The sequence below is a fragment of the Microchirus variegatus genome, assembly GCF_963457635.1.
Source record: "Microchirus variegatus genome assembly, chromosome: 22".
NCBI classification, from domain to species: Eukaryota; Metazoa; Chordata; class Actinopteri; order Pleuronectiformes; family Soleidae; genus Microchirus; species Microchirus variegatus.
In genome coordinates this window covers 19128283-19390817 of record NC_139823.1, presented here as the reverse complement: position 1 = coordinate 19390817, position 262535 = coordinate 19128283, and the positions used below count along the sequence as shown (strand labels likewise).

Genomic DNA, 262535 nt, shown 5'->3' with positions numbered 1-262535 from the left:
TCATTCTGTTCATTCTGCACCAACATGAGGCAGCACACACTGGACCAGAACCAGACTGAACCAGACTGGACCAGACTGGACCAGAACCAGACTGAACCAGAATGAACCAGACTGGACCAGAACCAGACTGAACCAGAATGAACCAGACTGGACCAGAACCAGACTGAACCAGACTGGACCAGAAACAGACTGGACCAGACTGAACCGGACTGAACCAGAACCAGACAGAACCTGAACCAGACTGAACCAGACTGGACCAGACTGAACCAGACTGGACCAGACAGACTGAACCAGACTGAACCAGACTGGACCAGACTGAACCAGACTGAACCAGACTGAAGTAAGCTAAGCTAACAAAGTGGCTGCACATTTGATAATGCAAAGCTCTATTTAAAGCATTTATGTTATGCTAAGCTAAGAGTTAATGCTTAACAGTTTCCTTCCTACGCTAACCAATCTCAGGCTCATCCCAGCAAAGCCAGGCTACCTGTTAGTTTGTGCTAAGCTAAGCTAACCATTCAAAGCTGCAAGTGGTGCCTTTATTTGCTTAGGAAAACTGAGTTATAGGATATAATATAACTATATTATTTTAAATAAAGTTAAAGCGAGATAAAGTAAAAGAATTCTGTGAATATTTTTGTAGTAAATAAAATATACTTTTAAATGCATTCATGTGGAAACAGAGCAGAGTTTAACTGTAGCTGATTAAAAACAAAGGTTCAGCTATAACTGTACAGTGTATCATGTGTGTGTGTGTGTGTGTGTGTGTGTGTGTGTGTGTGTGTGTGTGTGTATGTGTGTGTGTGTGTGCGTGTGATGAAGTCATGATGTATAGGGTTGCAGTGCTGGTTGTGCAGACCCCGTGGGGACCGTCCTGTTGGACACAGTCTACAGTGAAGCTGTGCAGTTAGACGAGGTCGTCTGACTCACACTGAGCTTTTTGTTCCAGTCTGAAAATCTGTTTTTCACTCGAGGACCAGAGAAGCTGAATGTTCACGGTGTTGAGTGAATTCTTACCTCTTTATTCTGTTTAATGTGTTTCGACAGTCACTGACCTCTATTGTGTCGTATAGTTACATCACAAAGTATCAACATTTATACACATTTTATCACATTAAAGTCGCTCAGAGCTTTAAAGACACAGTTCAGCTGTTTTGAACTGAAAACTAATGAAATAATAATTAAAATCTGTTCCTGCTGAAGTCTGTGATCTCCTCATGTTTGTTGTATAATATACCACTCACTCTCCCACACCAAAGTCCATAGAGAAAATCAGTGATTTTAGCTCACAGGGACACAGGAGCTACTGGTCTGCTGCTGCCTCGTGTGGTCACTTTGTGTCACTGAAGTTGAGTCTAAATGCAGGATTTTTAATGCCGAATTCACTAAGATCAGTCATTGTAAGTTAGTGATGGAGGCAGCAGTGGATCAACAACTCCTGTGAACTCCTGTGTGCTGTGATGTTAAAATCACTGGTTTTCTCTATGGACTTTGGTGTGGGAGAGTGAGTGACTTTGGTGTGGGAGAGTGAGTGGTTTACAAACTTCAGTTTCCTGTTGTTAAAGTCTGTCTAACAGTGAAGATAAAGCAGTAAACGCAACATTTAAATGTCTGTCAGCTGCTCTTTGTTATTATGATTTTATAGAGAAAACCATAGAGAAACTCAGTGATTTTAGCTCACAGGGACACAGGAGCTGCTGGTCTACTGTTGCCTCGTGTGGTCACTTTGTGTCACTGAAGTGACTCTAAATTAACTATTTAAAAGCCAAAGTGACAAAAATAAGACTGAAGTTAGTGATGGAGGCAACAGTGGATCAACAACTCCTGTGTGTCTTGATGTAAAATAGTTGATTTTCTCTATACGACGTTTACATGTGTTTATATTGTTTTATATTGTATTGTATATATTTTCACAGCCTGAACGTTGCTTTAACAGAATGTTCTCGTCTAAGACGACGATATAGTCGACAAAAATGACCTGTCAGGGTGTGAAGTGGAAAATCTGGATCCTAACGATGTGTGAAGTGAGTGAACAGGTTCACAGTTCAGGACATTTCACAACGCTGGGTTTGAAAAGTGACAACAAAAACAGGCTGGAGTGATCTGTGTGTGTGTGTGTGTGTGTGTAGGGTTTACAGTTGTGTTGACACCACTCTCCACACTTGTCCATCCATGAACGCTCATCCCCTCATTTAACTCAATCATTATGGACTCACAACAGATAATGAGAGTATAAATACACTGAAAATCCGTCTGTATTTAGAATGTGTGTCAGATTTGACTGCACACACACACACACACACATTCTTGTACTTGCTGTATACTGAGGACCAGCATTTCCACTTTATAAATCAACACAATTACAAATATCTACTTCAAGAAAGACATCTATATAGAACTACTGGTTGCAGTACCATAAAATGTCTGCAGGTGGAGCCCCAGAGCAAAAAGGGCTTGAAAACTGTTTTTTTTTTTAATTTTTGGTCAAAATTTTTACGAAAACATCATACTTATACTATGTCGACCAAAATGTAAAAAAAAAAATTGAAAAAAAAATGTGGTCCAAAATTTGACAAAAAAAAAATTTGGTCCAAAATTTGACAAAAAAAATTTGGTCCAAAATTTGACAAAAAAAATTTGGTCCAAAATTTGACAAAAAAAATTTGGTCCAAAATTTTACCCAAATTTTTTGGTCCAAAATTTTTGGTCCAAAATTTTACCCAAATGTTTTCCCAAATTTTTGGGTCCAAAATTTTACCCAAATTTTTTGGTCCAAAATTTTACCCAAATTTTTTGGTCCAAAATTTACCCAAAATTTTTGGTCCAAAATTTTACCCAAATTTTTTGGTCCAAAATTTTACCCAAATTTTTTGGTCCAAAATTAGATTTATTTTTTTTGGGAAAAATTAAGTATAGCATGTTATAGCAACCTAAGGAAGTGATTTCAGTGAAAACAAAGTGAGGACCGGCCAAAATGTCCTCACTCTGTGAAAATGACCTCACTTTGTTGGTTAAAAACCCTCACTGGTCCTCAGTATGCCGCAAGTACAAGAGCACACACACATACACACACATACACACACACTACTGTACAAAAGTTTGGGCTCACTTAGACTTTTTGAAATAGAAATTCTATTTTTTTTGGGAAAAAAAAAAAAATCCAAAAAAATATATACGATCACAGGTGAGTTCTTTACCATCAACCATCAACAGCTGAAAATCATGTATTTTATAGAAAATGATCTAATTTTAAACGACTGAATATTTCCTTGTATAAAATCATTATAAATTAAACGATTCAGCTTCACAACATTCACGATAAACACATCATTTATGTATTTTTTTAAACCAGCAGCTTGAAAAACATTAGAATGTAAAGTCTAAACTCACGTCTTTTGTCCAGTTTTCAATCACAACAGTTGAGTCTCAGGCTCGTCCAATCACAGCAGAGTGAAGCACAGGTGTGTCGCTTTGTGTTTGTGTCAATAAAGAGAGGAAAAAAAGAAGAAAAAAAACGACCTGGTCTTTGTTTCCATTTGAGTTTTTATTCTAGAGGGAAAATAAAATTCAATAAATACTGTGGCAACAACATTAGCAAAGACATTTTGAAGGAGATGAAACATGATCATGTACAGAGTTAAAGAGTCAAAGTTTAAAGATGATAAATCAAAAACATTTGGGCGTTGGAATAATCTACGAGGGGAAGTTAGGTTTAAAAAAAAGTGCATCAATAACGTTGATATTTGAACAGCCTCAGAATTGCACCGACAATGTTTTTTTTTCCAGATTCATTTTTCTCTAGAATTAAGAAAAAAAAACTTATTTTAAATGAAACAAAACAAAAGGAAAAGCAGTTTGAGTCAAGACTCAGTCACAGAAGCAGCTTCACACGCTAACGGCTAACAACATGGCAGCCATTTTGTTCTCAGGAATCAAGCTACATCAGGAGCTACGCATGCTAGGCTAGCCAAGTGTTAGCGTGACTCCACTCACACTTGAACACTGTGAATGTAGTAAAGCTAGCACGTGTTTACTCACACAACAACAACAACACAAATGATCGAGTGGAACTTGTTTCACGTAAATTAAGAAGCTTTTATTTTCTGAGGAGGAGTTTTAGAGAAAAGAGATGAGTTTGAAAACAGCTAGCTTACTTTGTTTGTGCTAGTTTTGAGTGCATTAGCATCAATGGTGAGCAACAAAATACATTTACTTGTTTTTTTGTTTTTTAACAGTCGTAGAGCCTTTTTTCTCCAGATTATACTCATAATCTGACAGTTATTTTCTCATTAATCCAGTCAATATTTGGTCCAGAATCATCAGATGTTAATCTGATTTTTGGAATTATTTCACCTTTAAGTTTTGTTTACATTTTGCTGAATGTATTATTTGTGTGGAATATTTCACTTTGTCATCTTTGAATCTAAACTACAGCTCACGTTTGTTTGCATTTTTACAACTTAAAGTGATTTATGTGACGATGTAAACGCTGCTGTGACTGAGTCTTAATGAAGAAACGACCCGAACAGAGCTCAGAGGTTTCTGATCGACAACTCAGAGTGATTGACAGCTCAGAGTGACGGACAGCTGCTCGTCATTTATTTATTTATTTATTTACTCTTAAAACACTGTTGGAGAACGAAGAGGATTCAGAGATTCTCAGTGTGATCAGCTGAAAATTAAACAGTGATGCAGTTCCACACCGACGACTTCACATTATACCGACGACATTCCATAGACAGGACACACACACACACACACGCACACACACGCACACACAGGAGTGAATGAGCTCAAACACACAATGACGTGTTCTCCAGTTTCTTTGATTCAACACAAACAAAAGCAGCTCCTGTTTTTTTCTCCCTCAGGCTTTTTGAAAATCCTCGTCTCAGACTTCGTTTCCACTCCAACAAAAACACACACACACAAAAAAAGCTCCTTTACAAAGACGAGGGTCTCGCAATGACATCACTCCCGTTCGCTCGTTTCCTGTTAGGGCGTGGAGAACCCTCGACGCTTCGGTCCGTCCTGGCGGAGGAAGTAGGGAGCGACTTCCTGTAGCAGGTAGTTCAGTGACAGATAGCTTCCTCGCTGAAGGGCCAGGGGGTCGGGATGCTACGTTGCGTTGAGTTTTCACCGTTAGCCGAGTATTCCAGTAACACGGACATGAGCTGAAGCTTATTAAAGCCCTTTTCCACACAAACACAGGGCCTTGAGCATGCAGGAAAGAGCGCCGCCCCATGGTTTCCTGCCTTCGCCGTGCTCCTCCTCCTCCTCCTCCTCCTCCTCAGTCTGTTTAGTCACATGACAGAACAGCTTTTAGCTTTGTCCTTGCGCAGGTCCGAGGCCACGGCGGCCAGGTCGGGTCGCCCGGGCATGTGCGAGATCCTCTTGTTGGAGCGCGTGGTCTTTGTGCGCTTGACGTGTTTGTGGCTCTTGTTGATGCAGGCCAGCGTGGCCACGTGGAAAATGTCTCTGACGCTGTTCTCGGACTGCTGAGCCGAACACTCGATGTACGGCGCCGAGATCTGCTTCGCCATGCTGGAACCCTGAGGAGGCAGGAGGTCACACGGGGTCAACACTGGGGTCAACACAAGACGAGACGAGTTCTGACACGTGGTTCTTACAAGTCAGGCGCTACGTTTTATGTGATATGTTAAATCACGATTTAACCAACAGTTAAAAGCAGAACGCGTCTGAGATGTAGTTTCAGGGGACGTTTGTGTGTGTGGGACAAACATGGCGTCCAAAAAATAAGCCAAACTCAACGCGAACGCTTCATTTCGGGGTCACGAGAAAGATTCTCCGTCCTCTAGAGAAGCTACAGAAGCTAGCACCGAGGGGGCGTGGCCTGAATCGACACACTGAAATATCACGATATATATTATATCGCTTCTGAGACTCCAAAGTATTTTTTTAACTGATGTTATCAAGTACACATTTCTTGTGGATTAGCATTAAAAACAAAAAAAAATCGTTAACATTTCAGTCCACTAGATGGCGCCAAGTGCTTACTCTCACTGTAGTGAGTATATCGCGATATGTGATTCGTCAGATACACATATTCTAGCACTGGGCACTTTAACAGCGTCATTGTTAACACGACGTGTTTCCATGACGACTGAGCGGAAAAAAGAAGTGCGTGACGCCATGTTTACGTGACTCCCTCGTGTTAAAATGAGTCTCTAAAGTAACGCTAAACGCTAACACACGCAGTACACAGGTACACTGCTCTTTTCCTTTAATAAACAGACGGCTCATGCTAACGAGCTAACGAGCTAACGCAGCTAACTGGTAAACGGTGCCTAGACTCCGGTGCCGCGGCACGTAAACATGACGTCATAGTTGACAAAGTGATGGTTGAAAAACGTCATAATCTGCTTAAAAGCACTTTACGTTAGTGACAAATGTTTCTTTAAAGATGTCGTATATAAACTTTTGAATATAAACAGCGTCGTTGTCTCACCTGGTCATAAGAGACGGGCGTCTGTCTGTGATTGGACAGTTCCACCAGTGTGTTCAGGTCTGTGCGCAGGTCAGATTTACAGCCGACCAACAGCATCTTAGTGTTGGGACAGAACTCCTGGATCTCACCTTTCCACTGTTAACACACACACACACAAACACAAACACAAACACACACAACAGCAGCCAATGAGATCACAGACAATCACATGACACATAATCCATCACTCAGTTAATTTTTTTTTAAAGTTTAAAGCCATTGAACCAAGTTTTCTGCGTTATTTTGGACTTAAAACTTCATCATTTCCCGGTTTGAGAAACATTTTTCAACATTTTCAGACCAAACGAGTAGAAAATCATCCACAGATGAAGAGATTAAAGGTTATTTTGACCTGTGGAAACAGGTTTATATCAGGACACAACTGTGTGTGTGTGTGTGTTTAATCAAATGAATGTTTGCTCTGAGCTGAAACAGCGAATGCTTCTCTGAGTTCTGCTCTAGAAGAACAGAGAGGAAACTCACTTCCTGTGTGGATGTGGATGAACATGAGCCTCAGATTAAATCCCCAGAGAAACACCGTCCATCACAGAGCTTTGATTGTTGTCAGGGAGGAAACGTGGGGATTATTTAGAGAGTTCACCGTGTGAGGGGAGGGGAGGGGAGGGGGCGGGGCTTCAGGAAGTGGCAGCGATGACCTTTGAAACGGAAAGGTCAGGTGATCATCGTGTTTAAAGCTCTTTTTTTTTTACCACTTTCTCTCAGGGTTTAAGAGATATTTCACATAGTTTTACAACAATTCTTACTTTCCTTAAATGTAAGAAAATGTGATCTCTGTTTATTTCCAACAGCCTTTTTGTTTTTAGGATTAAAACAGAGTTACTAGAGGACAAATATAAGTCTGAATTAGTACTTAAGTCTGAGGCACTTTGTGTTTATTTGAGCTCAACAGTGATGAACTTATTTCGCTCATGTTTCAAACACTGGTGAAAATAAAGGCTCAAAGACGTCAGATGACATTTAAGTCGATATTTAAACATAAACAGTCTCTGACAAGTTTCCCTCGTGTCCACAAACACTCAAACCTGTGCTTCAGGATTTATGATCACATTCACACACGCACACACACACACACACACACGCGCGCACACACATTTCAGGGGGATTCTGGGGCCCTCCAGTTAAACGGCCCCCGGGGGAAAATCACGTGTTTCCTTATAGTTTTGACTTTTTATGACACAAATGCTCTTAATGTTTCGTACGTCGTCAAACACACACAGCTGTGATGACACTGAGGCTTTATGACACACACACACACAAAATTATTTTAGCCACATATTCTACCGTACAAAAGTTTGGGCTCACTTAGACTTTTTGAAATAGAAATTAAAAAAAATAAAAAAATAAAAAAAATGTGAAAAAAATTAGAGAGAGAAATCAAAAGTTTGAGGAAAAAAAGTGAGATTTTTTTCTTCAAAATTTTGAGATTTTTTTTTTAAATGTCCTTATTTTTTGATGGAAAATCACAATTTTTCCAATCAATCCAACATTAAATGGATCATTAATCCACTCTATACATCGTTAATGTGGTAAAAAGGTCTGTTTTTTAATCTGTACATAGGTGTTTAGAGGCCCATGGTGTTTGCTAATGATGTTAGAAGCTATTGGATGATTAGAAAACCCTCGTGCAATGATGTTAGCACAGCTGAAAACTGTTTTATTTGGAATAAAAATCATTATTTCTAATCTCGTCAATGTCTTGACTATATTTTCGATTCATTTTGCAACTCTTTTGATGAAGAAAAGTCTGACTTTTCATGGAAAACACAACAAAACTATGTCTGTGAGCCCAGACTTTTGAACGTCAGTGTAACAGAAGGCTAACAGATGTCAAATTACGATACTTGATAAATAGATTTCAGCTTTTTTTGGTGGTTCGCTCATTTACGTCAGGTGCAAATCACCAAACTGGACGCCAATATTCCCAAATGTCTGACTTCCTGTTGAGTTGAGGCCATGGTTAGAGTTTACTTTTTTCTTCGTCTAAAACATCTTCACAATAAGTTTGGGGAAATTCAGTGGAACTCAGTTTTGTCTGTTTTCACCATTTCAGCCTGTTTCAGTTTCAGAGCTCTAATGAATAAAAGTCTGTGTTTTCGCTGAGTCACGTTGAGGGCGACTTATTTACTTCTTCATGGGAGCAGAATGTTTCTCACAGAGCTGGAGAACGAGATGTTTGAAATGAATCCAAATGGCTGTAGGTGATGAATGACTCAGCACTAATGTGTGTGTGTGTTTTTAACAGTTCCAGTGGTTTGAGACCTCTTTAAAACCATGACTCAGATCAGGATCACATCAACGTTCTCACACTGTGTGAAGAACATGAGAACAGGAACACGAGCACACGACGGGTTCAGTTTCTGCAGAAAACCTCAGGAAAAACAACGACAATCGTCGTCCTTCTTTATAAACGCAGAAGCGCATGCTCCGACATGTGGACGCCGTCATCACGTGTGTGAGTGAGGGAGCAACCACACACACACACACACACACACTGTTGCTTCCTTCTTTCTTTAACCTCGCCAACAACAAGTTCACATCACAAGATCCAACAAACACGGCCACACACACACACACACACACACTCTTGTACTTGCTGCATACTGAGGACCGGGTTGTTGACAAAGTGAGGAACAACACCTAATATAAATCAAAACAATTACAAATATCTACTTCATGAATAACATCTAAAAATAACTACTGGGTGGAGTAACATAACATGTCTGCAGGTGGAGCCCCAGAGCAAAAAGTCAGTGAAACACACAGGGCTGGAAAACGGGTTTTGTAGCAAATTGAAGAGCTAAAATCAGAGTATAACATGTTTACAAGCAAAGGAAGTGATTTCAATGACAACAAAGTGAGGACCGGCCAAAATGTCCCCACTTCATAAGAATGACCTCACTTTGTTGGTTAAAAACACTCGCTGGTCCTCAGAATGCCACAAGTACAAGAACACACACACACACTCTTGTACTTGCTGCATACTGAGGACCAGCTTTTCCACTTTATAAATCAACACAATTACAAATATCTACTTCATGAATGACATCTATAAAGAACTACTGGGTGCAGTACCATAAAAATGTCTGCAGGTGGAGCCCCAGAGCAAAACGCGTGTGAAACACCAGGGCTGGAAAACGGGTTTCTGTACCAAATTGAGGAGAGTATAGCATGTTTACAACCTAAGGAAGTGATTTAAATGAAAACAAAGTGAGGACCGGCTAAAATGTCCTCACTTTGTTGGTTAAAAACCCCTCACTGGTCCTCAGTATGCCGCAAGTACAAGAACACACACACACTTCATAGTCTTAAAGCTCTAATACGTGGTCTCAGAGTCACAGACGAGTGAACAAACCTTCTTCAGAACGCTGTCCAGAGTCTCAGGACGACTGACGTCGAAGCAGATGAGGACGGCGTCAGAGTCTGGGTAAGACAGAGGCCTCACGTTGTCGTAGTACGGAGATCCTGAAAAACACAGAGAAAATCAGGAGATCTGATCAGGATTAAGCAGTTAGAGATTCTCTGGGTCATTTATGACAAACACAATAAAACCAGATTATAGAGCCGGGGCCTCAAAGTCAACATGAGCTGAGGGCCAGTGAACCTCTGGTCTGTCAGGAGAGGAAGGTCAATGAAACAAGTCCAACACATCAGTGATTTGTGATTAGAAACTACAATTATAACGTGATAATCCATCATCATGTGACACCATTTCAAAGTAAAAGTCTTTGTTTTGATGGATAATTCAAGACAAAAACCCCAACTCAAAATATAATATGGACGATTGTAATTAAAACACTATTAGACAGATTTATACATCATTAAATGTGGGATTTTGTCATTTCTGTCTGGTCACGAGTATGAGACCCCTGATATAGACCATTATTATTTAAGGACTTAAAATGTTCATGTTTGAATGATTTCTTTGTTTAATGGAGCAAAGAAAACACAAAATATTCACATTTAATAGAGCTGATATTTATAAAATGACAAAAGGAAATGAGTTCATGGATTATTCATGGATTAGGTCGTATTTCAGTCACGCTCAAACACTTTAACAGTAACACCCATCATCATGATGTCATGTTCACCGAACAACACAAATTATAATTGGGGATTAAAAAAACACAGAATATCATCAAATCAGTGTTACATAACACACACAAACACACACACGCGCGCACACACAGTTTACGCAAATGAAATTTTAACCTGATTTTCCAGTTCATCCTTGAAATGAATGCCGTGGCGTTCAGAAATCACTTTAACACACACACATACACACACCACACACACACACAGATTTAAGGATGATCAGAAGCAGAGGATCATCATCATCATCATCATCATCATCATCATCATTTCCAGGAAACATCAGCAGAAAAACAACTCTGATGATCAGATTAACAGGAAAAACCTTTTCGCATAAACTTTAGATCAATAAAACCTATTGATTTATTGACTTTGCTGCTTTATTATCGACAATAAATATGGTCAAATTCTGCTGTAACGCAAATAATTAGGCTTTTAAATTTAAAGAAATGTTATCAAGTGACTTTTCTTTAACATATATATTATGTCCGTGCATAAAAACATGATCATTATCAACTCGACAGCCTTTAAAAGCAGGAACAGTCCGACGCTAACTGAGACTTAAATGTGTCCTAATGAAAACATCTTTACACACAAAACCAGCGACTTCACGTTTGAACACAAAAACCTGAGCGTCGCTAACGTAAAAACCACACGTGAGAAATCAGAGCTTTAACGTCTTAAGTGTTTGTGACGGTTGTTCTCGTACGACGGCAGAAATAATCCACGGCAACGAGGAAGAAAAACAAACAACGCGGAGAGAATGTGCTGACTACGACGACAACGCAGAATTAAGACCATGTGTGAGGGAGGAGACGCCCTGGTCCAGACTGAGGAGGAGGAGGAAGAGGAGGAGGAGGAAGAGGAGGAGGAGGAGGAAGAGGGCGGCGGCCTCCTGTCAAGGTGAGTCAAGATCACATGAGAATCCAGAGCTGACCACACACACAACAACTGCCAAGAATGTGGAGAATTCTGTTTTTGGTAACCAGAGGTTCCCCCGGGAGGTCCTTCTCTAAACACACACACACACACACACACACCAGTGTGGAGACAAGTCAGGAATGCACACACACGTGCACGTGCACACACACATGCACATGCACGTGCACACACACACACACAGGCCTCTCATGTTCCTAATCTAAACAGTCTGGTTTGGAGACAAACGCCGTTTACACAATCCACACTTCACTTCCTGCCAGGCCTGGACCTCGCACAACAAAGCATGACACGAACTGATGCGTGTGTGTGTGTGTGTGTGTGTGTGTGTGTGTATATATATATATTAACCACTCGTGACATCACGCACCGGATCTGTGCATGATGGGCGTCGTGTGTGAGCTCAGTGAAGACCTGATGTGTAAATGTTTTAAAGAACATGTGATAAAGGTCATGAGGTCGACCCTCACACAGGGTTCTGGACCCACGCTCAAGGTCAAGGGTCGGGGTTCCCCCGGAGCAGCGTACCCCCCCCCCCCGGTACCTGGTTCCTCGTACAAGTACAACAGAATTGTTTTTATATCAGTATGTTTCCATATTGTATTATTAAATTGCACATTTATTATTCATCTCCTTTATGTTTTGACTGTATTAAGTATGTAAATGACCCCAGTGAGGTACTTATTTTAACGTAATAATCTAATAATCATAACAATGACAAATCAACAGTTTTGAACATTATACCCATTAATAAACACAAGACTTATTAACCAACTAGCATGACTCTCATTTTGTAGTTTGGCTAGCTCCCTAAATTATTATGAAAAAGCTCAACAGTGACTTTGTAGTTAACTAGTTAAGGTAGTAAAGCATTTCACTAAAGCTAAATGTTATGTTAGCTAATGTCCCAATTTCAGTAGTAGTTTGCTAGCTGTGCTATTAAAATGTTTATAAAAAACAAAATGTTGTTATGCTAACACTACTAAACTCCTCTTGACTTTTTATTTCATGTTTTGACTGTGGTTAAATCATAATAGAGACGTCAGACGTCGAGTATTATTTACTGTAATACTTTAAAAAGAGTGACGACATAACTACTGAGTCACAGCCCGCACCTAAGGCAGCGCAAGCTAGCTTGTTGGCATCATCATCATCATCATGTTCACTGTCCACATTTCTAATCTTTAATGTTTACAACGATGAGAGGACACAATAATTAATGTGTCTAACAAAAGACAGACTTACATGAAGTGTAAAGAAGCTAACATGCAGCTAACTAGTACTATTCTCATTTTGCAGTTTGGCTAGCTCCGTGAAGAATGAAACATTTAAAAGTGGAATTATACTCTTATGCTGTTCACTAGGAGAGTTATGGGCGTAATTATTAAATAAGATTTAAGTGTTTTAGTGAAATGTGGTGATTATTTCTCAGCGTTTAGCTCAGGTTAGCCGTGTTTAACTGCTGAAATGTTATGCTAACACTATGAAACTGGTCCAGACGCGTCAGTGACGGGATATTTGATGTTTTTCATGACGACTGAAACACAATACATGTCAGACATCGTCTCTGATTAGCCGCTAACTCTGCACAGACTGGAAAACAACGTTAAGTTTGGACTCGGGCTACGACAAAAGAAGAAGAATAAATGATCGCGAAGTCTTGATCAAAACAAAATGTCTCTCAGATGGGAAAACACGGCTCTGCTGTTTCCCAGCATTGTTTCTGCTTCTCTAATCCCTGAGAATCTTCTGCAGAAGAAGGTGACACCGGCAAAATAAAAGCCTCCACACACACACACACACACACACACACACACACACACACAGGAATGTGGCGTTCCCACAGGATTTTAATCTGACACTTTTCACGGCGATCAATCACAACCACATCACGCCGTTAGAAGTCTGATTCTGCTGCAGCGAGAGCTACTTGGAGAGTGAAGTGTTTAAAGATGCAACATCACAACAAAACCTTTAAAGGGCGAGTGACGTGTGTGTGTGTGTGTGCGTGTGTGTGTGTGTGTCGTTTACAGCTGAGGCCAAACCCTGCTTTGAGGTCATCTTCCTGTCAAATGGTGAGATAAGAGGAAATCCCACACACACACACAGTGACTGTGGTCTAATTAGCTGCTGTCATTGTTCTCCCACAGGATCTCTAAATGTGGAATAATGACCCCCCACACACACACACACACACACACACCCACACACACACACACACACATTCTTTTAAACAGGACCATATTTAAACGTCCTGTAACAAGTAACTCAGGCTGCAAATAAAGAATGTTTTAATAATTGATTTTTTTCCTCTTCATTAAATAAAAAAAGAGATTTAATTGTTTTATGGAGCAAAAAAAACAGAAAATATTCACATTAAAACAACATAAATGACTGAAAACCCACTAAAAGTGATGAATTGATTCTCTAAATATTTGAGTTTGGTAAAAAATATGCTTTAATATTATCGTTTTCTTTACTTGCGTCAGTGTTCCAGAAACAAGGAAACATAAAAAGTGACTTTATGTTGTTTTATGACAACAATCACATGAAACAAGACAAAAACATGATCAAATATGGCTGATGTGAACAATTAATTCACTGTTAATAAAATAAAAATGTTGGAATGTTAACTCATTTTTTTTCCATTTCCATGAAACACAGTGTTCTAATGTAACCATTAACATGACCGTTAAAGACTTCATTTAACGTGATGATGATGAAGTTTATGACAGGATGAAAGAAAACATCATTAAAAACTTCCTCAATGAAACAAATAAAAGAAGAAAAGAGTTTTAAGACGTTCGTCCACATGTTCCTTCTTCCTCATTTTTACCCTCTTCTCCACCGTGTGTGTGTGTGTGTGTGTGTGTACATGTGTACACGTGTGTGTGATTATTGTAATTCACAGATGTTTCCTGACTTCCTGTCTCTCTCTCTAAAAGGAAACATATCTGGAATTCCCTGACGTTGCCCGTGAGGAAAAAAAACCCACTCTGGAACGTTTAAGATTTCCTGCTTTGACTTTTTCAATCTTTTTATTATTATTATTATTATTTAAACTGAGTCTAGGACATGAAGACATGAAGTCCTGAGGAGAAGCAGCTGCAGCCGACAGCAACAGGTCTGCATCGCTCACATAGCTGAGCGTGTGTGTGAGCGTGTGTGTGTGTGTGTGAGTGAGACACCTGTAGAAACAGCAGACACACTCATCCAGCCTCAATAAACACACACACACACACTGATGTAACCTGAGCCATTATCATCTGCGGTTGCCGTGGTTACCGAGGTGTCTGCTGCTGCACACACACACACACAGACATGTGACATCTAAACCTCAGACAATGTCAATTATGCTACAATATTACGAAACCATGTGATGACGCAACAGGTGAGAGCGTACAGATATTATCATTATTATTATTATCTATAACAGTGACATGATAATAAAGCATCTGCGGTGACTTTATTGTGGTTTTAAAAGCTGCTGCGCTGATAAAACATCACATTTATGACATTAAAGACACGATTTTATCAAGAAAAACGATCTGTCAAAGCCTTTTAGCACGTGATTAGCATCTTTGAACGTCATTCTGTGTCATTTAACATCTTTAACAATAAGCATTAAAAAGACTTTGGACATGTTTTTACGTCTTTTCTCCAAATCTTTTAGCATGTTTTAACATATTTAAACATGTTTTAAAGTCTTAAAGCATGTGCTTAGAATCTTATAGCACGTCTTCATATACCCAAGCATGTTTTAAAGTCGTTTTCCAGATCTTTTCGCATGTTTTAACATATTTAAGCATGTTTTAAAGTCTTTAAGCATGTTTTAACATATTTAAGCATGTTTTAATGTTTTTTCCCAGATCTTTTAGCATGTTTTAAAATCTTAAAGCATGTGCTTAGAATCTTATAGCACGTCTTAATATACCCAAGCATGTTTTAAAGTCTTTTTTCCCATCTTTTAGCATGTTTTAACATATTCAAGCACATTTTAAAGTCTTTAAGCATGTTTTAACATGTTTAAGCATGTTTTAAAGTATTTTCCCAGATCTTTTAGCATATTTTAACATATTAAAGCATGTTTTAACATATTTAAGCATGTTTTAAAGTCTTAAAGCATGTGCTTAGAATCTTATAGCACATCTTAATACACCTAGGCATATTTTAAAGTCTTTTCCCAGATCTTTTAGCATGTTAACAAATATGCTTAAATATTATTTAAGCATATTTTAAAGTCTTTTTGCATGTTTTAACATATACATTTTTTTAAAACATATTTAAGCATGTTTGAAAGCCTTTTATCACGTTTTAACGTATTTAAGCATATTTTAAAGTCTTTTTGCATGTTTTAACATATTTAAGCATGTTTGAACACATTTAAGCATGTTTTAACGTCTTAAAGCATGTGCTTAGAATCTTTCAGTGACTTTTAGCTGACCGTTTTGATGTTTTTGACGCTTTAAGAGGACCGTAGGTTGCTTCAAACTCAAAAACTGGCAATAAAAAGCAAATTTAAAAACGAGTGAGTGAAAACGGCGCTCAGATCTTTAACTCCGGGCCACAGAATACGTTTAGACTCGGGCCGTTGAACGAGTCATTGTGAAATTTAAATATAAATTGTCAGTCTAATGAAAACAGCCTTTAGCTGCAGCGCTGCCTCACATCCATTCATCTCATTTAAGAGTTGGATACGAGAGCAGAGGTTTGACACATCGTCCTGTTTGTCCAACACCTCACACACACACACACACACAAACCACTTCCTGTACAGCCGACAGAGGTGAAGAGCATCAAAGGCTGCAGCGCCGGCACCGCCGCGTCCTACACCGAGGTCAACGCATCACAGACACACAACAGACCGACAAATGGACAGGAGGAGGAAGCCGTTTACCTTAATGACCTCACACACACACACACACACACAGGGCTGCTCATTAGGAAGAACAAAGGCCACCACGGTGTATAGAGGTGTGTGTCTGTGGGGGTGTCGTCTCCACACACACACACACACATCTCAGATAAGGTCAGTGTGGGACTGCTCGAGCTGAATCAGTCACTGGGTTTATTCGTATGTGTGTGTGTCAGGGTGGGGGTTAGTATTCCTGTGTGTGTGTGTGTGTGTGTGTGTGTGTGCACACGCTTGGCTCTACCTCAGACCCACTGATCTAATAGGACCCCCCCCCCCCCGCCCCTCCACCCTCGCTGTTTCATGAAGCAGAAAGATGGCTGCAGGCCAACACTGTGCAATAAAACTGAATTCTCATTCTGCCTCACTTTCTTTTCCACCACTTTCCACTTAACCACACACACACACACACACACACACACACACAGGAATGTGACATGTGACCTTCCTGCTCGCTGTGTTTCTGAGCATAGAAATGAGAGTTATATATATGTGCACATGCTTTTATTTTGCAATCAATCTCCCACACCAAAGAGAAAACCAGTGATTTTAGCTCACAGGGACACAGGAGCTGCTGGTCTACTGCTGCCTCGTGTGGTCACTTTGTGTCACCGAGGTTAAAGTGAACAAAGGATTTTAAAAAGCCGAATTGTACAAAACCAGACATTGTAAGTTAGTGATGGAGGCAGCAGTGGATCAACAACTCCTGTGAACTCCTGTGTGCTGTGATGTTAAAATCACTGGTTTACTCTAAGGACTTTGGTGCGGGGAGAGTGAGATTTCCATTCCAAAGCAGCAAAGACACAGTTTAAAGCTGGTCCTCGGTGCACAGAGTTCATCCCTCAAACACGAGCACGCCTTTAAAAAAGGGGACAGTTCAGGTATTTTTGTGTTTTAAACTCATGTTGAAACTTTACACAAACGTCCAAACTTCCAACATCGCTCAGGAATTCAAGGCCAGAGAGCAGCAACAGCTGTGCTGTCCACGCCCACCACACACACACACACACACACACACACACACGTCACTCACGCCTGACTGCTGTGCCATTCACTGCTCAGACATTGACAGATGGGTTTGTTTACACACACACACACACACACACAGAGAGTCCAGATCATGGCGTGATTATAAAGCAGCAGATCCACAGAAGAACGTGTTGTTGTTGCTCAACCTAACGTTCTCACACTTTCTCAGAGATGGTGGAGGATGTTCTCCAGATGTGGAGCACATTCAAACAGCAGCATTAGCTCCGCCTCCCCCGTCTCTGCAGCACACTGAAGTCCCGCTAACATTCCACGAGGGCGACGGTGTTAACGTGCACTGGATTATCCAGGTTTATTGATTTAAATTAAAAAGGATTATTAATGTGGTTTTATGAGGTGAAATTATTATTTTATTTGGCACGAAATACACGCCAGTTTAAGTCTGCGATGTCGTAAGAACATGTTCACGTCTTTATCTCACTGTTAGACAGACTTTAACAACAGGAAACTGAAGTTTGTAAACCACTCACTCCCCCACACCAAAGTCCATAGAGTAAACCAGTGATTTTAACATCACAGCACACAGGAGTTCACAGGAGTTGTTGATCCACTGCTGCCTCCATCACTAACTTACAATGGGTTATTTTGTAAAATTCTGCTCTTAAAATCCTTAGTTCAGATTGACCTCAGTGACACAAAGTGACCACACGAGGCAGCAGAGGACCAGCAGCTCCTGTGTCCCTGTGCGCTAAAATTGCTGATTTTCTCTATGGGGTTTGGTGTGGGAGAGTGAGCGGTTTATGAAGAATAAAAAATATTAGTTTCCAGTCCCTTTTAATAATAAAGCTGAGCTGACAGACATTTAAATATTGTGTTTATCTTCACTGTTAGACAGACTTTTCCTTGTGTAAACTGAAGTTTGTAAACCACTCACTCTCGCACACCAAAGTCCATAGAGAAAATCAGTGATTTTAACATCACAGCACACAGGAGTTCACAGGAGTTGTTTATCCACTGCTGCTATTTTGTAAAAATCGGCATTTGAAAACCCATGTTTGGATTCACCTCAGTGACACAAAGTGGCCACACGAGGCAGCAGAGGACCAGCAGCTCCCTGTGTCCCTGTGAGCTTAAATCATTGATTTTCTCTATGTGGTTTGGTGTGGGAGAGTGAACCTGAACTGTCCCTTTAACCAGCGCAGAGCATCAGTGCAGGAGACCATGTGTGTCCACAGAGGACATGAGGACAGACGGAGACATGAGGACAGAGGACAGTTTTACCTGAAGTGTCCCACAGACTGAGCTCGATCCTCTGCGTGTCGATCTCAAAGCTGGCCGTGTAGTTCTCAAACACCGTGGGGACGTAGCTCTGCGGGGAGACAGTGGGGCATTGTGGGTAATGTAGTGTTCACATGAAGCATTATGATGATGATGATGATAACTTTCAGACACGATGGATGCACAGACACCTGGTTAGTTATCGGTGAGTTATCGGTGAGTTACGTATCGGTCGTGGTCGTGTCTCACCTCGGGGAAACAGTCCTTGGCGAACACGTGAAGCAGCGCGGTCTTCCCGCACTGACTGTCTCCCACCACCACGATCTTACACTTCACGCTCTCCCCGGGATCCATGGAGGAGGAGGCGGAGGAGGAGGAGGCGGCGGCGGCAGCAGCGGAGCGTCTCTCCTTCATCGATCACCCACTCAGGATCGATAAAAAAACACCCGTTAATCCACTCCGTGTCCCCGCGTGTGTGTGTGCGTGTCTCTGCGTGGACTCGCGGTCCCTCCCTCTGTCTCTGTGTCCTCTGTGTTTCCGTCCTCGTGCGCTCTGTCCCCGGCGTGTCCTCCTCTGATGTGAGCCGGCGGAACAAGCGTCTGCGGCTTTATACGACGAGGAAACAGCCAATCAGAGAGCGAGGCTGCTGCCGTACACACTCACACCGCTGCACCACAGCGACCCCTGTGGACCGAACACAGAATAACACTCTTATATTATAATTTGTTGTTATGTTATATATTATATTGTTATATGATATTATGTTGTATTATATTATATGTTATTATGTTATATTATATGATATTATATTGTTATACGACATTATGTTGTATTATATATGTTATTATGTTATATGATACGATATTATGTTATGTTGATAGTATATGTTATTTTGTTATATGATATTATGTTATATTATATGATATTATGTTATATATTATATGATATTATGTCATATTATATTATTTTGATATTATGTTATATATTATATGATATGATATTATGTTATATATTATGTTATGTTGATATTATGTTGTATATTATATGATATTATGTTATGTTGATATTATGTTATATTATATGATATTCTGTTATGTTGATATTATGTTATCTTATATGATATTCTGTTATGTTGATATTATGTTATCTTATATGATATTCTGTTATGTTGATATTATGTTATATTATATGATATTCTGTTATGTTGATATTATGTTATCTTATATGATATTCTGTTATGTTGATATTATGTTATATTATATGATATTCTGTTATGTTGATATTATGTTATCTTATATGGTATTATGTTATATTATATTATGTTATGTTATATGATATTATATTATGTGATATTATATGATATGATGTTATACTATATTATGTGATATTATATCATGTTATATCATCCATCCATCCATCTTCTACCGCTTATCCGGTAGATAAATGCTAAATAATAAATAAATAAATAAATAATGTTAAATAAATGTTATATCACGTTATATTATATTAGGTTATATTAGATCATGTTATGCTATTACATTACATTATCTTATATTATAGCATTTTACAAAATATTGTTATCTGATATTATGTTTTATTATAAAATATTTTGTATATCTATACAGAGAACAAATAATAATGACAACAAAACCGGCTGATAATGAGAATAAATGATGATTTAAAAGCTTCTTCTTATCTTCTATCAATCTTCATCTTTTTTTCTCTGTAGTGGACAACAGATGAAGGATGAAGAAGCATCACTCCTCCTCCTCCTCTTCCTCTTCCTCTTCCTCCTCCTCCTCCTCCAGGCTTCTTCACAGCTAATATCTCCACAAAAACAGAGAGAGGAGACAACAGTGTTGAGCATCAGCAGTGACTGGAGTCTGAGTGTTATCTGGCAACGCTGTGACCACTGAGAGACAGCTCCACCCTGCAGGCTGTGTGTGTGTGTGTGTGTGTGTGTGTGTGTGTGTGTGTGTGTGTGTGTGTGTGTGTGTGTGTAGCCCCGTCTGTCGTGTGAGAAGCGAGGGACACCATCATCATCATCATCGTCACCATCATCACTCTGCTGTTGGCTGATTTGTCTCTGACCTCATTTACATTCTGCTCCACAGACAGAGGAGCTCCTACCTGTCTGTTCCACGTCATTTATATCACAAATAATCATCATTATTAACATAATTGCATCCAGATAAACTCAGTCAGGGTCAGAGCACAGGAGACATGAGGGACATTTTTACCCAGAATGCCTCAGCGTCTCTGCTGCAGCCTGCAGCCATGCCGTTCTCCGTCAGCTGCAGCCACATTTGGGCCAAAGTGTGCAAACTGTCATCCTGCAGAAACAAGACACTCACCTATTTACATCATGGACGACATTATCTTTATTTGTATTTTCACTGAATAAAATCAATGTCTTGAGAACATGTTCACAAAAAGTCCTTCACCAAAGCCCACAGAGAAAACCAGTGATTTTAGCTCACAGGGACACAGGGAGCTGCTGGTCGACTGCTGCCTCATGTGGTCACTTTGTGTCACTGAGGTGAATCCAAACGTGGGTTTTCAAATGCCGATTTTTACAAAATAATAATATAATAACATTGCAACTCAGTGACGGAGGCAGCAGTGGATCAACAACTCCTGTGTGCTGTGACGTTAAAATCGATGATTTTCTCTATGGGCTTTGGTGAGAGAGATATCTTAGATTTTATTCTTTGTGTCCCAGTTGTCTAATAAGCTGGACTATCACTTTAAGAAGCTATAATAAAAGAGTCAAACCTTTGTGAGGCGGGTCAATACACGACGACCTTGGTGTGTGTGTGTGTGTGTGTGTGTGTGTGTGTGTGTGTTTCAGTGGAAACATGAAATCAGCAGCAGATGAATGTGTGAGTGAAAAAACATCTCAGAGCAGCAACGCTGGAGTTTCCACTGATAAACTGCACATTGCTCAACATCCACATCCAGGAAATGTGCACAGAAACATCACAATAACATCACAATAACATCACGGCTTCTTATGGAGAACAGTGACTAACACACAGGAATCTGACCTACGTTTGACGATGATGATGATGACGAGGAGGAGGAGGAGGTTTGGTTTTAGCCAGCAGGCCTATGTGTGTGTGTGTGTGTGTCTGTGTGTGTGTGTGTGTCTTTCTGTCAACGTGCATTCAATCAGAGGAGCAGTGACATTTAGCGCTGGGCTCGTTCAGAGGGATTTCCTCCACGTTTAGTCACCGTGACCTGGAAATGAAAGCAGATTTAAATCAGTAGACGTACGTGAACGCAGCAGCAGAAACAGCAGCAGCAGAAACACAATCATAACCTAATTCTATGTGTTTGTCATCCACTGATAAAGAAAATTACTATTTGTTCACATTTCGTTGCATTTTATTGGGGAAATATTGGTCACTAAATAAGAAAATTGATGGTTCGGTCACTTATTATGCTGTAAAGCTGGTGTGAGCAATTACTTACATCTGTAATTATCCCCTAAAATGCAGGATTTCTGCAGATGACATCATCTCTGTGTCTCTAACTGTGAAATGACTCGCGTTATTTTAGGTTTTATAAGAAGAAATAACCAAAAAACAGATGAAACTGATTTAATCTCATTTACATTCATGTAAATCAATGATTTCAGAGATACAGAGTGAAGATAAAGGGTCATTCAATGTAAAATGTGATGGAGTTTATATAGTGTGTACATGTGTGAATATTACTGCTTTTTCTGTCATTTATGTGAATGTAAACATACAGATGCATGTGTATAATGAGGTGTGTGTGTGTGTGTGTGTGTGTGTGTGTGTGTGTGTGCAGCACCTTCAGTATTTAGGACACAGCAGACGTGTCCTCTCTCTCTCTCTCTCTCTCTCTCTCTCTCTCTCTCTCTCTCTCTCTCTCTCTCTCTCTCTATCTGCTCCACATTCATCTATATTTATCCACAGCACTATATTAAATATCACAGGTTACATGTGTGTGTGTGTGTGCGTGTGTGTGTGTGTGTTACGTTGTTTCATTTTTCTGTAACAGTGGAAACATTTAGACGTGCAGCACAAATGTTTCTATGAGGACAATCAAATATATTGTATCAAATCCTATTAAACCCTATGTATGGTATTATATTGTATCTTATTTGATTATATTTTATTAAACCCTATGTATGGTATTATAGTGTATCTTATTTAATTATATTTTATTAAACCCTATTTATCATATTATAATTATTATAATATCTTATTGTATCTTTCATATAATTATGACGTGTGGTTGTGTGAGTGTAGATCACTCCCTGATCACTTTGTTTACTTTACACACAAACGTCCGTGCATCAATATCCACAAATCAATCAATCAATCAATCAATCAATCAATAAACCCCGCCCCCACTGTAGCTGGACCCTCCCCCAGACGAGTAAGTGACAGATTTGATTATCGCGGCTTTCATGAGCTTCATCTGGGAAAGATGCTGCTGATGAAGACGCCATTTCACACACCATTAACCCTGTCATAACACACACACACACACACACACACACACACACACACACACACACACACACACAGTGGCTCATTACATCAGTGTGTATTCATCCCTGACCTAATGAATGAACACTGACACTTGACAGACGTACTGTACTCCATCTCCTGTGTGTGTGTGTGTGTGTGTGGGGGGGGGGGGGTGTTCTTGTACTTGTGGCATACTGAGGACCAGTGAGGGTTTTTAACCAACAAAGTGAGGAAATTTTTACGGAGTGAGGACATTTTGGTCGGTCCTCACTTTGTTTTCATTGAAATCACTTCCTTAGGTTGCTATAACATGCTATACTGTTTGTCAAAAAAATAAAAAAATTCAAATTTTGGACGACATAGTATAGTATGACTTTTTTTGTCAAATTTTGGACCAAACATTTTGCGTCAAATTTTTTTCACATTTTGGACCAAACATTTTGGGTCCAATTTTTTTTTCAAATTTTGGACCAAAATTTTGCATTAATTTTTTTTTCAAATTTTGGACCAAAAATTTTGCGTCAATTTTATTTTCACATTTTTGAGCAAACATTTTGGGTCCAATTTTTTTTTCAAATTTTGGACCAAAAATTTTGTATACATTTTTTTATCAAATTTTTTTTCAAATTTTGGACCGAACATTTTTGCGGTCCAATTTTTTTTCTTCAAATTTTGGACCAAAAATTTTGCGGCAATTTTTTTTTCAAATTTTGGACCAAAAATTTTGGGTCCAACTTTTCTTTTTCAAATTTTGGACAAAAATTTTGCATTAATTTTTTTTTCAAATTTTGGACCAACAATTTTGGGTCAAATTTTTTTTTCAAATTTTGGACCAAACATTTTGGGTCAAATTTTATATATAAGTAGATATGTGTAATTGTGTTAATTTATAAAGTGGAAATGCTGGTCCTCACTTTGTCAGCTCTTTTACCCGGTCCTCAGTATGCAGCAAGTACAAGAATGTGTGTGTGTGTGTGTGACATTAATCTAATGGTTTATTAAAGGAACATGTTGTGTGTTTTGAGGCAGTGGAAAGTCCACAGCGTCTTTGTCGTCCTCTGTTGTTCATGAAGTAGACGTTTTTGTCTCTGATGATGAAGATGATGATGATGATGATGTCATGACTGTTTGGTAAAAGTGTGTATTCCCAATATAATATTTGGACAGTGTGACCTTGGATTAGCTGCTCATCATCGCCTCCATCAGTCCAAACACACGCACACACACGCACACACACACACACACACAGACGACAGTGAATAATTCAAACGTTCATTCCTCTGTCATTAAATAATAAATAATCACTCAAATCGTTGGAGGACGAAGTAAAAAAAAAAAGATTTCTCAAGATGTTCCGAAGACTAAAAGGAATTTTGGAAATGTTCCCAGACGACGTTCCCGTCCACATTCCTGATTCATCACCACGACTGAATCAGAAAAAGAACAGGATTATCTCACTCACTCTCCCACACCAAAGCCCATAGAGAAAACCAGTGATTTTAACATCACAGCACACAGGAGTTCACAGGAGGTGTTGATCCACTGCTGCCTCCATCACTGATTTTCTCTATGGGCTTTGGTGTGGGAGAGTGAGTGGTTTATAAACTTCAGTTTCCTGTTGTTAAAGTCTGTCTCACAGTGAAAAAAAGACGTGAACTTGTTCTTAAAGACGTCACAGACTTGATGATGACGTAGATTTGATGAGCCGAGTGTGTTATTGTGCGGCTAAAATCACTTTGTCCATCATGTTTATAATGAGAGTGAATGTATTTGTTGTATTCGGCTGTTTTTTCTTTTCTTCAGCAAAAATCAATATAATGTGTAAGAACCTCGTACGAGTCTGAGAAATAAGAAGAAGATGAAGAGAATTAACCCTTTAAACATGCTGCAGGGTTGCTATGAGCAACTGGGGAGGAGGAGCAGGCACTCTTTGATCTGGTGAAGTGGCCTGAGGTGTGTGTGTGTGACCTGCTGTGTGTGTGTGTGTGTGTGTGTGTGTGTGTGTGTGTGTGTGTGTGTGTGTGTGACCTGCTGTGTGTGTGTGTGTGTGTGTGTAAGACATTAAATCAAGGTTACAACATGATTGTTTTAATGAGTTCATGTGGCAGGTGAGATTTATATGAGACCATGTAGTTCATAAATCACACACACACACACACACACACACACACGTTTTATGTACTATAAGACAAATATGACGTTGTTTATAAGAAGAAAAAAAATTAATGTGTCACTAAGATGAACTACATCCATTATTTTAAACTTAACATTAAATATATTGATTGAATTTCCATCTAAATAAGTGTGTACAGCTTATATACAAATATATATGTAATATATATATATATATATACATACATATTACATATATATATAATGTAATTATTCTATACCATTATGATACATTTAAAGGGGTAGTTCAGGTAAAACCAGCCTGAGAAACAACAGGAAACTGAAGTTTATAAACCACTTGCTCTCCCACACCAAAAAATTCAAATGTCTTCATTTGTTAATTCGGCTTTAAAAATCTTGCATTTTGATGTACAAAGTGACACAAAGTGACCACACGAGGCAGCACTAGACCAGCAGCTCCTGTGTCCCTGTGAGCTAAAATCACTGATTTTCTCTATGGGCTTTGGTGTGGGAGAGTGAGTGGTTTACAAACTTGAGTTTCCTGTTGTTAAAGTCCATCTAACAGTGAAGATAAAGACGTAAAGATAACACAGACTTACGCCGACACAGATTTTATGTGGCGAGTGATTTATAAAGCGACTAAAATCGTGTTTTTCCTGGTGTTTCGTAGCAGAACGGCGACAGTTTCAGTCTCAGCGTTGTCTAAACACAGCAGCAGCGGAGGGAAATGTCACTGGTCTGCGTCCACTTATAAAACACTCATAAAGCTGATAATGTGCTGCAGATGTAGACGTGGACCGACAGTATGTGGAGAATGTCTTTGATCGGGACTTTATGAAGGAGACGCCGTCTTTGATGATTCTGCGGATATATTTCCACCAGACGTTAAAGACTGGAGTCGTGCTAATGATGCACTTTATGAAAGCATCAGTATGATGATGTATGTCCTCACTGAAAGACAGCATTCAGATTAACATTATTTTATACCCATATATTTTCATTGTGTCAACTTTTGTATGTTCTGTGACCTCTGACCTCTACAAGAAAAAGTGATTTCAGCCACTTCATGAAAACTTCACCTCATAATCATCATATAAACATATATATAGAACGTGAAAGATTCATATAAATTATTCCTTATGAGTTTTGCAAATATTTTCAACGGTTCCTTGTTCAGGGCGATGCCGACTATCAGGATGCTAAATTTCAAGTAATTCCGAGATACTTTTTGTTTTTGTGAAGAAAGTCAGCTCACTGTCAAAGTGCATCAGGGCAAATGGATCATTTCCTTGATTTCAAATATTCATATAAATTATTCCTTATGAGGTTTGCAAATATTTTCAACGGTTCCTTGTTCAGGGCGATGCCGACTATTACGATGCTAAATTTCGAGTCATTCCGAGATACTTTTTGTTTTTGTGAAGAAAGTCAGCTCACTGTCAAAGTGCATCAGGGCAAATGGATAATTTCCTGGATTTCAAAAATTCATAAAAATTATTCCTTATGAGTTTTGCAAATATTTTCAACGGTTCCTTTTTCAGGGCGATGCCGACTATCAGGATACTAAATTTCAAGTAATTCCGAGATACTTTTTGTTTTTATGAAGAAAGTCAGCTCACTGTCAAAGTGCATCAGGGCAAATGGATCATTTCCTGGATTTCAAAAATTCATAAAAATTATTCCTTATGAGTTTTGCAAATATTTTCAACGGTTCCTTGTTCAGGGTGATGCCGACTATTAGGATACTAAATTTCAAGTAATTCCGAGATACTTTATGTTTTTATGAAGAAAGTCAGCTCACTGTCAAAGTGCATCAGGGCAAATGGATAATTTCCTTGATTTCAAATATTCATATAAATTAATCCTTATGAGGTTTGCAAATATTTTCAACGGTTCCTTGTTCAGGGCGATGCCGACTATTATGATGGTAAATTTCAAGTAATTCCGAGATACTTTTTGTTTTTGTGAAGAAAGTCAGCTCACTGTCAAACTGCTTTAGGGCAAATGGATCATTTCCTGGATTTCAAAAATTCATAAAAATTATTCCTTATGAGTTTTGCAAATATTTTCAACGGTTCCTTGTTCAGGGTGATGCCGACTATTACGATGCTAAATTTCGAGTCATTCCGAGATACTTTTTGTTTTTGTGAAGAAAGTCAGCTCACTGTCAAAGTGCATCAGGGCAAATGGATCATTTCCTGGATTTCAAAAATTCATAAAAATTATTCCTTATGAGTTTTGCAAATATTTTCAACGGTTCCTTGTTCAGGGCGATGCCGACTATCAGGATACTAAATTTCAAGTAATTCCGAGATACTTTTTGTTTTTGTGAAGAAAGTCAGCTCACTGTCAAAGTGCATCAGGGCAAATGGATCATTTCCTGGATTTCAAAAATTCATAAAAATTATTCCTTATGAGTTTTGCAAATATTTTCAACGGTTCCTTGTTCAGGGTGATGCCGACTATTAGGATACTAAATTTCAAGTAATTCCGAGATACTTTATGTTTTTATGAAGAAAGTCAGCTCACTGTCAAAGTGCATCAGGGCAAATGGATAATTTCCTTGATTTCAAATATTCATATAAATTAATCCTTATGAGGTTTGCAAATATTTTCAACGGTTCCTTGTTCAGGGCGATGCCGACTATTATGATGGTAAATTTCAAGTAATTCCGAGATACTTTTTGTTTTTGTGAAGAAAGTCAGCTCACTGTCAAACTGCTTTAGGGCAAATGGATCATTTCCTGGATTTCAAAAATTCATAAAAATTATTCCTTATGAGTTTTGCAAATATTTTCAACGGTTCCTTGTTCAGGGTGATGCCGACTATTACGATGCTAAATTTCGAGTCATTCCGAGATACTTTTTGTTTTTGTGAAGAAAGTCAGCTCACTGTCAAAGTGCATCAGGGCAAATGGATCATTTCCTGGATTTCAAAAATTCATAAAAATTATTCCTTATGAGTTTTGCAAATATTTTCAACGGTTCCTTGTTCAGGGCGATGCCGACTATCAGGATACTAAATTTCAAGTAATTCCGAGATACTTTTTGTTTTTATGAAGAAAGTCAGCTCACTGTCAAAGTGCATCAGGGCAAATGGATCATTTCCTGGATTTCAAAAATTCATAAAAATTATTCCTTAGGAGTTTTGCAAATATTTTCAACAGATCCTTGTTCAGGGCGATGCCGACTATTAAGATGGTAAATTTCAAGTAATTCCGAGATACTTTTTGTTTTTATGAAGAAAGTCAGCTCACTGTCAAAGTGCATCAGGGCAAATGGATCATTTCCTGGATTTCAAAAATTCATATAAATTATTCCTTATTAGTTTTGCAAATATTTTCAACGGTTCCTTGTTCAGGGCGATGCCGACTATTATGATGGTAAATTTCAAGTCATTCCGAGATACTTTTTGTTTTTGTAAAGAAAGTCAGCTCACTGTCAAAGTGCATAACTTCCTGAATTTCTAAAAGTGTTACTGAACTGTCCCTTTAACATGCATATTCTACATGTAATGACCTCATTATTGTGTGTGTAACAGTGATGGAGACCATTTCAGCTTGGTGACCTCTGTGGTCACACCTCAGTCCAAATGAACTGAGTGTGTGTGTGTGTGTGTGTGTGTGTGTGTGTGTGTGTGTGTGTGTGTGTGTGTGTGCGTGTGTGTGTGTGGTCGAGCGCTTCCCCTGAACAACGCCCTCCTCCACTACGTTCCTATGGAAACAGCCCAGTGTGTGTGTGTGTGTTCACTTAATGAATCAATTATCGAGGAAGAGGAGAAGCTCATTTGAATAATCTAAAAAAACAGTACATCTTCATCACACAAACACACACACACACACACACACACACACACACACACACCTGATATAGCGACTCATTGTCATAATTGCTTCAGGAAACGGTGTCAAATTATTGAACAGGTGAAAGTGTCACACCGCCCCCTGCTGGTCACTGCTGGTTCTACTTCTAAAAACGGTTAGTTTAATTTATCTCTGCACACTTTGATGCTATAAAGCTTTGACTAATTATAATAATAATGGTATAAAGGCGGTTAAATAAATATCCAAAAACATATTAGGATTCATTTAAATGTAATGGTTGTATGTCATTAATTTAAACTATTTTTTAATTATATTTTTGTTCTCTGCACAAAAAAAGTTATTATAGAAGTAGAAGTTTTACAATAATAATTTAAAAAATCGCATAATTAATAGAAACTGATTAAAGCAAAAACAATCCAGATCATGACTGTGATTTCACTGCCTTCATGGTGTTACAGCACCACCCTGTGGTGACTGCAGGAATCACATCCATTTTTTTGCTCTGATAGTTTAATTAATTTAATTAATTAGGACTTGAAATATATTTTAATAAATGGCCAATTTTTCTCACATGTGCACGACGTGAGTCTGCAGTAATTATTGATTTATAAAGTTTATTTTTACATATTTCAGTATATATAAATGTTCACATAGAGAAGAAGAGGGATTTATTTTGAAGGAGTTTGTTACGGTGGCCTGCACAGACCACACAGAGATTATGTGTCTTTCTTTTCACTTTAAATAAATGTGAAACAAGGCACAACGCGCTTATTCGAAGGCTACGAAATCCGAATTATATTTTAAAACAGTCGTACAAACATTATGGTATTTTAAATTTCAGCGAATAAACCGTCATTATTGTGTGGGTGAAGCAGATAATGAAGCTTCTTGTCTTCATCTTTGTTGGAAATCTCTGAAAAGTGAATATAGTTACTTTTTGAACGGAGTTCCGCACCCGCTCCTCTCCACCTGCTGTAGTACCGGCCTCTGTCCACCAGGTGTCGCTCTTTACGTTTCTGTGACCGCGCAGAGACAAAGGCCTCGTCCTCACGTCCACGGTCACGCAGCGTGGACTTATTTCTGTCCCGCTGTGATTTTATCATCGTCTTCTTCATCTTCTTCTTCTCTCTGGCGGCCATTTTGAGCACCGACTTCCCGCTAATTACCCACAGTTCATAGCGCGTGGGACAATCCAACTTTATAAAAAAAGGCATAAAAACGAGCTAAAAACCTCGTAAACAAAGTGTTTATGTCATAAAAATGATCAGGAAAACACTTAACAACCGTTTTCATAGTTGATCCGTGATTTAAGTGTTTTTCCCACTGAAATCAGAAGATTTATTCTGAATTTAAGACATAAATTAGTATTTTTGTGTGATGGCGTTGACATTTTGAGTTTTAGCAAAGACATTTTTAAACAATTTAATTTAAATCTGTGGTCATAATAGAGCTATTTAATCAGTTTAACTGTTTTCTTTGCGAAAATTAACAGTTTTACTGATATTTAACTTTCTAAAATGTGAAAATGTTCCAGAAAAACTCTATCTGCAGTTTGCACACTCAGCGAGATATTTTAGCACATTATAATATGTTTAAATAACTACACAATTATTCTGTTTTGAGTGTTTTGGTGAATTTATTCTCCATCTTTATCTCATCTCCAAATATCTTTGGACCGAAAAAGAAAATTTCACATATTAATGAAGCAGTGACGGACATTTATCACCATTTTATGGTCAGAATAACGGGACAATAATATAGCTGCTTTTGGTTTATTTAACATTTTGAACATTAAAGCCCTACTTTTTAAATAAAATAAATAAAAAGGTGCAATCTATGTTTTGGACGTCTTCTTTCTAAATTTGTTTATGCTGAAAAAGTTCCTTGAACACGTGTGAGGAAAACATTTATTATAGAGGAACAGAAAGACACACAGAAATCCTCAGGTTTCCTTTTCCACACAAAATAACAACAATAATAATAACAACAACAACAACGATACAAATAAAAAAAAAAGCCTCGATTGCATTTGTCTTGTGCATATAAACATTTTAATTAAATATAAAAGAAAGTGACCCGGCCGAGTGCAACAAACAGGTGTGTGAGCAGGTCAATGACAATCCAGGGCCGGTCCAACTCATCATCATCATTCACTGTGTATGAATTATTCAGGTAGTTTGTCTAAATATTCAGTGTTTATTGTGTTTGTTGTCGAGGTTAAAGCTGCGGAGAAAAACAACGCGGTTTTGTGTTTTTTTTCCGATCGTCACGGCGCGACGTTTTTACGTCGTCTGATTTTAAAAACGCAGGAACAACAAGTTTGTTTGTTTAAAAAAAAAGAAAAAGAAAGAGAAAAGGAGCCACAGTGGAGACGAGAACTTCCCGTAAAAAAACCTTCTCTGAACACTTCAACGGCAAAACTGGGGAAGAGACCAGCAGGTGGCGCTGTGTGTGTCGGCCTCTGAAAAGATAAAAGAAAGTGATAAAAAGTAAAAAAAATAACTCAAGAGCGGACGTTGGTAGAGTCAGTGTTTTGAGTCCAGACTGAGGATCTGTCCCAGCCTCTCTGTGTGTGTGTGTGTGTGTGTGGAGACAGCAGACAGGGGGCGCTGTGGTGCAGCGAGACGTGTGTGTGAGACGGGAGGAGGAGGAGAGTGAGATGAGGCCAGGTTTCTGTCGATGATAGTGGGGGAGTTCGATTCCCCGCCGCCACTGCTGCTGCTGCAGAGTGGAGTTAGGAGGAGGCTGGAGTCTGTGCAGCTGTCGCCCTCTGGAGGACACCACTGCTCACTGCACACACACACACACACACACACAGAGAGAGTGAAATCCCACACCTGCAGCATCAGCAGCTCTGAGTGGAAACATCTGCTGAGCTTTATTAGCGTCTGTGTTCTTTCATGTTTCAACATTCATTCATCATCCATCACTTTGGTTCTACATTAAAAACAAATCTAATCAAAATGAGGCGATGATGTCGTGGGAGGGGGGGAGGGGGGGGGGGGGGGGGGGGTGATGGTGGGGGGGGGGGGGGGGTCTGTGTTTGTTGATAAAAGCAGGGCAGAAGAAAAAAATCTGACATAATCAGCATATTTGTGTAAATCCTAACACCTCAGAGAGGCTGCAGGTGAGATTCTGCCACGTCTGGACTTTATTCTGCACACACACACACACACACACACACACTCTTGTAATTGCTGCATACTGAGGACCGGGTAAAAGTGCTGACAAAGTGAGAACCAGCATTTCCACTTTATAAATCAAACACAATTACAAATATCTACTTCATGAATGACATCTGTAAAGAACTACTGGGTGCAGTACCATAAAATGTCTGCAGGTGGAGCCCCAGAGCAAAAAGCGTGCAAATCACCAGGGCTGGAAAACAGGTTTTTGTACCAAATTATAGTATAGAGTATAGCATGTTTACAACCTAAGGAAGTGATTTGAATGAAAACAAAAGTGAGGACCGGTTCAAAATGTCCTCACTTTGTAAAAATGACCTCACTTTGTTGGTTAAAAACCCTCACTGGTCCTCAGTATGCCGCTAGTACAAGAACACACACACAGGAAGAGATCACGGACGACAGCAGCTACAGTACAAACGGCTGATTTTAGCCGTCTTTATCTCACCGTTAGACAGACTTTTCCTTGTGTAAATCACTCACTCTCCCACACCAAAGTCACTCACTCTCCCACACCAAAGTCCATAGAGTAAAGCAGTGATTTTAACATCACAGCACACAGGAGTTCACAGGAGTTGTTGATCCACTGCTGCCTCCATCACTGACTTACAATGACTGATTTTAATGAATTCGGCTTTTAAAATATTTCATTAAGACTTAACTCAGTGACACAAAGTGACCACACGAGGCAGCAGAGGACCAGCAGCTCCTGTGTCCCTGCGAGCTAAAAATCACTGATTTTCTCTATGGACTTTGGTGTGAGGAGAGTGAGTGAGTTCACAGTGTCTTCACTTCACTTACACTGAGATCTGAGGACACAGACTTCCTGCCCGGCTTCCTCCCGTGACCGCCGCGCCAAACGCCGAATGAACCCTGAGGAGGAAAAAGAGTCACGATCACAACCTGATGTGTGTGTGTGTTTGTGTGTGTGTGTGTGAGAGTGTGTGTGAGAGAGTGTGTGTGTGTGTGTGTGTGACTTACCTGGTGTTTGGTCATCATGTGTGCAGTGTGCAGCAGTGAAGGTCTGATGTTGGGTTTGTAATGCAGAGGTTGACCCAGGAGAGAGAAGTGAGCTTCACCTGAACACACACACACACACGCACACACACACACACACACACACACACACACACACACACACACACACACACACACACACACAATTATATTTCAAACACTGAAACCGTGACCTATGATGACTTGTGCCGCGGCGTCCGTGTCCTACCTTGTCCACTGTGGCAGAAAGCTGTACGCAGCTGAGGGGGCGGGGCCAGGAGAGGGATGGGCGAAAGGCCTGATGGGAGTCCTGTGGCGCTGGGCGGTCGTCCTGGCGAGGGAGTGAGCGCCGGAGACGAGGGCAGGCTGCTCTACGCACAACACGCCGGGCGAGGAGAGGACGACGACGACATCATCATCATCATCATCACGGAGGAGACACAAACACGTTCATTCAAACAAAAACAACGACAACAAACGTGTCCCGTCATTAGCAACGTTTCCGTCACATTAGCCTCGCTAATGTAGCGTCACGCCCCCGACACTGGGACTATTTTCTCCTCGTTTTAGGAGCAAATGTGCCGTGAATGTGTGTGTGTGCGTGTGTGTGTGTGTGTGTGTGTACCTGGGCGTTGTCTGGCGGCGGCTGCAGCGTTAGCGGCTGCAGCGTTAGCTCGGCGGGGCGGCGGCCGCGCTGGTGGTGCTCGCTCCCCGGGTGTTTGTATCCGGGCTGCTTGCGTTGGCAGGGGGAGGGAGCGCGAGGCTGCGCACAGGAAGGAGCCGTCATCTGCAGCATCACCACGCCACCGCCGCCGCCGACACCAGGTGGCGCTGGCAGCAGACCTACACACATTACAAACACAAGGACGCTGCGTCATCTTCAGTGGAAAACATTAGCGTTAGTGTTTTATCGGCTGGCGTCAAATTTCGACTGGGACGGCGGATTTCCAACCGCGTAAGTCGGAGCATACTGAAGGAATCCAAGATGGCTGCCAATTCAAAATGGCTGCCACTCATAGCAACAGTAAAAACTCTGAGACTTTCACCGTTAGTCGCACTTCTGTCTCAGTCGTAAACGTAACAGAGTGATATTTTTAACGTAGACGCGATGCTACGCCGTTTAAGTGCAACGCGCCGTTAGCGACTGCTATCGCTAACAAAAGGCTAGCCAGAGAATATTTGAGTTTCCTGCTTCTAAATGTTGTATTTTATTGTATTTCTTGTATATTTTCCAGTTCATTTAAGACGTTTATCGTCCCTCAGGAGGACATTTGTGTTGTTTTTGTACAAAAACACAAACAGAACAACGTGAACTTATACTTTTTACCTGTATTTCGTCACTTTTAATGGATTTATTTGCTGAAAACTGTGCTGCTCTAACAAAAATATTAACATTTCCCCAAATTCTTTACCAGTATTTAGATCTATTACGTTTCTATATTATGTAAATATAAATATTGTTCTTGATTTTGTACTTTTGTTCCTTGCTGTGTTGTGTTTTATGTCAATAACTAGGTCAATATTCAAGTTTCTTCTTCAATGTGAATATTTTCAACGACTTTTACACCAAATGAACAACATTTAAATCACACTAGGGCTGAAACTATTGTTTACTTCATTTATTTAAATTCATTCAAACTATTTTCTCTAATTTCTCAGCTTCTTAAATGTGAATATTTTGCGGTTTCTTTGCTCCATAAAACAAAGAACTTCATTTCCACGTCTGCACACATGAAGTATTTATTGTGGATAAAAATGAAATAGAAATCACTTTGAAGAAACCACGACATTCCCGGCGCCACCTACTGTTCACCTCAGTGAACTAACTCCTAATATTCACTCAGCAGTGAATGAGTTTTAGAGAAAAACAAATGTCTGATCTGACCTTGAAAATTAATGTGTTTCCATAAACGGAGCAGATCAAACAGAGCGGACGCTGCTGTTGATTTATGAAATAAAACGCAGGATTATTCCTGCAGGTGTCGCCGCCGCGCTCACTGTGACCTTCATTTGACCTCATTAATGACCACACACACACACACAGGGGTTTAAACACGGATGTTACGTCTGATTATTTCTACGTCTGTCCACCAGAGGGCGCTAGATAAACGTGGTTGAGAGTTTTCACATGATTATGGTGTTGGAGAACGCTGGTGTCAGCCTCCAGGGGGCGTACCTGCGTACTGCTGAGCCTGGTGGTGCTGCTGTGAGACACAGGGAGAGGACGAGTGAGGAAACTGGAGCTGCTCCATCATCTGAGCGGGGAGGAAACTCACTGTGGAGCTGACGACACACACACACACACACACACACACACACACACACACACACACACACACACACACACACACACACACACACACACACACACACACACACACACACACACACACACACACACACACACACACACACACACACACACACACACACACACACACACACACACACAGAGGGATTAGAGGAAATATATATATACACACATATGGATTAACACTGATCACACCAATCAAACCAGACTGTTCTAATCAATCCAGACTGTTCTAATCGATCCAGACTGTTCTAATCAAACCAGACTGTTCTAATCAAACCAGACTGTTCTAATCGATCCAGACTGTTCTTATAAATCCAGACTGTTCTAATCAAACCAGACTGTTCGGATTAATCCAGACTGTTCTTATAAATCTAGACTGTTCTAATTGATCCAGACTGTTCTAATCAAACCAGACTGTTCTTATAAATCCAGACTGTTCTAATCGATCCAGAGTGTTCTAATCGATCCAGAGTGTTCTAATCGATCCAGAGTGTTCTAATCGATCCAGACTGTTCTAATCAAACCAGACTGTTCTTATAAATCCAGACTGTTCTAATCGATCCAGAGTGTTCTAATCGATCCAGAGTGTTCTAATAAATCCAGACTGTTCTAATAAATCCAGACTGTTCTTATAAATCTAGACTGTTCTAATCAATCAAAACTGATAAAACCAAACTGTTCTAATCAATGCAGACTGTTCTAATCAATCAAGACTGTTCTAATCAATCCAGACTGTTTTAATCAATCCAGACTGTTTTAATCAATCCAGACTGTTCAGATAAAACCAGACTGCTCTAATCAATCCAGACTGTTCTAATCAATCCAGACTGTTTGTATAAATCCAGACTGTTCTAATCAATACAGACTATTAAGATAAGACCAGACTGTTCAGATAAAACCAGAGTGTTCAGATAATCCCAGCCGGTGCAGATAAAGTGGACAGTGGTGTTGTTGTGAGCTGTTAAAGCCTCAGGGACTGGAGCTGGTCGAGCAGCTGGTGTAAAAGCCGCCTGCAGGTGGACGATGGACTGACTCTTCAGGGAGAAGCTGCCGCATTAATCATTTCCACACCGACTGTCCCACTAACACAAGCTGCTTTTACTCCTGAGACCATGAGGAAGAAGAAGAACATCCTCCTCTTCCTCCTCCTGCTGCTGCTGCTTTATTTAATGTAGTGACTAAATCATGTAAAAGGTGTTTGCTTTGTTTAAGAGGATTAGATTAATGTGTGTTAAAATCTCCTGCTGTATTGATTTGTCAGGGAGTGACTTCATCCTTTCCTCATAAAACAAACAAACAAACATGTAGTGAGTAGAAAACATGTTTCCAGAGGGAAATCACTTTTATTACTGCTCCAGTACGAAAGAATGATATTTCCATCGATTCTCAAGGTCATTTTCTTGATCGATCTTTTGCTAAAACACGCGTTCTTCGCACACATCTGCGTGACGATGATTTGCTGCCGCAGTGTCGGACTCTCACCTCATGGTGGCGTGCTGGTTGGGGGGCAGCAGACCGTAACACGGCTGCATGCCGCCGACGGCCACGGCGTTCTGTCCAGGCTGACAGGAGACAAAGAGCGGCTGCTGGTACGTCTGCTGCGGCACAGAAACCTGCTGCACAACAACAACAACAACAACATCAAATAAAGACACACACACACACACAAACACACGTGTTTGAATTTACATACCTGATAGGACTGCATGGGAGAGTACTGGACCATCATGCCTTGCATCTGGTTGCCCATATTGCTTTGCTGGTTGCCAGTGAGGCCGAGGTTTGGTGTTGGCTGAACGCCCACTACAGTCTGGTAGCTGGACGCTGGGTTTGGCATCACGGCCTGGTGCACTGAGACAAACACACAAACACACACACACTGACATATTAATGCGACACTAACACACTGAATAATTCAGATTTTGGGTGCGTAGAGGGTTCTTAACCATTTAAAGACTCTTTAATGAGAATGTGTTCTGGATCTTCATAATTTTGAAGTTTTTCCCCCCAACTTTTTTCACCGTTTTCTGACCAAATTCATCGATTAACGGAGAAAATAAACACAATCAACTTCACTTCCCATTTCCCTATGATGCTCTTTTTGATGTATGTATTTTTTTGGTCATTATTAAAGGTCCAGTTCTGCTCACAACACACTTATAACTTCTTATTCTACCACATGTTTATTGACACACATATGCACATCATTAAAAGGCAGAATATTCCGTTTAAATCTTGCATACTGGAGCTTTAAACTGTTGCAAAAATGAGGCACTGCTCCTTTAGTGAAGTCACGATGAGGACTGAAGAACAGAGGCCTTAAATAAAGGCATATTTAAGACTTTTATGAGACACATTGTCGTAAACAGTGGAAATAAAGGCATGTTATAGAGGACAGGATGAGGAGGAGGAGACAGGCAGCAGATTGAAAGGTTGTGTTCGCTGCTCGGGGAGTTGAGCGGTTACATGTGAGCAGCTTTGAGGCTCCAGGACTAAATGACAAAGTCGATATATATTTGATTTTTCTCCCGCGGTGAACCTGAAAACACAGACCTGAGCTCAGGGCGACGTCTCTACTGTACGCTCTTCAAAATCTCATTAAAGAAAGAGAAACGCGGACAAAAGACGACTCAAAGTCACAGCGGTGGTGGCGATGGTGGCGGCGGCCATGTTCCCAGTGGCCTAAAATGGTGGCGTGGATTCCTCGGGGGGGCGGGGCAAAGAGACGGACACTTTAAATGTCAAGGTGACAAAAAGGAGACATTTGAAAATAGCGTCGTCCCCCGTGACACAGATGTGGTGATCCAGGTGACAAAGGAGAGGACGTCCTTTTGTCAAGGTGTCTTTGCACGAAGCATCGACGAGTCTATATTTAATCTGTCCTTCAGACACAAACCAGGCGTGACATCACCACCATATCAAACGCACACACGCACACACGCACGCACGTGAGGTAAGAGGCCACGCCCACTGGGCCGTCCTTCACAGGTGTGGTGAGCTGCTGCTGCAGGTGAGCGGCTGAAAAAGAGACCGGTTCACTGTGAGATTCATAGAGGCCTCTCAGACAGCGTCCCGGCCCCGCCTCCCGCCACTCTCACTTCCTGTGACATCACAGCTTCATGGTCACACCGTAAAAACATCACCGTCAACAACTATAAACATAAACAAAGCAATATTGATAAATGATTGAAAGGTAATTTCTCCAATAAATATCACAGTTAACCCTTTAAAGGCGCCATATGTAAGAATGTGGCCAAAAACAGTTACTACACTCAAATTCAAAATACCGAGGTCTTTTAGGTTTCGTTTTCTGACGTAACTGGCAACCCGTGGTTGCTCGGCAGCTGAGACTCTACTGACTGCAATGATTGGTAGACGGCAGTAGGTGGCGCCACGTGACGCCAAAACATGATTTCAAAACATAAACATGATTTGCAGTCTGCAAAAATATTTTTTTTAATGCAAATATTTTGTCTGTACTGTTGTTGTTGGTGAGTTCAGTTTGTTATATGAACATTATTCCTGAGTCTCTGTGACATATTAGGAGGATTTTATCATTTATTACATAATGCACCTTTAAGGTACGCACTTAGAAAAAAGCAAAAGAAAAATTATTTATTTCTTCGCATTTTTTATTATTTTATTTTATTTACTTATGATAATAAAAACAATCAATATTTTTATTTTATTTTTTGAGACAGTTGAGACGTCTGTTCATAATGAACCTGGTTTGCATAATTCATAAAGTACCACATTCAGAACAATTCACATTAAGTGTTGGTGAGTTCAGCTTTATGCATTTTTCAATGACATATAGTGACTTAAAGTGTGGTCGACCAAATGGTTGAGTAGTACTTTAAAGGGTTAACGGTGAAATAAGTCCATAAAATGTCAACATATTGAGTTTTGAGCTTCTCAGACGTGAAAATGAGGACATTAACGAGACGTTCAGCAGATTTAAACCGTTTAAATAAACCTCCAGATGAAGATGAAGCAGCTGAATAACCACAGTGTGGTGTTTCCAGCGTTATCTGCTGCTGTACCTATTGTTTTTAATTAAGGTGGAAACAGACGCCGGGCGAGGCTGTGCAGTCCTCTCTGCTCTGTTTTTCCTCAGAAATAATTGCTGTCCTTTGCCTTGGTAGGTCAGCGTCATTTGTCCACCGTCTATTCCCCGAGTCCCCAGCAGGGAGGCGGCGTTTGCAGCAGCGCTCACATGACGGAACAGTTGCCGCAGCCACTTAAAGAGACGCCTGTGTGTGTGTGTGTGTGTGTGTGTGTGTGCGTGTGTGTGCGTGTGTGAGACGCCGAGCAGGAGCTAACAATCTCAACTCCTGTGGTGAAGAAGAAGAGAAAAAACCTCCGCAGAATAATCAAGTAGACGACTCCTGTGGAGACGTTTGAACTCATAAAAACAAACAAACAGAAATATTTGTCCTTCAGCTGCAGAGACAGAGTCAGACGTCTGCAGCTGCTGCTGCCCACACACACACACACACACACACACACACACACACACTGAACCACCAGTGTTTCTGAGGAGCACGAGACGACGTACGATATCCTCACAAATGACCACAAAGAGTCAGCTGGTGGGTGTTTGTGATCATCGTGACTGAAGAAAATCATTCACAGTTCACGCTGAACTCACCAACACACAGTCCTAGTCATGTATTTTGAAGCACCACAAGGGGGAGCTGCAGCATTGTTACATTTATTCCAGGGTTTTGTCATTTTTCAGTTTTTTTCCCAACGTTTTGTAACCTTTAGAGACTGAAAACTGGTGTTTTTATATCATTTATGTCTGTGTCTGTTTATTTGTGGACATCTTTTTGAAACCATCACATTAAGAACCACATGAAGGCTCAAAGTATTTACATTTAAAGGCGCCATATGTAAGAATGTGGCCAAAAACAGTTACTACATTCAAATTCAAAATACCGAGGTCTTTGAGGTTCCCTTTTCTGACGTAACTGGCAACCCGTGGTTGCTCGGCAGCTGAGACTCTACTGACTGCAATGATTAGTAGACGGCAGTAGGTGGCGCCACATGGCACCAAAACATGATTTCAAAACATAATCATGATTTGCAGTCTGCAAAAAAAAATGTTTAATGCAAATATTTTGTCTGTACTGTTGTTGTTGGTGAGTTCAGTTTGTTATATGAACATTATTCCTGAGTCTCTGTGACATATTAGGAGGATTTTATGATTTATTACATAATGCACCTTTAAGAATCAAATATATATATATGTTAAAGCATATTTTATTATTTAATAAGATAAGAGAGTCCTTTATTCGTCCCATAGTGGGGAAATTTATTAACAATTCACCTGATGGGAGGGAGGGTGGGATATCAGGACAAATGCTTTTGTTTTCTGTCTGTACTCACTGTGTGGGGGTAAAAAAAAGTATATACTTCCTATGTACTCAATAATAAATTGATTACAAAAAAACAATTCCTGTAGTGAGAATAAACCTGATGTTAATGATGTCATCGGTCCATGTTCTTACCTTGTTGCTGCGGCAGGTTTTGGCTCTGAGGGCAGTTAAAGGGCAGCGAGTTGACGGGCAGTCGGTGGTAAAGCTGCTGCAGCTGCTGCTGCTGATGATGATGCTGCTGCTGCTGATGATGCTGCTGCTGCTGCTGATGCTGCTGCTGCTGCTGCTGATGCTGGGTGGAGCAGTGTGGATGATGAGCTGAGGAGCAGTAACATGTTGACATCTGGAGGAGACAACAGAGAGCAGTGATTGAGGTGAGTTTGTTGTGTAGCAGGGATGAATCAGGTGTGTGTTTGTGTGTGTGTGTTCTTGTACTTGCGGCATACTGAGGACCAGTGAGGGTTTTTAACCAACAAAGTGATGTCATTTTTACGGAGTGAGAACATTTTGGCCGGTCCTCACTTTGTTTTCATTGAAATCACTTCCTTAGGTTGATATAACATGCTATACTCAATTTGTCAAAAAAAAAAAAAAAATCAAATTTTGGACAACATAGTATAGTATGACGTTTTTTTTGTTGTCAAATTTTGGACCAAAAATTTGGGGTTCATTTTTTATTTTTCAAATTCTGGACGAAATAGTATAGTATGACGTTTTTGTCAAATTTTGGACTAAAAATAATTAAAAAAAAAAAATTTGAAAAAGTTTTCCAACCATTTTTGCTCCGGGGCTCCACCTGCAGACATTTTGTGGTACTGCAACCAGTAGTTCTTTGTAGACATCATTCATGAAGTAGATATTTGTAATTGTGTTGATTTCTAAAGTGGAAATGCTGGTCCTCAGTTTGTCAGCAAACCAGTCCTCAGTATGCAGCAAGTACAAGAATGTGTGTGTGTGTGTGTGTGTGTGTGTGTGTGTACCTGCTGCAGAGGCTGCTGGATGTACGCGTGCTGCTGCAGCAGCGGCTGGTTGAGGCTGGAGGCGGGGAACGCAGCAGGGCCTGGGGTGGAGCTGGGGTAAGCGTGGTTGGGGGCTTGAGTCTGCAGTGGGATGTGTTGACCTTGAAGCAGAGCTGAGTGACCTCCTGAAGGAGACGCCACCACGTAGTTGACCTGCTGTGGGGGAGGAGGATGAGGAGGAGGAGGAGGCGGAGCTCCCTGCAGCACCATAGGGGTCGGGTGGTGGTGGTGGTGGTGGTGGTACATGGTGGGGTAGTGGCGGGCGTCCTGAGCCGCGGCTCCGCCGTCGCCGGGCGGATGCTGCGTCAGTGTCATGTGACTGAACTGGGCGTTCAGGACGTCGGGCTGGAGGGAATAGATTTAACACAACAGTTTTACCACCAGGGGGCAGACATCTGACTTCAAAGATAAGAGCTACGCCAAAATACTGAGTCTATGTTCATGTCTTTATCTTCACTGTTAGACAGACTTTAACAACAGGAAACTGAAAGTAGAACTAAAGTAAACTGTGTTTCTGTGAAAGGTGTCAAACTGTGGAATTGCTGTGATAAGGATTTAAGAATGTGTAGCTCAATCTATGTTTTAAAAAAATGTTTTAAATATAAAATGTTAAACAGTTATAAAGATATTTAGTAATGTAAATTATGTTGGTAGTCTATATTAACATTAAAATAGCACCACAATAGACCCCATATTAGTATATAATATAGTATTATTATTGTTATATAATATAATGCAATACATTTATCTTTGTTTCCTTTTTATACATTTCCTTTCTTATTTGTGTATTATCATCACCATATAATAAGCCCTTGGCTTCAGCCTACTCCTTTTTCTGACATTTTTATTTACCATTATTTGTGAAATGAACATGTAAATGTCTCAATGTATATTAGTCTGAATTAAAAAAAACATTCATTCTCCCACACCAAATCCCATAGAGAAAACCATTGATTTTAGCTCACAGGGACACAGGAGCTGCTGGTCCTCTGCTGCCTCGTGTGGTCACTTTGAGTCACTAAATTAAGTCTAGATTAAATATTTTAAAAGCCGAATTCACTAAAATCAGTCATTGTAAGTTAGTGATGGAGGCAGCAGTGGATCAACAACTCCTGTGAACTCCTGTGTGCTGTGATGTTAAACTCACTGGTTTACTCTATGGGCTTTGGTGTGGGAGAGTGAGTGGTTTATAAACTTCAGTTTCCTGTTGTTTAAGTCTGTCTTACAGTTAAATAAAGATGTCAATAAGTTCTTAAGATATCGTAGACTTAAACTGGTGTAGATGTTTCATCGTCTCCTTATATTTTAACAGAGAAAAACAACAGAATAAACCTGAACTATCCCTTTAATGTGAGCGCGGTCTGCAGAGACACAGTATTTATCAGCATCATCCCTCTGACATGTTGTTGGAAAAGAAGTGGTTTGTATTTTTTTTTTTAGTCATGGATAATTCAGAGCTAACATCTGCTGATGAATTAAATATTAATGGAACGTTTCCGTCTGCATAATTAGCCACAGAGACGCGACTTTGACCAAAACCAGGTCAAAAACCAGGTTAAGTGATGACATCCTTTAAATATGTGTAATATAACGGCTCCTGCTCCATTTAAAGATTCTTAAAAAAGGAGCAAATCTGTGTGATGAAACGTCACTGAGTGGTTTATCAATGAGCTGATGAAGACCTGGATCATCACACTCACACACACTCACACACACACACACACACACACAGGTCAGAGGTCACACACAGACACTGAGGAGGAGGAGAAGAAGAAGAAGTTGTGTACCACAGTGTACTGTTGGTTAGCACAGATGGGCAGGAACTGAGAAGGAGCAAGAGGAGGAGGAGGAGGAGGAAGAGGGTAAGAGACCGTTGGGCTGTGGAGAGGCTCAGAGGACGACTGGAGAGGAGGACACATGATCTGAGAGAGGAAGAAGAGACCAAGAGACAGGACAGGACATGAGACAGAGGGAGGGTCAGCGATGATAGGCCCCGCCCACTTTCACAGGTATCACAGGTACAGATATTAAAGGCGCCATATGTAAGAATGTGGCAAAAAACAGTCACTACATTCAAATTCAAAATACAGAGGTCTTTTAGGTTTCCTTTTTTCCGACGTAACTGGCAACCCGTGGTTGCTCGGCAGCTGAGACTCTACCGACTGCAATGATTGGTAGACGGCGGTAGGTGGCGCCACATGGCGCCAAAACATGATTTCAAAACATAAACATGATTTGCAGTCTGCAAAATATTTTTATTTAATATTTTATAACATTACGTGAGCTTAAAATAAAGCAGATAAACAATCAATTCATATTCTGATGATTGTTGTTTCAAAATAAGAGGCTGAAACAATTAATCGATTACTAAATTAATCGTCGACTATTTTGATAATTTCATTCTGATCGTTTTAGCTTCTTAAATGTGAATACTGTCTTTGTTTCTTTGCTCCACATAACAAATAAATCATTAAAAACTGAATCATTAGCTCCTTTTAGCACTGTTAGCTTTAGCCTACAGTGGAAGTGGAGCGGTGTGTTTATTAAAGGAAAAGCGCAGCGCTAACAAATAACGTTAGCGTACCTGTGTAACTGCGTATGTGCGCCTCTGTTTTTAAAGTTTAGCGTTAACTTTAGAGACTCATTTTAACAATCCGGAGTCACGTAAACATGACGTCGCGTGCGTCTTTTTCCGGTCAGTCGTCGTGAAAAACGCGTTGTGCGTTAACATGCACTAATTTTGTGACATTTTCTGGACCAAACGAGAATATAATCGACAGATGAATCGATTACAAAAATAATCGTTAGTTGCAGCTCTCGGTAATTTTGCACGTTTTTGTTCTTAGAAGAGTCACTTCTATGGTTATATTTGATAATACACTAACTCATTTGCATCATCAGCCAAAGAAAAACATTGTCTGAAGTGCTCGAGGATGATGATTGGACCATTTGATTTAGGGGGAGGGGCTTAGCTCCCACCATTAGCTCCTATTACAACAGTATTAGTTAGTGAGGTTAAAGGAAACGTGAATGTAAAAAAGAGAGAGAGAAAGAATGAGATGTACAGGTGAGTGTAGCCCCGCCCACTGACCTGTGGGTGCAGATGATTGGCTGGCTGTTGCTGTCCTGCAGCAGCAGAGATGGACTGCTGTGGGTTCTTGACCTGCTGTGGGTTCCTGCCTGCAGCAGCAGCAGCAGCAGAGGTCACCATGTTGGCCGGGTTGAAGAGCACAGCGGTGCCGTCAGGGTGGATGAAAGGCTTGCCTGTCAGAGGGAAGTCATGTGACGTGAGTTTACCGTGAAGGCCACGCCCCCTCGCAAACACAGAGTCAGGCTCTAAGCTGCACAACTGTGTCCTGATGAATATTCACACATTTGTCCATCTGCTCAGCGAGCTTTAAATGGACTCGACAAACTGAGCGCTGCTCCACGCCAACCTGTGATTCTGTCCGCAAACCATGAATATTCATCAGGAAACAGAGAATTCTGGGTAGTATATGCAGTATATGGTGATCAGGTCTCTGCTGGGCTTTTCCCATTCTGATTTTAAAGACGTTATTGTCAGACGCACCTGTGTGTGGGTTGACCAGAACGCTGCCAGGTGGTATCCCTGAGGCTTCCAACGGAAACACATAGTAGTTGGTTGCTTCTGTAGCTGGTGGTGGAGGCTGCTGAGGAGGAGGAGGAGGAGGAGGGACGTTCTTCATCATGTCGGGGAGGAGGCCCGGGCCTCTGGGGTCCACGGCCGGGTGGATCAGGGGCGGGTTGAGGATGCCCGACCGGGACGAGGTCAGGACCGGGAGGGGCAGCTGGGGGCGGGACAGAGAGCTGGACGAGGAACCGACGCTGCTGCAAGACTCTGAACCTGAGGCCAGACCAAAGAAGACAAACGCTGGAAAAACTTTAAATAAAGAACCGGGATGTTGTTCAGATAAAGCAGAGAGTCGTCTGCAAACAGACAAACAATAACCGTCACAACAAGGCATTTTATTTAACTATAACTAAACAGGATTTTTATTTTAATGCGTTAATCCTTTAGTAAACATCACTACATAGACATAGAGTTAAATAAATAACAAATACATTTAATCAAATTCTGAATCCTGAGGGATTAGGTCGCAAAAGTATTAACACGTACTCGACACGTTATCGCTTATGTAATTAAATCTTACAGTTTTTATTGTTTTAATCACATATTGATCATTTTCTATAAGAATATATTTAAAATATATAAATATTTTGAAATCGTATCTTAAATTAATCCACACAGAAATGTCGTTTTTGGGATTAATTTCCATGTTTACACACAAAACCATGACGTCGTAATCCCGTTTATCTGTGTCATCGTTTTCTTTTTCTCTTCATGATAATTTTTATTAAGTCGTCCCTGACTAATTCTTCTTATTATTCTCCGTGTGTTACAGCGCCACCTACAGGCCCAGCATATGTACTACAGCGTTTAGCGTCATCTCCTGCAACGATGCTGCAGGTTTTTTTTTACTGAAATCTTTATTAAAAATCCATGCGTCTTAAAGTATCATCTCGACTGATGTTTTAAAAGATGTTTTAAATGAGATAAATGAGAAGGTTTCCTCTCCGATGGCTCAAACAAAGGTTATTTCAGGGCTGAGGAGGAGACAGAAAACTGATGCAGCAGAACAGAAAAGACGTCTCCTCCACTTAAACTCCCCAAAGCCCCAGTGAAGCAGACGGTCTGCTCGTAAACAAGTTAAAAAAAAGAAAAGGAAATAAGAGATCGCTGCTGCTGCTGCTGCTGCTGCTGCTGCAGAGGCAGCAGAGACGCAAACATCTCTGCAGATATAAGAACAAAAGCGTTGTCTGTCATCTCAGCCAATCAGGTTACAGATGTGTCCGATCACAGCAGGGGACAAAGGCCTAACTTCATCTCACTGAGCTTTTTATGCTGCTGCTGCAACACTTTTTCACCAGCGTCGTCCATCACCGCTGCTGCTGTTCACTAATTGGTTCTGACAGCTGTCCGGCTCTGGGGGCCGGACCAACACTCTTTATTCATGGCGGCAGGACGACAAACATTTGTTCTGATTACACCTCAGGCTCCACCCCCCCCTCCCACAAACCCTGAATTCTGCTGGACCATGCAAAAAAACGTGCTTTTCTTTTCTCTTTTAAAGCCCAAAGATGACATCATCATGATGATGATGATGATGAGGAGAAGTTTTCCTGCGAATAAAGAAAGTGTGAAGACGTCCGTGTGTCTGTCAGGAGGAGCCGACTCTGACGAAACGCGCCATTTAAACCAGAAATACGCACAAAAATCCACTCCTGCTGCACTTTTAAAGTGCAGAGGAAGCACCTTTTTCCTCTGTAATTGCGTCGTCTTGCCTGTTTTGGAGAGCCTGCCCGTGCTCTTGCTGCTGGCCGTGCTGTCTCCACGCACCAGGCCGGGGGAGATGCCACTGAAGCTGCTGGCCTTGGTGATGGCGGGCCGCGGCGCCAGGCGGTTGGAGCTGTCCGAGCTGTCCGTGCTGCTCCACGGCCGCGGCTCGCCGTGACGCGGCAGCGCCTCCGTCTCCGAGCTGCTCTGACGGCTGGCTCCCGAGCGGCCGGCCCGTAACCTGCCGAGGATTAAAACACGTCAGCGCGATCTCTAATTCTGAGGGAGCGGATTTTTTTGACAGAGTCCATGTTTTTAACGCTCCGTCACCTTTTTGCAATTTCAATCTAGCTGTCGGGAAAGTGCAAATCAGAGGTTTTTAACCCAAATCGTTCAGCTCTTAGTCAACAAAAAAAAACACAACAAACACTTCTGCTGACAGATGCAAATTTAGTTTAACATAATTTAAAAGTTTGGAGCTGTTTTTTTCTGCTCAGCTCAAACGTAAAGTGCTATCAGTTCTGTCAAAGACGTTTAAACTCAGACGTGATCAACATTATAATCACCGTGTGATCAATACTCAATAATCGATATCAGCTGATGGAGACGGAGCAGGTGTGAGCTCGTACCTGAACATCTGCCTCCTCTGCTGCGTGCTCAAGCATGAGTCTTCATCCTGCACGCTGAGGAGGAGGAGGAGGAGGAGGAGGAGGAGGAGGAGGAGGAGGAGGAGGAGGAGGAGGAGGTGTTAGAGAGTGAGACATCCACCATTTTAAAAAGTGACAGAAGGAAAAGCTGCTGCTGCTTCTCTCTCAAACACAGCAGCCATGTTAGAAACACACTCGTGAAAACGGATTCATTCATTTACGAGAGTGTTCTGTTACAGTAATAATTAAGTGATAATAACGATTTAAGTGTTGATCAGTGTTTCCTAAAATCTGGAAATGATGACGTTGTTTCTCAAGTGTCAGTTTGAATGATTTCTTTGTTATGAGGAGCAAAGAAAGCAGAACATATTCACATTTAAGAAGCTGAAAAATGGAAATAGTTATTAAATTATCAAAAAATGCCCACTAAAAACGATGAATCATTCTCAAAAGGGTGCGTCTACCTTTAAATAATACATTATTTAAATGATAAGAAGAAGAAATTAGGAGTGCAGTCATTTAAACCTGGGATTAAACAGGACAAACACTGATGTATGCTCTGCATTTTGTGCCTTTTTTGTGTTTTATTTTGAATAAAACACAAGTCATCAGAGAATAAAGTGGAATTTGAGTGCATTTATGATGCATTCTGCAAGTTTCTGACAACAAAAAAAGGTGCAAACGTACAAGAATTTGACATTTGTGTAACAACATAAATTATATGAATTGAATGTGTACGCGTAGTATTTCAAACCCTTGCACTTTCTCACCTTCTGTCCAGTATGAAGTGATCTCCCTGTGGGTCAGAGTGAAAATGACACTCGGGTTACACAGGTTTACGTTCTTTAAAAAACGACGACAACGACTTCATGAGTGAAACAGCGGGGAAAGTTAACGCTAAAACAAAAACGAGGGCTCCAGGACGGAGGCAGTCGTCGTGTCTCTAAAATCATAAATCCAGCAGAGTTAATCGGCTGTGAAGACATCTATTGAATTTGCACATGAATAGAAACAACACAAAGATTTGTGTAACATCACCCTCCTCTTCCTCCACCTCCTCCTCCTCCTCACCCCCCACCCTCAGCCCTCCTACGCTAACAGCTCTCACATCATGTGCAAATATCCTTTCTCTGGCTCGCTGGTACTCCTCCTCCCGCTCCTCCATCGATTTGCTCCTCTTGTCAGCTTTCAAACGCATTCGAATCTGGCAACGACAGACACACACACACACACACACACACACACACACACATGCTTCTTTAGCACTCGTGGTACAGGACACGCCAGATTGTCCCCACTCTTAGCAACATGTCTGAAATGAAAGTGACAGCTTGGCGAGGAAGAAGAAGAAGAAGAAGAAGAAGAAGAAACACCCACCGTGCTGTCTTCACGATCAAAGCTGGAGTTGTCTCGTTTGAGAATGTAGCGTTTCTGGAAATCGTCCACTCTGTCATCCTTGATGTGCTCCGAGAATTTCTGCTCGGGTCTGTGAGGAGGAGGAGGAGGAGGAGGAGGAGGAGGAGGAAGAGGAGGAGGAGGTTTTCAGTGACAGCAGCATATGTGGAGTCACACTCCACTCATATCTGTCCACTGATTCCTCCTCAGCGTTTAATTAAGGACTCACTGACCACAGAATCACACAGACACACACACATCCATCACTGACACACACTCACATCCTGGTGTTGGTGGTTTTGTTGATCACCACTGACTTCCCGCTGGGATCCACGTTGTGGTCCATCCCAAAGTAAGCAGCCACTCGGTGTAACAGCATCCTGTGGTAGGCCGTCATGGGTGGGAACTTCCTCTTCTGACTGCTGCACACACGCACACACACACACACACACACACACACACAAGAGGAGAAACACACACTCAGTCAGAGGACAGGTGTGGGCTTTTATTGTGAAATGTACACGTCCTAAAAACACACTCATGTGCAGTTAGAACAAGGTTCTGAAGACATGAAGACATGAACGGTGAGTTCTTCTGTGATAAATGAACGTTTCTTACTCGTTATTGCTGATGAAGTCCAGGATGTCCTGCTCCAGCTTCAGAAGCATGATCCGATCTCTGCACAACAACAACAACAACACAACAATAACACAACAACAGTCTCAGAAAACAACTTCACTCTGAGCTTTCAACATGTGGATCTGTGGATGATGATGTGTAGATGTTGTGTAGCAGCAGTTGTGTAGATGATGTGTAGATGTTGTGTAGCAGTAGTTGTGAAGATGTGTAGCAGTAGTTGTGAAGATGTGTAGCAGTAGTTGTGAAGATGTGTAGATGTTGTGTAGCAGTAGTTGTGTAGATGTTGTTGTGTAGATGTTGTGTAGCAGTAGTTGTGAAGATGATGTTGTGTAGATGTTGTGTAGCAGTAGTTGTGAAGATGTGTAGATGTTGTGTAGCAGTAGTTGTGTAGATGTTGTTGTGTAGATGTTGTGTAGCAGTAGTTGTGAAGATGATGTTGTGTAGATGTTGTGTAGCAGTAGTTGTGTAGATGATGTGTAGCAGTAGTTGTGAAGATGTGTAGATGTTGTGTAGATGTTGTGTAGCAGTAGTTGTGAAGATGTGTAGATGTTGTGTAGATGTTGTGTAGCAGTAGTTGTGTAGATGTGTAGATGTTGTGTAGATGTTGTGTAGCAGTAGTTGTGCAGATGTTGTGTAGCAGTAGTTGTGAAGATGATGTTGTGTAGATGTTGTGTAGCAGTAGTTGTGTAGATGATGTGTAGCAGTAGTTGTGTAGATGATGTGTAGCAGTAGTTGTGAAGATGTGTAGATGTTGTGTAGCAGTAGTTGTGTAGATGTTGTTGTGTAGATGTTGTGTAGCAGTAGTTGTGCAGATGATGTGTAGATGTTGTGTAGCAGTAGTTGTGTAGATGATGTGTAGATGTTGTGTAGCAGTAGTTGTGTAGATGATGTGTAAACTTTGTGTAGATGATGTGTGGATGCTGTTGTGTGGCAGCAGTTGTGTAGATGTTGTGTCGCAGTAGTTGTGTAGATGATGTTGTGTAGATGTTGTGAAGCAGCAGTTGTGTAGATGATGTGTAGCAGATGTGTGGATGCTGTTGTGTGGCAGCAGTTGTGTAGATGTTGGGTAGCAGTAGTGGTGTAGATGATGTTGTGTAGATGTTGTGTAGCAGCAGTTGTGTCGATGATGTGTAGCAGAAGTTGTGTAGATTATGTTGTGTAGACTTTGTGTAGATGATGTGTAGCAGATGTTGTGTGGCAGCAGTTGTGTACCTGGGGTTGAACTCGTGCAGGTCTATACCAGTTATATCAGTGTAGATGTTGTGTAGATGATGTTGTGTTGCAGCAGTTGTGTACCTGGGGTTGAACTCGTGCAGGTCTATACCAGTTATATCAGTGTAGATGTTGTGTAGATGATGTTGTGTTGCAGCAGTTGTCTAGCAGCAGTAGATGATGTTGTGTAGATGTTGTGTAGCAGTTGTTGTTGTGTAGCAGATGTTGTTGTGTAGCAGCAGTTGTGTACCTGGGGTTGCTCTTCAGTGTGTTGACCAGGAACTCGTGATATACCAGTTGTATCAGTGTAGATGTTGTTGTGTTGCAGCAGTTGTGTAGCAGCAGTAGATGATGTTGTGTAGATGTTGTGTTGCAGCAGTTGTGTAGCAGATGTTGTGTAGCAGATGTTGTTGTGTAGCAGTTGTTGTGTAGCAGCAGTTGTGTACCTGGGGTTGCTCTTCAGTGTGTTGACCAGGAACTCGTGCAGGTCTATTCCAGTGGAGTCAGTGTAATCTTGACTGGAGTCTGAATCAGAGGCGGAGACACAAAGGTCAAAGGTCATGTGATTTCCTTTGATACTTGGAAGTTTCCGCCTCGTTAACACTGAGCGGGGGGGCGTGGCCATTGATATGCAAATGAGCGGCTCATTCAGACACATGTGTGAGGCTCACAGGGGCGCGGCTTGACCCTCAGAGTTCAGGAAGTGGACGATAAGGACGAGGACGCGGCGTGTTTGTGCAGCTCTCGCTCTCTGTGGGCGTCGGCATGCTATAATTGGCCGCCGCCTCATCAGGCGTGCGGCTCCACAGAGGGAAGCAGACACCTTCAAGCGCCTGTGGGAATCCGTATAATTGCTTCACACCTTCAGCTCCTCGCAATTAACTGAATCACGCCAATTATCGGCCCATAATGAGAGAGCGTTTAAAACGAGGAGCAGCTACTGGTCAAACTGGAGGGCGCTGAGGAGGAGGAGGAGGAGGAGGAGGAGGAGGAGGAGGAGGAGGAGGAGGAGGAAGAATGTGGATTCTCCTCATGATGAACTCAAGCATATAATCATTATAGAGGGCTGTAATTTCACCAAGTGACAGGGATTGTATGATCAGTATCATTAAAGCATTTGGCTTCAACGCTCCTGCTTTCACTGTTGCCACGGATACACCAGTGATATGATGCCACACACACACACACACACAGATGTAAAAATATGCATGAAAGTTGTTGTTCTGGAGGAGCCAATGTTTCTCAATGAGGCAGCAGGTGTTTGAGACGTAAAGGAACGCTTTAAATATGGATTTAAACACAGCGGGGACGTTCAAATGGAAAAGATGTTTTGTTTGGTCTGCAGGTGTCAGAAAACAGTGGAAACGATAGTGAATTTTTTGGTCTGCTCACCTCTGGACAGGCGTTTCTTCTGCGTCTTCTCAGGTTTGTCCACCTTGTCGCAGACGTCCTCCGTCTCCGCCGCTCGCTCCTCCTTCTCAAACGGCTGCAGGTGGAATCCATCCTGTCCACAAGAGAAGAAGAAGGAGAAGGAGGTCGATTAGACTAACACGGGTTAACGAGAGGACACCGAGGTTCTCTGCTGAACTACTCTCTTCCTGCCGGCTGCCATCACATCCAGCATCGCTATGGCAACTAATCTGTCAGATTATCTTGTTTTTATGAAGCCACCTGAATAAAACATGACACTGAGCCTGGGAATCAAACAACGCAGCACATTCTCATTTGTCCTAATCCAACTCAGGCTGCTGAGGATGTTTTCTGAGCTCAGATGAGCTTTACCCCACACACACACACACTCTTGTACTTGCTGCATACTGAGGACCGGGTGAAAGTGCTGACAAAGTGAGGACCAGCATTTCCACTTCATAAATCAACACAATTACAAATGTCTACTTCGTGAAGGACTTTGAAACGGCGCCGAAACACTATGAAGAGGCAAATCGAACATGACCCCGCCAACGTGACGTACATTACAAATAACCCCATCTATAAAGAACTACTGGGTGCAGTACCATAACATGTCTGTAGGTGGAGCCCCAGAGCAAAAAAGTGTGTGAAACACCAGGACTGGAAAACGGGTTTTTGTACCAAATTATAGTATAGAGTATAGCATGTTTACAACCTAAGGAAGTGATTTGAATGAAAACAAAGCTAAGACCGGACAAAATGTCCCCACTTTGTAAAAATGACCTCACTTTGTTGGTTAAAAACCCTCACTGGTCCTCAGTATGCCACAAGTACAAGAACACACACGCACACACACTATAACAATCCATGATAAAGTATCAGTGATGACTTTTCCTCGTCTTAAAGACTGCTGCAGTGATAATAATCAGACGTATTATACATGGAATGACGCTTCTTTAAAACGAAGCCTAATTATTTGTGTCGTAGCAGAATTTGACGACATTCAGGGTCAATGTCATTGTTTCTAACACGTAAATGTCCTTAATTTGAAGAAATAATCTCAGGTTATTATGTGGAGTGAGTGCATGTGCAGTGTATCGTCACTCAAACTTTTCTTGGTGTGCAGCTTGGTATTCATCAGACATCACTCTGCCCTACAGAAATATGGATTTTAGTTCTGCTAAGAAAATGTAAAAAAGCACTTTAAAAACTGCTCAATCTTACTGTAATATGTGAGAAATTTTGATTTGTGTGTTGGTTTTTACAAATTCTTTCACAGAAACTGTTTTAAATGAGTAAGGATGATTTTATTTGTCCGTTTCAACCAAATACAAAAATGAAAATATGGAAATAATGACGATTTCTTTCTTACACGGAGCTAAAGAAAACAAGAAAAAGTTCACATTTAAGAAGCTGAAACTTGGTTTAAAGATTAAAAACAGATTAAACTGACGATCGAAACAGTCGACGGTGAATTTAGACGTGGTTTTAACGTGATATTTGTCAATGGAATCATGTGAAAAGTAAGAGTGGGGGAAAAAAATTGAGATTCTAATCATCCACGATTCTGAATCGATTCATAAACTTCAAAAATCGATTAAAAAATAAATAAATTTCAGTTTTTATTTTGAAAAACCACACAAAAGTTTGTGTTGTTTGTGTACAGTTTATTTTTTATAACTTCTGGTAGAAAAAGGCAGCTCGTCTAAGCTTTTATTTATGATAACGTTATTTTTGATGTACAGGAAGTAAGTTTTTATTTGTTTTGAATGAATAAATGTTAACTTTTGTCTTAAGTTTGCCTTTGTGTGATCACATGATCACATTATCTTATACAAACTGGATTGTTTCGATGCCATGATTTGCCTTAACACACTATGCATTGTATACATTTTTGAATTGAATCGTTTGATTCGAATCGTGAGACACCCAAAGATTCACATCGCTAGTAAAAAGGTACATTTTCCCTCACACACATACACACAGAGACACACACACATACACACAGAGACAGACACACACACACACACACACTCTCTTGACTCAGAGCAGTTTCCTTTTCACTCCATTGGACAAAGAGTGAAAAGGAGAAGCTGAATAGAGGAGAGAGCGACCACTGCTGCTGCTGCTGCTGCTCCATAAGTGGATTAAAGTCCACTCTGGAAACATCACACACACTGTGTGACCCAGTGAAGGGTGTGTGTGTGTGTGTGTGTGTGTGTGACCTGGCAGCTCATAACCATAAAAGGTCAAGAGTGTGATGTGTGTGTAACAGCTGCGCAGCCTGATAATGAGACGCTGCGTTTTTAAAGACGCTGTGATTATATGTGAAAAATGTAATATGCTAATGAGCAACGGAGGAGCCACTAATTGCCCGAGCGAATCGGCGAGGAACGTGAGAATGAGTGTGTGGAGGTGACAGCTTCTTCTTCTCTGTGTGTGTGTGTGTGTGTTTCCAAAGCAAAGGGATCTTTTTGTTGTGTGTTTTTTCCTCGTCTCTTTGGCGACGTTTGCTGCTTAACGCCGCCCTCGCCGTCACTCGCCGCGCTGCAGCTGTTGGGAGCCGCCTCATTTGTTCGCTGACATCCATTTACCTTCAGATAAAAGAGAAGCGGCGAGAAAATGACGGCCCCGCGAATATGTAATGAACGGCGCGCTGTCACTCTGAAACAAACGGGGAAAAAAGAGAAAAGACGACGACAAAGACGAAGACGACGACGACGACGACGTGCCCGCCGTGATTTGTCCGCTGATTGGAGGTGACAGGCGAGAGGAGAGCGGGAGGAGGCGTGGACGCAGAAATCTGAAAACAACGCTCGTAAAACTGTGAAGAACGAGGAATCTTTAGCAAGACTTAGTGTGAAAGTTAAACTGTGGCAGAAATGTGAAGATGAACGTCTCTCAGGTCGTTGTCCACACTGTACAGCATTCTATTTTTAATGCGAAATTTAACTTGTGTTTTAATCTGAAATGTGTGACTGCAGCTGTGTTTATTCACTGTATTATCCACTGCCTTTGTATTATTGCATTTATTGTATTCAGAATATTTGATTCTGCACATTAGCTGAAGACGGACGTCTTATATGCATCACATTTTCTGTGCCAATGTCGTGTGTATCGTTCAAATAAAATATAATATTTCTCTCTTTCTTTAACCCTCCAGGTTACAAAAATGTAAAAAAAAAAACTTTTCTCACTGTAATTAATTATAATTATTTATTCTCGCAAACAGGATCTCTTCCAGTTCTTATTTGTTTCAAAATAAAAGCTCTGAATTCTGCACAAAATGAACATCTTTGTGACGACGGATTACATCGTCCACGTCACGACAAACACGTGGTCGATCGCTGCTGGTGAAGTGAGCATTTATTGCATTCAGAATATTTGATTCTATTCTAAAGACTGCACATTAGCTGAAGCCAGACGTCTTATATGCATCACATTTTCTGTGCCATTATCGTATGTATTGTCCCTGTTGAATTAACGTTAAAATAAAATTCAATATTTCTCTCTTTCTTTCTTTAACCCTCCAGGTTACAAAAATGTCCTAAAAAAAAGCTTTTTTCTCACTGTAATTAATTACAATTATTCATTTGTTTCAAAATAAAAGCTCTGAATTCTGCACAAAATGCACATCTTTGTGACGATAAGCACGATGTGCACGGGATTACAGCGTCCGCTTCACTGCTGGCGAAGATCAACGCTGACTGGGAAACGCCGTTAACGTGGTGAAGGCGCAAAGTCAGAGAATTTAGCGCAAAAATATGATACGATATCATAAATATGATGATATTTTTGTTTCTCCTAAAATAGTCCTGTTTTTAACCATCGTGTTTTAATTCACGTAGACGCAGAAAAATCCAAAAACGACGCCTGTAAACGGTGAGGAACGAGGACTCTTTATTGCTTTAGCTCTTTCTTTCTTTTCCCCTCCAGGTTACTTTGCCGCAGTACGGCGAGTCCTCGACTCCTCGGCCCAATAACAGCGCTGGAGCGGGGGGGTGGGGGGGGGGGAATATTGGGAGTATTCAATTAAAGCTGCTCCACAGCTCTGTGTTCTCCGCCGCTGACGGCTGGAAATTGTAATTTCCCCGACATGATTGATGGAGGTAATACGAGACGTCGCCGCCGCCGCCGTCGCGTGAGACTGTGGCGAGGACGACGTCGCCCTCCGGATACGACGCCGCGCTGCTGACTGGCTCAAACACGCTCACCTGAGTCCGAGTGTGTGTGTGTGAGTGTGTGTGCAGAGTGGCGTGTAATGGAGAGACTTCCATCAAAAACAACAACAACAAAAAAAAACAGTGTTCTACGCTCTCTGTTTCTGATGACGTGACGTTTCCCCTCGCACGCTATTTAATCACAACTGTCAGGACAAGGAAGGAAATGCTTCACCAACATACAGTCCTAGTGATTTGTTCTGAAGGAGCTGCATCTTTCCCTCCTGATTCTTAATTTTCTTGTTAAAAATGTTCAAGAAAAACACGTTTTTGTAACTTTACAACATTTCCAACTTTTTTGGTGACGAAAATCAGGTTTTTGTGAGAATATTTGGAATTAATTAAAACATTGTAGATTAGATTATTCATATAAAAAGCAACTTAATTTGGTAAAAGTATTGGTTTAAATAAACATAACTCTGTTTTGTTGGCGTCTTAAAACAAAGACTCCTTTAAGACACAAATGTGTGTGTGAGATGAACAAAATGTCCAAAAAAGCTCTTTTCTGACAAAAAACTGAAAGAAATCTTATTTGTTATAACTATGGTGTCCAAAATTTGACAAAACCGACATACTATACTACGTCGTCCAAAATGTGACTTTTTTTTTTTTTTTTTAAATGTTTGGTCCAAAATTTGACAAAAACGTCATACTATACTGTTGGGGGAAAACAGTTTTTGGTCCCAAAAAAAAAATATCGTCCCAAATGTGAAACATTTTTTTCAAAAAAAAATTCGGCCCAAAATTTGACAAAAACGTTGTACAATACTATGTCGTCCCAAATGTGAAAAAAAAATTCAGAAAAAATTTTGGTCCAAAATTTGACAAAAACGTTGTACAATACTATGTCGTCCCAAATTGTACAATTGTTTTTCAAAAAAATTTTTGGCCCAAAATTTGACAAAAACGTTGTACAATACTATGTCGTCCCAGATGTGACAATTTTTTTTCAAAAAAAATTTCGGTCCAAAATTTGACTAAAACGTACGATACTATGTCGTCGCAAATTTGAATATTTAAAAAAAAAAAAAATTTGGTCCAAAATTTGTAGAAAAAAAATTACATATATGCCGTCCCACATTTTTGGGAAAAAATGTAAATGCCAAAATTTGCCAAAAGCGCCACACTATACTTTGTCACGATGTCATCCAAAATTTGATGACATAGTAAATACAGTTGTACAGTTTACTCTTATTGGTCTGTATCCAGTAATGTCCAATAAACATTTAACAAACTTAGTAGCTCCTGGATTAAAACTATCAACTGTAATTCATTGCGGGGCTGCCAGAAATGTTTCTGCGGGCCGCACTTAGAGAACCTATGGTCTAAAACATGCAGATATGCGTTGCAATGATGTTAAAAAGGTGATTTTTGTGGAGCGAGTCTCAGTTTTTACCTGAGGAGCTGCTGACGGCTCAGGGACAGAACAAGGGAAGGATTCTTCACACACGGCCAGGCTCCGCACCAGCTTTAGCCTGGTGCTGGACTAAAGAGGAGGAGGAGGAGGAGGAGGAGGAGGAGGAGGTGCAGTTAAAACCATGCACACACACCTTCTCACACACACACACACACACACACAGAGTGTGCATCAACATCATCACAGTGAGCCACAGCGAGCTCCGTCAATCCCAGGCAAAGCAATCGCACACCGATTCAAATGAGTGCCAACACACACACTCACACATAACAATCTCACATTTAAATACAGAGAAATAAAGAAATATAAAAGAGCGTCAGTCAGCAGAGATGCAGCGACACGACAAACCGCTCCAAAATTCATCAACATCACGATCTCAACATGCAGAGCACACAATAGATCACACAAAACTGACATAATGTAGATTTATTCCACCAGAAACCGCCTTTAAATAAAAAAAACTAAAGTTTTTTGTGAGTCTTTGTTTGGTTCAGCTCATGTTTTCTTTTTTTATTCTTTTATGAGTGTATTTCACATTTAGTTGTTTTTATTTCACCTCTATTTAATTGTGATAAACGTTAAATGATGATTATTATTTAATGATTAGGTCTCAGTGTGGTGAGACAAAGCCTCACACACCACGAGGATTATTATATTATCTTATTTTGGGATGTTAATTTAATTATTTTAATAATCCCAGGTAGAGAAATTATTATAATTTTGAGAAGTAAAAAATATTTGTAGGTGAAAACACATCACACTTTTGTGTCTACGTCAAATTTGATCAACTTCACACACCAAATTTATTGAAAATAAGTCAAAATCCGAGTGAAACACTGTTAAAAACTGCAAAAATATGCATAATTCATTGTAAATTGTCTATTTTACATATGTCTTTTTTTTATATATATATATGTTTTTAAATATCTGAATATGGTTTAAGGATATTTGATGTCTTTTAATTGGATTTCAGTGCATTTTTAATGGCTTTAAAGAATGTTCTGCACCTTTTGATTTGACCATGACATAAACCAGTGATGCAGTGTAATGTAAAGAGGACAACGTTGTTATTTCTAAAATATTGAAATAACTGCAGTTTACTAGCTGTTATTTAGTGCAACAAAGAACAAAAACTCAAAACCTTAGTCCTTAAAACTGTGTATAAAATGATACGGTGATTATTTTTTGATTGGAAAAGATAAAAATTAAACAACACACATATTTAAAGTGTTTCTTTTGTCGTCGACTGATGCTTTTATGTTGTTTTTATGCCGGTGGCATTAAAATATTCATTAAAAACAAGATTTTTCACTTCTAGATTTGTTAATTTAAGGTCATATCTGCAGTTTTCAGCAGCGACTCTCTCATATCATGCAGCCCTCGTTCTCAGGCACGACTCACAAATCCACAACGACGACGACGACAACAACAACAACAACAGCAGCAGCAGCGTCCGTGCACGACATGCAGTCATGTTAGGATGAAGCGTTACCTTGGAGAACTTCACAGGCTGTCCACAGGAGGAGGAGAAACAAACCACAAGACGTTTGGAATCAAACTTTTATCAGAAATAAAGTGGAGGAGGAGTGTGAATTAAACATGACCGCGGCCTACATTCACTGCGTTCACGTGCTACGAGCAGAAGAAACTTCACTTTAAATTTGTTTCTGCAGAATTTAGACGCAACGATCTGCAGAGACGGAGGGGAAAAAAACAAAAATCACACTTTTCCTGAGAGCACTTAACATTAATCTGTGCAGAGCATATGGTTCTGAAGAGGCTGCACTGTGGGGACACTGTCACACACACACACACACATGACCCCCCCCCACATACACACACACACAAACAGAAGACTTACAGAAGACACACTCCTGTTCCTCTGTGCGTCTGAATTTGGATAATAAAGGTCATGTGTGATGGTTTAAAAAGGCTGCTGCACTGATAATAGTTATATTTATTATATTTTGATACAAATAATACATGAATTCTGCAAAATTATATTGAAAAAAAGTCACTTGTTTAATTTTTTAATCAAATTATTTGTGTTAAAGCACAATTTGACTACAGAATTTGAAATAAACCAGTTTTTAAAATAAATCTGAAATGAAAGTGTATTTTATTTATTACAGCGTATTAGAGTCCAGATATTTATATTCATATATATCTTCTATACGTCAAGATATAGACTCAAATATCCAGATATTATTATTATACTAGACATATTGTGATATATATATATATATGTATATTTATCAAATGATAGATGAAGTATTAAGTGAGATTGTATTTAACCAGGACATAACCTTGAGACAGAATCTGTTTTTCCAAAAGTTCTGTTACTTATTTATTTATTCTTGTGTGTGTGTGTGTGAGATTAGAAAATGTAAAACTCCTCCGTTTTCATCTTTAACTTCTCGTCTCTGCAGCAGCAGAAACCGCAGAGAAGTTTCCATGGCGACTGACGGCGAGTTTTTCCTCTGACTGACGGACGACTTTTTGGCCGATTTTCATCTTAACAAATCCAAAACTTATACACAGCAGTGCGATTAAAAATAACGGATAAACTAAATATTAAACGCATGACATTTTCAAATTAAAACACAGGTCGTGTGGACGCAGATTAAATTGTAACACACACACACACACTGTCCTTCCCACCTGTCCTCTAAAAATCAAAAGGACAGCCCCTCCCCCCCTCCCTCTCAGCGCTCGAGGGCCAAATCACAGCGATAAAAAATTGAAACGGACCACTGTTCTCACGTCTGCAGCGTCTGTGACCCACCACCACTCTGTCTGTTTCAGGTAATGTGGAAGTGGGGGAGAAGGAGGGAGGAGGGCGGGGGTGTGAGTGCACCGCTACACCAGCTAATTGAGCGGCGTCGAGGCCGGTGGGGAATGAACAATGCCGACGGAGGAGGAGGAGGAGAAGGAGGAGGAAAGGGCTGAAGTCAGCAGAAGTAGGACGGCCACACCGGCCACCTGTCCTGCTGCAGAGGACGAAGCTGCAGAGCTGGAGGCAGATGGTGCCAAAGTCAACCAGTCCCATCACAAACGCTTCACTGCGCCCCCCCCCCTCTCCCACCTCCCCTGCTACCTATCCCTGTTCCCTCGCTCCTCTGTTCCACCCACAGCGAGCGGCGGCGGATCGCCCGAACCACCGCCGCCGCCGCGGCTCGTAGACAGAATTAGCTTCACCTCGGCCACGGCTGAGAAACTCCGGCAGAAAGGTCAGAAGCTTCAGAGCCGTCGGCGCATGTCGGGAGTTTCCCGCGGACACGGAATAATTATGTCAGGGTGAGTTTTTTTTACGTGGAGACTGAGAGGTTACAGAAGCGTACGCTGTCAGCGCAGAACAAGAGTTCACGTTCAGCAGTAAAAACCCTCACTGGCAGCAAGGACACAGTCACTCACCTCATGAAATCTGTGTCGGCTTCACGCTACGACGTCTTCAGAACACGTTCACGTCTTTATCTTCACTGTTGGACTGACTTTTGTAAACCACTCACTCTCCCACACCAAAGCCCACAGAGAAAACAGGTGATTTTAGCTCACAGGGACACAGGAGCTGCTGGTCCCTCTGCTGCCTCGTGTGGTCACTTTGTGAATCCAAATGAAGGATTTTTAATGGCAAATTTTACAGAATCAGTCATTGTAAGTTAGTGATGGAGGCAGCAGTGGATCAACAACTCTTGTGAACTCCTGTGTGCTGTGATGTTAAAATCACTGCTTTTCTCTATGGACTTTGGTGTGGGAGAGTGAGTGGTTTACAAAAGTCTGTGTAACAGTGAGATAAAGACGTGAACATGTTCTGAAGAGCTAATATCAGCCATGTTTTGACATAATCCCACTTTAAAAACTATCCCTTTATGCCCATTGTGAGGAGAACGATCCCCTCCCGTCTGCCCTCTTCTTCTCCTTCCTCCTCCTCCTCCTCCTCCTCTGTTGACTTCAGCTCCCCATGCTGGTGTCATTCTGTTCCTCGGGCAAACTCAGACACAGGAAGCTGGCGAATAAGCCAGGGTTTGAGCTCCAGATTATCTGCTTGCCTGACTCGCTCGCGCTGCCTTCCTCCAACCACACGGCCACACTGGCCCCGATCCAAACACTCAACCCTCAAAGCTTTTCGCCTGGATTTCCTCGTCTTGACCACACTTTTCCACAGATTTGTGCTTTTATTTTATTTCATTTCCTCTGCGGACACAGACCAGTCAGCACCGGTTTTACTCGGGCAAATTAACAAGTGCACATTATTTCCCTCGGTCCCACGGCGCTGACACAGAGATCTAATTAATTAGCGGGTTTATTTGAAAAGTGATCTCAGCTGTCCTGAATCCCCCCGCTGCATCGCCACAGCTCGGGAAACAGGAGAGTCACTCTAACAGCAGGAGAGAGGACTCTTTAAATGACCTGCTGGAGGAAGCAGAGCGGAGCTGAGCATCATTATTCCTGCAGAGACTCTTCAGGAATCAGAGTCCCGGCAGGAACAGGTGGAGAATGTGTCGGAGCGCTGCAGGTGACAGCAGCTCCTCAGGGCACACGGCGTTTGACGCTGACTCTGGGTGAAAGTTCACCCAGACGAGAGCGAGAGGAAAGTGAAAGTATCTGCTCAGGTGTCAGGTGTGATCAGCTCAGTGTGGAGTTCTTTACCTGCTGCTGCTGCTGCTGCTGCTGCTGCTGCTGCTGCTGCTGCTGCGGCGGCGTCGTCGTCTTTGCGTTGCCGCCGTGTTCGTCTCTGCAGCTCTGGCTCTGATCCGACACCTCAGACTTGGCGGCGTTTTCCTTCGGAGACGGCGGCGTCGGCGCCGGGTCGGGGACGTCGGAGAGCTTGGTCGCTTCACTGTCAGCGGTGTCGGACATTCTCATGGCAAAGTCTTACAGGGAGGAGCAGGCAAAGAGAGAGAACCTGGAGGAGGAGGAGAGGAGGAGGAGAGGAGAAGAGGAGGAGGAGGAGAACATCTGTGAGGGAACGCGACCAACACAAACACACAAAATCATCCGAGCAATCCATTTGTGCTCAGGAGCAGGGCGGAAAATCACCAGGATATTTACATTCTCCGCACCTGAAATGTCAGACAATGTTTCCCAAACCTCGAAATGACTGCAAAAGGTTACAGAAATGTATTTGTAACATCGTAAATACTAATTATATGACCAAATATGTTAAAAAAATGTATTTAGAACATTATAAATACGACATATATGACCAAATATGTTACAAAAATGTATTTGTAACATCATAAATACTAATTATATGACCAAATACATTACAAAAATTTATTTATAACATCATAAATAGGAATTATATGACCAAATATGTATTTGTAACATTATAAATACGCCTTGTATGACCAAATATGTTACAAAAATCTATTGGTAACATCATAAATAGGAATTATATGACCAAAAATGTATTTGTAACATTATAAATACAATATATATGACAAAATATTACAAAAATGTATTTGCAACATTATAAATATGACTTATATGACCAAATATGGTACAAAAATATATTTGTAACATTATAAATACAACTTATATGACCAAATATGTTACAGAAATGTATTTTAACATAAATACGAATTATATGAGCAAATTTATTACATAAATGTACGTGTAACATTATAAATATGACATATGACCAAATTTGTTAGAAAAATGTATTTGTAACATTATAAAAACGAATTATATGATCAAAAATGTTACAAAATTGTATTTGTAACATTATAAATATGACTTGCATGACCAAATATGTTACAAAAATGTATTTTAACATAAATACGAATTATATAAGCAAATATATTACATAAATGTATGTGTAACATTATAAATATGACATTTATGACCAAATATGTTACAACATCTGCAATATTATAAATGTTGTAATGTCACAAAAACATGACCATAATGTTAAAAAAGTCACTAACGTTATTAAAAACATGATTTCCAGTGTTTTTTGGTAGGTGGAGCTTTGAAGAGACGTGTGTGGTGAAGCAGCGACATGCTAACAGGAAATATTTTTAATAAATGATCCTGTGATACATGGACATTATTATTGTGATAAAAGTGTTTGTAAAACACAGTGAATCTGAAATAACCTCGTTATTGTAAATCCGTCAAAGGACTGGAAAGTTTGACAACATTTTCCATCATTCACCATGAAAAAACCACCCTTATTACGTGATTTAATTTTTAAATCACCTCATATTACAGTTATGATCCCTGCTGCTGACGACTGCGTCACACGATTTGCTTTGTATGAGGAAAAAGAAAGAAAAAAAAAACGGAGCGACCTCGCCATGTTGAAGTCACGGTGTGAGTTCATCCTGCTGCTACGCCCTAATTATGCAGTTAAGACCCCATACTGAGACACACACACACACACACAGAGCGACACACACACGCAGTCACAGACAGGGAGGGCAGACATCTGGTACATGAGAGCTATGATTAATAGGTTAATTAGAAACGGGTTCGTCAAATTCACTTTGTACAAGAAAACTGGATCCACACATGACACACCTCTGTGTGTGCGTGTGTGTGTGTGTGTGTGTGTGTGTGTGTGTGTGTGTGTGTGTGTGTGTCTCCTCCTCCCTGCCTCACAGTGATCACAGTCATTTTCCTGATCCGATGGCTGAGCAGCGTCGCGGCCGTTTGAGGCCTGATTGTTTATCTTTGTCCCAAAAGAGCTGAGACAGCGGGACAGCGAGCGAGCGGCAGAACCCCCCCCCCACCCCTTTACCCTCCCTCTGTGTGTGCGTGTGTGTGTGTGTGTGTGTGTGTGTGTGTGTGATTCCCTCGTGACAGAGTAATTGACTGGTGGCGAGGTGGGTCGCTCTGCTGAGAGGGCGAACGCAGCGGCGGCTCTAACTCGGGCTCTTGCTCTGCAGAGTCAGACGTTGAATTTCAACCGGCTGTCAAACGTTTGACAAAAGCATCGTCCGTGCGTTCGTTGTGAAGAAAAACACTTTTAATTCTCCAGAGCGCGGCGCAGAGTCGGCCGCTGACATTTTGATTTTCGCCGAGTCTCTGGAGTGAAGATATTGGGAAATACTGGACCTGTGATGGATTCTGTCCCTCACTCATTTATTCATTTATTCATTTATCGTCATGAGATTGTTCAGACTCCCTCGATGTTTCCCCTGCGTTATAATAATAATAATAATGATAATAATAGTGTGGATGATTTGATTCTCACATTACAGAGACTTTAAGTGAGCGCTCTCTTTTATCACATACATACTTCGTCATATATAAAGACACATTACTGATGACAGGACGTCCTGGTTTTTAATTGCTCAGGACTGAAATTTAATCATCTTTGTCAGTTTGACATAAATATTCACAGCCTTTAAGTTTGAAGTGGTGTATATTTAATATTTCTAACGGCTTCTCATCGTGTTTCACATCAATATCACATTAAATATTAATTATTAATAACTGAGGAGCAACTTCAGGCCGACGCAGCTCAATCTGACTGTGGACACGTTACAATAATCCTTACAGATTATTTACTCCATTGGTTCTCCTGTCTTTAATGTCTAATCTCAAAACTAAAGGAGTGTTTTAATCCAATAGTAAGAAAATGGTGCAAAATATGGAAATATATTAATATTAAATGTCTTGTTTTTTCAAATGTTAATGATCTGTTATATGGATCAAAAAAAAAAGCCAGAATATTCACATTTGAGAGGCTGAAAAATCAGAAAACTAAATAAATAAATAAATTATTAAACAATAATTGCTTTTCTTTATTTAATCTGGTTTTATGCTGATGGTTCCTGAGATGTGTGTAATCCCGTCTTCCTGTTTAAATGTTGACTGTTTGTTTAAAACATGAACAGATTGTGAAAAGAGGAGAAAGTTGAAATAATTATTTCTGGAAATTCACTGGAACTTGTTTTATTGGATATTATTGGATTACAACGATGATTATGCGTTTAAAACAGGTTTAACAGACGCTGAAAATGGCAGAAAATCACTTCAGAGTTCAAACTTTCCTTCCTGAGATTCTGTGTTCAGAAAAACCCCAAAAATCTGCTTTATTTTGTGAACTTTCTATATATTTTCTGTAAATTGTTAGATTTTCTTTGATTTGATATTTATTTATTGTCAGTTGTCATGAGTTATTGATCATTTATCCCACAATCCCACTTTTTGGCCACGTCATATTTAAAATCTTGCACCACGTGTGTCTGGATTATAATCTCAGTGTGAAGGGTCAAATAAAGAGTGCACGTACTTGAAAGGAAGCCAGCGGCGGTCGTAGCAGAGGATCGATGAGGAGGTGGATGAGGCGGAGCCTACCGTAGCCAGGCGTGGAGACTTCTCTGCCCATGTCTGCTTCAGCTGCTGAGGACAGCGAGCGGGGCCTGCGACGCCCTCATGACCCCTGACCCCTGCTGACCTGTCAACGAGAGGAGAGGAGGGTGAGAGGAGGGTGAGGAGAGGGTGAGGCCTCAGGGGTCACGGCCGCGGGGTCACGGCGACTGACAGCAGTCACCAGTGTGTCAGCAAGTCTGGGATATCTGTGCCAGTCAAAAGTCAAGCATGTGTGTTTGAGTGTGTGTGTGTGTGTGTGTGTGCCATAAATAATGGATGAGCAGAAAGAAGGCACCGCTGCCAACCTCGTAAAAAAAAAAAAAACAGCATTAGGAATTCAGAGAGCGGAGACAGAAGAAGAAGAAGAAGAGAGTATTTCTCAGCTGCTGCTGCTGTTTGGTGCCACACACACACTCTCTCACACACACACACACACCATCCGTTTTCCAGAGAATTCCTTTATAGGTCGACGACAGACACACACACACACACACACAGACACTCACACTCTGGCCACACTGAGCTGACATTTCTTGTTTTCACTGTTTTCATCGCGTATTTCCATTAAAATCACTCACAATAAGTGAATTGTGGTGAAATTTCATTATTTCGATTAATCGCGACGGGAGAAAAAAATCATTCCAATTTGACACCGATGACGTCTAACTCGCAAACATACAGTCCTAGTGACACACGGTCTCTTTTGAACCTCTTTGTTAGCGACATTTTCGACATAGAAACGATTTGTTTCTGAATAAATGTTAACATCATGTCATTTCAGTGTCTGGTGAGGGATTTAAAAAAAATATATTTTAGTTTTTACATTTTATTATTTTTTAGTTGGACTGAATATTTTGGAAAGGAAAAATCGGTATCACATTTTAAAAAAACAAAACTGACAAAAATAGACAAATAAGGACAAATGTCATCATCAATTTAAAGGAAACAGAAAAATTGATGTTGCTGAATTTGACCAAAAACACTATACCAAATTAAAACGTACAAAATATTTCATCACAAGTATTTTCAAAATACAGAGGCATAAAAACATGTTATTAACATTACAAAAAAAACGACTAGCATTACTTAAAACATCATTTTTGTGTTGTGAAAAATACAATTGTTATATCATGAGGTCATGGAATGACTGGTAAGATGCAGCTCCCCCTTGTGGCACTTCAAAGTAAATCACTAGGACTGTGTAAGTGAGTTCGACAGCATCGTCAGTTTACGAGAAAAATGTAGCATTTTCTATATTTAGGATTATCCAATAATTCCGATAATGGAAATTTATCACTGTGAGTGATTTAAAAAAAAAAAAATCACGTTGTGTAATAATATTGTACACTATTATCCGAAAAAAGAAAATATCGCAATTCAATACTTTTACCAAATATTTAACCCCCTAGTGTCGACACATCGCCATTGCAACGATTCACCGTCAACTACTTCGGTAACTGATAAAAGCGCATTTTTTAGCATTTTCTTAATATTTAGATATTAAGAATGATCTGAATGCGTTTTATACGTTCTTGTTTCTTTTGCTCCATATAATGAATAAACAAATAAATAAATAAATCACATTTGAGAACATCATCATTTTCAAGATTTGGGAAACAACGATCAAATATGACGGTATAGTAAAAGATTAATTTTAGTTAAAGATTATAGAGCATTTTTATTCCACACTGTTCTGAGGTATATTATATATATATATATATATAAATATATTTTATTTTCCATCTTCAGCTCATCACGTTTCTCCTCAGCTTAGGTCAAGTGTCACCTCCGGTCAGGACGCCTTCATTTAGATTATATGTGTAGATTATTAGATGTATTTTGGTCTCCATCAACACACACACACACACACACACACACACACACACTCGCCCCCCCCCCCCCCCCACACACACACACAGTGCTCTCTTATCTCTGTCCATAAGTGCAGCCATCACTTTTCTACATGGCTGTCCATGTGTGACAGGAGCTGTGGATGTACACTTACAACTCTGAAATGGAGAAAATGTGTGTTATTTAGTGCCGTTCCTGCAGCGCGCACACACACACTCACACACACACACACACACACAGCGTAAAAGCTGCTCTGACAGAGTGTGTCCGACGGCGCTGCAGGTTTTATGAGCTGAGCTGCTGAGCAGACAGAGCAGCCGCGAGGACACAACACTGAGCCTCACTGTGTGTGTGTGTGTGTGTGTGTGTGTGCGTGTGTGTGTGTGTGTGTTAAAGACAGTCCAACCAACGCTAAAACTAAAGCTGGAAAAAAATCACTCACAATAAGTCGATCGTGGTGTATTTCCATTTCCAGGACAAATCATTAATGTTAATATTTCACGCGAGTGAGCGAGAAAATGACACCGACATGCAGTCCTGCGGCCACAAGGGGGAGCCTGCACCTCTCCAGTGACTCCACCTATAGCTCCGCCTCCCAAAAAACACGACAAGTTGCGTTTTCTGAACCGCTAACGATGCGTTTTTCGTACGCTTGTTAAGAAAGTGAAACATCACAATTTCACAAAGTGACGTAAGAAAAAGTACTCGTGAAATTTCTTATAATTTCAACATTTATCGCAACAATATCGTGAAACGATGCATTTTCAGACGTGAAATTGTCATAAAATGTCGTGAAACGTATTTATGAACACAGAGGAACTGATGTAACAAAAAATATTACTCGTGAAACAGATTCATTTGAAAGCTTAAAAAAGATCTTCAATCAAATTTCTCATGAAATTGTCATAAAATCAAAGGTAAAATGAGACATTTGCAGATTTTTTACATTTATTGTTATGATATTAGGAATAAATGTCAATAAAATCGTAACAGTAAACTTTAATATCGTTGCACGATTAACGCTAAGGCTGCCGACGGTATACGAGAAAAAAATAACACACACACACACACAAGTTCACTGATGCGTACGTGTGTGTTGTATTGTGACAGGGAGTGGTTCATTTGTATTACGGTCGCTGCAGAGTGCAGCAGCCTTAAAGAGTCTCCCTCAGGCGTCGTTCAGTGTCGCACCGCCCCTTCACACCACCTTCATCGCCACACACACACACACACCTTTCAATTTCCACACAAATAAAAGCGTATGCATGCAGAAAAATCACCGAAAAGCTGGATTTCTACAGGATTTATGAAAATAATCAAGTTTAATTGTCATATTTAATCCATAGCTACAACTATATGTTCTCTCTAAAAAAAGAGATGTGTTAAAAATCATGTATTGTGTATAAATAAATAGTTCTTTTGTGTACGAGATTTGAAAAAGTTCAATAAAAATCACATTGTGATACGATATGACACAAAGAAATGACACCAAAATCATAAAAGTTGAATTCCTGCAGCAAAACGTTGTTTTTCTCTTTTTTCGCCTAAAATCAATGACAATTTGTGAGGCGGCGTTTGCACAGAAGTGTTTTCTGCTATAATAAAAATCCCCCACAGCGGGCTCTTAACGGACCATTCTCACGCACAATTATCTCTGATGGTGAGCTAATGAGAAATTTCTCCATCATCTTGAAGCGCAGAAGAGCCTGCCTCACACACACACACAGAGACACACACACACACACACAGAGACACACACACACACCTGCCTCTGTCTTTCTCTGTCTCTGCTGCTGCTGAGCGTGACCTTTCCCTCCCACACCTCTGCTCTGCCGTGTTGTGCTCAGCGCTGCGTGGAGTCCAGCTCTTGTCCGGGTTATAACCGGCTCAACCGGAGGTGAAGGACCCTCAATCCCTCCCTCTAACTGCCGTCCTCCACTCTGTTCCCGGGAGCACAGAGCGAGGACGTGGAGCGAAAGCTTGCCCACAAACAACCACAAAGAAAATCCAAACGCCTGAGCAACAAAGAAAATATCACGTAAAGTAACAACAGCAGCAGCAGCATCAGCAGCATCTCTGCTGAAGAGCTTTGTTGCACGTGTCACATCATTAAAAAAGAGGTAATTAGCAGGAGTGCAGCCAAACGGCCGGGACATGTGGGATAATAAAGACAGAAAACAAAAAGCTACAGCTGCTGTGTCTGTCACTCTGTAGAATAAGTGTCACCAAGAAACACCATAGGAATAAACAGCTAACGAGCTCACTAACGCCGCTCCACAATCCACACGCACGGCAATAAAAATCGACTCCCGTGTTTAACTTAACCGAGTAACTAATCCCCCCACTTTCCGGGGCATCTCTGCTAATTGCGGGAAAAGCCAGAGAAGCAGAGACGGGGGGAGCCATAGACGCACACACCACAGAACCATCAGAGCACACAGCCTGTGAAAGGACATCACTCTCGTACGCCGCTCGCCTCCATTTCAGAGCGGCACAGGCGGCGTGGGTTTGAGGAAGTGCCCCGTGACAGCTCACAGCGCATTATCAAGAAATATCACACACAAATGAGGCTGTAATTGCGCCGCTCACTCTGCCTTCAGGGTCGCGTCGGGCAGAGGGAGAACGGCGCGGCACGGCACGGCACAGTGTGGCGTGTCGCAGCAGCAGCAGCAGCAGCCAGGCAGCATTAATAAATTAAATTCACAGCAGAGCATGGAGGTAATCCATTACCTGTCCCACAGGAGAGCTTCCAGGGAATATCAATCTAGGCAATTAGAGGAGAAACAATAAACACTGGAAACTAACATGCAAGTCGAGCAGTTTTCATGTGCCGCTGTTGTTCACACACAGAGAGAGAGAGAGAGGGAAGAGAGGGAGAACTGGCAAAGTCCACCAGAGTCATTAAAAGTCAATTTGCAGACAAACACCTGCAGAACAAACAGAGGGAGCAGGGGACACGGAGGAGGAGGAGGAGGAGGAGGAGGACGACGAGGAGCACCCGGCTGGAGGACAAAACGCCGCGGGCAGAGCCTCTCATTGGCTGATCTGTGTTCATTATCCTCGTAACGAGGCGCACGAGCAGCAGATAAAGAGAAGAGAATGAGAGAGTTACACAGCGCTGACAGATCGGTTACAAACAACGACAACCACGACAAAAGACAGAAGAGACAAACAGCCTCTAACCACCAACTCTGGTGAGGTGAGAGGAAGCAGCCGGTCAGATCAGGACCTACCTGCCCGGCAGCTCTGCCCTCCATCCCTGCTTCTGCTTCTGCTGCTGCTGCTGCTGCTGATGCTACGCGACCCTTTAGTTTCCATCGCACTGGAGGAGCGACCGGCTGGAGAGGAGGCAGGAGTCGCCTCCCAGCTCGCTGCTCAGCAGCTGCCTGCTGCCTCTTGTACGCTCGCTCGACTGACTGAGGGTGAACGACGGCCACAGCAGAGAGTAAAGAGGAGGAGGAGAGAAAGAGGGAGGGAGGGAAGGAGGGAGGGAGGGAGAAAGAGTGTAACCTGCCACAAGCCATCAAGCCAGCCAGCCTTGGAGACAGCACCAAATCAACAGCTGGCACCGTGTGATGTCAGAGCGCGAGCAGCCAGTCAGAGCAGCCGAGGCCAAGCCAGCGCTACAGAGCGCTGACTGAAGTGAAGCCGCGGCTAAATGGGGCTCTTCATTAGCTACTCTGCTTCAGGATGGAGGAGGAGGGAGGAGGGAGGAGGAAAAAGCAGGAGGGTGTGAGTTAAGAAAGGTGGTGAAAAGGGAAAGTGAAGGAGAAAGAACAGGGAGGAGGTGGGGGCAGCAGCGACATGTCTGTGGCCAGGTAAACGCTGAGACAGACCAGGTGGAGAGACGATGGGAGGCGCTGGCCGCTGAGAGGCCGAGCTGTTCGCTGGGCCACCGTCCCGTTTAAAGCTGGCACCCTGCTCCTCGCACAAGGCTACAGCTAATCCCAGCGACTTACAGAGGAAAAACACACAGCACGCTGAAGAAGCACGGCCGTAAAAAAAAAACACCGCTCTGCTTCAGGCACCGCCACAATAAAATACACCGCGACGCAGCGACGGCTCATTATCCTCCTTTACCGTCTAAATCGGGGGCAGAGAAAATGTCCGCAGCACCGTAACGTCTAACGAGCGTGATGTTTAAGTGCCGCGTATGTGTTTAATCCGCCAAAAACACATAGAGAAATCATGCTTTAATGTCAGGTTTCACACTCAACTGTGTCTCCGTTTCCCAGTCTGCTCTTCCTTCCCTCGTCTCTCAGTCAACTAAATGTACTTTAGTCAAAATCCTTATCAGGATTCTTTAACTGGTCTGAATTCCTTGACTCTCTTGTGCCGTAAAAGCCAGAAAAGACACACCAGTTAAAACACAAACACCACGTCAGAGCTGATACGATATCAGTCTGATACTAGCTGACCAGAAACCCTTCATATCACATAAACGCTTCACCACACACAGCGATCACAAATATTTGGACACTCTGGGAGTTTATTTCCTCTTCATGAGCGCAGAATATCTGTTACACAGCCGACTACAAGGGCAGACGTGTCGTTAACAGACGAGTCGTTTAAAAATCTTGAATTCGTAGATACTCAAGGACGTGACATCTGTATCGAGCCGTCGCTGTCAAAACACGAGACGCATTCAGCGACCCCGGTAAATTTCGTCACTTCTGCGGGATCTACGGCGTGTTGACGAGATGCATTCAAGAAACTGTGTTATTAACAATAAATGAGATTAAAGACAGATTGTGTCATTTTTCCGCTTCTTAAATGTGAATATTTTCTGGTTTACACGGTAAATTAAACATTTTGTTAATCGATTAACAAATGAATGGTTACTTGCGGCCCTAATGACGTCCAGCTCGCTGCTGCCACCTTGTGGTAACAGATGCTCCACAAATTAGGTCGTCTTTCTAGAACAAAGATTGTTTTTATATATAAATGTAAACTTTGATGAAACGTTTGCTTTTTTAAATGTATTATGAAAAGTCAAATAAACCAACTAAACCGTCCATTATTTCTTTGTCATACGGAGCAAATAAAACAGAAAATATTCACATTTAAGAAGCAGAAAAATCACAGAAACGGCTAACTGATGATGAAAACAGTCGATGATTGATGTAGTAACGGATTAATAATAAATGCTGTTTGTCGATCTGATTAGAGATGAAACAGATGCACAGAGGATGATTAAAAACGACGAGGTGATTGACAGGCCGTCACAGACCAGGTCCGAGTCTTAAACGGCTGATTGTTTTATTTTTTACTCGCTCCGGCTTTAACTGCAAACACGGTGGGTGGAAAAGTTCCTGCTGTCACTTAGCAACCGACAGCAGGCTGCGACGAGCGATCCGATCCTGCCTCATAATTGTACCAGTGGTTATGCCAGGGTCTCTGCAGAATTTATTATTGTGCTTCCTTAATCCCGCAAAAAGGTCACCGATGGAACAAACAATTTATGGATAGACGGATGAATTATTTAACGTCTGCGACCAAATATTATAGGAAAGATAGATTTTTTTCCCTCTGTGCCCCCCCTGGAAGACCATGAATTATTTAGTCAGTGGGTCACGTCTTTGGTGAAAGCTATTACACACTGAACAACCTCTGCCTCAGGATAGAGACATGTGACAATATACGATATTAGCACGATATAAAAAAAAAAAAACACACTCACTTTACGATGATTACAATAATGAAACTTCTCATCACAATTACGCTGATCAAAATAAGTTCAATTCATGAGAACGTAAAAGAATGCTTAAAATTGTTAAACACCTTCTTTAAATACATATTCGAGGAAACATATTTTACAGTGAAAAACAAGAATATTACTACAGAACATCGTTAGGAAATCATGAGGTGCTCAGAAAGTGCAGCTCCCCCTTGTGGCACTTCAAAATAAATCACTTGAACTGTATGATGGTGAGCGAAGCAGCATTTTCAAGTCACATAATATGTTCCACAATATTGAAGATTAATATTTCTCCATTCACGACAGTGTGCGTGATAATATTGCAATGCTAATCCATGACAAATACTTTTTTATGACATGTTAATTGAACAGCAGACAAACGAGAAATAGAATTTTTTTTAAAAATGTAAATACCACTTTTTGACATTTTCTTGTCACGGACATACGACACTCCATTACCAATACGACTATTTTAATACTTTCCGTGTTATAAGCAAGCCAACAACCACTTTCACACTATATATAATACAATAGTGTGATAAATGGCATATCTGGCAACAATTCGGCCTACATGACATTTCACCGAGCAGCGTGATAATTAAATGAACGACCGGTTTGTTTCTGTTGCTAACAGTTCGTACACACTGCATCTCGCTGTGTAAAAGCAGGCCTTAAAGTGACAGAATTACGCTGCACATTTATATCACCGCTGCTGTGTTTGTGTGTTATTCGGGACAAAAGCTGTCTTCAATGGTGTTCGCTGACAAGCCGGACACGGTGTTAGCAGGTTTATTTTAGCCGCAGAGAGCGGCGACATATGCGGCTGGGTCGTGCGGCGCTAAGCTAACACCCACACCGAGGCATGCTAACGTGCTAACACCGGCGCTCGTGCGCTGTGACACGGGCTGAGGAGAGACGTGTTCGCCGCCGGTTGAGCACAGAGACAGGGGGGGCGAGCACGGGTGTCTGGTGGAGCCTTACCGCTTCGGTTTAACGCTGCTGTCTCTGCCGAGGCTGGTGGAGAAGAAGGAGACGCCGGAGCGAGAAGGAGAGGCAGCGGAGTCCGGAGAGCTGGAGGGGGGGAGGCGGGGAGGAGGAGGAGGAGGAGTGCGTCACCTCCTCGCGCACCAGGCTGTTGAAAATATGTCATATCTTGTCACTGCTGTATTTTTAAACAATCTGTCTGACGGATTCACATGTCACACTCACACTAAACTACTGAATTTAATAATCAACGAATACATTAATTACTCATCAACACAGTGTTTGTCAAAGTGTGGGCCGTGACCCACTGGTGGTACTTGGAAGTATTGCAGGTGGGGCGGACGCTGCGTAATTTTGGCACAGCTCATTTCTACTCGTTTTTATTATGGCTTTTTCCATCAGTGTTGATGGATGCTGGGTTCCAGAGCCCATCCAAACCAGTTGGATGTGGGACTTATCCGACCTCCAACTAGAAAAAGTGCACTGGAATGCCTGTCGAAGTGGGACCTCCGACTAGCGGGGCCGATCGACCTAACCCGACTTCACCAAAATGACGTCGGAGAATAATAGCGCCGCCCATGGAGTCACATGAATAGGCTATGAACTTCACTTTTCTGCATGTAGAGTTGTTTTAGACCAGGGGTCTCAAACTTAATTTGCCTGGGGGCCGTGAGGCTGGGCCGCATCAACCCCCCCCCCCCCCCCAGAAAAATACAATAATAACCCTTACAATTAAAAAAAAAAAAAAAATGGAAAAAAACTAAATTAATTGTTATGCCAATTCTGTAACATTGTTTTTTTAATCTAATTGTGTTGTTATGGCTGGGATTGTGTGTACTGACATCACTAAAGTCAAGGCATTGCAGTTATAGAAGGTGCCCCTCATCTGGTGCGGGCCTTTTTTTTCTCCACACCGCCCCTGCTGACTCTGCTCTTCTCCCTCTCCTGCATTGTGCGCAGCTACAAGGGAGCTCTGCATATCCAACGCAGAATGGATCATTTCTCTATGCGCAGTTATATCCACACATCCATATTTGACATGATCTTTATGACGAGGATCGAGTTCAGTCGCGATGAAATACAGGGGATCCAAGTAGACACAGCAATTTTTACAACTTGTTTTTCATGTTATAGCATGAAGATATGTAGGGCTACGGTAAAAGTATACTCATGGCGTTACATATCGATATGTATGACAGTCAAAATGCCTCTTCAAACATAAATCTAAAGCGCCGCGATCGTCCATGTTTTCTAAAATTCGACTACAATAGTACAATCCAGGTAGGATAAGTCCCACATCCCATGTGTTTGGATGGGCTCTGGAACGCAGCAATAGTACCAATACTAAAATGTGACGTCAACACACTGCCAGCCGCTGATTGGTCAGAGAGTGTCGTCACTGGAAGAGTCATTTCGAACTGTAGACCAGTTAAAAAGACTTGACAATCCGGAAAAGTTTCGTTAACCTCCAACATTAAGCAAAGGAAATGCTACAGAAGATTGAGATTGAGTTTTCTGAAAAAATCTGGGATTTTTTTTAACACAAATGGTGTAGCAATATGTCCAGGAATAAAAATAGTCATTCTAAGTGACGGACTGTGGCAGCGACTTTGGAATTCCATGTCAGGGTTTGTGAGGTTGCTCCGACTTTCTGGTTACAACTGGGATGCACCATAAGTCAGGGAAAATGTAAAAAAAACAAAAACTGTATCATTTACCAAAATATATATATATATATATATATATATAAATAAATATATGTATAAATACATATATTTCTAAATTGAAAGATATTAAAAGTGTCTGCACATCAATATCTGAATTGTATTCCTGTCTGGTTTGAAGCTTGACACAACACAGACATCCTTGACGAGTCTTTAGAAATCAGTCATTAACTCTGTGAGTGCTTAGTGAATGGAGAAATGTATGGAATTAATAGATTTAAATAAATACATGTTGACATAATCAAATAAGGTGCTGATATTTACCTTCATATTTTATTCTCCAATGTTGCTCACTGTCATTCTTGCTAAGAATTTTACATGTATTTATAGATAAGTTTTATGACTTTGATTTATAATTATGAGATGGTATCACATTTGTATCATTTAGTATCTCATTATGATGAGCATCACATATTTGTGACTTACTTTTCATTATGATGACTTAGCATCACATGTTTATGACTTAGTTTTCATTATTATGACTTAGCATCACATGTTTATGACTTACTTTTCATTATGATGACTTAGCATCACTAGTTTATGACTTACTTTTCATTATTATGACTTAGCATCACATGTTTATGACTTACTTTTCGTTATGATGACTTAGCATCACATGTTTATGACCTACTTTTATGACTTAGCATCACATGTTTATGACGTACTTTTCATTATTATGACTTAGCATCACATGTTTATGACTTACTTTTCGTTATGATGACTTAGCATCACATGTTTATGACCTACTTTTATGACTTAGCATCACATGTTTATGACGTACTTTTCATTATTATGACTTAGCATCACATGTTTATGACTTACTTTTCATTAAGATGACTTAGCATCACATGTTTATGACTTACTTTTCATTATGATGACTTAGCATCACATGTTTATGACGTACTTTTATGACTTAGCATCACGTTTATGACTTACTATTTCATTATTGACTAAGCATCACATGTTTATGACGTACTTTTCATTATTATGACTTAGCATCACATGTTTATGACCTACTTTTCATTATTATGACTTAGCATCACATGTTTATGACTTACTTTTCATTATTATGACTTAGCATCACATTTTTATGACTTACTTTTCAATATTGACTTAGCATCACATTTTTATGACTTACTATTTCATTATTGTGACTTAGGATCACATTTTTATGACTTTTATTTTTCAAGTGTCTGAAATGTATTGTATTTCATGGAATTTCTTCTCACAATTATGACTTTTATCTCTATTTTTTTAAACATTACATTTACATTTTCATTTACCTTTACTATCGTATTCAACATTACATACAAGTTTTTGAATATTTGATTAAAAGTTCTGTCTCACCCAGGATGTTGCCGGGATGACCCGTGACGTAAATCGAACACACCCCTCACTTGCCAGCGTGTAGTCAGACAGTGTGAGTGTGTGTGTAGTTAGAGAGTTGATAAACAAATAAAGCGTCTTCTCTCCGCGGTGTCACCGGGTAGGACAAACACCACCTCCACCACACTGACCGTCGTTACGTTAGCATCTTCTCATTTACGTCGCTACGGCGTGTTAAATGTGTTGTTGTGTTAGTGCTAACCGTCGGTGCTGCTGCTGCTGCTGCTACCGCTGAGTGTCATAGCAACGGCTAACGTTAGCTGAACACGAGCGGAAAACACTTGACTCGCGAGTTAGCGTGATAGCAGCTATATAGCGGGGTAAGCTAGCAAAACACGAGCACATAAAAACGTTTCCGCTATGAATATACAAACATAATAAACACAGCTTTTTACGGAGGTGGATATATTTGAAACAAGTATATGATTTTAAATGCACATTTTCTGCGGGGAAGTGTTGTTTATTCAGGGATTCTAGCGCTAGCACGGTATATGCTACAACTCTGCTTTAAAGTTTGTTACCGGAAGTATATTTTTAAAGGGAACTTTATTCAAACATCAAATCCAAACAAACGGGAGTTTATGTGGATTTTTCTACAAAACAGTGATTTAAAACGCTGATAGGAAACTTTGTTAATTACAAGTGATACACAAACTTTATTAATTTATGTAAATAAACATATGTGGAACAAGAATTGAGGTCTGTCCATCTGAGCACTTATATCTACAAAAAAACAAATTTTAACCAAATACAATATACTAGACACAAATGAAATATAAACAAATTAATTGTAAAAAACTAAACTTTGTTTTAAAGTTGCATTCAGCAGTAATTATCAAGTCAAATAATTATTTATTTTACATGACATTCCTCACATTTAAGGTGTTTTTTTTTTTGTTTTTTTTAATCACAAGGCTCAAAAACACTCTGCTCACACAGTTGTTATGTTTCTAATTACATGATAAAAAGCAGAATAAATGATCACACACTGTAACAGTAATTAACACATGTGTACTTCCAGTCCAACCAAGGGGAAATTAAATACCACAAGGTCAGAGAAGGAAAATACTGAATTTCAACTGATAAAAAGTAATGACAAAACAAAGCTCAGTGATTTTCATCACTGTGTGCTTTTCTGCATCACTATTTGTGTAAAAACGTTTATACATTGTTGTTATTAAGAGATTTAAGAATATAAAACCACAACATAGTAATGTCATGCCTCAGCACTGTTTACACAGCGTTCAGACACAGTTAATACATTTGTTGACAGCTGAGCTGAGACAGACAACCTTTACTATCTTATGTCAAATTCTCACAGATTTTGTTCACTGTGTGCTGCATCGTCAGCTTCTTACATCATCCAACCGGTTATTTATTCAGGTAAAATTGGTTTTAACTTTATACAATTTTGTCAAATTTGATATTTTGCAAGTCATGTATAAAGCTCGTAAGAACATTTTGCCCTCTAGACAGTCAAAAATAGTTTGGAAAAAAGAGAAAGTCAATGTGATTTAAAAACCCCAGATTCAATACTAAAGTGATAGAAAGATGCATCAGCGAAAAACAAACAAGTTTATGGAATTATCTCGACAGAAAAGCTAAATAAATTAAATGTAATATTGTATTTAAAAAGATCATTTGTTTTTTTGTTTGTTAATGTCTTGTGAAATCAGATTATTCTTCTTTCTGCTCCTTTTCATTCATGTTTTGGAGGAATGAAATAAAACACTGACATAAATAAATAAATAAATAAATAAATAAATAAATAATGATGTCAGTGAGAGCAGAGCAACATGACAAACCATCACTATGACACAGGTTTAAATCAGAAATCAATGTGCTAATAAATTCACTCCATCAGCCCCTTCAGTGGAGCACACTCATGTGTTCATGATTTTATTTTTCAGAGGAGACACCGATGAGGACTCGCTAATGGAAATGGACGACGGTGACCCGCCGAGCTCTCGCTGTGAGACAAGATGGTCACAGCAACTGTCACGTCTTCCTCACAAGCTCCTGCAGCGTCTCATGCCTTTCCAAAGACGAGGAGTGGAGTTTGCTTTACGGAAGAGCGGACGGTAAGCTGAGCGGCAGCCGCGTTGTTCCGCGTAGTCTTAACGCTAAGTCTTTCCTCCAGCTTAGAAACTACGTCTCCACAGTGTACGAAATTATCTCGATACGTAGAGATCAAAAACACGTATACGAGTGTGGTGAAGTGAATGGAAAAAATGACTTCAAAATGCTGCAAAACTGTGCGTTTATTTTGACATGCCACAAGGGCGAGCCATAATCTTTACAGTCATTGTAGCCTTAGTAACATTGTTTACATGTTTTTGTAACATCAAAACATTTTGCCACACTTTTGGTTAGCATGAGAAACTTTTTTTTTGGTAAATTTGCGACAGTTTTTGGTCCTGTAAGAATTTTTTGTGACAATATTAACATATTTGTGTAACCTTACGACACTTTTCGACAGGATTTTGTAAAAAATAACTTTATTTTAGTTTTATTTAAAACATTATAAATATCAGAAAGTAAATTAAATTAAATAAAAAAATTTGTTACATCCCTTGAAGTCATTCAAAAGTCCATATTGTACGTAGATATATATATATATTACATTCACAAAGGTTAAATTGTGTCCAGTTTGTAGCTGTACAAACAAATAGCAGTCCAGGAGAAGTTTGTGTGTTGCCCTTAAGTTGTGTGAGTGTTGTGGCTGTGGAGCAGGGCCAGGACTCTCCCGTTTCCTCCTCCGCCACCAGTCGATATTCGCTCGGGGTTCTCGGGAAGGTCAGCGCACGGGGAGCCAATCTGAGCGGCGCTGCCGTGATGCGGAGCGGCCGTATTGATCCAGGAAAGGCTCGGAGGCGCCGCTTTGTTACGCGGGCGGGTCAGAAGTCAATTGGCTCTCGCCGCACCGTGCGGACAACGGCTAGCTCAGTCAATTGGCATCAGCGCGACAATGTGAGCAACTTCTCTCCGGAGAGACGGCCGACGTGACATTCGCTTTTAAATGTCCGGGCGGATCTGAGTGTAGCCTGAACAATGACATCATGTTTCTGTATTTATTGACATCAGCAAATAGCTAACAACAAGACTCATTTGATAAAATCTACGTCCGTTTAAGTCTACGATGTCTTAAGAACGTGTTTCACGTCTTTATCTTTAACTGTTAGACAGACAGGAAACTGAAGTTTGTAAACCACTCACTCTCCCACACCAAAGCCCATAGAGAAAATCAGTGATTTTTAGCTCACAGGGACACAGGAGCTGCTGGTCTACTGCTGCCTCGTGTGGCCACTTTGTGTCACTGCAGTAAATCTGAACAAATGTTTTCAAAAGCCGAATTTAACAAAATCAGACATTGTAAGTTAGTGATGGAGGCAGCAGTGGATCAACAACTCCTGTGAACTCCTGTGTGCTGTGATGTTAAAATCACTGATTTTCTCTATGGACTTTGGTGTTGGTTGGATAAGTCTGTCCAACAGTGGCGTCATACGGTTAATCAGGTGTAGATTTATTTATTGCCTCTTTTTTTATAGGGACATTGTGTAGTATTTATGGGTTTATATAACCCAAAATCCACTTTTTTATACATATTATGTGCTCCTGCATTGTCTAGTCGCTGTATAATAGTTTTTGTTTCATTTTCGTAGTGTTTCAAAAAGTCATGTAAAATAACATGGTCGCGGGCCGTGCATAGCCAAGTCCCGCCTCCACTCTCTCCGCTTCGTCTGCTACGGCCGCGGTAGCTCCGCCCTCTCCCTCGCCTCACGAACCTCATCTGCTGACACGGAGAAAGACGACGAGGACGACATTTGACCGGCTGAGGACACCGTAGCGCTCAGGGAAGGGAGGGAGTGAGCAGAGGAGCAGTTCTTTGTTGTAAATTTCAGCCTCTCCTCTAGATGGCACTATAAACTACTTACTTCACCTTTAACGAACAGCCTTGTATTAGGGGAGTCAGAGACAACAATATTTCTACCCAGAATGCAGTGCCGCAGCAGACATGTTGGATTTTACTAGGCAGGTTTGTGACATTTTTGTCGTGCGACGACCTGAAGTGGAACCAGGTGACAGATAAGGAAATAAATGTAAAGTGAGCTTCATTATAAAACACTCCAGTGAACATCACGGATTGATGTTGACATCTTACAGCGTGGGAGGATCCGTGGGAGGATTTTTCCTCTAAATCTCATCATCATTGTGTCTTTTCAGGAGCACCGAGGCAAAGCATCTAAATGTTGTTGCAGTGCTTACGCAGCCGCTCTATCTGTATCTGTGTGTGTGTGTGTGTGTGTGTGTGTGTGTGTGTGTGTGTGTGTGTGGGTGAATTTTATGGAGTCAGACGGAGGATAATGTGGGACAGTTGTTGTACTGTATGATAATAAAAACACATGGGGCGTGGTTGATGGCGATGTTTGGAAAGTTTAGGTGCCTTTGTGTTTGTGGCAGCTCGTAAATATCAGGTCGTTGTGCCACTTTGTGAAGTGATCACTCTGCTGCACCAAAGTCCACGGAGAAAATCAGTGAGTTTAGCTCACAGGGACACATGAGCCTCCATCAGTGACTTCATATTTATTATTGTGTCAGTTTGGCATATGAATTCCTGACACAAAGTGACCACACGAGGCAGCAGTAGACCAGCAGCTCCTGTGGGCTAAAATCACTGATTTTCTCTATGGGGTTTGGTGTGGGAGAGTGAGTGGTCGCTAACAGTGAGATAAAAACGTGAAACATGTTCTTAAGATATTGTAGACAGGTTAGGTTGACTTTATTCAGGGAAACAGAGCCAAACAAAACTTAATAAAGTCTACTCTCCCACACCAAAGCCCACTGAGAAAACCAGTGATTTTAGCTCACAGGGACACAGGAGCTGCTGGTCTACTGCTGCCTCGTGTGGTCACTTTGTGTCACTGATTGAAATCTGAACAGATAGTTTCAAATGCCGAATTTGACAAAATAAGACATTTGAAGTTAGTGATGGAGGCAGCAGTGGATCAACAACGCCTGTGTGCTGTGATGTTAAAATCACTGATTTTCTCTATGGGCTCTGGTGTGGGAGAGTGAGTGGTTTACAAACTTCAGTTTCCTGTTGGAAAAGTGAGTGAAAACAGTGAGATAAAGACGTGAACGTGTTCTCAATATGTCATAGATTTAAGCTGACGTAGATTTTATGAGGTGAGTCTTTTGTGAAGAGGCTAAAATTAGTCGTATTTTCACCGAGCACAAGCCTCCGCGTCCTACGGGCTGATCGTGTGTCAGTACCTCATACAACTCCACGACCTTTAATGGTAAATAATGATAGTTTCAGTGTCAGGTCCTCAGGTAGATTGTTCTATGTGCTGATAACAGGTAACAATATTGACTGTTAGAGATGTAAAGCTGATAAATCGCTGCATCCTCCACTTATATTTTAAGCACAAGTGGAGAAAAAAAAAAGAGCACTTAAAGATCTTTTCAGAGGAAGTCAGCAGAAAAAAAAAAAAAGTGTAAGTGAAACAGTAGCTGTGGATTGACCCATATAGCGTGGGCTGAAACTTTTTCCTTTTAAAGTCCCACACGCGGTTGAAGCGTCTTCCACAGGCAGGGATGTAATAACCTATCGCCCCAAAGCCTTTTCTGCTGAAGGCGACTCTGATTTGATGTGAACCACGTTCACTGGATATCACCGACTGCTCTCTGAACCCCTAAGTGTATATGAAGCCCAGCGCGGTGGCCGTTCTCTGACCACAGCGCTCCGCAGGTCCAGTCCCGAGTCCACAGCCCGAGCGGTGGAGATTGGGGTTAGACGCGAGGTGCGCGCGCTGGCCGCGGCGAGGTCACCGCCGTCAGATCATCGCCGACCGCCGGCAGGTAGAGGAGCCCGTTTCCTGACACTCTGGGGCTTGTGGGTTTCAGAGATAACATTAAGAAAGAAAAGAAGATGCGCTGACGGGGACCGTGCCGTCGTCAGGCAACAGCGGCGCGGCGTCCTCGCAGTCTCAAACCGTCAAGACGACACTCAGGTTATTTAAAGGAGGATGATTAATGTGGGGAGAAATGGCAAGCACCTGCCCCAACTGCACTCTCTGTGTGTGTGTGTGTGTTTGCACCTTTTGTTCACGTATCTGTGTGTGATTTGTGTATTTTTTTTTTTTCCTTTGTGAGCCTTTTTTCACACACACACACAAGCTCCTGTGTGTGTGTGTGTGTGTGCTGACTGCACCGGTGTGCTGGCAATTAGAAAAACCACCAGTGGCAAGGTGCACATTAATCATGTTCCTCAGCTGAAAGAGAGAAATGGGGCGGAGATGGGGGGGGGGGGGGGGGGGAGGAGGAGGAGGAGGAGGAAGAAGAAGAATAATGAGAGAGAGTGTCTGAGGTATTCAGAGCTGCTCTGCTGCTCTGTTTGCTCTGACACCGTGTTGGAAGCATTTATGAATAAGCAAGGTCATGACAAAAGGCCCAGAGCCAGCGGGCAGAGACGCCGCTCTGCTGCTGCTGCTGATGCTAAAGCTGCTGCTGCTGCTGCTGCTGCTGCCGCCGCCGCCACAGCGACGACGACGACACATCCTCCATTGTTCCTCGAACACACAGTCTATAAAGGAACATTTCCACGTTCTATATCTGCCAGCGCCACACGACACGAGCTGCTCCTTCCGTCCTTGGTTAAAGGGCCAGTTCAGATTGTGATTTAGGCAGTGACTGCGCTGGAGAAGTTCCTGAAAGTGTCTGCAGTCACTTTGAATTCCAATTTATAGGAACATTTCTGGACTTAAGTGCATCATCCAATGAATCGCTGACAGTTTTTCACGATGGATTCCTAGAAAAATGTATGTTTCTGTGATTTCAGTTACCTAAATGTGAATGTTTTCTAATTTCCTTCTAGAAATAAAAGTGCTAAGTAGAACCATATAAGGTTCTTCGGCTTGTCCTCATAGGAGAACCCTTTTTGGAGGGTTCCACCAAGAACCCTTTTAAAACCCTTTATTCAGGAAAGGGGTTTTAAAGGGTTCTCTGGATCAAAATGGTTCTTCCTGGAGCCATTAGTGTTACCAAGAACCCTTGAAAACCCTTTTTCAGAAGCAAATGGTTCCAGGTAGAACCTCAGCCCTTGTAGAAGACCCTTTTTGGAACACTTATTTCTAAGAGTGTATGACAAAACTCCAGCGGTTTGTCTTGAACGAACCAATTTATCGAGAAACTGTACAGCATAAGGCTTTGTCACTTAATGTCCTGGATGAACCTGAAATAAACATCTTATCCGATGTGAAAAAGTGTGTAAAAATGCATCAAAATAAGAAACGACCCCTCGTATTAACTGTGACTCCAGTCAGATGATAAATCCAGTAATAAACTGGTGTAAACTTTCACTTATGTCCTGAAGAGACGTAATTAAAAACAAATTTAGGATAGATTGACACTTTCCCGTGTCATTACAATAATGTTATTGTCTGCGTATGAGGCGCCGCGTTCCTCTGTGTCTCAGGGAACCAGGTGAACCCAAACACAGCGAGCGCTCTCCTGTGAAGTGGCTCACACTCTGAAATATTCATTAGGAACAACAGCATTAATATTAAAGAGCAACAACAGTGTCGTCTCAAACTCTAACAAAGTATTACCGACTGCATCCACTTCCTCTGTGGAGAATCTGTCCAGGAGCAAAGGTTTGAATCTGTGGACAAAGTCAGGGGTCGTCCTGTTGTCTTTTTAAAGGGATAATCCAGGATTTATGAAGTGTGGTCGTATGAGTTACTGAATACTATCTGTGTTAAGTCACTTATGATATCTGAAGAACACGTTAACGTCTTTATCTTCACTGTTAGACGGACTTTAACAACAGGAATCTGAAGTTTGTAAACCACTCACTCTCCCACACCAAAGCCCATAGAGAAAACCAGTGATTTTAACATCACAGCACACAGGAGTTCACAGGAGTTGTTGATCCACTGCTGCTCCATCACTAACTTACAATGTCTTATTTCATCAATTCGGCATTTGAAATCCTTCATTTTAATTTATATAAGTGACACAAAGTGACCACAGGAGGCAGCAGTAGACCAGCAGCTCCTGTGTCCCTGTGCGCTAAAATCACTTGTTTTTTTCTGTGGGCTTTGGTGTGGGAGAGTGAGTGGTTTACAAACTTCAGTTGTTAAAGTCTGTCTAACAGTGAAGATAAAGACGTGATGTTCTTAAAGACATTGTAGACTTAGGCTAAAAATGTAAATTTTACTTGCAAATACAAAATTCTCATGTTTGCGTGAGTGGGAATTTTGTTTTTGTGTTACCTTTATCTGCCTTGCTAAAAAGCACCTGCAGCACTTAACTTCCTCTCTTTTAAACTTTTGTCAGGTTAACTCAGGCTAAAACCAGTGTGTGTGTGTGTGTGTGTGTATGAGAGTGTGTGTGTAGGGGTGTGTGTGTGTGTGTGTGCACACGGCACAGTCATTACCTCATACAAACACAAAAACCTCAACTATCTTTCTTAAACTGTAAAGTTGTTGTGTGTGTTGTTTTTTTCCACAGGAACCTGCTGGTCTCGTCTGATGATGTTTCCTCTCTCTCTGCTTTTTGTTTTACAGGTGCATGATTGCTGATGAGGTAAGAACACACACACACACACACACACACACACACACACACACACACACACACACACACACACACACACACACTGCTGCCTCAGGAACCCTGTTTTCCAAAATAAAATCATAAAAAAAGAAAGACGCCGAGCCTTCTCCGCGTGCCTTCCTTCCAGATTAATTTGTCAGCGCTGTGCTGCGCTCCCACGTGCCTAATCTCTTCTGACACAAGAATCATTCTGAGGCCTTATTACTCTTGGGTCTTGCATCAGCTCGGCCGTCATATGCAATTTATCGCAGAGTCCCTGTGCGATTGACTTGTTTTTCTCCCCCCACTCGCTGCCACCTCCTCCTCCTCCACCTCCTCCTCCGCCGCCTCCTCCACTGTTGTTTGTTGTTTTTTGGGGCGAGTCCAGATGGGCCTTGGGAAGACGGTGCAGGCCATCGCGGTGGCGTGCGCCTTCAGGGAGGAGTGGCCTCTCCTGGTGGTGGTGCCCTCGTCCATGAGGTATCCCTGGATCGAGGAGCTGGAGAGGTGGATCCCAGACCTGCAGCCCGGAGACATCAACCTGGTGGAGAACAAGAGCGACACCATGTGAGTCCACCGTCGTCACGTAGACAGATCGGCCATTGGTCTGTCGAAAAATGTGGGGAAGTTTTCAAACATAAACGTCACCGTGATCCTCGTGGGAAACACTGTAGTCGACATGTTAAACAGCAGATCCATGGTGTTCCAGAGTCTGTGTGTGTGTGTGATATATCTCCACCACAGAACTATACTGTATATAATGTGTGCAGCGCGTTGTTCTGTCTTTATAACGAGCCGTGGCAATAATTCAGCTGTAAAAAGTCAGACGCGGGTAAAGTCTGGGCTGACAAATGAATGTGGTAGCGGTCGCTCCCTGTGTGTCAGGAAAGAACTGCTGCTGCTGCAGAGGACGAGTGACAGAGCTCTGACAGACTAATCATGTCAACGCCAACACTGCAATATCACCAATAAATATCACCAATAAACATCACCAACAACACCAGCTCAAGGCTTTCAGAGCAGGAAGTGCTGATGAGAGGCTGAGGTTAGCTTAAGCAGCTGTGGACAAGAATTATTATTAAAATAAATACTTTATTATTAGTATTATTATTACTACTACTTATACTACTAACACTACTACGACTAATTATAGTTATATTACGACTAATTATAGTTATACTAAGACTTATACTACTACTACTATACTACAACTTATACTGCTACTACTGCTACTACTACTTATACTACTACGACTTATACTACTACTATACTACAACTTATACTGCTACTACTGCTACTACGACTTATACTACTGCTACTTATACTACTACTACCTATACTACTACTTATACTTATACTACTACGACTTATACTACAGCTTATACCACTACTACTTATACTACAACGACTTATACTTATACTACTACTTATACTACATAATTAGACTGCTACTTATACTTATACTACATAATTAGACTACTACTTATACTACTACTACTACTTATACTTATGCTACATAATTAGTCTACTACTTATACTACTGCTTATACTCCATAATTAGACTACTACTTATACTACATAATTAGACTACTACTTATACTACTACTTATACTCCATAATTAGACTACTGCTTATACTACTACTTATACTCCATAATTAGACTACTACTTATACTTATGCTACATAATTAGACTACTACTTATACTTATGCTACATAATTAGACTACTACTTATACTTATGCTACATAATTAGACTACTACTTATACTACTTATACATATGCCTCATAATTTGACTGCTATTTATACTACATAATTAGACTACTGCTTAAACTACCAATACTACTAATACTTATACTTATAATTAGACTACTACTTATACTACTACTACTACTACTATGACTTATACTTATACTACATAATTAGACTACTACTTATACTACATAATAAGACCATTAAATTATTATTATTATTGTTGTTGTTGTTGTTGTTGTTGTCTATTGCTCAACTTTCCCTGACTTCTCTGAGTTTTTGTTTATTTATTTATTTATTTTTGAATGAAACAAACTTTCTGTAAAAAAAAAAAAAAAAAAAGAAGCCTCCTCACCTCACATCACAGATGAGGCGTAAAGAGGTTGTGAAAACCTTGTGGGGAGAAAACGTGTCCTTGAACTGGATGTGTTAATGACTGACGACGACGACGAAGAAGAAATATACGCAGCACCTCCTCCTCCTCCTCCTCCTCCTCCTCCTCCTCCTCCTCCTCACACTGTGTGGATTCACTTGTTCTTATGTAGAGCAGGAATGGCACCTCAGCTTCATTTCACCCTGGAAACAAGTGTGTGTGACTCTGTGTGTGTGTGCGTGTGTGTGTGTGTGTGAGAAGTCGACAGATGCTGGTGACTGTGATGTGATTTCTCACAGATCCTTGTTGAGTTTCCTGCAGCACAATGTCACTTCTGTGTTTGTTTTTTTGTTTGTTTATCTGTGTGTGTGTGTGTGTGTGTTTGTTTGTTTGTTTGTGCATAACCAGAATAATACAGAAATTGCTCACACACACACACACACACCCAGGAATTATATTTATTGAAGAGAAAGCTGCTGCAGTCCTGCTTCACTGTCCTCGAGGAACAAGATTAGCCCTGCGACTAATTAATCTGTCCATGAATCGAGTAAAAACATTTGTTAAAGCCAAAAATAATTATTCGTCTTCCTAAAAAGTGTTGTGCTGATGCAAAATGTGTTCTAAATATTGCAAAAAATGATGTACAAGAGCCAAAAAAAGTGTTAAATGTCATCATTTTACAACACATGTGACTTACTGAGCAAAACAGTAACCAAAAAGTGTTTTAAAAAAATGTCATATTGTTACAAAAACATGATAGGAACATTAAAATGATTATTTCTTTTACCAAAAAGTGTTAAAAATGTTGTGATGACACCTAAAGTGTTCCAAACGTGGCAAAAAAATGACTTCCACGAGCCAGAAACTGTATTAAATGTCCTAATATTCTAACAATAATTGAGATTAATGGGCAAAAGTGTTTTATTGTGACAAAAAACATGTTACAGACATTAAAAATGAATATTTGTTACAAAGGGTATTGATAAAAAACAACAAAATGTCCTAATGTCACAAAAACATTTTTACGTTACATTACCAACATATTCTACAACAAATGAAAAAAAAAAAAATATATATATATATATGTACAAAAATGAATGAAGATTTCACCAGTTTAAGCTCCTCCCATGTGAATACAAGTTGATTTTTCTGCTCTGCGACAGTTTTTAGTCATTATCTGACCTAAATCATCAATATATTCATTGATTAAGTGAATAAAAAGCAGATTGAATAGATATTGTGTGTGTGTGTGTGTATGTACAGGGGAGTCAGCCGCAGTGAAGTCACCGTCCTGGGTTACGGGCTGCTCACCTCTGACTCACGCCCCCTGGTGGAGGCTCTGGAGCGGCGGGGGTTCGGCGTGGTCATCGTGGACGAGTCTCATTACCTGAAGAGCAGGAACGCAGCGCGGACAAAGATCCTGGTTCCTCTGATTCAGAACATCAAGAGGAGCGTTCTGCTGACGGGGACGCCGGCGCTGGGTCGACCTGAGGAGGTAAAAACATCTTCTGTCACCGTTAACACTCGACTCTAATCAGTCAAGATTCAAGACACGAGTCACATGATTCTAAAAATTAACAAAATATGATACGATACAATTCATTTACAAAAATACACACGTCTGTTCCCAAAATATTCTATATGAAAATGACCAATAAAGTCACACAATGCTACAAAAATAGTATTAACGTTCACACAATATAGTAATTTCACAAAAACATGGGATTAATGTGAGAAAAATGTGCATCACTTACCAAAATATTCTACAAAATGTTAGAATTTGGCAAAAACATGTGACTGACATCACAAAAATGAATATTGGTGGTGTTACAAAAAAAGTTACAAAATTCTTCAAAAATATTCTATGTTACCAAAGATGTTTACAAAATATTGTCATTTTACAAAAACGTGACTGACATCACAAAATATGACTTAATTTACCAAAAAAGTTACAAACTATTTCCAAAATATAGATCTCTGCTCATGAAGACAGATTACATTATTATTATCATATCATTTAATGTCAGTGTGTGATGGTGTGGTCTAAGGTATGGTCTTTACTGTAGACCACAGGCTATAGTCTGATCTCTGCTCATGAAGACAGATTAAATTATTATTATCATCTCATTTGATGTCAGTGTATGATGGTGTGGTCTATGGTGTGGTTTATACTGTAGACCATAGACGTGGACTCTATAGTGTGAGCTCTGCTCATGAAGACGGATTAAATTATCATTGTCATTTTTTATTTTGATGTCATTGTGTGATGGTATGGTCTATGGAATGGTCTATGTTATAGACCATATACTCTATATTCTGATCTCTGCTCATGAAGACAGATTAAATTATCATTATCATTATTTATTTTGATGTCAGTGTGTGGGATGGTATGGTCTATGGTATGGTCAGATTAAATCATCATTATTATTTTGATGTCAGTGTGTGATGGTATGGTCTATACTGTAGACCACAGGCTATAGTCTGATCTCTGCTCATGAAGACAGATTCAGTTATTATTATCATTATCTATTTTGATGTTAGTGTGTGATGGTATGGTCTATGGAATGGTCTATGTTATAGACCATAGACTCTATATTCTGATCTCTGCTCATGAAGACAGATTAAATTATCATTATCATTATTTATTTTGATGTTAGTGTGTGATAGTATGGTCTATGCTATGGTCTATGGTATAGACCATATATATGCTTTATAGTCTTTGCTCATGAAGACAGATTAAATTATCATTGTTATTTTTATTATTTATTTTGATGTTGGTTTGTGATGGTATGGTCTATGGTATGGTCTATACTATAGACTCTATAGTCTGATCCCTGCTCACGAAGACAGATTAAATGATCGTTATTATTATTATTTCGATGTCAGTGTGTGATGGTATGGTCTATACTATAGACCATAGACTCTATAGTCTATGTATGATTCTGTGTATGATGGTATGGCCTATAGCTCAGCTGCGGCTTCTAACGAAGCTCTTTCCCACCACCGTGCAGATCTGATCGCCATGGTAACTTGCTCCAGAGCAGGTAACGCTCAACATCCAACATTCACAAAGCCAATTAACTCTCGGCAGCGTCACTTATCCTCAAGGATCCCGCCGACTTATTTCAATAACCTTTGTTGCAAAAACTTCATTTGCAAAGGCCGATGTGAGGAGACGGTGCGCCGCAATAAATGAGACGAGTAATAAAAAGAAGCACACGAGGGGGAAACTATTGAATTCTGAGACAATAAGAGGGGCTGTTCACAGGACAGCGGCACAGCCTCTCCATAATGATTTATTATATCTTTCTGATATATATTATATATTGAAGTTGTAGATCGCAGACGCATTCCATCACTGCAGCCGCAGCAGAACGACTGCACAGAAAAGACAATACGGTATCAATAAGACGAGCTGCAGTGTCCTAATGATGCAGCGCAGGCTCAGAGTCACCGCGGCTTTAAATGACCATCATCACACACACGTTATAAATCAGCGTATTTATCGTATTTACACTTTAATCCCGGCGATCGACCGAGAACTGAGAGTCACACACACGTAAAAGCACACCAGGCCTCATCATTATTCATTACCTGGGCTTTTTATTACACTATATGTGTCGCATATTAAAAGAATATAGAACATTTCATTGCTTCACACAACTTTTTAATGTTGCTTTACAAAAAAATGTGTTGTGATTTGTAAACCACTCACTCTCCCACACCAAAGCCCATAGAGAAAATCGGTCATTTTAACATCGCAGCACACAGGAGTTGTTGATCCACTGCTGCCTCCATCACTAAGTTCAAATATGATTATATTATTATTTTGTAAAATTCGGCATTTGAAAACCCACGTTTTAATTAACATCAGTGACACAAAGTGACCACACGAGGCAGCAGTAGACCAGCAGCTCCTGTGTCCCTGTGAGCTAAAATCGCTGATTTTCTCTATGGGCTTTGGTGTGGGAAAGTGAGTGAGTGAGTTTACAGACCTGAGTTTCCTGTTTGAAAATAGCTGTCTCACACACAGCGAGATAAAGACGTAAAAAACGCGTTCTTAAGACGTCGTAGACTTAAACTGACACGGCTTTTATGAGGTGAGTCTTTTGTTCAGTGGCTTGAAAAATGATTAAATCCGGGGTCGCACTCCGGTTTGTGTGAGATCGTCGGAGAACAGTCGCAGGTTTTCATGAAATATTAAAATCAATTCTGACTCTGAGCAGGAGTCTGTGCAGGAAAACAACGCCTCACACACACACACACACACACACGACAGGCTTTGTGTTTAAGATGTTGTCTGACACCGCTGTGAGGAAAACTTAATTATTGCCCAGACCCGATCATGATAATTAACTGATGAAACTCAGGCGGCTAATTAATTCCACAATGAAGTGAAGTTTGTGCTTATGATGAATCTTTACACGGTGTGTAATAGAGAAACTCTGTGTGTGTGTGTGTGTGTGTGGTACATGCCACCCTGTCTCTGCCTGCAGTGCAGGTGAGGATAGTTTTAGGATATCTTCCTCCCTGTCGCTGCCACTAGAATCTGAAACTGACTCTAACGTTTTATCATCCGCAGCACAAACCTGATAAGCCCTGTCCCTGCCTGTGTGCCAGTCTCCTCGTCGCCATCATTACTCAGTGTGGCTCTGACATCGAGTTAGCACACAGCTCAGGGCATGCCGCACTGTTCACGATGTGCCCTCATTCCACCCACCTATTATATCAACAGTGTGAGGGCTGAAAATGCAAAGCTCCCGTCGGAACAAGTGATGAATTTAGAATAGCACTCGCACTGTGGCAGCGCGCTCCTGATTACCCGTCATTACTGCAGGAATAGTGGAAATCAACTCGGATTCTGGGGCTGTGTTGTGATATTAGCCACTTAGTGTTTGAAAAACTAGTGTCAGAAACAAGCAGCGTGTGATTTATTTTGTGGTTTTAAGGCGGAATTAAGAGTCGATTCAGTCCTGTTATCGCACTCCGACCTGGTTAATTGGCCCGGACGCAAATTTACCACTCGGCGGTGCGACACGGGACGGGTGAACTAGGCGAAGGACAAGGGGACCTTGAATAAATTGCTCACCAGAAGCACCTCGTGACAGCAGAGTAATCGCTAGCACAGGTGAGGTCTGCGTTTTCAAGCCAAAAAAGAAAAAGAGGAAGCTGTAAGAGTGATAGTGTGCTCTCCGCTTTCAAAAAAGTGAGAGTTGAGAAGTGGGTGGGGGAAGACACCGTCTTCATGATGAACGGCAAAGTCTGCCACTTTTGTCAAGGAGATTTTTTTATTTAATTTATATGATTTAATAAAAGAAAGAATAACTTTTTGTTAAAAAAAAAAGAAATATGTTCTCACCGGCACAGAGTTTTGGTCCTGCAGTCGCATCGGTTTGTACAGAAATGTGAAAATACATGATATACAGTCAAATAATATGAGTTTAATTCCATAGGTGAACTGTGACTATGTGAACTACAGGAACCAGTAGGTTCTACACTGTTAGCATTAAGTTAGCGCTGATTCACTTATATTAAGTTTGCAAACACTAGCTATTATATTAACTATATCATATAATAGAAATGGACAAAAAATATCCTGACGTTATAGTAACAGAAACCAGGCATGAAATGTTATTATTTTATTATTTTTCAGAAATATCTTGAATTTTGAGCCTTCACAGCCACTGTACAGAGTCACAGAAACAGTGAACATGGCAGTGACGCAGCAGGTTTTTTTTGGCTAGCTTTAGCGTCGTCCACCACCAGACCAGGAAATGATTCAACGGTTTGTTTTGTTGTTCTTTCTTTAAGCTTTCTTTTCAAATGTAAGAGGATAAATGTGTTATCTTTTTACAGCAGGACTTGATAACATACTAACATGTGTGCAAAAAAGGCAGAAGGTGAAAAACATTTTAAAAAAAACGTTTTTCCTAGCTAAACGAAGCTAAAATTAGCCACCGAAGGCCTAGACTAATTAGCACTGCTAAAACGTTTTTACTGGTCATTATTTGTAACTTTTTTTGTTTAAAAAATATATAATTTATTTAACATATTCAACCTAATGTATTGTGTTAATGTTGTTATGATTTAAAATGTTCACAAGTTGCTGGCTAAAATGTTAGCCACCAAAGGCCGAGACTGATTTCCACTGCGATGGTTTAATTGAAACGTTTTTGTAAGACTTTAGTATGTTTTATCTTTAGTTTTTAAATGTTGGAATTAGAGCTGAAACAATAACTTGATTAATAATCAATTAATTGAGTACTAAATTAATTGTCAACTATTTTGAAAATAGTAAAAAAAACTTTTACTGCTCATTGTTTAAACGTTTTGGTAAAAAATACTGTGTTTTAGTTTTAGATTTTAATTTCTCCCTAATTATGACAGACAATTAATATGTATTATTTGTCCATTCACACACACACACCCTGTGTTGAGGTTAATTCATGTTTTCATTCTTCAGCTGTTCATGCAGATTGATGCCCTCTATCCGAGGATACTTGGAACCTGGACAGAGTACGCAAAGAAATACTGCAATGCCCATTACAGGTGACTATTATATCACAGAGCGCACACACACACACACACACACACACACACACACACACACACACACACACACACACACACACACACACCTCGTAAATCTATAATCTCATATCTCACTGATGCTCTACTTCTGTATCCAGAACCTGATATGTGTTATTTATTTATTTATTTGTTTGTTTTATTTTTATTTTAAATTTCACTCAATTTGATATTTGCTGGACGGAACAGCGGGTTAGCTGCTAACCCAGCTCCAAAGCTACATGTTCTACAAAAGGCGAAATCATTGACTGTGAAGATGGACGACATGGTCCAAGCAAAAAGCGTGGAAAACTGATGCTTTTCTTCATTTGAAGTGTCTGCAGTTTCTGTACGTGAGCAGTTCTGTGGCCATGGAGATGAATTAAAAGTGGTATTAATTAAAACTAATATATATAGAAAAGTCAAAGTATGTGAAAGTTCTTAATCAAGAGTTTCATTAAATCCCAGACGTCTCCTGTTTCATTTTCACACTCTATTTTTAAAGTGATTGTTGAGGTCAGGTGAGCTGTACCTGCGTCTGCGGCGGCGGAGCCGCTGAGCCGGTGTGTTGTCGGAGCCAGATCAACGCCACTCGAGCCAAAGCGTTAAATGCCAACTGGCTGCGAGTCGCCACTGACGATCACTTACATGTGTGAACAAACACATCAAATGCATTGTTTTGGACGTCCATCAAAGTCAGCAGATCGGTCTGTGATGGGCCCGGTGCCATTAATGATTACAGTGTATGTAATGGCACTGGGAGCTACTCCGAGCTACTCCGAGCTGCTCCGAGCCTCACATTCACAGATAAAACACAGCGGAAGTGTCATCTGTGTTCCTGCTGCAGTCAAATGCAGCGTCGCAGCCGGACAGCTCCTGGTTCCGCACCAGAAATACACGTTATTTTTGAAGCAGTGAGTCATTTTTTTTCCCCTCCTCTTTGAAAACTACAAGTCTGAAAAGTGAAGTGTGAAACAGTGAATTCTGGCAGCGCCTTGTTAACTTTGTCCACCACTCGCAGCCAAAATGGCAGACAACCAGTCTTTGTGTGGAGGGCCAGTTCTATTCTAAAACTCCGTTTGGCTGATGAATTGTGAAAGTTGCTGTTGAGTTCTGGGATGAACCTGCTGCTGTGCCCATTAGACAACATAGTTTCCTGCTCTGCAAACTGCCCTAAAGCAAGAAAGCTCATTCCCTGACTGCGGCAGCAGACCTGCTCTGCTATAAACATTGGGAGGCTGCTGTGCTGCTGGGCAGCTCCCAGGTGGGAATGTTTATATGTGTTTAACTATTCCTTCAGGGCACCGCTGTAAATAAGTATGTTTTCCTTAGGAACTCGCTGTCTCTCTCTCGTTTAGAAATGTTTCCAGAGAAAAAGCTGTAGCGGTCTCGGGGCTGTGACCTCCTGTGACCTCTTCACCTGCCCATTCACTCTCTCTCCCTCTCTCAGGTACTTTGGGCCTCGCAGGCAGTGGGACTGTCGAGGTGCGTCCAACCTGGAGGAGCTGCACCAGCAGCTCAGCAAGATCATGATCCGTCGTCTGAAGGCCGACGTGCTCACTCAGCTGCCGCCCAAGATCCGCCAGCGAATTCCCTTCGACCTGCCCAAGGAGGCGGCCAAGGTACGGACATTTGCTTTTAAAGGGGTAGTTCAGGTTTGGCTGGCGACCAGGGAAATAAATGCTATCCTCTTAACAATGCTCACCTAATAAAATCTATAGTTCCGCTTAAGTCTATGACATCTTTTTAATTGTAGTATACTCTTAAATGTTTAGTACAGGAAAATCAAAGCTTAAAGGTGCTTAAAGTAGTTTATAGTGACATCTAGAGGAGAGGCTGAAATTTACAACAGCGAACTGCTCCTCTGCTCACCCCCTCCCTTCCCTTCCCGTCTTTCTCCGTGGTGCGGGCGTACGGTCAGGTACTGGTGTTCCTTTATCCGCTGTAAAACACGTGTGGTCCTCCGTTCTAAACGCGTAAAAAGATCCGCTCTCAGCCTCGTCCCGGCGCTCGATTTGTTCTCTCGGGTTTGTCCTTACAGGCTCCCGTAGAAACATGGTGTCGTGGCAATGCAACAGCGGCCCGCGACCATGTTATTTTACATGAGTTTTTGAAACTACGAAAATGAGACAAAAACTATTGTACAGCGACTAGACAATGCAGGAGCACATAATATGTATAAAAAAGTGGATTTTGGGTCATATAAACCCATAAATACTACACAGTGTCCCTTTAAATCTATGATAACTTTATCGCACTGTGAGACAGACACACTCACTCTCAGTGGAAACTGGAGTTTGTTAACCACTCACTCTCCCACACCAAAGCCCATAGAGAAAACCTGTGATTTTAGCTCACAGGGACACAGGAGCTGCTGGTCTACTGCTGCCTCGTGTGGTCACTTTGGTGAATCTGAACAAAGGATTTCACACGCCAAATTGTACAAAATAAGACATTTTAAGTTAGTGATGGAGGCAGCAGTGGATCAACAACTCCTGTCTGCTGTGATGTTAAAATCACAGATTTTTTGGTGTGGGAGAGTGAGTGGTTTACCGACTAGACTAGTTCTTGGCACAGGGGAGCACTGGGGGGCTCACGCCAGAGTCTACCTCCTAAATCCACACCTGACTACCTGAACTATCCCTTTAACATGTTTCCACATCTTCTTCCATGTCACATCGTGATTAAACGTGAAGCAACAAATTAGGTTCACGCTGTTCGCTGAAATTAAATCCCACAGTTACACCAGCGGGCCACGTTTTACTTTCCGTCCCAACTTTTGTCTCAGCTCTAAATTTAGTCGTTAATTAATGTTCTTGAAGTCTTTTATTAACGAAAACTAAAGTATACATTTAATTCTCAAGTGACAAATGTGATTTTTAGAAAATGTTCATTAATATTCAAGTTTAAATGTGGTTATAGCAGCACTATATTCTCAATGAATCAATGACAGAACTAATGCGACAATGTTTTTGTTCAAGTGTCAAATATATGCTTTTTCTAACATTTAACTTAAATATTTACCTCACCGTCACACGTGATTGTACCAGTGAACATATTAATTGATAAAAACCATTCAGTTCAGGATTGATTTAATAAACTATGAACTCATTCATTCATAAATTGTAACTGAAAGAAGTAAAACTGCTTATTTTCTGCTGTAGGATTATATAACTGCCCTTCAGTGTTTTGTGTGTAGGTGTTTTTAGGTTTTTTTTAACCTCCTCAAAGTTATGGTTGCAGTTTCCACCGCCCACGCTGCACGGGCTGCGTGGTGGAGCGTCCACGTGAATGTTTGGGGGTCACTGGAGTCAAAGCTACCAAGCGTTCTCTCTTTCCCCGAGAAATCCACTCGTGTAAAAAAATAAATAATAAAGAGCCTTTGTTGTATTTTTGTGGAGAGAGAGAAGAAATCTGGAGGAGCTCAGCTCAGCACTAATTATACATCATCCCAGGAATGACACTCCAATACGGAAGTTGAAGTCGGGGAAAGTGATGATGCAGGGTTTTTTTCTTTTTTCCTCTCCCGAAATGTTAAGCGAGGCTTTAATTGGAGGCTAAATATGGTCAGTGTTTCTACACGACGGAGCCAATTAGGCCAGTGATCGCACGTGTAGAAGAGCTGGGAAAGTTCATGTCATGTCACGTCGAGTCGCCGCCGCCGCCGCCGTCGTCGTCGTCGTCGTTGCTGCTTTATCTGAAAATCGGCCGAAACAGCAGCTTGGGCGTGTGATGTCCTCACACACGACACAAAAGCTTGTTCTTTGTTCCTGCGATGAATCTGTGAGCGTGTAGAAGGAAAAACAGCCTCGCAGCTAAATGGACTGTTATAAAAGGAGGTGTGAAGTGGTCACTCACCCAAAAATCTGCAAGCAGGGAAAAAATATGAACAATATCAAATAAAAGACTGCGTGGACAAACAAACTGTGACTGTATCTGGCACACACCAGCCGCGCTCACCACTTCATCACTCCTATCTCATTTTACTCCCTAATGATGGCTTTTATCGTCCACAGCCAGACACTTTTTATGTCCCCGCTGCCCTTTACATTTCAGCCCTGGACCTTTTGTCACTGTTCATCTGCTGAATATCACACAGACTGGAGGGTTTCACCACTCAGGTCTATTTATTTTTTATTTTTTATTTTTTTTACAGCACATTAGGAGAGGCGATGCTCAAATGTAAACTTTTTTAATTAGAGAAAATAAAACAGACAGCGAGTGCAGAGACATCTAAGGAAGCGCAGCTTTGAGCTTCTCCAGGATGATTCTGTTTATCTGCTCCACCGTCCTTGACTTTGACGACGTTAGGATCCACTGAAATGCTAATGACGGGAACACAAACAGACAAATTGTCGCAGTGAAACTTTCACCACCGCGTGTGTGTGTGTGTGCTCGCTGTAATAAGTCCTCTCCCGTTTCTGCACATTTTTATTCCCCTTCGACCTCTTTCACACACACACACACACACCGTGACACGTGTGTGTGCGCTCCACAGCCACCTCTATCTTCAGTCGCCATATGGTTCACACTTTGATGTTAAAGAAAACACACAATCCTGTGGAACATTTACATTTGCAGCCTGAATTCCGATAAAGTGAAACCGAGCGTTTGTTCACAGCAAATGCAAAATAACCTCTGAGTCGAAAATGATGTTGAAGATTTAAAGAGATAGCGCAAGAGTAGCCGCTGAACACGAGACTCACCTTTGAAAAACAGAGCCAGATTATGTCTACGATGTCTTTAGAACGTGTTCGCGTCTTTATCTCACTGTGAGACAGACTTTTACGAAAGGAAACCGAAGTTTCTAAACCACTCACTCTCCCGCATCAAACCGTATAGAGAAAACCACTGATTTTAGCTCGCAGGGACACAGGAGCTGCTGGTCTACTGCTGCCTCGTGTGGTCATTTTGTAACGATTTCAGATGCCGAATTTTACAAAATAAGACATTTTTACTTAGTGATGGAGGCAGCAGTGGATCAACAACTCCTGTGTGCTGTGATGTTAAAATCTTGTAAAATCACTGAATTTCTCTTTGGGGTTTGGTGCAGGAGAGTGAGTGGTTTTTCAAACTTGAGTTTCCTGTTGGAAAAGTCTGTCTAACAGTGAAATAAAGCAGTAATCGTATACTTTATATATTGTGAACTTGAGTGTGTATATTTTATTTGGTTTCTTTCTGAGAACAGAGGATATTGGTGTTTGTACAAATTGTTAAACTCACTGAAGCTAACTGTGATTTGTGAATGTGAGATTGTCAGATTGATGAGTTGAGAGTCGGTGTTTTTCCTCGTGTCCCCGCTGGCAGCCGTCTTCTCACTGAGAGCAGGCCTTACATAACCACTCTTCATAAAAACCTGAGCTATCGCTTTAAATCTTCTCATTTCAGGTGATTTAGCATCGCCTGCATAACAAGAACTAATTAAACTTGTCAGAATCGAAATGTAAAGTTTCTGCACGAATGCAAAACCCTGAACTCTCCCTTTTAAAAACAAAGAAGTCAGGCTTTCTTTTGAGGTGCTTTAAATGATATGCACGCAGGAGTTGGTGCACGAGAATGCAGTAACACACAAAGTGTGCTGTTTTTCTTGTCATTTTCCTTTTTTAATTTGTTGCACTTAGTTTATAAATAAATAAAGAGAAAGCGGGAGCCTGCTGTTGACTGACTACACAAGTGTTGTTTTTTTTATGATAAACAGCCGTAACCTCTCTGCGTCTCCTTGTTTATGAGCAGAATGCAGCATATGCTGCGCTTCAGCGTCGGCCTCTCCCACTGCGATCCTCGCCGCTCTCCTCGCCGCCTTAAATACGCCTCGCCGATCACCTTGAGAGCGCGCAGGCCGCCTTTGATTTATTGTAGCGGCCTGGTTGCTTCTCCATCTTCGACCCCGGCTTGTCACAACGTGGCTATAATTGGGAGACGCTCATGACCCACCTAACACAGCAGCCCAGGCAGAGGGGGAGGCATCCTAGGGAATTCTCCCCCCCCCTCGAACTCCCTCTCTCATTTTTTTCCTCCCCCTTCTCTTTTCTTCCTCTTCCAGGGAAAGTAGGACACCCAGCAGCACCATTAATTGTTTTGCCCTTTATATCTCAAAAACAGTAGAAGAAGAAGAAGAAGAAGAAGAAGAAGAGAGAATTGAAGCCTCATTGTCTTTCTTGCGCTCTCCTTGTTTGCAGGAGGCCGCGGCCAGCTTCGCTGAGTGGGAGCGCCTGATGAAGGCCCAGGGGTCAGGGGTCGCCGCCACAGACAACCCCTTCACTGAGGTCATGAGTCTGGTCACAAAGATGTACAAGCAAACAGCCATAGCAAAGGTAATGAGAAACCAGGTGGTGGTGGAGGTGGTGGTGGAGGAGGATATCTCATTTTAGCCCAGTTCACTGTCAGATTTCTATCTTACGTGGAACATAAATACTCACCTGAGCACAAATGTGTATCAGTCCACAGCTGAAAATAGTGCCGACGATAAGAATACTGACGCTTTTAGAAACTGTCGACAGATAGAGACGTTTGCCAGGAAACTGAAATGTAACCCTAACCCTTTATTTATATATCATCATCCACAGTCTAAAGTACCATTGCTGGTTTTACACGTCTTTATCTCACTGTTAGACAGACTTTTACAACAGGAAAACTGTAAGTTTGTGAACCACTCACTCTCCCACACCAAAGTCCAGAGAGAAAATCACTGTTTTAAGCAGCCAGTGACACAGGAGCTGCTGGTCTACTTAGTGATGGAGGCAGCAGTGGATCAACAATTCCTGTGTGATGTTAAATCGACAAAATTCTCTATGAGGTTTGGTGTGGGAGAGTGAGTGGTTTACAAACTTCAGTTTCCTGTTGGAAAAGTCTGTCTAACAGTGAAATAATAAAAAAAAAAATGTCTTCAGATGTTGTAGAATTAAGCAGGAGTAAATGTTATCAGGTGTGCGAACCAAAACTATTCCGATATTAATAATTTACGATCAATTAAGTGACAAAAAAGACATTATAACTTAGTGATGGAGGCAGCAGTGGATCAATAACTCCTGTGTACTGTGATGTTAAAATCACTGATTTTCTCTATGGACTTTGGTGTGGGAGAGTGAGTGGTTTACAAACTTCAGTTTCCTGTTTAAACAGCGATATAAATATATTGAAGTGGATTTTGTCTTTGTCAGTTTTTCCTGCATTGTCCCTTTAAGAGTTGCATCAGTTATTGCGACAGAGTTTTGATTATATTGCAGTTATTTTGGTCAGGACACTTTTATAACACCTCCTGCCAACCCTGACAGCAGCTAAAAGTTCATCTCGTTGTAATAGTTTAGTGGTTAAAAAAGTACTCGGTGTGCACGGTGACATCATTAGCGCCACACTGACACGCCGTCAGCCAATCAGCAGCAGCGTGATGGACGTCTGCCCCGCGGTCATGAACTCCTCTGAAAGCGGAAAAGTTCCGTATTAAATGTGTGAGCAACGTCGTCCTGCTTCGCTGTGAGCGATGTGACGCCGCAGCATCATGATCAGAGCGTTTGTCCAACCACTCAGCGAGGAAGCATCGCCATGGTAACAGAGCCTAATGGTCGCCCAATGAATGCACTTAGACAAAGTAGGGCGTTATAAGTGAGGTATTATTTAGTTGTGTCCAGTCTGGCATGATTACACCTTATCTCAAAGTTGCACGCTGCACTAAAATAGCATCTCTGTGATGTTGTTGCTATGGAGACTCCGCCGGCTCTCAGTCTGAAGTGACATGTTTTTAACGAGAGCGGACTCGCCGATGTGGGAAGGTGGCTGCGTGTGTACAGCGTGAGAATGTAACGAGCGTTTAGGGTTGAAGTCGGCGGCGATGCACAGTCGTCGGCCGCTCTGATCCTGACGCCGACACCTTCCTGGTTCTGTCACACTGTAGCCGTGCTAACACGCTGTCCCTCTGCAATCATCCTCCATCTTCCTGGGCCCCACATTCCTCTCAATTAGCCCGACGCCCCCGAGCCACGAGGAGCGTGGCCTCCAGGTTAACAAAGACCGGAGATAACCTCCAAATGCAATCACCGCACACTTCCTCACTCTGCCTCCCAGCTCAGATCCTTTTCTGGGCTTTTCTGCTGGTATTTGCTGATTGGATTTCTGCTCAGTTTAGCCTAACACTGGACCTCCTTTCATTACCCCCACACACACACACACTCCTCCTCCTCAAAGCCGATACGGCGAGTCCACACTCATTTCCTCTCCGATCGGTTTTTAGACTCAGACTCACTGTCACTACTTCAGAAAAGCATCCTCTCATCTTATTTTGGATCAATGTCATGGACGGAGATTTCGTTAGATCCACACGTCTGTTACAACATAATCACACACACACACAACAGTCACTCGCAGTGAGTCCATCAACAGTAATGTCATTCAATTTCCTCACCATTCATAATGATCTTATTTACCGTTCGTGTTTTTCTGCGATGTTTTCTGAAGCTGTTGAACTGCGTCTTATAGCCCATATTTTTACAATAATTGCAGCAATAATGTCAAAGTATTTTGCTCAAGATGAACGTGACTGGAAATGTTCACATTGTTCCAATTTACTTACATTTCTGGGCAAAGTAAGTCGTGTTTCGTATCGTAACATGTTTTTGTAGCATTATGACATTTATTAAACATTTTGTAGCACAAGTAATGTTTTTGTAGTATAAGTAATATTTTTGTTGCGTTTTTTGTAGCGTAAGTAATGTTTTGGTAGCGTTTTTGTAGCATGAGTAATATTTTTGTAGCATTTTTTTGTAGTGTAAGTAATGTTTTTGTAGCGTTTTTTGTCGCGTAAGTAATGTTTTTGTAGCGTAAATAATGTTTTTGTAGCGTTTTTGTATCGTGAGTAATATTTTTGTAGCGTTTTTGTAGCGTGAGTAATATTTTTGTAGCGTTTTTGGATTGTAAGTAATGTTTTTGTAGCATAATATTTTTGTCACGTAAGTAAAGTTTTTGTAGCGTAAGTAATATTTTTCTAGCGTAAGTAACGTTTTTGTAGCGTAAGTAACGTTTTTGTAGTGTAAGTAATATTTTTCTCACGTTGGTAAAGTTTTTGTAGCTTTTTTTCTAGCGTAAGTAATATTTTTGTAGCGTAAGCAATGTTTGGTCAAGTAAGTTATGTTTCCGTACATTAGTAGCAGGTTTTTGTAGTATTACAAAACATTTTTTTGCGAGGTATACAATGATTTTGTAACATTCCAACACTTTCTGATCAAGTAAGGAATGTTTTTGTACGTCAGTAACATGCTTTTGAAACGTCATTTTTTATTGCATGAATAATTAAATATTATTAATAATGAAGTAAATTTCGTAATAGTGTAAGTAGTGATGGTGCAGTGTCGTTCATGTTTTTGGTCAGGTGAGTTCAGACAGAAGACTCCATGTCCTCGTCACAGATGAGGTGATTTCAGATTGTTTTAGAGCCAGATTTATCGCAGTCAGATCATGAATCATAAGAGTTTTAGTCGGGATAATCCTGACATTAAATTCTCAAACCCATGTCTAATCTGTGTCACTGGGACGAGCAGCGCGGCCCCCACCTTCCCGGCCTCCCACCTTCCTGTCAGTCTGCCTTGCGATGGAGCTGCCAAACGCCTTTGGGGTATTTTTATTGCTTTACCCGCCAAGCATCTGCTCCCAATTACCCAGAGAGGACAGCTCTGATGCTGGACTTTAAAGTGAGCTAACGGGCCGCTACAGACAGCCGAGAAGTTTGTGCACTAATTAAACTCAGCGGAAGGAAGCTGGCGAAGCCCGGCCGTCAGTAATGAGGACCCCCCAGATCAGAACAGGGTCGGCGGGCCTGGCGGACAGATTCATTATCAGGCACATTGGCTAATTATCAGCGCGGCAAAGCAGAGGTTTCCCCCAGCAGAGCAGGTGTGATGGCTGCAGAGGTTGTCAGGTTGCGGGAGGTGTGGAGATTATGAGGGTGGGATTCACACCGTGGAGAAAGCCTTGTCTCCTAAACCATCGAGCCACTTCTCCGCTCCACTCAAATCAAAAAGCCCACCGTTCCTCCTGAGCTGCTGCTATTCTTGGGAGCCTTTTTGGCCCGAGGCTCTGAAATGAGCCGAGGCCGGATGCTCAATGTCACGCTCACGCGGCAGCAACATCCTCCCGGGCTTCGCAGGAGGCAGTGGCGTGAAGGCACGGCCACCGCAGCCGTCACAGTGTGATCGCCCGGGCAGCGGCGGCGGCGGCGGCGCGCTGAAATGATAGATACGGATACCTGCAGGGCACGGTTAACTCTGCTGCCTCAGCCTTCGTTAGCTTCACACTGTCAATCAAGGTCGGCGCAGGAATAAAATAAGCAGGACGATGATGCGTTTAAGGCCTTGTTACTTTCAGACTTCATGAATAAAACACGACCAAGAGGAAATTATGAAGCAAATAACTGCTGAGTAAAATAGTCGCCGCAGAGAGCACAGATTATTATGCTGCAAATGATATATGTTTAACTGAGTCTGAGGAAACTTACTTACATGTTTTTTTAAGGGATAATTCAGGTTGTGCGTGAGACAAATACACGTGGACACAATCAAAGACAGATTTGAGTAAAAGACTCCGCGAATAAAATCCACATTTAAAGAACATGTTCACGTCTTTATCTCACTGTGAGACAGACTTTTCCAACAGGAAATGGAACTCACTCTCCCACACCAAAGTCCATACAGAAAAACATGCATTTTAGCCATCACAGGAGTTGTTGATCCACTGCTGCTAACTTCAAATGTCTGATTTTTCTTTGAAATCATTCGTTCAGAGTCACACGAGGCAGCAGTAGACCAGCAGCTCCTGTGTCCTTGTGAGCTAAAATCACTGATTTTCTCTCTGGACTTTAGTGTGGCAGAGTGAGTTTCCTGTAGATAAAGATCTGAGAGTGGCTGTCTGTCAATTTAATGACATTTACATTTAATTTAATACATTTTGGTCCATTTTTTTTATTTCCACTGGATCAAAAGGGCAATTTCCTTGTGTGTGGTGTCACCAAACCCCACCCCCCCACACACACACACTAATCATATCTCCATGTTGTGAGTTATTGATTTGTTCTCACTATCTGCGAGCTGACAAATGCGCCCCCGTCGATGTGTCGGCCGCGTCCTTTTAAAGGCTGAATCCCTGGCATTCAATGGAGAATCGATCTGTCAGAAGAGGAAGGCGCTGTGATTAATTGACTTCTCCACTGATCTCGCCGATTCCTGTGTGTGGTCGAGCAGTATGGTGATAGATTCAGTCGCTCTCTTTCATCAGTGTCTATTTCTGATCTTCTCTGTGTGTGTGTGTGTGTGTGTGTGTGTGCAGGCGGGCGCTGTGAAGGACTACATAAAGATGATGTTGGAGGCCGAGCAGCTGAAGTTCCTGGTGTTTGCGCACCACCTCACCATGCTGCAGGCCTGCACCGAGGCCGTCATCGAGGCCAAGGTAACCGCAGACGCCCGGCTGTAAACAAATAACATCAACAACCACACAAACACACATTTTCAGCTTCCACGCTGCTGCTTTTCATGTGTTTTCATGGTAACCGAGCAGAGATCAGTCGCACACTCGCGCGTTCAAAGCCGTCGCACAACCCCCACGGCAACTCGTGGCCTTCGCCGCTCCTTCATCCCCGCCGCTCCCATTAAGACGCAGCTCTGAACACAATAACCCACTGATTACGTGTGTTTATTTATGGATTTACACTCATGTCTGTGTGACACGTCGTCGCCTTCTCGCTGAAGGAAACGCGACGTGTGTCCTGGAAGCCCGTCGTAGGTTTTACCATCAGTGATGACCGTAGCAACGAGACGTCACAACAAAGCACAGGCGACTGTGGAGCGGAGAAGTTTAACGTGATTTTATCGTCTGCATTGATTTCACAATAGTTTGACTCATGGAACCAGGAAAATATAACATTTTATTCAATAAGATTCTACATGATTATTTATTTTTGAAGAGCCAGTGCTTTACTTACACTTACACCAAACCCCATAGAGAAAATCAGTGATTTTATCTCGTGGGGACACAGGAGCTGCTGATACCAGAGGCGATAGTGTTTATAAACCACTGCTAATGCTTTTATATTGTAAAATTTACTACAGCCAACACAGACACAGGAAAAAACATGTTCTTTATCCACTTAATAAAAGACTCACATGATAAAATCCTCTTTAGACAGACTTTAACAACAGGAAACTGTAGTTTGTAAACCACTCACTCTCCCACACAAAAGCCCATATAATAGAGAAAATCAGTGATTTTAACATCACAGCACACAGGAGCTGCTGGTCTAGTGCTGCCTCGTGTGGTCACTTTGTGTCACAGGTAAATCTGAGTGAAGGATTTTAAATACAGAATTTAACAAATAAGACATTGTAAGTTAGTGATGGAGGCAACTCCTGTGTGCTGTGACGTTAAAATCACTGATTTTCCCTATGGGCTTTGGTGTGAGGAGAGTGAGTGGTTTACAAACTTCAGTTTTAAGCAGTGAACATATTCTTAAGATATTGTAGACTGAAGCTGACGTAGATTATATTGAGTGAGTCTTTTAAATGGCAAAAATCTACGCTCACGTGACAACATTAGCCGCCATTTTACTTCTGCGTCTCTTAAAACTCTCAATCCGCTCTCCTCACAGCGACAGCTCATGATTTTCATGAATGGGATTAACTTTATAAAACAAAACAATGATCCCTGTACAGTTTCACAGCAGTCGAGACACGAGGAGACATAAAAGAAAAACAGCGACGCGATCGTCACGTGATCGGAGGCCATTCACCGCCGCAGCCTCTCCATCGCGCCATCACGTCTCCTGCCGTTGCTTTTTTTATCCCGTCGCTGTTAATTGGTGAGTGCGAACGCAGCAGAGAAGGAGCGTCTCGCCGAGTGACGTGTTATCACACGTCGTACAACTGCATTACATTCAGCCGACACCTCGTCGACCCCTGTGAGGCGCACAAACACACACTCGCACACACACGTGTGCGCACAAACACACACTCAGAGATACCGTTTGCTCGTGATGAGTTGTGAAACACACCCTGAGACACGAGCTGTGCAGGGAAAGTTTACTTTTCTTAGACTTTTCTTTAAGAGAGAGAGAAAAAAAAGAAGAGAAGCTGTTGAGTGATGATTAAGAGATGAAAAAAGTTTTGTTTTATTCTATAACCTTTTTTTTTACCGTTGCACCTGTGCTACACCGTACAGCTGAATTTAGCGCACAAGTGGGAGACTGGTATAATTCAGGACTTTTGACATCTGCTGCGGTTCCTGAGCCTGGAGCTCAGTGTTCAGTCTGAGTTAATCATCAGTGTGACAGAGATTTGACTTAGAAACACAGCAGGACTATGGATGAAGGAATAAAAATCAACTATGGAGCCAATTACCTCTGGTTAGTGGGTGAAGTATGGACACACGCTGCACATTTAGGGTTTCCAGGTTAGCATTAAAGGCCAATTCAGCTGGAAACGGCTTTAAAAAGGTAAACGGTAAAGACAGAGATGAACATTTGTGCCAAAACTAAATCTAAAAACACAGTGATGGATGGCGCAGGAATAACACAGACTGTGTTTTAACAGTGGGCGGCTTAAAGGGATAGTTAACGCTCAGGTAGACTCATAACTGTACGGATGCATCATGAATCCATTCATCTGCTTTTTAAGATAATTAAAACAAGCTTTTACTGATTTTTCAGCTTCTCAGATGTGAATATTGTCTGGAAATATTCGACAGCCGAAAATAATTGTTATTTGCAGCCAACAAAAGACTCAACCAATAAAATCAACCTTAAGTTTGTAAACCACTCACTCTCCCACACCAAAGCCCATAGAGAAAATCAGTGATTTTAACATCACAGCACACAGGAGTACTTACAATGTCTTATTGTTTTGAATTCTGCATTTTAAATATTTCATATAGATTTACGTCAGTGACACAAAGTGACCACACGAGGCAGCAGTAAAATCACAGATTTTCTCTATGGGCTTTGGTGTGGGAGAGTGAGTGGTTTACAAACTTCAGTTTCCTGTTGGAAAAGTCTGTCTACAAGTCCTTAACATATTATTCATAAGAGGATTTTATCATGTGAGTCTTTTATTAAGTGGATAAAATAATTGTTTTTCTTGCGTCTGTGTTGACTGGAGTAAATTCAGCAATATAAAAGCACCTTCGCTTCTGTTATATCGGTTTCATTTTAATTGATGTGTTTGATCAGTTGCTGGCAGACTAAATATTGTTATGATATAACGGTGTCTTTTTCTCCTCAGGTTGGTTATATCCGCATCGATGGCAGTGTCCCGTCGTCAGAGAGAATCCAGCTGGTCCACAAGTTTCAGAGTGACCCTGAAACCCGAGTGGCCGTCCTCAGTATTCAGGCTGCTGGACAGGTGTGTAAAATCTCCTCTGTTTAATGTAACAGTGAAAGCGACTCTGAGCCCGACACGCCGCGTTCTTCACGGAGCGTGGATTTTGATTGACACTTTTTGCTTGGTCGGGTTAATGACTGTCAGGCGGCGGGAAGTCACCAGGACCAGTTCATTATCACTTTCAAATTAGCTGTCAGTCAAACTGATCAAATCAATTGACGATGTCCTGAAGTGATGAATGGTTGTTTTGTATCATGAGTTAGAAACTTAGTGGAATATTTCATGTGTTTTTTTAAGTTTTTTTTTAGTGTGGTCATATACGACGACTCATCTAATAAAATTTATGTCAGTTTAAGAACACGTTTCACGTCTTTATCTCACTGTTAGGCAGACTTTTGTAAACCACTCACTCTCCCGCACCAAAGCCCATAGAGAAAATCTGGGATTTTAGCTCACAGGTACACAGAAACTGCTGGTCTACTGCTGCCTCGTGTGGTCACTTTGTGTCACTGATTTAAAGCCAAATGAGGGATTTTTAATGCTGAATTTAACAAAATAAGACATTGTAAGTTAGTGATGGAGGCAGCAGTGGATCAACAACTCCTGTGAACTCCTGTGTGCTGTGATGTTAAAATCACTGATTTACTCTATGGGCTTTGGTGTGGGAGGGTGAGTGGTTTACAAACTTCAGTTTCCTCTTGAAAAACGGCTGTAGTTTCATTAAAATCTCAAAAAAATTTCATTTTAATCAGTGAAATCAGATGATAATTGATCACTCTACTTTTAATTTCTACATCATCATTTTTAAGTGAACATGCATTTCTCCACTTTAACGAGTCAATCTTACTTATTACTGTGAACAATAGAGCTGGAATTAATGCAAATAATAACAACTAACAAGCTAAACAGAGCCACGTGACTCATCGTGTCGTATTACATGACTGTAATTGGTTTAGTATATAGAAATGAAAGCAGAAAACGTGTCCAACTTCAAAATTCGTTGACATCAATAAGTCCAAGTGAATGAACATGTGCAGAAATGTGATGCGTGCGGAGGAAGTAGGTGCTTGAAGCACTTGTGAGGCAATTAGCATTTAATATTCTTTTATTGAGCTGAATTTCCTCAAATTAAATGTCATTAAAAACAGACTGGAGTGTTCCACTCGTGCTGAAGGAGCTGTTTTTTTTTTTCTCCTGATTGGTTGGTATTTGTGTGTTTTCTGTCTTCAGGGTTTGACGCTCACTGCTGCCAGCCACGTGGTGTTCGCCGAGCTCTACTGGAACCCCGGTCACATCAAACAGGCCGAGGACCGGGCTCACCGCATCGGACAGACGTCCTCGGTCAACGTGCACTACCTCATCGCCAAGGGAACCTTTGACGCCGTCATGTGGTCGATGCTCAACAGGAAGGTAAACACATTCGGTGCTGATGATGAGCAGATATATCAAATTCTGTTTCAAGGGATATTCTAGGTTCCATATCAGCGGGGAAACAGCATTTACTTTCCAGTGGCACTTAACAAAAGACCCTGTTAATAAAACCTACATCAGTTTAAGTCCATGTCCACGTCTTTATCTCACTGTTGGACGGATCGACGAGCGACACGGAGCATATAGCGTTCGCACCGTTCCGTCCGTCCGTCATTCCGTCCGTTCGGACTAAAACGAATACCTTCCTTCACATTTTGCAGGATTGTTTAGTGGGTGAATATCTCCAGGCGTTTTTTTTTCGTTTTGTCCAAAAACCTTTTTTTGAATTTTTCGTGAATTTTTACGCGGTTTTTTTGCGGGGAAATGTGAGAAATGTGTAAACGGCACTTTACGAGCTTGTCAACACGATAACTTGACAAATATTCGACATATTGATGTCAAACTGGCACTGTCCATGCCTCTTACAAGTATCTTGGACAAGTTCGAAGATGGGTGACCTTGATCTACTTTTCAAGGTCACAGCTGCACTTGTAACTTGGAAAATAGCCAAAAACCGGCACTTTTCAACCTTGTCAACGCGATTACTTGACAAATATTTATTGTGTTGCTGCCAAACTGGCACTGTGGATGCCTCTTACAAGTATCTTGGATAAGTTCGAAGATGGGTGACCTTGACCTACTTTTCAAGGTCACAGCTGCACTTGTAACTTGGAAAATAGCCAAAACTGGCACTTTTCAAGCTTGTCAACGCGATAACTTGACAAATATTTATTGTATTGCTGCCAAACTGGCACTGTGGATGCCTCTTACAAGTATCTTGAACAAGTTCGAAGATCGGTGACCTTGACCTACTTTCCAAGGTCACCGCTGCACACCACATGTCCAAAGTGGCCTTCATTGCCTATGCAAATTTTGCTTTACAATTGGCATAAAAATGTGGCCGCATGGACTCAGCGCAGAGCATTAGTAGTCGTTGACTATCACCACTCTAGTTCCAACAGGAAACTGGCGTTTCTCTCCCACACCAAACCCCATAGAGAAAATCTGCGATTTTAGCTCACAGGGACACAGGAGCTGTTGAGCCACTGCCGCCTCCATCACTTAGTCCAAATATGTTATTGTTTTAATTCGGTGACTGATATTCTTTGTTCAGGTTTATTTCAGTGACACAAAGTGACCACACGAGGCAGCAGTATACCAGCAGCTCCTGTGTCCCTGTGCGCTAAAATCACTGATTTTCTCTCTGGGCTTTGGTGTGGGAGAGAGAGTGGTTTACAAACTTCAGTTTCCTGTTGGAAAAGTCTGTTTAACAGTGAGATAAAGACGTGAACATGATCTTAAGATATTAAAGACTGAAACTGACAGACATTTTATGTGCTGAGTATTTTGGGGCTAAAGTCTGTTGGCAGCCATGTTTACAGTGAAGCTGAGCATCTGTGTCTCTGGCAGGTTTCCGTTGCCTGCAGTCAGCCTTGACCATGTGTCACAGCCACAACAAAACATGTCCAAAAACTCCAAACTATCCTTTCAATGAATCCTCGCTCTAATCAGGCCTGTTTGTGCGAATTCCCCGTGTGCTTCAGGAGACAGTGACCGGCAGCACTCTGAACGGAAGGAAGGAGTATCTGAAGGCCGACCAGGCCGACAAGGACACGTGGGAGTTCCTCAGCTTCGCCGAGGCGTGGACGCCGAGCGAGACGCCGCTGTCGCCACAGCTGGAGGGAAAAGCAGGGCGTCAGAAAGACGGCGTGTTCTTCACTCATGTGAGTAGAACCTGTAACTAACTCTGAAGTTTCACACAGACCTGAACGTGGTTGTGTTTTTTGACGGTAGTTAGTTCCCAGTGGACGACAGCACAGGAGTCTGACCATGATCCATATCAGAGAACATCATCCATGTAATAAAAGTTTGTGCTTTAAGAGAGTAAAAACTAACTCAAACTTGGATCTGTGTCGGCAGTTCGAGAAGGAGAAGCAGCACGACATCCGCTCCTTCTTCTCCCCGGGCGCCAGCAAAGAGAAGAAGAGGAAGAGAAGCGAACATGAAGAAACATCTCCCTCCGTCGTCTCAGAGACGACCACTGCAGTGTCAGCGAGTGGAGATGAAGACAAGAGGGAAACGTCTGACCTGGAGCTCTCCCCGCGGCTGAAGAGAATCTGTGAGCCCAGGTCTCGACTCAGAATGAGCAGCCCCCGCACTCCCGTCTCCTCTGTGAGTCCACGGAGGCTGAAAGATCACGACCCTGCACCCGAGGCGTGGAACTGTGAGGCCTGCACCTACGCTAACAGCAGCCTGCTGCCGTACTGCGAGATGTGCGAGTCCCCGCGCTCGTCCCCAGGTACGATAAATTAACACGCGATCAACAGTTTAAAGGTGAAGTAAGTAGTTTATAGTGCCATCTAGAGGAGAGGCTGAAATTTACAACAAAGAACTGCTCCTCTGCTCACCCCCTCCCTTCCCTGAGCGCTACGGTGTCCTCAGCCGGTCAAATGTCGTCCTCGTCGCCTTTCTCCGTGTCAGCAGATGAGGTTCGTGAGGTGAGGGAGAGGGCGGAGCTACCGCAGCCGTAGCAGACGAAGCGGAGAGAGAGGAGGCGGGACTTCTGCAAAAAGTAAAGAGACGCTTGATTTGTTCTCTCGCGTTTGTCCTTACAGGCTCCGGTAGAAACATGGCGTCTCGCTGCTAACAGTGGCTATGCAACCGCGGCCCGCGACCATGTTATTTGACATGACTTTTTGAAACACTACGAAAATGAAACAAAAACTATTATACAGCGACTAGACAATGCAGGAGCACATAATATGTATAAAAAAGTGGATTTTGGGTCATATAAACCCATAAATACTACATATTGTCCCTTTAAGTTAGACAGATTTTGTAAACCACTCACTCTCCCACACCAAAGCCCATAGAGAAAATCAGTGATTTTAGCTCACGGGGACACAGGCGCTGCTGGTCTACTGCTGCCTCGTGTGTCACTGATTTAAATCATATTGAAGGATTTTAAATGCAGAATTTTACAAAATAAGACATTTGAACTTAGTGATGGAGGCATCAGTGGATCAACTCCTGTGTGCTGTGATGTTAAAATCACTGATTTTCTCTATGGGCTTTGGTGTGGGAGAGTGAGTGGTTTATAAAAGTCTGTCTAACAGTGAGATAAAGACGTGAAACATGTTCTGAAGAAAACGCAGACTTCAGGAGTCCTATGTTGTCGGTCAGCTGTGGCTCCGCCCTCCTCTGTTTCACCCAGTCCTCCATTTCTGACACAATATCACTGCGTAGGAAGTATCTTAACATTTCTGTCTCTGCGTTCGGTTTGAATGCTAAGATTTTTCCATTTTTAATCCCTCGCCACCATCTCTCAGTGATTTGTTTTCTCATCAGGACAAAGACCGTCAGTCCACCGTGTCTGCTTTGAACTGAAGCACGCGGCGCGGAAACCCACTCAGTGCATTATTTTCCCTCCTGTCAGGATCAATCGTCACAGTCTGTTGACATAATAGTTGTGAACAGCGTTACAGATTTCACCAGATGGAGATGCATGATAGAGCGAGATGGAGGCAGGTTTGCCAGAGTCTGAAATAGCTCCGTTAGAGGAGAATATTCTCTCTCTCTCTCTGTCTGCAGATGACAAGGACGCAGTATAATTCTCACCTGTCAAACTCACAGACAGAGAGGACAGACACATACCATTGCTGCAAACGTCTCGCACAAAGTTGGAAAAAGTTGAGGCGGCTCTCGTTGATAACTCTGACAGCCTATGATTGTGTTCCACTCAAGTGAGGGGAGGGGAAGTCGGCGTGACCCGGCGGCTGCAGGTCCACATCAGCTCAGAGACGGCTCTTTGAAAAATGTCCTCAGGTTGTTTAGTTCTTCTGTTCATCGTCAGGATCTTTATACAAACAGCTGATTGAACCTGTGATTTTGACTTCGTTTGTAAATCCCTCACTCTCCCACACCAAACCCCATAGAGAAATATGTCGATTTAACATCACAGCACACAGGAGATGTTGATCCCCTGCTGTCTCCATCCGAAAGTTCTAATGTGTGAATTTGGGATGTGAAACCCTTTGTTTCGATTCACCTCAGTGACACAAAGTGACCACACGAGGCAGCAGTAGACCAGCAGCTCCTGTGTCCCCTGTGAGCTAAAAATCACTGGTTTTCTCTATGGGGTTTGGTGTGGGAGAGTGAGTGCTTTACAAACTTCAGTCTCCTGTTGCAAAAGTCTGTCTCACGGTGAGATAAATCACAGGTAGATTATATTATGTAACCCACACGCTTAAATTGCAGATTTTCTCCATGGAGTTTGGTGTGGGGGAGTGAGTTGTATGAACCAGGACAGAAATCTTTATAAATCTAAGTCTAAGTGATTTCAGAGTGTTCAGAAACCACATTATTTCACAGTTATCGCAATAATACTGGTCAGGATAATCAATATTTTTATATTGCCCTATGCCGAGGCAGCTTTTAAAGCTGAATGTTGCCCAATTGCACCTTTATTTATCGTTTTTAAAAAAAAAAACATTTGACTGTAAAGTCTCTTCATGTTTGTGCAGGATCTATATTCAGTGTTAAAGTTCATTGAACACTGGTCGGGGTGCAGGTGTGTTTGAGGCTCAGTCTTTTCAAAGTTAGGACATCATACAAAACACACACACACACACAAAGAGAGAAGTTCAGCCTACATTTCGTGCAGCAGATGCTTGCTAAGTGTTGAGCTCACTCTCACACTCTCGTCTTTGTCGCCGGGCCACGCAGGGAATATAACAACCTGCTAAATTTGTCAATGACAGGCTGTGCTGGAAAAATAACAACAGCGTAGATGCAGATGTCTGTCGACCCGACTCTGCTGCTGCTGGAAACGTTAGAGAATCATCAGAAGCGTTTTCCCCCCTCAGGAACAACGGCTTCTCACACTGAAGACACAGAGAGATGTGACGCTGCGTCTCACACACACACACACACACACACGCGCGCACGGTGTCGCTGGAATTAACGATGGAAAATCAGAGCGTGACACGAGGACGTCAGAGGGAGCGTTTGGTTCCCGCGTCGCGTGAAAACACATCGCGTCAGCAGCTGCAGAGAAATAAAATTTAGATTTCTTTCTCTTAATGAATCATAAGGTGTCGCCCGTGATGTCTACAGCTCATCTTAAAATTAATGATCAGGGTTTTTAACAGTTTTTAATTTTCTCACTCTGAGGTAAACAAAAGCAGCTTCTTTTCTGACAACAGTTGTCAGTGTTATCAGCTTTAAATAGCAATGTTGTTCCTCCCTGAAGAAAAAAAAAGAAAAAAGAGGGAAAGTTAAATAGTTCTGCAGTGTGTCGGAGGACTGAGCTGGAGTTTAGTAACAGAGGAAGGAAAGCAGGTGATTGCCTGGGGGCGCACACTGAGTGAGGAGAGTGCATTAGTCCACAGCAGATAACAATTTTAAACAGTTCATTCATCCATCTTCTATTTAAAATCTGAAATGCAGTCCATTTATCCTGGTGTTACGTCCAGGCCAGACTCAAAATTGCAAAAAATCCTGGTGGAATAATTAACCGTAAATGATTAATATTGGAATAGTTTTGTTTTGCACACCTGATAACTCTTTTTTTCCTGCTTAATTCTACAATATCTGAAGAATACTTTTGCCACATTATCTCACTGTTAGACAGACTTTGTGAACAGGAAACTGAAGTTCGTAAACCACTCACTCTCCCACACCAAACCCCATAGAGAAATGTGTTGATTTAACATCACAGCACACAGGAGCTTTTCATCCACTGCTGCCTCCTTCACTAGGATCAAATTTCTTATTTTGTGACTTGAAAACCCACATTTAGATTAACATCAATGATACAAAGTGACCACACGAGGCAGCAGTAGACCCGCAGCTCCTGTGTCCCCGCGAACTAAAATCACTGATTTTCTCTATGGTCTTTGGTGTGGGAGAGTGAGTGGTTTACAGACTTCAGTTTCCTGTGGGTATAGTCTGTCTAACAGTGAGATAATGTCGTGAACATGTTCTTAAAGATATCGTAGAGTCATCTCTGTGCACAGGGACACTATCTGACAAAAACCTGAGCATGCTTTGAATTCGACTCAAACAGGATCTTTATTGTCAGTATATTCTCTGACAGTGGACACACATCAGTCACCAGCAGTTTGTCTCTCAGCACCTTCAGCTGGAGACACTCACAGGATGAAGATGATGTGCGTTCTGTGTCTCTGAACCTTTACCTTGTCTTTGATGCAGCTGCAGCTTTTCCAGAGTTTAATGTCAGATCGTGTCATGTGTTTCCAGCTGTAGTTTGTTTCCTGTAATCCGTAATCTCATCACTGCACACACAACGCGGCCCTCGCCGTGGAGGTGACCGGTAAAGTCGAGGTTCGGCCCTTTAGGATTCTTAACATCTTCCTCGGCGGGGACAGCTTAGCACAAATTGAGTCGTCTCTGTGCGGTCTCGCTCGGCTTGTTAGTGAAGGGGGGCGTCGATGGCGGTGGCGATGGCAGTGGCGGCGGGGCCGGGAGCCCGGAGACTCGGATGACATTTGAGGAAAGCGACCAGAGGCTGGCCTTTTGACGAAACAAGCCACAGAGAGGCGGGATCACTAATTAGCCCTCTGTGTCCCCGAGTCTCGCAACTTACTGCCTTGTTAGATTTCACACCTCGAGTTCAACAGCGGCGTGAAAGACAGGGTTTTAAATATAACGACAGGAGCCGAGGAAGTAAAGTGTATGAAACCTGTGTTAAAGATTTACACGTGTGCGATGGTTTCTACCTTCAAAAGACCGGCCTTACAAGAGCCATTCTTAATAATTAAAAGTCTGCGGATGGTAATGGTGTAATCCCTGCATTCATTAACATTTCTCTGGCTTATATTTCTGCTTGACCTTAACGGAATTGCACCATTCTGCCTGAGTGAGAATCACAGGGATGCTTTTTAGGAGTGGAAGCCTGATATCAGCGCACACGGTGGCGCGTGCCGCTCCTTCACCGGAAGATCTACGACGGGCAGTCGGCCATTATCAGCCGCGTGAGCGCCACCAGCCGCCGCTGACAATTATTTTGTTTAGATTTGATTGTGCGTGATGCAGGCGAGCAATTAACGAAAGCAATGTGACGCTAACATAATTCACTCTCACTGAGGATTATACCGGCTGTTTGATCTGAGAGGTGAAGGTGTGGGGGGTGAGGGAGCCAACGAAAACAGTGCTTCAGTTAGAAGAGTCGGTTATTATCATTGAGATAAGATAAAAAAGGTATTCATTTGATAAAAGCATAAACCACTCACTCTCCCACACCAAAGTCCATAGAGAAAATCAGTGATTTTGACATCACAGCACACAGGAGCTGCTGCTCGACTCTTGATCCACTGCTGCCTCCATCACTAAGAGCAAATGTCTTATTTTGTTAAATTCTGTGTTTGAAATTATCCGTTCAGATTGACCTCAGTGACACAAAGTGACCACACGAGGCAGCAGTAGACCAGCAGCTCCTGTGTCAGTGATTAAAACAGTGATTTTCTCTATGGGGTTTGGTGTGGGAGATAGAGTGGTCTGTCTGTCAACAGTGAGAAAAAGACGTAAACACGTTATTATGTAACACACCGTACCTGATACAACCACACTTCAAATATCCTGCACTGAATCTTTGATGCATCATACAATGATAATATTATAATGTAAAAGAATTCCCTGCTCTGCTCATGTCTGTCCATCTCACACACTCACATCCTCTCAAACTGTCAGTAAAGGACTTATGACAGCTAATAATATCACTAATGAGCCATATTGAGTTTACTTTGATGTCAGCAGTCATTTTGTCACACTGTCACTCTCTTCAGATGATGGATATCTCACTGGGGATTGAAACTCTTCAAAGTCTGATTACAACTCGGCCAATAAAGTCATCTTCATCTATCTCCGTCTCCCTCTCTTTGTGTCCTGGCTCAGGGCCACGCAGGCCTCGGCGACCTCCGCCACCCGAGACGGAGCAGACGCGTGCCGTCCTCTCCGGCTCTGACAGCGAGCCAGAGCTCAGTCTGGGAAAAGCCCGGCCTCGGAAACGCTGCAAAGGCAAACAGAGCGGGGAGGAGGAGGAGGAGGAGGAGGAAGAGGAGGAGGACCAGCCTCAGAAAGACAAACAGAAACCGCGAGAAGCAGAGGAGGACGACAAGCGGCGGCTCAAAGGCAAACAATCAGCGGGAGATGGAGGCGACAGCGTGGCTGCTGGTGGCAGCTGCCTCCCCCCTGACCACACACAGGGTAATCCCACCTGCAATCTTCTCCTTTTCATATCTAGGGAAATTGGCTGCTGCTGCTTTGTCACCTGCCCATATAACGCTGTTTAATATCATCACTTCAAACCAATAAGGGAATAGAACTCATTCCATATGGGGCTGGGCATTATTATTCCGACTATTATTAGTATCTAGTTGAGGATATTGCCTGTTTCTGCTCTCAGGAAGCTCCGGGAGATATTGAGTGAAAACCTGCACTAATCTCCTGAGTGCAGATGTTGAAACATGTGACCTGACCTGACCGTCCACTCACTAACTGACAATCGTTTTTTTTTTAATAAAGTCGCTTTAATTACCTTAAAGTTCCCCCCTTGCACCGAGTGAAACACGACCTGCTTCCACGTCCACTCAGGTTATAAGTGCTCATGTCTGCCAGAAACTAATTCCCACTTACACACTATGTAATATTGCAAATGAACACCTCTGTGTTCAAGTCTCTGAGGGATACACAAAGCAATAAATTGCTCTAATTACAAAGAACTAATTACAGCATGTGCAGTATGAAGAGCTCTTAAAAGAAAAACAAAAACAAATTGCCTGACGAGCAGAGATGAGGACACGCCGGTGACCTGGGCGTGGCCTCTGAAGGCGGCCAGACGTTTTCAGGTTGGCGTTATTGAAGAGTGAAAGTGAGCCGATGATCACAGGCGCTTAACGTGGAGATGAAGGTTTTTAAAGGGAAAGCTTTCCTCACACACACACACACACTCATTTAAAGCTATATTATCACCCAGAGAGTGTGTGGAGTGTTTAATTTCATCATCTCTGCAGCTTCATGTGCTCCCTGATGCTCTGAGTCTGCACTCCTCCTCACTCCTCCTCCTCCTCTTCACTCCTGCAGAAGGAAAACACAAAGAGTCAGAGAGAGGCCAGCTTTTCTTTTTAAATGACACAAGCAACAACTGTAACACCTGTCGTCTCACAGAGAGTCTGTCTGTCTATCTGTCTATCTGTCCGTCTATCTATCTATCTATCTATCTATCTATCTATCTATCTATCTATCTATCTATCTATCTATCTATCTATCTATCTATCTATCTATCTATCTATCTATCTATCTATCTGTATATCTGTATGTCTGTCTGTCTGTCTATCTATCTATCTATCTATCTATCTGTCTATCTATCTATCTGTCTATCTATCTATCTGTCTATACATCCAACTGTCCGTCCATCTATCTATCTATCTATCTATCTATCTATCTATCTATCTATCTATCTATCTATCTATCTATCTATCTATCTATCTATCTGTCTGTCTGTCTGTCTGTCTGTCTGTCTGTCTGTCTGTCTGTCTGTCTGTCTGTCTGTCTGTCTGTCTGTCTGTCTGTCTGTCTGTCTGTCTGTCTATCATTTATCTATCTATCATCCATCTATCTAACTATGTAGCTATCTATCTATCATTTATCTATCATCTATAGATCGACCAATTATCTATCTATCTATCTATCTATCTATCTATCTAACTATCTATCTATCTATCTATCTATCTATCTATCTATCTATCTATCTGTCTATCTGTCTATCTGTCTATCTATCTATCTATCTATCTATCTATCTATCTATCTATCTATCTATCTATCATTTATTTATCATCTATCTATCTATCTATCTATCTATCTATCTATCTATCTATCTATCTATCTATCTATCTATCTATCTATCTATCTATCTATCTATCTATCTATCTATCTATCTATCTATCTATATATCTATCCATCATTTATCCATCCATCTATCCATTATCCGTCTATACGTCCATCCAACATCTGTCCATCCATTCATCCATCTATGTATCTATCTCTCCATCCATCTATCGTCCGTGTGTCCGTCTATACGTCCATCTCTATATCTAAATGTCTGACTATACGTCCGTCCGTCCGTCCATCCATCTATCCATCTGTCTGTCCATCTGTCTGTCCATCCATCCGTCTATCTGTCCATCTCTGTATCTTTATGTCCGTCCACCTCTCTATCTCTCTGTCTGTCCGTGTTGTCTGTGTAGTCATGTATGTGTGTGTGTGTGGGTCAGTCAGTGTCAGAGCTCGTTGCTCAGTGTTGTTGTTGTTGTTGTCGCTGCGTCGCCATGTCATGAGTGTGTGTGTGTGTGTGTGTAATGTGAGACACAGCAGTCGTCCAATAACAGTGACCTGTGAGGTCAGCAGCGGAGCCACATCATTTTTCCTCTACCTGCCCGTGGTTTTGGGCGTCAGAGCGCAGAGCTGTCCTCCGCCCCCCCCTCCTCTTGATTGCTCTGAGATTACTTTCCTCTCAGCACAAACAGGCAATCACTCCTGCTCCACCTCTCTGTCCTCTGTCTGTCTCTCTCTGTCCTGTCTGTCTCTGCGTCCGTCTGCATCACACAAACGTTTAAAGCTTTTTGGGAGATTTTTTTTTTTTGTCTTCATGTTTGAGGAGTGCAGGATTCTCACACGGTGGCTCTGCGATGCTGCAGAAGATGAGATGACTCAGTCCAATTAGGCCTTGTTTTCCTTCTCTCACTGTAAAATAAGGGATAAATCCCTCTGGGTGTTCTGAAGGCACCGTTCATACTGTGTAAGTGACAGTCTAATAAGACGGCTTTGTAAGATGAATTGCCCCTATTGTATAAATGGCCCACTTAATGCAGCTGGCGCGTTCCTGCACTGCAAACTGGGGAGGTGGAGGTGGAGGTGGAGGAGGAGGAGGAGGAGGAGGAGGAGGAGGAGGTTGTACAGCAAATATAGACTGCACGTCTCTGAGCTGCACATGTAGTGAGTGTTATATGATGAAGAGCTGTTCCATACATGTACGAACGCGTCCAGGAGAATCACACCTGCACCAGTGACGTCCGTGGTCCAGCAAAGGTCAGCACGACACAAACCTGTCGGTGTGGAATAAAGTCGTCAGCACACGAGTTAAACATGAAGACGAGGGTGTCGTCTGCATACACGTGAAATGACAATGGCTTCAGAAGCTGTTGTTGAAAAACTATAGGGGGCAGCAAAGCTTTGTCACATGAGGGAGTTAAAAACTGACTCATTTTTAAGGTGCGTTTGGAGCTTAAATGTAAGTTTAATAACAGTTGCATGAAACAATTTTGATTATCAATTAAGCTTCTTAAATGAGATTGTCATTCATTCGTTCACTGTCCAGCCGCTACTCCACCGCGTGGTCAGCGTCATAATTAATGAACAACAAAGCAGATTTTCAGTCAGATCCAGTGTCAGTTCCAGCTGCAGTTTATATTTCAGATGTGATTTCAGAATTGTCCTTGTGTTGAGCTCAACCTTCAGAGCGCGGTGGCAGCAGAGACTCGGTCCAGGTACATGGCACAGAAATCTGGCTGCGTTACGCTATTTTACGCCATTAGCATGCCAAAAAGACACACATATACTCACATATACACACACACACAGCAGGCAGACAACTGGCTGCGCACAGTGATTTAAGGCAAGTATCATCAGAGTGTTATAGGTCATTGTCTAAATGAAGCGTGGTCGAGCAGCGGCAGTCTCATTTCCACCGCCTGACCTTTTCTTGCTCGATGCCGCCAGGATGAGCAAGCTACATCTCTGACATTAATGACCCGCTCTCTCTCTCTCTCGCTCTCTCTGTGACTGTCATTTTATCACTCTCTCTCTCATCTCTCTCTCTCTCTGTGTCTCTCGCTGTTTTTTTCATCCTGTTTTTCTGCACATTCCAGTGTGTTCTGTTCACATGAACACAAATGTAAACGTGAGAGACCAGGTCTCGTTAGATTTACATACAAGTGTCATTTGACAGCTTTAAACGGCCAAACAGCATCATTTATTATCAGGGAATGTTATGAAATCAGATCATTTCAATTTCACAATCGTGTATTTAGTAGATTAAACTTTATCTACAAACAAGCGTCTCGACAACGCTAACCTATGAGGAACCAAAGCAGGAAAGGCTGTGTGCAAACATACAGTATTTTTCATAAACCACTTATATTTAACCCTTTTCTCCCAGACTGAACTGCTTTTCCAACAGGAAACTGAAGTCTGTAAACCACTCACTCTCCCACACTAAAGCTTATAGAGAAAAACAGTGATTTTAGCTCACGGGGACACAGGAGCTGCTGGTGTCACTGAGTTCAAATGCCTTCAAAAGTAATAACATAAAACATTTGAAATTAGTGATGGAGGCAACAAGACCTTCTGTTTACTATGGCAGTGCTAGCAAACTTAGTAAAAAAAAACATGGAGCTAAGCGGCTAGTTAGTAATTGACACAGTCCTGTGAAAGCCATGTATCTCCAAGTGGTAACTTTTTAGCATTTTTTTTCATGGCTCATTTTGCATAAGAAAATCTATTTGTCTTTGCTGTAAACATAGACGGTATATGCATATTATGCAAAGACCTTTAAAGTGATCTAAAAATAGCGTGGCGAGGGGAAATGATAAATGTGCTGAAGTGAAGGAGCGAACAGATGTACCAATAAAGCTGCTAAAGCCAATGCTAAGCCAGTAATATGTGCTCTGTGAGACATTAATTAGGTTTTCCCTCCGTGTCCCAGCAGAGCAGAGAGCGGCGTCTTCTGCTGATGCTAATGACCACGATGAGGACGGAGACGACGTCAGCGCGGCTCATCCCGTCTACGCAGGCCTGCAGTTCTGTGCCAGCCAGTACACAGACCGGATTTACCTTTACACCAAGGTACTGCAGCCGTCTACGTGCACTCTAATTACACATATTGGATCAGGGTCAGACTCATCATCTCATCAGGGAACCAAGCTTGTGATTAGCTTATTTAAAGGGAGAGCAGATATTTTTTGAAGTGTGGCGGTTTGAGGTACTGCGGTGACAGGAAGGTATAGACGAGGAAGAAGAAGAAGCTTGCTTCGTTTACACAAGCACATTATTGTAATAACATGTCCACGTCTTTATCTCACTGTTAGACAGACTTTTCCAACAGGAAACTGAGGTTTGTAAACCACTCACTCTCCTCAAGTCTATATTATTTTTCTGTTTTTAATATTTGCTAAACTCTTAAGGTATAGTTTTAATGATTTTTTGATCCATTTGCCCTGATGCACTTTGCCAATGAGCTGACTTTCTTCACACAAAAAAAAGTATCACAGAATGACTTGAAATTTACCATCATAATAGTCGACATCACCCTGAACAAGGATCTGTTGAAAATATTTGCAAACCTTAAGGAATAATTTATATGAATTTTTGAAAATCAGGCAATGATCCATTTGCCCTGATGCACTTTGACAGTAAGCTGACTTTCTTCAAAAAAACAAAAAGTATCTCGGAATGACTTGAAATTTACCATCATAATAGTCGGCATCGCCCTGAACAAGGATCTGTTGCAAATATTTGCAAACCTTAAGGAATAATTTATATGAATTTTTGAAAATCAGGAAATGATCCATTTGCCCTGATGCACTTTGACAGTAAGCTGACTTTCTTCACAAAAACAAAAAGTATCTTGGAATGACTTGAAATTTACCATCATAAGGGTTGGCATCGCCCTGAACAAGGATCAGTTGAAAATATTTACAAACCTCTTAAGGAATAATTTTAATGAATTTTTGAAAATCAGGAAATGATCCATTTGCCCTGATGCACTTTGACAATGAGCTGACTTTCTTCACAAAAACAAAAAGTATCTCGGAATGACTTGAAATTTACCATCATAATAGTCGGCATCGCCCTGAACAAGGATCCATTGAAAATATTTGCAAAACTCATAAGGAATAATTTTAATAAATTTTTGAAATTCAAGAAATGATCCATTTGCCCTGATGCACTTTGACAGTGAGCTGACTTTCTTCACAAAAACAAAAAGTATCTCGGAATGACTTGAAATTTACCATCATAATAGTCGGCATCGCCCTGAACAAGGATCCTTTGAAAATATTTGCAAACCTCTCAAGGAATAATTTTAATGAATTTTTGAAATTCAGGAAATGATCCATTTGCCCTGATGCACTTTGACAGTGAGCTGACTTTCTTCACAAAAACAAAAAGTATCTTGGAATGACTTGAAATTTACCATCATAATAGACGGCATCGCCCTGAACAATGATAAGTTGAAAATATTTGCAAACCTCTTAAGGAATAATTTTAATGAATTTTTGAAATTCAGGAAATGATCCATTTGCTCTGATGCACTTTGACAGTGAGTTGACTTTCTTCACAAAAACAAAAAGTATCTCCGAATGACTTGAAATGTAGCATCATAATAGTCGGCATCGCCCTGAACAAGGATCCGTTGAAAATATTTGCAAACCTCTTAAGAAATAATTTTAATGAATTTTTGAAATTCATGAAATGATCCTTTTGCTCTGATGCACTTTGACAATGAGCTGACTTTCTTCACAAAAACAAAAAGTATCTCGGAATGACTTGAAATTTACCATCATAATAGTCGACATCACCCTGAACAAGGATCCGTTTAAAATATTTGCAAACCTCTTAAGGAATAATTTTAATGAATTTTTGAAATTCAGGAAATGATCCATTTGCACTGATGCACTTTGACAGTGAGCTGACTTTCTTCACAAAAACGAAAAGTATCTCGGAATGACTTGAAATTTACCATCCTAATAGTCGGCATCGCCCTGAACAAAGATCTGTTTAAAATATTTGCAAACCTTAAGGAATAATTTATATGAATTTTTGAAAATCAGGAAATGATCCATTTGCCCTGATGCACTTTGACAGTAAGCTGACTTTCTTCACAAAAACAAAAAGTATCTCGGAATGACTTGAAATTTACCATCATAATAGTCGACATCACCCTGAACAAGGATCCGTTTAAAATATTTGCAAACCTCTTAAGGAATAATTTTAATGAATTTTTGAAATTCATGAAATGATCCTTTTGCTCTGATGCACTTTGACAATGAGCTGACTTTCTTCACAAAAACAAAAAGTATCTCGGAATGACTTGAAATTTACCATCATAATAGTCGACATCACCCTGAACAAGGATCCGTTTAAAATATTTGCAAACCTCTTAAGGAATAATTTTAATGAATTTTTGAAATTCAGGAAATGATCCATTTGCACTGATGCACTTTGACAGTGAGCTGACTTTCTTCACAAAAACGAAAAGTATCTCGGAATGACTTGAAATTTACCATCCTAATAGTCGGCATCGCCCTGAACAAAGATCTGTTTAAAATATTTACAAACCTCTTAAGGAATAATTTTAATGAATTTTTGAAAATCAGGAAATGATCCATTTGCCCTGATGCACTTTGACAATGAGCTGACTTTCTTCACAAAAACAAAAAGTATCTCGGAATGACTTGAAATTTACCATCATAATAGTCGGCATCGCCCTGAACAAGGATCCTTTGAAAATATTTGCAAACCTCTCAAGGAATAATTTTAATGAATTTTTGAAATTCAGGAAATGATCCATTTGCCCTGATGCACTTTGACAGTGAGCTGACTTTCTTCTCAAAAATAAAAAGTATTTCGGAATGACTTGAAATTTACCATCATAATAGTCGGCATCGCCCTGAACAAGGATCTGTTGAAAATATTTGCAAACCTCTTAAGGAATAATTTTAATGAATTTTTGAAAATCAGGAAATGATCCATTTGCCCTGATGCACTTTGACAATGAGCTGACTTTCTTCACAAAAACAAAAAGTATCTCGGAATGACTTGAAATTTACCATCATAATAGTCGGCATCGCCCTGAACAAGGATCCATTGAAAATATTTGCAAAACTCATAAGGAATAATTTTAATACATTTTTGAAATTAAGAAATGATCCATTTGCCCTGATGCACTTTGACAGTGAGCTGACTTTCTTCACAAAAACAAAAAGTATCTCGGAATGACTTGAAATGTACCATCATAATAGTCGGCATCGCCCTGAACAAGGATCCTTTGAAAATATTTGCAAACCTCTCAAGGAATAATTTTAATGAATTTTTGAAATTCAGGAAATGATCCATTTGCCCTGATGCACTTTGACAGTGAGCTGACTTTCTTCTCAAAAATAAAAAGTATTTCGGAATGACTTGAAATTTACCATCATAATAGTCGGCATCGCCCTGAACAAGGATCTGTTGAAAATATTTGCAAACCTCTTAAGGAATAATTTTAATGAATTTTTGAAATTCAGGAAATGATCCATTTGCCCTAATGCACTTTGACAGTGAGCTGACTTTCTTCACAAAAACAAAAAGTATCTTGGAATGACTTGAAATTTACCATCATAATAGACGGCATCGCCCTGAACAATGATAAGTTGAAAATATTTGCAAACCTCTTAAGGAATAATTTTAATGAATTTTTGAAATTCAGGAAATGATCCATTTGCTCTGATGCACTTTGACAGTGAGTTGACTTTCTTCACAAAAACAAAAAGTATCTCCGAATGACTTGAAATGTAGCATCATAATAGTCGGCATCGCCCTGAACAAGGATCCGTTGAAAATATTTGCAAACCTCTTAAGAAATAATTTTAATGAATTTTTGAAATTCATGAAATGATCCTTTTGCTCTGATGCACTTTGACAATGAGCTGACTTTCTTCACAAAAACAAAAAGTATCTCGGAATGACTTGAAATGTACCATCATAATAGTCGGCATCACCCTGAACAAGGATCAGTTGAAAATATTTGCAAACCTCTTAAGGACTAATTTTAATGAATTTTTGAAATTCAGGAAATGATCCATTTGCTCTGATGCACTTTGACAGTGAGTTGACTTTCTTCACAAAAACAAAAAGTATCTCGGAATGACTTGAAATTTACCATCATAATAGTCGGCATCGCCCTGAACAATGATCAGTTGAAAATATTTGCAAACCTCTTAAGAAATAATTTTAATGAATTTTTGAAATTCAGGAAATGATTTATTTGCCCTGATGCACTTTGACAGTGAGCTGACTTTTTTCAAAAAAACAAAAAATATCTCAGAATGACTTGAAATTTACCATCATAATAGTCGGCATCGCCCTGAACAAGGATCCGTTGAAAATATTTGCAAACCTCTTAAGGACTAATTTTAATGAATTTTTGAAATTCAGGAAATGATCCATTTGCCCTGATGCACTTTGACAGTGAGCTGACTTTCTTCACAAAAACAAAAAGTATCTCGGAATGACTTGAAATTTACCATCCTAATAGTCGGCATCGCCCTGAACAAGGATCCATTGAAAATATTTGCAAACCTCTCAAGGAATAATTTTAATGAATTTTTGAAATTCAGGAAATGATCCATTTGCCCTGATGCACTTTGACAGTGAGCTGACTTTCTTCTCAAAAATAAAAAGTATTTCGGAATGACTTGAAATTTACCATCATAATAGTCGGCATCGCCCTGAACAAGGATCTGTTGAAAATATTTGCAAACCTCTTAAGGAATAATTTTAATGAATTTTTGAAATTCAGGAAATGATCCATTTGCCCTAATGCACTTTGACAGTGAGCTGACTTTCTTCACAAAAACAAAAAGTATCTTGGAATGACTTGAAATTTACCATCATAATAGACGGCATCGCCCTGAACAATGATAAGTTGAAAATATTTGCAAACCTCTTAAGGAATAATTTTAATGAATTTTTGAAATTCAGGAAATGATCCATTTGCTCTGATGCACTTTGACAGTGAGTTGACTTTCTTCACAAAAACAAAAAGTATCTCCGAATGACTTGAAATGTAGCATCATAATAGTCGGCATCGCCCTGAACAAGGATCCGTTGAAAATATTTGCAAACCTCTTAAGAAATAATTTTAATGAATTTTTGAAATTCATGAAATGATCCTTTTGCTCTGATGCACTTTGACAATGAGCTGACTTTCTTCACAAAAACAAAAAGTATCTCGGAATGACTTGAAATGTACCATCATAATAGTCGGCATCACCCTGAACAAGGATCAGTTGAAAATATTTGCAAACCTCTTAAGGACTAATTTTAATGAATTTTTGAAATTCAGGAAATGATCCATTTGCTCTGATGCACTTTGACAGTGAGTTGACTTTCTTCACAAAAACAAAAAGTATCTCGGAATGACTTGAAATTTACCATCATAATAGTCGGCATCGCCCTGAACAATGATCAGTTGAAAATATTTGCAAACCTCTTAAGAAATAATTTTAATGAATTTTTGAAATTCAGGAAATGATTTATTTGCCCTGATGCACTTTGACAGTGAGCTGACTTTTTTCAAAAAAACAAAAAATATCTCAGAATGACTTGAAATTTACCATCATAATAGTCGGCATCGCCCTGAACAAGGATCCGTTGAAAATATTTGCAAACCTCTTAAGGACTAATTTTAATGAATTTTTGAAATTCAGGAAATGATCCATTTGCCCTGATGCACTTTGACAGTGAGCTGACTTTCTTCACAAAAACAAAAAGTATCTCGGAATGACTTGAAATTTACCATCATAATAGTCGGCATCGCCCTGAACAATGATCAGTTGAAAATATTTGCAAACCTCTTAAGAAATAATTTTAATGAATTTTTGAAATTCAGGAAATGATTTATTTGCCCTGATGCACTTTGACAGTGAGCTGACTTTTTTCAAAAAAACAAAAAATATCTCAGAATGACTTGAAATGTAGCATCATAATAGTCGGCATCGCCCTGAACAAGGATCCGTTGAAAATATTTGCAAACCTCTTAAGGACTAATTTTAATGAATTTTTGAAATTCAGGAAATTATCCATTTGCCCTGATGCACTTTGACAGTGAGCTGACTTTCTTCACAAAAACAAAAAGTATCTCGGAATGACTTGAAATTTACCATCCTAATAGTCGGCATCGCTCTGAACAAGGATCCTTTGAAAATATATGCAAACCTCTTCAGGAATAATCTTTCAAACACTATTTTTTAAAAAGCTTTTCCGTGTCAGAGAAATTGAATCTTCTCTTTTCCACATGAAAATGTCTCCTGTAATAAATAATAACATTTGCAGAGTCAAAGCAATGAGACAAAGGTCTCATATGCACCGTGTTCCTGTCACATTCAGTGGAACAAAAACATCATGAATTAATTTCATTGAAATTGAGACGTCTTCATCAAACCACAGTGCAGTGATAAAAGTAAGAGACGTGAGCTTCTGTCACACACGTCCAATTAGCAAACAAGACAGATGTGAGGAGATGCGTGGAAATTACATTAAGAAAAGTCAAGAGTATCATGAAGTGAATTGGGAGATAATTACAATCACTGTGTTGATAACTTCATAGATATGAAGGAAAACCTGCAGGAGTTATTTCATCTGTTTATTTTATTGTTTTCTCTGAAAGTGACAGAGAAAAGCTCCTCAAATCCAACCAGATTTTCTCACTCAATACAAATGAAAAGGTTCAGGAAATGACAAAGGATTAGGGCAACGATTTCACACGCTAATCCATCTTCATCTGCAGCCGTCCTCCATTTATCATCATCAACTTAAACATTAAGTTAATAATATTCATTTACATCTAAAGATTTGAATTCCTAAGTCCTAAGGTTTTTAGCAAGTGTGAGTGTGTGAGATACATTAAATAATATACCTTACTAACCTAACTGAAAACGCTGTAATGTTACTTAGAGCTGCAACATTTAGTCAATGAATCCATGACTAAATTAATCACCACCTATTTTGGTCATTGATTAATCGGTTAATCGAGTGTTGTTTTCTTAAATGTGAATATTTACTAAAAAAAACGAGACGTGTGAGAACATTATTTTCAACATTTTACGTTATTTTTTGGACATTTTTATGAAAATGACTGGAATTAAATCACTAGGACTGTACGTTGGTGAGCGTGACGTGAACCGTTAGATCGCCTTCCTGTCGGGGCTTCTTTTTTTTTTTCGTCGACAGTCGGTGTCAGAAAAAACCTCCCGGCTCATAAATGAAGTGATTTTCCTCCGACAAATGTTTACTGAAGGATTTTGGAGGAGCTGATTGAGAGATAATTACAGCAGGGAAACAGAAAGGCGTCTTTGTTTCAGATCATCAGGTGAGACGTTCCTGTCAGGTGCTTCGGCGGCTGACGTCTCCGGGGTCTCGACAAACCGCAGATTAACCTCGCTCCGACAATGATTACTCTCGTCTTGAGTGCCACTTGCCAACAGACCTCTGCACGGATGGCTCTGAGATACTTAACAGCCTTTTTGTTTCATTCATGAGGCTTCCCTTCCCTCTGACACACACACACACACGATGATAAGCCGCAGAGATAAACGTCCCCCGCTGTCGTTTAAATGAATAACTGGAGGAATTCTGGCTGGAAAAGCCGTCACAGTGGGATAATCCTGGACCTGGTGTTGATTTGACTCTGGAGGCCGCTCAGCTCACGACCACGGGAAGATCTGTCAGTGGGGATTGAAGCAGAAATACTGAGCGTCTTAGCTCTTTTATGTCCTTTTGTTTCCCACAAAAGTGTTGTCTTACTCAAGCATTCACTGTCTCTGCTCTCAGAGGGGCGGAGCCTCGCGCAACAATCAATCAATCAAAGAAGCAGTATTTGTCTAACACCTGTCATAGACTGTCAGAGCTCCACAGTGTAAAAAGTGTAAAGTAAAAACATAAATAAACCATAAAACAACATAAAACTGGACTGAAACCAAGAGAAAAATCAATAAACTTCCACCAAAACAAAAAATCAATGACGGGCAGAAGAGTACATTTAAAAAAATATGATAAAAGTCAGCACAAAAGACAAATTCAAAGCAATGCCTTTCAATAAAAAGTGAAAGAACACAACAAGAGATGAGTTAAATATGGTCAAATATTATTTATAACTCAGATTTATCAGCATTTAAGACAATTTAAGCTTTGAATAATCTCTTTATTTAGATTTGTAGTTTCTCAGTCACTAAGCAGTAAAATCTCAGGAATAACCGACGACTCGTTTGCGTGGAAATGACCTCAAATAAGTGAAGTTTGTTCTGTTTTATTTTTAACGGCGTTATCACGCAAAGAGAGATCGCTAACGAGCTCCTTGGTTACCACAAGGGTTACCATGGCAACGGATGAAGACTAAAGCGAGGACAGATTACAGAACATGAATATAATTAGAGTGAAATTACAGATGTGATGTAGAAATGTGGCCTGTAATTATGGACTTGTATTGTTTGGGGGGGGGGGGGGTTCTTCACACAGGAGGTAGCTGATTCTCTTTGTCTCCGTTTTATTTTGAAATTCTTCTTAAATCTACGGCTAAATCTACGACTATAAATGAATGGTTTTAGTGTGAAAAGAATATTTATGTGTGTTCTGAAGGAGGGAAACTTCAATAACAAGTTTTGCGTTTCGATTCAGGTTTTTATTTCTTTGTTTGCTGAAGAGAAATTTGTGTAAATTCACCTTCAAAGTCTGATTTTGTTCTGTTTGTTTGATGAAAGTAAAACTAAATCACATTTTATGTAGTATCTGTAGTAACTCTCCTCTTCCCCCTCCTGCTCTTCCTTCACTTCCTTCTCCTCTTCCACTTCCACTTCCACTTCCTCATCCTCCTGCTCCTCCTCCTCCTCCTCGTTCTGCTCCTCTTCCTCTGTCAGGACGGTCAGGCGTTGAACTTGAGCTTCTTCCCTCTGGACATCAAACTAACCCAGTGGGACGATCTGCCTGAGGCCTTCACCCAGCGCCGCCAAAATCAAATACAGGTCTGTCCTTCCCGGCAGGCCTCGTCTCTGTCTGTGTGTGTGTGTGTGTGTCGGGGTGTGTGTGCGTGTGTGTGCGCTGACACGTGGGACTTGTACTCATTTAAAGTGTCATTCCTGTAAAAACGACCTCCACGCGATCTGACCTTTATCTTGTGAAATGAGCCGATATCGTCTCCTGCTGATTGATGACAAAGACGAGATAAACGCCGCGACCACGTGAGCGCGAGAGTAGAGTTTGATTTAGACGGCGAGGATATAATGACCTCTGATGATGATGATGATGATGATGATGAGGAAGATCTGCAGCTGCAGAGTTTGGAGTGGGGGGGGGGGTTAAAGGAGCGATGGCGGAGAGCAGCGAGGGGGCGTTTGTGCAGCGAGAGAAAGTGGCGTTTTATGGCGGTCGTTAAAGGAGACGCCTCATCACCTCAAACGACCCCACGCGCCGCTCAGCTAATATTAAATCCTGGAAAAGTGCAGCGCTGCTGACAGAAGCCTCACCTTTCCACGTTGTTTATGTTGGTTTGTAAAACACAGGCGTGAGCTGCATCCGCGGCGCCGCCATCATTCACGCCCACTTACACTCTCATCACCCACCGCGATCGATACTGGCAGCAGGCGTGGAAAACCAGCTACACACACACACACACTCACAAACAAACGCACACAACAGCGAGAAAAAGTCAAACTGATATCAGATTCAGTTTCCTATCACAAACAAATATATTTATTCTGTCACTAGTTTCACAGAAGAAGTAACAAAACACTAATGTAATAAAATCTAGGTCAGATTAAGTCTACGAATTCTTAAGAACATGTTTCACGTCTTTATCTCACAGTGAGTCGGACTTTTCTTAACGGGAAACTGAAGATTGTAAACCACTCACTCTCCCACACCAAAGCCCATAGAGAAAATCAGTGATTTTACAAGATTTTAATATCACAGCACACAGGAGTTGTTGATCGACTCCTGCCTCCATCACTAAGTTCAAATGTCTTATTTTGTCAATTTGGCTTTAAAAAACTTTGTTCACACTTACCTCAGTGACACAAGGTGACCACACGAGGCAGCAGTAGACCAGCACCTCCTGTGTCCCTGTGAGCTAAAATCACTGATTTTCTCTATAGGGTTTGGTGTGGGAGAGTAAACAGATCTTATTCATTTTTAAATCTTATTAAACCTCATGCCTCATATTTAAGTGGTAAAAATATATGTTCTAATCATCTTTACTTTGCGTATATCTAGCTGGATAACGATAAAGTTTCATGCTTTAAAAAACACACATGAGAAATATGTCACACAGCAGAATCTAATGATATATTTACTTTTCTCATGATAATAATAATAATAATAACACTCTCAAACCTTTAATGCACACATCTGTGTGTTGTTTACCTGCTGCTGTTGTTTAGCATTTGCTTTTTAAAGGCGGTTTTTCAGCATCAACACAGCGTGTGTGTGTGTGTGTGTGTGTGTGTGTTCAGCCTCATCTTCAGAGTGAAGATCTCATTGTGAGAGAGAGACAGAATCATCCACTCCTCAAGTGTAATATACGTAGGTAAATAGCCCATTAGGCCTCAGTGCTGCTGCCTCTGCTGTTTGTTATTGTGCCAGTAGATTTTCTTTGAATCCTTGACTTGGCTGAAAGCAGACACAGATGAGTTTTGTTCAGTTATCTGGAAAACCATCTCTCTGTCTGTGTGTGTATTTGTCCTCGGCAACTTTAGATTGTTTGTTTTCAAAGCTCCAAAATTGGAAAAGTAAAAAAAAAAAAAAAAAAAAGTAAATGTTGTTTTGCCTTTAAAGAGGCTCCAGTGTCCAAACTGTCAATTTGAATTGAAGTCAAAGGCTCCACTGGTTTTTCATTTGTCTTGAAATTGTGTATAAATTGAGACGTGTGTGTCTGTGTGTGTGTCTCTGTGTGTGTTCAGGTGCTGAGGTTGGTTCAGGAGTGGTGCAGCCTCACGGCCATGAAGAAGAAGCTCCTCCGTCGCAGCGGCCTCCTCTTCCACAGCCCCACTCTGGGTCTGCAGCAGCTGGCCAACGCTCAGCGCCCACACTCCAGCACCAAGAGGTCAGACTCCGCCCACAAACTGGTTCTTCAACGCTTTTCCATCATATAGTTCGAGCACGACTCGGCTCTACTCTACTCTACTCGGTTTGGTGGTTGTGGGTTTATCCGCGACACAAACACATAAACTAGTGACGTGTAAAGCAGTTGTTTTGGGTGTAATTGAATCATTAGAATTTGTCGGTTAAAAAGATTTAACTCTGTCTGACACTGAACTAAAATACCTTTGCTAAATGATTTTTAAGTCTTTTTAACTTTAATCTACAGTTCAGCATTGTTGGCTTTGATTCTTGTGTCGGACGTCGCGCTCCTGACTCTTCTACGGTGGCCCTGAGGTGCAAAACACAAACGTAAATCACAAATCACAAAACAGAAACGCAAATCACAAAACACAAACACTAATCAATAAACACAAACACAAATCACTAACCGAAAACACAGACGCAAAACAAAAAACGCGAATCAAAAAACAGAAACGCAAAACAAAAAACAGAAACGCAAATCAAAAAACACAAAAGCAAATCACAAAACACAAACGCTAATCACAAAACACAAACGCTAATCACAAAACACAAACGCTAATCAATAAACACAAACACAAATCCCAAACCCAAAACACAGACGCAAAACAAAAAACGCAAATCAAAAAACACAAACGCAAAACAAAAAACACAAACGCAAATCAAAAAACACAAATGCAAATCACAAAACACAAATCACAGACAAATGCAAATCAAAAAACACAAATCACAAACTCAAAACACAAACGCAAATCACAAAACGTAAATCACAAAACATTTTGTGGTTTTTGTTATGCGTTTGTGTTTTTGATTTGTGTTTTGCACCTCAGGGCCACCGTACTCTTCAGTGACGACCCTCTCTGACCAATCAGTGGCCGGCAGTCTGTTGACGTCACATTTACATATATCGGCTCAGCTGAATCTTGTCAGATATTGTCCGTAGTACCAGATACTATTCCAAAAACACAACCCTGATTTGAGTCGTGAAAAACCTTTCAGCTCAAACTAAACTTAACGTGTTCTTTGTTAATCTGGAGCAGAGATTATTAGGCAAATGAAAAAAAGAAGACGAAACGAAACAAAGACAGAAATGAGGAAGTGCAGAGGAACTGTTTCCATCCCTTTTTGGCCTGTGGAGGCCACCGTCGTTCCCCGACACGCCCGGGAAATAGAGCGGCGAGCTTTTAATCGCAGCAATTATGGTGATAATTTTGACAGCGCGAGTTTAAATGGTGGAAGTGGTGAGATGAATTCTCCTCCAGCGTTATGTCAGAATCCATTTGAGAGAAACGAGCAGAGATTTGTCGAAACTAACTGCCCCAGGCGTGTGTGTGTGTGTGTGTGTGTGTGTGTGTGGGTGTTTCAAAGTGTGTCAGCGGAGACGTAAGAGGAAAGGATGAGCGCTGTGTATGTGGACTTTTGTGTGGTTTTTTTTCCCTGACAAACAAGCATTGTTGCTGCCACACTAATTACAGCTGGCGTAGATAGAGGCAGGGAGAGTTTGCCAATTACAGGGTAGCCTCGTGTTTGTGTGTGTGTGTTTGTGTGTTTGTGTGTAAGTGACAGAGACTGTTTCTCAACCAGGGAACGTGTTTGGGTGCATGAACCTAATCACAGTGTGAGTGGGAGGCAATTGGCCCGGCTTGATTTGATACCTGTTTGATTTATTCACTAATCAGAACCAATCAGGCTCCAGCGTCGGCTCAGCGGGGCGAGCTCGGCTCACCTTCGCTGCCCCGAGACGCTCAGTTTTCAACTCCTTCAAACTTAATCTACTTTGCCCGCGTTTCCAACGCTGGATGTTTTCCTTCGTAAGCCTCTCGTGGTGATTTTCAGTGATTCGAGGAGAGATGAGAGCATTTTAATCTGGTTGACGCCATCGCTATAATTACTGCAAACAGTGCCGGGTATTGGTTTATTGCTTCTTTGTTTGCTAATTTTCGACATATTGCTAAGCAACTTGTGAGCGGCAGTGGTTAGTTAGCGAGTGCATTTGTTCTTAACTAAACAAAAACTGTTTTCTTTCACACAATAACAGTGTAAAATTGAAATGAAAGTACGCAGCGGAGGCGTTAAGATATTATTAGTGCAGGTGCCTTGATGTTTATTAACATTGACAGCTAATGTGAAATAAAAGTGTGAAATCACTTAGGTTAATCTGAACAAAGACTTTCAAAAGAAGAAGTGACAAAACAAGACTTTGTGAGTTAGTGATGGAGGCAGCAGTGGATCAACAACTCCTGTGTGCTGTGATGTTAAAATCACTGATTTTCTCTATGGGCTTTGGTGTGGGAGAGTGAGTGGTTTACAAACTTCCTGTTGGAAAACTCTGTCTAACAGTGAGATAAAGACGTCAACATGTTCTTAAGACATCACAGACTTGCTATTCACCTGTTTTTCTTGTGTTTATGCTCAGCAAAATTAGCCAGGTGCTAGTTCTTAGCTTTATCTGACATTTAACCTGTAGGTTTTCACATGAAAAAAAAAACAAAAAAACCTGATTGTTTTTATTACATATTTTCTTCCTCATGAACATGTTTATTTAAATGAATTAAAAAACAAATGTTGTTCATCAGAAGGATGAAGAACAAGGGCTGAGGACACGGTTCAAACACTGACTACTGTGGTAGAAGAAGAAGAAGCAGTGAACAGAATTACTGCCCAAACACTTTGCTGCATGAAAACATGCAAACACACACACACACACACACACACACACACACACACACACACACACACAGTGTTCCAGAATCACAGTTGGGCTCCAGTTTAGTGTCAGGTATCTCGTTTCATGCAGCCTCTGTGCTGAGACTGTTTGAAGCAGAGGAAGCTGAAGCTCTTGTGTTTGATGGAGACTTACCTTCTTCCTCATCTCCCCTCAGCCTCCACACAAATGTCTCCTCTTTGATGCGTCTCCCTCCTTCTCCACCTCCACTCTCTCTCCACGTCCTCTCATCCGTCTTTCCTTCATTTTTTTTTTTTTCTCTCTTTCCATCCCCCTCCCAAACACAGCGCTCTGTGTCCAGATGGAGGTGTTGGAAATGCATGAGTGTCCCCACACGTCGCCCGCAGGGCCCAGCAGAAACACAAAAGGCAGAGTTTAACAGTGGATGCAGCTTCAAAATCCTCCTGAATCCGTTCTTATTGAGACGTGTTTTTGTTTAATGGGGAAAGTTCAGGTGAAGCGTGGTTGTATGACATGGTTTTTCAGTGGAAACGGTGCAGAGACGCCAGGATAAACACATTTTAGCCAATTAACAAACGTCAGCTTGAGTCTACGATATCGAAAGAACATTTTCACGTCTCCCACACCAAACCCCAAAGAGAAAATCAGTGATTTTAACGTCACAGCATACAGGAGTTGTTGATCCACTGCTTCAATCGCTAACTCTATGGGCTTTGGTGTGGGAGAGTGAGTGTTCAACACCAATTTTAATCTACAGTCTTGAAAGAACACGTTCACGTCTTTATCTCACTGTTAACGGACTGTTTCCAACAGGAAACTGAAGTTTGTAAACCACTCACAATTTAAAAATCTGACTCAGTATCACAAAGAAAATCTAAGAGCTAACGTTAGCGCGGCTGCGTTGTCTCCTGGGTTACTCACAGGAACGCTTTGTGTGGTTATTGTTTCCGGCAGAGTCGGCAAACGTCCACTCAGCAGCAGCAGCAGAGCGCGACCTCTGACCTCCCTGCGGAGGAGGGAAAAAGAAGGAAAGCGTTAGTTTGTGAAATCTTTAACGTTTTCCGAGGAATCCTCTCCTCGGAGCGCACACACCAGAACAAACCTGCTCCTCCTGTATTTCATATCAACCCTGACATCCCAGGGTCATTTTAATCCCGCCCAGATTGACATGGAGTGTTTGTTGCAATTTTCAACTTGCACAGCCTAGCATCTGTATTACAAAGGCCATAAAAAACAGTGGCGCTGTGGATGGATTAGATTAGATGATTGACGATGCCCGTGGGGAAATTAGATTGCTGCAGCAGCAACAGTAATAGTAATGGGATTCAGCAGAGGAGGCGAGGACAAGCAGAATATAAACAGAATGAAAAATACCACAGGAAAGGAAGAATTTCCTGCATTTTAGCACAGGTGCACGGGGAAAAATGTTAAAAGTTAATCTTCCTCCCTGCACTGAGGCTGTTTGTAGAGTGTGTGACAGTGTGTGACATGTCGTGTGTGTGTGTGTGTGTGAGTCTGACTGCTCTTACTGACAACAAAGCAGCTCCAAGTGCCTTTAAAATCAGGTGTGGTCAGACATTCTGTTGGTGTACTGCTTTGTTAAAGAGCTTTACCCAGATTTTAGTGCACAAGGCACGTACACTCGCTGCTTTTCTACATTCTCAGGTAGTCCTTCTCTTACTTTATGCACAAGCAGACACGTGGCAAATATCTGCCGTTAGAAAATCAATCCAGCGCCAGACTTTTAAATGATTGTTTTATTAGACGTTATACTCAAATAATCAATAAACCATCATATACACAAATATTACAGCTGAACTGCATCATCCCAATGCAGCAATAAAAAAAATGTATGCGTTGTTTGCTGAACATCACTCAACGTCATCAGGAAAGTTTAGTCACTTTGCACCAAAGTCCATAGAGAAAATCAGTGATTTTAGCTCACAGGGACACAGGAGCTGCTGGTCTACTGCTGCCTCGTGTGGTCACTTTGTGTCACTGAGGTTAATCTGAAAGAAGAATTTCAAAAGCCGAATTCTACAAAATAAGACATTTGAAGTTAGTGATGGAGGCAGCAGTGGATCAACAACTCCAGTGAACTCCTGTGTGCTGTGATGTTAAAATCACTGGTTTTCTCTATGGGCTTTGGTGTGGGAGAGTGAGTGAGTTTTACTCAAGGAAAAAGTGATTTGAGATACCAACAAAAGACTCAGATTAAGTCTACAATTATCTTTTGTTCACGTCTTTATCTTCACTGTGAGACAGACTTTAACAACAGGAAACTGTAGTTTGTAAACCACTCACTCTCCCACACCAAAGCCCATAGAGAAAATCAGTGATTTTTAGCTCACAGGGACACAGGAGCTGCTGGTCTACTGCTGCCTCGTGTGGTCACTTTGTGTCACTCAGGTGGAAGGAAATCCTCACGAAGGATTTCAAACTCCTGTGTGCTGTGATGTTAAAATCACTGGTTTTCTCTAAGTGGTTTACAAACTTCAGTATCCTGTTGTTAAAGTCTGTCTAACAGTGAGATAAAGACGTGAACCTGTTCTCAATATGTCATAAACTGATGTTGATATTATGAGGATAGTAGCCCTAAACCTGCCTCTGTTACCTGGTGCTGTCATCACTTCTTACTCGTGGAACTCTCTTGTTCACAGATACCTCAGCAAAGATGAAGTGGCTCAGGCCTCACTGAACAAGGCCCAGCAAGAGGGAGGCAGCGTTCGCCTGGTCACAAAGGAGAACATCTTCACAAAGAGGCTCTCTGCCTCTTCACCAACACCACCTGCTTCACTCAGGTACGTTCACCTCCACAATATCTATCCATCTCAACGTTTTCACACACACACACACACACACACACTGATTCAGTGTGAAATCCTCAAATTTAAACTCATTCCACACAGCGCTGACAGTTGTGCTTTTGTTGTCATAAATAACGCTGCTTGTTTTTAGAGATGAGTTTCCAGCCTGTGAACATGAAGGTAGTTTGTTTTATCACACGACGTCCTCTCTGGGATTTGGCATGTTTTCATTTTTCCTTTCCTGCAGCCGTCTCCATGGAGATGAGTGTGCCTTGTGGGAGAGGCACAAAGAACCCACTGAGTGTGTTAGTACAGTAAATATAGACCATAATACAATCTGCTGGCAGAGATGCAGTGGCCTGCTCACCCCAGGAGGGGATATCGCTATGGAAACCTGCAGCACGCGCACACACACATACACGCACACACACACACACACACACACACCATACCAGCACATAGAAAATCATCTGTGATTGACCGTGAAGTGTCTTAAAGGTGCCGTCCACGCTTTTTGTCCTTGCATGGTGAACTGAAACCCAGGAAAAGCTAACATGCTAATGACATAATTGAGCAGTTTGTGTTGTCTTTAAAATGCTAGTCAAAAGCTAGCATTGCTAAAGTGCTAACATTTCAGCCAACGCTAAAATGCTGAAGAAATACTAGAAATCTCACAGCTAATGTGTACATAGCTCGCATGCTGATATTGTGACAGTATAACAGGACTTTTTTTAGAATGTTTAGCTTAGCTTAATAGCTTAACATGATGTTTTAATCGTGTGTCATTGCAAGTAAACTAGCTCAAATGCTCATAACTAAAAAATAAAAAGAAAGAAAAGAAGCTAATTTAATATGCTCTTAACTATCATGTAAAACGTTTGATGATGTCGTAACTTTAGCGTTGTTTAAAACAAGCAGGCAGGTATAGCTAACGTGATAGTGGATAGCGTGAAAAATAATGTAAAAATTTTCAGTTTAAGCTGAATTAACTGTCTTGCTAATATGGAAAACACTTCACAATGTTGTAAGTTTATTTTTGTTTAAAACAGTAGAGCAGGTACAGCTACCGTGATAATAGATAGTGTGAAAAATACAATATAATACAAGAAAATACAGTTTTCCTCATTAAAATCTTACGTTTTTAAAGCTAGCTAAATTAGCTTTCTTGCTACGGTGCTCATAGCTATCGTGGTAAAACACTTAATGATGTCGTAACTCTAGTTTTTTTAAACATAGGTAAGCAGGTACAGCTAACATGAAAAATAATGTACCATAATGCAGTTTTAAAGCTAACTTAGCCGTCGTAGCTACTGCTGCTGACATGGCAACGTTAAAGGAGAAATCAACATTTCCCAACCAAATCAAAATAGTGTTTTTTTTGATGATTAGAGGTAAATAAATCAGTATTTTTCATTGGTAAATGTAAATGATGTGTTTGTGTTGATATAAATGATGAATTTTCCCCGTCATGATCAGCAGTGAGATAGAGAGCGGCTTTATCGATTGACAGTCGGACTAAACCAGCGTCGGATCTTTTTTTTTTTACCCTCCAGTGCCCACGGTATCCTTGCCTGCTACGAGGCTTCACAGATGAGCGGTCGCGGCGTGGGGAAAGCGCTGCTAAACACACGATCGGGGCAACACGCGGTGTGATTTTTCTGGGGTTTGAAGTGCGACTTTTCACACAGTTCACTTCACGCTGTGACGCGCGGCTTCCAACATGCTTCGTGCATACATGAATTTAAATGACGACGCGTCGAGGACACATGTATTTATCCCCATTTCTCTTCTGGTCAGTGTATTCGGGGTTTACACTTTAGACAGACTTGTTGTAAAAAGTCTATTTCTATCTCTTGGTGTTTTTTATAGGTTCCCTTTTATTCTTCTTCACCATTTCAATGGTTAGACCCTCACTCTTTGTTCCTCTCTGGATTGTAAAGCAGGGGGAAAGAGAATTTAGTCCATCTGTCATCACCACCGTGGCTCTCACACCCTGCTGCGACGACATGGCAAATGCCCAGAATCATTGTCCTCTGCCAACAACACACACACACACACACACACACACACACACACACACACACACACACACACACACACACACACACACACACACACACACACACAGAGGGAGCCATATGTCTTTCAGCTCTGCATCTGCATCACACAAAGCAAGTCGACATTTTTTATCATGTGTGAATAGACGCTGTAAAACTGTACATTGTGTTTCCACAGAGATGTGATTCACACACGCAGGTCGAGGTCACGTCTTTAAAAATCAAACATATATATATATATATATGTGTGTGTATATATATACAGTGAGCTTTATGTGTCTTCCCCACAGAGACTCTCGGTCTCATTCAGAGCTCTCTGACAGACGACATAACCTTGTTTTTTCATGCACATCCTCCTGAATACTGCATTTATGTCCCATTTTACTGCCAATTAAAATCTTTACCAGGTCCTCCGACAAAACTAACCATTAAAGCATTAATTCTCCGAGTGCCTGGCGCTTTCATCTCCCCTCTACATAAATGTATGTTTTCATATTCTAAGCAGACATAAGTGTTTTTCTGTCTGCCCTCGTCTTTTTTAAATGTTTAAACGCCGCACATTATCCGTCGATATGTTTCAGTCTGCACAGATCAAACTCTGGTGTCTCATTGGTGATTAAAACCATTTTGTTTTGATGAGTAATTAACGACTAAATTGTCTGTCAATTCATTTGTTCGTGGATTAATGAGATTGAGTGTTTCTGTAAACGTTTGAGTTTGAGAAAACACAGATTTGACCATATTCTGGATCAAATAACTCATGGACCTGATCACTGGTGTAGCCGCTCTTCTTTTTCTTGTTTTTCATCTTCATCATCTTTTCCTGTCACTCACGCTTGTGCACGTCAGGATATGTGACGATATCTGTCTCTAACTGAACAAAACAAAAAGTTTTTCCGCATTTCTTAAAGGTCATAAAGTCCATGGATTGATCGTGGATGGAGCATCTTCTCCGCCGTTATCTTCAACCACTTAACTTTCCTTCATTCACTTGAGCAGCGCCACCATGAGGAGACATTGAGAAGTGACGCCCCGGCGAGTGACAGGCAAACGTGTCAGGAAAAATGTGACGTCATTCGCTGTAATTTTAATTCACTCGTTATTGGTGGCCTCTCTCTCTCTCTGTCTGTGTGTGTAGGCAGGACAGCGCCTCCTGTGGGACGTCGGCAGTAGAGCAGGATGGTTATCTGCAGGCTGTGGACAGCGAGGGCGTCCCCCTGTGTCTGTCCTGTCAGAAGACGTGCTCGACCAGCGGAGGAGCCTGGGACACTCGCTTCTGCAGCCACAGGTTTGACAACAACACCGTTTAAAGAGTTTCTATGTGTGATACACAGTACATGTATACTGTATATACACATATGTATATATATATATTTATATATATATATATATATATATTTATTTATTTTTATGAACGTGTGATGAAATGTCCACATTTACAGTAATTACTGGTTCCTGGGCTGAAGTGTGTGTTGTAAATATCAGGTTTTTATGGTTTTTATCCATGTTTCCCAAACGTTTTACACGGAGATGCACTTTTAAAAAGATCTATCAGAACTATCATGATGCCGAATTCACAACATAAATAACATAAATCACGACAAGAGGAAACGTTTCTGCCCCAAATCACTCACGACCACCTTTTCCCTGTGATCTAGATATTTTTTACTATTTTAACTTTATCAGACCGTCTTTGTTTGGACGTTATTTTAAATAAACTAAACCCCAAACTTTTCTCTACGCTCTGTCAGCTCTCTGTGGCAAAGCCGGCCCATCTGGCAGCCAGGAATTCAATAAAACACAGAGTGTGTGTGTGTGTGTGTGTGTGTGTGTGTGTGCGTGTGCGTGTGCGTGTGCGAGCAAAAGTAGCTTTGTTGTTTTTGGTCTTAGATTTTAGTTTTTGGTCTTATATATATACATATATGTATATATAGTGCTTAATACATTTAGATTTCTTTATTATGTTAAAGTGCGTGTGTTTTGGGCTACAAGCAGCTCCTTAGTTCACGTTTGAACTTTGAACCTGATGAACTCAATGGGACTGAACCATGTCATGGTTCAAATCATCTTTTTCCACTTTAGTCCATTATAAAAGGTGGGGATTTCTTGAGAATGTCATTTTTTCTGTGGTAGATTGTGTCCAGTTGAGTTCAGTGGGAACAGACCTGCGTGGTCACACAGTGTCCTGCTGTATATTTGATCCAAAGATCCTCATTACTCGAGCTTCTCACGCTGCAGCGATGCTATTGTCTCGTCCTGTCCTTGAGCGAGACGATGCATCCGTCCCCGCCGCTCGCTCACAAACCAGCTAAACTCTTCTAAGTGATAAAATGTGTTGTCTGCGCGGCGTCTTTGTTCCCTCTGCCTGTTTAAAGTGGAAATTCAATTTGGTGGAGTGGCTTTTTCCAAGAGACGCTTCCAGGTCGTTGAGTCAAGGTGAGACACGTCTGTGCTCTGAACCTCTGACTGTAACTCTCCTGAGTCTCTGAAGAAGAAGAAGATGATGATGATGACAGCTTCTCTCTCATGTTCTCCTGATAAATACAGACGTCTGTGCTCTGATTGGTCCTCCTCCCCCTCAGGTGTCAGGAGGAGTTCCAGCTGCGCTCCAGCCAATCCTACATGCGCTCTCGCGTCCTGGAGGCGGAGCAAGGCATCTGTCAGGCGTGTGGACTCAACGCCCACGACCTGTTCGCCAAGGTCCGCGACGCTCCGCCCTCCCAGCGCAAGGAGATGCTGGAGAACACCTGGCTCGCCCAGCTGTCACTCAAACAGGTGGCTTTATTTATTCTCTTTAATATTTATGTCCTAAACTGTATAAAATGTGTTTTCCTTTAAAGGTCTTTGGTTATTTTGGTCATAATAACTAACATCAGTTCATCTCTGACAGTAACATTTTCTCAAATTATGTCAAAGAAAATGCACATTGATGTGTTTCTTTATGGTCAGTGTGTCATCAAATCTAAATTATTACATCATTTCCTTTATACGCTCCGTCCATTTGATGCAATATTTCCCAATTTGATTATATTCATGTTGTTTTTCATTCAGATGTATTTTGTTTTACACACAAGGCTGATGGAAACAGAGCTGCTGATGTGAACTAAAGACCGACAAGAACAGGCTTTTATGTCTTTGTGTTTGTGTGAGTGCAAAAATAAATGCCCCCTGCTCTTCACCCCACCCACCCACACACACACACACACACACACACACACACACACACACACACACACACACACACACACACACACACACACACACACACACACACACACACACGCACACACACACACAGGTTGATCTGCACTCTAAGGGCCCAGCTCCCAGTAAATGGATTGCTGGGCCCATTGATTTTTTTCTCCCAGTGCCAGGCCTCGACCGGTAAGCCTGTTTGATTTGGTTGGCTGCTATCCTGCAAAGCCACCCTCCGTCCGTACACACACACACACACACACACATTCACACACAAACCCACACACACACACACACACACACTCCACAGTGCCGCCGGCAGCAGCAGCAGCAGCAGCAGCAGCGATCGATGCACCGAGCTTTAGAGGAAACAAACTCAGCCACAAGATAAGACGCCGCAGCGGTGGAAGAGCCTCCAGATTATAGGCTCATTCTTTGGTTTAGACCGTGCGTGTGCGTGTGTGTGTGTGTGTGTGAGAGAGATGCCTGTAAGCTGATTACTCATCTTCTATAGTGGTGAAGAAAGGTGCGTGGTTTGGCACAAATACAGGTTCATTTAAGTGTGTGTGTGTGTGTGTACCTTTGTTAGGACCAGAAACAAAACAACATACAAACCACAGGAAGTGAGGACATTTAAGACCTGGTTTAAGGGTTAGGTTTAGGTTCAAGTTCAGGTCAGAGGTCTCGGGTCTCAAACTTGCAGCCCCCTTCATCAGTTTCACATAAGATCAAGTTATTATAGATTAAATGTGTTTGTCGTGTGAGTTTATATTGAGCTTCATATCAAAACGTTGAAATTCTGTGAAAAGGCCTTCGTAAATATTATTATTATTATTTTCTCAAAAAGTTCACTTGACCGCTCCTCCACTGACCAAATGTAGACATTGTGTGTAGTGTGTGTGTGTGTGTGTGTGTGTTCCAGGACCTAAATCTAATGACACACTCACAGTGTGGGGACTTGTCTTCCTTATAGGGACAAAAATCAAGTCCCCATCATGTAAATGATATTAAATTATACTTATATTATTCTGATGTGTAGTAGAATGGCGTCTGTGGTCAGTGTGGTGGCGGTGGTTCTCGCTGCTCCTCAACCATGAAGTGAAAACTTTATTGTTTGCAGTCGTGTGTCGATGTTATTTCCCTGTGGTTTGTTTAACCTCTTTTTCTGTCTGCAGCTGCCTGTTATTTAGGCCACACACACACACACGCACACACACACATACGCGTCTGCGTGTGATGGATAATTGAGAGTCAAAGTTCACTGTCATTGATTTGGTGCAATTATTGTTTTTCATGTGCTGCTGTGATCCTCACAATCACACATTAATCTCAGCGTTTAAACGTGGACGAGACGCCGCTCTTCCTCCTCCTCCTCGTCCTCGTCCTCCTCCTCATGTCTTGTACGTCTCCTCTTGTACTTGTGGTCGTGATCACGTCGCAAAGTCCTGACACGGTGTTCTGTCTTTGCAGCTGAACGAAATGATCCGCGCGCCGGTGGAAGGCGACTTCTGGCAGGTGGACCACATCCGTCCGGTGTACGGCGGCGGAGGACAGTGCTCTCTGGACAACCTGCAGACGCTCTGCACCGTCTGCCACAGAACGGTGCGTGGCCTCACATCCATAACTCGCCGTGACACCCCGAGACTGTCAGCCAAAGAGGCCAAAAGGGCCAAAAGCAATTTATCTAACGGTGAAGCCGCACAGAGCACGGAGTGGCCCTTTATCCACCTCTAAAAAAACAAGAAGCGAGTCATCGCTCATGGAGTGTGTTGGCAGTAATGTGGTCAAACACATTGATCAACAGTCAGTACATCCCTCACACAGCCATACATCGTCTGTAATAACATCACATCACGTGTTGCTTTGACATAGTGATGAATCACGTTTGTAGCAGAATGCTATTCAACTGTCTGGGGAACATTTTCCTCCTCGGGTCAATATTTCATAATCACACGCAATTCACTGCTTTAAGGGACAGTTCAGGGTTTTTTTTAGATGTAGCCTGAAGGTTAACAGCACTGACACACTTTAACAAAAGACCCAGATTATTAAATCTACATCAGCTTAGGTCTGTGACATCTGATAGGAACATGTTCACGTCTTTATCTCGCTGTTAGACAGACTTTTGTTAATCACTCAATCTCCCACACTAAAGGCCATAGAGAAAATCAGTGATTTTAGGGACACAGGAGCTGCTGGTCGACTCTTAATCCACCACGCCTCCGTCAGTAAGTTCACATGTATTATTCTGTGTTTGAAATCCTTCGTTGAGATTAACCTAAGTGACACAAAGTGACCACACGAGGCAGCAGTGAGCTAAAATCACTGATTTTCTCTATGGGCTTTGGTGTGGGAGAGAGGAAAAATCAGATTTTAGCCACTTAATAAAATTAAAAATCAATCTATGTCAGTTTAATGTATCTTAAGATATATTAAGGATATGTTTCCAACAGGAAACTGAAGTTTGTAAACCACTCACTCTCCCGTACCAAACCCCATAGAGAAAATCAGTGATTTTAGCTCACAGGGACACAGGAGCTGCTGGTCTACTGCTGTCTCGTGTGGTCACTTTGTGTCACTGATTTAAGTCTAAATTAAATATTTCAAATGCCGAATTAAAAAAGAAGACATAGTAAGTTAGTGATGGAGGCAGCAGTGGATCAAAATCTCCTGTGAACTCCTGTGTGCTGTGATGTTAAAATCACTGATTTTCTCTATGGGCTTTGGTGTGGGAGAGTGAGTGGTTTACAAACTTCAGTTTCCTGTTGGAAAAGTCTGTCTAACAGTGAGATAAAGACGTGAACACACTCATCAGATATTGCAGACATAATCAGGCAGAGACTTTATGAGCTGAGACTTCACAAAAGTCTCAGCTCATAAACCTTTTGATTGTGTTTCCACAGACAGACGTGTTTTCACTCAGAGACAAAGAGAGAGACGGCGATTGTTGTCTTCTCGACAAAAGGTCATGCAGAGCGTGGAGCCAGCTCTGTGATAATGTGTCAGTAAAGAGCCACAACTGTTGCTTTTAAATACATAACAGATCTGACACAGATTCAACAGATTTATGTTCAGATGTTTTTGTCCGTTTGTAAAGAGACGCTCTGCATCTTGTGATGCGGGGATTCTCTGGCTGTTTACGCCGACGCTTTAATCTGGAGATGCTGGATATATCGATGTGACTGACTTTTTTTCTTCAGATTGAACCTCTTACATCAGCCTCTGTTCTTTTCCCTCCACAGAGGACGGCTCAGCAAGCCAAGGATCGGAGCAGGCGCAGGAAGAGTGAGGCGGCTGCCAAGGTTGCGTCAGACATCAGTAGGTTCTTCGTCAAGAAATGAAATGACACAAAGGTTCAGTCAGGGTTTGAATGCGTGTGTGAAATTCCCAGAATCCTTCGCTGACACCATTCCGTACAGTTTGAAAGAAGAAGAAGGATCATGATTCAAAAGCAGGCCTGGATTTCTCAAAAGCCGGATCTCAAAAAGCTTTATTATTGTTTTAATCACGCTGTGTTGATATCAGTGCAGATCTGCAGCTGCTGTAACGATAGAGATTTACAGCCACGACCGCTTCATGCTAATTCTGCCGACTCCCCACTTGTCCCAGAACCGTCAGCCGCACTGGTTTTGATTTATGACGTCCCCGTTTAGCCGGAGGCTGAAGTGGAGCAGGTTGTTTAGGAAGATGCCGCTATTTTAAGATTGTGCACACTTGGTGAAAGGCAGCAGGTGAGAGATGAATTAGGGTCTTTGTGATTAAACGTCTGCAGCAGGAAACACTGGAGTGTCCTCATTGGCAACAAGTGGCGGCGTGTACATCTTTGTGAAGACGGGCGAAATAAAAAACCTATTTTCATCTCGCCTCGCGTCGTCTCCTCTGTGTGTGTGAGCGAGAGCGCGGCTTTAACCGCAGCGTGGACTGTAAATACACCAGCGCCTGGAGTCATGAACGTTATTGTCTATGTCCACGCATCCTTCCTCCTCCTCAGCTGCGCTTGATGATCTGAGCGGAGCTAAAGTCAGTCAGGAGGCTATGTTTAGAGAGACGGAGAGCAGAGTTACTATGGAAACAAGGCTTCAGGTTCAGCACTGTCGGGAATGGTGAATGTGTTCTTACGCGAGTTATACAACGAGCCAGACAGACATCACAAACTCCAATCAATACCAGCGGGCCGTCACGTCACGCCGCTGATGTCGCACACGTCGCCTCGTCCCGACATCCGCGCGTCTGCGTGCTCAGCAGATCCCGCCTCTGCCGGGGAAAAGTTAGCAAAATGTTTGCGGCAGAGCCAATCGGAGCGCTCGCTGGAAGCCACAGCTTCAAACTTTGTGAGCGGCCGTGTGGGTGCACGCGTGGGTGTGTGTGTATTTCCCCTACGGCTGCTCCAGGTCTCCACTTAATAAGACCGTTGTTCCTCTCCTGTCCAAACCGACAAGCTCTGTGAGTAATGAACATCTCCCAGGCAGCTCTCCAACAACAGCAGCTTTCAGTGTCAGTCCCTGTCAGCAGCCAATGACTCTGATCTGCTGCTTTATTACACCCACAAGCTCTGTGTGTTACTGTGTGTGTGTGTTTCACAGGGAAAGTGTATTGAAAGAGGGAGGAAGTGTGTTTGTCAGACGCAGCCATAATGAGACAGCGCCCCCAAATGAAGACGTCTCGTGTTCTTCTCAGAGGGGCTGCTGGGTAAAGACCACACTGTTTGATGAGATACGTTACCTCCACAGGTGATGACAGTAATAAAGACGGACTCAAACACGGACGGAGCGTGCACAGGTCTGTGAGCTCACCTCCTCCTCCTCCTTCTCCTCCTCCAGTTTCTAGAGTCCACAGCAGAGCAAACCTCACTTTTTCCATCAAGTGTAATCAGCGTCTTTGCCTCGGCGCCACTGCGGCACAGACAGGTTACATAGCAACACAGCCGGCGTCACATGGCCAAAATTAGACCAGCAAACATGTAGCGGAAATAATAACACGGTGGGAAACATCGCGGGGAAGTGACAGAAGGAGAAAATCAATTTAAGAGTAAAAGCAGCAGCAGCAGCAGCAGCAGCAGCAGCAGCAGCAGCAGCAGCAGCAGCAGCAGCAGCAGCAGCAGCAGCTCTGGACTCACAGGATTCAATCACCTCCACAGTGATTGACAGCAGGTCAACGTCATTATCTGATTTATATTTGCAAATGATCAGATGATGAAATATTCTGTACTTTTCAGTATTCATATAAACATGATATCAGTACAGTACACTCACTCTCCCACACCAAAGCCCATAGAGAAAACCAGTGATTTTAACATCACAGCACACAGGAGTTGTTGATCCACTCTCTCTCTAATCACTAGGTTCAAATTACTTATTTTTTTAATTCGGCATTAGAAATAATTTAATTTAAACTTAACTCAGTGACACAAGGTGACCACACGAGGCAGCAGAGGACCAGCAGCTCCTGTGTCCCTGTGAGCTAAAATCACTGATTTTCTCTATGGGCTTTGGTGTTTGAGAGTGAGTGGCTTAGAAACTTCAGTTTCCTGTTGTTAAAGTCTGTCTAACAGTGAAGATAAAGATATTATTATTTTAAGATATCATAGATGTAGGTTTTTTAATCAGTTTTGTCAGTAATGCTTTAATTAAAATTCCTCGACAAAAAAACGCTGTTTATCCAGCATTAAAAAAAAAAAACACAGTAAAGATTTATGACAGATGAAATTCTTGAAAGACAAAGAAAGAAAAAAATATTTCTCAATCTGGGTCAGTGGACCTCCGGGGGCCCTGCCGTGCTCACGGGGGTCCAGGGGAAATCGAGAAATAGATTAATATCACTATAGCTCAATTCCATAGGACTTTCGTCAATTAACGCCTTCAGATTACGTAGAAGGATCATTATGTTCTTGTTCGGGCTCAAACTCCCACAGGTGGCGCTGTCACCACGTGTCCTTTTACGACATGAAAACTCCTGGAAGTGCTGCAGCGGACGGCAAAGCACACCAATCATTCATAATTCAATCATCATTTGCATTCAGACAGCGCGCCGTTATATTTGGCGCCGTTCCACCGGTTATTCCATTTCAACCTCGCCTGCCCTCCATAATCTACTTTGGCCTTTTCAGCTGAAGGAAGCGCTTCTACAAACCCAATCTTGTGTGACAGGTGTGATGGAGAAGGGCCAATAAAAGCCTGCGCGCCGCGCCGCATGCAGCCGCCGGCTCGACACGCCGTGGCCGAGTCCTGCTGCGGTTTGATTCCTGGCTGCCACAGACGCCGCTGTGATCCCTGTGTGTCTGCGACCCTGCGTGCCCTTCAGCGAGGAAGAGGAAATAGACACGAGGGAGGCCGCCGCCGCCGCCACCGCCGCTGACCCCCCCCTCCTCTCACTCTCCTTCAGGCATGAAAAACGCTGGCATGTGTGATTCTCGGTCATTTGATGGAATGTGAACTGCAGAAGCTCATTACAGAGGAGGAACGGACCTGTGCGCTACAACATCAGAAAAAGCGTGTGCCGCTCCCGCGTCGTGTAATCGAACAGCGGCGTTAGCGTCCAGGAAAGCGTCGCGTGGCGTTAAACACGGGGCTTTTTGTCTTTATTGTGCTATTATCTCTGGGGATGTGATGAGATGATTAATCATTTCCTGGTTGCACGGAGGCTCGCGGAGATCGCCGCTGCGCCTTGGGTGGAGGAAAATGGTGTTATAGCCCAGGTAATTGGTGGAGGACCATCACTCATAAGCGATCTAATTAATCTCATTAAAACAGGCGCTCGGGCTGCAGTGGGAATGCTCCTTAAAGACCGCGGCGACAAAGAGGCTTTTAAAAACGACATCCCCAGAGAAAGTGCAGCTGAGGCGACCGACGCGGAAATCGATTTCCTTGTAAAAGCGCGGCGGTTTCCTAATGTCATTGTGTGTGCGCGGAGCTGGGAGAAAAGGCCGCTTTCTCCTGGCTCAGCTGGAGACGGCTTTTGTCGAGTCCAAATTCTATTTATTCAAGATGGCTCCCTGGTTTTCTCCCAGGATGCGTGGCATGCTGCGGATTAAGACCAAAAAAAAAAAAAACGCAATCAATTCACCCAGCAGGAGACGAGGGGGAATAACAGATAAGGTTCTTAGCATAATTCATACAGTCTCCAATCTGGCCAGGATTAATGTACGTCTCCGCTGTCGTGCGCTCTCATCTGTATGTTGGCGTCGTTGCGGGGCTAAATCGACGCTTCATGTGGTCCATTACAATCAGGCCCCCGCGAGGACCGGATCTGACCACAGTGTTTTTACACGTCGTCGTCTGCAAGCTAACGCAATTTAGGCCCGATGTGATCTCATCTGCATTTTACTATCATTAAGATTTCCTTGCGTTGTGCCGCGTCAGCTGGCGGTGAGCGTTTAATTTGAAAGTCGCCACATGCGGCGCTGAAGAGACGCCGCACGTCCAACAAGCTCTCGACATCAGACGGTCTTTATTACGCTCCTCACATGATTGAGGTTAAAAATGGAACGGCGAACAAAAAAACGCCCTCCTACAAGTTCCTCCTTTCATGAGCTTTAAAAGACATCTTTTCATCTGCTTTCTTCACCGCGCGGCCATTGATCAGCCATTTTCCACACTCAGCACGGCTCCGCTTCACTCTGCCGCGTTAAAAATCACTTCAATCGCCGATAATCTCACTCGCGCACGGGGAATCGACATGTTGATTCCTCAATCTGGGAGGTAAAAACAAAAAAAAGGGCCTCGTCGGTCGTTGCCTCATCCTGAACATTCCACCTGGTCCAGCGCAGAGAAAGGTCACGTCGGCGGCGTGACAGCAGTGACAGCTTCTGCAGCATCATTACTGAGACGTGCAGCTCTGTGTAAGCACCTTTGGTCACCTCGGGAGGATAAAGCCGCACTGCCCCGCGACCTAATGAGCTCGCTCAGCCCGCCGTCTAATGAGGAGAGGCCCCCGATTGCCGGTGTCTTCCATCAGTCCTGCAGCATCCCATAATGCCTCGAACACACAGCATGAGTAGTAGTCAGTGCAGGAATCTGTGGGAAATGTCTGTGTCGCGGCTCGACGTGGTTCTTCTTCGGTTTAGAGATCACGTGACGGCAGCTAAAGGAAACAAAATGGAGGCTTTGTCCTCGTCGTCTTGTTGTCCTCACGCACCTGGCAAATATCATTTTTGAGATCAAACGACCGACCTTTGTGTTTTTGAGAGATTTCAAATCAAAAGTACTGAAAAATGATCAACTTTGAGACGTAATAAAAACAAAAATGTCCATATGTTCTTGCCAGGACTGACTCGGCTGTGTTCAGGACATCTGTGACGACAGAAATGAAGTTTGGCCTTGACAATCACTTCTGTGTTTTAAAACGTAATACTGGCGTAAACGTTGTTACGTTTCAGTTCTAAGCTGTTGGAGCTTCCTCCTGTTGGCAGTACTTTGTTTATAAAGTCATGAAAACTGTGATTTTGAGGAGTTTTAGGGGAAGCAGTGAACAAATGATGAACCTCTCTGACCCGAGCGTTTTAGAGTCCACACTTTTCCTGACTTGTGTGTGAGATCATGTGACGGCAGCGACATCAGCTCAAGGAAACAAAATGGAGGCTTTGTCCTCGTCGTCTTATTGTCCTCACGACTCCTCACACACCTGGAAAAGGCAGCTGCAGCAGCGATAGCAATTTGGAGATGAAAGCTATCAAAGTTTGTGTTTTTGAGAAGTCAAAAGTCCCAAAAATTAACAACTTTGAGACATAAGAAAAATGTAAATATGTTCTTGCCAGGACTGACTCAGCTGCGGTACAGTGACGACGACCGTACCGCAAATCCTTGACGATCACTTCTGTGTTTTAAAAGATAAAACTGACATAAACGTTGTTACGTTTCAGTTCTAAGCTGTTAGAGCTTCCTCCTGTTGGCAGCACTTTGTTTACGAAGTCATGAAAACTGTGACTTTTGTGGAGTTTTTGGGGAAGCAGTGAACAAATGATAAACCTCTCTGACCCGAGCGTTTTAGAGTCCACTTTGTCCCGTTTTGTTTGAAATCTTCAGAGCTTGGCTTTAGTTTGCTGTGGTTTCCTTTTGTAGAACTTTCTGAAAAACAGAGAAACCGTTGAATAAAGATGTTGGGAAACAGGAAACGACAGATATCTGGACACAATCATGTTGGTTTGACGTTAAGAAAGCACTTTAAAGAGAGAGAGAATGTACTTCCTGTGTGCAGTGATCCTTCGCCGTGTTCATGCGGCGCCGAAACGTTTGTCTGTTGAACAGCGAACGCCGCGCTTCATGTTTTCGTTTGTGAGTGAACATCTTTGAGCGGGCAGATTGGCTTTGGACGCGGCAACAATGGATCCACTTTTGGTGACGCTCCAGATCCGGGATTTGTGCCACGAGATGATTATCGCCTTGTAGTCAGTAATTATAAAGCAAAAATTAAATGAAGAAAGAAAGTTTTTTGAATAAGCTCTCAGATGCCAACTTGAAAGGGAAGTGTGAGTTTGAAAGTTTGCCTTAAAGTCGGTCGTGAAGCGTTGACCTTTTCTGAGCCACAGACGCGCTTTAATTTACACTGTAGTTAATATTTAAATGAGGAGGAAAAGGCAAGTGACGCAGGTTTACTGTAACCATTCATCAGATCATGATTATACAATCATCAAGCTAAAAATAAAAGAAACTTACTTACACAGAGAAATGTATTGATAAGTGCCGCTCGCGGAATCGGTGGTTTGAGTGGGCCGCGTTTGGACGCTCAGCCGTGGACATCTTCACACCCACGCCACTTTTATTTCCTTTTTTTCTGTATATTCTCTTCTGCCAGTTTCTCAATTACCGAGTGCGTGGGCCGTTGAAAACGGGGGCGGAGAGAGAGTTGGCTCCGGAAACGTCCTCCATCAGCCCACACACACACTGATTCTGTGTGATGATAGAAATCTATTTAATTATGTGGTCGTAGGCAGGTTTTTGAGAGGAGAGGTGTTCACATGTACCTGAGCACGCGTTTCATCAGCGCTGCTGCCAGCGCTCACTGGATATTTAAGTCCGATCCGTCTTTTTATTTAGGCCGGCGGTGAACACGCACACACACACGTGTGATGTCCTAGTTTACCGTCGCTGTGCTTCAGAGACGAGCTGCATGGTGGTGGAGGTGTGATCCATTTTGTGGATCAGACACAAGACAAAAGACTCAGGAAGTTCTCAGAAGTTTAGAACATCCTTATTTAAATCAAACTAGGTGTCACGAAAGAGTGCAGCAGTTCCCTGACCTCACTCATCAGTCTTCACTTTTATTCCTTAAAGCGGAACTAGACCGGAAGTTCCAATTAAGGCTGTTTTTTTAGTGTGTATCTGCGTCATTACCTTGTTTATGAAGCCCTGAAGGTTCTAAACAAACAGTTCAGCCACTGCTGAGAACGCTGTGTTTTATTGTAATCTCGGGCTCAGCGAGATCTCTGAAAAAACCCGGTCCGGTTACGTAAAGCGGTTCTCCTGATCCTCCTGCTCCGGGCACTAGTCCGGGCACATCCGGTTGTGTCTTCTGACTCTGGGTCTGACTCCGGGTCAAAGGTCGTCAAAGGGACTGCGGCGGGGAGTCGTGAAGAAGCTATTTTTAAACACTGTTAAAACAATGTTTTGATAATGAGGAGCAGTGCATCCACCGTTCCAGAGGGGGGAGCTGTGCTTCTGAGAGAGGGTGTGCTGAATATGTCACTTCCGGGTACTGGCCAATCACAAGACACTCTGTCTTCTGGGTGTGAGATTTATGTCGGAAATGTCACGACTGAGGAGAGCGTCAGTAAGGAGAGATTTCTATCGGCTCGTTTACAGCAACTAGGAGGTTTTTGAGCATAAAAACAAGTTAATGTATGTAAGTAGACCTCCATAACTAACATATATGTGCAACAGGACCACTCTATGTGACCTTTAATCATCTCATTTTGGCTCGCTCCATCCACGTTTCACCTTAGGGGAGGCTGTTGCATTGAGAGTTTTACCTCATTTTCGGCTCAACTCATCAGTTCATAATAACGGCAAATACGAGTTGAGTCAATATTTCAATGTTTCGTCTGAAAAAAGCTAAGATATCAGTCAATTTTCTCTTAGTTTTACAAGATCAGATGAGGAAAAATTTGTTTTATTAACATTTTCCCTTCCCTCAAATATATATAATACATTTAAAAAATTGGCGGACCGTGGTGTCCTGCAGTGAGTTTGTCTTTGTGCGACGATGCTACATCATGTTTGTGTTTGCTCATTACGTTGTGAGACTTTAATCACGTCTGTGGGGAGGGAGTGGTTTATAGAGACGTATGAGGAAGACTCAAACTCTAAATAAACATCTGCAATGACACATATATATAAATGTATATGTATGTGTGTGTGTGTGTGTGTGTGTGTGTAGATAAATAACAAACAAGTCCAATCCTCAGTTTAAAAGCAGCTGCTGCATCTCTCTGCTCTGTCAGCCCACGTCCACTTTTGGAAAAGCCTCAACACCGACCTCTGCAATCCTGCTTCCTCAATAACCTCCTCGTCCTCACACCCCCGCTCTGCCACATCATCCACAGTGGTTTGTTCCGTCGCTACGCCGATGACACCCGACTCTTTCATACACACTAACCTGATCTGTAACAAACAGACATTTCAAAAAGCGCTGGGGTTAGGTTTACATCTGTAAAGACGATCAATGACTTTCTTTAAAGACAATATCTATAAAGACGATGCACAGAGTACTTTGTTTCCATGTCTCTGTGAAAATGGGGAAGGCGGGGCTTATGAGTGATGTGACATCCAGCCACCAGGGGGCACATGTTTGAGCAGCTGTCGTTTATTTACACCGACATGAAGATGTCAAGGGCTGAGAGACGTTCAGTTCAGCAGTGACATCATTATTATTGATATTGTTGATAATTTTATTAATGGTGACCAGTGTGTGTGTGTGTGTGTGTGTGTGTGTGTGTACTTATGTAACAAGGAAGAAGAAGAGCAGAGTCTCTCCATCGTTTTCATGGCTCTTCAGAGAATTTCAAAAGGAAAACACTTGAGCAGCAGATAATTAAAACCTGAGAGGAGACAACACGTCCTACACAGGTGTGTGTGTGCGTGTGTGTGTGTAAAAATGTGTTTTTTTTACACTATTGACATGTTTTTGTACGACGACAACAGTGTTCTGTAAAATAAGTCATTTTCTACTTAGATCATAGCATTTTGTAACAATCTCTAGGAACGTAAGTAAAATAAAATATATCATTAGTAACATAACAAACAGACATTTCTGTGACATTATTTGGGGAATTTAAGTCATTTCTACTTAGATTATAGCATTTAAATAGGATTTTATAACATTTTACAGTCACATAAGCGTTTTGTTGTCGTGGCAAACGTTACAAACGTTACACTGTAACAACACGAGCACAGTGATTCTGCTCAGGATGATGGTGACAGGAGTTTTTCATAACGCCCCGTGTGTGTGTGTGTGTGAGACTGGAGGGGCTCTCCATTCATTTTAATGGTGTCAGCCTCCTCCTCCTCCTCCTCCTCCTCCTCCTCCTCCTCCTCCTCCTCCTCCTCGTCCTCGGCTCCTGTGACAGCTTTCATGTGACAGGACCTCGCTCAAACAGGCCATTGGTGAAACCATAATTAGTTCAAATGTTGGAGCTGGTGAAATATTGATGACCGGGGACGAGACGCGAGCAGGGAGGACGACATTTCACATCATCTGTGTGTGTGTGTGTGTGTGTGTGTGTGTGCGCGTGCGTGCGTGCGTGTGTGTGTTTAAAGGACAGCTGGTGCTGCTGCTGCTGCTGTGCAGTTCCCTCCACCACCAACACCAGTCTCTGGTGTCCACCAGGACATCAGGACATCAGGGGACGTGTTTGCAGAAATAAACCAGGCCAGTAAAGGGACTAATTCCAGAGGCCGGGCTCTTCAGTTGGGGGACATGTAGGGGGGACATGTAGGGGGACATATGTCCACGTGAAAGAATAAACCACACACCTCAGCAACTGCGTCCACACAGAAACGTAAAGCTCAGCATGAGGACAGAGGCTAATATATGCTCCTGCCAATCATTGTGTATAATTGCAGTGGCATGTTGTAATGGCAGAGCAGGCAGCGCAGTCACTGTGGCCCCGCGGCTCTGTCTCAGCTGCTCAGGTGCTCACACACACTCACACACACACACTCACATACACTCACACACTCAGGTCCTCGCAGGCTTTTCCATCAGCTCCTGATTTTTCAAGAGAGACCTCTCAGACAGGAATGACAATGGACTTTCAATGGCTTATAATTATGCCACTTTTCCTGCACAGTGTCGAGGGCATCATTTGCATTCACACTCGTCTGGTGTGAGAGCAGCAGCGCGCACACACACACACACACACACACACACTCTCCACATCAACTTTCACCACATTTCTACACAGACGTCTCACAGTGTCCTCAGGCTGGTCATTACATGGATCATGTCCAGAGTCCTGGTCATGGACAGCTTTGTCCTCTCTTCAAGGTCATTCTTAGCGCTGCTGCTGCTGCTGATTCTGCTGCTGCTGATGATTCTGCTGATGATTCTGCGTCGTCGTGGTCTTGTTTGCGTTTGTGAAGAATTCCTGTACAAACAGAGACACCGATGCTCTCCTGTCCTCTCGTGTCCTCCGCTGTCCTCTGCTGCTGCTGCTCAAGGACAGTTGTAATACTGCCATCTAGTGGTGGTGATGCAGCGTGACAGCTGTGGTTGTGTCTTCATGATGAAGATGGTTTTTGTGTCTGAATTTTATCCACATTTCCTCACATTAGTTAAACAGTCTGTTAAGTTTATTCAGTTTTATTGAGTTTGCAAAACAAACTTTTATCATCTCAAAACATCCAAGACTTCTCTCTGGTCCTGGTCTTGTTGTTTCTCTGGTCCTGGTCTTGCAGATGTGGTCTTGTTGGTGTTTGGTCCTGGTCTTGTTTCTCTGGTCCTGGTCTTGTTGTTTCTCTGGTCCTGGTCTTGCTGATGTGGTCTTGTTGGTGTTTGGTCCTGGTCTTGTTGGTGTGGTCTTGTTGTTGTTCTGGTCTTGTTGTTGTTCTGGTCCTGGCCTTGTTGCCGTGGTCTTGTCTCCCCTCAGCTTCATGTGTGTGCTCTGTAATAATCACAGCTTGGACGGTGTTTTCCGTTCTCATGGCTCTTGATTCAGGGATTTGTTGGGACCTGGTTTCAGATGGTCTCTGCAGATTTGGTCGTGTTCTCTGCAGACCCAGTCTTGGTCTCTGCAGACCCGGTCTTGGTCTCTTGTTCTTGTTCAGCTGGAGGAGGAGGCTGAAAATAAATCATCACACTCCCACACCAACGCCAGAGAAAGTCCAGATGGTTGAGTCTTCACTGAATTTCCCCATTGTCTTCACGTCTAAAATTAGAAAGTCCTTTTTGTGAAAACGCTGCGTCTGCTCTGAGGAGGGGAGAGTGTGTGTGGGGGGGGGGGGGGGCACTTAATTATCAGGAAGTGGATTTATGTTCAGCATCAACGCTGCTGAGAGTGTCGAGTCCAGAGATGAACCTTGAAATCCCCTGGAGGTTTTATAGGTGACAGCTTTCACCGTCAAACTGCGTCTCGGGAGCTTTTTTCTTCTTCTTTTCTTCAGGAGGAGGAGACACAAAAAAGCCCTGGAGGTGTTTCAGCCACTGAAGAACCAAGATTACACTGGGATTAAAAAGGAAAAGAAAAGTCTAAATGTGTTTAATTCCATTAAGTCTATTACAGCTCCTTAATGTGATCATGGCTGCTTATTAGTGTGAACGCATCAGTTGATCAGTGAGAGCACGTTCACACGTTCACGCGCAGCAAAACAACCAATCTGTGCGCAATTTAGACAACAATTCCCTTTGTCTGCATGAGGTTCAGTGTTTCAGAGCTTTAACATCAGAATATACTCAACCAAATCTGACGTGTATGGAAAGAACGAGTGGAAACTGACAAATATAAGGTTTATATATATATATATATACACAGTATATGAGCTTCAACTGCTCTTTTCAGAAAATAAACCAGGATTTTTTTTATTTCTTTTAATCGCAGTGACAGCTATTTAAATTCAGTTAATTTAATCAAAAACAGCTTCTTCTTTTTTGTCGTCATTCATTTAGAATATTGGAGGAATTTGAACCATAACATTTGATGCGTTTTCTAAAGAATTAAAACCAGTTTTCTGTGATTTTCCACATTCTTAAATGTGAATATTTTCTGCTTTCTTTGCTCCTTAAAACAAACAAAAACAAGACATTTAAGAACATTGTTATTTCCAGGTTTGACAAACACTGATCAACATTTTATGGACCAAACCAGATTTATTTTGAAAATAATGGTTAGTTGCAGCCCTTTTGGAACATTAGTACGAACCGTAACACGTCAATGAATACCAACAATAACACTGTGAATGATGATCATTTGTCGTTACAGGTGTGATCTGCCGTTTAAACACAAACACAGAAACCTCAGCGGCGATTGAAGATTCAAACGAGACACGTGAGGTGCGTAAAAATCACGTTTACACCTTTATTTGGGCTCCCAGTACACACACACACACATCCAGGATATGTTGATGAGTACAGTCTGCTTTAGATCAGGAGAAGTCGACACTTCGTCCTTATTTACATGGTTTCATAGTTTCATCACATGTAGTATATTTGAAGAGCGATTGACGAGGTACAATCACGAGGCCCTTTTGCATTTTTAGACGTTTTTCTTCTTTTTTTAAAACACTTTGAAATGCACTTTCACAGCAGATGTAACGTAAACTCCGTCTGTAGCTCGCTCGTGAGTCCACACGGTGAGTTCAGGTGCACTTCCCCAATAAAGACAGCGAATAAGACAGCAAATGGAATCTCACATGTTTCAGTTTCTCTTGTTTTTGAAAAATAAGCAGACCGTGTATTTTCTGGTACGTCTCCACAGACACAAACCCAAACAGAGGAAGATTCGTTCTCATATCAAAAAAGTTCAAGACCTGAGATTCTTAGTGGAACATAATGTCTTAACATACAAAATAATAATAATAATAATATAATAACTGTAAACTGTCACAGCAGCTGCGAACACTAGCCATGTCGTCCCTTTTGTGACCGAAAACATGCACGTTAAAAATCATTCGCTCGCGTTAAAATGTTTTTAAAACTCCAGCCGCGCTCTTTGAAACATCTCATGGTTCCTTTTTATTTGCAAGCTAGTAGCCGACGACCCCGCGCGCGTCGCTTTCTACGAGGATCGTCTGCGATCAGTGAGAGGGGAATTCCGATAACTTAAGACAAATAAAATCTTTTTTTTTCTTCCTTTTTTTAAAAAATCTATTGAACATGATAATACCTTTTTATTGTGGCCGCACGCTGCGACTCTACGAGGTTACAAGCTCATTCCTTGGGCACTTAGTAAAGAGTCCAGCATGTCAAAAGTGTCTTTGTAGTCCGTGTGTTGGCCGTTGGCCGTCAGCGTGCCGTTGGTGCCGTCGTGGCCGTGGTGCTCCATCATCCTGGGACCTCCCTCTGAGGGATAGTGACTTCCTTTGGAGCTCCTGCTGCTCTTGGTCGGGTGGTGGTGGTGATGGTGGTTGTTGGCGTCAGAGTGCGGCCTCTTGCGCGACGAGCCGGACGAGCTCCCGTCGGCGCAGAGGCCGGCGGGAGCTCGTATGGAGAGGGCGGTGCCGTCGACGGCGACTCTGCTGTTCCCGCTCAGGGAGTACGAGTGTCCGTGTTTCGTGTGGCGGTGGCCGCCGCCGCCGTGCTCCTTGTGCTTGTCCTTGCCGCTCGGCTCGGAACCGCCGCGTCGATCCGACGACACTTTGATCCTCATCTTGAGCTCCTCGCTGGTGGCCGAGCCGTTCTCGGCGAAGGACGGCGGCAGGCGAGACTTTTTGGAGCTGGACTTCTCCCTCCGGCCGTCGCCCTGCTGCGGCTGCGAGCGTTTCTTGTGGTGGTGGGAGGAGACGGCGGGAGGAGGCGTGTACACGTCTGCGCCCGGCTCCTCCTTCACGCCGTTCTGCAACGTCACGTCCACCGCGTGTTTCTCTCTGTACTTTTCCAAAGTCAAGACTTTGTGCGAGACTTTGGCTGCGATCTGCTGTTGTTTACTCCCAGAGCCACCGCCAGAGCCGCCGCCCGCAGCTTTGTGTTCGTGTTTGACCACAGTGAAGTCTGAGTGAGGAGGCTGGGAGAACGGGTCGCCGAGCGGCTGGTACGAGGCGTACGTGGCGGCGATGTGGTTCAGTAAGGGCATGTCCGAAGAGTCCGATGAGGGGAAGAAAGAGTTGCCGACACCAGGAAGGCCGTCTAAAGACGTGCCCTGGTAGGCACTGTCCACGCCCGAGCCGTCCGTCTTTGGCTTCTTTGCTGCTTGAATGGCCTGAAACACAAAACTCAACATGACTCCACCAATCACAGGCCAGCGCGACAGGACACGTGACACGTGTGGATGACGTACCCTCCAGTTTCGTATCCTCTTCAGTCTGCTGGGCGTCTTCTCCAGGATCTGAAGAAACTCGTGCGTGAGCTCTGAGAACAGACACGCCGCTCGTGTTAGGTGAGATCCATTTCATTTGAAATGTTTTTAAAAGTGTGATCGTCATTACCGCTTAGAAACAATCAGCTCATTCATTACACCGACGTGTTTCACCACTAAAACGTCAGTGTAATTAATGTGCTGCAGTATTAATGTAGAGCTGTGTGCGGTGAGTGATGTTTGAAGATGAGTCACTGAACAAAGGCCTGTTTAACTGTGTGATATCTTTAGAATGCGTGTGTGTAGCTTTAGCTCAATGTTAAACAACATTTTCTGACTGACTTGTGATGCTTTGTAAACCACTCACTCTCCCACACCAAAGCCCAGAGAGAAAATCAGTGATTTTAACATCACAGCACACAGGAGTTCACAGGAGTTGTTGATCCACTGCTGCCTCCATCACTAAGTTCACATGTACTTTATGAATTCTGTGTTTGAAATTCTTTGTGTCACCGAGTTAAATCTGAACAAAGTGACCACACGAGGCAGCAGTAGACCAGCAGCTCCTGTGTCCCTGTGAGCTAAAATCACTGGTTTTCTCTATGGGCTTCGGTGTGGGAGAGTGAGTGGTTTACAAACTCCAGTTTCCTGTTGTTAAAGTCTGTCTAACAGTGAGATTAAGAAGTCAACGTGTTCTTAAGATATCGTAGATTTCATCTGGTAAAGATTTTATAGTGCAAGTCTCTTGTAATGTGGCTAAAAATTGTTTTTCCTCGCTGGCAGCCATGACACATGCAGTAAAATCAATGTTCCTAATGCGTCAGACACGTTGAAGATGAGATGAATCGTGCTTTTGTCTTTTTAAAAAAAAAACACAGCTCAGGGTTCTCTCACCGTCCAGCAGCTGCAGCGTCACCGTGTCGTCCACGTACTCCCACCAGTGTTTGCCGTCTGTGGACACAGGAATCTCCCAGTTGGACCACTTACAGGCCAGATGGATGCAGACACACGCCACCACTGTGGGTCTGTGCTGCAGGCAGAAGGTGGTGAGGTGCAAACTGCAGGAGACAACAAACACAGCACAAACACAACAACCGTTTAACTCTTCACGTTTCACTTCACTACACAACTCTGTCTCTAATTCAAGTACAGTCATCAGCCACAGAACTAAACAGGTACATGTGTGTGTCGGGGTCTGGAGGTTTGTAGGAGTTTTTGCCTAAATTCACGGTAGCTTTTTAAAAAAAAAATGCTATAAACAACAAAGTGTTAATGAAATGTTCATTACAGAAGAAAATCCTCCACTAAATTCACTCTCAGTTTGCTGAGTCACTGTTAGATCTTCTGTGGTGGGGAGGGAAAAAAGTGCAAAAATATAATTGTTTTTTTTATAAAGAAGTGTAAACTATACTTACCAAAACGCTCTATAAGTTTAAGAATCTTTAGTGGCAATCTATATTCAGGCTACCATTTGAGTGTTTTTAGACATATGCACTCCGTACCAAACAACCGTGAGAGGTAAACAGCACCACTACACTCCCTCTCTGTGCCAACACTGAGCCCCGAGTACAATACACCGCACACTGCAGCCGGGCCGGTACTGCCACCCCCCCACCACGCACACACACGCACACAAACAAACAAACAAACAAACACACACACACACACAGACAGAGGGAGGGGGTTCCCAGGACCCGGGTGCAAACAGGGCGTTGGACACAGGAAGGGTGACCCTGCAGGACAGGAAGCTATAGTGTGCCATTACAGTGCAGGAATGGGAACAGGATAATAACCTGTTGGTAGCCATGAAATAGGAAGTCTGTGCCAAATCCTTGCTTGCTGCAGAATGAAGAAGAAAAAATGATTTTAGTGCTAATTCAAGTCTCATTCGTGTACATTTAACCATCTCTTTAAATAGTCAGTGTAGAGATGAAAAGATCGATTCTTCCAATGATCAGAAAATGTGGTAAAAAATAATATTAACTTCTAAAAAAACATGCTTTAGAATAAGAAAAGAAAAGAAGTGGTCGTACCTCGCACTAGCTGGGAACATTTCACAACATCAGTGTGAGGATGATCAATTGTTATTTCAAAACCTGAAATGAACACGGTGAAGGACAGGGATCAAACCTTTGTTTGCTAATATGATTCATATGATATTGCAGTATTGCATTTTCCTCAATGAAATAAAAGCAATATAATCACCATGTTACATGCAGCATAATCACTCACACGTACATAAATACTCATAATCGGCTGATTCCAAAGATAAAAGAGTAAAGAGTTGAATTCCAGGACTCACCCAGTGTTTGTAGCACGATAGTTTCCAGTGCTACCAGCTCCTGTGACAGCTGCAGGAATGTCTGGAGGAAAAAAATGACAAGGTTTCAAATTTGCTTCAAACCACTCAAAATACAGAAAGCCTTCAAAATAAAAGCCCCAGCACCCTTACAATTTTGCAGTTTACCAGCTACAACACATATTTTTCCCCCTCCGTGCTTTAGTAAAAACACCCCGACGCTGGTATAAAACGCAGCGTCCCCGTCTTTTCCTCACTTACGTTGCTCTTGGTGTCGAGCGCGGGATCTTGCGGGTTAATGCAGGCGTGGGCGATTTTAATGACGTGCTCCAGCTTCCTGGGCTGCTCTTCAACTTTAGCTGCCAGGAACAACGTGGTCTGTGAAATGACCTGAGAACAAAAACAACAAACTCTCACCACCGCCGTCTCCACCAGTAATAACACAGCGCGTCTCAGAATGCTGCCGCGATACTTACATTCCTATGGAATTTGCTGAAGGAGTGGATCATATAAAACCTGTGCATATAAACTATAGCAGTGTTGATGATGAGTTGAGAGCTGAGGTCACAGTTAAGGCAGAATACGAAACGTGAGGACAAACACGCGATGTTCTGAATGATGAATAATGAGCAGTTAAATCAGAGGCAGAGAACACGTGAACATTATCTCTATACATCTGTTCTCAGGAAGGAGCTACAGAGCAATTTATTCAGAAACATCATCTCCAGGGTCTGTATTTTGGCTGTTTTTGTGTCATCAAAAAGGTTAAAGACACATTTCCACACCTATGGACGCCCAACAAACCTTAAATTATTGAATGCCCTCTCTTGGTTACGAATCATTTGCCATTTTAATCATCGATTGGTCAGTTTCAGTGTTTTTATTAAGAATTAGAACTTTTTCAGCTTCTTAAACGTGAACATTTTCTGGTTTCTTTGCTTCGTGTAACAAAGTAATCATTAAAAACGGAATTGTTTTGGTTTGGAAAAAAGACATTTGAGAAACGTTAATCAATACTTTCTAACGATTACTTCGCAGATTAATCGATTATGATGAACAGCTAACACCCTTTGATATTTTTGAAAGACTTATCTGGTAGCACTTTATATTTCAGTAAAGTAACAACGTGGTAATACCCAGCTAATTACTCAAAATGAGAATTACTGAAAAAATCTGTAGCCGACTTTACTCTGTGTATTTTTACATTGGTGATAAAGGTTTCTCAGGTGGTGCTTGGTATAAAGAGTTTGAGAACCACTGCAGTATTATGGTCTACTGTAGTGTATGTGTATAGAACATGGCTATTTATAAAGCTAACGGCATGTTGCTTCACGGAAAAGTCAAGAACTCATTTAGACTTAAACACTACTCTTACTCACGTACTGCGATTAAATGGAGCCACTATCACGCATATACATTTGTTTAAGACTCCAACCGTTTTATTTTTATTTTATTTTTTTTACATCTGAGCAAAAATCACAACGTTTTAAATAAAAATAGCTTGTGGTTCTCTGGTGTTATGGTCACCTTCTGCTCATGTGTGTGCGACATAATTCATCGACATGAACAAAGCAGAATCATTACTATATTATAGTGTTGTATTCTTCTTAACAGTAATTCTGGCATTGACTCAAATTGGAACCATTTATATAATGATGTAATGTTATTGTGTCATCATTTTCTGCTTTTAACTGCAGCCCATTTACTGATCTGTTTATTATATTGTATAGGATGTATTGTACGTATACACGATAGTTGCTCGTTTGTTGTATATTAGGTTTCACCGTACATTAGGTTAGTGGTAAAATGTATTAGTATTAGTGGTGTTATTATACAATAAGATTAAATGACAAAGAGCTACGAGAAAAGCTTGGTTAATTAGCATGGAGCTAGTTAGCAAAACGTGTGTCCCATTAAATAACTGCCAGCGCAACATCGGTCACTAATGTTTGATCGAACCGTGCAATAATCGACATAAAGTGGAGTAAGGACTTTAAATTGAAGCGTAACGCCGGTATCGGTTATCTCCGATCGCCGGTATCGTTAGACTTTGATGAAAGCTAACAATAGACAAAACAACGGCTCAGCTAACAGCAGCTAGCAGGCCTCAGCGCAGCTAACGGCTAAAACGTTATGATAACATATCGAGTGCATGTGTGTCGCTGTGTGTTTCTTAGTGTGTGTGAATGTGTGCGGACTTCATATAACAAACACATCCATCGATCTGCTTAAAGAGTAAAAAAAACAAGTGTAACGAGAGCCGCTACTGTGCGCTAACGCTAACCGCAGCTAGCCACCTCCTCCTCGCTTCATAAAGGATACACGTTGAGTCTCTGGCCCATGTCCTGGACGAGGTTGGCGGCCTGCTGGCGGTACGACAGCTCTTTGTCCGCCTCGATCCCACAGCGTCGGGACGGCGTGTTGTCGAGCTGCTCCCGGGAGAAGAGCCATTTGGTGGAGGGTCCCCGGTGCACCGCCATGACGCTCCCGCAGCAGCTAAGCCCGACGCCGTTAGCATCGGGGGGAAGCGGGGCTGCTGTCACTACCCGATTTGTACTGCGCATGTGCGAAGTATGACCACTTCCTGTTTAAACAACTTACGACAGATTTTAAAATAAACATTACGTTACATTTATTTCTCACTGACTATATTTTATTGGAACAATACGCGTTTTGTTTTTACATTTTGTTTTATTAGTTATTCTTATCAGACAAATACATATTTTTATGATATATTTCATTTAGTAGTTCGTGTTAAATAAAATCAACTAAATTACAACTTCTTGTTTTTTATTGTAGTAGTGTAACCGGTCGTTCTGTAACTTCAATAAAATATAATTTTCTATCTAATCGGACTTTCTATCGAACCACTTCCTTTCAACCTGGGCTTTCAAAGTAAGAGCCACTGACCGGCTTCTTACGACTTCCTGTGAAAACATTTTGCTTTACAGTTTGTCAATTAAAAAATATATCTATAGCGTATAACTTTTGGTTGACATTTATTTCAAGTGTTCATTGTTTTGCGCACGTTGCACATGTCATCTAAGTTGTCTTATTTTCTTGTGTTAACATGTCACTTCCGTTACGCAGGGGCGCTTCCGTAATGCCACAAGCTTTTGTCACATTCGGGGTTCCGTCGTCTCCGGGCCTGCTGCTCGATACTAGTCTTCGCATGTTCTCCTCATGCTGTGGATAAATATCGATATAGGGTAAGATTTCCGATTATCTATCGCCTGTATTGATTTTAATCAACAGCTGTGTTGGTCGTCGCGCGAGCGAGGCTAACACTTTAGATGCTAACGGGTATGTCAGGAAACAGAAGCTGTCATCATCCTCCTCATCATCATCCTCCTCCCTCCTCCTCCCCCGCAAACGCTTTAAACGCTTATCATGACACAAAACAACGAATTCTAATTCAACTCGTCCAAATTATATATACATAAAATAAAGAAAAGAGTCTGCTTATATATTGTTAGCTAGCGTAGCTTCTCACTCGCGCCTTTATTTTTAACATAGCTACTGTTGGATACACGGCTAGCGTTAGCTCACGTAGCATATTTCAATATTACATTATATTGTGTGATATCACAGTGTATTAGACTAATAGAAATACAACGACGTAAAAAGGACGGTTTTATAATATAGTTGCACTGATTTATAGCATTACAAACATCATCTGGTGAATATAATGAGCTTTATATATATATTATATATCATGTAAACAGTACAAGTTAGCCGAACAGGGAGACATACCACACATATTATAAATTATTTTTTACAATAAATGTGACTTTTATTCAATTAAGTAGTCAACAGGAGGTGCACATCCAGCATGACAAATGTCAGCATTTAGATTTGACCCCTCTTTATGATCTACTATGGCATTTTAATTTGATTAAAGATGTTATTTAGAAATAATAATAATTTGTCAATATCAATTTAAACGTCAGATTACTGCTGATTAATGTTAATAATAATGAAATAATGATGAATGAAACGGTTAGTTGAGAAGAAAATGTCTTGTGTTTATGTCTCAGACACAGTTTCTAAAACAGCAGCTGTCCTCAGGACCATGTCTGACTGTGACACTGTCTGTGACTCAGATGAGATGAGTCACGACATGTGGACAAGATTAGCCACAAGGAAAATAAGCAGCTATAGATGCAGAATTGGTGAACCTTTCAATAATATGTGTAATCATTTTGTTTGTGTATAGACTTGCTCTGATGTCTAATGTGAATGATGAGAGTGGAGCATCATCATCATCATCATCATCATCATCATGATCATCCATTAATCTCCAGTTTCACTGTGATGTAAGCAGAGTCTGAATGTTGTTCAAGGTCTTTTGTTTTAGCGCAGACATGTTTGCACACGACCTTGTTGAATAACAACACAGATTATTTAGAGTCAGAGAGGACAGATATGGGTTTTTATCAGTTAGGGAGATCATGATGCATCATGGGATAAATAATAAATACAAGTGTCAATATTTTCTGGATTATTGGGTTTGTTGTTTGGGTGATAAAATGTAAAAAATAATGTCTGATCAGTGTTTCTTAAACCAAATGCTGAAAAATCATGCAGGCCGCTTTTATTTATTAAATACATTTATGAAAACTGATGCTCGCTGATAAATACACATTACAGCAGAGTGTTTTCTCACTAAAGGACCACTTTTACTTTTCCCCTTTGGATCAATTGTTCACATAGAGAGTAATATTCGCACAATTTCAGGTTACAGAATAAAAAGTCATTCATTATTCATGATATCGTCCACTCACTATTGATCTGGAAACTCTTCTTGGACCCCCCCCCCCCCCCCCGACCCTCTTGGAATCAGTGCATCACAGTGTGATACAGCACAAGGTCAATAATAATGTTTCCACTTCTCAAACACACAGAACATCCTGTCTCATTCTGGAACCGTCTCCATGGAGACGAGCTACAGGAAGTGGGCGGCCTCTGTGTCATTCCTCTGAAAACATGTACAGTAAAGTGTCACAGTGGAAGGAAATGGAAAAAGAAAAGCACCAGACTCAAAAAAGCTTCTTGACTGATGCACACAGACCTTTAGATGAATCATTAAAGTGTCCATCAGTGGGATAATATGTAGTTTATATGTCACTCACTCAGAGGGAAAAAGAAAACTGCTCACTATTCAATAACAACATAATTAAACAATGATTAACCAGGAAGTGAACAGATTATAGCAGGGTTTCTTAATCCTGGTCCTGCTCCAACACACCTGACTCGACAGGATTTTGCAGAGGTCGATGACAAGCGAATCATTTGATTCAGGTGTGTTAGAGCAGGGAAACATGCAGAGCTGTGGGTCACCACGACCACAGAACTACAGAACATTTCTTATTTCTGCTCTGCTTGTGTTTTTACAGGTAAAAGGTGTGTGGTCACCACACATCGGCGCAGGAACACAACAGGATGTCAGGACCATAGCAGCTGCCGTCTAAACCGCCCAGCTGTGTGTTTGTGGTGAAGGAGCAGAAGCTCCTCCCACTGCGAGGACATGTTCGAAGTGAAGCCGCGGGCGGTGGAGAAGAAGGAGTCGAGCACAGAGACAGGTACACACATCTGTTTTTGTTGTTGTTGTTGTGTATGCGACGTACACTTGGTCTCTGTCTGATCCAGTTCAAGTGGTAGGACAGTTTTCTCATCTCATCTACTCTGTGTTTTAAAGCACTGGTTCACAAACTGTGGGTCCAGAAGGCCCACAAATTTTCCCACCCTTTTAGTGAAGATTTGTCTGTATTTGTTTGAAATGACGTGCATAAAATGATCAATTCAAAATGATATTATAAGTTACAGATATGGCAGAAAATGAGTCACTACATTAGTTGTTGTTGTTGCTTACATTCTTAAAAAGTTGTTTTATTTTCATGTGAAGGCTTTTGTGCCTCTGGGTCAGTTTCATGGGTGTGGTGTTAAAGCAGAGGTGTGGTCATCAGACCTGCGGAGTGGGACCCACACTCTCTTTGTCTCACAGTATACAACACAGTAAGACATCACGGCGTGAATATTCGTGTTTCTGTCTCAGCAGGAAAATGATGTTGCATTTGCTATTTCAGGAGAAATGCAGCAATAAACACAAAGCAAAAATAGTGCAAATATAAACAACAACACTGTTGCATGCATGTGCTCAGCAGCAGACGCCCCGTCTCATCTAGCATAGCACGGCCATATTTCACACTTAGCTGTCAGCTGTCAGGTTGCATTGTGGGTACGTGCTACATTTTAAAAGGAAGAACAAGAAAGGCTGTATCGGTCTGTTAGCTTAGCATAAAGATATGTATGAGCCATAATAAAAAAAAATGTGACAAATTTTAAGTTACTTCAGTTCAAGTAAAATCAACTGTAATCAGTCATATATATTGGACAAATGTTTTGAAGCTGAAAATAATCATAAAAAAACAAACATGTTCTGCTTTGTTTACATTTATCTCTCACTGCCTGCCTGCAGTACCTCCACATCCCTCCAGGTGGCTGTGGCCCACACTGGAGAATCACTGAATTAATGTTAAAAAGTCAGTTAAAATAATGAGGTTTACTTAAAAACAAAAAGTACATAATAAAATCCAGATTTCTTGTATTTAATCTCACTGCGTGTCCTCGTGTCTCAGATGAGGGTCTCGGCAGCAGCAGCGGGAGACGTTACGCCTCCAGTTCGGTGGGTTCTGGTTCCGTGGGCTCCATGTATCTGTCAGACAGTCAGGACTGGGTGGTGTCGCCCAGCTGCTCTCCAGACGAAGGCCCCGCCCCCAACAACAGCGCCATCTCGCCCCTGCTGGCAGAGGAAACCTTCCGCTACATGAGTGAGTGACTGTCTTCTTTATGCTGTGATGACGCTGTGAGTGAAGAGTGGACACACGAGTGAGCAGATTGTGTGTGTGTCATTCATGTAAGACACATGAATGTGTGTGTGGAGAGGAGAGAGGGAGGTGCAGTGAGTCAGAGTTGAGTTCAAATCCTCAGTCACGGGACAAAGGCTGACAGGAGGAGGAGTGAGTGTGGATGTCCTGTAGACAGCAGAGCACAGAGGAGGAGAATGCCGGTTTCAAACGTCCACAGTGAGGAGGTGTATGATATTTTCGTGGTGGAAGGTGAGTCGAGGTGTCTGCACGGAGCTCATTTCTCCTCTGAGACTCTGAAATGTGAGACGCTGCAGCTTCAGCGGCGTCTTCAAGGTCAGACGGAGGTGAGACTGTGAATCAGTGCCGTTGTGTGTTGCCATTCAAACACGTTGTGGAATGCAGCCGGATCGCTCACTTCCTGTCACACTTGTGTCGTTTTCATTCAATCCAACCTGGTTTCTCTTCACTTACTTCACGTTTGACCCACATTAACTCCTCTTTTTAAACTTCCTGCTGCGGCGACAGCAGGTTTTTAAGCTGTTGATGTAACACTGATGTTTCATGTTTCTGCCTCTTCCACTTGTGCTGCGTCAAATCAAGCGTGCTCTATTATTAGCAGCTGATGTCGTCGTACAGACGTGGAATGTTAATATGCACTTGTCCTCTGCTCGTCCTCACACAAACTCACACACACACTCCTATACTGTAAGAGAAGAAATGCTGATTTAGACGACCAATCTGTGAACACAAGTTTTTTAGTATAATTCTGGAATTTAATGATGGAGGCAGCAGTGGATCTGTGTGCTGTGAGCTAAAATCACTGGTTTTCTCTATGGGCTTTGGTGTGGGAGAGTGAGTGGTTTACAGACTTCAGTTTACAGTGAGATAAAGACGTGAACGTGTTCTTAAGAGGTCACAGACTTCAGCTGAGGTGGATTTAATGTGTCAGTACCTAATGCAACCTCATGTCAATCAACCTGGACTGTCCCTTTAATGTTGGTGGTGCTAAAGATCAAATTAAACACATATGGAGTGTGTGTGTGTGTGTGTGTGTGTGTGTGTGTATATTAGTGTCCAAATGAGTGTGATAAGTGACGGGTATGTAGTTTATTGTGATCAGAGTTCAACCTCTTCTTTCACTACTACAGTGTGTGTGTTTGAGTGTGTGTGTGTCGCACAGTAACTGTAGAGATCAAATGTGTGTGTGTGTGTGTGTGTGTGTGCGTGTGCCTTCCTGTGGTTATATATAACAGCTGATTGTTGGGGGTGTGAGGTCACTGTGGCTCTGTGATTATCTGAGCAGCTGCACAGCTACAAGTACAAGTACATTTATTTAATTATAAATGTTTGATTTAAAATGAAATGAAAAGTGTTCAGACAAAGAAAAAGTAGCTTGTCCTTGTTTATGTTTGATCCAAATGTAAACGGATGGATGAATGATTGTTATGATCAGTGCTAACAGCAGGAGTTAAACGCTGATGCTGCAGTGATTAGAGATGCTGCTTCTCTTCAAACAGGTGCAAGTGGGCGGAGTCCAGCACCGGCGACACCCACTCAGGTGCAAAGAGCAGCTCTGAACTAACTGATGTAGTAGATTCTGTCACACGGCTCAGTCCAGTTGATTTAGTCCAGCTTCTGCTCTCTGCTTTTATTCTGTCTGCACTTCTAAATCTCTGTGATCGTCTTCTCTCTCTCTTCTGTTTGTCTTTAGCGTACCTTTCTTTGGAGTCCTCCTCTTACTCACACCCCGGCTCTCAGAGCCTCTCCAAAGGTATCTATCTATCTATCTATCTATCTATCTACTCTCCTTCTTTCCTCTCCTCTTCTGCTCTGCGACTCCTTCGCTCCAGAGATGGAGATGAGCTTTGTTCCTGGAAACTCTGTGTGATGTCTGTTGCATGTAGATGAGAGCAGACATCGACTGTCTCTGTAGACGTAGCTGTAGCTCTGTGTGTTACTGTGTGTTACTGTGTGTGTCTGTATGTGTGTGTGTGCAGCTGTGACTCTTCTAGAGACGGGACGATATGTAAATTCCCTGTCCTGATTATCCTCACTCAAATCATTACAGTTCATCAGATTGTTTTTTTTAGTTTTTGGACATAAACGTGTGGAGACGTGTGTCTGTTTTCTGCCTCATTTGATTATTTGCAGGAAACTGAATAATAAATGTTACCAAAACAATGTGACACAATGTCGTAACTTTACGAAAACATGCTACTAATGTTGCAAAGAATTACCGATCTTACCGAAGAACTGTTACAAAAACACATTATGGTTTAAAATGTGTTACTTAAGTTACAAAAAACAATATAGATGATCCCAAAAATCTTAGTGCCTGTTACTAATGTTTAAAAAACAACTTTAATTACACAAAATAGGTATAAAATGTGATCTCCAAAGAAAGATAACTCTCCTAAAAGTGTTCTTAAATGTAGCCATGTCCCAAAGACATGCTGCTATGGATCCTCATTTGTTTGGTCAACATTTTAAAATGTAAAACAAAACGAGTGGAACTATGCAGCTCCAAATGAACCACTAGGACTGTATGTTGGCGAGTCAGTCACAGAATGATCATGTTATCGCCAGTGATGTTTATGGTGATGTGTGTGATCACTGTGTCGTCTCGTCTCCAGACTCCTCCTCCTCTTCCATGACCTCCTGACCTGTAGCAACATATTTACATGTAGCTGCTGATGCTGTTGCTTTGTGGTCAGAACATTTTATTTTTTGTATATGTGTTTTATTCTAAAGTGTTTTCTCTGACCTCAGTCCTCAGCTCTGACCACATGGAGCAGATGACAAAGACGTACAATGACATTGATGTGGTGTCACACCTTCTGGCTGAGGTAAGAGCGTCCACACACACAAACACACACATACAGTTTTTAATGAAGCTGCAGCAGCAGCAGTGTCTGTCTGCTCGTGTGTTTGACCCTGACTGTCCTGTCTTCTGTCTTCTGTCTTCTGTCTTCTGGTTGGACAGCGGGACAGAGACCTGGAACTGGCGGCTCGTATCGGTCAGTCTCTGCTGCAGAGGAATCACCTGCTGCAGGAACGCAACGAAGCCGTGGAGGAGCAGCTCACTCAGGCTCTGGACCAGGTCACTTCACATGTTCTACGTCACAAATTACACTGAACTTAAGAATATTGACTGTCTTTGCTGCTGTAACCATGTAAACGTACCCGTTGTAAGTCCAATTAAGTACTAACTTATGTTATTTACAAACTAATAAGGAAAGAGTGAAGTAATTCATACATGAATACTGGAGTGAAGTACATTTAAAAGTATTCTAATAATGTAGTCTATACAATTATTCATATTTTAATTGAAAAATCAGTGGAATTAGCATCTACCTTAAAAGGTAATGTGCCTACATCGGCTCCCTGTGGAACACCACCTCACTAAACATCTGTTTGATGGAGATTGTGCAGATGTTTCCTCTCACTGACTCTCTCTCTCTCTCCAGGTTCATCAGCTGCAGCATGAGCTCAGTAAGAAGGACGAGTTACTGCGGATGGTGGCCAGCGCCTCGGAAGAGAGCGAGGCCGACTCCAGCGTGTCCACGCCCCTGCAGCGGCGCAAGACGGCGGGGGGCGGAGCCACCGCCACGAACCCTGCCGCAGCTCTCAGTCAGCTGGAGTCGCTGCAGGGCAAACTGCAGGAGCTGGAGGACGAGAACCAGACGCTGAGGTCTGAGGTACGAGGGCTTTTACAGAGGGGAACACGAGGAAACAGGAAGTGATATAGTTTATAATTCTACAAAATATAGTTATTTTTTGCAGAACATCTATCATTTCAACATCCGTCACAGTTAAGAAATATTCTGTACATGATTCTGTTGTGAAATCCTTTAGATCAAAGTGTTTCCTGTAAATTTCAGTGCTTAAATCATGAATGAAGCTGATGATTAAATGACTGTGACTGTGTGTTGGTGCTGCAGGCCTGTCAGCTGAAGAGAGACACCATCACGTACGAGGAGAAGGAGCAGCAGCTGGTCAGCGACTGTGTCAAAGAGCTGCGTGAGTCTGACACACACACACACACAGATACACTCTATCAATGTGGAGGGCTGTTTTTAATGTATGAGGGCTGTTTTTAATGTGTGTGTGTGTGTGTGTGTGTGTGTGTGTGTGTGTGTGTGTGTGTGTGTGTGTGTGTGTGTGTGTGTGTGTGTGTGTGTGTGTGTGTGTGTGTGTGTGTGTGTGTGTGTGTGTGTGTGTGTGTGTGTGTGTGTGTGTGTGTGTGTGTGTGTGTGTGTGTGTGTGTGTGTGTGTGTGTGTGTGTGTGTGTGTGTGTGTGTGTGTGTGTGTGAGTGTGTGTGTGTGTGTGTGTGTGTGAGCAGGTGAGTCCAACAGTCAGATGATTTCTCTGACAGACGACTTGTCTCAGAAGAACGAGGAGCTGCACAGACACCAGGAGGAAATCGCTCAGCTGCTCTCACAGATCGTCGAGCTGCAGCACAGAGTCAAAGAGGTGACCAGTGTGTGTGTGTGTGTGTGTGTGCGCGTGTGTGTGTGTCTGCAGTGTGTTAACCTGTGACTCAACTTATTTCTGGTGTGTTGTGTCTCTGTAGTTGGCTTTGGAGAAAGAGGAGCTGAGGATTCACCTGCAGGCATCTAAAGATGCTCAAAGACAACTCACTGCTGAGGTACCAGCACACACACTACACACACTACACACACTATACACACTCCCTTTGTTAAGATTACACTTAAATTATAATGATTCACTCACGTTTCACATGCTTTTCTTGGATCCACAGTTCTAGGTTTTAGTTTCACTGAATAGAACAGTGCTCATGGCTTGATTACATATTTAAGGCCTTAAAAAGTCTTAAATTCTTCTAAAATCAGCTGTGACAGCTGTGACTCTTCTAGAGACGGGACGATATGTAAATTCCCTGTCCTGATTATCCTCACTCAAATCATTCCAGTTCATCAGATTGTTTTTTTAGTTTTTGGACATAAACGTGTTACTTTACGAAAACATGCTACTAATGTTGCAAAGAATAACCGATCTTACCAAAGAACTGTTACAAAAACACATTATGGTTTAAGATGTGTTACTAAAGTTACAAAAATCCATATTGATGTTCCCAAAAATCTTAGTAACGGTTACAAATGTTTACCAAAATAGGTATAAAACGTGATGTTATCACAAAAATCAATATTGTTGTCTCCAAAGAAAGATAATTCTCCTAAAAGTCGTCTTAAATGTAGCTCATTAAAAGTCTTAAATCCAATTTCAAAAGGTCTTAAAAATCTACGTTACTTTTATAAACGTGCATAAACTTCAGTCTCGCTTTGAAATGTTCCTATTTTTGAGGATGTGATAACAACAATAACTACAACACAGAACTAAAGTAGGTCACCTGTGCTGCCCGGGGAGAATTTATCGAGCACCACTAGCTAGCGGCTGTGTGCGCGCCGCGGTGTGCTACAGCTTAGCATAGCAGCGGAGAAAACTTAACGTTAGCCCACAGCTAAGCCCAATTGCAAGTTCAACAATTAGTGGCTCCAATTTTCCTTCATGTATTTTGTACTTTTTTGCCAATATGGATTTGAAACGGGTCTTAAATTGTATTCATTACGGTCTTAAACAAGTCTTTAAAAGTCTTAAATTTGACTTGTTGAAACCTGCAGAGACCCTGTATGTGCAGAGATCTGTACTGCCTCCATTAGCAGCTCTGTCGCTAGGCAACAGTGGTTAAAAAAACCACCAGGGACAGATCAATTAAGACATCGCTCATTTAAGGCTCATTCAGTGGTTAAGCATGGTGTCATGTGATTATTCACTGATATGAAAAGTGTGTGTGTGTGTGTGTCAGCTGGACGAGCTGGCAGAGAGAAATATGGAGTGTGTGGAGATGCTGCACGAGTCTCAGGAGGAGATCAAAGAGCTCCGCAGTAAAAACACGCCCTCTGCTGGACTGAGACGACACCTGTCCTACGGCCTCTACCCCATGGTGAGAAACACACACACACACACACACATCCTGCTCTTAAACACACTCCACAAGTCAATACAAAGATTAAACGTGCGTGTGTTTGCAGGACTCTCTGGCAGCAGAGATCGAGGGAACCATGAGGAGAGAGCTGAGTGTAGAAGAAGAATCAGCCTTTCAGGACCAAAGGTGAGATGAGCGGACACAGCAGACATGGACGGTGTTTGTTCTAGACCTCGTTTCTTTAATCTTCTCCGTCTCGTCCTTGCAGAACATCCCAGAAGAAAGTCTTCCAAACAGTCCGCTCCATCAACGCCTCGTCCTCGCGGGCAGGTTCTGCCACGCCTCCCATCCCCGGCTCAGGTCAGAGCTCTTTAGTGATGACGTCACAGCCCTTCCCGTCCACTCAGAGGTACAGCACACACACACACACACACACACTGATGTCGTCCTGTGTGAGGGACAAGTTTGGACGTGAACAGTGTCTCCGTGTGTCTCAGGGACGAGGACAGGATGGGTCAGCCCGGCTGTCCCGGTGGAAACGACCTGACCAGAGCTCTTCACCGCCTGTCACTGCGGCGGCAGAACTTCCTCTCTGAGCGTCAGTTCTTCCAATCGGAGCGAGACAAGAAGCTGCAGACGCTGGCAGGAGCAGAGGTGGAGGGAGGAGGAGGAGGAGGAGGAGGAGGAGGAGGAGGAGGCAGTAGCTGCAGCAGCTCACCTATGGGCAGTGTTTACTCCTCCTACTCTAACCTGTCTGAACTCTCATTCACCTCCACCGTTTTTAAGACCTTCCTCCCTGAGAAGCTTCAGATCGTCAAACCCATGGAAGGTTTGTACGTCGTCAGCGTAATAAGTCTATGACGTCTTAAGAACATGTTCACGTCTTTATCTTCACTGTTAGACAGACTTTAACAACAGGAAAGTGAAGTTTGTAAACCACTCACTCTCCCACACCAAAGTCCATAGAGAAAATCAGTGATTTTAGCTCACAGGGACACAGGAGCTGCTGGTCTACTGCTGCCTCGTGTGGTCACTTTGTGTCACTGAGGTAAGTGTAAATTAAATATTTCAAATGCTGAATTCACTAAAATCAGTCATTGTAGGTTAGTGATGGAGGCAGCAGTGGATCAACAACTGTGTGCTGTGATGTTAAAATCACTGATTTTCTCTATGGGCTTTGGTGTGGGAGAGTGAGTGGTTTACAAACTTCAGTTTCCTCTTGGAAAATGTTGTTTAATGATGGTTAAAAGCAACAAAAATATTCGTAAGACATAATAAAGTTAAGTTGATGTGTATTTTATTTTTTTTAAGTGGATAAAAATCTGTTTTTCACGCCGTTGTGTGTGTGTTTCAGGCTCACTGACGCTCCATCACTGGCAGCAGCTCGCCAAACCACACCTGGCCACCATCCTGGACCCACACCCAGGCGTGGTGACCAAGGGTTTCCGCCCGCTGACTCAGGACGCCACGTACCGCCTCTCTGACATGGAGGAGGACGAGGAGGACGAAGAGCACGGAGGCAGTGGCGTCCTGGAGAAGGGAGCGGCGGAGCGCGGCAAGGAAGAGGCGGAGGATGAGCAGGAGGAGGAGGAGGAAGAAGGGGGGATCACGTTCAAAGTGCGCTACACGTCCACACCAGAGGACAGGAAGGACAGGAAGCACTCGGTGTCTCCTCTCCCTCTGACGCCCACTCTCCTGACATCATCATCATCCTCATCCTCCTCTGTGTCTCTGACACCTGCACTTCCTGTCACTGTGACGTCCAGCCAATCATGTCTGACCATTCCGAGAACCTCTGCAACAGTGGTACAAGCACAGAGTCACATGACCTCAGTGTCGACAACAGCCTCGTCCTCTGGTAAAACAGCGAACGCCGAGCGTTGAGTAAAACGTGATAAATAACGTAAAGTTTTTCAACGATTCTTTTCATGACCCTGGTTTGTTTTTGTCTTCAGTCCCAAATCCAGGGAAGTGTCACAGCTCCACCTCCTCCACCTACACCTTCACCACCTGCCGCATCCTGCACCCCAGTGACATCACACAGGTCACCGCCAGGTCAGTCGCCCTCATGAAAAGTTAGCCCCGCCCCTTTAGCACTGTGTTTTTGGCACGTTGTGAGTTGTTTTCATTATTATTTAGTCTACGATGTCTTTAAGAACATGTTCACGTCTTTATCTCACTTTTAGACAGACTTTTATAAACCACTCACTCTCCCACACCAAAGCCCATAGAGAAAATCAGTGATTTTAACATCACAGCACACAGGAGTTCACAGGAGTTGTTGATCCACTGCTGCCTCCATCACTAACTTACAATGACTGATTTGTTCAATTCGGCTTTTAAAAACCTTCGTTCAGATTGACCTCAGTGACACAAAGTGACCACACGAGGCAGCAGTAGACCAGCAGCTCCCGTGTCCCTGTGAGCTAAAATCACTGGTTTTCTCTATGGGCTTTTGTGTGAGAGAGTTTCCTGTAAAAACATTCAGTGAAAAAGTGAAAATCAGTGATATTTGTGTATTTTAAAGAGTGATTCTCTGTGTTTTCAGTTCCCAGTCGTGTCTCCTGGTTCACACACCCAGTTCCCTGAGGACGGGGCCCAGCACGCCCGTGACTCCCTGCAGACTCAGTCTGGGCGACTCCTTCCCTCCTCGCCGCCCTGCAGCTCCCACCAGCAGCCTGGCTAAGCTGGTGCTGGAGCGAGGTATATCTGCACAGGTGTCCACTGACGCGCCGCCCTCATCTCCCAAACCCACGTCCACGCGGCCGCTCTTCCGCTTCCTCCCAAACACGCCCCCAAACTCCCCGTCCCACTCTCCGGCGCCCTCTCCCGTCCCCGCCGAGTCGCGACAGCACCCGGCCGACAACTTCCTGGCCTCGCGTCCAGCGGAGCTTTTCCTGCAGGACGTTTACGGCTTGAATCTGGGCCGCGCGCCTCACCCCGACCTTCCGAGCCCCTCCCAGGGAGCGGCGGCGCGGCCCGAGCTGGTGAACAGCGTGGGTCTGGTGGAGAGGCTGCGGCGGCTCGGCTTCGCTAACGTTCTTCACGCTTCGGAGCCGCGGCAGGACTCTGCCACGTTTGTGTCGGCGGGCGGAGGAAGCCTGTTAGACGGACTGAGACGTAACCAGAGTCTGCCCGCCATGATCGGCGCCCGAGCTGGGAAATCAGCTGCTAGAGCTAACCCTCCTCTTCATCATCATCTTCATCCTCCTCCTCCTCCTCACCCCACCTCGCTGGCTCTGCCTCCACCTGCGTGGGGAAACCTTAAAGAGCGACGGCGACACTTCGCCTCAGTCTCTCATGATCCATCGAGTTCAACCAAGCACTGAAGACGAGGAGGAGGAGGAGGAAGAAGAAGAGGAGGAGGAGATGGTGAGAACATGCACCTCCTCATTTCTCCTCCTTCTCTGCCTTTGAAGAGACAGAGACTCTGATTTAACCAGGCCCTGCTTTTAATGACTGAATTTTAAAGCACAATTGAGCTAAAGTGACTGTTTTTAGTGACTCCGCAGTGTGTGTGTGCGCGTGTGCGTGCGTGTGTGCGTGTGCGTGCGTGTGCGTGCGTGTGTGTGTGTGTGTGTGTGTACGCTCATGTTAAGGCCTTAGCTCTCACTCCTGCACAGGTTCATATCCATCTCTCTGTAGGCTCTGTAGTTCTCCTGTCAGGCTCTGGATGCTCAGGTTCAGGTCCAGTTTTCAGGTCCAGGTCCAGGTCCAGGTTCAGGTTCAGGTTCAGGTCCAGGTGGAGCAGAGAAGGAACATGGATGTGTTTAAGGTTGTTTGAGGAAGTGTTAAAGAGAGGAGCAGTGGAGCAGAGCGATGAAGAGAAAGGCTTTATGTATGTTTGTTTGTTTATGAAAGAAGAAGGAGAAGGAAGAGAATAATGAGCATCCAGAGTCTTAAAGTGATGGAACAGGTTTTTAAAGTGTGGTTGAATGAAGTTCTGAAACTGAAGTTTGTAAACCACTCACTCTCCCACACCAAAGTCATCAAAATAAAACCAGTGATTTTAGCTCACAGGGACACAGGAGCTGCTGGTCCTCTGTTGCCTCGTGTGGTCACTTTGTGTCACTGAAGTTGATCTGAACAAAGGATTTTTTTATGCCGAATTTTACAAAATCAGACATTGTAAGTTAGTGATGGAGGCAGCAGTGGATCAACAACTCCTGTGAACTCCTGTGTGCTGTGATGTTAAAATCACTGGTTTACTCTATGGACTTTGGTGTGGGAGAGTGAGTGGTTTATAAAAGTCTGTCTAACAGTGAGATAAAGACGTGAACATTAACGTCTTCTGTAGTTAATCATGTGTGAGCAGACGACCCCCTCGACACATGAGGTCATTTCCTGCCAGGCTCATGCTGCAGTCTGACCACACAGCAAACATGATGCCTCTTTTAACTGTTGTACGTCTGCCTGCATGACCTCGCCTACAGGTCCCAGCATGCACCTGTCGGCAGAAGGACGGGGGGGTGAGAAAAAAAACGTTAATCTGCCTTTTCCTTCAGGAGCCAGTGTTAATATTTTTTAATGGAATGAGGCCTTATGTTTGAAGCCAGCACTGTTCAGTGTGTATGTGTATATATGTCTGTGTGTGTGTGTGTATGTGTGTGTGCGCACTCAGTAGGTGGAGGTTGTTTTATTTTGAAGGATCACTGCTCGGTGAACAAAGGGGGATAAAGAAAAATCACCACAATAATAGAAGGAGGATTCATTCATTGATTCATTGACTGACCTCAGGCCTGTGAGGCGTTCAGGTTCACTCTGTTCTGAGGGTTAAAAACACTGACACATGGTTATTCTTTATCACAGGGATTGTTTGTTTTGAAGGGTTAGTTCAGGTTATTATTGTGAGTGTGAGACACGGAGGCTACGACACCAGAGGAAGTTTGTAAACCACTCACTCTCCCACACCAAAGCCCATAGAGTAAACCAGTGATTTTAACATCACAGCACACAGGAGTTCACAGGAGTTGTTGATCCACTGCTGCCTCCATCACTAAGTTATAATGTCTGATTTTTGCGAATCCGGCATTTGAAATATTTAATTTAGACTTAACTCAGTGACACAAAGTGACCACACGAGGCAGCAGTAGACCAGCAGCTCCTGTGTCTGTGAGCTAAACTCACTGATTTTCTCTATGGGCTTTGGTGTGGGTGAGTGAGTGGTTTACAAACTTCTGTTTCCTATTGTTAAAGTCTGTCTAACAGTGAAATAGACACGTCTGTAGACATCGTAGACTTAAATTAACATAGATTTTATCCATTGAGTCTTTTGTTAATTGGCTAAAATCGAGCTTTCTTCGTCTCAGGCTGCTTCTCTGCATTGTTTTTAAAAACAAACAAAACTGAACTGTCCCTTTAAAATGGGTTACGACGTGACGTCCAGGACGTTCAGAGACAAACATTCTTCACTCTCAGCTTCTGCACTTTGACTTAATTTCACCTTTTATTTTGAAATCACTATGTGACGTTTATAGATTCTCACACAATCGGCATAACGGCTGCACGTAAGCTAACGTTTCACCATGACATTGTAATATATTTGTAGCATTACTGCTTTATTTTTATTATTATTATTATTATTATTATTATTTAGCTTTTATAAGGCGACGCCCACAGGAGGAAAAACAAGCCCACTTTTATTTTTTACCTGAGAAGAAAACGGTGAGAGAAAGAGTTTGATGTCGTGTTTGTTCTCCTCGCTCTGAAACTAAAACATGTGGCTCCTAATGTTTTTATAAATAAATCTCTGAAAAACAAACCTTTCACATCAAACATCACATTTTTATTCCATGAACAGGATTTAGTTTGTGCCGCTCGTACATGAAGAAAAGTCTGATTTAATACTTCAGTTCAAGATTTTGCTTGGTTTTTAGTCGTATTTCTGGACATTTAGTAAATATTCACCTGTTTAATCTCTTCAGTAAATGTGGGTTTTTTAAAGCTGCTTAATCTGCATTTTTTTCTCTGTAAATTACGTCAAATCTGCTGCTGCAGTCGATTAAGAGCCTCAAACTTGTTGAATTACGCATTTTACATTTAATCTGACGCTGCACAAACAGTCATGCAAAAAAAGCCTGTGGTTTTTATTAACACACTGATCATTTAAAAGGATTAAAATGATGAAATTAAATAAACAAGTTTGTTTTTATGACCAAAACTCGCACTGGCTAAAAAGTTAAATTAGTAAAAGTGTAAAAATAATATAGCTCGGGGCCCCAAGACAACGACAAACTGTGAGCGCCCCCTTAATTTCTGTGATAGTCAATGCAGTAGGTGAAATTACACTGTTATCGGGGTGCCCCTCAAGGGGGCCCTCTCAGTAGCTGCTGACAGTAGCCAGCCAGGTTTGTGAACCCTGATACCTTGGTCTCCCATGTCCATTTTGCTTGGGGCCCCCAAATTCCTTGAAACGGCCCTGATGGCAGTTTTCGTTTTTTTTTTTAAAGGCTTTAATATTTGATTTATTCAGGTAATAAGTGCTTTTAAAACATGGAAATAATCTTCTGCAATCAAACGGAAATTTAACACAATCTTTAAAAATGATATTTTCTTTTAAAATCAGCCCTTTGTCTTCGATTGAATGAGTCGGCCAGAGAGTAGTGAAGAGGGTGCGATGTGCGTCTGCACCGCTAGAGGTCAGTAGATCCCACAGTCGATAACATCCGGGTCACATGGGGCAGATCTTGACGCTGTCGGTGCTGGACGTGAACTGACCGAGGGCGAAGTCCAGGCCCACGCCCACGCCGCTGCCCACGCCGAAGGCCGCGTACAGCGGCTGCGTGAAGTTGGCGCGGAAGCTGTGGAGATGCGTCATGTTCTCCGCCACGCTGTAGAAGGCCAGCGCGCCCGAGGACAGGTCCACGTACACGCCCACGCGCGGCGAGTACGTGACGGCGATGTCGCGCTTGTCGTTGTCGTGCATGGCCGTGCAGCACGTGTCCGACAGCTCCAGGGTCCAGGAGCGCGCGTTGTAGCCCAGGCCGGAGCGCGCGTCGTTGCCCTTCCGGCTCAGGGCGCCGTAGGCCACGCCCACCGACGAGCCCCGCCCACGCCACTCCACCTCCCAGTAGCAGCGCTGCGCGTTCAGCGAACTCTGACACATGACCTGAGTCCAGCCGTCGAAGCGCTGCGGGGTGTCTGCGCACGGCTGTGCTGCCCCCTGCAGGGCGGCTTTGGTGTTTCCCTCAGACAGAGCCAGGCGGCGGTGAGCGGTGTCGGGGTCAAAGGTCAACATCACTGCGTCTGGAGACAGACATGAGTTATTATAATTAAGGTAAGTTAAAAAATGAAGTGTATGTATATGTATGTATATATATATATATATATGTGTGTATGTATATATATGTATGTATATATGTATGTATATATATATGTAAGTATATATATCTATATGTATGTATATATATGTATGTAAGTATATATATCTATATGTATGTATATATATGTTAAATTAAGGTAAGTTAAAAAATGAAGTGTATATATATGTATGTATATATATTTATGTATGTATATATATATATGTAAGTATATGTATATGTATGTATATATATATGTAAGTATATATATATGTATGTATATATATATGTAAGTATATGTGTATATATGTATGTATACGTATATATATGTATGTATATGTATATATGTATGTATATGTATATATGTATGCATTTGTATATATATATGTATGTATATCTATATATATGTATGTATATGTATATATGTATGTGTGTGTGTATATCTATATATGTATGTATATGTACATGTGTATATATATATATATATATGTATGTGTGTATATATATGCATGTAAATATATGTATATACAAATATATAATAAATATAAATAATAAATATATTTATGTGTATTATGTATGTATGTATATGCATATATTTATGTGTATATGTATATGTGTGTGTATATGTATACATATATATATATATATATATATATATATATATATATATATATTTATGTGTATATGTATATGTGTGTGTATATGTATACATATATATATATATATATATATATATATATATATATATATATATACATATATATATATATATATATATATATATATATATATATATATATATATATATATGTATATATATGTGTATACTGAGAGGTCAAAGGTCAAACACTCACACTGCAGGAAGTCGTCTCTGGTCCTTGGCTCTGGTGCCTGGATGCTGTCGATGCTGAGTTCTCTCACTGCAAAACCAAAATCACACAAATCTGAATATTTATGTTCTTTTATGTTAATGAACCTTCAGGAATAAATAAATAAATAAACAAATTAAAGTCCACTCACAGATGGGAAACGCAGGAGCGTGATTCATGACGTCAGGACTGGGAGAGTCCAAGAACAGAGAGGGGTTCACTGTCCACACAAACAACAACAACAACAACAACAACGATGTTACAAACACAGACACAGATAAATGTGTGTGTTTTACACAGAGAAACGCTGCCGTCTTTACCTTCTGTAGGAGCCTCTGACAGAGTGTCCAACCCTGTCACACACAAACACACAGATTATGTTCACGTCTTTATCTTTAACTCACTCACTCTCCCACACCAAAGTCCATAGAGAAAATCAGTGATTTTAGCTCACAGGGACACAGGAGCACTCACATGGGTTTCCTGATGATGATGATGATGATGAAGTGTTGCTGATCGGCGTCGCCTGATTGGTTCCTCGTCGATTGGAGCGGAACAAGCTGCTGATCGACGCCATCCGACTGAAACCTGAGCAACGGGTGAGTTCAGTCAGAGCTGCAGTGTGAGGGCTTCACCAGCAGGTGGCAGCAGACAGTAAACACATGTGAAGGATGTGGTTTTTACTGAACCTGATGATGATGATGATGATGCAGGAGCTGCAGGTGAGGAGGAGGAGGAGGAGGTCTGAGCTGCACCAGGACTCAGCTGGTTCTGACTGGACCTGCTCCACAGGGACAGGGAGGACTCTCTGCGGCTGGGAGTGGGACTGTGGCCCTGGTTCTGGTTCTGGTTCTGAGTGGATCTAGTGGATAAGAACTGGGAGGCCTCTCTCCGACTGGGAGTGGGACTGCGTCCCTGGTTCTGGTTCTGGCTCTGGCTCTGGTTCTGGCTCTGAGTAGATCTAGTGGATAAGAACTGGGAGGCCTCTCTGCGGTTGGGTGTAGGACTTGGTCCTTGGGTCTGGGTCTGGGTCTGTCCAGACCTGCTCCCCTGGGTCTGGGAGGACTCTCTGTGGTGAGGTGTTGGACTGGGTCTTGGGTTTGTTTCCCTCACTGTTTGACACAAATGAATACGTTTCACACTTTACACTCATGATATAATGATTGATTATTGATTATTGATCGTTTAAAAACAAGATAAAAGAGCAGAAACAACAACAACAACAATAACAATATTAATAATATTAGACCATGAAGAGTCACCTGTGTCTCTGTCCTCTCGTCTGTGTCCTCTGTCTGCACCTGAGAGACATTTATATTATTATTTATTCAATATAAAACACACACACTCTTTTTCACACACACACGCGCACAGACACACACACATGCACACTCTTTCACACACACACTCTTTCACACGCGCACACACTCTTTCACACACGCACACTCTTTCACACACGCACACACCCACTCTTTCACACACGCACACACACACACACTCTTTCACACACACACACACACCCACTTTTTCACACACGCACACACTCTTTCACACACACACACACACACACACGTCTGTACCTCGTGGAGTTTCTCTGCTCCTCACGTCCTGAGTCCTCAGACCTAAAGCTGCAACAACAACAACACACATGTTATATCTGTGTGTGTGTGTTCTTGTACTTGCGCCATACTGAGGACCAGTGAGGGTTTTTAACCAACAAAGTGAGGACATTTTTACGGAGTGAGGACATTTTGGTAGGTCCTCACTTTGTTTTTATTGAAATCACTTCCTTAGGTTGCTATAACATGCTATACTCTGTTTTTCAAAAAAAATAAAAAATTCAAATTTTGGACGACATGGTATATAGTATGACTTTTTTGTCAAATTTTGGACCAAACATTTTGCGTCAAATTTTTTTTCAAATTTTGGACCAAACATTTTGCGTCAAATTTTTTTTCAAATTTTGGACCAAACATCTTGGGTCCAATTTTTTTTTTCAAATTTTGGACCAAAAATTTTGCGTCAATTTTTTTTTCAAATTTTTGACCAAACATTTTGGGTCCAATTTTTTTTTTCAAATTTTGGACCAAAAATTTTGCATCAATTTTTTTGTCTTTTTTTTTTTCAAATTTTGGACCAAATATTTTGGGTCCAATTTTTTTTTTCAAATTTTGGACCAACAATTTTGCATCAATTTTTTTGTCTTTTTTTTTTTTCAAATTTTGGACCAAACATTTTGGGTCCAATTTTTTTTTTCAAATTTTGGACCAAAAATTTTGCGTCAATTTTTTTTTCAAATTTTTGACCAAACATTTTGGGTCCAATTTTTTTTTTCAAATTTTGGACCAAAAATTTTGCATCAATTTTTTTGTCTTTTTTTTTTTTCAAATTTTGGACCAAATATTTTGGGTCCAATTTTTTTTTTCAAATTTTGGACCAACAATTTTGCGTCAAATATCTTTTTCAAATTTTGGACAAAACATTTTGGGTCCAATTTTTTTTCTTCAAATTTTGGACCAAACATTTTGCATACATTTTTTTTTCAAATTTTGGACCAAAAATTTTGGGTCAAATTTTAGTAGATGTCATTCATGAAGTAGATATTTGTAATTGTGTTGATTTATAAAGTGGAAATGCTGGTCCTCACTTTGTCAGCTCTTTTGCCCGGTCCTCAGTATGCAGCAAGTACAAGAATGTGTGTGTGTGTGTGTGTGTCAGTACCTTTTCTGTCTGTGCTGCGAGCTCCTGATGAAACACTTGGTGAAGAAGCTGAAACACGTCATCGTTATTATTATTATTGTTTATTTGTTTGTTTGTTTGTTTGTTAGTTAAAGAGTAAAAACTCACGTGTGTTTGCGCTGCGAGAACCCAAACCAGAGAACACTGCAGGAGAACATGAGATTATTATCTGACTTCAGTCAAGAGATTAAGATTAAAACAGCAAAAACAACAACAACATCACTCACGTTTAATAATCCCAGCTTTTGCTCCTGAGCCTCGATTCACTGGAAACAAACAAAGATCAATAAATAAACTTTAATTATACTGTTGTTTAAAAGTAAATAAATAAATCATTAAAAACTCACCGTCGCCCAGAGTGAACAGAGTCGTTTCATTGACTGTGAGAAAAACATGAAAACATCATCAGATTATAATTCACTTTAATCTCACTGAGACACTTTTTTATCCACCATTTATCTGGATTTAACAGAAAAAAACGTGGAAAAAGATCTTCATAATTAATAAAAAAATAATACATTTACATTTAAATTTAAAATACAAGCATTTAAAAAATTTTTTTTATAAATTTTGATTGATTCAAGATTTAATTTTTTTTTAATCTGACCTTGTTTGGAGATCTTTCCCAGCTCCTGGTTGCACAGATCTTCCACTCTGTCCCTCAGATCCAGAACAGATTCTCTCACAGGTTCAAATGAAGCTTCTGGATTAACGCTGACAGAGGAGAGTTCACCTGAGTCCAGAGGACCACACATGGTCTCGTACGCCTGAGAGTGGATCAGAGAAAACAGCTGATCAACATCTCTTCACCTGCACTGACATCGTTTCCCATCATGCAACAGTGTGTGCACCTGCAGGTAGTGGATGTGGTCTTGACAGCGACTCATATCCTTCATCTCCGTGTCCCTCCTCTTCAGCTCCTTGATCTCGGCCTCCAGACTCTGTGTGACGTCCTGAGCCTGGACCATCTTCTCCTCCTCAGCCTGGTCCAGAACCTGCTCCAGAAGCTCCTGCAGACGCTGCACCGAGCGCTGCAGCTCAGACAGCGCCTCCTCCAGGTCGTCATGGACACGCTCTGAAGAGCGCTGTGGAGGGAGGCACGCACGCACACACACACACACACACACACGCACACACACACGCACACACACTCTGTGTCAGCGGGTGACGTCACGTGACATCACATGGGATCAGGTGAAATCATAATGATAGTCATTGTGATGTCAGATCATTTAACAATCACCTGAAATCATGGCAAATCATGTGAAACTGTGTGAAATCACGTCAGCTCATTTAAAACCACAGAAATCACCTGAAATCATTACAATCATCACATGACTTGTAAATCAGTGCAAGTCACGTGAAATCACATGAACTCAGGAATCACTGAGGTCATTCAAAATCAAGTCAACTCAATCCCAATGTGATAAATCTGGTCAAACATTGAACTCCTGTAAATTCATATGAATTTGAAATCATGTGAAGCTGCAGAATCACATGAAATCCCAAACAGAATTCTGTGAAATCACCTGAAATCTTGACAAATCCTGTGAAACTGCGTGACATCACGTCAGCTCATTTAAAACCTCAGAAATCACCTGAGATCATTACAATCATCACATGACTTTTAAATCAGTGCAAGGCACGTGAAATCACATGAACTCATATGAAACACTCAAATCATTCAAACTCAAGTCAATCCCATACAGAATTCTGTGAAATCACCTGAAATCATGTGAAAAATTTGAAACAATGTGAAATTCATGAAATCACGTTAAAAAAAGAAGAAGATTGAAATCGCTAGAATTCATGTGAAATCAGTGGTGATTTTGTGAGCGTCTGACCTTCATCCCCTCCATCATCTTCTTCATGTCTTTGAGCTCCTGCTCTCGTTCCTTCAGTCTCTGCTGGTTCTTCACCTGCAGCTCACTCACCACTTTCTACACACACACACACACACACACACACATGTTATTATCACCATGGAAACACAGCAGGGTGGAGCTTAATGAAGGAAGAGGAATGTTGTCAGGAATGTTCTCGTCATCACAAAAGAAAGAAAGAAAGAATATAGAGATATAAATAATATAAACATTGACATAATTGACCAAGTTATAAATAAAAACTGGACAAAAACAAAACAGTTCAATTGAAAAAAATCAAAAAAATTAGCAGAATTTAAAAAAATGGATGAGATGAATCAGGTGTAACCACAAATAAAGTGTTGGACTAAAATATATTTATATAAAAAATAAATAAAATAAAGAGTGAAATAATGAACTTCATGCTTTAATTTTGAAACCAAACTGTATATGTTTGTGTTGTAACTTCCTGTTGATGAAACATAAACACACATAAATGTGTCACACTCATGTTTTAACATCTTTAACTTAACTTAAAGTCTAAGAGTAAGCAGGGGTGTATCTAGAGATTCTGGGGCCCCAGTGTGAACACGTCACCATCATCACCACCAGGTTCCTCTGATCAGTATAAAACCATCTTCACCTGCTTCTCCAGCCGCTCCACCTTGGTGGACACGCACTCGTGGCCTTTGTGCAGGTTGTTGGTGCAAAGCCAGCACACGAACACCTTGCACTGTCGGCAGAAGAACTCCTGCAGATACTTGTGCTGCGTGCAGATCTTCTCGGCCAGGTTCCCCGTGGGCGCGATCAGCTCGTGCTGCTTCAGGCTCTTCTTGGTCTTGTGGGGCTTGAGGTGGGCGTCGCAGTAGGAGCTCATGCAGGTCAGGCAGCTCTTCACCGCCGCCCTCTGCTGGTCCTTGCACAGGTCGCACGACACCTCGGAGGAGCTCAGCGCCGGCCGGGCTTTGGCGGTGGAAGCTCGACGAGGCTGCCCGGATTTCCTCAGCTGCTCCACGGCCTCAGCCAGCATGGTGTTCCTGCTCAGGTTAGGCTTAGGGCTGAAGGTCTGACGACACTGAGGACAGCTGTAGACGCTGTCGGGGTCGTCTTTGCTCCAGTAGTCCTTGATGCAGGCCATGCAGTAGCTGTGACCGCAGGGAATCGTGACCGGGTCATTGGGCAGATCCAGACACACGGGGCAGTTAAACTGCTCCTCTGTCCACAGCTTTCCACTCATCGTCACCGAAAGGACACAGAGAAGACGTGAAGTTCGGAGCAGCTCCACAGATGTGAGGAGGGAAACTCTGAAAACCTGGGTCTCAGGTGAGACCAGGAAGAGGTGAGAGTGGGCGGGGCCAGAGCCACCGGGCAGGTCGAGCCAGGAGAACTGGTGCTGGTGTGAATGAAGGTGTGAACGGAGTCACAACAGAGCAAGGATTCACATTCAGGGAAGTTTCACAGAGAAACTATACATTGTGAAGTGGTTTCTGCCATTTATTACACAAGTTAAACACAAATGACAGAAAACACAACAGAAATATTTGTATTATTTAGTATTATATGTTATATTATATAAACACAGTCTGTGTGGTTTATAATATGATATAATAATATATATATATATATTAGAACATTGAATTATAATGTTTTTAAATTAAGCTAAAATAAGATTGAAATTAAAATACTGTTGAAATTAAATAAATATAAATCTACCAAGTAATTGAAACATTTCTTTCTATTAAAACTTTATTTTATTTTATTAATTTAACGTTTTGCATTGTAAAAACTATATATTTAGGTGTGTTTTATGACGTAGTGCGTGTTTAAGTTTGTTTATAATCTGTGGTTTTCACCTTTGACCTAGTGTCATGAGTCATCCTTACAATAGACGATCTTTGGGTTGTTCCCTCACTTGCCCACTAGATGGCGGTGAAGCCTTAAGTAATGTATTAGTACGCTGTTGGTTTTGCCAGCCGCCGCCGTAAAGAAGAAGAAGAAAGCGAGGAGATATCGCGAGATAAGGCGAGACTGACAGCTTGAGCATCGCTGCGGTGCATTACAGAGCGATCTTTAAATGATTTGTACATATTACGTAAATGAAGACATGTCGCATTTTAATTAACGTGATAATTTAACGGGGGACGTTTTCCAGCAGTGTCTCGCGCTGCGACATGGAGGCCGGCGAAGGTAAAACACGACTTTATCGAGCTAACGCAGTAGCCGCTGACGCTAACGCCACGGTTAGCATAGAGTGCTAACGTAAACAAGTGTTTATCATCGGGGCAGTTTTTCCATCTTCTGTGCATTCGCAGCTGTTAATGTGTGACTAAAACTACAGTTAGATGTTATATAAATATGACTAAGAATTAATTAAACCACTGTAAATAATTATGATGAAAATATTATAATTTTGAAGCCAATTTTATGATAAAAGCTGCTGCTTTTACAGATGGCATCTTATTTAGCTTAAAGCTGTATAACGTTGTCATTTAACACAGTTAAAGTTTTATTCTAAACGTCACAATTTATTTCATTCATATCTTACAGTTTACAGAAATATAATTATAAATCATGCTTCAATTACTACCTTTACTTTTTTACCCTGCTGCTGTAACACAGCAAATTTCCTCACAGTCTAATCAGGATTATTTTATATGTAATCTTATTTAATCTTATGTTTAATCCCACCCGCACAGAGCTGGAGGTGTGACGTACAAACACACGTCATCGTCTGTGTATTTAAAGGTTATTAATGGGGTTGTCAAAGACAAACATGACTTTGTAAGAAGGAGGCTAACTTTGTGTTATTGTAGAGATAAACGTGAGAAAACAAACCAGCTTTTCCTGAAAACTGTGACAGGTGTCAGCGGGGCCACGCCCACAGAGGAAATGAACGGAGCAGGAAACTTGATGGATTTCCTGGACGAACCTTTTCCCGACGTGGGAACGTATGAAGACTTTCACACCATCGACTGGCTCAGGGAGAAATCCAGAGACACAGACCGACACCGCAAGGTTCCACACACAGTTCCTCACGCATGATTTAGTTCAATAAATGTGAGTTTCTTTTATAAATAAAGTTTGTGTTTGTCTCTGGCAGATTACCAGTAAGAGTAAAGAGTCGATCTGGGAGCTGATCAAGAGTCTGCTGGACGCCTGGTCAGGATGGGTGGTCATGCTGCTGATTGGACTGCTCTCAGGTCAGAGTGAAGCTGAGCTGCTAATACTTTTTAGATCTCAGTGTGTGTGTGTGTGTGCTTCCTGTCCTGACTCCGCCTCCTGTCCTCAGGTACGCTGGCCGGAGTCATCGACCTGGCCGTGGACTGGATGACGGACCTGAAGGAAGGCGTTTGCCTGTCGGCGTTCTGGTACAGCCACGAGCAGTGCTGCTGGACGTCCAACGAGACCACGTTCGACGACCGCGACAAGTGTCCGCAGTGGCAGAAGTGGGCGGAGCTGATGACCGGCCACGCTGAGGTCAGAACCTACCAAAATAAGAGCTCAGAGAATAAATATGGACTGGTTTGACTGAACGTTGTTCCTCTCCACAGGGAGCAGGAGCGTACGTGCTCAACTACTTCCTGTACGTCATGTGGGCTCTTCTGTTCTCCTTCCTCGCTGTGTCACTGGTGCGAGTCTTTGCTCCGTACGCCTGCGGTTCAGGAATCCCAGAGGTGATTGTTACTTTAGTCAATGACCTCACAGGCGTTGGTTGTTTACGTGGATTTTTCATTCAGTACGTTTTTATCATTCCTGCAGATTAAGACGATCCTGAGCGGCTTCATCATCCGAGGCTACCTGGGCAAATGGACGCTGCTGATTAAGACGGTCACTCTGGTTCTGGCCGTGTCGTCCGGTCTCAGCCTGGGGAAGGAGGGTCCTCTGGTCCACGTGGCGTGCTGCTGCGGGAATCTCTTCTGCAGTCTCTTCTCCAAATACAGCAAGAACGAGGGCAAGAGAAGAGAGGTTTGTGCCTCTCCTCTGTCTTTGTGCTGATCCACGGATAAAACGGCAGTTTTTCCTCTCACTTCAGGTGATGGTTTCTAACTTTCTCTATGCCTTCTGTGCAGGTGTTATCAGCCGCAGCAGCTGCCGGTGTGTCGGTGGCGTTTGGAGCGCCTATAGGAGGAGTTCTGTTCAGTCTGGAAGAGGTGGCTCATCAATCCTACTTCTGTCCGAGCAAAGTAAATCTACTCAACCTCTAACTCTTGCTCTCTCTCCTGCAGGTCAGTTATTATTTCCCTCTGAAGACTCTGTGGCGCTCCTTCTTCGCCGCGCTGGTCGCCGCCTTCACGCTGCGCTCCATCAACCCGTTTGGCAACAGCCGGCTGGTGCTGTTCTACGTGGAGTACCACACGCCGTGGTACATGGCCGAGCTGGTGCCGTTCATCCTGCTGGGCGTGTTCGGCGGCCTCTGGGGGACGCTCTTCATCCGCGCCAACATCGCCTGGTGCCGCTGCAGGAAGACCACGCAGCTGGGGAAGTACCCGGTCCTGGAGGTCATCGCCGTGACGGGGATCACGGCCGTGCTGGCCTTCCCCAACCCGTACACGCGCCGCAGCACCAGCGAGCTCATCTCGGAGCTCTTCAACGACTGCGGCTCCCTGGAGTCGTCGCAGCTCTGCGATTACATCAACAATCCCAACATGAGTCGACCGCTGGACGACATCCCGGACCGTCCCGCCGGACCCGGAGTCTACAACGCTATGTGGCAGCTCGCCCTCGCTCTCGTCTTCAAGATCGTCATCACCATCTTCACCTTTGGCATGAAGGTCAGTACGAGCAAGATGATGATGAAGATGATTGTTTTTTATTATTATTATTATTTAGAGCTGAAGCAATTGATCAGTTTGAATTTTTTTCATGATAAAAACCAGATTTCTGATTGTTTTAGCTTCTTAAATGTGAATATTCTCTTTGTTTCTTTGCTCCATTAACAAAAAAAATCATTAAAACTGAATAATTTAGGTTTGTGGACAAAACAAGACATTTGAGAACATCTTCATTTCCAGGTTTGACAAACACTGATCAATCGAGAAAATAATCGTTAGTTGCAGCTCGTATTATTATTCAGACAGAACGATAACTGGGATTCAGGGATGAGACAAACTATTTTATCACACGTTAATAAGTTGTTAATCCTGTGAGTCGTGTGAACGGTGCCACAAGGGGGAGCTGCAGCTTTTCAGTATTTTAAAAATCACTTGTGTTTCACTTTATAATGTTTACAAAAAAAGAATCCTTAGTTTTAACAAGGTCAGGAACATGTTTTTGGAACATTACACCCTCTTATAAAAAGTCGTTGACATTTAAGAATCTAAGAAACTCAAACAAGTTAAATTCAGTGAGTTGTCACAATAGTCGCTCTCTTACTTCTTCTCGTCTCACGCCTAACTTTGACCTCTCCTTGTCTCCGTAGATCCCGTCCGGCCTGTTCATTCCCAGCATGGCGGTGGGAGCGATCGCCGGGCGGATCGTGGGGATCGCGGTGGAGCAGATGGCGTATCACCATCACGACTGGATCATCTTTAAGAACTGGTGTCGGCCCGGTGCCGACTGCGTCACGCCGGGACTCTACGCCATGGTGGGAGCCGCCGCCTGCCTGGGTGAGTAAACGCTCGCCGCCGTCATTAAAGCAGCGTCGAGTCAGTGTCGCGTCGGCGTCGTTCACGTGGTTGACTTCCTGCAGGCGGCGTCACCAGGATGACCGTGTCCCTCGTGGTCATCATGTTCGAGCTCACCGGCGGCTTAGAGTACATCGTGCCGCTCATGGCCGCCGCCGTCACCAGCAAGTGGGTGGCCGACGCCTTTGGGAAGGAGGGAATCTACGAGTCGCACATTCAGCTCAACGGTTACCCGTACCTGGACGTCAGGGACGAGTTCACGCACCGCACGCTCGCCACAGACGTGATGCGTCCGCGCAGGAACGACCCGCCTCTGTCCGTGCTGACGCAGGACTCCACCACGGTGGAGGACGTGGAGGCGCTCATCAAAGACACGGACTACAACGGCTTCCCCGTGGTCGTGTCCAGAGAGTCGGAGCGGCTCATCGGCTTCGTCCAGCGCCGGGATCTCACCCTCGCCATCAGTAAGATCTTTTTAAAATCACGTTCATCAATGGTGTTTTTTTTTTATATAACGATGCTGTTGTTCATGGCGTTTCTGTCACGTCAACAGAAACCGCTCGTCAGAAGCAGGACGGCGTGGTCAGCAGCTCCGTCGTCTACTTCACCGAGGACGCGCCGCAGCTGCCGGCGAGCAACCCGCAGCCGCTGAAGCTGCGACGCATCCTCAACCTCAGTCCCTTCACCGTCACCGACCACACGCCCATGGAGACGGTGGTGGACATTTTCCGTAAGCTGGGTCTCCGTCAGTGTCTGGTCACCAGGAGCGGGTACGAGGCGTTTACTCCACTTTACTGTTTTTAGACAGACTTTAACAACAGGAAAATGAAGTTTGTAAACCACTCATTCTCCCACACCAAAGCCCATAGAGAAAATCAATGATTTGATGGTCTACTGCTGCCTCGTGTGGTCACTTTGTGCCACTGATTTAAAGCGAAATGAGGGATTTTGAATGCCTAATTGTCCAAAAGAACACATTGTAAGTTAGTGATGGAGGCAGCAGTGGATCAACAACTCCTGTGAACTCCTGTGTGCTGTGATGTTAAAATCACTGGTTTACTCTATGGGCTTTGGTGTGGGAGAGTGAGTGGTTTACAAACTGTTGGAAAACTCTGTCTAACCATGAGATTGTGTCAATCCCACAGGCGTCTCCTGGGCATCATCACTAAGAAGGACGTCCTGCGTCACATGGCTCAGATGATGAACCAGGACCCAGAGTCCATCATGTTCAACTAGCAGCGCAGACGAGGTTGGTGCAAAGCTACTGTTCTAGTAAACCTGTGAGACGCCCCCTACCTTTCACCTGCCGACACTGCAGCTCCGCCCTGCTCCGTGTGTGTTTTTCAACGTGACATTTTCAAACCTTCAGAACATCGACGACGAGTGTTTGTTTGCGAGAAGAGGTGGAGCCAGTTAGAGGTGATGGAAACGTCCTGTTTTTGTTTGTTTTTCTGCCACCAGGTGTCGCAGAGTGAATTGTTTTGTTCAGTGCTGCTAATTCCATTTATGTGTTTCTTTTATTTAAAAAAAGAAAAGAAAAACGACACTAAAGAGAAACACAGTCTGAAACACAGCTTCAATCACGTGATGTTATCTTACAGCAGTGACGTGGTCAGGGCTTCATATTCTCCTGCCTGTGGTTAAACGGTACGTCAGGGCGTCCAAATCCAGAAAAAGAAGTGGAATGGGGCCATGATAGTTCACATAGTACTGTACAAACCTGGTTATATTTGGGACTATTGCACTTTGTTTTTTTTTTATTTAGGTGCTGCCATATTTATATTAAAGCTGCCTGTGTCTGTTTTTGTTAATTTAACTGTGTCAAAAGATGTGATTCAGTGTGAATCTGCAGAAACAAATGTTAGTTTCTTTATCTCCACCCAAACACACTGACGTTACTATCGTTTAAATGTTTTCTCATAAGCTAATTATTCTTTTATAATATTTAAATAATCATAATCAGTCCTAATCCAGATTAAATGTACAGGTGGATGTCGGCTCTGGACGATATCAGAATTTCAAAATAATTGCGATATTTGTCAAAACATTGGCTTTGAAACTCATTAAACTCACCTCACTTTAAGGGTTTTGTCAGAAACTTTGCAGTTTTTGATTTGTTTCATATCAAAATGAATCACGATAACCTCTTTTTTATTTATTTAATTGTTTGAAAATGAAGGAAAATCACGACCGACCGAGTGTCTTTGTAGCTGCTAACGTTTCCTCCTGATCAAAATCAACATTGGGTGTTAAAACGATTCCTGAGAGTCGTCGTTTTTTTTTTCTGTGGCGGTGAAAACTAAAAGAAGAAATAACTGTGTGTCGTCAAAGCTCACGATCAGTGTTTGTGTTTTAATGCAGAGAAAGAAAGAAAGAAAGAATGAATGTGATGAATCAAACGTGTAAATATCATTTTTAACTTCATTTTGTCCAAAAACACTAACGTTATAACGCTTATTATTATTATTATTGTTTTTTATTTCTCGTAATTGTGTTTCCCAGAACTCATGACATTTGCACTTTTGTGTTTGTTTGTAAATGATGTGATTAAACGACAAACTGCAGGTGAGAAACAAACACGACTCGCTTCACTTCTTTTTTTATTCAACAGCAACGACGTCACAAATCTTTATTCATCAACAAAGAATGCAAATTCAATCATAAACTTTATTTATATAAACAAACCGCTACAGATGCACACAAGTTAAAAACAATAGTGATCAAATTTTCCTCAAATCTACTCAAAATCACTTGTTTTTTGGTGAAATAACTACTTCCAATTCTCTACATCCAGAGCCTAACATGGTGAGTTCCTCCTCGTCATGGTTTAGCAGAGACCTCCTCTACTCTGCCGGCGTTCTCCAAGTCGGTGTAATAATCCAAAGCCCGACGCACCGGCTCCAGAATGTGTTGCTGCAAAGGAAATGAGAAACTACAATGAGAAACACTGGAAACAGCAAACTGATCTGGATCAATGAAGGATCAATAATTAATAATCACCTCCAGACAGGGGAAGAGTTTGGTGAGTTCACTGAACAGCGGCAGCAGAACGAAGCGGATGAAACTGGTCTGAGACGAAGGTTTGGACACTTTGTCCCGGTCCATGAACGGAGTCACGGGGAGACCTTTGAGTTTCTCTGTGTCGCTCTGAACCACGACAACAGCAAATGACAACAAGCAGAAGAAGAATGACAACAGGAGCAACATCATGAACGTGGAGAATGACGACAGCAATGATAACAGGAGCAACATCATGAACGTGGAGAATGACCGCAACAACAAATTCCACGGCAACTATAAAAACAGCAACGGAAGCAATGACGAAAACGGCAAAGGAAGCAATAAAACGGCAAAGGAAGCAACGATAAAAACGTCAACGGAAGCAATGATTAAACAACGGCAAAAGAAGCAATAAAATGGCAACGGAAGCAACGATAAAAACAGCAACGGAAGCAATAAAAACAGCAACGGAAACGATGATAAAAACAGCAAAAGAAGCAATGATAAAAACAGCAATGGAAGCAACGATAAAAACAGCAACGGAAGCAATAAAAACAGCAATGGAAGTAATGACAAAAACAGCAAAAGAAGCAATGATAAAAACGGCAACGGAAGCAATGATAAAAACGGCAATAGAAGCAATGAAAAAAACGGCAACAGAAGCAATAAAACAGCAACGGAAGCAATGACAAAAACGGCAATCGAAGCAATGACGACAAAAACGGCAACGGAAGCAATGACAAAAACGGCAATGGAAGCAATGACAAAAACGGCAATCGAAGCAATGACGACAAAAACGGCAAGGGAAGCAATGATAAAAACGGCAATAGAAGCAATGATAAAAACGGCAACGGAAGCAATGACAAAAACGGCAATCGAAGCAATGATAAAAACGGCAACAGAAGCAATGACAAAAACGGCAATCGAAGCAATGACGACAAAAACGGCAAGGGAAGCAATGATAAAAACGGCAATAGAAGCAATAAAACAGCAACGGAAGCAATGACAAAAACGGCAATGGAAGCAATGATGACAAAAACGGCAACGGAAGCAATGATGACAAAAACGGCAACGGAAGCAATGACAAAAACGACAAGGGAAGCAATGATAAAAACAGCAATAGAAGCAATAAAACAGCAACGGAAGCAATGATAAAAAAAACGGCAAAAGAAGCAATAATAAAAACAGCAACAAAAAGAAGTGCGGTCACTTCCTGTGTTTAGTTTAGTGTTAAACAAAGCTGGACCTGGTTGAAGAACTCCTGCAGCAGACAGTCCAGCCACGGCTCAGCCACAGTCATGGGCCTCGCCTCGTTAGAGATGTCGCTCACCTTCACCATGATCTTCATCAGCTGGAAACACAATGTGTAAGTGTACATATATATACATATATATATATATATATACTTATTTAATTTTTACTTTTTGTCTTAAATGTCTCAATTAAACTGATTGAAAAATATCAAAGAGCAGACTGCGGTGTTGTCGTGTTACCACTTCCTTGTGGTCCTTGTTGGTGAAGTCAAACACCGACTGTATGGATTTGAACTTGTTGAGGATCTCGTTGTGTTTCGCCATGTCTGTGGCCAGAATACATCTGTGAAAACACACAAAACAAACGGTGAACAGAAGACGACGACGCAGCAGCAGCAGCAGCAGCAGCAGCAGCAGTGGCGTATAAAGAAATCCGCTTACTTGATCATCCCTGATCGGACGTGTTTGTACTGATCGGCCGTCAGGTTTTTTAGGACGTTACACTCCGGCTGCAAAGGAAAGATCACGTTTTAGTATCAGAGACGCTTAAATACACCATAAACAGGCAGATGTGTACATGTAGTCAAGTGTGGTGTCCCACAGGGCTCAATGATGGGGCCCCTTTTATTTTCTGATCTACATTAACAGAGCTTTTTCTTGAATAAAATGGATTTGAAAAAGCTGAATCACATGTTAAACAGGGTTATCCTTATACACAATTAGTCACCTTAAAGAAATTTAAAGGTGCATTATGTAATAAATCATAAAATCCTCCTAATATGTCACAGAGACTCAGGAATAATGTTCATAACAAACTGAACTCACCAACAACAACAGTACAGACAAAATATTTGCATTAACAAACATATTTTGCAGACTGCAAATCATGTTTATGTTTTGAAATCATGTTTTGGCGTCATGTGGCGCCACCTACCGCCGTCTACTAATCATTGCAGTCAGTAGAGTCTCAGCTGCCGAGCAACCACGGGTTGCCAGTTACGTCAGAAAACGAAACCAAAAAGACCTCTTTTTTATTATTTGAATGTAGTAACCGTTTTTGGCCACATTCTAACGTATGGCACCTTTAAATGTGAAAATGTTTTTTTTTTTAACAATTTCTTTATGTAAAACAGTTTTCCAGTTATTTCTAGAAGCAAATATATAAAAAAATAATACGTTACTGTTAATCTGATTATTTTCTTTACCTGTGTCGTCATTTAAATATTTTGTGTCTTGATTACAAACCTTTTTTTGTTGTTGTTTTATAGACTTATAAAATGACTTTTGTTTTTGTACCTTGAACAGAATTCCAAAGGCGACGGCGCAGTGGTGATTTTCCAGAGGGGAGATGTCGTTGTAGCGCAGAGCTAAGTCAGTCTGAGCGTTGATCTGTGTGAGGAACATAAATAAACACACACACACACACAGCAGAGAGAAGAACACCGGTAACCCCCGGTTACCCCTGGTAACCCCGGGTTACCTGGTAGACGTTGCTGTAGCCGGGATGGTCGAGGTCGTGACACAGAGCCGACGTCAGCATCACGAACAGGTCGATTCGTCCCAGTTTGCTCCTGAGGTCAGTGAGCCAGATCAGACCGTACATCTGCAGAACACACACTCACTTTAACACAAACACACAACTTTATTACAAGTTATAACACTTGTACGTTTGGAATATTGTGGTGATAAACCTTCATTTTAAAGTAATCTCCAACCGAGAGCTTGGTAAATAACAGAAAATGTGTGCGGGACACAAGTTTGTAAACCACTCACTCTCCCACACCAAAGTCCATAGAGAAAATCAGTGATTTTAGCTCATGGGGACAGAGGAGCTGCTGGTCCTCTGCTGCCGCGTGTGGTCACATTGTGTCACTGAGTCAACGCTAAATAAAATCATTTTAATTCTGAATTCACTAAAATAAGACATTGTAAGTTAGTGATGGAGGCAGCAGTGGATCAACAACTCCTGTGAACTCCTGTGTGCTGTGATGTTAAAATCACTGGTTTACTCTATGGACTTTGGTGTGGGAGAGTGAGTGGTTTACAAACTTCACTTTCCTGTTGTTAAAGTCTGTCTAACAGTGAAGATAAAGACGTGAACATGTTCTAAAGCTACTTTATAGACTTGAACTGAACAACATTTTTCATAAAAACTGTAAAAATCTCAAACTGTGACTCCCATAACCCCCCCCCCAGTGGGTCGTACCATCTGTGTGACGCAGAAGCAGTGCTGGAAGTTGTGGAAGGGGATGTTGTTGTAGTGGCAGTAAACCTCGAACAGGAAGTTCTGCAGGACCGTCAGCTCGATGTGGAACGTGGTCAGGAAGTCCAGGTCCACGTACATCACCTGGAGGAGAACCAGCATCTCTGCCTCCTCCCACTGCCTGGAGGTCACCGCACACACACACCCACACACACACACACACACACACACACAGCTGTGAGCTGAGAGTGTCTGTGTTGATGTGTGTGTGTGTGTTTGGACTCACCAGTTGTCAAATACGGGAGTTTTCAGATGCTCCCTCACTTCCTCTGTCACCTGCAGGGAGCTACCACACAACACTGAACAGTGAAAAAGCTAATTTTGACGTTCATTCATTCTTCTCTAAGATAAGGCAGCCATTCGTGGTGGAGGTTCACCTAATGTGTGAAATACAGGGGGGTCTGGGCGGGTTAGACCCCCCTGATTAACACTCAAGACCCCCTGAAAGCCTCAAATGCAAAATTTGAGGGGGGTCGAAACATGTTACAGTGTAATGTACATTTTTTGTAGTTTCAGTTTTACATATATGATCTATATACATAATACACTTTGCATTATTTCTTATCCTTTTTGACCAGACAAAATTTCAATTATTTTATTTCTAATTGTGTATTTTTAAAGGTGCATTATGTAATAAATGATAAAATCCTCCTAATATGTCACAGAGACTCAGGAATAATGTTCATATAACAAACTGAACTCACAAAAAAAATATTTTGCAGACTGCAAATCATGTTTATGTTTTGAAATCATGTTTTGGTGTCATGTGGCGCCACCTACTGCCGTCTAGCAATCATTGCAGTCAGTAGAGTCTCGGCTGCTGAGCAACCACGGGTTGCCAGTTACGTCAGAAAATGAAACCTAAAATACCTCTGTATTTTGAATTTAAGTCAAATTGCTGTTTGAATTTTAAACTTGTTAAATCTTGTTTTTCCTGTAATAATATCTTCCATTATATGCACATGCTGTCAATCTGTTGTTTTGTTTTTAAGATGCCAGACATGATAGAAGATGCAAATGTAGAAATAAGTATAGGTATAAAATTAAAAAAAAATACAAGAATTCATAAAAGAAAAAAAGCAAATGTTTTAAATATAATTAAATGTAAGTAACAAAGACGATGTAAAAACATGAAAACGGCAATAAATTCATGTAAAAAGCCATTAAAATGACAGAAATATAGAAATAAAAACTGAGATTACATAAATCAGGGCCGGCCCAAGGCATAAGCGAACTAAGCCGCTGCTTAGGGCCCCGTGACCACTAGAGGGCCCCCAAGACCAATTAACTCAAAAAAAGGAGAAAAGTTTGGATTGCTGTAGTTTATTTAGAATTTTTCTCCCCAAAGCTTTTAACATAGTTAGATGTGATTATTCAACTTTATGTTTTATTTATAAAGCATTTTTATTACCTTGTTCCGGGCGCCTCTGTTGATTTACAGTAAGTATTTTGATATCTCTCACACTGGGTTCACCTCATGTTGATGAACTTCCTGCGCACTTGTTGACGTTCCTCCTGCGCGCTCAGCTGAGCTTTCTGGGGTTTCGGGGAGAACTTGGAGAGCTGCTGCTCTCCGTCGTCTTTGAACAGGCCGATCCAGCTCAGGTGCTCCACACTCTGACAGCACAGAAGAAGAAGAAGAAGAAGCAAAAAGAAAGAGTATGTTCTCCAGAGTCCTCACAGGATGGACCTCTGCCGTGGTCCACAAACAAACCTCCAGCTTCCTCTTGAAAGACTCCACGTGACTCTGCAGCTCGCACATGATGTCCGGCGTCTTCCCCACGTCCTCCACCACCTTGTTCTCCAGCAGGTGGAGCCTGAATCAGCAGGAAAAACATGAGTGAGTCACTCCTCACCTTGCTTCAGTTCCTCAGCTTCAGTGGTGACACTCACCTCTCCTCCATGTTGTTGAGCTGTGGAGCCGTGGCCACACCTGCACACACACACACACATGATAAATGATCAATCTGAACCCTGCACATGGTGAGAGGTGAGAGATGATGAAGACCATAATATTTCCTCACTGTGCAGGTTGGACGCCACCACCTCCAGCCTGTAGTACGTCTCCCTGCTGTTGGACTTCAGCCGTGGGGAGATGTTCACCACGCTGCCGTCTCTGTTGTACATCTTCAGGATGTGGTTAGGCCCCGCCTCCGCCGCCGCCCGAAACAAATCTGCCGGAAACGACGTTAAAGGGTTGGTGGTGACGCAAAGAAAAAAGACTTTTGTCCCACACCAAAGTCCATAGAGAAAACCAGAGATTTTTAGCTCACAGGGACACAGGAGCTGCTGGTCCTCTGCTGCCTCGTGTGGTCACTTTGTGTCACTGAGGTTAATCCGAACGAAGATTTTCAAGAGCCTAATTTGACAAAATCAGACATTGTAAGTTAGTGATGGAGGCAGCAGTGGATCAACAACTCCTGTGAACTCCTGTGTGCTGTGATGTTAAAATCACTGATTTACTCTATGGGCTTTGGTGTGAGAGAGTGAGTGACTTTGGTGTGGGAGAGTGAGTGGTTTACAAACTTCAGTTTACACAAGGAAAAGTCTAACTCTCACACACCAAAGTCACTCACTCTCTCGCTTTCGGAATATTTAATTCAGACTTAACTTCAGTGACACAAAGTGACCACACGAGGCAGCAGTAGACCAGCAGCTCCTGTGTCCCTGTGATGTTAAAATCACTGGTTTTCTCTATGGACTTTGGTGTGGGAGAGTGAGTGGTTTACAAAAGTCCGTCTAACAGTGAAGATAAAGACGTGAACATGTTCTTAAGTCATCATAGCTGATAACATATGAAGCTTGCACTGACAATTTTTAAAAAAACACAAGATATTTAAAAACCATCCCTGACATCTGTCACCAAATTAAAAGCCTCTAAACCATTTGTTCTCAAAGTGCGGCCCGGGGGCCAATGGCGGCCCACAGAAACATTTCTGGCGGCCCCGCAATGAATTACAGTTGATAGTTTTAATCCTAGAGGTAATAAGCTTGTTAAATTTTTATTGGACATTACTGGATACAGAGCAATACGTGTAAATTGTAGAACTGCGATCTGGTCATTAAAATTATTACTATTTTTATTATTATTCATTATTAAATGGGATTTCTTGCTGTTTTTTTTTTTCCTTTGGCGAACCCTCAGTCCAACGTTGGGTTCCTAAATTGGCCCTCTTTGAGAACCCCTGCTCTAAACCCACTTCTTTTACAGTTCAGATATCACATGTTTACTCTCAGACTGGAGGTCCTGTAGACCAGGAGCTGCAGGTCTGGTTGTCACGCTCTGTCACGCTCCTCTCATGTTGACAGGAGGACAAAGCTCTTTAACCTGAGGACCTGTCACAGACACATCGAGCTCAGCCTCCTCGCTCACAGACAGAGATGCTGCACCAACATCCACAACCACACAATCATCACAGAGGCTTCTTCCTCACTCTTGTTTGTCTGAATCCTCTCTCCGTCTGTGGTTGAGGTGAATGAAGTGAAGCTGCACATTTCACACACTTTTATCTCACGTCGCATGATAACGACAGGAGTCAAACCAGCAGCATCAGCAGCAGCAGATGTGAGCGTCTTACCTTTGACATCTGCAGCAGAGCAGTTGACTCTGAACTCTGCGTGCTCCAGCCTCCCGTTCACCATGAAGTGGATGATTTTTGTTGCCATCCTGGAGACAGGTGTGATGAGACCTGGTCCAGCAGTCAGACCCTGAGAAACCTCTCTCTGCTGGAGCTTTCACCTCGAGTGTGAACAAGAGAGGCCACCTGCTGCTGACAGAGAGCCCACCCATCATCATCACATACATCCACCCAATCATACATACATACATCCAATCCCAGCCTTCAGTCCATGTAAGGAATTATTTCAGTTATATGTTAAGTCAAATTGCTGTTTTTCTTGAAGAATTTTAAACTTGTTAAATCTTGTATTTTCTGTATCTTCCATTACGTGCACATGCTGTCAATATGTTGTTTTGTTTCTGAGATGCCAGACACGATAGAAAATAGTAAATGTAGAAATAATTAGAGGAATTAAAATATAAAAATACAAGAATTCATAAAAGAAAAAATATATTTTTTTAAATATAATTAAATGTAAGTAACTAAGTCAATGTAAAAACATGAAAACAGCAATAAATTAATGTAAAAAGTCATTAAAATGACAGAAATATAGAAATAAAAAGTGAGATTACATAAATCAGGGCCGGTCCAAGGCATAAGCGAACTAAGCCGCTGCTTAGGGCCCCGTGACCACTAGAGGGCCCCCAAGACCAATTAACTAAAAATATATATTTTTTATTACCTTGTTCTGGGCGCCTCTGTTGATTTACAGTAATATTTAAGTATTTGTTTGATATTTATTTGTTTATTTTATTTAATGCTGCGTTTTTTTTTCCATATAAAAGTCAAATCTTTGTATTGCAGGAGTGTATTTTGACCCCCCCCCCAAATATTGTGCTTTATATATTTTTAGATTTTCAGAATCTTAATATCTTAATATTTTAAAATCTTAATAAAAAAAATATTGTATGTATTCGTGACAGAGTAGAATAAGTAGAAAACCTTAAGTATAGCAGGTGTGTGAGTGATCAATAATCATTATTATTGGCACTAACAGAGGGCCCCAGAATCACATTTTGCTCAGGGCCCCATGGAGGCTTGAATGTAGGAAGTCATCCTGCCGCCAGATGTCGCTGTTCTGCGGGTTCCTCCCTCCTCGCGCTCGGACTGTGCTTTACGGCGGCTGCTGTGGGACATTCTGTGATTTACGGTGTGACATGTAATGATTTTGTGCATCGTAAAAATCACGGTAAACTTGTCCGTGATCATTGACACAGACACTGAAGATAAACGGAGCAGTAGTTTGTTGTAAATATATAAAGAGGAGGAGCAGGAGGAGGAGAAGAAGAAGAGGAGCAGCTCTGCTGCTGCCGCCGCCGGACTGTGATGTGAAGGAACGACGGAGGAGGAGGAGACGACACTTTTTTCTGCTTTTTTTTTCTGGGAACGACTCCGTCCCGTTCATCCGGTGAGTGTCTCTATAACCGGTCACCGGGTTAATAACCCGTTAATTCACCCGCCTGCAGCAGGTAAGTGACGTTGACGCCTCCGTGCTAACTTTTACGAGCCCACTTAGCGCGCCGTGCTAACAGAAGTCGACCGTAAAGTGGGCGAAAGCGGGCAAGTAGCGCGCTAGCAGCAGCAGCAGCAGCAGCGGCAGCGGAAGCTAACGGCTACATAAAAACTGCAGTGACATTAAAGTTAAAGAAGCAGCTGCTGCCTCTCAGTGTGAGCCACGAGCTAGCTACATGACTAATCAATAAGACATTCAATCAAACTTTATTAGCAACACGTTTTCAAACGTAATGCAGACGTTATTACGTTAAACATGTTCACTTCTCGCTCACAAAAACAGCAGAAAGACACAATTCAGAAGCAGAGAATATTATATTTTTTGCTAATCTGCAGCCAGGAACATTACAAATAAACACGATACGAAATAAATTCCTCCTTAATTTCACGTTTAGGGTTAAAGAAATGCAAGTGAGAGCAACATAGGAGAGTAAATAAAGAATAAAAATGTTGGTTTAGCACAGCATTGACATGTGCACTTTTACATAACAAAGGCGTTAAAATAGAAAAGTCTAATGATTTACATTCATCAAAAACCACTATGAAATTAAATAATGTTAATTACTAGGGCTGAATTAATGTTTAATTGCGATCATTATGAGTTAAATTACGATATGATTTGACCTTTTTTTTCTGATGGAACAAGATATTTAAAACGATTACTGTGTGATATTTGAGAAACAAAGGCCTTTTCTTCAGTCTGTAGAATATGATATTTGTAGGTCAGGACAATATTTCATGTGAAATGGTCATTTGTGTAGTTTGGGCTTGAAGAAATACTGCACCTCCTGCAAATTGAGGCAGGCTGAATTGTGATTTTGATAACCTAATCGATGAATTAGGCTATTCAGCACTATTTAATACCTTTTTAGTAAATAAAGACATAATGGAAATAACAGGACAAATGTATAAATAGGACTTTAATACTCTGTTTTGCTGCCTGGTCTTCAAGAATAGGTTTCCTGAAGACATGATCTTCATTTTATGAACCTCTACAGAACAACTGAGCTTTCAGAGGCTTGGTAGTTTCTGATAGATCAGAAGATCAAGACCCCTATGAGCTTCAAGAACCAATAACTGGTCTTAAGTGTTGATTCTGTATTGTTAAATGTAAGCTGTCATAATTTTCAGAGACTGAACTTTCATTGTCGATGGCTTTAGTTCCAGCAGCTCCACAGGACAATGAGGAGAAGTGTCCATCTCCAGGATGTCGCCTCACTCCCTCCTCCAGCCGTAGCCTCCTCCTGAGCCTCAAAACCGGCTTGTTAAACGGTTCCGTCCCCTGTCACGCCTCTGCTGGAGCCGACGTGAAGGAGCAAGGCCTGGTGATGGAGGAGGACGAGGAGGCGGTGGCGGTGGTGAGCATGGAGTATCTGCTGGAGCAGGCCACGCAGAAGGACCTGGGGAGGAGGCTCCAGGAGGGCCAGGAGATCGTAGACGTCATCCTGGACCAGGGGAGGTCTCCTGACCTGGAGCAGGACCAAAATATGCTGGACAGGATGGTGGACGCGGTGGCCAGCTCCTGGGTCAATGCCAGCAACTTCAAGGTGAGTAGAGAGAGCAGGATGTCATTTTCTATAAAACTGGCTTTATATTTGATTTTACAGAAGACTGTTTGAGTTCTTAAATGTGAAGAGTTTCTGGTTTATTTGCTCCTCCTATGAAAAAGAAAACAGAACAATTAACTCTTTATATACTAAGTTTGAGGGTGTCGTTTTTTTTAGGTTTGGGAAACGGTGATTATCTTTTTTTGGTATAGATAGATAGATAGATAGATAGATAGATAGATAGATAGATAGATAGATAGATAGTACTTTATTTATCCCCGAAGGGAAATTCAACTGTCCAGCAGCTCCCCACAAACACAAAACATAAAAACAACATACACACTTCCACTCAGGGCAACACTAGTGCAATAATTATCAGTATAATAACAGTCTGGAAATATGGTTAAAAGTAGTTAAAAAGTAGTGCAAAAAAGCAGTTTCAAGTTAAAATTCCCAATTAAAATACAAAGTTAATCCAGGGTTATATGTGTAATCTAATGTGTGTGGGTGTGTGTGTGTGTGTGTGTGTGTGACTGAGTTCAGGATGAGTTGAATAATCTTATTGCTGTGGGAACAAAAGATCTCCTGAATCTCTCCGTTCTGTATAATTTTATGGACAAATGATGGAGCGACACACTAGCAGGAGCTAAATGGAATTTACTGCAGCGTTTATATCCAAAATAATGAGTTTTTAATGACAGTAAAATAATAACATTTCAACTTAAATGTAAGGACCTGGCATGTATCTGACAGTTTTTGTGCAGTCTGAGTGGATGTGATGTTGACTCAAAAACACAACACATCACATGACCCTGTCCTGGAAACGCAGCCTTGTCAGGTCTGCTTCACGTCTGCCGAGCTGAAATGAGGACGATGCTTAATTTACCAGCCCATTAGCCCACTTTCCCTCCCTCAGAGGCTGCGGCGGCTCCTGCAGTGAGACTCTGACTGAGAGGAAGTCACACGTCTGATGTGTCTAATGGCTGCTGTTTATAATGATCAAACCTGTTCTGCAAATTAAAAGACACACACACAGAGGTCAACGCACGTCGCTGAAGCTACACATCAGTTTCTTCATTTCTTTATCTTCACATAGATCACATGATGTCAGGAGACACCCATCTCCTTTTCTTTTCAAACACACTGAGGAAATAGACATGTAGAAATACAGGAAAATATGTTGTAAAAAAACCTCAACATGCAGATGAAATGAATGTGGAAATATAGAAAAAAAAAACATGGTAATGCAGCAAAAAATAATAATACAGAATAAATGTTACTAAATGTAACCAAATATAATGTAAAATGAATGTAACTACTTTGTAACATATCTATAAATAACTTTCTGTATTTATTACATATTCAATTTCCCTCTTCGCATGATGCGTATACAACGATACACTCCGATCTAGTGGCGGTGCTGTCACTTTTTGCAGGTAACGCAATCGTCTTGCATTGTGGGAAATGTAGTTTATGGTCAACGCACGCCTTAAAGCAGCACAGACCTATTTTAACACAGATTTTTAAGACCAATTCATCACTCACAGGCTACATTAAATGACGTGATGGGCCACATCTGGCCCCCGGGCCTTGAGTTTGACACATGTGATCTAGAGGATATATATAATATATAGTAATGTGTATTATTAATATCTATATAATATACAGGGGAAACAAAATAGAGTAGTAAATAAGTGTAGAAATACCAAAAATATGTTAATGTTGAAAAGAAACCTATCTTAATATAGAAATCTATGCATAAACAAATAGTGAATATTTAAATAAATATAAAGGAAACTAGAAAGATATAAACAGAAATCTAGAAAAGATATGTGAAACTACATGTTACAGAAAAGAATAGATGAAGAATTCCATTAACATATCTAAGTATACGAATACAGAAATAAAAGGATGTAGAAATACAGGAAAATACAGATATGTAAATAGTTTAAATAAAAGATAAAATATGCATATAAATATTTGTTTATTGTTGCTTATTTTGCACTTTCCTTGTGTACTCAATTTACCTAGTAATATAATATATAATTCATTATGGTGTTTATTATTATAATAATATGTGTATTATTGAGAGAGCTAATGCTACCGGTGTTACAGCTGGTGTGGTTGTAGTTTGTAGTAACGTCCAGCAGAGGGCGACAGCGGCCGTCTCTCTCTCTCCCTCTCTCTGACGCCATGGCTGCTTCTTCGTTTCCGCTGTTTTTCTTTAACATTCTCTAAGTTGTGGGTTCCAAAAATTGCACCATGATCTGAACACGAGTGTTCAGGTGATGCGAAAGTGTTGTTTCATGGTTGTTAGCAGAGAAACTCTCACCACGCGTTCATTGAGCCTCTCACTTCACCCCATGACAAGGAAAGTTGGTGGGAGGAGCTTATGGAGCCGCTGTTGTTCTGTGTGCACGGACACTTCAGTCACGGTGTTTTACTGGACACGTGACCGAGATACAGATCACGTGACCACAGGTTGGATTTATAACAGGGAGGAGTTGCGTGTTTTGACGCGTTTTTGCCTCCTTTTTGAAGCACAAACGCTGCACTTTTAGCACATTACCCATAATGCTTTGCAGCTTAGATTCAAAGCCATTGCTTTTTCCTTTTTTTTTTTTTTAAATGTGTGTCAGGTGGTTTTGTTGGGGATGGACATTCTGTCGGCTCTGGTCAGTCGACTGCAGGACAAATTCAGGACACAAGTTGGAACTGGTGAGCTCTGTTTTTATTGATAAAAAGATAAAAATAAGGTGTGTTTATATTTAAAATATAGAAAAGGGTTTATTAACTTATTTAATTTCTACAACACAAATATATATTATATTTAAATGTAACCTTTTTATTGTTACTTGCATGTAATTACATTTCAGAATGACATGTTTTTCTATTTCTATGTTCTGTCCCCATGTATTATGATGTTTTGTTTATTTATTATTTTATTATTAGATATGTTGCTAAAGCTAGTTTCTTGTGTTGTTTTAAGTGTTTGTGTGAATGATATCATCTTTTTTTATGTATGTAATGTTATTTATTGTGGTATAGTATTAATTGAGTTTTTTTGATAATTTCTGCTGAGGTTCAAAGATGTTTTTATGCATATTTTGAGTAGATCATGACCCAAATAAATATGAAAATACACAGTAAAAGTAAAAATGATGTTGAACTGTGTGTGTGTGTGTCTGCTCAGTTCTGCCGAGCCTCATCGATCGACTCGGTGACGCCAAGGACCAAGTTCGGGACCAGGACCAAGCGCTTCTGCTGAAGATCATGGACCAGGCTGCAAACCCACAGGTGCACAAACACGACATTATCCTTAAATCATAACAAAGATTTGAGCAGGACAAAGAAAGACCTCCAGTGTTTATGGAGGGGGCGGAGTTTAGACTATATGGTCAGCAGGAGAGTTTATAATGAGATGGTAAATGAGTGAATGAATGATTTTGTGTTTTCGTTAGTACGTGTGGGAGCGAATGGTGGGCGGCTTCAAACACAAGAACAACAGGACCAGAGAAGGACTCTGCCTCTGCCTCATCTCTACACTAAACGTGTAAGTTCACACGTTAAACTATTGACCATTGATCATCATTGCAAAAATTGTTTAATTACTTTAATAACAATTTAATAACAAAGAAAATCATTTTTTGAAGAATTTTAATTTCTATGTATTGTTCAGGTGTAATAAAGGCTTTGTAACCACAGTGTCTGGTTTTAATCCACGTCTTTGTGTTTTTCAGGTTTGGATCTCAGAGTCTGACGCTCAGTAAAATCGTCCCTCACATCTGTAACCTCCTCGGAGACCCCACCAGTCAGGTAAGAGACGTGGCCCTACATGTCACCATTTAATCGTTATTTAAGATCAGATGAAACGAGGTAAAGCAGATGCAGTATTCTCGGTCTTTTACTCCCCCCTGCTGGTCAAAGTCAAACACTACAGCTCAGCAGGATCTCTTTTCTAAATCCTCCTTCTCTTTGTGAGAGAAACAACATAACTGCTGTAGAACTCTGTGACTTTAATGCTCCACTCAGTGTCTGATAAAGTTCCGCACAAGTCTATCATCACCGGAATTCTACTTCCTGCTAAAGACAGGAAGCTGTGCCCGGGAAGTTCCCTTCCTGAGGCTAAACTGCACTCACATGTGTTCATGTTTGAGTGCGCAGCAAATCGTCATAGCCACAATTATATATTTTTAGCAACATAAATACTGATAGTTGTAATATTAATAATAGATGATCCTAAATGTGTGAAGTTCTTGTTTCAGCAGAACAGAATCAGGTACAAAATATAACAAATATAAGGCATTACAACAACAAATTAGACAGTAGGAAAGACAGTTTTTGTACTCAGTAAAAACAGAGTTTTAAAGGTCAGTGTGTGTCTGTGTTGTCGATGTTCAGGTGAGAGATGGCGCCATGAACTCCCTCGTGGAGATCTACCGCCACGTCGGGGAGCGAGTGCGCATCGACCTGGGAAAGAAGGGTCTGCCTCAGTCACGGTGCGTTCAAGTGCTGCCTGGAGATGCGTACAGCACATCTTTTAAAAGGCACTGAGAGAAAAGAGTCACTCAGATTTTCATTCCCTCTCCTTCTCTTTGTCTCCAGGCTCAACGTCATCTTCAGTAAATTTGACGAAGTTCAAAGGTCAGGGAACATGGTCCTGTCACCTCTGTCCGGTAAGATCACATCGCCTGTTTACGTGCTTGGTTTTAAAGGTCGTGGTTGTCATGGCAGTTTGTGTTGTTTTTGTTGTTGTTGTGAGCGGCCTGCAGACACGACAGCATGTGACACTTTGAAAATAATCACTTTTTCCTGGTCTTAAGTGAGTGTCAGTGAGGCTCGCTGGTGTTTTGTCCCTCTCTCGTCACTTCCTGTCTTCTGTTTTAATGTGGACATAAAAATACCTCAGCTGTTTTTAGACATGTCAGGATAACTGGGTCAGATCTTCCTGCTGTGTTTCACATGGACTCAGGCTGGAGTGTGACTGAAATAATGTTGCACATAATATTAATCCCAGAATCAGGAGATGGTCTCCCAGTTGTCCTTTTCCTCCTTGTCTCTGTGTGTGTGAAACAGCAGAGAAACACTGCTGTGTCTCATAATACAGATTTATATATTTATATGCAAACGTCGGCTACTTACTTCTTTTAGTCGCCTCTGTGTCTTTGCAGAGCGGTGCATTCACTGTCTGTCTGTCGGAATGCAACCTGAGCTGGTTTCTTTGTGCCGTGGGAGGTGGTGATGATGAAGATGCTTTCAGGGACGCTGACAGCAGTGAGACAAAAAGGCAAACGTTGGGTGGAGCTTGAGTTCTAATAACACAGTTGTCGCATCGACCGAGGCTGATTCTTGCGGAAAACATCGCGCTCGCTATAATAAGCAGGTGACGGACTGTAAAGAGAATGTGTTTCTTGCGCTGAACTCTGACCTTAGTGACTCCAAACACACCTTGTAAGTCTTTTTGAAGGATGACAGAGCTCGTCACTGTAGTCACGAGGCTCAGCTTTCATCTCACAGTGGCCTCACTGTTAAAGACAAAACACAACAGGAGATAATCTGACACAAAGGGTGCCCCTGAAGGCTTGGAAATGTGAACTCTGCCGCTGCATTACGAGCTACCTGACTGTACTGGATTTTCAAAATTAAAGTATTCTAGCAGACCACCGAGCTTTTATTGTGGAACAACTGCAGGATGTGTTGATTTAGTATCTTTAAAACAGAGGAAGGAAACCATAAATAGAAAAAAAACGGAGAGAGAGAGACGGAGAGAAAGTAAAGAGTCTTAGGACATGACATGTGAGGCATCACACATGACGTGGAGTACACAGTGAGATCCAGAGACGGTAGAAGAAGAAAAAAAAATGTCTAATAAGCAGGCTGAGGCACTTTATTGTGGCAGCCCGGGGCTTTTATTTTGTAGGGCTGGTGTCAGCTGTTGTCCCTACAGTCACAAGACCAGGTTAGAGGGGAAGGGAGGAGGCAGGCAGCAGTGCATCAGCTGCAGGGTGGCTGTGTCAGGAGGGCGTTTGTTTCTCTGCTCCAGCAGATCCACAGTCGAGTCGGGGAGACTTTTATTACGCCGCGTCCCTGCAGGTAAATTCATCACCTGCATCACATGCTTTGTATCCACATTACTGCCGTCGTCAGCCTCGTTAATCATTTCAGTTGGACGAGTGAAGTGAAGCGGCTGAAGAAGAAGGAGAGTGATGCATGTGATCGACACGCGTGAGCTTCCGTTTACCGCGGCTGTTTTAGGAAGAGAAACGTGCTTTAGTTCCACCTTCTGTTTCTGTCACTCTACTGTTGTTCACCTGAGGGAAACATACACTGCACTGGTGAAGCTTAACCCTTGTTACTGCAGTAAACCTTCTTAATAATCTGAGATTATCTTAGCTTCTAGATGTACTTGCGTGGATTGCGACTTGTTCTTTTCTCTTGAATTTGAATGATTTTTGTCAGAAAGTGGTGTTGCATCATCAGAATGACTTATTAGGTACACATTTCAAGAGTTAGCTCAGGGTTTTTGTAAAAGGACAGTTGTATACTGACAGGAAACTCAAGTTTGTAAACCACTCACTCTCCCACACCAAAGTCCATAGAGAAAATCGGTGATTTTAACATCACAGCACACAGGAGTTCACAGGAGTTGTTGATCCACTGCTGCCTCCATCACTAACTTACAATGTTATTATAGTATTATTTTGTAAAATTTGGCATTTGAAATATTTAATTTAGATTAGCATCAGTGACACAAAGTGACCACACGAGGCAGCAGAGGACCAGCAGCTTCTCTGTCCCTGTGGGCTAAAATCACTGGGTTTTCTCTATGAGGTTTGGTGTCGGTTTGAGTGAGTGGTTTATAAACTTTATGCACATTTATTTGTCAGTTTACTGTCTTCTTCTTCTTCTTCTTCTTCTTCTGTCTTCTTGGTGGAATGAAGTTGAGCGAAGTGTGTGAAGCATGTGAGTTCAGCTACAGTAAGAATAATAATAATAATGTCAGTTTGTGGGTGAGGTTTATGTTGAAGGACGGCTGCCACGGCCTCAGGAGGCTCTGCAGGCTGCTGTTGAGAGACGAGGACAGGGATTTGGGTTGCACAGGTGGAAACCTTCTGAATAATGAACACAGGAAGAGACGCAGAGAGAGAGAGAGAGAGCAGCACTTCACTGACCTGAAGATCAGGTTCATACCAGATATTTCTGAACGTTTGAAGGTTTGACGACGTAAAGCAGCAGTAAAAATGACGGTGTAAATTCTCTGCTTACTACGGTGGCCCTGAGGTATGTCAAAACATACAGTCAGAAGATTTTGAAAAAAGCAAATGGTTCACAAAGGGTTGAGTCTCTCAGTTGAGCTCAGGTTAACACAATTCAGCTGAATTAATTAGAATAGTTTTCTGTATATATTTACAGTTTAAGTTAATATGTATGTAAAAGCTAACTTGTAGCTAACTCAAAAGCTATCTAATGCATACTCCCACCTCCTCCTAATGGTCAAAGCTCCGCCCCACAAACCACAGGAAGTCGTCTGTAGTGGAACTGAGATTTGTGTTTTTTTTGGCTGCCATTACTGTGCCATTTTTACTTGTTATTTGTGGCTAATGTGTGTGTATATCAGTGGTGATGAGCAGGTGTTCTCACTAAGGTAGAAAAAGAAACAGGAAGTGACACTGAATGGTCGCCGGGAACCTCTGTGTCGTCTGAAGTAGCCACCGTAGCTTATTCACAACAGGAAAGGAAGCCAAACAGGAAACAGGAAGTGAGACTGAGGCTGAACACCATAAACAAGTCAACAAAAACAAAACAAAGTGAGAGATAAAGTCATTGAAGCAGAGCTGCTGTATCGTGTATCATCATATGCTGAGGAATTTGACTGATGCTCGGTGATAACAGCGAGTGTAACTCACACTCTTCTTCATAAAGACCCTGATGAATGTGTGTTAAAGCCCCGCCCACTGTTGTTCCCACTGCTGAGGAGGTGCAGGTGAAAGACGGAGGGTGTTTCCCACTTCATTTATTCAACAACAACAATAAAAACCATAGAATAATTCCTGGTCCGTGTGTGTGTGTGTGTGTGTGTGTGTGTGTGTGTACGTACGCTCTGAGCCTCCTGAGTGATGGTGATGAAGGTTTTTCCCACGCTCCTCTCTGTCCTCCTGCTTCATTAATCACTCACCTTCTCCACGAGGAGCTCAGCCGTCACAGAGGGACTCCTCCTCCTCCTCCTCCTCCTCCTCCTCCTCCTCCTCCTCCTCCTCCTCCTCACGCTCAGTCACATTCACTGTGTTTGATCAAGCGGTGGTTACTTACTGTAGTAAACTGATAATAACTTTTACATGTCTTATTTTGAATCATTGTAGATACACTTTATGACAATGGTTTGGACCGTTTTGGCCAAATATTAGTTTGAAAAGTAACTTAAACTTCAAGGTGAAAGGTTTAAAACTAAATAGTAAAATATAAGACGGATTAAAGTGAAGAATATCTGTTTTAAATCACAAAGGTGAAGTGAGATCAGTGTGTTTTGAAGCCAATATATCGATCAATCTGTCGATTGGTTCATAAAATGTAAAAAAAAAAACCTTGATCAGTGTTTGTCAAACCTGGAAATGACGATGTTCTCCAATGTCTTTTTTTTGTCCACAAACCAAAATGATTCAGTTTTAATGATTTCTTTGTTTATGTGGAGCAAAGAAACAAAGAAAATATTCACATTTAAGAAGCTAAAACAATCAGAAATCTGATTTTAAAAATGAAAAAAGCTTCAAACCGATTAATCGATTATCAAAGTAGTTGACGATTAATTTAGTAATCGATTAATTGTTTCAGCTCTATGGTGAATTGTAGTTAAATCTTTAAAACGTTGGAAGTTGTCACTGATTTTAAAGATACATTTTTTAAGTTTTGTCAAAGAAATGAGCGAACACATTAGGGCTGCAACTAGTGATTATTTTCTATAATAAAACAAAAAATTAATATGTTGGTTATTTTCTTATTAAGTGGTTTAGATTCAGATTTTTCAAAATTCGTAATAACGCAAATGTTCTTGTCAAAGAGAAGCAAAAAACCTTTCATTAAAGAGACTGAAATCACAGAAACACTCTTAAATAATTGATTCAGGATCAAAACTTCATAATAATCTTGTAGTACATTCAGGGTGGAGCAGTGACTTCACATGTAACCTGACATGTTACATGTTACACGTATGTCAGCATCGTCTCCTCCCTCTCCTCCATCTCTCTCCATCTCCTCCATCTCCTCCTTCTCCTCCCCCTCTCCTGAATCATCACCTCTGCCTCATCTCTGTCTCTCATCCCTGACTCCACCCACCGGCCCTGCCTCCTCCTCTGGAATCCACCCCTCTCCTCTCCCCTCATTGGTTCACTCCTCTATCCTCCATCACTTCCCTCCATGCCTTCCGTCCACTTCCTGTCTGTCTGCTGCTCCTGCCGGCGAACGTGCATGTGTGTGTGTGTGTTTGGTGAAGTGAGGCAGAGGACGAGGGAAGACGGACAGAGAGGAAGATTGAGGCAGCATCGCAGCACTCACTCCCTGACAGGGGAGGAGGAGGAGGAGGAGGGAGGTTATCTGAGGATGTGAGGACCTTTGGAGGATCGGAGGACCAGACTGTCTGTCTGTCTGTCTGTCTGCGTCTGTGTCTGCCAACATGTTGAGGAAACTGGTCTGCAGGCGGATCTGCTCCTGTAAGCTGCTGCTGTCACTGCTGCTGCTGCTGCTGCTTCTGTTTGTGCTGCTGCTGTTTGGTCGTAGTAGAGGAGGTCGTAATCGGTGATAGACGGACGAGGCTGTAAATCCAGCAGAAAGGAAGACGTAAACACAGCAGCAGGGTTATTTCCTGCTCTCTAAGGAATTGCTACCTCAATCACACACACACACACACACACACACACACACACACACACACACACACACACACACACACACACACACACACACACACACAGTGGTTGTTAATCAGCCGCGTTGTTAATTAGCTCAAGCGACGGCAAAGTGCTTTATTCTCAATATTTACGCTCAGACCTCGTGTCGAGGTTTTGTGTCACAAATGATAGAAAGTGTTGTAAAGAGAAGTGATTTTGTGATGATTTCACTTTGATTGGTACATTCTCTTCAGTGTCTTATAACTGAATAATGTGATGGAGCTTTTACACAAGAAGCGATCAAAATACGAAGTGAAAATTGGATAAATCTGTTTTGATTTCATTGCAGCTTTGGCATTTTAACTGTGTTATTTTAAATAGCGTTAAATTATAGCTTAAATAGTCATTTTGGAAGAGGTCTTTTTTGTCCTAAAGCTGAAGATTGTGTTGCTTTGACATGAATCCTCTCTGTCTGTATTGTTTATTGTGTGACTCTTGGCTGAAGCAGAATAGGTTTTATTATTAGGAGGCTGAAGAGCCCTGCTGTGATTGGCCGAAGCCTCCTGTGATGTCACTGCTTTGTTTGTTGTGTTTTAATAGTGACAGGTGAGGTCGTGTGTCACCTCGTGTCGGGAAAGAGAGGAAAACCTGCAGCGTGATGTCACATGACTGACGTCACGTGACTGACGTGCTGGCACAACGCCCTGTGTGCTCTCTCTCTGTGTGTGTGTGTGTGTGTGTGTGTGTAAACTCTGAATAATTAAAGAGGATTGATTGGTTGAGGCAGATTCCTGTGCTGGGGCAGTGGTGACGGGGGTGAGAGGGTGAGGAGGAGGAGGAGGAGGAGGCTTCGTGTCACGTGTCGTGAAACAATATATTTGTGAACGTCGTCGTGTAAAAGTTCAGGAAACTTCGTAATCTTTATTAATCTGGAAGTAAACCTGTTAATCCGTGTGTGAGGGGAACACAGAGCCGCCGTCTCTGCCGATGTAGGAATGTGAGAAATGTGAGCGCTGAAGGTCGGCGATGGCGTCGTCTTTTTTTTTTTTTTCTTCTGAAAGCTCTTTGTGTTTGTCCGGCAGCAGCAGCAGCAGCCTCCTCGTGACCTTTGACCCTCTGGCCTTTTTGTCTCCTCACGCTGCAGACAAAAACTTCGAGGACGATGACTCGGTGGACGGCGGCCGCTCCTCGTCCTCGTCCAAAGCAGCGCCGGTGTCCGCGAAGAAGACGGTGAGCATGGGGACGTTTCGCCGGCCAAGCTCCGCCTCCAGCAGCAAGTCTGCAGGTCAGAAGAAGCTTTTTTACTCAAAACACAATGTTAACAACAGTCGTAATGTCGTAAAATTAATTATTTTATTGCTTTTCTTTCTATTTCTTTATGTCTTTTCCCTTTTCAGTATTTATTGCTTTGTTTCATTGAATTTAACCTGGTTTGTGTCACATTAGCACACGTCAGACAGAATCTGCCGCTTTTTATTTTCCTAATAACATTTAGTGAATTAAATGAAAAACGGAATGATTTAAATTTTGTGTTCCTTTGACCTCGACCTTAAAAAAAGGATTGAAATTTAATCCAAGATCATGTGGTAAATTAAGAGAAGAGGGAAATATTCCTGTCATAAATTACTGCTGAGTGAATCTTTATTTAGGAGTTTGAGTTTTCTTTGTATTTTATTGTGTTAATCACAGGGAAGGACGGCTCTGGAGCAGGAGCTGTGGACGAGGACGACTTCATTCAGGCCTTTGAGGATGTTCCCACCGTGCAAGTCAGTTCATATTTACATACTTTATCTATTCTATTTCATAAATACGTCTGTTCTGCTGCCTCCTTCATGTTTTCCCGTCTTTCTCCACCAGCTTTACTCCAACAGAGAAGTGGACGAGGCCATGACCAAGATTCGAGACGTGCTGTCGGACGACAAGAAGGACTGGGAGCTGAGAGTGGCAGCTGTAAGACTTCCTCAGCTTCCTGTCAGTGCTCCTCACCTCCTCTGCTCTTGTTGACCGCTCTCCTCCTCCTCCTTCTCCTTCTCTTCTCTCTCCTCTCACACACACACACAGCTGAAGAAGGTGCGTTCGCTGGTCCTGGCTGGAGCTCCGGAGTTTGAAGGTTTCCTGCAGCAGCTGCGGCTCATGGAGGCGGCGTTCAAGCTGTCGGCCAAAGACCTGCGCTCTCAGGTGGTGAGAGAAGCCTGCATCACTCTGGGGTGAGACAACGCACAGCGTGGTCGACTGAAGAGCATGAAAATATATTTTTCTTTTCTTTAAAGTTATGTAAACATATATATATATACGAGTAAGAAAACCATTTCAACGTGGTTGCTTGAGGAACACTCTCCCACACCAAACCCCATAGAGAAAATCAGTGATTTTAACATCACAGCAGTGACGTTGACACAGGAGTGGTTGATCCGCTGCTGCCTCCGGCATTGAAAATCCTTTGTTCGGATTTATTTTAGTGACACAAAGTGACCACACGAGGCAGCAGTAGACCAGCAGCTCCTGTGTCCCTGTGAGCTAAAATCACTGGTTTTCTCTATGAGCTTGAGTGAGTGGTTTACAAACTTCAGTTTCCTGTTGGAAAAGTCTGTCCAACAGTGAGATAAAGACGTGAACATGTTCTTAAGACATCATGGGCTTAACCCTTTAATATATACAGTATATATATATATATGTATATATAGAAGTTGATGAGATAAAGGTGTTTTTGGAACGGTGTAACTCACGCTGTCTGCTCGTGCCTCTGCTCCGTCTTCAGTCACCTGTCGCTGGTTCTCGGCAGCCGCTTCGACCACGCGGCGGAGGCCGTCATGCCGGCGCTGCTCAACCTGGTTCCTAACAGTGCCAAAATCATGGCCACGTCCGGCGTGGCCGTCGTCCGCCTCATCCTCAGAGTACGTGCCCTAAAACTGTAAATAAAAAAACTGTGCTGCTGTGATTTGTTCCTGCTGAGAGGAAAGACAGAGCTGTCGTTTCACGTCGTCATCATCATCATCACCAGTGATGTTTTTTGTTTTCCACAGCACACTCACTACCCTCGTCTCATCCCCATCATCGCCAGCAACTGTGTGTGCAAATCTGTGGCTGTCAGGAGGTGAGACACGTCTTCTCTCTGCTCTTGTTTAGTTATTTATGACCCTCTTTCTGTCTATTTATGGCATGTTTCTATTTAAACACATGTATTTTTTATTTTCAGCGTATTAACTTCTTAATAATGCGTTGTAATTTGGTATCATCTTGTTTTGTTGTTAACATTTGAAGGTTGGCTATCAAATGTTTTGTTTTATTGATCTGTTTTTTTTCCGTCTCGTTCAGACGCTGCTTTGAGTTTTTGGAGTTGATGCTGCAGGAGTGGCAGACCAGCTCACTGGAGAGGTGACCGCTGTTTTTAAAAACATTATAATATGAATGTAAAAACCATCAATAAGAACTCCACGCAGCTTACTACGAGTTAAAAATGGTGACCCGGTCTTCCTCCTGAGGAAATATGACACTGGTCAGGCCATCGTCGACCTCAGTGGTTACCATGGCGATGCCAGGGGGGAATCTCTCTCTCTCTCTCTCTCTCGCTGCCTCCAAAAAGCCTCATTGTGTTTCTGGCTGGCTGCTTCCTGCTGCCGCTGCCACCAGGGAGAGAAACCTGAGCTGATCCTGGTACCAGGGGAAAGATCTGGTTCTCATCGATCGAGTCTGAGTGTCTGACGGTCACTAATCACACCACAGACGATGAGAAATGAGCTTTAAAGAAGATTTGTGAGAGATATTTAAAATGTAATGACACCCTGTGTGTGTTTATTACACGTCTGTATCTATAGATTCATTAGAATAATAATAACAAGACTCAGAAATGGTTAAAAATCTCCCTCTCGCTGTTAACTTCAGACATGTTGTTGATGCAGTTTTTAGCATGAAAAGCCATTAATCAGCATCTTATTCTCCTCGTCCTGCAGACACGGAGCAGTCGTGATGGAGACCATAAAGAAAGGAATCCACGACGCAGACGCCGAGGCTCGATCTGTGGCCAGAAAGTAAGCTCCATTAAATATTAACGATGAGTAAAGTGGGTCCGCGACGGGCGATATCAATCTGAAACACACACACACACACACACACACACACACGTTTTCTCTTTCCTTTCAGGTGTTACTGGAGTTACCACGCCCACTTCAGCAGGGAGGCGGAGCAGCTCTTCCAGGGCCTGGAGTCGTCCTATCAGAAAGCTCTGCAGGCTCACCTGAGGAGCGGCGACAGTCTGATGTCACTGCCCGCCTCTGACCGCTCCTCTTCCTCCTCTCAAGAGAGCCTCAAGTGAGACTCCGCCTCCTCCTCCTCCTCCATCGATCCAAGTCAGACACTGATATTTGTCCGATAGTGCGACCTTTCCCTCACTGTCAAATCTTTTGTCTCCTCAGTCGTCCCGTGTCCGTCAAAAGCAGCGTCAGAAGCAACACCAGCAGAAGTAAACGCGCTTTATTTCGACTCGTATTTTTAACGTCCCGTCGCGTTCTCTTCACGCTCTCTGATGTCGTGATGTGGTTTTCCTTCCAGACAAACCCACCCACTCCTCCAGAACCACTGCCCACAGCACCGCCTCCACAGCAGCAGCGGCGGCGTCCTCTCCAGGCTCCCTCCAACGTTCTCGCAGTGACGTGGACGTGAACGCCGCCACCACTGCCACAGCTCGCACCAGGATGCCCACCGTGCCCTCCGTGTCCTCGGCTTCTCCCTTCAGCGCCGCCTCGGCACTTCCTCCTGGATCCTACGCTTCTCTGGGTAAGAGGATTAGTTTCCTGATTCCCTTTTTTTTTTTTTATGATGTTTTATCAAATAAAAACTTGAACTCATGACTGAGTTTGTGTCCCTAACTTCATATAATGTAATAACTGGGCAGAAGCTAAACTAATCAGAGCAGGTGACTCACAGTTAATCAGATTATCAGTCCCACCTTCTCTCTCCTTATTTAACATCTAACCTCTGACCCTTAACCCCGCTGTTGTGTCTCTCCTGGCCACGCCCACCTGTCAGACGCCTCATGGTCTGTGAAAGCAGACGGTAAGCTGTGTGTGTGTGTGTGTGTGTGTGTGTTGGCCCCTCCCACCCTCCATCAGCTCTGTGGTCTTCTGTGGACGTCCGTGTCACAAATATCAGGAGACAAAAAACACTCGTCTCTTGGGTTAATATGGAGATTTGAAGTTTTTTTTTTCATGAAAGATACATTCAGCTGATTCTGGTCCAAATCTGCGTCTTTGTTTGTTCTTCTTCTGTCTCCCTGTCTGTCCCTGTCTCTCTGTCCCTTTGTCTCTCCTGTTGTTTCTGCATGACAGTCGTGTAGAAAGTGTTGAGTCCAAACAGCAGCATCAGTGTTCTTTTGTCCTCACGTTCATCCTCTGTCTCTTCTTCCTCTTTCCTTCAGGTCGAGTGAGAACCCGGAGGACGAGTGCAGGAAACGGTCCGTGTGTGACGGACAGTCGCGGCCGCAGCAGAGGGAAGGTCGTGTCGCAGTCTCAACGTCAGTAGCTTTTCCTCGCCTCGTGTTTATTATTTAAATCAGCCTCTCCCTCGTCTGCGCTGACACTTTCTGTCGCTGCGTTTCAGCCGGGAGTCGCTCGGGTTCTCCGGGTCGTCTGCTGAGCGCCACCTACGGCAGAAAACCGAGGCCTACGATGGGCACCGCCGCTGCTTCTGCTGCCGCCACAAACCACGGCACGTCAACCAGTCTGACTGACAAGAGCCGGCCTCGAGGTCACCGCAGTCAGGGCTGCAGCCGAGAGACCAGTCCCACCAGATCAGCACTGGGTGAGGAAGAGTGGAATTAGGCGAGGTTTAAGAAGCTGGAGCTGAAGAATCAGAGTGTGTGGAAGCAGACTTCCGTTTCCGTTTAAGTTAGTTTCTTCTTGACGGCGAGCAGCTCTCGTTTCCCTGGTTCTTTGTCCTAACACACTCTCAGTCTCATTCTCCTGCTCCACTAACATGTCTGTCAGTAACCGGCCGGATGTGCTACGAGCTAAACTCTCCCCCTGCTTTGCTCTCTGTGTCTCCGTCTCTGTCCATCTCCGTCTCCGTCCATCTCCGTCTTTGTCTCTGTGTCTGCGTCGTCTCTCCAGCCCGCAGTCGAATCCCTCGACCCAGCATGAGTCAGGGCTGCAGCCGTGAAACCAGTCGCGAGAGCAGCCGCGACACCAGCCCCACCAGGGGTTTCTCCCCCCTGGGTGAGTATTTGTCCCGAAGCCCCGCCCACCAACAAGCCCTCTCACTGTTTATTGGCGCACACAAAAATATCACACGGTATGGATTCTTTCGATGCCGTATCAATGCAGAATTATTTTTTTTACAGCGGTTTCGTGTTGTATTTAAACCTCCGACCACTAGTTGGCAGCAGGCTTTCAGCCGATTGACTCTCATCCTTTCCTCTCCGAGTAAAAGTATATATTTTTTATTTAGATAATGTGTTTTTTTGCAGCTACAGTCACTTCAATAGCGGTTAGCACTTTGATAATGTAAGAAACTCTGGTGGAACTTCACAGATCAGAGAGGATGTCGCTCTTCTACTTTTGCATATTGAGCATTTTCTGACCCTTTCTTTAAATACATGTTAAAGCTTTTACATACTTTGGTCCCTTCTGTCTTTTGCTGTGTGTCATTTTAACCAAATCAACCAAATGAAACAGTCAGGCTCCGTCTGCCCTGTCCTCTCTGCTGGCTCTGTACTCACACTCACAGATTCTTGTCTCTTCTTCTACTAATCGCTCTGCTCTCTTCTCTGCAGCTGATGTCTTATGAAGTGTTTTTAAAGATACAAACGAGTCAGTTAAAGTCGGTCAGTTAGCGTATGATGCTAACAGTGGCAGTGTTTTACCCCTCCTGCAGCGACGCGTCGTCACTCCCGCTCCACCAGCGCCCTGTCCTCTGCAGAGTGCTACTCAGGTGACCAGTGAGGTTTTTACTGGGAGCAGGGTTCACTCCGTCAGTCTGACACTTTCATATTCATGTGGAATGTTAAAATGTGTTGATTCATGTGTCTGACGGAGTCCTCCTGCTCCGTGCAGCCTCTCCCTGCATGAAACAAGTCCACCTCCTGGCTCCTGGTTTAAAATGAGACATTCACTTTAATTTACAGCTTCGTTCAATGCTTTTTTTTGGTCATTGTTTATGTGATTCATTTTGTGTTGATTTCATCATTTACTGGCTGCTCTGTGTTTTAATTTGAGTCTTTTGTTCTTTATTTTCTTTGGGTTCATTATTGATGTTTTATTGATCAACTTAAAAGTTCACAGGACATTAAAGGTGATGGTTCAGGTTTTTTGAAGTTTATAGACAGGCAGGAACAAGTTCACTTCTTTATCTCACTGTTAGACAGACTTTTCCTTGTGTAAACTGGAGTTTGTAAACCACTCACTCTCCCACACCAAAGCCCAAAGAGAAAATCAGTGATTTTAACTCACAGGGACACAGGAGCTGCTGGTCTACTGCTGCCTCGTGTGGTCACTTTGTGTCACTGAGGTTAATCTGAATGAAGAATTTCGAATGCCGAATTGACAAAATAAGACATTTGAAGTTAGTGATGGAGGCAGCAGTGGATCAACAACTCCTGTGTGCTGTGATGTTAAAATCGTGTAAAATCACTGATTTTCTCTATGGGATTTGGTGTGGGAGAGTGAGTATTTTGTTTTGTGGCTAAAACAGTCTTTGTTTTTAAGGCTGTTGTTGTCAGCATAGCTTACACGTGTCACTAATTCACACAACCAGACTTCAAGAAACTGAACTATCACGTCACCGGCAGCTGAATTTAATCTCACGCGTCTCTTCTTGACTTTCCTCAGACCGACTTTCCCACCAGGCTCGGATCTCGGCCTCCGTCAACGCCATGAAAATCCTCAACACTGGCACTGAGGTGGAGGCCGCGGTGGCGGACGCTCTGGTGAGAATCAATGTGGATTTAAATAAGTGAAAGTGATGAGTTTGTCGAGGTGGCTCAGTCCTGCAGTAACTCCCTCTGTGCTCTCTCCTCTCCTGGACTTCAGCTGTTAGGAGACTCCAGGAGTAAGGTACAAATAAATCCTCCTCTCTCATCAGTGCATGCAGAGCATCATCCTCATCCTCATCATCGTCGTCACGCTGAGACTGCAGTGTTAATCACATCCTGTCATCAGACACCTGCATGCGTCCCTGTAGCTTCACGTCTCCTCTATGCTAACATCTTCCTCTCGTGTCCTCCTCTTCCTCGCTCTGCAGCAGCGGCGCCCGGCGCGGCGGCGCTTCGAGTCGCCCGGCATGTACTCGGACGACGACGCCAACAGCGACGCCTCCAGCGCCTGCTCCGAGCGCTCGTACGGCTCGCGCAACGGCGGCATGGCGCCGCACTACCTGCGCCAGGACGTGGACGTGGCGGAGGTGCTGAACCACTGCGCCAGCGCTAACTGGTCTGAGAGGAAGGAGGGACTGCTGGGTCTGCAGAACCTGCTCAAGAGCCAGAGGATGCTCAGGTGCCTTCATCTCACACAGTGTCGCTCTGTTTAATTCAAGCTGGTTTAAAAGTTAGGAAGGTGTAAGTTAGAGCTGCAACTAACGATTATTTTCGTAATCGATCAATCTGACGATTATTTTCTCGATTAAACGATGAATCGTTTGGTTCATAAAATGTCATAAAATGTTAAAAATCAGTGTTTGTCAAACCTGGAAATGACGATTTTCTCGAAAGTCTTTGTTTTGTCCACAAACCAAAATGATTCAGTTTTAATGATTTCTTTGTTGTGTGGAGCAAAGAATCGAAGAAAATATTCACATTTATGAAGCTGAAACAATCAGAAATCTTGTTTTAATCATGAAAAAAGCTTCAAACCGATTATCTATTATAAAAATAGTTGGCGATTAATTTTGTAATCGATTGATAATCGATTAATCGTTTCAGCTCTAGCGTAAGTCCAGATTATTCTGTTTTAATTTAAATCTCACAGTGTTTACAGAGCACAGTTCCATATGGGTTGAACACTAAACAACAGAAAGGGAGAATTTACATAAATCAGTAGAAATAGTAAAAACAAAAGAGCATAAAAGAAAGTTACAATAATTTAAAATAAATATAATAAATGATATAATAGTAAAAATAATACAGATCAAGTTAATATAAGATATTCTTAAATGTATTAAAAACAGATTATTGTAATTCAAGCTCTGGATGCCATTTTAAAAGTTAGAAAGTTGTAAATCCAGATTATTCTGTCACTTAAGTTTTAATTTAACTTTTACAGAGTTTACAGAGCACGATTTAATACATGAAAGTGCTGAACACAAACAACACAAAGGCAGAATTTAAATATATCAGTCGAAATAGCAAAAAAAAAGGAGCTTAAAAATAAAGTTTACAAAGGTTAAAAGTGTTAAAAGAAGTCAAATTAAATATAATAATTGGTCTAATAGTAAAATATACAGATTAAGTTAATAGAAGATATTATTAAATGTATAAAAACAAATTATTGTAATTAAGTTACTAAGTTTAATCAGATATTCTGAATTTTTTTGTACAATCTTCAAATTTAAAAGCTGAAATAGAGGATTTATCTCTGTGTGTGTATGTGTGTGTGTGTGTGTGGTACAGCCGTGTGGAGCTGAAGCGACTGTGTGAGATCTTCACCAGGATGTTTGCAGACCCTCACAGTAAGGTGAGATGAAAATCCTCGTCCGTTCTCGGCTGTCGTCGCAGAACTAACCTCAGGACAAACTAACACGCGGTGTTTTTGTGTTTCTGTGTTGCTGTCGTCGTTGTCGTTGTTGTTGCACGTCTCACCTCGTCACTGCTGTGGACTCTAACAAACTCCAGAGAGTAAGTGTGTACTCACCGTCACCTCTGTTTGTGTGTCATCTCCTCTCACACCCCCCCCCTCCTCTTCTTCTTCTTCACCATCATCATCATCATCACCTGTGTGTCTCTCCGCATCAGGTGTTCAGCATGTTCCTGGAGACTCTGGTGGATTTCATCATCCTCCACAGGGACGAGCTGCAGGACTGGCTCTTTGTGCTGCTCACTCAGCTGCTGAAGAAGATGGGAGCAGACCTGCTGGGCTCTGTGCAGGCCAAGGTCCAGAAGGCTCTGGACGTCACCAGGTCAGGCAGCAGATGATAGATTTTAGCACAAAATCACAATATGATAAGTTGAATTAGGTGAATTTCCATTATCAGGATCGTTGTAGATGTATTATACCCTGTTTTTCCACGTTGACCTAGTTCCCTGGTGTCATAAGATAAGATAAGATAGTCCTTTATTCGTCCCGCAGTGGGGAAATTTCCAGTGTTACAGCAGCAAGACAATAAAGATAAGGATAATAAATAATAAACATGCATTACCAAAAAGAAATACAATATATAAAGTACAATATATAAAGCTATTAACACTGACTATAAAAATAGGTTTAAAAATAGAATGTAGAATGTACATTACAACCAGTCTGCAGAATATACACAGTATGCACATGGTATTTACAGTGTAAGGAAATAAGGTTGAGCCATTAAATAAGGATATTAAATAAGGATATGGATATTGCACTGATGAGAAAACTACATTATAAAAAATTTGACAGTATGAAAAATGACAATATATTGCACTTAAAAAAAATTTACATTATGAAAAATATACAGTATATTACATCAATAAACAGTATATTACATCAATGATTTGGTCAAAATACCTTAACAGCAGTTCAATCACCTGCCAAAACAGCCTTGTTCACAACGCTGGCTTTTTGACTGCCTGTCTCTTTAAATGCAAATGAGACACAGGAAAGTGAGGCAGCTAACAGCAGTTAGCATTTGGAAAAGCCATCATTTGCCGACTTAAGCCAAGAATAGAACACTTTGCAGACTTCCGCTCTTCCGGATACTGTGTCCCTCGCCTGCATTCTCCCGTTTTTTAGGGACAATGCGAGACAACAATTCCACGAATGTGTCATCGTGACGTAGCTATGAGTGCGGAATTCACGTCTTTTATCTCCTGTACTTGGACTGATGCGGACCACAAAAACATGAGTGGGTCATAGGGCCTCCAGAGTCCCAAATATAAGTATTACAATGATTAAAAAGTTGATTTAGCATAATATATAAAGATTCCTTTAAAATTTCACATAATGTCACTTTAAAAAGCGGTTGAACTCACCAAGGTACAGTCCCAGTGATTTATTTTCAAGTGCCATAAGGTGGAGCTGCATCTTAACAGTCTTTACGAGGACGTTCACCTTATGTAAGACTCCTGTTTTCACCTTTTTCCCACTGAACTGAAACCCCCTCTGTGTTTTCCCGTCTCCGCGCAGAGAGTCTTTCTCGTACGAGCAGCAGTTCAACATCCTCATGCGTTTCATCGTGGACCAAACGCAGACGCCCAACCTGAAGGTGAAGGTGGCCATCCTGCGCTACATCGAGGCGCTCTCTCGCCAGATGGACCCGTCCGACTTCGTCAACTCCAGCGAGACGCGCCTCGCCGTCTCACGCATCATCACGTGGACCACCGAGCCGAAGAGCTCCGACGTCCGCAAGGTAAGAGGTCCTGACGATGTGTGTGTGTGTGGACCGGAGCTTCACCGCCGTCCTCCACCCGGCTTCCTTCGTCTTCTTTTTAATGTTTTGAAGTTTGTTTTTCATGTTTTTTTCTGGATGTTTCTCATCCACCAAACTCCCAGACCCTTCACAACTGGGCAGGGGAGGATTTGTCAGGTCGCTGCAGCAGCAGCAGCAGCAGCACTTTGGCCTCTCTGCCAGGAGAGGGAAACCTGGAGGAGAGGTGCAAGCAGGTAGACGCTCGGCTCAGCTGGAACCTCAGCTCTGAGGCTCCACACAGTGTGGAAGCTTTGTCATTTTAACACTAACTGCTCTGTGTTCCATCAGGACTGAGCTCACAGAGAGGATGACTCTATATAACGTCTCCTGCCCGTGTGCATGACGCTGACGATTGTGCACATTTAACTCTGACACTAACTGACCCGGAGTTTCTTTTCACAGAAAGATTTCGCATGATTTAACGTTTTTTAGTCTGAAGAAAAGTCTTTTTCCAGCTTCTGCTTGAAACTTGAAACTGTTTTTTTTTACTCTAAAGTGGGACAGATGAGCTGCATGTGCACTGGGGGGTGCAAACGCTTCAACACGCTCACGGTTCACTTGGTGTCCCAGTTTTCAGTTTGTTTGTTTTGCTCTTAAGGGAAAAAAAACACTGTATTTCTGTTCCTCTCTGTGTTTGAAAGGCAGAGATTCTGCAGTTATTTGGTGCTTAATGTTCCTGTTATTGCTAAGTCCAGTCTCTTTGATAAAGAAATCACAGATGAATACACAGGAGCACCACTAGGGGGCAGTAATGTGTGTTCTACATGAACTGTGATTTTTCATTAGGTTCTGCTTTTGTTTGAATTTCCTACATGAACTGAAGTATTTTTTGTTGAAAAGTCATGGCTCACGTGTGTGAACAGAGGTTTGGTTTCTAACGTGCTCTGCAGCAAACCTGCTTCTTAACATGCAGATCAGCGTCTAACCAGAAACCTGAGACTGTTTGTAGAAAGTCTGACTGTGTGTGTGTGTGTGTGTGTGTGTGTGTGTGTGTACACAGGCCGCTCAGGTGGTGCTGATCGCTCTGTTTGAGTTGAACACCCCAGAGTTCACCATGCTGCTCGGAGCTCTGCCCAAAACCTTCCAGGACGGAACGACCAAGCTGCTGCACAACCACCTGAGGAACGCCAGCGCTAACAGCGGCATCGTCATGGTAACACACACACACACACACTCACATGCATGCACACAGCAACTTGATACCCACCAGAAAACATCTTCAGAGTTCACTTTATCATTATTCATTATTGTGTGTGTCTGTGTGCCTGCAGTCGTCTCCCTGTAACTCCATGGGTCGGACTCCACCTCGACAGTCGAGCAGTCGCAGCAGTCCTCTGACCTCACCCACCAACTGCTCCCACGGTGGACTCTCACCCAGGTGAGGAGGCACAGACAGAAACACCTGGAAACACCTGGAAACACAGGTGTCACAGTGACTTCGTGGAAGTTTCACAAAGTTCCTGAACAGAAAAATGATCACACGGCAAACAAATAAGTCAAATGTTTCTGAAACTCTATCATACATATCAGTCACATTCTTACTCGGTTTTTCTCAAGGTCATTTTGACCTCATTTGACCTGTTTTTTAATTTAATTTGAAAGCTTTTTCCACACACAAGGTGAATATTATTACAGCTCGAAATACAGCTGGAAATTTTCCAGTTTTCCCACAGTCAGTAAAGTCAGTGAAATCCTGGACAGATCTTCATCTTTGGATTAAATCAGTCTGAATCTTGTAGCGGAGAGTAGTTATATTTTTATGAATGTTATTGTTGTTGTTGTTACGTGCAGCAGCCTGATGGTGGCAGCAGAGCTCCACCTGCTCTCACTAACCCTGACTGACTGACCGATGCTGCTTCTCCTTTTTTCCTTCACCATCCTCACATTTCTGTCTTTTCTTCTGGCTGCCCTTCCCCTCCTCATCTTCTTCTTCCCTCCTCCTCCTCCTCTTGCTCCCCCTGGTGGCCGTTTGCAGTCGTCTATGGGGCTGGAGCGCAGACGGTCTCTCAAAGTTCCCTCCTCCTCCCTTCCCCTCCCCTCCTCTTCCTCCACCCATTGCTCACTCCTCCCTCAAGGCGCTGCGGCGAGCTTACTCACCCAGGTAACCCCGCCCCCCTCCTCCTCTTCCTCCTCCTCTTCCTCCTTCTCCTCTTCCTCTTCCTCCCTTCTCCTGAGGCTCAGTTGTACGTTCTTGTGTAACCATCACTTCCTGCTTTGCTGCAGCACTTTGTTTCCATCGTTCGCTTCCTGTTTGAAAAAGACAATAAATGTGTCTGTGCTGCTGTGTCAGAGTGTGTGTCCACATGCACCGTCGCGCACGTGCACCATTCACACGTCAACATCTGTGTCTGTGTGTGTGTGTTGAGCTGACGTTTTCTAATACCCACGTGTGTCCCCGCCCCCTTCCTTCACGCCGCCCCCGCAGCATGCTGGAGTACGACAGCGAGAACCTGAACTCGGAGGAGATCTACAGCTCGCTGCGCGGCGTCACTGAGGCCATCCAGAACTTCAGCTTCCGCAGCCAAGAGGATCTGATGGAGCCGCTGAGGCGCGACGGCAAGAGGGACGGCATGGTGAGAGGGGGCGGGGCTTAGTTCACGACCAGTCAGAGCTCGTATGTACCGTACGGAGCTGGTCTTCACAAACTGGTTGCTCCTCAGGCCGGTGTGGCGGCGTCTTCAGACTCTGGTGTTGACCTGATGGAGGGCGGACGCACGGCGTTGGACAACAAGACGTCGCTGCTGAACACGCCGTCGCCGCGGTCCTTCACCGGCCCGCGCTTCCGTGACTACAATCCGTACAACTACACTGACAGCATAAGCACAGTGGACAAAGCTGCCCTGAAGGAGGCGCTGTACGAGGACGCCGTTGACGGTAAAAGCTTTTGTCGACTTTTTTTGGACGTTTGTGCTTCACTTTTATCGTGTTGTTGTTTTTGAACGTGTCGTGTTTTCTTTCACAGGGCGTCGACAAGAAAGTGTTGAAAACAAGATCCAGCCTCCTAAAAGTTTTCCCAGTAAGAATTCGACTTATTTCTGATATTAATGATGTGTTATTTCAGAAGTGAAGCTTGTAAACCACTCACTCTCCCACACCAAAGCCCATAGAGAAAATCAGTGTTTTTTCAGTTTACAAACTTGTCTAACAGTGAGATAAAGATGTGAACACATCTTTTGTTAAGTGGTTAAAATCTATCTCTAAAAACCCTGAACTATCCTTTAAGTCCTTGTGGTTGACCTTTGCCCTCCTGGTGCAGCGAGTCCCTCGGAGCAGCTGGAGCTGGTGGGGGAGCTGCTGAAGGAGCTGTCCCAGGGTCAGGTGGGGGAGCGAGGGCCTGAGGAGCGTCGAGGGAACCTGCTGGAGCTGCTGAAGGTGGTCAGAGAGGACAGCGTGCTGGTGTGGGAGGAACACTTCAAAACCATGCTGCTGCTGCTGCTGGAGACGCTGGGAGACAAAGACGTGAGGAAGCACTTTAGCATCACTGTAGTTTTTTAGCGAACACTTCCCGTTTGCTGTTTCAAACAGACTGTTTTTCTCTCTCAGCACACCATCCGAGCTCTGTCTCTGCGAGTCCTGAAGGAGATCCTGAGGAACGAACCGGCTCGATTCAAGAACTACGCCGAGCTGACCATCATGAAGACTCTGGAGGCTCACAAAGACTCTCACAAGGAGGTCTCTGTCTTTTTACAACATCTTTTCATTCTGGAGTGTTTTTTTTTTTAATATAATTAACGACGATCTCCTGTCTGGCTGTTAAAGGTGGTGCGAGCGGCGGAGGAAGCAGCGTCCACACTGGCGAGCTCCATCCACCCTGATCAGTGCATCAAGGTTCTGTGTCCCATCGTGCAGACGGCCGACTATCCCATCAACCTGGCTGCTATCAAGATGCAGACCAGAGCAATCGAACGCATCACCAAGGAGCCGCTGCACCAGCTGCTGCCCGACGTCATCCCGGGACTCCTGCAGGTGAGAAACCATCCAGCACCTGTTGTTCATGTAGTTGTTATTGTTGTTGTGTTTGATGGGCGTGGTCTTTGTCTGCTGCTTCAGGGTTACGACAACACGGAGAGCAGCGTGAGGAAGGCGAGCGTCTTCTGCCTCGTCGCCATCTACTCGGTGATCGGGGAGGAGCTGAAGCCGTATCTGGCTCAGCTGACTGGCAGCAAGGTACGCTCACTTCCTCTTCCTGTCACAAAGCTCCTCCCACTTGAACTGTGTTAGTAACATTTAATATATGATATATGGTGGAGAAAACTATGTAAAAAGATGCTGCATCCACGGTCAACACAAAAATTCATTAAAATTATTCCTGAAGAGGTTTGCAAATATTTTCAACAGATCCTTGTTCAGGGCGATGCCGACTATTATGATGATAAATTTCGAGTCATTCCGTGATACTTTTTGTTTTTTGAAGAAAGTCAGCTCACTGTCAAAGTGCATATGGACAATGGATCATTTCCTGAATTTCAAAAATTCATTTAAATTATTCCTTATGAGATATGCAAATATTTTCGACAGATCCTTGTTCAGGGCGATGCCGACTATTATGATGGTAAATTTCAAGTCATTCCGAGATACTTTTTGTTTTTGTGAAGAAAGTCAGCTCACTGTCAAAGTGCATCAGGGCAAATGGATAATTTACTCAATTTCAAAAATGCATAAAAATTATTCCTTATGAGATATGCAAATATTTTCGACAGATCCTTGTTCAGGGCGATGCCGACTATTATGATGGTAAATTTCAAGTCATTCCGAGATACTTTTTGTTTTTGTGAAGAAAGTCAGCTCACTGTCAAAGTGCATCAGGGCAAATGGATAATTTACTCAATTTCAAAAATGCATAAAAATTATTCCTTATGAGATATGCAAATATTTTCGACAGATCCTTGTTCAGGGCGATGCCGACTATTATGATGGTAAATTTCAAGTCATTCCGAGATACTTTTCGTTTTTGTGAAGAAAGTCAGCTCACTGTCAAAGTGCATCAGGGCAAATGGATAATTTACTCAATTTCAAAAATGCATAAAAATTATTCCTTATGAGATATGCAAATATTTTCGACAGATCCTTGTTCAGGGCGATGCCGACTATTATGATGGTAAATTTCAAGTCATTCCGAGATACTTTTTGTTTTTGTGAAGAAAGTCAGCTCACTGTCAAAGTGCATATGGGCAAATGGATCATTTCCTGAATTATTCCTTAGAGGAGCTGAAGCCGTATCTGGCTCAGCTGACTGGCAGCAAGGTACGCTCACTTCCTCTTCCTGTCACAAAGCTCCTCCCACTTGAACTGTGTTAGTAACATTTAATATATGATATATGGTGGAGAAAACTATGTAAAAAGATGCTGCATCCACGGTCAACACAAAAATTCATTAAAATTATTCCTGAAGAGGTTTGCAAATATTTTCAACAGATCCTTGTTCAGGGCGATGCCGACTATTATGATGATAAATTTCGAGTCATTCCGTGATACTTTTTGTTTTTTGAAGAAAGTCAGCTCACTGTCAAAGTGCATATGGACAATGGATCATTTCCTGAATTTCAAAAATTCATTTAAATTATTCCTTATGAGATATGCAAATATTTTCGACAGATCCTTGTTCAGGGCGATGCCGACTATTATGATGGTAAATTTCAAGTCATTCCGAGATACTTTTTGTTTTTGTGAAGAAAGTCAGCTCACTGTCAAAGTGCATCAGGGCAAATGGATAATTTACTCAATTTCAAAAATGCATAAAAATTATTCCTTATGAGATATGCAAATATTTTCGACAGATCCTTGTTCAGGGCGATGCCGACTATTATGATGGTAAATTTCAAGTCATTCCGAGATACTTTTTGTTTTTGTGAAGAAAGTCAGCTCACTGTCAAAGTGCATCAGGGCAAATGGATAATTTACTCAATTTCAAAAATGCATAAAAATTATTCCTTATGAGATATGCAAATATTTTCGACAGATCCTTGTTCAGGGCGATGCCGACTATTATGATGGTAAATTTCAAGTCATTCCGAGATACTTTTTGTTTTTGTGAAGAAAGTCAGCTCACTGTCAAAGTGCATCAGGGCAAATGGATAATTTACTCAATTTCAAAAATGCATAAAAATTATTCCTTATGAGATATGCAAATATTTTCGACAGATCCTTGTTCAGGGCGATGCCGACTATTATGATGGTAAATTTCAAGTCATTCCGAGATACTTTTCGTTTTTGTGAAGAAAGTCAGCTCACTGTCAAAGTGCATCAGGGCAAATGGATAATTTACTCAATTTCAAAAATGCATAAAAATTATTCCTTATGAGATATGCAAATATTTTCGACAGATCCTTGTTCAGGGCGATGCCGACTATTATGATGGTAAATTTCAAGTCATTCCGAGATACTTTTTGTTTTTGTGAAGAAAGTCAGCTCACTGTCAAAGTGCATCAGGGCAAATGGATAATTTACTCAATTTCAAAAATGCATAAAAATTATTCCTTATGAGATATGCAAATATTTTCGACAGATCCTTGTTCAGGGCGATGCTGACTATTATGATGGTAAATTTCAAGTCATTCCGAGATACTTTTTGTTTTTGTGAAGAAAGTCAGCTCACTGTCAAAGTGCATCAGGGCAAATGGATCATTTCCTGAATTTCAAAAATTCATAAAAACTATTCCTTATGAGATATGCAAATATTTTCAACAGATCCTTGTTCAGGGCGATGCTGACTATTATGATGGTAAATTTCAAGTCATTCCGAGATACTTTTTGTTTTTGTGAAGAAAGTCAGCTCACTGTCAAAGTGCATCAGGGCAAATGGATAATTTACTCAATTTCAAAAATGCATAAAAATTATTCCTTATGAGATATGCAAATATTTTCGACAGATCCTTGTTCAGGGCGATGCCGACTATTATGATGGTAAATTTCAAGTCATTCCGAGATACTTTTTGTTTTTGTGAAGAAAGTCAGCTCACTGTCAAAGTGCATCAGGGCAAATGGATCATTTCCTGAATTTCAAAAATTCATAAAAACTATTCCTTATGAGATATGCAAATATTTTCGACAGATCCTTGTTCAGGGCGATGCTGACTATTATGATGGTAAATTTCAAGTCATTCCGAGATACTTTTTGTTTTTGTGAAGAAAGTCAGCTCACTGTCAAAGTGCATCAGGGCAAATGGATAATTTACTCAATTTCAAAAATTCGTAAAAATTATTCCTTATGAGATATGCAAATATTTTCGACAGATCCTTGTTCAGGGCGATGCTGACTATTATGATGGTAAATTTCGAGTCATTCCGAGATACTTTTCGTTTTTGTGAAGAAAGTCAGCTCACTGTCAAAGTGCATCAGGGCAAATGGATAATTTACTCAATTTCAAAAATTCATAAAAATTATTCCTTATGAGATATGCAAATATTTTCGACAGATCCTTGTTCAGGGCGATGCTGACTATTATGATTGTAAATTTCAAGTCATTCCGAGATACTTTTTGTTTTTGTGAAGAAAGTCAGCTCACTGTCAAAGTGCATCAGGGCAAATGGATAATTTACTCAATTTCAAAAATTCATAAAAATGATTCCTTATGAGATATGCAAATATTTTCGACAGATCCTTGTTCAGGGCAATGCTGACTATTATGATGGTAAATTTCGAGTCATTCCGAGATACTTTTCGTTTTTGTGAAGAAAGTCAGCTCACTGTCAAAGTGCATCAGGGCAAATGGATAATTTACTCAATTTCAAAAATTCATAAAAACTATTCCTTATGAGATATGCAAATATTTTCGACAGATCCTTGTTCAGGGCGATGCTGACTAGTATGATGGTAAATTTCAAGTCATTCCGAGATACTTTTTGTTTTTGTGAAGAAAGTCAGCTCACTGTCAAAGTGCATCAGGGCAAATGGATAATTTACTCAATTTCAAAAATTCATAAAAATTATTCCTTATGAGATATGCAAATATTTTCGACAGATTATTGTTCAGGGCGATGCTGACTATTATGATGGTAAATTTCAAGTCATTCCGAGATACTTTTTGTTTTTGTGAAGAAAGTCAGCTCACTGTCAAAGTGCATCAGGGCAAATGGATAATTTACTCAATTTCAAAAATTCATAAAAATTATTCCTTATGAGATATGCAAATATTTTCGACAGATCCTTGTTCAGGGCAATGCGGACTATTATGACGGTAAATTTCGAGTCATTCCGAGATACTTTTCGTTTTTGTGAAGAAAGTCAGCTCACTGTCAAAGTGCATCAGGGCAAATGGATCATTTACTCAATTTCAAAAATTCATTAAAATTATTCCTTATGAGTTATGCAAATATTTCTGACGCATCCTTGTTCAGGGCGATGCCGACTATTATGATGGTAAATTTCGAGTCATTCCGAGATACTTTTCGTTTTTGTGAAGAAAGTCAGCTCACTGTCAAAGTGCATATGGGCAAATGGATCATTTCCTGAATTTCAACAATTCATTAAAATTATTCCTTATGAGGTATGCAAATATTTTCAACGGATACTTGTTCAGGGCGATGCCTTCTATTATGATGCTAAATTTCGAGTCATTCCGAGATACTTTTTGTTTTTGTGAAGAAAGTCAGCTCACTGTCAAAGTGCATCAGGGCAAATGGATAATTTACTCAATTTCAAAAATTCATATAAATTATTCCTTATGAGTTTTGCAAATATTTTCGACAGATTCTTGTTCAGGGCGATGCCGACTATTATGATGGTAAATTTCAAGTCATTCCGAGATACTTTTTGTTTTTGTGAAGAAAGTCAGCTCACTGTCAAAGTGCATCAGGGCAAATGGATAATTTACTCAATTTCAAAAATTCATAAAAATTATTCCTTATGAGATATGCAAATATTTTCGACAGATTATTGTTCAGGGCGATGCTGACTATTATGATGGTAAATTTCAAGTCATTCCGAGATACTTTTTGTTTTTGTGAAGAAAGTCAGCTCACTGTCAAAGTGCATCAGGGCAAATGGATAATTTACTCAATTTCAAAAATTCATAAAAATTATTCCTTATGAGATATGCAAATATTTTCGACAGATCCTTGTTCAGGGCAATGCCGACTATTATGATGGTAAATTTCGAGTCATTCCGAGATACTTTTCGTTTTTGTGAAGAAAGTCAGCTCACTGTCAAAGTGCATCAGGGCAAATGGATCATTTACTCAATTTCAAAAATTCATTAAAATTATTCCTTATGAGTTATGCAAATATTTCTGACGCATCCTTGTTCAGGGCGATGCCGACTATTATGATGGTAAATTTCGAGTCATTCCGAGATACTTTTCGTTTTTGTGAAGAAAGTCAGCTCACTGTCAAAGTGCATCAGGGCAAATGGATCATTTCCTGAATTTCAAAAATTCATTAAAATTATTCCTTATGAGGTATGCAAATATTTTCAACGGATACTTGTTCAGGGCGATGCCGACTATTATGATGCTAAATTTCGAGTCATTCCGAGATACTTTTTGTTTTTGTGAAGAAAGTCAGCTCACTGTCAAAGTGCATCAGGGCAAATGGATAATTTACTCAATTTCAAAAATTCATATAAATTATTCCTTATGAGTTTTGCAAATATTTTCGACAGATTCTTGTTCAGGGCGATGCCGACTATTATGATGGTAAATTTCAAGTCATTCCGAGATACTTTTTGTTTTTGTGAAGAAAGTCAGCGCACTGTCAAAGTGCATCAGGAACTGATGCATTATGGATCAGTTCCTGAATTTCAAAAATTCATTCAAATTATTCCTCAAGAGCTTTGCAAATACACAAACAGAGAACAAATGTATTTTCAAACAATAAAATACAATATTTTTGACTGATTAAATTGATATATTATTTGCTTCTTAAAAAGTGTTGTTCCTTAGGTCTGCACTCTCACCACTAGATGTCTCTCACGCTCACACACTGGTCCTTTCGTCCTCTAACTGTCCTGTTGTTGTTGTTGTTGTTGTCGTCCTCAGATGAAGCTGCTGAACTTGTACATCAAGCGAGCGCAGACGTCGACCAGTAACAGCAGCAGCTCCTCCGACATCTCCTCATACTGACGTCCCACGTCGTCTCCGTCCAGCTGATCGACGACATCGCGATCGTCTCCCTCTGTTTTTATTTTGCTGATAAAAGTTTGAGTCACGAGCCTTAAAAACTCCATCTCCCACCGACGTCCGATCAAAGAATCGTCTCCGTCACTCCCCCGACTTTCAGCCGACGATCGTAAACGTTTGAAGGTCGCGAGGTGAGTTCAAGGTCGAGGGAGAAGAAGGAAAAACGCCTGCGTCTGTCAGTATTTCATTGTCTTTTATTCGATTTCTTTGCTTCGACACATCAAACCTGATCATTTATTGAATGTAAAGAGCTTTGAACGAGCGCTGCTGCTTCCTCACAATCCGATCGATCCATCTTTTTTAACGTTCAAATCGAGGGAAGTGTCCTTTAGAGGCGGAGTTAAAGCGTAAATCTGCGTACAGATTAATATGCCGACTACACAATGTGACTTTATATGAAATGATCACTTGGCGGGCCAATGATTTAGACCCAAGAACCAGCAGAAGATTCAGTGTTAGTACTTATTAACATATTTGAATGAATCATTGATTAATCATTTGTTTTTCTACCTGGATTGAAAAATGTTTCAAAACTTTTGAATCAAAAATGACTTCAGTTCAAACACTGTTACATGAAATATAACCTAAAATAGAGTTTTAATTTGAATATTCAGTATATATGTATTTGTAATTTAAATTCATACCAGGAACGTGCCACTAAAAACCAACAATCACTTTTCCATTGGAGAATTTTGGTGAAATAATCACAAAAATAACAAATATTAATCTTTTCCTGGATGGAAAATGTTCAGATGTGACTTTAATCTGGTTTAATCTGGATTAATTGCGATAAAAAAGCAAACATATTTGTTTATGTTATGGTTGAAACATTATTTATTTATTGTAAATGTAAGAATTGATCAGATTTAGTTACTGACGCGCACATTTTTCAATCCAAACGTAGAAAATTGAGAAAAAAAACGACTTCCTGTTACTGATTTAAGAGGAAATTTAAAGTGATGAACATGGAGGAAGTCAAAATGGCGGCAGAAAGTGAACGTAAACATTCATTTCTGATCAAAGTGGGGGTTTATTTAGATTTACATTTGTCTGCTGTTGAGTTTAAAACTACTGTCGTTTGAGTTTCATTCCAAAATATTTCTGTATTTATAACGTACGTCGTGTTTTTATTATTATCCTTATTATTATTATTATTGTGGGAGAAGCTCCTCCTCCTCCTCACTGTCACTTGTCTCTAAATTTGAATGTGAGTCACTTTACGACGATTTCGACCACAAAAATGTGAAGGACGAGTCAACGCCGACGCCTTTGAGGACGAGCGCCGCGCTCCATGTTTGGACTTTAGCAATAAACTGCGATAAATCCAGCCACTGTATATTTACATCGCACTCTCTCCTTCTTTCTTTCCCATTTTATTTTTTATTTTTAAAAACGTTACCGCTGCTTCCGATGACGCTAACAAACAAAAGTCGCAAAAAAAACACACGGAAAAACAAACACAACGATCCTTTACTCCTCACGGGAAAAACAAACGTTCGTTTTCTTGCCAAGACTCAGAAGTTATTGACGCGATATTGTTGCAATAATTCCTTCAATTTCCTTTATGTGGATTTGTAAACAGAAGTGGGCGGAGCCTCTTCTCTGTTATTTACCCTATTTTGTTCGTAATGTGAATCTTTTACACGGACTCTTACCGATCAATGTTTGTTATTTCACCCCGACAAAATCGTAAAAAAACACTTATATAGTTACAAAAACACGACTTTGAAGAGTTTTGGGGGTGGAGCTCTAACGAGAGGGGGCGGAATTTATAGGTTAAATTATTTCCAAAGTGTCGCTGCTGTTAATGCTAATAAATATGATACGGGACGATATTTATCATTTCACGGAAAATTATTGCAATTCACGATAATTTTGTGATAATTGTACGTATAATTTTAAGAGTACGTGATTAGAAGATGCTCACAAATACGTCCAGTATTTGGGGGCGGAGCGTTGACCAGAGGGGGTGGGGCTTATTGTTCTATTTTTGTCCTTACCAAAACAATTGCAATAAATATTATTAATAAATTAATTAATAAATATTGTTATTGCGATAAATATAAAAATCTGCCTTAATATATACACAGTATGTTTTGATTTTTTTTTGAATTTGTAAATTCTGTTAAATTAGCTACCTAGTTTTTTGAAAATGTTTACAAATACTGACGATATGATTGCGATAATTAAAAGCAAATGTTGCAAAAAAATAGTAAAAATCACTTTACGTTACATTTTAGTCAGAAACAAACTTCTGAAGACTTTTTTATTTTCCACGCCTGATAGAAGCAGAAAGTTCGTAGAAAAACCGTCTTCTCAGATTTTTGGCAAGAAAACAATCAAAAGAAAAAACATAGTTTACTAATGTGAAACAGCTGCTGGAAACAAAACAAACTCTAAAATAAATAGAAATAACTCGTAAACTAATAAAACAAAATGTTTGTTTGTCGCAAGACTCCTGCGAACAGGAAGTGAGAGCGTTCGCTGTTTATTTAAATTTTTTTTTTTTGTAAAACGTTACCTGAAACTCAACGGTTGTAAGTAGCGTCTGCGTCGTTTTCTCACGTTAGTTTGACGCGAAGCAAAAAAGACGACGTGCGTGCGATTTTTTCGCGATTCCTCCGATAACTGACCTGCGCTAACGCTACCGCTAACACACCATCAATCACTACACCGCAAAAACACTAATGTGACGACAACACGTTCTCATGAAGATGCACTTGTGTAAATAGGCGTTTCCATGGAAACCACTCACACTGACTGCATGGCTCCTGTTTTTATTAGTTTTTAGTTTGTAGCGCTGCGCAGTATTTATATATGCCCTGTGTTTGTCTGTACATATTTACATGATATTTACGTGATATTTGCCTGTTTGGTTCTTTCACCTGTGAGAAAACCTCGCAGAACTTTAAGTTAAAACATCGGACATTTTATTTCCTTCCTCGTCTGATTTTGTTTGTTTTTTTCTGCAGTGAATAAAAAGTGTTTTTATACCCGACTGTGACCGACACCGCGCCAAAATAACAATAAACCTGTTTGAAAACATCAACAAAAGACTGACATCAGTGTGTGTTTATTGTATATCATCAAAATCTATTTTTTTAAATTCATTTTATAGTTTTATGCTGTGTTCATATTAAAATTGTATAATTTATTTGACCTAAGATATTTTATTTATAATGTGAATCATTGAGTTGGGTCTCTTTGCGCCCTCTGGTGGACAAAAGCAGTAAGTACAACAAACCCCATCTTCAGTAAAACTTTCTTATATTTTATTATATATCATATTATTATTTACCCATTTTGAATTCATTATATTTTCTTTTACATATTCTTTGCTTAATGTAATAATATACTAAATTAAAAGCACTTTATTGTTTTAAATAATGAGTTTTCAATTATTTTAATTACTATGATAGATTTTGTTTGTAATGTTCATCTTTGACCTGTAATGGAGATGTGTCTTTTTACTCCCTCTGGTGGACACAAATAGAAAATGCAACATAAGCTCCTCGCCATTAAAACTTGACCTGATAATGTATGTTTTCTCATTCATATTAATTTTGCACATTATTAAACACATTAAAAGCAATTTTTCAAACCATCTTCAGATTTTGTAACGTTTAATAACGCTATACAAGTCATCACCACGAGAGGGCTCTCTTTTTCAAAAACGTGTCGCCCTGTGAGCAGCCAGTGTAGGATCATGGGAGTTGTAGTCTTTATCTTATCCAGTTCAAACGTGTCGCCAAGAAGACAATAATTATGTTCTAAAATATTCAGAATTGTGTTCATTTTATTTCATACGTATGTTTATTTTATTTTGTAAAAATGTTTCGTTTCCGGTAGAATAATAAGAAAAAAAACGCTGTCTCGCGCACCAGTGGTAAAAGACTACACCCTTTCAAAGGTACGTGTTTTTTTCCCCCAACGACGAGAACAAAAATGACGTTAAAAATGAGTGTTCTCGACATAACAACATACGGTGCTATTTACTGCTTGGTGTAAGGTATTTGGGCGTTTATTTTACACTTAAATGTGTTATGTTAATTGCTTTTATTGACGTTTTCCTGCGTCATTTCGTTGTGACGCACTTTGAACTTCCGTGTCAAAGCTAAAACAGTTAGCCATTAAAAAGGTTGCTAGCACCGTACAGCACTAACCCACCGATAACTTTGATTTGTTTTTAAAGTTTATCTACCAAAATAAAGCGTAAATGTTGTGTGTGGATTATATTCACAGTCGCCATTTTGTCGTTAGGTCGTGGGTAAACAAACACGGGTGTTTATAATAATCAGGTTGATTGGATGGCTGTTAGCCTGAGACAAAATGGCGGCCGGTAAACTGTGGTTTAAGCGAGTTTTACAACAACTGTACACAAAACACGGTTTGTTTTTGAGGTTATCTGACAGAATTTTATTTTTTATACTAAATTAACAACGTGTACATACGTTTCTACTACTAAATACTAATATTGTAGAGCCCTAGCTGTAGTTGTATTGGCCAAATACTGTTTAATAGTCGCTGATATTTACAGACATAGTATGTTGTTGTGTATGCTATATTATTATTGTACTTTTCTTGTCATACTCACCATGTACCTAGTTGTTTTGGATCGGTTTGTAGTGTTTACTGTCTATTTGCCTTTCTCATTTTCCTATTTATTAAGCCTTGAACATTGAATCCCTCTTAGATATTGGTATATATATGTATGTATATATATATATATATATATATATATATATATATATGTGTATATATATATATATATATATATATATATATATATATATGTATGTATATATATATATATATATATGTATATATGTATGTATATATATATATATATATGTATATATGTATGTATATATATATATATATATGTATATATGTATGTATATATATATATATATATATATGTATATATGTATGTATATATATATATATATATATATATGTATATATATGTATGTATATATATATATGTATATATATGTATATATATATATGTATATATATATATATATATGTATATATATATATATATATATATATATATATGTATATATATATATATATATATATATGTATGTATATATATATATGTATATATATATATATATATATATATGTATGTATATATATATATGTATATATATATATATATATATATATATATATATATGTATATATATATATATATATGTATGTATATATATATATATATGTATATATATATATATATATGTATGTATATATATATATATATATATATATATATATGTATATATATGTATGTATATATATATATATATATATGTATATATATATATATATATATATGTATATATATGTATGTATATATATATATATATATATATACATACATATATATATATATATATATATGTATATATATGTATGTATATATATATATATATATATATGTATATATATATATATATATATATATATATGTATATATATATATATATATATGTATATATATGTATATATATATATATATATATGTATATATGTATATATATATATATATATTTGACTTCTTCCTATATGTAAGTTTTTTTTATTCTGTTTTTGCTCATTCTTTTACGGTGACAGTTATATATTCTTGCTACCGCCTTTGTTCTGCAACAAAATACCAAAGCAAATTCCATATACAATACAATTTAATCGGCATTAGAACGCGTGTCATTCAGTGATTCTTATTTTATAATATGCATTTAAGTCATTCAATTAAATATAACACAAATACAGTTTATAGAGAGAATATCACGACCACCAGATGGCGCCCTCACCATTTGATTTCCCAGGGACTGTTATATGTTTTATTTTGCTGCTGCAGCTACAGTACAGAGATGACTGGTTTACTGAATTCAGAAAGTTAAAACTGTAAATTTCAGATTCACATTTCAGTGTTGTGAATCTTTGTGGTCCCTCTAGTCTGATTTTGATTTTTTGATTATTCTTTCTAGGTTAAATCTGGCACTTCTGCAGGGATTTGAACCTGTGACGAGGTCAAGCTGGATTTGCTTTGTCGCCCACAGAGGGACAGAAGGACAGATGGACACTGCTGGTCTGCTACCAGGTACAGAAGATCATAAACACACACATATTATATTTGTTTTAATGTTTCTGACTACAACAGTCACATTCAAAATGTTGTTTATTCTTCAAAGAGCCAAACAGAAGGCATTAAAATAACTAGAAATCCTATTTTACTAAATATAAAATATTTATCTTAACTGTAGAAATAACTGATTGAAAATCAAATTCTTTTTAAATTAATTATCTATAAGCTGTATTTTTGCTTGGCCTGGGTTACACTCACACTTTTAATTTAAATTAATGTTGGCAATAAATGACAGAGCAAACTGGTAATAATACAAAAACATTAATGATAGCTGCAAGAAACAAAACAAAAAAAACCCTCTTTTATTTCCAATTAATATTACATTTATTGAGTTAAATATTGAAATAAAAACATGGTAAATGGATTTGTATTTATATAGCATGGCCATATGTCCCATTTTTTACCTTTTAGCAATAAAAACGGTGCATGGAAGCAGAGCTCAGGTCTTTTACTTGAAAAGCACAAAAAAAATATGCAAAAAAATGTCCATTTATCCAATAAAATTTCCTTTTAAAAGTCAGAGAATGTATATGTAATTACAGGTAAATGTTTTTAGAACATTTGGTTTGTTTCTCTCACCTGGTAACGCTCAAGTAAAAAAGGGAGATTGGAGTCAAACTCTGGAAAATGATGTGATTTATTTTGCGTTGATGTGATTTGTGTGGACACAGAAATCTGTGAAGTCAATTCTCATTTTCTTATCACACTTGTCTCACCTCACTTCCTGGTTTTCCGTGGACGTAGAAATGAACGCTGCGGTCTTTGTCTCTGTGCTGATGTGTTCGGGCCTCATTGGTGATCACACACTCGCCGGATAAATCTTTGAACACATTCCTCGGATCACTCGCTCCTAATGGGGCGTTTGATTCTCAGATCAAAGCGGGGCGTGGGGACGGTGTTGGCGGTGGAGTCGTCCTCGCCGCCGTCGGTAAGCGTCTCTCAGCGGTGGGCACGTGTCGTTGCAGAGGCCCTGCCTGTTTCATCAGTATGCACACACTGTTGAAAATTAATTTCATTAAAGCCCTCCACCTCCTCCTCCTCCACCTCCTCCTCCTCCTCCTCCCGCCCACCTCCTCCCGTTTGAAAGCCCTCATAGTGTATGATTAGCGCACATTTCCCCCAACCTGGCTGCGAGTGGCGGCGAGGTCGGGAGGTCGCTCAAATGAAAGAGAACAACTTCATTGTGAGATGACTGGCCCATAAATCATCGGCCGTTTTCTATAAATCACGGCAGATGGCGGGGAGCGAGCGGAGGCTCATGGGAACTCGTTGCGGCTCCCGTGCATGACGGGAAGGCTTAGCTGCGGCGGAGGGTTGGCAGAAGCGCGGGGTCAGTTCCCGTTTTGTGGATGCAGAAGGCGTGAGGTGTGGTGGAGGCGGGCCAGAGGCCGGGCCGCCACACTCCTCCCCCTTCCTCCCCCTTCCTCCTCCTCACTACCTCCGCCCTCAGGCTCACCTGATGAGATGCAGACCCCGGAGGTCCACGCTCGCCACCTCGCCACGCTGCCCTCCGTTTAACGGGTCTAATCTGCCTGCTTAATATGGAGACAACTTCATCCCCCTCTCGTCCCCGAGCTGCACTGAGACCTGTCAGGTTGACACTAAATGTCCGCCCAGGAGGCCCGATCTGCCAGGCCCGCTCACATCTTCATTATTCATCGTGATTATTTAACAGAACAGGATTCAGCACAGCGGCCTCCGTCTTCACTCTGCTTTCTAACAACACGCACCAGACAGACGTGACAGCAGATCACAACTCCTCTCACTCCACTTTCAATCCACGGTTAGATTCATCTTTAGTTTGGACTCGATCGTGTCATCAAATCTCAGTTTTAATTTGAATCAAACCTTCAAAGGATTTTGGCACAAACTAGGATTATCACTCGTTCCCATAAAAAAAATTAATGATTAGTGTCTCTTAAACTTGAAAAAGACAACAAACAAGCTAAAGATCTCCAGTTTACTGCCATAGAAGAGCAAATAAATGAGAAAATATTTATATCATAAGCTAAAATAAAATCAGCTAAAAGACCCTCAGTCATCCATCAATGATTGTGGCCTTAATGCAAACTGGATTAAAGTAACAAAATACCATTAAATATTACACGTAATGAGTATTAATGAGTAAGTCTTAAGTAATCCAGGGATTTAGGAAAAAAAGACAAAATATTTGTTGACAAAATATAAGATAATTTTACTCTCGATCAAACATTTGCATTTTCTCCAGTATGAAAACCTTATTTCAGCAACAACAAAAAAACACTACTTCAGTTTCAGATTATGTGATAATAAAATAATACAGTATTAAAAGTATGGATTAAAGGTGACTTATAAACACCATTAAATCTTATAATAATAATAAAAACATTAAGTATTATAAATATTCCAAGTTGAGTCAGATTTTGTGTTTTTCACACGGGTTGTTCAGTGTGTGTTTATGAAGTGTTGTTGTTGCATTTGGTGCCAGTAGAGGGCGCTTCAGAGCTGCTGAGGGACTTCTGGGCTGTCACCTGTTGATGAGGAAGTTGAGTGTGAAGGACAGTCAGGTGTCAGGGGGTCAGCTCTATATCAGCTGATCGATGAATAGAAACATCCAATAATGAACGTGCAGCAACAGAAACAACTGAGCTGCTTTATTGTTTGCAAAGGCAGCGACGAGCTGTCGAGTAAATAAAAGCATGAAAACATTAGCGTGAGCTGTTTATGTGGGTAAAATAGTCACGGAAACGGGAAACAAATGGAGTCAAATGTGGACAGAGAGCGTCGAGGAGGTAAGAAACACAAGTTGATGTCAGCCGTTGGCTCAGAATGAAGCAGTCATTTTGTTTTTATTTACTGTGGAAATGAGACGGTTTTTCCTCTGAGAGGATTTATGTTGTCGTGTGGTGTTTGGTTCTGATCGGCCTCTCTAACACTTTTCATCAGCTGTAAAAACCCCATGTGCTCTGAACTCAACATGCCCCCGTGAGTTTTTTTCTCTGTTTAGTTGAAAATGTTTGGTGTTTTATTTTCCCAGCCTCACGGGACGCAGCAGCACATGTTCGCGTTTCAACTACGACTCACAGCTGTTAAATCCACTAACACTGTGTGTGTGTGTGTGTGTTTGTTAGCGTTAGCTTCTGTTTCACTGACGACTGTCGGACCTCATTCGTCTGAATATCGTTGTCGGGTTGGTTTGTAAGACGAGTCGGTGAGATCCAGCCTAACGTGACTTACTCATTTCACAGTCGCTGGTTTTGTTTTCGGGGGAAGACGCATTTGAATTTAATTTCAGCCACGAACGTTTACATATAAAACGTAGGTTTTAATGCATCTTGTTAAATCACTGACAAGATAATCATAGCTCGGGCTGTGTCACGTGATATTTGGATCTGAACTGAATCGCAGTTGAATTGTTGACATAATAATTGTAATCCATTCTGATCTTTGGCTTGATGAGCAGACAATCAAATAATTCACAGTTATTGATCATCGAACATTGCAGAGTTGTTGACATGATATTCCAAGGGTCAATTCCAATTCCTATCTTAACCCTCAAGCTCAACCCTTAATCTTAACTGGCCCTCAAAGCCAAGTGTTGAGGGTTATTTTGTCACTTAGAAATGGGACACCCCTTAAATGCAGATACGTCTTCAGACTGTAGGGGGCAGAATAACGCGAAAGCTGCGTCCAGTCTGTCAACTCCAAAAAAGAAAAAGAAGAAGAAGAACACATTTACGTCAGGATTATTTATTACGATCCGTTTGTCAGTCAAGTTATTAGGTTGTCAGTTAGTTATAAGATGATACTCATACAAATATTCAGCTGACAGTTACCACACACCACGACTTATTGAAAAGTAAACCACACCGGCAGACTATTGACAAAAGTTCGTAAAATAAAAATAAATGTTACGCAACAATGACGTCAGTAATCCATATTTTGGGCCTAAACTAAGATAATACAATGGTTTTCATCATTTTTATATCTCTATTAACAAAGAAAATACTTCATTTGTAGCGTACTAGTTTCGCTGCTTTGTTATGTCAAAACACGCAATGCATTCTGGGTAGCCCTTGCTCCAAAGGGTGCTCTTGGAAAATCTCAATATTGAGGGCGATACAGCCCTTAAACTTGACCCTCAACTTCATTTTTCTGAGAATCGGGACAGCACTTGGACTAGAGGGAGTGCGTATTTTTTAGATTGAGGATTAAAGATTAAGGATTAAGCAAGGAATTGGAATTCACCCTAACTCTAATCCAATCTGTGACAGGATAATCCAAAAAACAACAATCCAAAATTTGGACTGGAGAAACTAAAGAGAAACTTTATTCTGGAATAATTAAGCTGCTGTTTTAAAAACAAATATTTACACGTTCAAAAATATTATTAATGTGCAAATAAATGCCCCTTAAAGGTGGATAAACCTCAACATTTTCATTTCCACATCAGTTTTTCCTCTAAAAGCTGTAAATTGTCCAAACTGAGAGTGAGTTTTTTTATATTTTCATCCGTGCATTAAACACAAATATTGTGGATTTCTCAGTCTTTGTCTGGACATGGGTCCACATCAGCTCCACAACCTGATGCTGAATCCTTGAACATCAGAGTCGAGTCGTGTTCATTAGCAGAGCCGAGGACTTTAGCCTCGCTTTGCCCTGACATCTCCGTCCTCTTTATTTTTTTATTTATTTTTTTTTCTTAAGGGGTCTCGAAGGAAGCGGGAGCTTCTGGTCGGGATCCAGCTGGACTCCAAAGGAGCAGCGGCGAGGGAAAAGAAAATAAAGAGTTGGAGGGGAAGAAAAAAAAAAGCAGGGCAGCGGCTAATGGGGCTGCGCTGCTTTTAAGTGCAGAGCACCAGAGGAATTCATGAATGTGGAGAATTCCCCCGTTTGTCTTGATTCAAGGCAGAGCAGCCGAGTGTGAGAGTGTCTCGGAGAAACTTCAAATACCCAACAGCATGAGGCGTTCACACCCTGTGTGTGTGTGTGTGTGTGTGTGTGTGTGTGAACATGTGTTAACAATGACCGAGTCCCAGAGGGGAAGTGCTGCGTTACACTCACTTATCGCAATATAACGCTTACGCTTATTGCACAGATATAGTGATAATTTTTTTTTTTCTTTTTAAGGGAATGACAAAGTCAATGCTGACTGATCAGTGAGCACATCCTTCTGCTGAGACACAGGGGCTCATTCTCAGTGAAAATATGTCTGGAAAAACTGATTTAAGACGGATTGTTCCGACAGGAAACGGAAGTTTTCAAACCACTCACTCTCCCGCACCAAACTCCATAGAGAAAATCAGCGATTTCAACATCATAGCACACAGGAGTTCACAGGAGTTGTTGATCCACTGCTGCCTCCATCACTAAGTTCGAACATCTTATGTAGTAAAATTCGGCTTTTGAAAACCCACGTTTGGTATAACATCTGTGACACAAAGTGACCACACGAGGCAGCAGTAGACCAGCTGTGTCCCCACCAGCTAAAATCACTGATTTTCTCTATGGGCTTTGGTGTGAGAGAGTAAGTGGTTTACAAACTTCAGTTTCCTGTGGTTAAAGTTTGTTCTTTGGGTGACTGAGAGTGAGCCTCCGTGTCTGAGGCTGGATCTCAGCAGCGGGGGGCGCTCACAGCCCAGTCACCACAAATCAAAAAGGCACTTTAAATCAATCCTAATTTGTTTAAATGCAGCATGAGGGTAAAAATGAACATGTAGATGTCTGTCTTCTCCTGTGAGCGACGGCGGTGTCTTTATGTGTTCAGGATCTGCGGGGGGCCAAGGGCACGGGAGCGTTTCAAGGTGGACTCTCCCGCTAACAAGCCGTCACTGAGCCTCTGTCACCCCCCCCTCCCCCCAACCCCCCTTCACTTCTACATCTCCACAGCCGGCATTAATGCAAATTATGGTATAATAATTTAATAACTTTGGCGGCTTGATCTGTCCTTTTTATTACAATTATCATCAGGCAGGGGGTTGCGTTCCATCATCAGAAAATAAACACCATCGATCATCCTTGTAATGATTAGCCGCTGACAGGCCGAGGCACGCTTTGCATAAACGGACTGTAATGCGGCGCTGTAGAGAGCGAGGGAGGGCAGATGTGTTTTTTGTTTTTTTTTCACAGTAACTTTGACTTCACGGCGGGTCGTTAACCTCGCCGGTCGTCGCGGCAAGACTTCCTTTTTTTCTTTTTTTGCTGCGATGTTTGCAGCCGGCGAGGAGAGCCGCCGCTCCTCGACGGATTACGTCAGCGGACGAGAACGACGCTGAGCCAAGACGTGCAGCCGTGTCCTGTTAAGTCTTTCCAGAGAGCCAGAGAGCGAGCGGCTGAAGGTGCCAGAACCTTACACGGGACTGGCACCGCGCTCCGCCCTGCGCCATCGGGGCCTCCCGATTAATTGCAGTGGAAAATGATGCAGCGTTTCCCGCCTTGTAAAGAAAACAACCCGTCCTCCGGAGAGAGGAGGAGGAGGAGGAGGAGGAGGAGGAAGAATAATCAGGCTTTTACGTTCTCACCTGAACAAACTTAACTCAGTGTTGCATCAGGTGTTGTTGAATGTTTCATCTTCTCTTTGTGTTCCCGTCCAGAACAAGGTGCCTCAACTTTCTCCTCGCTGATTAACTCTGAGGAGAGAAGCAGGCATTTATGATTCATGGTGAAAATTCACACACAGTCTGTTATGATTTAATAGTGAGGATGGAGGAGGAGGAGGAGGAGGAGGAGGGTAAACTCAAAAGACAAACACTCGGTGAACCGTAACACAGAGCTGCTTTTGTTCTCTCGCCTTTTTGCCTTCTTGGCTTTGAAACGGAGAGAAGAAATGAGCTGCCCTCGAGGAGATCCTGTTTTCTCTGGATACTAAAAAATGAAACACCTTTTCTCGACGGGGAAAACGAAATAAGTGAATAAATAAAATGCTCAAAGTCCAGGGCCAAAGTTAAGACATAAATCTCTCTTCTGCCAAATGAACGATGGCTGCACCTCAGGTTCAGGTGTTTACTTGTAAGCTCGTGTGAAACGACAACATCTTAAATCACCAAACCACGCTGTTCACACCTCAATAATGTCATATTTTGAATTAGTACTCTCGACTTTTTATGCCTCAGTGCCAGCAGCTTCGAGAGACTCAAACGTTCACTTAGTCTGGTGGAAGGTCATGGCCTCTGGAACTTAAATTCCTTTAAAATAATACATATTTTAAATATGAGTCTGGAAATATAGTTATTCTCAAAAACTGACATTGTTCAGAAAGTATGGTATGTTTTGAAACAACAGCAACACAGGAAAAGGAGACACCCTGACATTTCCTGGCTCCTTTATGTTTATCTTTATGTCCATATGTGCACACGTACTATTTTACTGTGTATGTGTAATGTGATTTCCTGATTATAGGTGAGGCAGTCATGCACAGTCTGTGTTTTCTGCATGTTTACACACATTTTAAGATTAAATGTAGTGGGGTTTTTTGCTCCAAAAACATCTGAGTTTAGTAAAACTTAAATTCTCCTCTGGTGCTTCTGTCTGGAACGTCATAGCAACAACAAGGCGTTTCATGTGACCTGCCACGGTTCACAGGTACAAGTTACAGGCAATAGGTATTTGTGATTTGAAACTTTTTCTCACCTGAAAATAAAGTTATTAGTCGAGTAATGTTTTGGTCCATAAAATGTCAGGAAATGTAATCGGTGTTTCTTAAACCTGGAAAGAGCCAAAAATTATCCAGTTTGAATGATTTCTTTGTTACATGGAGCAAAGAATCCAGAAATTATTAACATTTAAGAACCTAAAAAAATCTGAAAAACACTCGCACTCCAATGAATCATTTATCAAAATAGTTGGCGAATAAATTATTCATCAATTAATAAAGTAGGACTGATGTCCCATGAAGGGAAATCTAAATGACACGGCAGCAAAATGGAGTCGAGGACAAACGTTATTGATAGAATGTAGGTAGATAATGTAGAAAAATGCCTTGCAATTAAAGTTTTTATCATTCTTGTCTGATTCACCAAACTATGTTAAAGTTTCCTCGCTTGAATATCTTTTATTTTTAATGGATTTCTAAGTTTAAGTCTTCTTAAGTTGGATTCAGGAGATTACACCTCAGTAAAAGCAGACCTCATGTCTGTGAACCGTTGTTTTTAGGTAAAATGTGGATTTCTTTTACATGTTTAAGTGTAAAATGTAGTCTTTCGCTCCCTTGTTAAAACACTGAAGCAGATGAAACGGATCGAGTTGAAGAATAGTTGAATGTTTTGCGGTTCTTCCTGTGCGTTCTCATCAGAACGCCGCAGCTGTCGGCGGCACACACCTGCTGTTTGACACCTGCACGGTCGCAGCATACGCTTAGTGCTGCCGCTCCTCAGAGAAGGTGGACCGGGGCGAGGAGGAGGAGGACGAGGGCAGAGTGACGGGGAGGTTTTAATGAGGACCTCCGTCCTCCAAAAAAAACCCTCCAGAGAGCCCGGAACCTGAGGGGGCGCCGGCGAGCAGCGAGATGGTGGCGCTGACCTCCCCGAGCTGCCACCGGGGTCCGTGACTCGCAGAAAACTCTGATGCTCCCTCCTCAGCTGGAGAGATTTATCACCATCTCCCTCTGCTCCGGCAAAGCCAGAGAAAAGTTGAATTTGAAACTTTTTCTCACCTGAAAATAAAGTAGAAAATATTCTGTAATTTAGCTACGTTTATTTAGCTCAAAAACAGTAACTTTACTGCTTGTTTGGGCGCTTTGAGCTGTGCCACCAGGTCTTCATAAGCTCGGATTTAAACATAATCCAAGGGTTACCTTACCTGGAGTGACTGCTGACAACTTTCCTCTCAGGTTTGGATGTCATTTTTTTTAACTGCACTGATCATAAGACGAGTAGGGCTGCAACTAATTATTATTTTCATAATCGAGTAATCTGACGATTTAATTTCTCTATTAATCGAGTAATCGCTCGGTCCATAAAATGTCAGAAAATGTTGATCAGTGTTTATCAAACCTGAGAAAGGACGATGTCCTCAAATGACTTGTTTTGTCCAAAAAACAAAAATTGTCCAGTTTGAATGATTTCTTTGTTACATGGAGAAACCAGAAAATATTCACATTTAAGAAGCTAAAAAAAATCTGAAAACTTGTTTTAATTCCTTAAAAACCCTCACACCAATGAATTGATCAAAATTGTTGACGATTTAATTATTAATCAATTAATAATTGATGAGTCGAGTAATTGTTTCAGCCCTAAAGACGAGTCTAATCTAGAAATTTAAATGTAAAACTGAAATGTATTTGTTTCACTTGGAAACTACACAGATTAATGGTGTTCATTGTAATTAAATATAGCAATTACATGACATTTTGTTTTGTTCATATAATTATATACAGTTAAGTTATGTTTTGTAAATATTTCCAAGTTTAATTTCTAATCAAACTCATTCAAATCCAATTATTCCAACAGAAATATGTGATTTTTTTCAGATAATCTTTTACAGGTTGTTTGTTTACTGAATATGCATTTGTTTAATTTAATCCTGTAATCTGACTTTATATAGTCTGTAAAGTTCAAGCTAAAATCCTCATCTGAGATTTTCAGATTTCTGTTGTAAAACCCTGTACCTCAAAAGTTGCAGGTTTGATTCCCGTCTTCTTCTCTCTAAACGCTCTTGAGCAATAAGATGCTGAACTTGTGCCAGTGCAGGAGCACACACACACACACACACACACACACACACACACAGGCAGGTGTGTGTGTGTGTGTGTTTAGGTGTGATAATGACCCACACAGTTGTTGTTGTTGATGAGCTGCTAATATGGCCGAGTCCCTCAGACAGATGGCACGTTGTTGAAAAACAGCTGTTATTTTGCATAGGAACATATCATGAATATGTATGTCGTATTAGTTCATGACACTGAAGGCCTCGCCGATGATTGGCCGGCTCGCTGCTCCTTCAGCGGCACCAGTAACACACCGCAGAGTGCTGAATGTCACTTTAAAGGACCATACCGGACTTTGCGGCAGTGATGACCTGACTTTTTGAGGACGATGATTATTCAGTAGGTCTTAGTTAATATTGAGCAGGCGTTGACATGGTGGCCCCCAGTGCACGCTCCTGACACGGAGGTGGCCCTATTGAAATGAGCGGAGCTGCACCTTTAATAATACATTAATCCCACAGAGGCCACCCGTGAAAAAAAAAAAAAGAAATCCATTATTTCTCTGGAGCTGAGAGAAGCCGCGGATCAAAATCCTACAGACACGGATACAAGGAATCCTCCTGGTGAATCTTAAACAGCTGATCGAGTCACATGGACGTGCACACATGGACGTTTCCACACTCCTTAAAGTGGTTTAAACTGAGCTTCCTAGACGAGGAAAAAACCTACACTTTGACAGACCTTTACAACAGGAAACAGAAGTTTGTAAAACCGCTCACTCTCCCACACCAAAGTCCATAGAGAAAACCAGTGATTTTAACATCACAGCACACAGGAGTTCACAGGAGTTGTTGATCCACTGCATCACTGAGTCCACGTCTTATTTTGTGACTTCAGTGTTCGTTTCAGTCATTCAGATCTACCTCAGTGACACAAAGTGACCCCATGAGGTTTAAAATCATTGACTTTGGTGTGGGAGAATGAGAGTTTATAAACTCTCTTGTTGGAAACGTCTGTCTAACAGTGAAATAAAGCAGTGTACATATTCTTAAGATATCGTAGACCCAGACAATTGTCTTATTTGATGTGGGGGAAAAAAAAGAATTCTGACTGTTTTTTATTTTAAAACAAGTCAAAATGTCTTGTAGGTGTATTGTTTGTGCATTTCGCTGTGTGATTGGATTCTTCCTGATGTGTGCGGATACAAACTCAGACTGACACGCTCCTCAGCTGCCAGTTTGACCACAAGCCTCTGAAATTGCTTCACGAATTAAAATCCGGCGGCGGGAGGCGGCGGGCTGCACTCTGGAGGGGATTTGAATATTAGTCTAATAGAAATGAATGAGCGCAGAGCGCTATCCATCATCTGCACTGACACCGGGAGCAGGAGGAGGCACCGTCGGACTGTCACGCCAGCAATAACGACGCAATAATAACGGCCGCCGAGCTGCCGCTAATGTGATGTGGTGTCATGGGCAGGGGAGGAAGGCAGAGGGCGACAGAGGTCGCAGCCAGATAGAAGAGTCTCCTTCACGTCAGAGCTGTGGTCGGACGTCGCGTCACTTTTCATATCGCATCATCGCGGTGATTGTTACAGTCGCGGAGGACAGCTTCCTGTTTAATGGCAATACATCAAAATTCAAAGAACAATCTTTTAAGACCTTTTTATCGCATTTTATACACAAAGTTTGAAAAAAAGTAAAGCAGTGGGCGGGGTTAACTGCTCAGCCATGAAACTTAAACTTGCTTATGCTCATCAAATGTCAAATTTAACAAGTTAAGGGTTGAATTAAGGCTGATTGTGTAAACCCGCGTTGACCTTGTGTTTGTGTCGCTGTGCTGAGGGTTTGAAACTCACGGAGACGCCGGAGAATGCGGCGCTCGCTGTAAAACACATTCCTCCAGCGGTCTTTAAACGCCCGGCAGACGGTTGTGTTTACTGCCCTCGCCGCGAGTTCACGTCGTAAAAGCCTTCGCCAACCTGAGGAGCTCAGTGGAGGAGCCTCTCAGACCAGTCATTACTCTCTTATAACCCTCTTTTAAAAAAGTCTCCATGACCAAAACGTCCTACAAAAACTCTATATATGATTATTATTATCATTCCTGATGAAAATGATCAAAAATATATTCATAATTTTCAGTGTTTTTAACAAAACATGTTAAAAAACCAGCAAAATAAACCTGACAGACAAACAGAAGAAAGTGAATCAGTTTGTTGTTAAAGAGTCATTTTAAAGCTGAGATCTCAGAATGAAGCACGGTAACACAGTACATTTTCACAGATACTATGATGATTTCTGAGGAATCTTTGTTTTTTTTGTCTTTCCTAGAGTCAAACATGAGGAGAGGGCTTCACAGACCTCTGCAGGAGAAGGTATGTTAACACTGCATCATCATCATCATCGTTATTTCTGCACTCAGGAAATAAGACAGTGATATTCACTTGTTTTAGGCCTGGAGGAATCAATAGTCTAGCTTTCCTCGACTAGACTAAAACCCTTTTTAGAAAACTGTTTATAAAAACCCAAATATTTCCGCCGAGCCTCTGCTCCTCTTCTTCCTTGTTATAACTTTATTAAATACCCAATAAGAATGTAATCCTCAGTGTCAAACAACAGCAAGAATTAAAGCGAGTTCCACCTGAAATGGCAAATGATTCTTCCGTGCCCTTTTAAAACCTTCCAATTTGAGCTGATCACATTTTCATGACTCAAATCTCTCCATTCATAACGTAGAATAATAACATTCATAATCCATAACCACGCTGAAGGCACCTTTCATCTTTCCCTCTCGCTTATCTCCGTCGGTAAGTGACGGTGCAGGCGCTGATCGTGATCTTATCTGCTCCTCTTGTTCGGGGCCTGGTTGGATTTCACAGCCCGAGGCTATTTTTCTCTCCCACTTCACATCTCAGACAGAATAAGGAATTCCAGTGGCAAAAGCAATCACAAACTCCAGATCAAACGTGTCCTCCGCTGAATTCCCTGACAGGCTAAAATCATTTGTTCCTCTGGCTAACGCTCAGCGCCGCGTCCCCCGGAAACCTCTCGCCTCCTCTCTGCCGCGGTGTTTTATGTGGTTTCAGCAGCGGCGTCCTCTGGGCCGCTCTGTCACAGCTAATATTGAAGTACACACAGGCTAACCGCCGCAGCAGTGGCCGCTGCGCACGTCGTCTCGCCTTTTCCCCTCCTGTTAGCGTCCTGTTTCATCAGCTTCCGAGCGAGGATTTACATTATGTCAAGCTCACTAATGGAGGCGAGGCGGGACGAGGTCAGAGGAAGTTATTTCAAAGCTGCGCGGCGAAACGAAGAGGTCGTACGGCGTCTATAAGAACGTGTGTGTGTGTGTGCTTTTGTCTGACATTCAACTAGAAAGGTTTGAGGAAAGTGCGTTGTCGGCAAATGGTTCAAAGACAAAAGTTTTGTTGTTGAATTATTGAAGCGATCAACACTCGTTCCTGGATCAAGAGACGGACTGATGAATCATAATATTTTCTCCCGAGATGAAGCCACACGAGCGAGAACACGCTTCCATTTACGCCTGCGATTAATCCTACAAGATACATGTTTCATGTTCAATTGTCATATTAATATTTTAAATTTAAAAAATGCTGTGTTCCAACAATGGTCTTTCTGCATGGAGTTTGCATGTTCTCCCCGTGTGTGGAGGTTTTTTCCCACAGTCCAAAAAACATGCAGATTTGGGGATGAGGTAAATTGGAGTAAATGCTTGTTTGTCTTCATATATACAGGGTTCCTACGCAGCATGGAAAATTATGGAAAAGTATGGAATTTAATTTGAGCAATTTCCAAGTCTGGTTAAGTATGGTATTGTTTCCAGACTATTATCTCACTTTCTATAATTAAATATATTAATATATACAAATCAAAACAAGTTACTAACACAACATAGCCGACCTGTAGATGATATGAAACTAATCAAGATGGCTGTAGAATGGTGTCGAGTTACCATGGATACTGTTATTGACTGTGATTCTCATTTATTTATTATTTTCCATACGTGTCGTCAAGCCAGACACCTATTATCGGCCGCGACAGTGTCAGATGTTTAATATTGACTGAAAAATGCTCAGAGAAGTCTGGAAAAGTCTGGAATTTTGAAATGGAAAATGTGTAGGAACCCTGTATATGTGGCCCTGTGATGGACTGGTGATCTGTTAGCGCCCCCTGTGACCCTCACGTGGAGGATAAAGTGGTAGAAGATGAGTGAGTGACTGACTGAGTGTTTTCCGAACAGATTTCTTGTCAGTTTGACTCACAGGCCTCATAAATCTTCGTGGTGGTGCTTGTACTGTAGAACCGCAGAAGTTGACCGTAGGATTACAGCTGACTGCAATGTATTCTGTAATTATCTCAGAATCCCTATTCTAATACGGGGTATTGTTGTTATCGTGGGTCATGTGGTCGTACATCGTCACCCATACTGACCTCACTGTCGAGGTGGAAGATTATCTATGCAACTTCTAGTAGTCGATGATAAATTATTTTGTTGTTTTTGTTTTAATAACTTTTCTCTTAGTCGACTCTGTTGTTGTCAACTATTTGAATAATAATAATAATAATAAAAAAGACCACAAGGGACAACGCAAATGATATTTCTATAAAAAAAACAATAGTGTATTTATTTTTTAGAAAATGTACAAATGATATTTACATTTAAGTAGGACAAAAAAATGGTGCAACAATGTACAAACAAGAACAATACTCCAAATCCAGAGATGATCTGGCTGCAGGAGCACTGAAGATTTATTTATATATATATATGTATATATATATACATATATATATATACGTACTGTGTATATATATTTTTTTCCTCAGTGCATGGGTTCATAATTCCAGTCACACATCATGCCTCTGC

The 262535-nt window shown here is 41.7% G+C and overlaps 9 protein-coding genes across 14 annotated transcripts; 4 read left to right on the top strand and 5 right to left on the bottom strand.

The window, feature by feature from the left end:
• Window positions 1-3558: 3558 nt before the first annotated feature.
• Window positions 3559-19291, bottom strand: rnd3a (Rho family GTPase 3a). Its single transcript, XM_083908897.1, has 5 exons — window positions 18984-19291; window positions 18738-18825; window positions 9882-9991; window positions 6470-6604; window positions 3559-5552 (listed from the first exon to the last, which is right to left on the bottom strand). Exons 1-5 carry the CDS (start codon window positions 19146-19148, stop codon window positions 5304-5306), a joined length of 747 nt encoding a protein of 248 aa, XP_083765023.1. The 5' UTR covers window positions 19149-19291; the 3' UTR covers window positions 3559-5303.
• Window positions 19292-31119: 11828 nt separating this feature from the next.
• On the bottom strand, window positions 31120-75350 carry LOC310943268 (R3H domain-containing protein 1-like). 5 transcript variants are annotated; one of them, XM_083908799.1, is made up of 27 exons: window positions 75243-75350; window positions 66633-66797; window positions 63038-63293; window positions 59880-59897; window positions 58367-58456; window positions 52733-52844; window positions 51787-51865; window positions 50108-50167; window positions 49771-49911; window positions 49472-49580; window positions 49203-49298; window positions 48865-48890; window positions 48077-48130; window positions 47456-47688; window positions 45663-45956; window positions 45183-45355; window positions 43879-44013; window positions 42053-42436; window positions 41205-41415; window positions 37385-37542; window positions 37174-37307; window positions 35554-35660; window positions 34003-34220; window positions 33607-33748; window positions 33363-33460; window positions 33183-33254; window positions 31120-31986 (listed from the first exon to the last, which is right to left on the bottom strand). In XM_083908799.1, the coding sequence occupies exons 3-27, from the start codon at window positions 63251-63253 to the stop codon at window positions 31984-31986; spliced, it is 3363 nt and encodes a 1120-aa protein (XP_083764925.1). In that variant the 5' UTR covers window positions 63254-63293; window positions 66633-66797; window positions 75243-75350; the 3' UTR covers window positions 31120-31983. The 5 variants fall into 5 exon arrangements, 4 of the variants coding, with proteins under 4 accessions (XP_083764925.1, XP_083764926.1, XP_083764927.1 ...); XM_083908800.1 differs by having other exon boundaries at window positions 37174-37304; XM_083908801.1 differs by having other exon boundaries at window positions 49771-49908.
• Window positions 75351-78374: 3024 nt separating this feature from the next.
• On the top strand, window positions 78375-149842 carry zranb3 (zinc finger, RAN-binding domain containing 3). Its single transcript, XM_083908836.1, has 22 exons — window positions 78375-78455; window positions 80266-80436; window positions 86926-86944; window positions 87342-87520; window positions 90340-90571; window positions 95540-95625; window positions 97094-97265; window positions 101823-101957; window positions 106954-107073; window positions 109896-110015; window positions 111225-111404; window positions 113009-113188; window positions 113385-113763; window positions 119379-119690; window positions 124249-124385; window positions 133214-133318; window positions 135251-135393; window positions 140757-140897; window positions 144099-144248; window positions 145543-145735; window positions 147626-147757; window positions 149398-149842. Exons 2-22 carry the CDS (start codon window positions 80291-80293, stop codon window positions 149494-149496), a joined length of 3360 nt encoding a protein of 1119 aa, XP_083764962.1. The 5' UTR covers window positions 78375-78455; window positions 80266-80290; the 3' UTR covers window positions 149497-149842.
• Window positions 149843-161645: 11803 nt separating this feature from the next.
• On the bottom strand, window positions 161646-168396 carry LOC310942855 (uncharacterized protein). The gene is made up of 9 exons (XM_083908298.1): window positions 168217-168396; window positions 166371-166452; window positions 166156-166284; window positions 165898-165958; window positions 165629-165691; window positions 165389-165434; window positions 164490-164653; window positions 163578-163648; window positions 161646-163499 (listed from the first exon to the last, which is right to left on the bottom strand). The coding sequence occupies exons 1-9, from the start codon at window positions 168372-168374 to the stop codon at window positions 162504-162506; spliced, it is 1770 nt and encodes a 589-aa protein (XP_083764424.1). The 5' UTR covers window positions 168375-168396; the 3' UTR covers window positions 161646-162503.
• Window positions 168397-169029: 633 nt separating this feature from the next.
• trak2 (trafficking protein, kinesin binding 2) lies at window positions 169030-184461 on the top strand. Of its 2 annotated transcripts, XM_083909016.1 has the most exons (17): window positions 169030-169103; window positions 171291-171476; window positions 172533-172724; window positions 174475-174534; window positions 175533-175609; window positions 175747-175863; window positions 176231-176461; window positions 176705-176783; window positions 177107-177237; window positions 177338-177412; window positions 178592-178729; window positions 178818-178897; window positions 178980-179120; window positions 179209-179540; window positions 180066-180569; window positions 180667-180766; window positions 181260-184461. In XM_083909016.1, exons 2-17 carry the CDS (start codon window positions 171422-171424, stop codon window positions 182038-182040), a joined length of 3093 nt encoding a protein of 1030 aa, XP_083765142.1. In that variant the 5' UTR covers window positions 169030-169103; window positions 171291-171421; the 3' UTR covers window positions 182041-184461. The 2 variants fall into 2 exon arrangements, with proteins under 2 accessions (XP_083765142.1, XP_083765143.1); XM_083909017.1 differs by lacking the exon at window positions 174475-174534.
• A 920-nt stretch (window positions 184462-185381) lies between these two features.
• On the bottom strand, window positions 185382-192716 carry trim25l (tripartite motif containing 25, like; the record flags this gene model as incomplete). The annotated part of the gene is made up of 11 exons (XM_083908742.1): window positions 185382-185956; window positions 186864-186929; window positions 187030-187098; window positions 187199-187231; window positions 187353-187466; window positions 187634-187990; window positions 189965-189997; window positions 190225-190384; window positions 190469-190702; window positions 191462-191557; window positions 192123-192716. The coding sequence occupies 11 exons, from the start codon at window positions 192714-192716 to the stop codon at window positions 185382-185384; spliced, it is 2331 nt and encodes a 776-aa protein (XP_083764868.1).
• An 814-nt stretch (window positions 192717-193530) lies between these two features.
• On the top strand, window positions 193531-199597 carry LOC310942831 (H(+)/Cl(-) exchange transporter 4). Its single transcript, XM_083908273.1, has 12 exons — window positions 193531-193666; window positions 194340-194494; window positions 194580-194679; window positions 194769-194956; window positions 195031-195153; window positions 195239-195445; window positions 195550-195630; window positions 195706-196251; window positions 196899-197085; window positions 197169-197567; window positions 197657-197873; window positions 198249-199597. The coding sequence occupies exons 1-12, from the start codon at window positions 193651-193653 to the stop codon at window positions 198337-198339; spliced, it is 2310 nt and encodes a 769-aa protein (XP_083764399.1). The 5' UTR covers window positions 193531-193650; the 3' UTR covers window positions 198340-199597.
• A 326-nt stretch (window positions 199598-199923) lies between these two features.
• On the bottom strand, window positions 199924-207285 carry LOC310943214 (high affinity cGMP-specific 3',5'-cyclic phosphodiesterase 9A-like; the record flags this gene model as incomplete). Its single annotated transcript, XM_083908740.1, has 14 exons — window positions 199924-200016; window positions 200104-200250; window positions 201350-201454; window positions 201597-201699; window positions 201798-201865; window positions 202653-202745; window positions 202837-202959; window positions 203563-203740; window positions 203846-203905; window positions 205094-205236; window positions 205334-205436; window positions 205513-205552; window positions 205644-205793; window positions 207198-207285. The coding sequence occupies 14 exons, from the start codon at window positions 207283-207285 to the stop codon at window positions 199924-199926; spliced, it is 1494 nt and encodes a 497-aa protein (XP_083764866.1).
• Window positions 207286-208557: 1272 nt separating this feature from the next.
• On the top strand, window positions 208558-242091 carry LOC310943061 (CLIP-associating protein 1-B-like). Its single transcript, XM_083908557.1, has 37 exons — window positions 208558-208647; window positions 209913-210298; window positions 212938-213016; window positions 213492-213595; window positions 213760-213851; window positions 214039-214114; window positions 214700-214797; window positions 214904-215035; window positions 221265-221464; window positions 221869-221945; window positions 222037-222129; window positions 222241-222386; window positions 222938-223073; window positions 223203-223273; window positions 223495-223554; window positions 224130-224207; window positions 224320-224487; window positions 224592-224638; window positions 224728-224952; window positions 225593-225688; window positions 225775-225975; window positions 226284-226388; window positions 228000-228097; window positions 228201-228224; window positions 228415-228662; window positions 229775-229838; window positions 230117-230280; window positions 231480-231702; window positions 232763-232909; window positions 233034-233140; window positions 234188-234335; window positions 234423-234636; window positions 235019-235221; window positions 235306-235434; window positions 235522-235728; window positions 235813-235929; window positions 241738-242091. The coding sequence occupies exons 2-37, from the start codon at window positions 210080-210082 to the stop codon at window positions 241819-241821; spliced, it is 4680 nt and encodes a 1559-aa protein (XP_083764683.1). The 5' UTR covers window positions 208558-208647; window positions 209913-210079; the 3' UTR covers window positions 241822-242091.
• Window positions 242092-262535: the final 20444 nt, after the last annotated feature.

Excerpts from the sequence above, each read along its gene's own strand:
- rnd3a (XM_083908897.1), bottom strand. The coding sequence starts at position 19,148 with ATGAAGGAGAGACGCTCCGCTGCTGCCGCCGCCGCCTCCTCCTCCTCC. Across the intron at positions 18,826-18,983 it reads CCAAGGACTGTTTCCCCGAG|AGCTACGTCCCCACGGTGTT; the intron begins GTGAGACACGAC and ends GTCTCCCCGCAG. Across the intron at positions 6,605-9,881 it reads TGGACAGCGTTCTGAAGAAG|TGGAAAGGTGAGATCCAGGA; the intron begins GTTTGTTCACTC and ends GTGTGTTAACAG.
- LOC310943268 (XM_083908799.1), bottom strand. The coding sequence starts at position 63,253 with ATGAGAATGTCCGACACCGCTGACAGTGAAGCGACCAAGCTCTCCGAC. Across the intron at positions 52,845-58,366 it reads AGCCGTCAGCAGCTCCTCAG|GATGGATTCCACCTGCAGCC; the intron begins GTAAAAACTGAG and ends TCTTGTGGACAG. Across the intron at positions 33,749-34,002 it reads CGCCGCCAGACAACGCCCAG|AGCAGCCTGCCCTCGTCTCC; the intron begins GTACACACACAC and ends TGTTGTGCGTAG.
- zranb3 (XM_083908836.1), top strand. The coding sequence starts at position 80,291 with ATGGAAATGGACGACGGTGACCCGCCGAGCTCTCGCTGTGAGACAAGA. Across the intron at positions 110,016-111,224 it reads GTATTCAGGCTGCTGGACAG|GGTTTGACGCTCACTGCTGC; the intron begins GTGTGTAAAATC and ends TTCTGTCTTCAG. Across the intron at positions 135,394-140,756 it reads CCACACTCCAGCACCAAGAG|ATACCTCAGCAAAGATGAAG; the intron begins GTCAGACTCCGC and ends TCTTGTTCACAG.
- LOC310942855 (XM_083908298.1), bottom strand. The coding sequence starts at position 168,374 with ATGGCGGTGCACCGGGGACCCTCCACCAAATGGCTCTTCTCCCGGGAG. Across the intron at positions 165,435-165,628 it reads ATGTTCCCAGCTAGTGCGAG|CAAGCAAGGATTTGGCACAG; the intron begins GTACGACCACTT and ends TTCATTCTGCAG. Across the intron at positions 164,654-165,388 it reads TATTTCATGGCTACCAACAG|TTTGCACCTCACCACCTTCT; the intron begins GTTATTATCCTG and ends TGTCTCCTGCAG.
- trak2 (XM_083909016.1), top strand. The coding sequence starts at position 171,422 with ATGTTCGAAGTGAAGCCGCGGGCGGTGGAGAAGAAGGAGTCGAGCACA. Across the intron at positions 171,477-172,532 it reads GGAGTCGAGCACAGAGACAG|ATGAGGGTCTCGGCAGCAGC; the intron begins GTACACACATCT and ends CTCGTGTCTCAG. Across the intron at positions 176,462-176,704 it reads ACCAGACGCTGAGGTCTGAG|GCCTGTCAGCTGAAGAGAGA; the intron begins GTACGAGGGCTT and ends TTGGTGCTGCAG.
- LOC310942831 (XM_083908273.1), top strand. Across the intron at positions 195,446-195,549 it reads ACGAGGGCAAGAGAAGAGAG|GTGTTATCAGCCGCAGCAGC; the intron begins GTTTGTGCCTCT and ends CCTTCTGTGCAG. Across the intron at positions 196,252-196,898 it reads TCTTCACCTTTGGCATGAAG|ATCCCGTCCGGCCTGTTCAT; the intron begins GTCAGTACGAGC and ends TTGTCTCCGTAG.
- LOC310943061 (XM_083908557.1), top strand. The coding sequence starts at position 210,080 with ATGGAGGAGGACGAGGAGGCGGTGGCGGTGGTGAGCATGGAGTATCTG. Across the intron at positions 226,389-227,999 it reads CAGGGGTTTCTCCCCCCTGG|ACCGACTTTCCCACCAGGCT; the intron begins GTGAGTATTTGT and ends GACTTTCCTCAG. Across the intron at positions 235,930-241,737 it reads CTCAGCTGACTGGCAGCAAG|ATGAAGCTGCTGAACTTGTA; the intron begins GTACGCTCACTT and ends TGTCGTCCTCAG.